Here is a 288,358-nt window from a genome sequence, read left to right as displayed (position 1 = left end):
GCTTGTTTTCGAACTATTCCTATTTGTCAGTTGTGTGTATATTGGGAGTTGTCATTGTAAACTTGTGTGGTATAATAGACTGTGCGCCACGGATTGAAGTGGCAGTCTCTTGAGAATCTACCTGTGTGGTACTTCTTAGATAACTGTGCTTAGCTGCAGCTAATAAAACTACTTTTTTACGCCAAGCAGAGTGTCCCGTGTCTCTGTCGGTCGAGGCAGGTGAACTCGGAGATCTTAGGCGTGCCCTGCGCCGCTCGGCCCATAAGGCCGGGTTCTCCACCTACAACACAGGCACCAAGGTGCAATGGTGCCTGCATTGGCGCTAGACTACCAAAATGGCACCAGTGAAGGGGAAAGGACAGGAATGCGCCGTTTTGGATAAATACGGCTCATTCCTGCCCTGTCCATGTGAGGCAGGGCAGTGCAGCAAGGTGACCTGCTGTGCTGCCCAGCGTCACACATTTCATAAATAGGTCCCTTAATCTCCAAGTGCCCCAATGTAAAATGTAATGTCTGGTAGTCTTGTAAAGCGCTTTAATACCCTTTAGGTTCGTGCTATTAAGAAAACTCCAAAATAAATGTAATTATAATATTGATTTGTAAACTTATGTAGACGCTGCACAAAAGTAATTGCCTTTCTACACTGATACCCAAAGTGCCAGTGTGGAAATCTCACTTAGGATCCTGTTTCGATTGTGTTCCACATTAACCCCTTGATGTAGGACGGCCGGGGGCCGTCCGAACATTGCTGATTCCCCAGCACAGCACAAATTCTGCCGCCTGCGCTGGTAAATTAATTAGTGGGCGGAGTTCGGCCGTCCTGAGCACACACCCAGCGTGACGAAGGACGGCCGGGGGCAGTCCTGAGAACGCAAGGGGTCCTGACCCCTAATTAAATCCCGCACCGCTACGAAATTCGGGCCGCAGAGAAGGGGATAAGAAAGCACAAGCTCCCCTTTTAAAGTAAATTACATTGTTCTGAATGTCGAAACTCTGCAGAAATACTTACTGGTGTCAGAGACATATTTCACAAAGGAGTTCAAAAACATCTCCTGCTGCCACAAACGCGGTTTAGGAATTTGCATGCGGACTGTCACAAATTTATTATGAAAATTAATGTCCACTTCTCAACACAACAAGGGAAGGAGAGATAAGAAAACTCTGGTTCATCCTCCCTAACATAACCTATCTCTACACAAAAAAGGTGATTTGATTTTTTTTATCTTGTCAGCAACATCTCGAATATAGTAGAATGTGAGCTCACCTCTAGACAATTTTAAAAATAAGTATGCATGTGATATGATCCTAGAATGTGATGTCAAGAGCTTCCAAGTTTGGTTGAGCACGTCCTAGTAAGATTTTTATAGGGCGAGATAATTCATACTTTGAAGCATGCCATGAAATGTGGGTGAGGATTTTTTATCTTAAGAGAAAAGGGATTCTTAGACTCAAGAGACTGTCCTACAGCCTAAACAAGTTTAAATAAAGGAGTTTATATGTGATGTTTTGGTTACTTCTTTGTATAGATGGATACATTTCGACTGCCAGAATTGTCACAGGTAAAGGATGAAATGCTAGTGTATGGCAGAGATAGGGGTGTATTTTACGACAGATATTAGTGCCTCTTGCGCAGAAACGTCTTCCAGAGATTTTTCTTTTTTCTTTGTCTTTAAAAAGTTTTTGTTTAACGTGGAACCAGTTTGTCCTCCAGTGTCTTGCAGAAAGAGAGTATTAGATTATTTTGCTTGTGTTAATATTTGCTACGGACTACAACTCTAAACAAGTGTAGATGTAGCAAGTCTCACAGAGAAGCCAGAGCTCTCTCTATGCGACCCAACAGGTTAGATATATTCTAGAATAAGAGACGAAAGTCTTATAATTTGAACACATTCACAAACACTAAGAATAAAAGTGACAAATCCCTTAAATATACTATAGTTCAAGTCATTCAAGAATACTTCGGTAATATTGACCACAAGATGTATAAATCACAAGCTGTTCCCATTTCTGGGAGAGCAAAATTAGATTTGGTGAGAAGGAGTGAAAAAAGAGAAGATTAATAACCAAAGACTAACCCTTCCATCCCTACAAAATACACTGGGCCTCATTTATGAAAAGTGACACATCGCTGCGTGAAAACAGCGATGTGTCACTTTTCATTGCTCCCTCCTTGCGACATGCTGGATGCATCATATTTACAGTATGATGCATCATGTCACAAGGAGTTACAGATATGTCAGTATTTCTGACGTATCTGTTGGCGCAAAATGGACGCATTGCTGGAGTGTGTCACGAAGGTAACACAACTCCATCTTGGGTCATTTCACATAGGCAAATCCCATTTCAAATGTGCCTGCATCAGTCTTACGCCATATTGACGCATTTGCATCCTAGAAGTGATGCAGTGAAATCTCATAGATTTCACTGCGACACTTCTACGAGGCTTACTTGTGTCAGAACGCCCAGCCTGCATACATTATACCTGGCGCAGGTATAATGTGGCACAGGGGTTTACCAAGTGACACATCTACCTAGATGCGTCACTTTGTAAATATGACACAACATGGCGCATTTATTACCATGCTGGTGCGTCACAAAAAGTGACGCACTGGCGGCGCAAAAGTGACGCAAGGGCTCATAAATAAGCCCCACTGCTTCTTCACACACCCTCTCATAATGATGAAGTCAATGCGATCTTGCTTGCAACCGGTAAGCGGTTCCTTGTTGGAAATGGTTCAACACAGGAAACTGCAGTCTATATGATGCCTGTGTACCAGATACCTTCAATTCATCCCATATATTTTATTTTAATTCAGTAAAAAAATGTTGTGTTAAGCTCCAATAGAAAACAACAAAGCGCCATCTTTTCATATGACATCGATGGTAAGTCTTGTGCTGTGAAAAAACTGATATGCCCCGGTTTTGATACTAAGTGAATAATATTTCCTTGTTTTCGGAACATTACTCTGAGGACCCCATCCCTCTTTGTAAGTATAAAAAAAGTTGATTAAAGTGGAGATAGTGGTCCAGGGTACAACTGCCCCCTCTTAAACAGACTTTAAAAAAACGTTTTAATTAAAAAGCAGTCTCCTTTTCTTTAAGGAAAACAGGTTGTATTTTTTTCACAAAAATTTGCTTAATTAAAATGTTATCACAGACGGAGTGTTCAGTTGACCCAGCAGGCCACCATCCCTGTTATCACAGCAAGCTGGAATTTGCGATCTGCCTCATTAATATACATGAGATAGGTTGGATTCTGACCCACTATAAATTGCAACTTTAAAAACTGGCCTATTAGTACATAGGTCAGTTCTTAAACTTATTTACTGGTCGAAAAATATTGGCTGCAAATTCAGATCAGTATTTTGAGATCAGTAAATAGCACATATGTTCCAAAATAATTAAATGTATTTCAAAAACAGTGGAAAGAATTTATTCCTACTTTTTCATGCAAATATTTGTACCACTGTTCACACAAATTCACATTTGCATCGCAGTTAGTGTTCCCATGGCAACAGCTATTTCAGTAGTACTCCCAGAGTTCAGAAGAATAGAAAACATGGTGTATTTCTCTTTGAGTTCCAACATCTTTAAGGTAAAGTTATTTCTGTTTAAGCTCGTACATAATAAATATGAATTGGACCATACCATTTTGCTGAGTTGATTTTTCAATGTCAAGGGGTGCTTCCAAAGGCACTGCAGTTGAGCATGTGTTAACCCCAAAACTGAAGACAGGGTGTTATTTTAGGGTACCAAATAAATGAGGCTCACCTTTAATTACATAAAGCATATGCATATTGGTTTGTTTTCTCCTGAGTGCCACATTGCATTTGTTTTACAGAATCTAGTTCGTCCACTTACCGACAGTGGGCCTTGTTTAGAGGTTGGCAGAAAGGCTACTCCAACAAAAACATGGCAGAATACCCTGTCTGCCAAACTGACAGTCTGCCAGCTCTACTTAGAGTCAAGGAGAGGGCCATGTTTCTGATGGTGGTGCCTTGACTGGCTCTGCAGTTGAAAACCTTTAACCAATGGTCTGATGGAGTTGGAGCCATTGGTGTAAATACATGAGACTGCTTGCCTTATTTAGAGTGGACTGTTAGGTGTGTTTGTTTCTGTTCACAACTGCAAGGGAAAGCCTGATAGTCCCGAACAGTAAAAAATGAAAATTATCACCACACACTATGAGGAAACTCCCAGAAATCAGAGTTATTAGCATTTTGATTTTTCAAAAACATACTCCAGTTTTGGGACTTTGTTTTAAAAACAAAAATGTTTGCTGAGTAACTGCATGAAATATGGTGGGCATAGAACAAACTTTCAGTGCCTTCTGAGGGGCTGTAGTGGCAGCGGTTCCCCTAAAGGAACAGAGTTCTCAGCAGGGCTGGCAGAGATCTCTTAATATGGTGGGTGGTAGCCTGACCAGGGTAGGGGAGGTAATGACCTTTGTCCCCCTTAAAGTTGGTAGATCACCCACCAAAATCTAAATCAGGGTCAATGTATGATTCTGCTGTTCTTACATAAAATACATGATAACTACCTGTTGCTGAATGAATTCTCGAATAGGAAAAAATGAAAGAGTACAGTTTTAATTCTTAAGAAACCTAAGAATTTTTAAGGTGTTGCAATGCTATTTGTTTCAATGTGTGTTAAAATGTCACTTGGTAAGTAGGTAGTACGGCAGAATTGAACTTTAGTCATATTATTTGATCAATTTGAATTTTCTTGCACCATCTTAAAACTTGTCTTGGTGCACACTTAAATTAACATTGAGACATAATTTGATTGCCACATAATTCCATCCTGCATTGCCACATAATACCAGTAGCCCTATCTATACAGCATAAAGTCGAATATAGGATTGATTATTTGGTTCTCCTCAATGTATGCTATGGGAAAAATCATTTACATATGGTTCAATTCACCTCTAAGCGATATTGCTTTAAATGGACCAAGAGATGATTTAGTTTATGGTTTGGCTATAAAAGTAATCAATATTATTTTTCATATTACACTTGGATGGCACTTCATTGATTCATATATGAGAAAGTTAATATGTATCTTGAATATATTTTCTGAATGTAAAATATCCCTAATTATCAAATGCTGTTCCACAGTACATAAAATAATCCTAGAAAATAATCCTTAAAAAGGAATAAGTAAAAGCTTTTAAGATTTTTTAAATAAAAGATAAGTGCAAATGTGGATACCTACAAACTACATTTTGTAGCACATAAAGCAGCATTGCACAAATAATACTCATGTACTGCAAAATGCTATTTACACAACCCTTTAGACAGAGACCTCCGCCTTTGCCATGGTGACAGAGATATCCACTGTATGTATACATTTCAGTAGTAAATGTGGAAGGGACATGGGGGAGTGGAATCTCATCCTGTACATGTCTGTGGACGCTGCATGGGATGCCTTATGTGAACAATTTGAATTTGCAGGACTGTAAATAGTCTACCCCATACGAGATGGGATTCCAAGAGGAATAAAATGTACCTGATGCCTAATGACAAGGACAACAGTGTGCTTCAAATTTGTGCCCAAAGATATCAGGATCAGCCCTGAAGAAGTCTCATGTGGGATGAAACATGTTGTTTGTGTCTACAGTCAAAAGAAGCTTTTATGCAGATAATGAATAAATAAATATTTTAAACCATTTAAATGAGTCATGGAATTATGTGACAACGTGTACATTGATATTCTACTGATATGAATAGATTTATGATTATTGTTGGACCCGGCCTCGTGGCGTGGTCCTTCTCTGTCCCTCCACACCCTGTGAGCGTAGGCCTGTACCCCGAGTCCCCTGCGCAGCCTCCCCGCTAGTGTAGCCTACACCCCGAGCCTGGTCGTCCACCTCCAGTTAAGCCAAGATCCCCCCTAGAACCTCGACCAGGCCTGCCGTTCCTGCTCCCCGTCCGGCTCCGAGCACCTAACATGGCATGCCCCACAAGGTTCGGACGCCATCTTCCCTTCCCGTCATCCCTGTCTCCCTGGGCCTAGCGTGACCCCGGCCCCAGCGAACCCCAGACTCCAAAGGCGCGCCAGTCCCGGCTGGGGGGTAAAGGGCTCCCCGAGTGAGATAAGCCAGGGAGTTTCGATGGCACCTCCGGCCTCCCCTGAGGGGCTGGTTTCTGTCACACCTTTGGCCCTCCCCTGTGGGCCAGTTTTGATCACCCCTCTGGCCTCCCCGAGGGCTGGCTCCAGATCCGCTGGCGTCTGGGAAATCCCGGACCCATCTTTCAAAGGGATCAAAGAGCCGACCGCCGGACCCCGCCAACGACCAGCCCCCCGGGCAGGAGACCTCTGCCTGCGAGGGTCCGGAGATCAAAGAGAAAAAAAGAACTATAACTGGGCCCGCCCGACAACTAGCGGGCAGTTGTATCTTGGACCTGAAGCCCTGCTGATCTGATCGCGGCTGACCCTAAGAAGACTCATCCTGAACCTGCAACCATCGGAGCCCTGCTGACGCTGTCGCGGCTCAAGCTGAACCTGCAACCATCAGAGCCCTGCTGACGCTGTCGCGGCTCAAGCTGAACTTGTAACCATCAGAGCCCTGCTGACGCTGTCGCGGCTCAAGTTGAACTTGCAACCATCGGAGCCCTGCTGACGCTGTCGCGGCTCAAGCTGAACCTGCAACCATCAGAGCCCTGCTGACGCTGTCACGGCTCAAGTTGAACTTGCAACCATCGGAGCCCTGCTGACGCTGTCGCGGCTCAAGCTGAACCTGCAACCATCGGAGCCCTGCTGACGCTGTCGCGGCTCAAGCTGAGCCTGCAACCATCGGAGCCCTGCTGACGCTGTCGCGGCTCGACCTCTAAGACCACCGGAGCCCTGCTGACGCTGTCGCGGCTCTCCCGAACCTCTCCCGATCGAGCCCTGCTGACCTCGTCGCGGCTCGAGGAGTACTCTGGTCCGGCTGGACCATCGAGACCACCATCACGACCGAGCCGACTCGACGGAGGTGAGGCAGCCAGTACGACCATCATCCCGTACCCCCCGGCTCGAGGATTGAGAGCTGTGCGTAGGGTACGCCACGTACTGACCCAGAGACTAGAAGACTGTCCCGCTTCCCCCTTCCCGAATCCTCCAAGACTTTGTGGTCCCTCAACCACTGTGTATATAAGAGTGCTTCCTTCGTTATTTGCTATATAAAGAACTTGCTACCAGAATCCAACGGTGTGGTGTCTGTTCATAGTGTGGTGTGAGCTCCGTGTGTACGATCCTAGACCCGAAGTCCTCCCCGGTGGGGACCTCCCAATCAAGACTCGGCAAGTTCTGTGGGAGAGGTGGATCTTGGGGTGACCGGGTGAGCACAACCTGGCCCTCGGAGATCGCCCCTTCTAACATTGGTGGCAGCGTCGCGATAAGAACCTACGTCTAGGGATCGTACAGCACTGACACACTACCCAAACGAAGAACAACAATGAGCATCACGAGCGACAAGACCACCTTCCAGATGGAGCTTCTGGGAGACTATTCACACCGTGAGCTCAAGCAATTCTGCAAAGATCTCCATATCCCGTCAACGGGATTAAACATCAAAGAGGACTTCCAACAAGCTCTAACAGCCTGGGTGGAGACCGGAGCCCAACCTCCAGCACCGACAGAAGCCGATGGAGGGGGAGCACCCCTGATCGAAACCCACGCCCCAGAGCAAGAAAGAGCAGAGTCCCCGACGCGGACTCACAGCACCGAGAGAGGTCTGTCTCGAGAAGAGATGACCAACCGAGAACGCAACCGAAACCACGAGCTAGAACTGGCCCGTTTGAAAATGGAAGGAGAACTCAAGCTGGCCGAGAAGAAGCTAGCCATCGAGCAGCTGCGGCTGCAAGGAGAACTGGAGGAGAAGAAACTCCAGCGAGAACATGACGGAAAGAAGCTCCAGCTGGAGCACGAGCGCAGCCTATTGGAAATAGAACTAAAGGCCTGGAACGAAGACAACCGAACCGCAGCGACCCGAGAGTCCGTTCCCCCGGTGGAACCCAAGGTCCACATCCCCAAGGATGTGGTCAAAGAATATTACAAAAACGATGACATCCAGCAATGGTTCAAGGCCTGCGAGGTCGCCATGACCTCCCATCGAGTTCCGCAGAAAGATTGGGGAGCCGGGCTGTGGGGTCGATTCCTGAGTGAGGGGAGAGATACCCTACTCGACCTACCGCCTGCCGAACAGACCTCCTACAGCCACATGAAAGAGGCCCTCCTCACAAGGTACGGGCTCACCCCAGAAATGTACCGCCAAAGCTTCCGAGAATGCAAGAAGATCCCCGGCACCACATGGGTAGAATATGTCAATTTCTACAGCCGGGCCCTGGAAGGGTGGATCAAGGGCAGCACAGTATCCACCTTTGAGGGACTCATCGACCTCATTGCGTATGAACATTTGTCCCTGAATTGCTTTGTGGAACTCCGGCAGCACCTCCTGGACAGCAAGTTGGCTGACCCCCGGAAACTGGCCGTCGAGGCCGATCGCTGGGTGAGCACTAGAGTACCCCGGGGGCCCGGGGGAGACTCTGGCCGAAACTAACAAGGACCATCCCGCCAGAGGGGAGGGGGAATCAGAATAGACAGAGGGGATCCCAGGTAGGGTCCCCGCGCAGTCCCCCCAGAAACCAGCCTGGCACCTCGCCTCCCACCGCGCGCGCAGGGTTCCCCCCAGCTAAGCCCGGGCCCCGAGTCAGCCAAGCCTGCTATCATTGCCAGCAACCAGGGCACTATGCCAATGACCCCCGCTGCCCCTTGCTCAAGAAGCCCGCCGCTACAGGGCCCCCAGTGCGCCACATTACCTCAGTAGCCATAGAAGAGGGGGGGAGGAAGAGTTCGAGGGGGCTGATCCAGCAGCTATGATGATAGTCTCCCTGGGTGATAGAGAGATGGTTCCAGGAGCCCCCCTACCCGACAACACCGAGAAGTACCGACAGCAGGTGACTGTCAATGGCCACCACATAGGGGCGCTCCGAGACACTGGCGCCAGTATCACCGCCGTCAAACGGCACCTAGTCACCGAAGCCCAGATTGTTCCCCACATCTCCTGCAGGGTGATGGCAGCCGATAACTCCGTCCGCACCAGCCGGATAGCTCAAGTCCCGTTCGAATTGGGTGGCGTCTCCGGAGAGTTACGAGTAGCGGTCCGCTCAGACATGCCCGTGGACTGCCTGCTCGGCAACGATCTGGAGAGCTCCCCATGGCAGCGGGTCGAGAAAAGGACCCACTTGGAGATGGTGGGCCTGCCCGAGTGGGCCTGTGTGAGTACCCGGTCGATGACCGCCCGAGAGGCCACCCCCGAAAGGGCAACCCTAGAGGCAGCACCAGCTACCCCCGAGGACCCCGAGGTCCCGGAATCCTCTGAGACCCTCGACGCAGGGCCCCTAGGCCCCGGCGTCGAACCGACCCCGAGCCTGGACGACCTTCCTGAGCTGGCCCAGTGGCGCCAGGAAGGAGGACCGTCCCGAGAAGAATTCTGCCTAGAACAGACCTCCTGTCCATCCTTGGTTGGGCCGCGGCAGCAGGCCGCCGCCCAGGCCGCCGGTGACCAGTCCGGCTCCCACTTTGTCTATTGGGAAAACGGCCTCTTGTATAGCGAACAAAAATCCGCCGAGCTAGGGTCAGCCCGAGTGCTGGTGGTACCCCTACGCTTCCGCGGCTTTCTCCTGAACCTGGCCCACGATGTGCCCCTGGCGGGACACTTGGGCCAAGACAAAACGTATCACCGCCTAGTCACCCACTTCTACTGGCCGGGCATGTGCTCCGATGTGGAGGCCCACTGTAAGTCCTGCCCCACGTGTCAGTCCAGCGGAAAGAGCGGGGGGAAGCGCAAGGCTCCCCTCCAGCCCTTCCCCGTGGTCAGTACCCCCTTTGAAAGAGTGGGAATCGATATCGTGGGCCCCCTTGATCCCCGGACCTCCTTGGGTCACCGCTTTATCCTTGTCTTGGTGGACCATGCCACCCGATATCCCGAAGCCATTCCCCTCCGAACGGTGACCGCCCCGTGGTGGGGCGGGCCCTCATGGCCATCTTCTCTCGGGTGGGATTCCCCCGGGAGGTCGTCAGCGACCGAGGGACCAACTTCATCTCCAAGTACATGAAGTCCCTTTGGCAACAATGTGGGGTGATGTACAAATTTACCACCCCCTATTACCCCCAGGGTAACGGTCTGGTTGAGCGATTCAACCGGACCCTCAAGGGGATGATCATGGGTCTCGAAGAACCCCTGAGGCGTAAGTGGGACGTCCTCCTTCCCTGTCTCCTCTTCGCATACCGCGAAGTCCCCCAGAAGTCCCTGGGGTTCAGCCCCTTCGAGCTCCTCTACGGGCACCCCGTCAGGGGACCCCTCACCCTGGTCAAGGAAGGGTGGGAGACGGCGGCCCCAGAGCCCCCTCCCGATGTGTTTCGATACATTCTGGCCCTCCGGAACCAGACGAGGAAGTTCAGAGAACTGGCCGAGGCCAACCTCGAGGCCAGTCAAGAAGAAATGAAACGGTGGTACGACCAGAATGCCACTCTGGTCGAGTTTCAGCCAGGACAACAGGTCTGGGTGATGGCCCCCGTGGAGCCCTGTGCCCTGCAAGACAAGTGGACAGGGCCCTTCAAGGTAGTGGAGCGCAAGAGTCAGGTGACCTACCTCATCGATGTAGAGTCCCCCAGGAACCCCTTGCGGGTCCTTCACGTGAACCGCCTCAAGCCCCACTTCGCCCGGTCCGAGTAGAGCTTGCTCCTTGCCACTGACGATGGAGAAGAAGAAGAAACGGAGCCTCTCCCCGATCTCCTGTGCGTGAAAGAAAAAGATGGCTCCGTAGAGGGGGTGAGTCTCTCCTCCTCCCTCTCTCCCGAGCAGCGCGAGGACTGTCGCTAGTTGTTGGGACAGTTCTCGGACCTCTTCTCCCTCACCCCCGGCGTCACCAACTGGTGCGTCCACGACGTGGACACCGGGGACAGCCCCCCAGTACGACACAGAGCCTACCGCGTCCCTGACTGAGTCTGGGCCTGTATCAAGGCCGAGGTATTGAAGATGTTAGCTCTCGGGGTGGTCGAAGCCTCTGACAGCCCATGGGCTAGCCCCGTGGTCCTGGTTCCGAAGGCAGCCGCCCCCGGTGCAGTTCCCGAGCTGAGGTTCTGCGTTGACTACCGCTGGCTCAACGCAGTCACCAGAACTGATGCACATCCCATCCCCCGAGCCGACGAGCTCATCGATCGCCTCGGGGCTGCTCGCTTCCTTAGCACGTTCGACCTGACCAGTGGCTACTGGCAGATCGCCCTCACCGAAGGAGCAAAGGAAAGATCCGCGTTTTCCACCCCGGATGGTCACTACCATTTTCGGGTGATGCCCTTTGGGATGAAAAACGCCCCCGCCACCTTCCAGCGGCTGGTGAACCAGGTACTGGCAGGGTTGGAGGAGTTCAGCGCTGCGTATCGGGACGATATCGCGGTGTACAGTTCCCACTGGCCCCAGCACCTCCAGCACCTCTGGGCGGTACTGACGGCCCTGAGAATTATTGAGGACTTTCTTTCATGTGGGAGTATATAGTGGCTGGTCTCCCAGACTTGTGCACCAACTTGTGCCTCCCATCCAATTGTGCGTCCACTATTGTGTTAGGTGCATTAATCACAGCCTCAGCCATCTCTCTGTAAATCATGTGTAATATACACATGTATATTTACCTTTGCCAATAGGTCCTTATGATTCTAACTTTTGTAGTGAAATTATTAAAGTGATTTTTAATTTTTACAATAGTGTTTTTTCTGCTTTTCCGCAAATGGGGTAACATATAAAAACAGAATTGGCGAACTCACTACAAACTTAATTAATAATGGACTTGGAGACCTGACTGATGTTCCTCAAGTAAAAGTGAATATTCAAATCTTCAACCTTTGGATATATGTGTAGACTGGAAGTTAGACTGATTTACTGAACAGCATGTAATGGAAAATTCTGTAATATGAGCGCCAGTGAGCTAGTAGTTCTCTGTCCCAGGCTAAACTTGCTGCCTGACAAGTAGTGTCATGTCCATCAAGAAATCATCAAGCGGCGCCCCAGGTGACGGCTTATGATGCCTGAATCCACAGATAGTCCCACCTAATCCCAGCTTTTCATATTCAACCACCAGATCACACCTCCATTTATTTATTGGAATCACTATCAGAAACCATGTATATATAGGTATACATAGAACCCCTAACACCTATCAGGAAAGTAAATGATACCACATGTTGAAAGAACATTTGAGCGCATGAGACCTCATCTGCTGTTTATATCTCCAGCCTTATTGTATGTCCTTTTCCACTCCTCAGAGACTGTCTACACTTTATTCAACCTGGGCCCATCATCTAGGGAGCCAATCGAATGCTGTACAAGACCTGACTCGCCCCACCCCTTCACCCCGCAAGGTGGGTACTCTAAGATTATGAATGCAGTCAAGCCCAGCACAAATCTCTGCATTTAGGACTATCTCTATATGGGATAGGAAACATTTCAGGATGCAATGTGGGTAGGCACTCCTCATATCCTACGAGATGGCGGGGGTGTTTCAAGATTTACAATAATTTAAAGTAACAGAGGATCCTGAAATCGAGGCCACGACTCATGGGCCTCAGCTTAGCCAAAGGTCTGCGCCATAACGTATTTTCCATCATCAAACTTTGACTCTGCAATGCAGTAAAGGGAGAGGAGAAATAAAGGAAAAATAAGAAAATAGCTACAAAGAAAGAAATGATGTATGAAAAAGAAGATGCATGAATGAGGTAACGAGTCAGATACGAAGGGCGAGGCTAGACGAGCCCGCCTTTAGGGCCCGGCCCCCCGGCCCACACCGCGCCGCCATTGGCCGAAGGTCCCAGGGGGCTGCCCTATCGGCAGCCAGCCCGGGAAGTACTTCCGGGTCAGGGATGGGTGACGCACGTCCGGTGGGGGCGTGGGGGCAGAGGCCATGACCTATTTAGGTCTGGGACTCGGACAACTCGGCCTCTTTCCCCGCCAACACCGGACCTGCTCACCCACTCCCAGTCCCTTTGTTAACCTGCTTTAATCTCCCGCCCACCCGTCCCTTAAGGCAGTGATTTGGAAGTGTGTGTTGCGGAAAAGAGACATTTGAACACTGATAGACTGGAAAAATGGAGTGGAGTCCGCCTTGCGCACTCCCTAGGCCAGCACTGAGGGGAGAGAGGGTAAGCTCTTCGCAGGGGGATGGAGACCACCGGCTGGGAAGGCGAGGGCGTCAGGTACGAGCCTCCTAAGCAGCATGGTGGATGAGAGGTGGGGCCCTGGAAATGGCGGACAAGGACCCGAGGGCTGGGGCCCATCGCTCGGGGGCGCAGGTGGGTTGCACCTGGCGCGGGCATCTCTACCTGGGGGATGCGAACCTGAAGGCTCCTTGGTGCTGGGGGAATCAAGAAGTTATGAGCAAATGCAAGTTGAAACGTATAATAAAAGTTGATGAGGAAGAGTTGATAATAAAGGAGAAATGTTGCTCATAATTTGAGAAATGTATAATAATCTGCATGTCATGTTTATGAAGTATGATTAAACATGGCCTTTTATACACCCACCAGTTGCCAAGTGATTGTTTGGTGGGGAGGCGGGTGTGGAGCATGCTGGGGGATCCGGGGCCTATAGGTAGGGTGATGAAAGAAAGATGCATGGGGTGAAAGCAAGATCGGGGCAACCTTGGAGAAAAACCTTTGGATCCATATGCTTAATTTTCTTTTTACAGATAGAGTACTGAATATCTGCACGGTTGGCAGCGTTCCATGATATTTTAGGCTCCCCCTCGCTCTCGTGCAATTCGAGTTCCCCACACAAAAGTACACGTAACGTGCACATTGGACGCGCGCGCGCCTTCCTCCCTCAGAAGACTACTTTGCCGCGTGCACCGCGGCTATTTTCAGGATTATCAGACATTTAGCTTAACCAATGTTGTATACATAGGCTAAAATGAACTAACAGATTACCTAATTAAAATCAACAGTTTTAATACTCTGCTTCCTGCTCGAGCAGCCCACGAGGGGCCCATCAAAATGTTCTTGAATAAGAATGAGCCGCCGCGTAAGGAACACGGTGACATTGAAAACACGTCCTTCTCAGAGCAGTTTCTTTCGAGAGCCATTCGTTTTATAATCACGGGAACCTAATAAGGTAAATTAACTGTCTCATTGTCATCTCCTGGGAATAAGCCCTAAAAAAACATGTCCCACAGCTGGGTATGTTAAAATAATTAAACCCGGCGTAACACATGCTGTAAGTAACAAAGCCCGGAGTGTGACTGCAGCGGGAAGACCTCTTCGGGGTGCCAGGGTTCTCAATAGCGCTACGGGGGGTCTGGATGGCACTTTATTTGCACCCCGGCTTTCCAAACAATCACAGTGCAGCTAGCTTCCTTCTCGAAGTTCCCGAAATAAACACACACGGCTGTCTGACACTTCAGACACCTGGTAATTCAACATTCAGAAGAGACGTGGAAGGAGCTAAAACACTTTCAGAGACAAGGGGTGTAGCCCGGTTTTAACCAAAAGGGTGTGCTTAGCTTCATTTATAAAGGAGATAAAATCCCCCCGACCAGGGTTTCAGAGTCTGTGTGTTTTTTTTTCTTTTTTCTTGTACAGTAAATACAGAGTGGGCTTGTGTTTCACCTTAATTATTCACAAAAAGCGTGAAACGATAATTCTTCATTCAGTGTCACAGAACTGGAATTCAAAAGCATAAGTAAATGAAGTACATCAAATCTAAGCGCTCCCAAAAAAGAAATATATATATATATATATATATATATATATATATATATATATATATATATATATATATATATATATATATATATATATACACACACATTATATAGACAGATTTTCAGTGCATCACAATTCCTTTTGTGTACACTCCTTCACAAAGCACAAAGGCCCTCGTTTACAGGGAACTGGCACAGGGCAGCGCCATAAGGCTTCTTGTTGCGCTGCCCTTCACCAATGAGGAAGGTTAGGAATGCACCGTATTTATGAAATAGGCTGCATTCCTGTCCTTCCCCCTGCGCTGGCGCACAATTTGCTGCCTAGCACCGACATAGACACCCTTGCACCATGGTGTAAGGGTGTCCGCGTTACATGCAGGAATTTTTTTGTGAAGAAGCGGCACCTTCCTGCACAAAAACAGTCCAGAGAGGCGTTTTCCTCTTTCTAAGTGTGCTGAGCAGCTCACATGGAAAAGGGGAAAAAAAGAGGAGAAATACAAATATTTTTTCTTTGTCTTACTCCATATCAATGAGGCTATGCAAAGACACGCAAAGTAGTTTTGAGTGGCCTCACAGACATTAATGTGAGGCTTGCGGTGCTGGAGCGTCATAAAAAGTGACGCTCTGGAAGCGCTATCCTCTCATAAATAAGCCTCTAAGTGGGCGTAGGTGAACTACGAACCCTCTCATTGTGTTTTACTTTTGCACGAACACTTGTGTTTTTATAGTTGCACTTAAATACAATTTACAGACAAATATATTGTTTTTTTAATTCTCTCTTCAGGTGGCAAAGTTGTTAATTTAAATAGTTGCATTTATATATTTTGCTTCAGATGGTATGAGCGAGAGGAAAGTGATGTTTAACACTTGCACCCTGATTCGGAGTCAGGCAGGACAAAGTTACAACATGGAATTTCGCTACACCAATTTCAGATTGGGAACGTTTTTCCACACCTGATTTTACAGGGTGGGGAAGAACCTGACTGGATTATTCCTGGCAGAAAAATCACGAGGCTTTGACTTTAGCAGAAGCAGCTAAGCCTACCTTTTTAACTTTTTTTATTGTAGCATGCTTCCCCACTCTCCTTGTCAGAAAACTCCTTTCTCCTCCATCTCCCTCAACTCACTTCTCCTACCACACACATCACCCACAGGTCCCAGCATACATTTGCCATCTCCATATATCATGTGTTAAAATGGTATGTGGTAAAACGCCACAACATTAGGATTTCTGTGTGGTTTTAAAACTGTAAAAATCAGTCCCACATTCCCCATTCCATTAGGTTTTATTCATAATTGTACAGAAGTGGTGTGGACTCATCGAACGATAGCAGTATAATCAGATGTGATTTGACTATTAACCATGCATCGTGTAGTCAGGGTCCATAAAGGAGGTGTTAAAAGTCTTCCATATATACTCCAGTCTTTATCTATGAGATGCTCCTGACTTCATGTAAGGTCTTCATCAGTGGCAACCAGAACTGGTTAAGAGCGGTGGGGGCAGAGTGAGAGGGGGGGGACTCGACAGACGATGGAATAGGTCAAATGAAATAAATAAAATCGTCGACTCAGCGATGCGGGGAGTGCAAGGTAAGTGGTTTAAATTAATTTTTTTCTTTACTTTTACCTAACCTGTCATCTGTTGACTTCCACCCCGCCCTTTCCCGTCGCCATTTACCGCTCCTACCAGTGCCGGCCGCCACTGGTCTGTATGTTTCACCTGAAAATAACAATTCTTTGAGGAGTGTGTCGTAATAGACAGTTGTATGTCAGAGGATGCCATTGGGGATGTGAACCTCTGTTCTAAAGTGGTCAGTGGGCTCAGTGACTGTTGCTTCTAGGCCAGAACAGATGGAAACGTGTGGCTACTACAGTTACTGGTAATTTACTCAGCAGCAAGGGCTGACATATCAACAGTGGTTCCTTGTCAAACTGTGGATTCATGGGCAGACTTCAACCAGGCCCCGCACTCAACACCAGTTCTCTCAAGCTGAACTTGGCAAGCCTTCGGCAGTCAGAAGTGATTTATTAATTTATTTATTTAGGAGATTTATAAAGCGCACTATCACCTTACAGGCATCCTGACGCTGAGGCTCCACAGAAGTGGCAAACAGAGGGAAGTGGAAGAAGTACCATTAGGTTAGACCTTGGGAAACAACCAGGTTTTAACACGTTTCCTAAAGGGGAGAAGTTCCTCAGTTTCAAAGATTCCTGTACAAAGGGCCTGGCCTTGGGATAAGCCTTGTACCCAAGACAGAACATCCTGCTCAGCTTTTGTTTTGGTATTTTAATAGGTAGATGTAGTTTCACTGGGTGCATATCAAATCAAATATGTGCAAAAGAGTAATCATCGATCCTTCAATTATGTCAGTGAGGATTTAAATGATGTGGTAGCTCACCAGCCAATGCTCTGATCATGTTATTTAAGATGTCATCTGTGTTTTGTGAATGTTTATTCTTGGTAAACTGAGGGAATTATATTTGGGTAGTTTAACCCCTTCGACGCTCATGACGAGCTGGGCTCGTCATGAGGTAGCCTCCTCGCACGCTCATGACGAGCCCAGCTCGTCATGTAAAGTGCGCTTTCGCAAAATCCAGCGTACAGGGGGGAATCATGCCGCACGCATGCGGTTAACACAACTTTCAGTGGTTTTTAGGTTTTCAAACAAGAACTGTAACATTGTTTCAACGGTGCATTTTTTAGAGCGAATCAAATTTTTTATCACTAGGACATCTGTTGTCGTCTGAGCAAATGGAAAGCGCGAGGCTCGAGGAGCGCGCCATTAGGGCCCGGCCCCCTGGCTCCTCGCCACGCCCCAGCAACTAGGGGCGGTCGAGTTCGCCCAATGGGCGAATGGCCGCAGGGGGGCTCCGGCACTGTGGCTCTCGACCCCGAGCTCATGGGACAAAACCGGCTTGTGGCGCGCTCCTCGAGCCTCGCTCGAGGAGCGCGTCAGTCTGGCATACGGTCGATGTTAAACAGGGAGATCTTACTGCCATAATTGTACCCCAAATGCCTTTGTAGGCGAATAGAGTTGAGAAAAGCACGAGGTTTTTAGAGTAATTACAGCCGCATCCGGCGGCGAATTTTTGGACGCTGCACAAGATTTAGAATAACATGGGAACTAACATGAATACTCAGAGCCCCCAGCACGCAAAGTACTGTTGATTAAAAAGCCAGAATGTTTTATAACATGTTACAAAGTCGTCTAGTGAGTCTATTTTATAAATGTCTGGTTTAAACATTAGAGCAAATGTAAAGTCTGCTCAGATATTTTGGGAAGGTTCCCTCTCATTTACATCATGCATTAAAACAAGAGGGAGCTTGGATTGTCATCAGAAGGTAACAGAATGAAGGTTGGGGCCCAGTTACAACCTGCAATAGTCCGTTCTTGTTCTTCGCTTTCCAGGACTTGAGAAGCAGCCGTAGCCGGGTAGGGATTTGTTATTTTCCCAGCCACACCCTAAATAACTCTGGGCTAGGCAGGCGCTTAAGTGCCAGTCTCTTCGAAGGTATTTAAATGCCCGCGTACCGGAGCATCCCGGGCTCGCTGTGCAGTTAAACAGGTAACGCGGCCCCAGGCAGCCGCTCCATGCTAGAGGAGCTACGAATACAGGCCCACGTCACAGCAAAGGCAGGAAGCACCCTGCCACAAAACAGTACCAGGGTTCAGCACGAGCCAGAACAACCTTATGTAACTCGTGAGGTGGCATAGAAATAACCCTAAACGAGAATAGCCCGCAGAACAAAAACGGCAACTAAATGCTATAGTGGAGCCAGTGAGCAAAAATTACACACCTTGGGCACTACGTGTGCGCACGTACTCAAGTCTAGCATGCATTGCACATGCAATGGTCGACACAAGAACAATAAAAGCTTTCATTTTATTTTCAAATCACACATGCATCGGTCTAGAAAATGCGATAGTTAAAAACATCTAAATGCTTTTCCGTTCTTAATTGCCGATCTATTACGTCCTCTCGTTCATACAGGTTGTTATTAAACACTGCAGCCTAACTTGTTTTGCAACTTGTTTTGCAACTTGCAGTTCACATGTGGAATCCCACCAGGACAGACTTATCCTTTCATAACTCTTAAGACCCTTTAATGAGTCCCGTTGCAATCAGGCTCAGTGTTCCCCTGGGTATGTGCTCTTACCAGACTGCCCGGGTGACAATTCTTTTGTGGCCTTGAGCTGCTAATGTGTAGCTCACAGAGACAGTATGTTCCCCTAAAGAGGTGTGAGCTAGACTCCGGAGACCACACGGACACTTTGGATATAGGAGGTGACTGAGTTTATAGCGCCCTGAGGGTGCGGTGTGGGTGTTAGAAAGAGAAATAAAGAATGAAGAAGGTCGAGTCTGGGTGCACTAGAGGAGGTCTGGGGTCTACCAGATAGGCCTAGATGTTAGGTTGTGACAGAGTGTGTGACTCTCAGAATGTCTATGTGCACAAAAGATAAGCTGGTGGATCAGACAGGCCTAAGTGTTCTGCCACACAGGTGTAGCTCCCGGAATGTCAATGAGCACAGGAGAAGTGTTGGTGATGCCAGACAGGCACGACTGTTAGGTAGGAGTTACATAATTGGTGATAGCCTATGTGCGCAAGAGAGGGCCCGGTGATACCAGACAGGCGCAGGTGTTAGGAGTGTGTAACTCCTGGAATGGATGTGTGCTCAGAAGATCTTCTTGTAGTAGCAGAAGGGCCCTGGTTTGAGGTTAGCACACCTGAGTGTTAAGTTATGGCCCAGTGCCAATTTCCAGATGGCCTGTGTGCACAAGATCTTAGCTGGTGGTACCGGCCATGCCTGAGGGTTAGGTTGTCACAAAAAATGTGTAACTACCACCTAGGTGCACAGGAGAATGTCGGGTGATACCAGACAAGCCCAGGTGTTAGGTTATCACAGAGTGTGTAACTCCCAGACTGTCTCTGTGCACAAGAGAATGGTTGACAATACCAGACAGGCCTAGGGGTCAGTTTATCTCACATGTGTAAGTCTCAGAATGTCTTTGTGCACAAGAGAAGAGTTGGTGGTATCAGAAGGGACCGCCTGTTGGGTTATCACGTGGTGTGTAGTTCCCATGTACGTCCACAAAAGAAGGCCGGGTGATACCCCAAAGGCCCAGGTACCATAGAGTGTGTAACCCCTAGAATGCATGTGTGCACAAGAGAGGTTCTCGTGATAGCAGACTGGCACAGGTGTTAGGCTATGATACAGTATGTTACTCCCAGGATGCCTATGTGCGCAAGAGAAAAGCTGGTGATACCAGGCATACCTGACTGTTATATTATCACACAGTGTGTAACTCTCAGAATGCCTACGAGCGAGGAGTTAGCTTTACCAGACAGGTCCGACAGTTAGGTTAGCAGCTAAATTATTTCGCAAGATAGGGCAAATTATGCAGTGTATCGCGTCATGTATTGTGACGTATTACGTAACCATCTGGTCAATTTTAAGCTTGTTAATACTGTCAGAGAATTTGTTGCACTTCAATAGTACCAGTTAGGCACCCAAAGATAGCAACAAGCAACCAGGGCAAAGGGTTTCGTATTGTACAGCAACATGTGTGGCTACAATGTTGGAAACTTTTGAATCCTGTGAGCTGGTAGCTAAATTTGCTTGGTCTAATCTCCGGGTAAGCAGTCAATGAGGGAGTATGTGGCAAATGCAGCAAATCTAGAACTATGCAACGGACGCATGCTTTCTGGCGCTGGGCCGGGAGAAGGCTTGTGGCCAGTGGACAAGGATAAATGGTGTGGCCCGGGTAACGGGTGTCCAGTGCGGATCGGGGCTTGCTCACTCTCTGGAGGCAGCATGGGTTTAGGGGTTATTTGGGGCCTCAATGGTACAGGGGCAATCGGCCAGCGGAGGGGCATGAGGGTAGTGTGACTAGAAGCATAGCCAGGTCAGAGTTATTTCCAATCATAGGGGCAGTGACCGTATGGGCGGATTCTAAGGGAACAAGTCAATGATAGTTTGGGCTGACGACACGGTAGTAGTGGAGGCAGTTAATGGGCAAGGAGCTACACGAAAACAGGTTTTGAGGTTAGGAATACACTTGAGGTTGGCCTACTGCGGGCTGAACTTACTGTCCGAAGCGGCACACTTACATGGGGCCCTTAGGGATTGAGACATTGGGCGACTTCCTGGGGTTATTACATATGGTTTGCTGCTCGGCATTTTGAGGGCGCATTATTAGGTGCGGTCTTTTTCCCTGGCCTTTGCAGGAGGCCTCCCGATTGGGCAAAGGGTTAGGGACATCCAGAGCGCCTCAGTTAGGGGGCCTTCAATTTCGCAACACCAAGTTGGTACCAGGGGGTTTAGTAGCGACCCTTAGGAGATCGGAAACAGTCCAGTTGGGATAGGGTACAACAATCCATCTTTGCCCTGCACCCGGGATAATGTGCTGCTCAGTAGTCCTGAGGCGGGCAGATGTGTCCATTCCCCAAGCAGGGTGGGGGAAGGCGCTGGTCATACACGACCTAGGAGATCGTGGGTCACATTTTCAAGTCAGGGCAATTTTTTGAATGGCATTGGCTAAGCTGGGATTCAATTCTGCTGTCTATTGATATTGATATTGAGGGTGTATTTATAGAGCGCAACGTTCGCTCCGGAGGGAGCATCTTGGCGCTGCAGATTCTGACTGGTCAAACCTGAAGGTTACGGTGGGGTTAGATAGCTGCTTTGGCGTAGTCATCAGGGAGGTTAAAAATCCAGGTTTTTAAAAGCTTTCTGAAGGATTTTTCCAGCGTCTGATGGCGGAGGGTTTTGGGCAGGTTGTTCCATGCCTTAATAGCCAGAGAGCTAAGGGTTTTGCCGCCCTTGGTCTTTAAGTTATATTTGATAGGGAGGATGAGCTTATCCTGTGACGAACGGAGAGAGCGACTAGGGGTGTAGTGGGGAAATCGTCTGGAGAGGTACTTAGGACCAGTTTTATTGAAGGCGCGGAAGGCGATGATAAGAATTTTGAAGAAGATTCTCTTGTGGAGAGGCAGCCAGTGCAGTGTACGTAGTGCAGCAGATATAGAAGTTCTGCGAGGTAACCTGAGTACCAATCTGGCAGCGGAGTGAAGCACACTTTGAAGTTTGGATAGCGTGTTCTTTTTTGCCCCTGCCAGAAGTCCGTTGCAATAATCTAGGCGGGAGATGATGAGCGCCACTGTCACAGTTTTCCTAGCTTCGGTAGGGAGGAGATTAAAAAATTTTCTAAGTGATTTAATGATTCCAAAGCATTTTCCGGCTACCGTTCTTGCATGTATGTCGAAGGAAAGGTCCGAGTCAAAGATAACACCAAGATTTCTGGCGGATGTAACAGTCTGAGGGGGAGCGGCTGAATCATCTGGCCACCAAAGGGTAGGACAGAAGGACGCATTTTTTCCAATAGGAAGGATCTCCGTTTTGCTGGAATTACATTTTAGATGGTTGCGATCCATCCAGCAGAAGACTTCGGTTAGACAGAGTTTAAGATTGAGTTCGGCATCTGTGGAGTTGTTTTCTAAAGGCACGATGAGTTGTGTGTCATCGGCGTACGAGGTGACTGGTATACCAAAGGAATCGATCAGAGATAAGAGTGGAATGAGATATATATTGAAAAGGAGGGGGCTTAAGATGGACCCCTGTGGTACACCAGATGTGACCGTCTTCTCTTTCGAGTGGAAAGGACCTAGGGCGACCGTTTGTGAGCGATCGGTAAGGAAAGATTTAATCCAAGCTAAAACAGTATCGGAGACGCCAATATCCATCAGTCTACTGATGAGGATGGAGTGGGAGATGGTATCAAACGCCGCTGATAGATCGAGGAGGATGAGAATGGCATTTTTCCTCTGGTCTTGTAACATTTTGATGGTATCTGATAGTTCTATCAGTGCAGTTTCAGTCGAATGATTTGGACGGAAACCTGATTGTTTGGAATGGAGAATGTTGTTTTCTTCCAGATGGCGTTTTAACTGTCTGTAGACTAGCTGCTCCGTTATTTTTCCTAAAGCAGGGAGTAGGGAGATTGGGCGGAGGTTAGTCAGATCTGTTGGGGATTTGTTGGCCTTTTTCATAAGGGGTTTGACAGTTCCCTTTTTCCATCGGCTGGGAACTGACCCTGTGAGGAGTGAAGAATTAACTATTTGGTTGATCATAGGATTCAGCTCCTCAATAAGTTGGTGCAGAATTTTAGGGGGACAGGGATCAGAAGGCGAGCCAGATTTGCAACAAGGATGATTTCTCTGGTCTGCATTAGAGTGGCCGGTAAAAAGCTGCAAAGGATACCAGTGCTAGGGTTTGGTGGGGGGAAAGCCGGGGGGGTATCAGGGGTGAGGAAATTGTTTTGAATGGAGGCAATTTTATCTTCGAAATAGTCAGAGATTTGATCACAAAGGTTCTGGGATGGGGGTATTTCCGGTAGGAGAGCTTTGGGTTGGGTGAATGATTTTACTATTTTGAATAGCGCGTTTTGTTTTTGGTTGGCGTCTGTAATGGCATTAACGTAAAAGTTTTTTTTTGCTGTTTTAATTTTCGAGAGATACGTTTTCCTTATAAGGGTGTAGGCAAGACGATTTGCCTCATCGTATGTCTTGCGCCATTTCCGTTCAGCTTTCCTACATAGCAAATGAGCGTTAGCTAGATCTGGTGTGAACCAAGGAGCTTTGGTTCTGATTTTTTGATGGGAGGAGCCGGGACGCTTGGGGGGGAGTCTGGACTTAATTTCCTCGGAGAGCCAGTTGTGAAAGAGGTCGGCGTCTGTTTCGACGTTCCCTGATAGAATGGGGGATTGATGAGGCGTTAGGGGTTTGAGGCTAAAGTTTTCTTGGACCTTCTTCCAATTGGTGGAATTAGTGAGAAGGGGGTTGGCTTTCTTGCAAGAGGGTGGATTCGCAGTTTTAATATGGAATGGGATCAAAGAGTGGTCCGACCAGATCTGTGGCAAGGGGGAGAGGGTGACTAAGGAAGAAAGGTTGGTGCATACACCATCCAGGGTATGACCAAGGAAGTGAGTAGGAAGAGTGACGAGTTGTTGGATTTTAAACAAATCCAGAGTTTGGGAAAAATTGACGGATTGTGCGTCGGTATTAGATTCAAGGTGTAGATTGAAGTCGCCAAGTAGGGTAAAATGTGAGTATCTTAGGGAGAAATGTCCCAAGGCGTCACATAACGAGTCAAGAAATTCAGTGGCGTTTCCGGGTGGACGATAAACAAGGCCACCTGAGAAGGAGGTGTGTTCATTTAACTTAATTGAAAAACCTAAACCTTCGTTTTTTTTTAGTGGATCTAGATTGAAAGTATGGCAGGAAAAGTTGTTTCTAAGTATAATGGCGACCCCACCACCTCTCCCTTTAGCCCTGTCCTGTCTGAAGAACGAGTAACCGTGGGGTAGTGCGATAGCAATATCGGGGTTACTTTCTTCCGTTAACCAGGTTTCAGTGATCATTAAGCAATCAAGATCTAAGTCGATGATTAGATCGTGTATGTCTTGATTGTGTTTGCACATAGAACATGCATTGATTAGTCCTCCTTTGAATAAAGGTTTGGAAGCGTTGGAGAGTGATGAGGCAGCTGGAATGGGGTCTGAATAGGTAGAGGTCCAACAGCACAGTTTGCAGCTAACTGGGCTGGTAAGAGTGGCGGGATCAAAAGTGCAGGGACAGCGCTTGGAGCTCTGTAGGAGTTTGAGCTCACTGGGCTGATAGTGGATGTACGGGGAGGAGCGGGCAGGATCTCCTGCGCCTGTCGCGGTCTTGGCGCGGACGGGCGCAGACGGGCTTGCCTTAGGCGCGCCTTCGGCGCGTAAACGGCGCTCCCGCTGCGCTCGTCCGCTGAGCTTCCTAAACATACACATTATATAGAGGGGAGGAGGGTGCGTGGCCTGTCAGGTGGGCGTGGCTAATCTCGCACGCCTGTACTGATGGCGGCGTCTGAAGGTGAGTGTAAGTGCGCGACAGCGTTTAAGATCGGCTGCGTGCACAATCAAGTTTCAGGTTTTAAAAGTAACAATTCTAATCAGTGACACCACACAACAAGCATTGGAAATGCAATAGGTCTCGCAGCATTAGAGTTAGTGCTTTTAGAATTGTTTATGGGTTTTTTTTGTAAATCTTTAGCATTTTTGTTTCCTGTAGCCAATGCTAAAGAATTACAAAAAAAAAAAGCATGGTGGTGAGGGTGAGGGTGAGGGTTAGGGGGTGTGAGGGTGAGGGTGAGAGGGTGATAGAGTGTAAGCATTGCTACCTGTCTCTTTAAGCTGGTCTGTCATTCCCTGTAGCCTGAAAGTCATATGATGCATTTGTTGTCATGACAACAAGCCCTGCTTACTTAGCTATGCCGAGTAAAATCCATTGCAAGAAGCCAGCTTGTTAAACCTCACCATAGCAAATGGAAACGTTGAAAATGCGGTTTTAAAACAAATACTTCAAAATTCCATTTGTGAGGATATACGGGCTAGGTCATAAAAAAATAAAGACGGCACCATTTTGATTGCATAAATGCAAATGTGCTGTATTGTACTACTGCAGGTACCACTGTGAGTGTCTGCTGATGTTGCAGACATCGATCAGTCTATTTTCTGATAACGTTTAGAGTACTACACAAGCACGCATCCTTAACGCACATGGACACGTTTCTAGTCCACGAGCATCCACGCGGACCCCGAGAAGCGCCACTGCGTCTGGTTAAAAGGAAAAAAACGTAAGGATGGCATCTGTCTAAAAGAACTAATGTCTACAGTTCCACAAGGCCGGCTGTTCATTGCTGAAGCGCCCGCGAGGGAGCAGGCCAGCGCCAGCCCCGGCACGCGCGCGAGGACCTGTGAGGACATGCTCGCCATTGGCTGGGCTCGCACCTGAATGCCCTGTAGTACTACCGGTGTCAATGCCGCGCGCTCCCCGAGGGAGTGTCGGAGCTCTTCACGCATGGAAGGCGGACTACTCAAGCGCACGCATTATCTAATGCAGCGCGAATTATTAAATAATGCGTAGCCTTCCTCAAGGAGGTTTGTTATTTAAATGAAGCAATATATTAATATTCACTACATCGAAAGGAATAACATAACATTCAATACTTACACAGTAGCAACCAGACAACACATGCACAAAAGATACAAACACATTTCCAAACAGAACCAAGCAGTGGGCCGGAAAGTGAAGCGAGTCAAAACGGAGGGCATTGCTGTGGGGAGGGGGGAGGAGAAATGCGACGCGACATGGCAGGCAGGGGAGGGGGCAGAGCGGGGGTGTGGGAGGAGTGCGGGAACAGACGGTGAGGGGAGGAGAGTAGGAGGAAGAGAGTAGGGGAGGCACGGCGATCTACTGGGGAGGGGGGAGGAGAAATGCGACGCGACATGGCAGGCAGGGGAGGGGGCGGAGCGGGGGTGTGGGAGGAGTGCGGGAACAGACGGTGAGGGGAGGAGAGTAGGAGGAAGAGAGTAGGGGAGGCACGGCGATCTACATGAGAACTGGTTGCAAAGTATAAGGATTTAGGATTACGAGCGTTACAAAACAGATACAACAAGGAGGAGGCAGCGAGTCAAAACGGAGGGCATTGCTGTGGGGAGGGGGGAGGAGAAATGCGACGCGACATGGCAGGCAGGGGAGGGGGCGGAGCGGGGGTGTGGGAGGAGTGCGGGAACAGACGGTGAGGGGAGGAGAGTAGGAGGAAGAGAGTAGGGGAGGCACGGCGATCTACATGAGAACTGGTTGCAAAGTATAAGGATTTAGGATTACGAGCGTTACAAAACAGATACAACAAGGAGGAGGCAGCGAGTCAAAACGGAGGGCATTGCTGTGGGGAGGGGGGAGGAGAAATGCGACGCGACATGGCAGGCAGGGGAGGGGGCGGAGCGGGGGTGTGGGAGGAGTGCGGGAACAGACGGTGAGGGGAGGAGAGTAGGAGGAAGAGAGTAGGGGAGGCACGGCGATCTACATGAGAACTGGTTGCAAAGTATAAGGATTTAGGATTACGAGCGTTACAAAACAGATACAACAAGGAGGAGGCAGCGAGTCAAAACGGAGGGCATTGCTGTGGGGAGGGGGGAGGAGAAATGCGACGCGACATGGCAGGCAGGGGAGGGGGCGGAGCGGGGGTGTGGGAGGAGTGCGGGAACAGACGGTGAGGGGAGGAGAGTAGGAGGAAGAGAGTAGGGGAGGCACGGCGATCTACATGAGAACTGGTTGCAAAGTATAAGGATTTAGGATTACGAGCGTTACAAAACAGATACAACAAGGAGGAGGCAGCGAGTCAAAACGGAGGGCATTGCTGTGGGGAGGGGGGAGGAGAAATGCGACGCGACATGGCAGGCAGGGGAGGGGGTGGAGCGGGGGTGTGGGAGGAGTGCGGGAACAGACGGCGAGGGGAGGAGAGTAGGAGGAGGAGAGTAGGGGAGGCACGGCCTAGCGGCCGTGCAATCAAGAAGTGAGGGGGCGGAGCTGGGGGAGGCTGCGAGAGAGAGAGTAGGCAAGGCAGGCGGCTGGGGGCATGTGCACGCGCTTTTAAGCTCAATGCGCATGCGCATTGAGCTTAAATTTCTCGTGCACTGCAAGGAATCGCCACGATTCCTTGCAAGTTGGTTAAAGAGTGGATAAGCCCCCATAGTCTCGCAAGCTCGATGCGCATGCGCATCGACAGGCGAGACCTAAAAAGGGTTTTAAAATTGTACAGATCTACAAATACGAAGTACCTCCAGCACCCGGCTTCCGCCTCAGGTCTGGGTCAGGAATCAATACTGGACGCTGGCTTTCAGCGCGTTTATATAGCGGGCAAGTGGGCGTGGCCTGTCAGGTGGGCGTGGCTAATCTCGCACGCCTGTACTGATGGCGGCGTCTGAAGGTGAGTGTAAGTGCGCGACAGCGTTTAAGATCGGCTGCGTGCACAATCAAGTTTCAGGTTTTAAAAGTAACAATTCTAATCAGTGACACCACACAAAAAGGGTTTTAAAATTGTACAGATCTACAAATACGAAGTACCTCCAGCACCCGGCTTCCGCCTCAGGTCTGGGTCAGGAATCAATACTGGACGCTGGCTTTCAGCGCGTTTATATAGCGGGCAAGTGGGCGTGGCCTGTCAGGTGGGCGTGGCTAATCTCGCACGCCTGTACTGATGGCGGCGTCTGAAGGTGAGTGTAAGTGCGCGACAGCGTTTAAGATCGGCTGCGTGCACAATCAAGTTTCAGGTTTTAAAAGTAACAATTCTAATCAGTGACACCACACAAAAAGGGTTTTAAAATTGTACAGATCTACAAATACAAAGTACCTCCAGCACCCGGCTTCCGCCTCAGGTCTGGGTCAGGAATCAATACTGGACGCTGGCTTTCAGCGCGTTTATATAGCGGGCAAGTGGGCGTGGCCTGTCAGGTGGGCGTGGCTAATCTCGCACGCCTGTACTGATGGCGGCGTCTGAAGGTGAGTGTAAGTGCGCGACAGCGTTTAAGATCGGCTGCGTGCACAATCAAGTTTCAGGTTTTAAAAGTAACAATTCTAATCAGTGACACCACACAAAAAGGGTTTTAAAATTGTACAGATCTACAAATACAAAGTACCTCCAGCACCCGGCTTCCGCCTCAGGTCTGGGTCAGGAATCAAATCAAATTCCTCGCACTCTGTTAGAATTAGGGCTGCGATTTGTATCAGGGGGAACGGGCTTGCCAGCTGAATCAGTGAAAGGGCGTGGCGCTGGTAAGCAGAGTATGTTAAGTGCTACACACGGCCAGAAATGCTCTGAAGAGTCGCTAGCAATTTTGGACATGACGATGCCTAACTTTTCCATTTCTTTCCTGTCCATTAGTATGCCTGCAATGGTGGCATGGGTGTCGGGGCACGCGTTGGCACCGCCCGGATGGCTTGGGCTTGCAGGGCCCCGCGGCGGACATGGGGTATCGAGTAGGATCACGAGCCTTGACTGTGTCAGATAGGCGGCTCGATGGGGAATGGGCCGAGTTGTGCTCAGCGAAGGGCCGCTTGTGCCATATTCCGCAACAAAGGACCACGGGAGGTATGCTGTTCCATCCGGTTTGTGTGCATTTATTAGGCGTTGGCAAGTTGCGCTCAGTGAAGGGCCACGGGTGTCAGGAGCCATACCAGAGGATCACTGGAGATGTGATGCCTGCATTATCAGACATTGGCACAGACATTTGTATAGGGGGAACATGGTCTTTCGTGCAGAATTTGTCCAGTGGTGGGGACCTATGGGCCCTGGTCACTCTTGTGGCGGAAAAGAGGCCACAGAACATTGACATTGGTTTACAAGGTTAACGAGAGTCCTCCTTATGTACTCCCTAGGCCAGCACTGAGGGGAGAGACGATAAGCTCTCCGCTGGGAGAATGGGGCCACCGGCTGGGGAGGCAAGGGCACCAGGTCACGAATTAGGGCAGGAGGCAGCGCCCCCCTGGGTATTCCCTACGAGCCTCCTGGATTCCTGGTCAGCCTGGTGGCAGAGGGGTGGGCCCCGAATATGGCGGACAAGGACCAGAGGGCTGGGGCCCACCACTCAAGGGCGCAGATGGGTTGCACCTTGCGTGGGTTCTCAGATTTGGATATGCGAGCCCGAGGGCCCCTTGGTGCTGGGGTGAAAAGTAATTAGTCATAATAGATGGTTACGATGAATTTTAAATGTTGATATTAAAATTGTGATATTAATTGCATCCATTTTTAATATGTACTGTTTTAGTCATGTTTATGAATGTTGAAAATTAAACATGGCCGTTTTACACCCACTTTCTGGTAGTGCTGAATTGATTGTGGAATGTATGTATCACTTGGCGGGCGGGGCAGGGGATCATCCTGGGGGGTCCGGGCCCTATACGCACAACTTTCCTTTTTGAACATTTTGTTCAGGGAAGTTCTTCAGTTTTGTTATGATACACTTTGGCTCCTTTTCTAAAGGACGCAGCATATGGCCTTCAGTCATGACATGTCTCAATATTAGTATGCGAATTTGGACCTAGTGCCTGCTGGAAAGGTCTTCAGCCACGCCTAGCTGGCTCCAGTTGCAGGGTACAGTCTTATTTTCACTCTGTACACTAACTATTTTCCCGGAGACCCAAATAAGTTGCAGCATTTAGCTGTGCCCTACAGAGAGAGAAAGTGAAAAGCATGGCGGCCATGCCTTGTGTCCAGTACCCCATTGCAAGTAACCGCAGGGCCAACCTTAGATCTTGCCCAGTAGGTACTAGTCATAGGGTGCAGCCATTGTCCACACCCTGCGATAATTCCCGTACCCCACCCCGCTTGTAATATCAACTGGCTATATTCATCAGGCACCTTTTTATCCCTTCTCGCTTTTAAAAAAATAATTCTATATGTAATTTTCTACAGAAATTAACCTTTCGATACACACTATACCTTCCTCCTACTTTGGTCAATATCTGGCCACTTTCCAAGATTAGGCTTAGATGCACATGTTTTCATTTTTGAGTGTTTGATGCACATTCTTCTCACAGGGCCAGCCACACTTATAAGCAACCCAAAATGTTTTTTTACAGCTGCAATTGATACTAACATGTGTTACTACCAAATAGTACAGCAGACAGGGAATGTTCCTTTGTGTAGTACATACAGGCATCAGTGTTGGGTCAGGTGCAGCGATAGGGATACGTTTGGTAGCAGGTAGGCATAACTGCCAGCTCACATTGTTTGCTTTGAAAGAAAAACATGCATATTGTTTTCAGACTCCTGTGGCTAAATAGTCTTCGTCTTAAGCAAATGGCATTTTCAACCCCTGTCAGGTGTTACTCATAGCCCTGGGATGGGGTGTGATGGCAGTATTCCAAAATGCTCTCTTGTAGCTTTTGTCTGCACTTTAGGATCAGGAACCTATGTTGGTGGTTCTGAAACACTGCATTGCCTAAAAACAAAAGAAAAGTGCTTCTTACTCTGCGTGCATGGAATATCTAGTGTCATTCTATGGCAGTTTTTCATGTAACTTGTGGCAAAGACTTCCATTAGTAGACATTATGTTTTGGGCCAAGACACCATCTCGACCTATCAACAAAAAAAAACTTCTAACACAGTAAATGTCATTTTTTGTGCGCGGTGTGATATATTTTTTTTACAAGGTTGATAAATGGCACAGGTGAACTGTACTAGGTATCATATTCAGGCTTGCAAGGCCATTCAACATACAATTTCTTTCGAGAAAACCAAAACGACTCATTCAAGTTATAATACTTTTTTTCTCAATCCCATGAAGCAAATATTCAAATTAATGAAAGAGTTATCCTATGTTTCACCTCTTTGGAGAGAAGTTTTCCACACTCATCCAAAATCGTACACACAAACATGCACAAAACACACACCAAAAACCACTAACACAACTTGAACAAAGTGTGCATTTAATATTCCAACTCCACGTCCACTTACGTACTGATGTGTGTTGTTCAGCGGAACAAAATACATATTTCTGAGCTAACACATTTTCAAAACAATCTAAAATACCTAAACGGGAGGGATCACCATAGCGCGCTGGTCATCACACATGCTGTTTGACTCTGTCAGGCTTTATCAACATAGTGGTCCTAGAGTGTTTGTTATACCTGATACTCATGCCCCCATTCACATACGCAATACTTGATTTGGTACATGGTGATGTTTCGTGCTGTGCTACTTCAGAGTAGAAACACATTAAAAAGAGAACAATCACTCATATATTTTGGTAAGTAGGAGTTATGAAACACTAATTTAAACTTCTGATCATTCACTATTCATTATCAGATATATTTCTAAACTCGAATTTAAGCACTTGAAATTATCTCAATAAAAAAAAAGATTCATACTACCAAGATTGTATTTTCTAAAATATGAACCAACCCTATACGTATATTAACTGCGACCAGGACCATGGTTGTCACAGTCAAACAACATGCACTCAAACAAAGTAGTGGAAGTGCTTTAGGTCATGCTAGGGGTATGGATAGCGCTACATAAATAACAATACAATACAATTAATCTAACTCCCACTAGTACTAAATTACTGTATATCTCTTCCCCTCAGGCGCCCAACTCCCTCCGGCTATGAAGTAATTTTTAAAGTTTATTTAGGACTATCACAGATGTGCAATATTTTGTTAAAGAATATTTGTCCAGTTTAAACTTGCATCAGTACATTATACAAAGAGGTGGTTCATTTTGAACTCGTTAAGACCCTGTTATTTTTTAATTTCTGAATTTGGAGTGCTGCTGTCATCACGGGTTAAAACCTGGACCAGGGCTGTGGCTGCTGGGATTCCAGCTCTGGACTTAGTTAAGCAGGAATCCGGTGTCAACCAGAATCAGAAAAGCAAGCACTGTTTATAGCCCGCCACAGTGATCCAAGTTTTAATTCTCAATCAGTTGTGTGATTACATTAACGTGTTGCTGCCAAGTGCGAAAATTCATAAAATTGGCATGTTCATGCTCTAATAAAAAATGTAATATAGTACTCCCTTGTTATGAGTGTTTGCTTCAGGCGACTGGAGAAGTTTTAAGAGTGAATAAGCTAAGAATCTATATTTTGTATCATCAAATCGCTGCAGAATGATGGTAGTAGGCTACTGATAAAGAGTACAAAAACGAATTTCAACAATAATTTACCTAAAATGTCCCTTACATGAAACCTACAAACAACCCCCCTTTAAAAATGCACTTGGCAGGTTACCCAAAATTACCCGATACAAATCAGACCACAGCCTCTCCAATGGAAATCAAGCCCTGTATCAATAAAGCTAAAGCACGACCCAGAAAGCGCTGAAGGTAGCGCAAGGGAAAGGAAAGCGCTATATACATACTAATACTATACATTAAAATGTCGGACCCTTGGGTTCTAAGATCAAGAATAAGCGGCCTTTAAACGGTGAATTGCTGAATAAGGCTACTTACTAGAAAGTCCGGAAGCCGTTCATTCTAGGAAGGGACACATTAAGTCGGGTTTATCCCCGATCCCGGAAAAGTCACAACTCTATGGTTGTTTGGGAGTGCCATTTGCTAACGTGTCTCTTTTGTTTGCCACTTCGATTTCACAGCCTGGCTATTTGTTCAAAATGTCCTCGGGGGCTCGCCCTCTGCTCGCACGTGGGTGCAGAGGGCACAACGTGTGGGAGTGCGGTATGTGCTGCCTGCGATTTTTGTTGTGCGTGGGTGAAGTGGCTGAGCGTGCAAGGGCTGTCTTCCCTTCCACAGCCAAAGGAAACGCCATTTTCCCCTTCGCCCTTTCACTCAGAATCCTCTCAGGGGCTGAGTGAGGCCTAGTCGTACATAAAGCCGCCCACGGCCTGTCACGGGGCTGACAGGGGAAGGCATGGGGCAGATGGGCGGAAAGAGGAGGTGGACAAAGAAGGAGTCCGGATGGGATATGGAGGCCTGGAGGCGGTAAATGAAACGTGTACACTCACCCCTGTGTTACTTACGGTTGAAGCGATTTATATACCGAAACTAGTTGGCATTTATATCTGTTAAACATTGTCGAGGCCCCAAACAGTTGACACATACATATAGGGATGCGCCCCGCCATCACTGTAAACACAGACGGAGACATCACCAGCAGACGCAGCACAAATGTTGTAAAAGTCTACACACATTTCAAACACGAGGAACTTGTGACTCCATCTGAGCCAGCTGCTGCGAAATTGTTTGTTTTCATTCTGAACCGCCTGATCTATTTTTTATTAGTTATGGGGGGGGGGGGGGGGGGAGAGAGGGGAGGTGTGCCTGGCTGCTCTGTTTGTAAAGCTTTGATCAAACAACTCTCATGGGTGTAGAGAGTGTAAAAACATTTGTAAAAAGTACATGTTTTTATTTTACAAAATACCCAAAGTGTTAAAATAAATCAGTCCAATGGAAAGGGATTATGATTTTTTCTCTTTTTGAGTATCATGTATGGTCGAAAAATATTAGTCGCCTTGGCGAATCTATTTTATAGGCAAGTGAATATGCGTTTAAGCAGTGTTGCTCATTCAGAGCAAATGGCACGGTTACTTTAACAAGGTCTACAGTGATAAATTAAATCGCCAATCTTGAAAGACTGTTCCCATCACTGTAATAAATATGTTATATTTTGTAAGATGTTACTCATGAAGAGATGCGATCTTCAGGCTAAATTTCTGGTTGCGGCATCTGAGGCCATATCATGAAGCTGCGCACAGGCGCAGAATGGAGTGGTGGGCCTCTATTTGAGCATATATATCAAAATATGTGCGCCTGCTCCTGTCCATAAACATAACAAATGTGTGCACAGGCACAAAAAGGCGCTGTGTGTCTCTTTCTCAAAGTAACATCGCTGTCTGTAGCTCATACACTGACTCAGAGGCTCTTGGAAACGGAAGGGCTTATTTACAAGCCCCCTGCACGGCCGGAGCGTCATTTTTTGTGAGGCTCCGGCAGCGCAGATCACAAAATCATATCTATGAGGCCATAGAAAGCCACTATGGATGGCATTGAGAAGGCAGCGCAAATCGCTGTGTTGCCTTACACTGCACTCGGGAGGCTTTCCATGGGCGTTGCAGTGGGTTTCCGACGCGACATCCGTGGATTTTGACGTTGGCCCAGATTTACAAGAACATGTAAACCTGTAATCCCGAGGTGAGGCGTAATGAGAAGAAATGTCTTTATATCTCCTCGTTAGTTCCGCTTTCTTTGTGTGGTGCAGTCTGCAGCACACAAAGAACGAGGAAAACGTCTCATAGGATTGTTTCTGTGCAGGCAGGTGCTCTTTCCTCCACAAAAACAATCTTGACAGAGGAGGAGCTTGGCGGGCATCCATGATGGCCGCGTGAGCACAGCGCTCTCCGGACCCCCGCCACTCCCGGCATGATATCCTGACTATATCCTGATTAATTACGAGGACTCTTGTAGAGGAACCTGGGCTGATCCTAATGCTGTTTTTGGATTGCGAATTGGACCAGGGGCACGGACGCTACGTCGACTCAAACTTTCGGGCCCGCCCGGGTGGTGCGCCCGGGCCTTGGTGAGGCTCTGTTGCCGTGTCTGAGTTGAACAACAGCGGCAGGGAGACTCGACTTGTGGGTCCCCCTCTTAACTTTCGGTTTCGATTCTGCTTCAGACTGCGTCTTCCAGTGGAGGTGTCTGGCCGGTGCTGAGTCCAGCGGCGCGAGGTGGCAGTTGCGCCTTTTGCCTGCTTTGTGCCCTTCCAGGCCGGTTCACACCTCGATGTGCCCTCGTTGTTGACTTTTGGCTCCGACGCCCTGTCCTCCTGTGGCCATTTTCACCAGGTCGCGCGGGTCCCTCGGGGACGTGGTCTCCACCATGACTGGCAGAGGGGACCAGGAGAGGCGAAAGACCAAGACGCCCCTTCGCGGGGGCCTGGTCCAGTCTAACGTCATGGACCGGTACACGCAATCGAAAGGGTCCCCTGGAGCCACCTTGCCTGGCCCGAGTGCGGTTGGACACCCTTCGGAGGCTTCTGCGGAGCCGTCCCTGCAGGACATCATGGGCGCCATTTCTGGCATGAGGGAAACCATCGGCCAACAATATGAAGCTCTGGCCCACAAAATTGATACTGTGGCTATTGATGTGAACTTGATTCGGGCCGACTTATCTAAAACCAATGAGAAGGTGAAGTCATTGGACCTCAAGTCATCTAGTCTCACGGCCGACGTCTCGGAGATGCAGACGGAGATCGGCAACCTCAGAAAGGTGAATGATTTCATGACTCAGCGCTTGGAGGATTTTGAAAACAGAGCACGGCGCTGTAATGTGCGTGTGGTTGGTGTTCCGGAAAATCCCGAACCGCATTCTGTTGATCTCCTGGTTGAGGACTTGATACAAAACTATCTTTCTCCATCTGGCTTGAGCAAATTCTTTGCGGTGGAGCGGGCCCATCGAGTTCCGGGTGGCCAGGGCAAGCCGGGCGCCCCGCAGAGGCCCATTGTTGCAAAACTCTTTCACTATAGGGACCGAGACGCTATCCTGCAGGCCTCGCGAGTTAAGGGCCCGGTGGCCTTCGAAAATGCCACGGTGAACTTTTACCCGGACTTCTCACAGCTTGTGCAGAGACAGCGTATGGGCTTCCGTGGAGTCAAGAAACGTCTTCGGGACTTGGGACTGCGTTACGCCATGCTTTTTCCTACCAGGCTGCGAGTTGAGTACAATGGACGAACCCTTTTTTTTGATCGGCCTGATTCGGTAAATGACTGGCTGGACTCTCTGCCAGACCGGCCCAACTTGAATGAGCCCGCCGAGCACCCGGGTGGTGCCGAGGGTGGCGTAGAAAGTTGACTTTCTTGTTTGGTCCCCTGTCTCCGTACCATGTGATTTCTTCCTGGGTTCTATACTTGAGTGCCTCCATTTTCTGTGTTTTCTCTTCTTCTTTCTTTCTGTCGGGGTGGAGGGTGGGACAGGGGCCTTTTCCTCCTCCGGGGTCTTTTTGTAGAACGGGGGTTTTCGGGCGACAGGCACACTGCATGTTGGGGTGGCTTTTTTGCTTACTGCAGGGGTGCAGGGTGGGGGGTGTTTTCTTGGATGTTGGGGGGTGGGTTGGTGGGGTGTTTGAGGTTTGTGTTTTGTTTTTTCAAGGCGACTCTATCTTGCTAATGGAATTTTCAATGTCATGCTCTTTGGGGGAAGGTTCCTGCATTGCTTTGTGGGATGGGGGGTAGCGGGTTGAGGTTTATTTCGTGGAACGTCAATGGTCTGGGGGATCGTATAAAACGGGGGGTGGTGTTGCGATGCCTGCGACGTCTGTCTCCCGATATTGTTTTTCTGCAGGAGACGCATTTAGTGGGTAATACTTGTAAGGCCATGAATAGGTGGGGCTATCGTCTTGTGGCGCACTCGGGGTTTACCACGGGTTCCAGGGGGGTGGGTATCCTTGTCCGGGCCTCTCTTCCCCTGGCGATAGATGAGGTGATCCTCGATGATAGGGGGCGTTACGCCGTCCTCGTGGGACGATATGAGGGCCGGACCCTGTCTCTGTTCACCGTCTATGTGCCCCCCGGCCTGCAGACCTCTACCTTCTCCGATTTGGGCCGAGTGCTGTTGGGACTCCCTGATGGTGCTCTTTTCATGGCTGGTGACTTTAACTCTGTTCTCTCCGGTCTGAGTGATCGTTACCCCCCGAGGGATACTCCTTCGGCCCAATTGTGGCTGGGTGGCTTTTTGGATACTTTTGGTTTGGTGGACTGTTGGAGACTTATGCACCCCGCTCAGCTTCAATATACTTTCCATTCTGGGGCCCATGGGAGTCTGTCTAGACTGGATTACTTCCTCATGCCAGCGGCACAGTCTTCGGCTGTTCGGGAGATTAGACACCTTCCCCGGGGCATCTCGGACCATTCTCCGCTCTGGCTTTGCTTTGATGTGGGGGTGGAGGCGGCGGGCCGGGTGGCTCCTATCAACCCTTGGTACCTGACCTCCCCTGGGACCCGTGGCCTATTGATTAAGTCCCTGGATAACTATTTTTTAGACAACGAGGGGTCTGTCTCCTCTGCGGTGTCCCTATGGGAGGCTTTTAAGACGGTGATTCGTGGGCAGGCCCTGTCTCTCATTGCTGAAACCAAGAAGGCGAGGAACCGGGAGGTGGTGGATCTTGAGATGGAAATACTTGAGATGGAGGCTGACTTGGAATCGACTGTTACTCATGACAAACTCCATGCCCTGGGTCTGAAGCAGTTTGCCTATAAGTCTTTGGTCACAGATGCGGCTAAAATGATGTTTAGAGAGCAACAGGGTCGGTTGTATGATGTTGGGGACAAAGCGGGTAAATTGCTTGCCTGGTTGGATAAGAAGGAGAGGGTGAATCGAGTAGTGCCTGTGATCCAGACTTTGAATGGTGTGAGAGTGACGGACCCAGTTGAAATAGTGGAATGTTTTGCGGACTATTTTCGTTCGGTTTACTCCCCAGTGTCGGAACGTGATGCAGACGACTCTCGCCTCTTGCTGCGCGACATAGCTTTGCCCTGCCTCTCTGATTTGGAACGGGTCTCTATGGAGGCCCCGTTCTCTACAGACGAAATAGCGACTGCGATTCGCTCTCTCCGTTCGGGCAAGGCTTTGGGCCCGAACGGATTGCCAATTGAGTTGTACAAACTGCGTCCTGATAAGATTGCACCCTATCTTCGGACCATGTTTTCAGAGTCCCTTGAGCGGGGTGCTCTTCCTTATGACCAGCGCCTGGCTACGATCGTCGTAATTCCAAAAGATGGTAAGCCCCGGGATCTTTGTTCGTCCTATAGCCCCATCTCCCTGTTAAATGTTGAGCCCAAGGTTCTAGCCAAGCTCTTGGCTACCCGCCTCCTAACGGTCATTAGTGACTTGATTCATCCGGACCAATCCGGATTTATCCCGCACCGTAACACAGCTCTTAATCTGCGTCGCCTCCACGGAGCCATTGCGAGGGCAGGGCTTCTGACGGAGCCGGCCATTTTGGCTTCATTGGACGCCTCGATGGCCTTTGATACGATAGAGTGGCCCTACCTTTGGGCAGCTCTTGAGAAGTTTAATTTTGGCCCGGGGTTTATCGGATGGGTGAAGCTGCTGTATACTGACCCCCTGGCGCAGGTTGTGGTTAACGGTCGAGTTTCGGCTCCCTTTTCTCTCGGTAGGGGGACCAGACAGGGGTGCCCCTTGTCTCCACTGCTTTTTGCTCTCGTGTTAGAGCCGCTGGCTGCGTGGCTTCGCTGGGAGCCTTCTCTCAAGGGTATACGTTGGTCCCCAGACTTTGAAGACCGTGTTTCGCTTTACGCGGACGACATTCTGCTTTACCTTACTTCCCCGCGTAAATCTTTAAATGTCTTGTTCGACGTTCTCACCTCGTTTGGCAAAAATTCTGGTTTGATTATTAATTGGGCTAAATCCTGCGTCTATGTTATTTCGGGTGATCTGCCCCCGTTGCCAAATAGATTTTCTATCCAGGTTGTTCAATCTGGGTTCAAATATCTGGGGATTTTTATTACACGGGATTCATCGCTCCGGTTTGAACATAATCTCCTTCCCCCGCTTCTTAGACTGAGGTTGGACGTCGCTCGCTGGCGTAAATTACCTTTGTCGCCGCTGGGTAGAGCCGCCCTTTTCAAGATGATGTTCTTGCCGCGATTCCTTTACGCACTCCAGAATTCCTATGATGATATCCCCGCTACTTATTTTCGTGAGGTCGAGAGTTTACAAAGGCAACTGATTTGGGACGGGCGTCCACGCATTGCCCTGGCGAAGCTCACCATCCCTTGGTATGACGGGGGCATGGCGCTTCCTGATATCAGGAGATATTATTGGGCTACCCAACTATCTGCCATTAACCACTCCATGTACTCCCCGGGTCGGGATCCAGCCTTTGAAATGGATAGACTCCAACTGCCGGGTGGGGATTTTAATAGAGCGCTTTACTCTAGGTCGGCTGGGCGCCATCTTACGGGACCGACCAGGATTGCGGTTAGTGTGTGGCGCGCGGCGAATGTGAGCCTGGGATGGGATGATCGAGTGACGCTGGCGACTCCGCTTTATGCCTCTGAACGTCTGGGATGTCTCTGGACGTCAAAGGGATTTGACCGCTGGGACATGATTGGAATCTGTAGAGTGGGTGACGTATATACGAATGGAGCGGTGAAGTCTTTCGAGGCTCTTCGGACTGAATATGACTTGAGTGATAGGGAATTCTTTCGATATTTGCAGGTCCATCATGCCCTCGCTTCTGTTCTGGCTTCTGGTGCCGCCATCCCCGAGTCTTCCCCCCTCGAAGATCGTATCCTGGATGGCCATCTCCCCGATAGCACTATCTCCTTGATTTATAAGAAGCTGATTCACAATCGCTCTGACTTGCTTGTCCGACTCAGGGAGGCCTGGGTCGGCGACGGGCTGGAATTGGATGACGAGGATTGGCAGTCGGCACTGTCTTCTCCGAAAGAGGTCGCCATCCCTGCCCGTCTCCATTTGGTTCAGCTCAAGATCCTCCAGCGGGTGTATGTTACGGGTCCTCGTTTGGTTGTGATGGGTTTTTCCCCGGATGGTTTATGCAAGCGCGGTTGTGGGATGAGTGCTACATTTCTTCATATTATCTGGGAGTGTCCGAGGGTGGCTGCCTATTGGTCTGAGGTGCTTGCGGTAATGGCTGATGTGACTGGCGTTGCTTTGGGGCCGGAGGCCCGGAGATGCCTGTTGAACGTGTGGGAACCTACCGACTATTCGGTTGCCCAGACCAGATGGGCGACCCTGGGATATATGGTTGCGAAGCGGGACATAGCGCAACTTTGGGGCTCGCACAGGCCCCCCACTGCTTCCGTGTGGGAAGAAAACATGGACTGGTCTATGTTCCGCGAAAAGACCGTTTACACAGCCAGGGGCAGACCTAGGGCATGGGCGAAGATCTGGAGTCAGTGGAACGCCTATCGTGGAGACATTTGTACTCCTCCATTGGTTGAGGCCCCCGATGTTACCTTCTCTCCCTAGGCCGGCGTTCCTGAAATTTCGTATACTGTCCTTTGGTTGCTTGCCCTCCCCGCTGCCCCCCCACCTTGCCTTATCCTATTGAGTATGACTCCGTATTCTTGATTAGTGGGTTTCCCCTCCCCCTCCTGGGCTGACTCCGTTTAGTATGCATTCGCCTTTGTTGATGTTTGTTTTTTGGTATACATAAAAATGAAAAATGCTTGTAACAATACAAACAATATTTTATTGGCTACCCTGCACAGAGAGTCTGTGCTGGGTAGCCAATAAAATATTGTTGGTATTGCTACCCCCCCTGAGAGTGCTATTTCTTGTTCTATACGAACGTGGAGAAATTTGGGAGCAGTAATATATATATATATATATATATATATATATATATATATTTATATATATATATATATATATATATATATATATATATATATATATATATATATATATATATATATATATATATATATATATATTATATTTTACCCAGTAGCGATTGGGACGTTATAGTTAGGTCAGCATTATCATATGAAATTCATTATTTGAGTTGCTAATAACTTTGGCCCTGTTTGACAAATCTCCACTAAACTTTTTAAAAAGGTGCTACTTTTTAGCTAGTTTAGCTAGTTTGTGCATGGGACGTTTCAAGGTGATCCGTCAAGCGGGTCCAGAGAAAAAACTGTGGGGCCGAAAACACGACATCCTCTTGCATGTCTCATAGAATTTTTTAAGAAGCACTACCACAAAAACAGCTGAATGGAATTACACCAAAGTTGTCAGGAAGCTAGATCTTGGTCCAAAGATTGTGCGTTTTGTGATTTGGTGTAAATCCATTCTGTAGTTTTTGAGAAATTAAGGTTAAAAAATACTTGCAAATGTGGATGATTCGGTCCATTAGAGTCTACTGATAGTCTTATGGAAGTGCCAACTTAAAAATAGAGTGTTTTGATTAGTCTAGTAAACTTTATTCCTTGGGCCAATGCACTCTGCAGAAATCTGAGAAAGTTCTCTGATTGGCTACGAGCAACACTAGACACAATTTGCTGACAAGCATTACAGGCCTCATTAAATTAATCCCCTGTCTTGAACTTAAAAAAGAATAAAAAGATATAAGGAGGCAGGGTAGGAATACCCTGGCCTCCTAGGTCCCATAGGGGGAACCCAGAGAGACCCACCCCCCACAGGGCCTACATTGAAAAAACAAATGGCATTTTTTATCACAATCCCATGGGACTCCTTCAGGATTAGGGAAAAATGGTGGCCCTCATTTTATAAGCAAGGAGCATGTTTTGTCCCTATGGACCCGATCACAAGAGATCCAATTTCGTTTTTTAGTGGAGGGGAAACGTGCTCACCCCAAGCGTATTTGGCCCTTGGGACCCCATCCTCCAGGACCCACTTTATTATTGAGGAGAGGGGGTCTCACAGTCCCACTCCCGAACCATATTTAGCTCCAAGGTCCCCATCTCCCAAGTCCCACAGTATTTAAAAAGGAGAGGAATACCATAAGCCCCCACCTGAGCCTTTTAAAGTCCCTCGGGACCCCATCTGGGTGACGGAGTCTCCAGGGTCTAATAAGGCTCAGAGTGGGGGGCCATGTGGTTCCCCTCTGCATTTTTTACATTTTATTTGGCCCCCAGGATAGGGTTCCCGGGCCTTATGAAGCTTGGGGATGGAGGCCAAGCGGCGTCCTTCCCATTTAAATAAGGCACGACCACGAGGATGGTGTTCCCAGGGCCTATAAAGGCTTTGGGGGGTGCACGCCACCTCCCTCTTTTTATTAATTTTGAACATGGGAGATTGGCTCCCTTGCACCGAAAATGGCTCACGGCAGGGGGTGGGATGCCGCCCCCCTTTTCAATTGGCTTTGGCCCACTGGGAGGGGTCCCCAGAGCCTAATAAGGCTCTCGGGGAGGGGGAGTCAAATGGCCCTCTTCCCTTTTTTTATTGGTTTGGCTCTAGGGGGATGGGATCCCTGAGGCCTACCAAGGCTCAGGTAGCGGGGGCTTCCTGCCCCCTCCCCTTAGATTATGGCCCCTTCCTGGGTAACGTTTGGCCCTGGGGACCCCATCTTCAAGGGCATTTTTTATTAATGGGAGGGGGGCTGTGTGTCTCCCTCCCTGAGCCTTATTAGTTCCTGGGGACCTCTTCCCAGAACCATTTTAGTTTTTTTATTAAACAGGAGGGGGGCCACTTGGCCCCCTCCCGAAGTCTTATTAAGTCCCGGGGACCTCACCCTCAGGCAGTGTTTTTTAAGGGGAGGCGGCCCACACAGCTACCCTCTCTGAGCCTTAAAAAGGTTCTGTGGACCCCTTACCCCAGGGTCATATCTCTTTTAAAGGGGAGGGGGGCACATGGGCCCCCTCCCCAATCCTCAATAGGACCAGATCCTCTAGGGCCATATGCATTTTCAAGGGGAGGGGGGCCAAGTGCTCCCCTAGCCTTATTAGGCACTGGGAAGTCCAGGTCCTCTATAGGTCTCGCCTGAGCCAGCGCTTGTGTGGCACTGGAGAGACCTTTAGTAAGTGGACTTCAGAAAATGCTACCACTGTGGCCTAGAGCTTGCTGTTACGCGCGCGTGCACGCGCTTACGAGCAGAGGCGCCATGTCTTGTTGATGTTATCTGAGGGGCCGTGCCTGGTGTCTTCAACCCTGTCAGTTTCACCGCCGCACGGCCGTGTCACTTTAACTGCTGTGCGGCCAATGCTTGTTTAAGAAGCGTTCTGTGCCGCAGAATTTTATTAGTCGGTCTGCCTCTTTCTAACGCCGTTTCACAACATTCCGGTCCGCGCAGCTTTTTTTAATTTTGTTTAGCGGATATGTTTTGAAACTGAAAAAATGTGAGCTGGACATTTTCAGAACCGCTTGAGAACCTTTTGAAGGCGCTGCCTCGCAATCTTCTATGATAAACTATTTCAGAATCTGAACGCCTCTACCAACCTCCCACCTCCTACCTATCCCGCACGGACCGCGGGTGCTACTCGGCCGCCGCGTGCCCATCCAGGACTCTCTTTAAAGGGCCAACTCCCCGCTGCTCTCGCTAGTGGTGGGCGTGTTACCCAGGAAGTAGCCTCCCGAGACACGTGCCCCGCTTTACCTTGGTTCTAAGCATCCCGTGCAGCGTGAGCACTGGGGACTTGGCGAGCAAACCTCCTGTCAGCCTTTCGCACCATGGGAATGAGGGGGCTGGAGGCTCACCGGGGAGCGATGTGAAGGTATATTACATGTATGCTTGGGGTGTTGTCCATACCTAAATCTCACTGCGCCCACCACAGTTTCTGCTGATTACTTTACATGAGTGTTCGCCTGATGGGGATCTGGTATCCAGACACCATACGCTCACTCTTAATGCTAGGCAGCGGCTGCTTTTGTCTGTTCATCACAATACTTTTCTTTCTCCGTATGCATGACATCAACTGCCCTTGCACTCCTGGGCCTCTACGCCCACCATTTGTTATTATTGAGGTAGACAAAGACATATAGAAAGAGAAGACAGCAATTTCACTTACTGTAAACTTTAATATTTACTAAATATTCTTTTGGCTGTACAGCACAGTCTTTAGGTATCCATGATTCATTTAATGACTTGCTACTTATGAATCAGTGATGCACCTACCAGCAGCCAATTTGTCATTAAAGATCTTTGCAAGTATTTTGTAATATTCGTTTAATGTGATAGGGTCATTGGTCAAAGTGGGCGAGATCGGAAGGGTATGGCGTGCCCCTACTTCTTTTATTAAAAAGATTCTGTTCCCCTATTTTTTCTTTTCAAAACTGTGTCCCAGGATGGCAGAAATAGCAAAGGCATTCAGATAAGGCTCGGCTTGCTTTCCTGGACGTTCGGGGACAGGCAGAGAAGGAAAAGGACTCTGTCTCTTCCTTACTGCCCAGAGCAGGCACGGACAATGTCCTCTTCTTTTCTGTGGAGGCAGATGCCCCCCTTCCCATTATTCCCTCTCTTTCTGTCTTGCTCCACACTTACTGAAAACCATTACTTGAAGAAACGGTTCACAACCTCTCTTTCCTTCTTTCATTTAGTTGTTTCCCTGTGAAATGGGTCCAAAAAAGAAAAACACTCATGCGGGAAATGCCCTTCTTCTGACATTTTTCTATTCCAAAGTGCAGCCTCGGGATGGAGGGAAATTAAAGGTTTTAAATATGAAAAATAAATACATAACTAAATAAAGCAATACAGAGTGGTTGCAAAGTGGCAAGATTGGTTGTATTCACACCCAAACACATCAGCCTCACTTTGCAGACTTTGCAGTGAAGCGCTACTTTTGTTTTCTCGTCTTTCTCTGAACAGCATTGTTGTCCCCAGGTGTGGAAGTGCACCATTCCTGGATGTATTGCAATACCTGGTTGATGGGTGGATTGGAAAACACAATGTGTACCATCGCTCTGTGTTTATGGATGTGGTCTTTTTAAACCATACTGCTTACGTTTTGTAGGGATATAAGCAATGGACACTGAAAAGGTTCCCTTCAGGGCCCTGTAGTCGTGTCCTTAACTTTTCAGGTAAAACCACTCGCTGATTTCTAAATAGTGATTGAGAGTTCGTTAAGGTAACCATGTTGTTTCTGCTTATATTTCACATGCTTTACTTAATCTTGCCTTCCCTATGAGTGTTTACTTTTACTTTTTTTTTTTAGGCAGCATATTATTCTTATCAAGTGCATAATTTGAACTGAGCCACATCCAAGTGTTTATAGCAGGCACAATTAGGTTGTAGCTGAAGGCAGTGTGAGTATCTCTCAGTGTGGCAGTATGGTGTTCAGTGGGGGAGAGGATGTGGCACTATGGCCAGAGCTGTCGAATTTGAAACTGGGAACTGGGTTAAGCCTTCATGATCAGTCCACCAGACCACTCTACTGAGCGAGCATATTCCCATGCTAGACCTTAGAAGGCCCCACTAGACCTTTGAAGGCCTGATGTCTTAGGACAAGCAGGTTTACCCTAGTGGTGTCAATTGTGGGTTAACCTTGAAGGCCTGTCCACCACAATTCATATGAAGTTCATTTCCAGTCTTGTGGGCAGGCTTACGAAGCAGCACACCCTAGAACAACAGTGATCCAGTCACTGTGACTCTATCACTGAGGTCACATGAGTCTTGCGCAGGTTAGGGTGGTGCAAATGGTGTGACCGCCCTGGGTACCTATTTCGGGTGGGTGCGTAGTGTTTGCAAGTATATTATGGTTTAAAAAAAACTTGCTGCCTCCTTCCTGGCCTCCAGCAATTTTCAGCAACAATAAGAATGTCATGATAACTTTGGTGATTATTGTTCTTCTTGCAATATATATATATATATATATATATATATATATATGCCTGCTTGCTCCAAACCAATAGCACGTTCCTCAGTTTCAAACGCGACCAGGAAGAAGGAACGGAAGACCCAGGATGCAAGTGAGATTTTTTATTTGTCACAACTCGCCAGCATAACGTTTCGGCCTATACATATACATACATATATATATATATATCCGGTAAACATCCCTTCAAGAAGAAAAGATCAGAGGCCACCAGGGGGAAACAGTGCAGGAACCCTTTATTTCAGACCTCTCAGCAGCGGCAGATGCATTTCGGCACACTCGCCTTCTTCAGTGCCCTGTGCTGTAAGGATTACAACCCCATAGTGCTCATCCCGTGTGAAGTACTCGCTGGTCACTGTGTCCCCTCCCCCTAATGACGTCATCACACCAATAGGAGCTCATGCCTTGTCAAATGAACTCCAAGTCCCAGCAGGCACTGTCCCGGCACTGCAAGGTAGGTGGCGTGGGGGAGTGGGGATAACTGTAGGTTAGGGCCAGCTCCAGGTGAGTCGGGTTGTTCGTAGATTACTGAAGCAGCGGGAGCCTCCCTGAGTCCCCCATAACCGCAGCAGCCCGTCCCTTCAGGAGAGATCATGTGTGGGGGCAGTCAAATATATACATACATATATATACATACATACACATATATATACATAAATATATAGTACAAATATTTCAAAATATATCAGTAATTATGAAAGCACTTTTTTTGTAATTCAGAGTGTGATGCTATCAAAGATTTAAATAAGGACAAAACAAATCAGAACACTTTACTTGGTGATACACAAGTGAAACATATTTGCAGAAACTTGATTTCCAAACATTGTTTGCCAACTATATAGTTTTATCAGTAAAACGGCATGTCACTTTTTGGTTACTTCAATGGAAGATGTGCTGATTGCAAATTACAATGTGCTATCACTTCATGCTTTAGTTACAAATGTATTAAAAGTTGTATTTTTTAGAATGAAATCAGTTTTTATTAGCAGAACGCATAATAATAGTTATAGACAACATACACCTAAGAGTTACCAAAGGAAACAAGGCAAGTAACCATTGTGAGCAATATGCAAAATAGAAGATACACAGCAAGCCGCCTACAACCCAACCGTGGCAGGCCGCGTCAACCGAGGAGCTAAAGGAGCTGACCCCAGCCCGCATACATTCAATAAAGGAGAAACTCATTCTACATTGTGTAATGTTCTCAAAGTGCATCTCTCGAAAAGAGTTGTAGCTGCTAAGCCGTCCAACCAGCCATTTCCAAACTGAAAAACAACAGAGTCCCAAGGAAAAGAAAAGAAAGACACCTGCCCCACCCCACCGCAGCTCCCTCCGTACGATCCTAGAACCTAGAAATAGTGCCCCCCCAAGAAAAGCAAGGTTATAATGACCGTGACATGGTATCACCCCCCCCCCCCCCGGGGGTCCGGGATCAACCTCAAATGCGCAGATAAATAGAACAGGTCAGTTCTCAAAACTCACAGGAGAGAATAGATATAAAGGGCTCCAAATCTTCATATAATCAGATTTATCCCCCAATGTTGCCATTCTTTCCATGCCAAGAAGGGACCACAACTGGTGAAGCCACTGTGTATGGTCTGGGATTCTATCAGATTTCCCGCAAGATAAGAGCACTCGATGGATGGCATTAAGTGCCAGAGCTATCTGCCTACCTTTTATTGAGCGAAGAGGGAATGTTAATGCGTTGGGTAGAACCAGTAGCATGTAAGCAAAACCGTATAATTTAATTAAATGGACTACATTAACAAATAGACCAAAAAATCATCCCAGCATGAACAGCAAATTTATGTGCAAAATATGTGCAAATTAAGCTACAATAGAACCAGGATTACAGGACATGCCAATATTTATTACTCTCCACATTCAAAACTGCGATCGTGAGGCGGCAAACACTATGCGTTGCTTTGTATTGGTTCTCAATATCCTAGTTGCTGTTCTATAATCTCCTGTGCCCAGAAGCCAACCAAGTTGAAGTATCCATCCCCCCCCGATATCCTTTGTAGGCTGCACAGAAGAACAGAACATGTTCTATGGTCTTGTTGAACCAAACACAAAGAGGGCAGGTTCCTTCCAGATCCTTAGAAACTTGCAGCCATTTAGACTTAAAAGACCAAAGAGTAAGAGTCCCGTAACGAAATTTCAACTATAATAATTTAGCTAAAAGTAGCTCAACCTCATTGAAAAAGGGTCACAATTTAAAATCAACTTTAAAATCAAGGAATGCAGAAGCTAGAGACCCTGTTCCGCTTGCCGAACACAAGTAGATGTCTTATACTGCCAAAACCAGCTCTTTATGGCAGCCACAGTTATCCCACTAAGGTCTGCTGGAGTAGTTCATAGATTCACACAGCCTACTTGAGTAAGGGATTGCCGGAAGTACCTAACTTTTTTCAGGCACCAGGTGATCTGAGGACATCCTCGAGATCCTGCCGATAGGCTAACAGCCATGGTGTCACCAAAATTCTGCTCCAATACAATATAGTCGTAAGTCCTATTTTTAAGCTAAGCGATGTCAGCCCCAGGTCTAAGCGCAAGGGAATGAGCGGGGTGGTAACAGGAAGGTTGGTAGGTGAATGCATAAAACAGTTTTCATCTTTATTCAACAAGCTAACATTTTTGTGGCCCCAAAGATCCGCACTGTATGATGCAGCCCCCACAGTTTGAATGATATACATTTGTAGAGCTGGAGAGATAGAGCGATATTGGAAGCCCCTGAGGGACCTAGTAATTCCACCAGTGTACTGTTCTAGCTGCAACCTGCATTTTAACAATATGCAGAGACAAATCTAAGCGTTCTGGAAGTGTTACCCCCTTGCCCCCTGAGGTCACAAGAATTGGAAATCGCTCCAGCTGGGCTCCGTGCAGTTCAGGGTTGGTCTTAGATGTCGGACAAGTGTCGAAAACCATATACTTAGTCTTGCTGATGTTGACCTCCAAGCCCCTCTGCTTTCAGAAGCACCCAAACTGAGCCAAGAGCTTTTGGAGCCCCATCAAAGATCTAGAAATCAGAAGGGTGTCATCCACAAACAGTAAGTCCGGGATCCTAACACCAGCAAGACTTGGTGCATCATTCTCACAATCGGCCAAGTACACCACCAGACCATCAATAACCAAGCATTGGCATAGCCAATAGGTCTCGCTTTTGGGACCTTATAAGTGTTTAGCCATGCAACAGTTTATGTTGTTGCACCAATGATAGTGTGCTGCATAATTAAATACTTATAAGGTCCCAAAAGCGAGACCTATTGGCTATGCCAATGCTTGTTTTAAAAGGGGAGGGAATCCCCAGGCCCATTTCCGAAGGCCTTATAGCCCCAGAAGAGCGGCCTCTGGGGATAAAAGTGACGGAACAGGGGAGGGGACTATGCAGCCCCCTTCTCGAGTCTCTTTAGGCCCTGATTCGCCATAGCCGCTTTAATAATGGGAGGGGTGCTGCATGGACTACCTCCCCAAGCTTTATTAATCCCTGAGGACCCCATTCCACAGAGCTGTTTTTCCTATTAAAGGGGAGGGGACGCATGACCCTCTCCCCGCACCTTATTAGGTCCTAGGGAACTCATCCTCAGGGCATTTTTTAAAAAAGTTTGTGTTTTGGGACCCCCTTTTTGCTCGGCACCAGCTTGACAGATCACCTCGAAACTTTTCATGCACAAACTAGTCAACAATGAGCACCTTTTGTAAAAGTCTCATGTATTATTGTCAAAAGTTGCCAAAGTTAATAGCGAGAAGTCTATGGAAAATACATGGGGATTTTGGAACAGCTGACCTCGGTCAGCTGTTCCATAGCAAAGCGTATTTTGTGTTGCTATTACCTTTGGCACCTTTTGACAATACTACATGAGACTTTTAAAAACGGTGCTACTTTTTGACTAGTTTGTGCATGAAAAGTTTCGAGGTGATCTGTCATTGTGATGCTGGTTTAGATCTACTTTTATCAGCCATGAGGAAGTCCAGGACGACGAAACATGTGTCGGCTGCTGTCCTATTATTCATTGAGGAGTGTTTTCTGAAATAAAAAAGCCTTTTTGTACCATCATCTTCTGGAACTTCAATCAACCTCTGCAAAGGAAGTGTTGATTGTTAAAGAGACATTTGTTTGGATAACAGTAACAGTATTGTGTGTGCTTCGGTGCATTGTTTAAGTAACTGTGCTAGACTGCATTGCTGTATGGATGTATGGATGTATGGATGGAGAGATAGATAGATAGATAGATAGATAGATAGATAGATAGATAGATAGATAGATAGATAGATAGATAGATAGATAGATAGATAGATAGATAGATAGATAGATAGATAGATAGATTTTTAACAATAAATGTATTTTAGTAGTTTGTAATATATATATATCTATATATATATATATATATATATATATACATATATTTATGTTATGCAATTGTATATTTAATTATTCAGTAAGCATTTTTATTGATTATTAATTTCAAATGACCAAGTGCCACAGTTTCTGTAATGTGGGCGAAACATTTGCAAGTTATTCTCTATGACATTAACATTATCTTCTGTAAAACGTAAGTGCTACAGTTTTAGGTAAAATCATTTCGTCATAAATAATGGATATATTTTGTATATTTTGATAACATGTCCTACTTTTGGTTTGTGATCAATGCCCAGAAGGCTTGTGCGGTCTCTGAAAATAGTAACACCTATTGTATGATCTTCCCTTAGAAAACAATCGGTCAAATATCAAATATCTTTACATTTAGAAAGTGTACTGGCCTGTGTACATTGTCTTTCCTCTTCCCTTTATTGTGAATTTTGTTCTCTGGTCTGGATTGGCAAGGACGGCATTTAATTTTCACAAACTATTTTTCCACAAACGGGGCCTTGATCGCACAGAGAGGTTGTGAATGTTTTCAAAGGCACACACCGTTTCCTTTGCTGCCTTATATAATTGGAGAGGGTGAATTCTGCCCTAATGACATTTGACATTGAAATTGTTAGCACTTTTGGTTAAAAAAAAAAAATCTTTTGTGTCTGACTGAGTGCTCTGGAGACTGAAAATTAGCTGATGGCTGAGTCAGTTCTCTAAGCAGTTAACCCCATGCTGTGTTGGATGAACTGTTGGTTAAGTAGGGATATACCTCTTACCCATGACATACTAAAAGAAGCCCTAACATGGGAGTGTAGGGCCAGGGTACCGTGGCTGAAGTACATCTGTGATTGCTTCACCGCAATAGGACGGGCTGACTTGTTTTTAATTCCAAATTCCATCACCAAACTGGACGTCACTCTTGTGAAAAGTACATTCTTGACAACTAGGTACTTAGCTCGGGAAGAGGTTGAGTTATAGAAAGACAGTGTTAGGAAACATGCATTACTCAAAACCTGTCCGCAAATGGAACCATACCTATCATGGCCCATGACAGGCTATGAACGCTACTTATTAACAAGGTTCCGTTTTGATTTGTTTCACCTTTTACTGGCAGTACCGAGTGGAGCCCATCGAGGTCAAGTGTTGCCAGCTTGCGGCTGCGACGGAAAGTCTCCGCAAGACCTGGCACACTTTTTATTTATTTGCCCTTTTTACACAGCACCCCGGAAGCTATACTTAAAACCTTGTCTTAAGGAACTGAAATTTGCACAGATTAAACCAGCACTTTATTACCTTCAACTCCTGAATTGTGACTGCACTTTACATGTATGTTGCTTCATGAAGTTAGCAATTAGATTCAGAAAAAGTATGGAGGGATAATAATGTTGCTGTTGTAAGGCATAATGCCAATTTTTTTAACTTTTCTAGAAGTATTTATATTTTTAATGTGTATATCCTGCCTGTTACTCGTGTTTTATAATGTTTACATAATCTTGTCTTATAAATGAACTGGATCATCTGCTTTTTAACTGTATGTTTATTAACTGTGCTTTTATGATTGTAAACTAACAATCGAATAAAGTTATTTGAACTTGAACTTGAACAGTTCTCATGCTTCAGACCACCTCTTTAAGATAAGATTTCCAAATATTTTGTCCAAAAAGAGCCACCATAGCATTGAAGCGTTTATTTTGGTCGGTGGAGCCTGGGTGCTTACCAATCATTGCAGCATTGTGATTTTGTATGGAGAGCCTGGCTGTGCTTTCCAGGAATCCCACGGGGATCACTGACAGAATATCGAGGAGCAAAATTTCGACCTGCCAAAATATCGTAGAGAAAATATAGAATGCCAGAATATCGACTTCCTATCTACAAACAGGTAAGTACAAAAATATCGACTCCAAAATATCGATTGTAAAAAATATAGACAGTCAAAATATCGAATTTTTTAAATGTCTTAAAAGTAATTTAAAATTAATATAATAATAAATATAACTAATTTAAACATAATTAACCACATCGCTGCTTGATAGTTTGCCCTGCTGTGCTGGACAGCAATGAAAACGGGTGTGGTCATGACGAGCTCAGCTCGTCATGAGCACCTGAGAGGTATATGCCATGACGAGCTGAGCTCGTCATGAGCATGGAAGGGGTTAAAATACTTAAATAAACTTAAAATTAATAAATAATTAATGTAACTTAAAAAAATAATAATAAATTTAATACATATGTATATATATATATCTACATATTATTCACAAAACATATACAACATTTTTACCGTAGGATAGCGAGAGGGTTAAATTTACTATTACCACTCCAGTGAGTGCAACAATAGGGAAAGCGTTGGATAGCGTAGGGATAAAAATTACTATTCCTACTCCAGTGAGTGCAACAGTAGGGAAAGCGTTGGATAGTGTATGGGTAAAAATTACTATTCCCACTCCAGAGAGTGCAACAGTAGGGAAAGCGTTGGATAGCGTAGGGGTAAAAATTACTATTTCCACCCAAGTGAGTGCAATTGTAGGGAAAATGTTGCATAGCGAAGGGGTTTAAATTACTATTCCCACTCCAGAGAGTGCAACAGTAGGGAAAGCGTTGGATAGCGTAGGGGTAAAAAGTACTATTTCCACTCCAGTGAGTGCAATAGTAGAGAAAGCGTTGGATAGCATAGGGTTTAAATTACTATTCCCACTCCAGTGAGTGCAACAGTAGGGAATGCGTTGGATAGTGCGAGGGTAAAAATTACTATTCCCACTCCAGTGAGTGCAACAGTAGGGAAAGTAAATACTTCATATATAAATACAAATAACATAAATATTAATACCAATTACAAATTAATTTAAATAATTAACATTTTTATATATTATATTAATTAATCAATTAGAAATACAAATAAAAATTACTTTTTATTAATAATAACCTACTAATACAAATTATTTACCAATTAACAATAAATTAATTAACAATTTAAAATAATAAAAAATTAGATCAAAAAATAAAAATTTAAAAAATGTAATTACTTACAATTAAATTACTTCCCACCCTATTGCCCTATAAACCCACAACCCACTACAGAGAATACATTAATTAAATTAACATAATTATCAATTAATCAATTATTTAAAATTAATTAACAATTATATTTAATTAGTTACCAATTAATAATTAATTAACAATTAATTCAAAATAAATACCAATAAATCAATTAACATATTTAACTAATTATGATTAAATTACTTCCCACCCTATTCCCCTCTAAACCCACAACCCGCTAAAAAAAAATGACTACAATTAACATATTTATCAAATAATCAATTAAAATTAATTACCAATTAATAAATAATTACCAATTAATTCTCAATAAATACCAATAAATAAATTATCATATTTAATTAATTATAATTAAATTACTTTTCACCCTATTCCCCTATAAACCCACAACCCGCTACAGAAAATAAATTACAAAAAATAACATATTTATCAAATAATCAATTAAAATTAATTACCAATTATATTTTAATTAATTACCAATTCATCATTAATTAACAATTAATTCTCAATAAATACCAATAAATAAATTATCATATTTAATTAATTATAATTAAATTACTTTCCACCCTATTCCCCCATAAATCCACAACCCGCTACAGAAAATAAATTAGAAAAAATAACATATTTATCAATTAATCAATTAAAATGAATTATCAATTATATTTTAATTAATTACCAATTCATAATTAATTAACAATTAATTCAAAATATATATCAATAAATAAATTAACATATTTAATTAATTATAATTAAATTACTTCCCACCCTATTCCCCTATAAACCCACAATCCGCTACAGAATTATTTTACACAAAAATTAAAAATAATATTAACTTACTTACCTTAAATTCGATATTTTTGTTGTCTATATTCTGTCCTTCTATATTTTTTAATCGATATTAATGCTATTCTATTCGATTTTAATACTATTCTATTCGATATTTTGGTAGTCTATATTCTGTCTATTTCTATTTCTATTTCTATACGGAATTTGTTAAGCGCTGAAGAAAACAGATGGTAGATGGTAAGTGAGGGGGCAGATGGTGTAGTGCTCTAACCGTACGCTTGTTTGAATAGCCAGGTCTTCAAGGCTCGTCTGAACTCTGTCAGCTTGGTACAGCTCCGGATGGACAAGGGCAATGAGTTCCAGGTCTTTGGGGCGAGATATGCAAAGCTGGATCCGCCGAGTCGTTTCTTTTTAAAAGTCGGCACCGTGAGGAGGGACAGATGGGTAGAGCGAAGCTCGCGGGTAGGTTCGTGTTTGTTAATGAGTTGGTTGACGAACCTGGGGCTCTTTCCGTGAAGAGCCTTGAAGATTATGCAGCCTGTCTTAAAAGTGATCCGATGGATAATGGGAAGCCAATGGAGGGAGGCCAACAAAGGTTTCGCTGACTTCCTGCGATTGCTCTTGAATATTAATCTGGCTGCTTGATTTTGAGCAATCTGCAGGCGTTTAACGATGGTGAGGGGGAGGCCCAGGTAGGTAGAATTGGAGAAATCTAACCGCGAGAGAACCAATGCGAGCACCACCTGGATGAGAGCAGAGTGGGTCAGCAGAAAGAGCGATTTTTTTTATCTTTCTTAACTGAAAGAAGCAGGAGGAGATCACAGTTCCGACCTGGGTCTTCAGTGAGAGATCGACGCTAAGAGTGACCCCGAGGCTTTTGGCAGACTGGGAGGGGGATGGAGGTGTGCCCAACGAGGATGGCCAAAAGTGGGGCCCCCAACTGAGTGCGCTGTTACTAGGGAGTACTAACTCAGTCTTTCCTGGGTTCAGCTTAAGGTGGTTCCGATCCATCCAGCTCTGAATGTGCAGCATGGTCTTTTGAAATTCCTCGACGGAGTCCGGGGAGTTGAGGGGAAATACCAGCTGCAAATCGTCTGCGTAGTTAAATATGAAGACTTTTCTGTTTTTCAGGGAGTGCAGTAGGGGTTTGAGATAAAGATTAAAAAGGAGGGGGGACAGTGAGGAGCCCTGTGGGACACCGCAAGTGGTTGGGAGTGTGGGGGCTGTGAAGTTCTCCAGCTTTACAGCCTGGGATCTGTCCGTCAGGAAGGACTTGATCCAAGAGAGAGCCGCGCCGCTGAGGCCGGCTTGTTCGACATGATGTAATAGTATGGTGTTGTCCACCGTGTCGAACGCGGCCGATAGGTCGAGCAGTACGAGGGCCTGATGGATTCCATTGTCGGCATTGGTCCTTAGGGTGTTCTGCACGGCGAGGATCACCGCCTCGGTGGAGTGTGCCTGGCGGAATCCCGCTTGGTTGGGTTCCAAATAATCTGATGTTTCGATGAAGTTGGATAAGCAGCTGGTTACGTAAGCTTCCAGTAGCTTTGCACCGTAAGGGAGAAGGGAAATGGGGCGGTAATTAGAGAGGTTGGAGGGATCGGCACCTGGTTTCTTAATAAGAGGGACCAGGGTGGCATTTTTGAAGGAATCGGGTACTATTCCTCGTGATAGGGAGGTGTTCAGAATAGGGAGTATGCCCTGGGGGAGTGCAGCATAGACTTCTTTCAGAATATGCGGGGGACAAAGATCGTTGGGTGAACCCGATTTTACTCGGTTCATTAGCTCCAGTAATTTAGGTGGATCAATGGGGGGGATGTCCTGAAGAGTGTTAGGATTTCTACAGATATCCGGGTCGTCTGCTACAGCATAGTTGGTTTGAATGCTGTTTTTTATGATGTCAATCTTCTCCTTGAAGAAGTCGTTAAGCAGGTTGCACATCGTTTGTGAAGCAGGTTGAGAGGGAGAGGTTCTGGCGTCATTGCATAGGTCGTTGACAACTCTGAAGATTTCCCGTGATTTGTTTTTGGCGTTAGAGATTTTATCAGAAAAGAAGGAGGCTTTGGCAGATAGGATAGAGTTGTTGTAATTTTTGCGGGCTGTCTTGTATAGTGCTCTGTCTGTGGCGTGGTAGCCGTGTTTCCACTTCCTTTCTAGTTGACGGAGTTCTAGTTTCTGCTTTTTTAGGTCAGCAGAAAAGCATTTGTGGGCGTCCATGCGACGGGCGCGGGAGAACTTGGTGAGGGGAGCATGTTCATTGCATGCAGAGGAGGTCTAGTCGATATTATGTCTATTCTATATTTTTTACTCGATATTATTGCTACTCGATATTAAAAATTCGATATTTTGACTGTACACCGTCCCACGGAGCAAAGCAGGAACAGAGACGCGGAACCCGGCAGCAAGGTATGTGTTTTTTCTCAATTTTACAGTGCTTCCCCCCTGCCCGCAACCAGCGAGCCATGCTGGCCGCCACTGGTACTTAGGGTCTGATTTAGAGCCCACCGTACAGATTTCTTCATCACAAATGTGGGGGATATTTGTCATCCACCATATTACAAATGCCATTAGATATAATGCACTTGTAAAATGGAGTGGTGGATGTCTCTCACGTTCGTAACCCATCTGCCGAACTCTAAATCAGACCCAGAGTCCTGGAACTGCTAGCCCTGGGGACCCAATCAGATGCCGCTGAACTGTGACACAATGCTGCCCAGAATCAAATGAGAATTACAGGTACACAACTATCAACCTAGGCCTATGTTATTTTCAAAACTAGTTTAAGAGTGTCTACAGCTCTAGCCAAAATTAGGAAACCGTACACTTTCTCCTGCTTACAATACATACAAATTAATTTTGCCCATACATTTCCATGTCTTTTCACAATATTGTTGGCGCTAATGTTTTAGAATTTTCTATCTGGGTTGTACTTTCACTACACTGTGTAATTCCTGCTGGCAGTGGCATAATGCAAAAGGATGGGGCACCCCTTCAGAATGTGATGAGTGGCCCCTAAGTCTCACATTTCTCACCGACATTCATTGGCCTTAGACTGAATGGCCCATTATCCCATCCCCGAAGTACTGGGGTTCTCCTGAACAGTTATGGCTACTCCTGACCCGCAGATACAGCAGGAGCCTGTTTTGTACCCCTCATGTCACACTTAGAGTTACACGTTCAGTTTATGATTTATTGAAGGAAAAATTGCAAATCTGTGGGGTGATACTGCCTGTTATTAATGAATCTCTAGGGAAAACTGCCACCCACGTTGCATTCTCCCCCAAAAATCACAGCTTTCCTGCAGATGCCTAAGTTATGTGACAGCATGTAAACAAAGGCTTCAACAAGCTGACAACGCCTTCTATTTACAGGGGGCCTCTTGTTGCAGTTATCTCTTCTGCCTTCTCCAGTGGGTGTCCGAGGGGAAGGTATTTTTGGATTGGAGAGGCCCAACAGGTTTCTCTCCTGAGCTGAAAGCTTGAAAAGTGCTGTTTTAGCACAGACTTTGTGATGACAGGTGCCATTTGCTGCGCACATGTTGACTGTCTGTCGAGCTCAGCGGGCAGTGACAGTGGCCTTCTTGTGAATCCTGTTTTCATCCACAGCCCCCATGTGCGCATCTGTTGAATGCGAAAAAAACGGCGAATTTCACAAAACTGGACAAAAACATCAGAAAGGCTTATTTTTGATAACGTTGGTAAATGAGGAAAAAGTAAACAGCCTGATAAGCATTCCTAATTCATGTAACTGCTAATCTTCACTTATCTCTACATTCTGGGTCGTCCTGAAAAATATGTGCCTTACACACATGCAGACATTTTGTAATATGATACCAAACGATAACGTGTCTTCTGGCTAGGGATGGTTCTAGCGAGCAGTCCCTCTACCACCTGTAGGGTGTACCATATTGCACCTACAACCAGCACACATTACTATTGAGCAATGGAAGAGAGGTGACAAATTGTGCCTTCACCGTAGGCGATTCAGATGTTTGCATTGGCCCTGCTTATAGTCAACAAGCCAACCTCGGTAAGGACGGCCTTATCTTTGGGAAATACGTGGACATTTGCAAAATTATTTTCAAATACACGTGGGAGAAAACGGTCAAATCTGCTGGGAACATCTTAGTGGGGCAAATAGTGTCAAGTCTGTTGAACGTGCTGATGTAGCTTCCTTTTGATTTCTGAATGTTTCGAAAGCAAGCGTAGAGCCTCCGTCCACCTCAATTGCATCCCTCGTCAGTCAGTCTGTGTCCTAGATCCTTCATCTCTCCGTACTAACGATTAAGATCCCTACCTGAACTGGCCTTTCTGTGACTGTCCCTGGACAGAAATGGACTGGTTACTTAAGTTACTGGTAATCTTCACTACTCTGAATTCTAGTCTTTTTCATCACAGTCCTTGCTAAATTAGGTTTTCCCTCACAGTTGCAGCTGCCACAAACAAAGGGTGGTGGTGCGGTTGGAGGGAGCGTGGATGGAGCGTTACAGGGGGGTTTAACAATGCTTTTTAAAAAAAAAGGAACTTACCATAAGTGCTGGCCGTCTCCCGCGTCAAGACTCTGTGTGCTCTTCCTGGTTCCATGCTCCCAGCATACACTGGGGCAGACTCCCTGAGCAATCTCCGCGCTGCTCTCATGCTGTGAGAGCAGTGTGGGGATTGGCCTGAGAGGGCTGAAAAGACAGTCCGCTCAGAACAGGGTCTGTGCAGTTTCTTCAGCCCGGATGTACAATACAGCCAGCTTGGAGAAACCTAAGTGCACATGTATGTTTGGCCGGCCAGAGACGGCCAGCCAAACACACATTGTGACTTAGAAGTGCACATAGCCAGTGGCAGCTCGCTGTGGAAGTGCTGCGGGCGGTGGGGCAGGGCAGACGAGTGGCAGGGTGGGGGGTAGTAGTGTCCGACATACGACCGACAGGAGTAAGGTAAGTAATTAAATAAATAAAACAATTTACCTGACGCGCGCTGCACCGCCGAGTTGGCGTGCAGAGCACGCAAGGTAAATTGATTAATTTATTTAATTACTTACCTTCCTCCTGTCCGTCGTATGTCGGACTCCACTAACCCGCCCCCCACACTGCCCCTCCACCCAGGCGCGCAACGCCCATTGCACTCAAAGGGCTTTAGCCCCCCCCATGGTGTGTGGCAGCCCGGGATGAGAAAGCTTCCCAGGCACACACACAGCCGCACCCGAGAACTTCACAGGTCTTTTATAGACCTTTTGCTTGTTAATGAGGCTTTGATGTCCCCCCCTTAGAGCCCCTGCAGCTCCACTCTGCCTTTTTCTTGAAGAATCAGCCCCCCCAAAAAGTTTTCATAGCCCCCCTGAAATTTGACTCTAGTTGCGCCTCAGCCTCCCCGGCCCCACCCCACCGCCCCGCAGCACTGAACATAGCACTTCCCCTCCCATGACCCGTCCTACCCCTCCCTGCACACACTGGCTCAGAGCTGGCAAATGAAAAATAAAACGATGATAGAACATCGTTTTATTTTTCACTTGCTGGCTCTGAGCTAATGGGGGGAGGAGCCTCCCTGCATTGTACAGATATAGCTTTCTTTTCCGAGCAATAAGAATCAACCAAACAAATATTAGACTTTACATTTGATCTCTCCTGATAAGACTCCTCCCATTCCTGTTAGTCAAATAAAAAATATCTCGATAGCAGCATCTTGTAATAAATTATCTTAAGAAAAAAAAATATTATCTTTGTTGACTCCTTAGTTGTCAAGGTGACAAGAGGTAAAATTTAGGGCAATGTAAAGGTAGACTGGAAGACTAGGACTCAGAGTAATGAAGACTACAGGTAGGTATTTTTAATACGGTTGTGTGATGAAACCACACATACGTTTACCACACATGCTGGTTCCACGCAGTCTCAACAACGCAACTCTTAACCAGAAATATGCCTTTACCATACATGCCTTTACAACAAATTATGCGTTGTGTGGTAAGTCTTCACCCCCGACCCCTTCCCCTGCCTCCACCCTGAGTTCTTAACTGACCCCCTCACTCCTGAAAAACAACCCCCTCCCCCAAGCCCTAGAAACTTCCCTGTCTCCAGTCCTAAAAACTATCCTGCCCCCCTAAGCCCTAAAAACTACTACAATCCCTGCGACCCCACCCTGAGCCCTAAAACGGCCCAAAGCCCCCATCGTGACACCTAAAACTACCCACTCCCTCCTAAAAAACAACCCCCTCCCCCAGCGCTGAAAACTACCCCTAGCCCTGAAAACTACCCGACCTCCAGGCCCTGAAAACTACACCGTCTCCCGCAGCCCTGAAAACTTCCCCAACGTCCCAGCCCTGAAAACTACCCCAAACACCCCCAGCCCTCAAAACTACTCCACAACCCCCAGCACTGAAAACTACCCCATACCCCCAGCCCTGAAAACTACCTGACACTTCCAGCCCTGAAAACTACCCGACCCCCCAGCCCTGAAAACTACCCTGAACCCCCAGCCCTGAAAACGACTCCAACCCCCATTCCTCAAAACTACCGAACTCCTGTAGCCCTCAAAACTACCCTGAACCCCAAGCACTGAAAACTACCCCATACTTCCCCAGTCCTGAAAACTACCCCAACCCCCAGCCCTCAAAACTACCCTGAACCCTCCCCAGCCCTCAAAACTACCCCAAGCCCCCAGCCCTCAAAGCTACTCCAACCCCCTCCCCCCTTCCCCCCAGCCATACAAACTACCCTTCAAAAACCCAGGCCCCAGCCCCATTTACATCACGGCGTCGCGTTCTCTTCTGATCCTTCCTGCTGCTTCTGCCAGCCAGCAGCTAGAAGCTAGACTGCGCACTGCCCTAACCACGCATATGTGTGGTTAAGGCATATGCGTGGTTAAGGCAAGTGTGGTAGCGCTTGCGTAGTCGGAACACTCGTGGCTGTGGCCACGGTGTTCCGACTGTTTACCCTTTTAATTCATACAGAGAGAGGAGGAGGTCAGGCCACAGTACGTCCTCACTAGTTAAACACCCAGTCACAACAAGGGTACAGTAGCTTCACAAGGAGAGAAAATCAAATGTTTCCCAATTTTGTTAACAGAAGTCAAAGTCCAGAGTATGGATGCCACCGAATTCCTGTCAGGATGTGAGGGAAGACCATTCTTATGGAAGAGGAAGTCTCCCACACATATTTGAGTCATGCTTCATCATTGGAAACCTCTCCTTACCCTAGTAGGACAAAACCACCAGTGCGAACTTGACCTCTTGACGGACCCTGACAGGAGGGAGTTCTTAGATAAAAACTACTGGACAAAGGCAAGATCCAGATTAATTAAAAATGTCTTGAGATTCCCGGATATATCACCTCTAATAGTGTGGACCTCAGGTATACATAAAAACCAAATTGAGATGTTATGTCTGAGGACAATGGCTCAACCTGTCTCTCTAAGCCAAAATGTTTCTGCCAACATGTTGCTGCCCTAGTGTTTAGACTTAACTGGTCTGGGGGCATTCTTCAGGGCTCTGGATCCTTAACTTTCTCAAGAAGACTAATCGGTGAGACACATATACTTACTAACAAAGAAAGCCCAGGTGAGTCCTACCTTGGTGTTGAACCGCATATTAACCTCGCTGGTAGTGGCGGGGAGCTGACTCTCTCAGTTGGAATCACATGATGTGCCTATTGATGTATTTGTGACTATAAAGGACATTGTTCCCCTCCCTGACCAGGATGCTGGTAGCCACTAAAATCTAGGATTAATATACCTTTCAACACTAGGGCAGAAACATGTTGGCTTAGAGAGATTGGTTGAGCCATTTCCCTCAGACATATTGACTCAATTCTGTTTTAAGGTATTCTTGAGGTCCCCACTATTAAAGGTGATATACCGGGGAACCGCAAGGAATTTTTAATTAATCTGGATCCCGCCTTTGTCTAGTAGTTTTTATCTAAGAAATCCCTCCTGCCAGGGTCCATCAGGAGGTTAAGTACACCCTGGTGGTATTGTCCTCCTATGGTGAGAAGAGGTTGCCGATGATGAAGCATGACACAAATATGTGTGTGAATCTTGCTCTTCCATAAGAATGGTCTTCCCTCATACTCTGACAAGAATTCTGTGACCTCCATACTCTTGACTTGTACTCCCAAAATTGGGAGACTATTCATTTTCTCTCCTTGTGAAGCTACAGTACCCGTGTTGTAATTGAGTGACTACCGGTAAGTAGTCAGGCCATTATCTCTTTGTCTGTCTTTCTCGTCCTATGATGAGCTATCCAAGTCATTGCCTGAGGCAACCAATCCCAAGGAATAGTCTATGTACCTTAATTCCATATACCTTAATAACTAATGCAAAATTATTCCAGGAAGAGATCCAAAAGATATCTCTTCAACAAAAATCTTGAAAAGCTGCTTGGCCTGATCTCCTGCACTTCTTAGTTAGCCCATTAAGAACCTCTTTATATAGCGGAAAGGCATCCAGATCATTTATCTGTAAAGCTGAATACAATCTTCTTCCACCTGCTTTGAGACAGTTCAGCTCCCTGAAGGCATCGACACTTGCAGTCTTCTTGTTCGGATTCATCACCTTCCTCTACTGGGTCAACCAGCTGGAGAGCTTCATGTGGATGATGCTCTTCCATCCAGCACTGCCTCCACAAACAGTTCCACTGTGATCTGAATTTAATTTAAGGAAGGAGCATATTCTACTTCAAAGCCTGTTCCACAGTCTGCACCTCTGAATGAGACTCTGACAAAGAAGGTCTTCCACATGTCTTTGGCTAAAGCACTTACAAGGCTCTAGGAGCACAGAAAAGTGTAGAGACACCCGAACAGTAGTGTTCTGCACTGTAACGGACAGGCAGTTTCCTACATCAGCCCAGTTTCTAAGATATAAAGTCTTGTGTTACAGCTCCTCAGGTGAGAAATACAAACAGGAAATCACGGCTGACACAGGTTTAACCGGGGACAAGACAATCCTTTAATAGGTGAGTTCCACACAGTAGATTTCAAAATGAATATATCCTGTGCCTGAAAATGCAGAGCATACAAACATTCACACCATGTTGCACCACAGCTGTGATCGCTAAGGCAGGATCCATTCAGGGTGCATTTGCACTGAAACCATAAGGAGGCACAATACCTTTATGGCATTTGGACAACTATAGCAGGACCACCGCAGAGGACAAATAATTGCTCCAAGAAGTCGCACTGTAGAAGATAACCCTGTTCACATCTCACATGAAGGGAAACGGACCTGATCAGATTTGTATTGAGTCCTATAGCAAGAACTGGAAACATAGTAACAAACAATCCTTACCTTGTACAAGTGATAAGTCTTATGTCCTTTCAACAGAAATAAAAAAGAGGTTGTTGCTGCAAAAAAGCTGTGAGCACCTATGGTGTACTCACCTGCACTCCCACTGGCATATCAACATTCTCTCCCAGTAACGCAAGAAGGGATATGTAGACGTATGCTACGCAAGTGCGATCTAAACACTTGGGGAGTATTATTCGCAGAGGGGAGGTTTAAAAAAAAAAAAGGTTTATTTGGGGGGACACACACCCCTCACATGGCTCTCTTTATGTACACAAGGCTTGGGCAAGAAGTTAAGGTGGCAACACTGCAGTTCCCAGTGGAGCCGCCCACACTACCTCCATTACATACTCTCCTTCAAGCTGACAATCCCTCACATGCAGTGTCACGTCTTTACAGAACTGCTGTCACGCTACAAATAGGCATCAATCACAACGTGAGAGCAAACTGGGAGGATGAGATGTGGTATCCAGTGAGTGATGAGCAGTGGCTATACTGTTGTCAGCAAACAGGAAAAATCAAAGCAAGTATAAGGCTAAGGATTATTCACTTCAAATTTCTACATAGAATGTATTATACCTCAGCGAGGCTGCATAAGTATAAAATAAAAGATAGGGATAATTGCCAGAGATGTGGGATGGGAGGAGAGACTGTCATACACCTGGCCTAGAATTGCACTGCAATATCTAAGTATTGAGAGGAGTTGAGGGAAACTCTACAGACTATGGTGGGCGCACGGATCAACCCCACTGGTGTGCCTGCTGGGATATACCTGTAGGAGAGTTGGGTCTGCTTCCTCTGGTAACCCCCACTTTTTGCTGTGTTTCACTGGTTTTTCGACTGCTAATCAGGACCACAGCCTAGCTGTTCTCTCTCTAAATTGATGGCATGTACTTTAGGTACATACCAGATTGGTTACTGAGTTACTTTATGAGCCCCTACTATATGGTACTTTAAGTACCAAGGCCATAGGTACCCCAGAGGTCTACCAGGGGCTGAAGCATGTATTATGCCACCCCTGGAAAGCCTTCCAAAATGGTACGACAGGTCTGCTCTTGCAGCCTGGGTAAGGTGGTGTAAGCACCCCTTACTGAGATATTGTATACCTATATCTACCTATATATATAGACACATATTAACCTATAAGTCACTCCTATGGCAGGTCTTGACAATCCTGAAGGTAGAGTGCTCGGTTTTGTGTGAGAGGGTGCCCTAGCAAGAGCTGAGCCCCTCTGCAGCTTTCTGAATCCCTTCCTTATAGCTGTTCTGTAATATAGCCAAACCACATGCTCTTAAGGGCATTATAATCCTCACGGTTAATGCTAACTTTGGTTTGGCTTTATCAAAACATGTCGTGTTTGGTGTCAAATGCTTTGCAATACTACCTCCCCCCCCCCCCCCCCGCCAGTTCTGGCGGCGGGGGTAGCATTCCACCCTTCTAGAGGGAGAAGACATGTACATACTTACTTACCCGGTAAATGTTTAAAAGAGCCTCAGCATCACAAAATGGATTCTGCTGTCACAGACACGAGTCTGACCTCCTGCTGCTGTACGAAACTCCAGCAGGGGAGGCCTGGACAATAGGTTTCCTGTCCAGGGAGGTGCCAGAACCTCCCCAGACAGGCTTTAGTGTATTGAGGCATGGTGGGTTGCATTCAGTGAATGCTTTTCAGATACTGCCTGGGGCACACAAGGTCCTCCATGCATTTCACAGTTCAAACCGGTTGCTGGGGCACTCTATCCCAGCTCTGGTGCAAAACTGGACAAAGGGGAAGGGATGTAACTACCCCCTCCCCAGGTCCTCCCATAGGTGGGACCCTAGAGTTAGTCCAACCCCTAAACTTGGTATAAGTATAGGAACCCAGTCACTAGGACTTTAGATTACCCTGGACTAAACTCTGAAGATGAAATCTTGGACCTTTGACATTCCATATCGACTGGAAGATGGAAGAAATCTCCCTTGGGGTCAAGGAGTGAGTCCCCTGTTCAAACAGGTACCAAAGAAGCATCTTGCTAGTCTGCATTTTTGAGGCTCCCGCCGGATCCCGAAGAATCTGCGACACAGGACATGGACTTCCATACATCTCCGAGGCTGACACGAGACCACAGCAAAGCTGAGACCTGTAGCTATCACGAGAGACATGGGACCGGAACTCCTGGACATCCTGCAAGTTTGCAAGTGCACCTACTTCCCAAAGTTTCCCACAGTTGTGCATTGGGATATTTGTTTGTCTTGCCACAAGCTCCTTTTGCACTGCAGCTGAGAGGCCCATACTCCACGAGTGTTCCGTGGGTCTGCTTTCTTCACCGCAGCTTGAGGTTCCTTCGCGATCTCTAGTCCATTGGCTAGTGGGTCCCCACAAAGGACAATCCTTTGTTTCTTGGGCTTTCCTGATTGCTCCAGACATGCCCTGACTCCCCCCCAAAGGGTGAGTCCCTCAGACCTTGCTGGTCTGCAACAAAGCCAATCTAGTCATCTTGCGTGGGTTGCTGTTGCCAAGGCTTGTTGGGTCCAATACGGATACAGACACTGTAGCACTCGACATCCAATGTGGGACAGCTCGAATACAGCTCCTGGTTGTCGGTAACACCTCCTGGACCTCGTGGCTGAAGAGTCAAGCTTCACCTACTTCACCCAACATCGACTGGCATCTTCCTGTCACCATCCTGGTCACTAGCTAGTGACCCAGACTCTGTCCCCTCTGCTTTCAGGTTCTTCAGATCTCCGATCCACCCTTGGATTCATCCAGGCACTTTGCTCCTGGTCGCCTGCAGCACTTCTTTGCAGCTCTCCATAGGAATCGATGACGAAACCTGACACGAAAAGACACCTATGCACCCGCCTTCCCTGGGTGAGGTACCACTAGGATAGCTTTCTATAAAGGTTGTCTTAAACCTACCATCAATAAGGGTCATTTGGACTGGTGCAAGGTGCCCACTAGAATAGTGGACATCATATGCCCGGCCAGCTTCTCACATTGGTGGCAGCGGTGGGATTCCGGCTTGCATTGTTTTACCAGATAATCTTTAGATTATAATTTTAAAAAATCACTAAAGGTACCATAGGTACATATAATTCAAGCTTATAATACAGTAAGTTCTACTGAACTTAGAGTTGTGTGTCAAGGGCCTAGAACATCCTTTCTACAAATCATGAGAGGTTCAGTAGGAAACAAAATAGTGTAGGTAGGTGCATACACCACACCTCACTAGAGTCATGTCTGCAAAGGAGGTACCTTGTGGATCTAGTCTAGATGTTAGTCAAGGAGAGACATCTAAGTATGACACATTTCCTTTCCAAGAGTTAAGGACTTTGTGTGCCATGAGAAAATTGAAGCCAGGACAGAATTCCAATACCCAACCCCTTATAGAGGTGTTAATGCTTGATGACTTTAAGAAAGCATCAGATCCTGAAAAGGTAGGTAATAGGGTGGGTACATCAGAAGAAGACAACACTGATGAGTTACCTCACCAGGACTTTGATGATGATGGAAACCAGGTAGATGTCAGTCAATCAATCAATCAATCAATCAATACATTTATAGAGCGCACTACTCACCCGTGAAGGTCTCAAGGCGCTTACGGGAGGGGGGGTGCTGCTACTGCTCGAATAGCCAGGTCTTGAGGTGTTTCCTGAAGGTGAGATGGTCCTGGGTCAGTCATAGGTTGGCGGGGAGGGAGTTTCACGTCTTGGCAGCCAGGCAGCCAGGTAGGAGAATGATCTTCCTACGGTGGTGGTTCTGCGAATCCGTGGGACGGTGGCGAGGGCGAGGCTAGTGGAGCGGAGCTTACGGGTTGGCGTGTAGAACTGAGGCGGTTGTTGAGGTATTCGGGGCCCATGTCGTGGAGAGCTTTGTGTGCGTGGGTGAGGAGCCTGAACGTGATCCTCTTGTTTACGGGGAGCCAGTGCAGGTCTCTCAGGTGGGCAGAGATGTGGCTGTGGCGAGGGATGTTGAGGATGAGTCATGGGTTCTGAATGCACTGGAGTCTTTTCTCCTTTTTGGCCGTGGTTCCAGCATAGAGGGCGTTCCCGTAGTCAAGTCGGCTGGTGACGAGGGCCTGGGTGACTGCCTTTCTGGTTCCGGTGGGGATCCACCGGAAGATCTTTCGGAGCATGCGCAGGGTGTTGAAGCATGAGGATGAGACGGCGTTGTCTTGCTTGGTGATCGTGAGGGAGGAGTCCAGGATGAATCCCAGGCTGCGTGCGTGGTTCGTGGGTGTCGGTGCGGTTCCCAGCGCTGTGGGCCACCAGGAGTTGTCCCAGGCGGATGGGGATGGTCCGAGGATGAGGACCTCCGTCTTGTCTGAGTTTAGTTTCAGACGGCTGAGCTTCATCCATTCTGCGACGTCTCTCATTCCTTCCTGAATGAATGAATGAAGACCATCTTATATAGCGCAACTTAGCCCAACGGGCATCAAGGCGCCTAACAGAATACACATGATGTAGGAGCTAAGTGCCAAATTACATATATTCCTCGGCAAAAAGCCATGTTTTTAATGCTTTCCTTAAAAAGCCCGATAGAGGGTTGCACTTGTAATTCAGGAGGGAGGGTGTTCCACAGCTTAGGGGCCACAAAGGAAAAGGCCCTTCCTCCCCACCTGATTCTGCAAACCCGAGGGACAGCCAGGAGGTTCTTGCTGGAAGAGCGAAGCTTTCTGCTGGGAGTGTATGGAACCAGCAGAGATCTTATGCTTTCTGAGCTTTCGCCAAACAGGGCTCCATAGACAAGGCACAGGATCTTGAAAGAGATCCTGGCCTGAATCGGCAGGCAATGCAGGCTCTTCCTGGCTGATGTGGCTGAAGAGTGGCTGGGGACATTAAGGACAAACCTAGCTGCCGCATTTTGGACGGTCTGCAGGCGTTGTATCAGGCCTTTATTGATGCCCGCATAGAGCGCATTGCAATAGTCTAACCGTGAGGCGACTAAGGCAACCACGATCTGTTTCCGGGCTTGCAAGGAAAGATAGTGGGAAATTTTCCTTAGTATCCTGATAACACCCCAGCAAGTGGAGACCATTCTGTTTACCTGCTGGACCCTAGCAAGCGAGGTGTCAATCATCAAGCCCAAATTACGAGCGGATTTCGTGGGTAGAGGGCAGACTCCAAGAGATGGGGGCCACCAATCGCTTGACCTTATGTCCTGATCTCTACCGAAGATCAGGACCTCGGTTTTCTCTCCGTTCAGTTTCAGTGAGTTCAGGGTCATCCACTCTGAGACTGCCTCCATGCAGTTCCTGAAACTGGAAGCGGAGGTACTCACCGAGTGGGAGAGAGAGACACCATAATTTGTGTGTCATCGGCGTATGACACCACCTCCATCCCATGCGATCTTACTAACCTGGCAAGTGGGGCCACATAGATGTTAAAAAGGGTAGGGCTCAAGGACGACCCCTGCGGGACCCCACATTGCACAGGTGTAGCAGGGGAGAGGTACTCTCTCAGCTTGACCTTCTGCTCTCTCTGATTGAGGAAGGAGGTCAGGAGGCTCAGCGCTGTGCCCTTCACACCTATATCCCTAAGACGAGCTGTTAGAATAGAGGGAGACAGGGTGTCGAAGGCGGCTGTCAAGTCGAGCAGGACCAGGAGGGTGGTCTGTCCCAGGTCGACCTTCGCACGAATATTATCTACTAGCACGGTGAGAGCCGAATCGGTGCTGTGGAACTTCCGGAAACCATGTTGTGACAGGTCCAAAAACCCAGAGGTATCAAGAAAGGCTGTCAGATGCTGGTTGAGGTAAGTCTCAAGTATCTTTGCCGGGGCTGGTAGCAGAGATATTGGACAAAAGTTTTTTAGAATTTCCGGATCAAGAGTCGGCTTTTTCTGCAGAGGCTTTACAACTGCCTTTTTCCACGAGGATGGAAAAGTGCCTTCAGCCATAGCACGATTCATCACCTCGAGGAGGGGAGGCAGCAGGACTTCCCTACAATCCTTCAGGGTCTACAGAGGGCAAGGGTCCAGCGGAGATCCCGATTTCGTTTTATTCAGAAGCAGGTCTAGTTGCTGGTAAGTAAGGGGAGGGAAACTAGGCAGACTCGGGAGGGGATCCTTTGGCCGACAATCTATAAAAGGCCGGACCAGGGGGAGAAGAGAACTCCGCAGGTGCCTTTGCGATTCAAGAGTGGCGTAGATATCAGCTATTTTTGAATGAAAAAACAGAGAGATCTTATCGCACAACTCTTGGGAACCTACTATAGGGTCGGGAGTTTGTAGAGTACACAGGGAATCAACAATCTTAAAAAGTTCCCTGGAGGAAGTAAGGGAGGCCGTTAGATTGGAAAAATGGGCCTGTTTTTCCTTGATAACCTTCGCTTTATAGTCTCTAAGAAGGAGTTTGTGCTTTTCTCTTTCCCTACGATTCCAGGTCGTTCGCCAGAGCCTCTCTTGTCTCCTACATCCCTGCCTTAAGAGCCTGAGTGTTTCTGAGAACCAGGGGGCCAAAGGTCTAAACCTGGCTGAGTAGCGATATGAGGCAGGGGCCAAGAGGTCCACTGCTCTTGCAATTGAGTTAGAGAGCTCTAGCGCAGCATCACTGGCATCCCCCGTAGAGGATATCCTGGCGTTGGCTATGAGGGGGGCCAAAGTGTCATTGGAAATTATCCTATTGTTCTGCTTAGGTTCCCTTTTCCTAGAGTCGCACACCAGAGTAGAGGGAAAGGGGAGTTTAAATTCCAAGGGGACCGCCAAGTGATCGGACCATACCAGGGGAATGGGGGGGCCCGTAGTTAGTCTGGGGTCGTTGGAAAAAACCCCATCCAGCGTGTGACCGGCTAGATGGGTGGGGCTGCCTACCAGTTGCCGGAGACCGCATGCGGCCAGGGCGTCCACCAGGGAGAGAGTTTCACTAGAGCCTAGGTCTTCTAAGTGGAAGTTCAAGTCACCCATGACAGTCAGATGGGGTCTACCAAAATAAGGTTCTAGAATTTTGAGAAGATTATGGCTAAAACTTGATCTGGGGCCTGGCGGTCTGTAAATGAGGAGACCAGAAAAAGAAACTGAGGGAGAGGAGGTTATAGAGAAATAGATGGCCTGAAAAGGGTCTGAGGGGGAAGAAAGGGTTTTAATGCGACAGACGGAGGAGACCTTATACAAGATACCCAGACCTCCTCCCCTGCGACCCGCTCTGTCCAGTCTGGCTAACGCGTAGCCCTCTGGAACAGCGTTCACAAGTTCAGGGCCGGAGGAATCAGAAGCCCAAGTTTCTGTATTGAAGACCCATGTTGGCTTCCTGGCAGTAACAAAATCGCTAAAAGCAATGTTGTTTTTTACTAATGATCTTGCATTAATAAGAAAGCCCCCTTCCGAATTTGCGATGGGCGGGATAGATGTTTTAGCATGATCCCGAAGATCAGAGTGGTCAGATATTATGGGCTCAATGTTTCCAGAATAGCAGCAACAAGCGGGGGACCCAAAGAAGGCCTCCGGGGGGAGTCTGTGGTGGCATGATAAAGTAGTAGGTTTCAATACAGCTAAGTCCTGATAAGTATAGGTCAGGCTTACTTGAGGGCCTAGAGAGGTTACAACTTCCTCCCCGTCCATCCCGTCCCCCAGCCCGTCCTCAGCGCGGACGGGCGCAGACGGGCTGGACTTAGGCGCGACTTCGGCGCGCGCCCGCTGTGCGCATCCGCTGATCGCGGAGAAAAGCATCCGGTTTAAATAAGGGTTGACATAAAAGGCAGAGCTCGCGTGACCCTCTAAAGCCAGTCAGCGGGGCACTGGCAGGGGCGGTGTAAGGGAGGTGGGCAACACGAAATTTACACAACGTTGAAAGCACAATTTAGGCACGATTGAAAGTTGCGATTTACACATAGTTAAAAGCACAATTAAGGCAAGTATTTTAAAAAAGACGATTCTGAGGCTTTTTACAGCAGCATATTAATCATGCAGCACACATATATCAAATTGTCAAAGCATTAAAATGCCACAGCTTAAGAACGGGGCATCTAAGTCATGCACCCGGCACCATCATCTAAACGGGAGGAATTCCAAACATCCGGTTTAAATAAGGGTTGACCTAAAAGGCAGAGCCCGCGTGACCCTCTACAGCCAGTCAGGGGGGCACTGGCAGGGGCGGTGTAAGGGAGGTAGGCAACACGAAATTTACACAACGTTAAAAGCACAATTTAGGCACGTTTGAAAGTTGCGATTTACACGAAGTTAAAAGCACAATTAAGGCAAGTTTTTAAAAAAAGACGATTCTGAGGCTTTTTACAGCAGCATATTAATCATGCAGCACACATATATCAAATTGTCAAAGCATTAAAATGCCACAGCTTAAGAACGGGGCATCTAAGTCATGCTCCCGGCACCATCATCTAAGAAGGCTGATTCTGGCGGTGGCAGGGTCTTTGGTGAGGGAGAGTATCAGCTGGGTGTCGTCAGCGTAGGTGATGATGTTGAGGTTGTGTTTGCGTGTGATGGCGGCGAGGGGGGTCATGTAGATATTGAAGAAGGTAGGGCTGAGCGAGGGGCCTTGGGGTACGCCGCAGATGATCTCGGTGGCCGCGGAGCGGAAGGGGGGGAGGCGGACTCGCTGGGTTCTGTCGGAGAGGAACGAAGTAATCCAGTCCAGGGCTTTTCCTTGGATCCCGGTGTTATGGAGGCAGGTTATTAGGGTGCGATGGCAGACGGTATCGAAGGCGGCTGAGAGGTCTAGGAGGATGAGGGCGGCAGTTTCCCCGTTGTCGAGCAGGGTCCTGATGTCGTCGGTGGCTGCGATGAGGGCTGTCTCGGTGCTGTGGTTGGTTCGAAATCCAGACTGGGATGGGTCGAGGGAGCTGTTTGCCTCGAGGAATGCAGTCAGCTGATTATTGACGGTCTTCTCGATGACTTTAGCAGGGAAGGGGAGAAGAGAGATGGGGAGAATGTTCTTGAGGTCTTTGGGGTCTGCTGTGGGTTTCTTAAGTAGGGCGTTGATTTCTGCGTGCTTCCAGCTCTCTGGGAAGGTGGCGGAGGTGAAGGAGTTGTTTATGACGTACCGGAGTTGGAGTGCGATGATGGTGTCAGCTTTGTTGAAGATGTGGTGAGGGCATGGGTCGGAGGGAGAGCCGGAGTGGATGGTGTTCATCACGTGGGTGGTGTCTTCAGTGCTGATGGGAGTCCAGGCATTGAGGGTGGTGATGGGGTGCACTAGTTCGGTGGCTGGAGGCGGGGTCTGGGGGCCGAAGCTGTCGTGTATGTCGGCGATCTTGCGGTGGAAGAACGCGGTGAGGGAGTTGCAGAGGTCTTGCGATGGGGTGATGTCGTTGTTGCTGGCGCTGGGGTTGGAGAGCTCTTTTATGATGCTGAAGAGTTCCTTGCTGTTGTGTGTGTTGTTGTCCAGCCGCTCTTTGAACGATGTCCTTTTGGTGGTGCGGATCAGCTGGTGGTGTTTGCGAGTGGCGTTCTTGAGGGCTTTCAGGTTTTTTGTCGTCTGTTCGGGGCGCCAGGCTTTCTCGAGGGTTCGGCAGGATTTCTTCGAGTCTTTAAGGTCGTCGGTGAACCATGTGGCTCTCCAGTTGCTGGGCTTGCCTGAGGGGTTCTTCAGTGGTGCAAGGGTGTCAGAGCAGTTGGTGATCCACTGAGTGAGGTTGAGGGCTGCGGCATTGGTGTCAGTAGTGTCCGTTGGTGGATTCTGGCTCAGTGTTGTGGTTAGCTGGTCGTGGTTACTTTGCTCTAGCATCTGCGGGGGATTTGTTGCGGGCAATGGTGGGATGTCGTCTTCTTAAAGGTGAAGTGGATGCAGCTGTGGTCGGTCCAGTGTAGTCTGGTGGCGTGGCTGAAGGTGACGCGGCCGCTGGTGGAGAAGATGGGGTCGAGTGCGTGGCCGGCTTCGTGGGTGGGGGTGTTCACCAGTTGCTTGAGTCTGAGGTTGGCGAGGTTGTCGAGTAGGGTGGTGGTGTTGCTGTCGTTGTTGTTCTCCAGGTGGAAGTTCAGGTCCCCCATGAGAATGTAGTCTGGTGAGGCGAGGGCGTGCGGGCTGATGATGTCGGTGATGCCTTCACTGAATTGTGTGCGTGGGCCTGGGGGTCTGTAGATGAGGGTTCCTCTGAGGGTGGTTTTGGGGTCAGTGTGGATCTGGAAATGTAGGGGTTCGGCAGCGGTGAGGGTGTCTTCGGAATTGGTTGTGACGCTGATGGTGTTCCTGTAAATGATGGCGATTCCTCCTCCGGTTTGGTTGACGCGGTCCTTCTGGGTGATCTTGTAGCCGTCCGGGATGGCTATGGCGATGTCGGGGGCTGAGGAGACGTTCATCCAGGTTTCCGTGAGGAAGGTGACGTCCGGCGCTGTTGTGTCGACGAGGTCCCAGACTTCAACGGCGTGTTTGTGTACGGAGCGGGTGTTGAGTAGGATACACTTGAGGTGGTTGTTGTCGTTGTCTGGTCCAGCGGGAGGGGTGTAGGTCCGGGGGGCAAGTGAATTTGCAGGCTTGACAGGTGAAGGGTCCGTGGGTGCGTTTCGGGGTGGCTCGGTAGCAGGCTGGCCGTCGGCCGGTGTTGAGTGCGTGGAGGGTGGCGGTGTTGTATCTTAGTCGTCTCTCCTGGCTTCGACGGGGGCCAGGGGTTCTGGCGCTGGGCGCGGTCCAGGCACGGATGGGCGCAGATGGGCTTGCCTTTGGCGCGCCAGCTGGGCGGCCGCTGCGCGGTCTCCATATGAGGGGCTGTGGGAGGGAGGAGCAGCTGAAAGGCGGGAGTGGGGTGGCGAATGGGTGACTGGAGGGGCGGGGCCGCAGGGGACGCAGCGGCGGGAAGTGAGGCTGGGGTTGGGGCGGGGGTGACACAGAGGATTACGGTGGGGCACAAAATGTAAACAATTGAACAGAAATAAAAACACTTAAACAGAATCCAGTGGCAGTAATACAGAAACGGCAAGGTATACACAGAGGGGTAAGGATGCCAAGAAATACGCGAGGAAGCAAACCTGGGCACAGCGAGGCAGCAGCTGAGGGGAGCGTCACACGGGAGGACCGTGTGGTGGCTGGGGAGGCGACCTGGCTGGACACAGGGTCAAGGGTTGCTCCCTCTACAACCGCGCAGTCTCCATATAAGGGGCTGTGGGAATCCAAATCTTCCTGGGGATGAAGAAGGCCAAAGAGGCCCTCTCTTTGTCCCCTCAGGTAGACTTGGTGGTGTGCCTAGAAGACAAAGGTCTCCTTCCCAGGAGTCCAATCATTCTGGTACATCTGTAGGGTCTTCTGCCTCGGCTCATAGGAGGAGTACCTCACTTGAGAAGAGGGAGCATAATGCTAGGATGAGAGAAGCACAGCTTAGGATAAAGAGGCAAGAAATAGCCTTATAAAAGGAGACTCTAGCTCTTAAAAGAGAGAGACAAAAGATGGGGCTAGAGCCCCATGGTGGCAGCAATATCCCTAGTGGTAGGGATAGGTCTTATGACCATAGAAACCTAAACAAGATTGTCCCTCCCTATCAGTCTGGGGATGACATCCACAAATGGATCACTGCACTGGAGAGGGCATGCAAAGTGCAGAAGGTACCCCAGGGGCAGTGGGCAGTAATCTTGTGGCTCTCCTTTGCAGGCAAAGGTAGAGATAAGCTCCTCACTGTAAGAGAAGAGGATGCTGATAATTACAATGTATTGGAGAATGCTCTGGTATATGGGTTTAGCCTAACCACTGAACAGTACAGGTTGCAGTTCAGAGACACCCAAAAGGCACAGACTCAGGACTTGGTTGACTTTGTAGATTGTGCTACTAAGGCTCTGGAGGGCTGGTTACTGGGCAGTAAAGTCTGTGACTATACAGGGTTGTATAATCTGATCATGAGAGAACATATTCTTAATAACTGTCAGAGCCAGCTTTTGCATCAGCACTTGCTTGACTCTGATCTGACCTCTCCCCAAGAATTGGGAAAGAAGGCAGACAAATGGGTCAGAACCAGGGTGAAGCAGAAGGTACAGAACCAAGGTGGTGACCAAAAGAAGCAAGACCAAAAGGGTGGGGAGAAAGGTAAATACCAGAAGTCTTCACAAGGTCCCCAAAAAGCTTCTAATGGTGGGGGTCCCAATCTAAAAGGAAAGAAGGCCAAAAGAAACCATGGCGCAAAGTTTGTAAGAATAATAGTCACTGGACTAGTAATTGCACCAAAGAGGAGACAGCTCCAGCCACCATTGCCCTAACTGTTCCCCCTAGTACAGCTACAAGTGGTGGTCCCCAGCAGAAGGGTGTAGTAGGGTTAACCCTGGGATGTGAGATGGACTAGTCAGAGTGCCAACTCAAGCTGTTTTGGTCTGTGATGGAGGCATGGATATGACCTCCTCTGTGAGTCCCAGTAATCTGGGCAAGTACAGACAAACACCTTCAATGAATGAGATAAAGGCTGATGCCTACAGGGACACAGGGGCAAGTGTCACAATGGTGACACCAGACTTTTTGAACCCTGGACAAGTCATACTTGGTGAGACTTACCAAGTGATCAACGCCAGCAATGTCAGTACTACACATGCCATGGCAGTTGTTGATTTCTCCTTGGGAGGGGTAACTGGCCTTAAGAAGGTTGTGATCAATGAAGACCTCCCTGTAGAATGCTTGCTTGGCAATGATTTGGAAACTTCAGCCTGGTCTGAAGTGGAGTTGAGGACCGATGCAGCAATGCTTGGAATTCCTGCACATGTGTATGCTGTGACTAGGTCACAGATCAGAAAGTCTAACAATGGACAGGCACGGGATTCTGGAATAATGGACCAGTTGCCTACCAAGAAAAGGAGCAGTAGGGTTAAGTCAGTGCCTTCCCCCCTGACTCAAAGTGAGAATCAGCCTTCTGAGGAAGCTGGTTGTGAGCCTGAAGAAGGAACTGTCCCAGAGGAACTTGAACCTGGCCAGGTTGAGTTCTTAGGGACAGGGGGCCCTTCCAGGGCAGATCTGAGTCAGGCACAGTTGAGCTGCCCTTCTCTTCAACCCCTCAGACAGCAAGCTGCTGCTGAGGCTGCTGGGAATGCTAGTGGAACCCATACAATTTACTGGGATGATGGACTCCTGTATTCAGAGAGTAGAGACCCCAAGCCTGGTGCAGCCAGGATGTTGGCCATATCTTTGGCATTCAGGGGCTTCCTATCGACATAGCCCATGATATTCCCTTAGCAGGACACCGGCCAGAACAAGACTTGGGACAGAATTGTCCCTCACTTTCACTGGCCCCACATGTCAGAAGACACCAAGGAGTGTTATCGCTCCTGTGTAACCTGCCAAGCCAGTGGCAAAGCAGGTGGCACTACAAAGGCCCCCCTTATACGACTACCTGTGGTGGGGGTTCCCTTTGAACGTGTAGGGATTGACATTGTTGGACCAATGGATCCCCAAACTGCATCTGGGCACAGATTTATCCTAGGGGTAATGGATCATGCCACTAGGTACCCAGAGGCAATTCCCCTTAGGACCACTACGACACCTGTTGTGGCAAGAACCCTCTTGGGAGTTTTCTCAAGAGTGGGTTTCCCTATGGAGGTAGTATCTGACAGAGGTGCACACTAGCTACTTGACTGCAACGTGGAAGGAGTGTGGAGTGAACTACAAGTTCACCACACCCTATCACCCACAATGCAATGGTTTAGTTGAAAGGTTCAACAAAACCTTAAAGGGTATGATTAAGGGTCTCCCAGAAAAGCTCAAGCGGAGATGGGATATACTGCTACCCTGCCTTTTGTTTGCATACAGGGAGGTTCCACAGAAGGGGGTTGGCTACAGCCCATTTGAACTTCTGTTTGGGCACCCTGTTAGAGGACCACTTTGTCTGGTGAAGGAGGGATGGGAGTTACCTCTCAAACCCCCAAACAGGATATTGTGGACAATGTACTTGGTCTACGCTCTAGGATGGCTGAGTACATGAAAAGGGCAACTAAAAACCTTGAGGCTAGCCAGGAATTACAGAAAGCCTGGCATGACCAAAAGGCTGTACTGACTGTTTACCAGCCAGGACAGAAAGTGTGGGTGTTGGAGCCTGTGGCCCCAGCAGCTCTCCAAGACAAGTGGAGTGGGTCCCACACTATTGTTGAACAGAAGGGAGAGGTTACCTATTTGGTAGTTCTTGGAACTCCCAGGAGCCCCCATAGGGTGCTTCAAGTCAACAGACTGAAACCATATATTGACAGGGCAGACATTGGCATGCTCATGGCTACTGATGAAGGACAGGAGGAAGAGAGTGACCCTCTCCCAGACCTGCTCTCTCAGAAGCCTGGTGTTGGATCACTGGATGGAGTAGCCTTGGCAGGCAGCCTCACTGATCAGCAGCAAACTGATTGCAGACAAGTTTTACAACCGTTCAGACATATGTTTTCGCTGACTCCAAGTCAGACTACCTGGTGCACTCATGAAGTGGACACTGGGGACAGTCTGCCTGTTAAAAATAAGATTTACAGGCAACCTGATCATGTCTGTCAGTGATTGTATCAGGACAGAAGTCCATAAAATGCTGGATCTGGGAGTGATTGAACCTTCAGATAGCCCTTGGGCTAGTCCAGTAGTCCTAGTACCCAAACCTTACACCCAGGGTGGTAAGAGAGAGATGAGGTTTTGTGTAGACTACAGAGGTCTCAATGCAGTCACTAGAACTGATGCCCATCCAATTCCAAGAGCAGATGGGCTCATAGATATGTTGACCTCTGCCGAATTTCTGAGCACATTTGATCTAACAGCTGGCTACAGGTAGATCAGACTAGCTGATGATGCAAAGCCAAAAACAGCATTTTCAACCCCTAGTGGACATTATCAATTTGTGGTAATGCCCTTTGGTCTGAAAAATGCACCTGCCACATTTCAAAGGTTGGTGAATAAAGTATTAAGAGACCTGGAAGACTACAGTGCAGCTTATCTAGATGATATTGCTGTCTTTAGCTCCACCTGTGAAGATCACCTGATCCACTTGAAAAATGTTTTGGAGGGCTTGCAGAAGGCAGGCCTTACTATCAAGGCTACTAAGTGCCAGATAAGGCAGAGTCAGGTTGTGTACCTGGGGCATAGGTACCCCAGAGGCCTACCAGGGGCTGAAGCATGTATTATGCCACCCCTGAGAAGCCTTCCAAAATGGCACCACAGGTCTGCACTTGCAGCCTGGGTAAGGTGGTGTAAGCACCCCTTAGTGAGATATAGTATACCTATAACTATATCTATCTATATATATAGACACATATTAACCTATAAGTCACTCCTAAGGCATGCCTTGACATGCCTGAAGGCAGAATGCTTGGCTTTGTGTGAAAGGGTGCCCTAGCATGAGCTGAGCCCCTTGCAACTTTTGTAATCCCTTCCTTATGCTGAGACCTGTAGCTATCACGAGAGACGTGGGACCGGAACTCCTGGGCATCCTGCAAGTTTGCATGTGCACCTACTTCCCGAAGTTTCCCGACATTGTGCATTGGGCTATTTGTTGCCCTTGTCCCGAACACCTTTTGCATCGAAGCTGAGAGGCCGACACTCCATGAGTGTTCCGTGGGCCCGTTTTCTTCACCGCAGCTTGAGGCTCCTTCCCGATCTCTAATCCGTTGGCTAGTGGGTCCCCATGAAGGACAATCCTTTGTTTCTTGGGCTTTCCTAGTTGCTCCAGATGTGCCCTGACTCCCCTCCAAAGGGTGAGTCTCTCAGACCTTGCTGGTCTGCACCAAAGCCAATCTTATCATCTTGCGTGGGTTGCTGTTGCCAAGACTTGTTGGGTCCAAACGATATACCAATGCTGCAGCACTCGACAGCCAACGTGGGACAGCTCGAATCCAGCTCCTGGTCATCGTCGACGCCTCCTGGACCTCGTGGCTGAAGAGTCAAGTTTCACCTTCTTCAAGCACCCGACATCGGCTGGCATCTTCCTGACGCCATCCTGGTCACTGGCTAGTGACCCAGACTATGTCCCCTTTGCTTTCAAGTTCTTCAGATCTCCTATCCACCCTTGGATCCATCCGGACACTTTGCTCCTGGTCGCCTGCAGCACTTCTTTGCAGCTCTCCATAGGAATTGACGATGAAACCCGACACGAAAAGACACCTATGCACCCGGCTTCCCTGGGTGAGGCAACACGAGTACTTCGGTGCTCCCATTGGTCTTTACTCTCGAAGTGTCCAGTACTGAAGGGGTTCCCTCGCATTCCACTCCTAAGTGTCCTAAATCTTTAACTGTGTAACTTTAACTTTCCTCATAGAAGTCTATGGTGATTCGCGGCTGTGTTTAAACACTGCACGCATCCCCCGTGGGTCTCCTGCGTCCCTACCTTGGGTGGTTCTTGGATGCCCCAGTGGTTCTACAGGCCCTAGGCCTCACTTCTATCTCTCACTTAGTACTTATACCACTTTTTTAGTATATGGTTTGTGAGGCCCCTAGGGAAAAACGTATACTGTGCTAGTTTGCTGTGTGCTATTTAAGTCCTTGTATTGTACTTTTGCCTCTAGCCTCATAAAGAGATTAGAGGGGTTGTTTTTAGAAAAAATACATATATTTTATATATATTCCTTGTGTGGCTTTCATTTGACCATTCAAGAGATTATAGACTGGTAAAACAAGCTCCTTTACATTCCTTCAGGATTTAGCCTAAAGGCTGCTCTCCACAGCTGCCACTAGGATAGCTTTCTATAAAGGTTGTCTTCAACCTACCATCAATAAGGGTCCTTTGGACTGGTTCAAGGTGCCCACTAGAATAGTGGACATCATATGCCAGGCCAACTTCTCACAATACCATTGAAGTGGAGCTATCAATCCGGCGATTTGTGGCGTTGGAGGCCACAAGAGTTAGGGACTGCGCCATCACCTAAAGAGATAGTGAAAAGTCTGGGACTAAAGCTTGATCAAGCTTTAAATATGAAAGCCCAAGTCTCGGCAATCACAAGCTCATGTTATTATGCCCTCCGACTACTAAGGAAAATATTACCTTACATTCCGCTCCACCATCGGAGAACCCTAGTCCAAGCAATGGTCATCTCACGATTGGACTACGGGAATGCTCTATTGGCGGAGGTCGGGGAGACGCTTATGGCCAAGCTACAGGTGGTGCAGAACACTGCAGCTAGAATGATTCTCAATCAACCGGCGGGTTCCCCCTCAGCGCCACTGTTAAGGAAACTTCATTGGCTATCAATAAAAAAGAGGTCATTCTTTAAGATCTGTTGCCTGACCTTTAAAGCAGTCAATGAGACTGGCCCGATGTATCTGCGTAACAAGATACAGAAATATATCCCTAGTAGGCACCTGAGATCAACAACGCAGCATTTGCTACAGCCCCCGCGCATCCGACTGGTCAGGACGGGAGGGAAAGCCTTCTCGTACCTGGCACCCAAGTACTGGAATCAACTCCAGTTGAGTCTGCGTACTATGACCAGCTACAACGGTTTTAGAAAACAGTTGAAAGCTTACTTATTTTAATCTAGAGTATTCTCGTTTTCAGCTTTAGGGAGGTTGTTTTGGCTGGATAGCGCTGCGATGCCCCAGGGTGATGTGAGCGCTTTATAAACTATTAAACTAAACTAAACTAAACTAAACTTCTTGCGAAATGTAGTATTGCATGCAGGTGGGGACGGGGAAGGGACCCCAAATTTAAGGAGTGGTTAAAGTGCATGATATATTTTCACGAACAAAACAGCACATACGCTGTACTGTTGCCACAGAGCTTCAGACCCCATGATATATGGGACCCCCTAAAGACTTACCTTCTTCAATCATCAAAGCTTGTTATGGTATGTGCGCCCCCATCCCTAGTAAGGGCTGAAAGCAGATAAGGCATGTTCACCTGTTAAGTACCCTGTGCGCAATGAGAAAATATTTGTATTAACCTTGAAAGATTACTGTTTTTGGATACCACCCTGTTCTGTACATGCTGAAAAAGAATGATTCACTGTCAGTGCTGGGAATGTCTAGAACTGTGAAAATATTGTATAATATATGCATATCCACCAGATTCAATGCCTATGCCATGTGATAAATTATGTTTATTTTGAGAATGCCAATAAAAGAGTTTTTTTTTTAAAAGTTGTTGTGGCTATATTGATCTCTCCAATTGGGCTAACAGAAAGGCAAGGAGCCATTTCCAGAGGGATTATGAGTAAAGTCTACTATTTTTGCGGTTCCACCTTTATACAAAGATAAGCAAGCTCTGCATGTAATTTAGTAAGCAATGAGAAAATGGACCAGAAGGTAATAAGTGAATACCACATTCAGTTGAGTAGCAGAGCGCTTTCACTTGGTGAATGAGGGAATCCGGTTTGGCAGATTCCCTACAGAGATTCAGTGTGCAGGATCCCACTGCCTTGCTCAGTCTGCAACGGAGTCAGCCACTGAACTGCATAGTCCTTTTGCTCTCTATGTTTTATAGCAGCTTGTTACACCCCGTTCGAGGGGCTACAGAGCAGATAGAGGCAACTAGCCCCCAAACATGGCGGTTGATGAGGTATAATTATTTTTTGTTGCCAATGGTGCACACCTTTTTATCTCATTATATAACCCAGTTTATACAAAGCTTGCGGGTGTATTGGGTTAATAGACGCTCATACAGTAGTATACATTATTATATCTCCTTGCATCAATCTTCTGGTGCATCCAAAGTTTAGGGAAGAGAACACCCTACTTCCCTGAAATCAACCAAAGTTTAAAGCTATACAAAACAAGGTTTTCGGAACGCACAAACATACATCAAGTCTAAATTATGAAAAGCTGTAAGGTACTGGTGCAGGTACTGCTGTGACTTTTGCTTTTAGCGCACCGTATTTCAGCGCTGTGATTTTAATATTTGCATTTCTGTTGGCGTTTGCCAGCGCGTAACTTTTCTTTCACTTGACTCCTGCTCTACCTGGGGAAAGGGGTTCCACCTTCCTCTTACCTGCACTTAAAGGATAATCGCACCGCCGCTTTGGCGGGTCCGGGTCCCGAGGGTGGCTCATTTCATCGGCATCAGGCGCCATCTTTGATTGGGGCTTCGGCACTTTTGGCGGCCGCCATCTTTGAGCGTACTGACGCTCGCTCGGGTCCAGGGGACGCCTACTTAAGGCGGACTCGGTCACTTTGACGGCGGTCAGGTACTGCTGTGACTTTTGATTTTAGCGCGCCGTATTTCAGCGCTGTGATTTTAATATTTGCATTTCTGTTGGCGTTTGCCAGCGCGTAACTTTTCTTTCATTTGACTCCTGCTCTACCTGGGGAAAGGGGTTCCACCTTCCTCTTACCTGCACTTAAAGGATAATCGCACCGCCGCTTTGGCGGGTCCGGGTCCCGAGGGTGGCTCATTTCATCGGCATCAGGCGCCATCTTTGATTGGGGCTTCGGCGCTTTTGGCGGGCGCCATCTTTGAGCGTACTGACGCTCGCTCGGGTCCAGGAGACGCCTACTTAAGGCGGACTCGGTCACTTTGACGGCGGTCAGGTACTGCTGTGACTTTTGCTTTTAGCGCGCCGTATTTCAGCGCTGTGATTTTAATATTTGCATTTCTGTTGGCGTTTGCCAGCGCGTAACTTTTCTTTCATTTGACTCCTGCTCTACCTGGGGAAAGGGGTTCCACCTTCCTCTTACCTGCACTTAAAGGATAATCGCACCGCCGCTTTGGCGGGTCCGGGTCCCGAGGGTGGCTCATTTCATCGGCATCAGGCGCCATCTTTGATTGGGGCTTCGGCGCTTTTGGCGGGCGCCATCTTTGAGCATACTGACGCTCGCTCGGGTCCAGGGGACGCCTACTTAAAGTCGTCCTCTCCGTGCAGCGGGAACGCGCAGTGGGACGCCTTCGCTTAGCGCGGAGTCGTGCCTGAGTCCTGCCCGTCTGCGCCCGTCCGCGCTAAGGACCCGCAGGACTCGGGCTAGGCCTTGCTAGTGTGGAGTGTGGGCTGCCACCTCAGCCATGTTGGTGTATACCAGCGAAATTCTGCGGGACTTGGGACGCCGGACTGTAAGCTGCTGCCTTCCCCCTTTACATCCTTTAGCTGGCCCCCACCATTGTGCCGGCTGCCGGTGGACTCTGGATCGTTCTACCACCATTGTATCAATGCACCCGGTGGCGGACGCTTGTAGCAACCAACCTGAGCATGCCCTCCGCATCTTCAGTCTCAATGCCAGGTCTCTGGTGCTTCATTATCAGGCCGTGTATGACCTGTTACAGGAAGAAGGCCCGGACATCGTGGCTATCACTGAGACATGGCTGAAAGATGACGATGCGGCCATTATCAATCTGGCATTCCCCTCTGACTTTACAGTCTTTACCCTTAATCGGTCTTCTAGGGGAGGGGGAATTGCTCTTGCTATTCGATCCAGCTTCACCTGCAGCTGGTCGGCCCTGACCATTGCGGGGTGTGAAAGTGCGGTGTTCAAGATTCTTGTCACCCCACATTTTTCACTCTCAGGGATGGTGGTTTATCGTCCCCCAGGGAGCGAAGTGGCGTTTCGCGCCGCCTTCCCTGATGTGGTTAGCTCCTTGGTGGTAGGCTGTCCCAATTTTTCTATCTTGGGGGACCTTAACCTCCACTTCGATAAACCTAGCATCCCCTCGGTCAGTGGCATTCTCGCGGATTTGGAGGCCCTTCAGCTGACGCAACTGGTTCAACTGCCCACTCACACCGGTGGCCATACGTTAGATCCTTTCTTTTCCAACTTGGCAGATGCTTCTGTCACTGCCGTCTCACCCCTTGGCTGGACAGATCACTCTTTGGTTGCCATCAGTACCCCCTTGCCGGGAAGGATCATTATCCCCCCTGCAAAACTGGTCGTAAGGCGGCATTGGAGTAAATTACGGTTGGAGGATTTTCACCGTGTCCTCGCTGCAGAGCCATTAGATCCTTTTGTAACTGTTGATTCAGGGTACGATGGGTTCTGCGCTTGGATCTCCAAGGCGCTTGACGCGCTTATTCCTCTTACCGCCTGCAAGATCAGTTCTAGGGACTCTAGTCCGTGGTACGACGGTGCCTTACGTGCACTCAAGGGCAATTGTAGGCGAGCAGAGAGGGCTTGGCGGAAGGCGTACGATATGGGGAAAAAAACTATCTATCTCGCCTCCGTCAAATCTTACCATCGGGCTGTTTGCCGAGCTCGGGCAATTTACTATACTGCCGAAGTTGGCAACAGCTCCAACCCCTCTAAAACCATCTTTAAATTGATGAAGGACCTATTAGCTAAAAGCCCCGGTGCCCCGACGACTGGCTCCACCGCTCACTGTGAGGCCCTTGCTGTGTTCTTTCAGGACAAGGTCCAAAACATCTATAAGACCTTTCCATCTACAGGGCCCCCAGTGGAGTCTCCGATTAACATCTATGGAGATACCGCTTTGCACGCGCTGCCCCCGTTGACATCTGAAGGGTTTGACATCTTGGCGAAGCAGGTCAAATCTGGGTCCCCCGCTGACCCGCTTAGTTCGACTCTTTTCAGAGATCAGTCGTTCGTGGGACGGACCGTGGTGCACTCCTTGATCAACATCTCGTTGGAGTCTGGCACGGTTCCCCTTAGCTGGAAACGGGCGGTGGTTTCTCCCATCTTAAAGAAACCCTCACTGGACCCAGATAAGCCTGAAAATTATCGGCCTATCTCTTTGCTCCCTTGGCCTACCAAAGTGCTGGAGGCCCATGTCAACAAAGTTCTTTCGGCCCACCTTACCCAGGCTAACATCTTGGACCCCACCCAGAACGGCTTCCGTGCTGGCCACAGCACGGAGACCGCCCTTCTCTCCATGGCGGAACATCTCCGCACAGTGATGGATGCGGGGCAGACAGCGGCGCTCGTTTTATTAGACCTGAGCGCCGCGTTTGACACTGTGTCCCATCCTATCCTGTTGCATCGCCTGGAGGAGATTGGGCTGGGTGGCACTGCCCTCCAGTGGTTTCGCTCCTTCCTGGATGATCGTTTCTTTAGCGTTGCCCTGCCACCGTTCCAGTCCCAATTCCATCCTCTGAGACAGGGGGTCCCGCAAGGCTCCTCGCTGAGCCCCACGCTGTTCAATCTTTACGTGAGACCGCTGGCTGAGATCGTCAAGCAATGGGACATGACCATGGTCTCATATGCTGACGACACTCAGCTAGCGGTTACGATCAGCGGGGATGCGGACCGGGACGCCCCCAGGTTTCAGAGTGATCTTAGGGTGGTGGCAAGCTGGATGAAGAACAACTGTCTCCAGCTCAACGCAAAGAAAACAGAGATCATGATCGTCGGTAGGAGGGCGGAACTGTGGGGGGACAAGTGGTGGCCCGTTGAACTGGGGCCGGTCCCCCGCCCGGTCACTGAACTAAAGAACTTGGGAGTATGGATGGACCCTGCTCTCAGTTTTGTGGGCCATTCGAAGAAAATCGCGGCCTGCTGTTTCGGTATCTTGCGGTCGCTGCGTCCCATTCTGAAGTTCTTTGACCATGGCACCAGGCAGCTGATAGTCCAGGCCACTGTGTTATCTCGCCTGGACTATGCAAGCTCTCTCCTGGTAGGGACTAATGTGGCTGAGACTACCCGCCTCCAACGCGTGCAGAACGCCGCGGCGAGAGCCATTGTTGGCTTACCTCGAACGAGCTCCGTCTCTGGTACTCTGAGATCGCTGCACTGGCTGCCAATCAAGTCACGTATCCAGTTTAAAGTGCTGTGCCTGGCGTTTAAGATCTTGAGGGGAGGAGGTCCGCAAATTCTTGCAGATCTTTTGTCTTGGTATGTTCCTACCCGTTCTTTGAGATCTGGGGGCCAAGCTCTGGCCGTGATCCCTCGATACAGGCTGTGTCGGGTTGGTGGCCGATCCTTCCGGGTCAGGGCAGCCGAGCTTTGGAATTCCCTCCCAGTTGAACTGCGGCTATTAGACGATCTGTTAGCGTTTCGCAAAGCTTTGAAAACCTTTCTCTTTTAAATGTCCTCCTTGTTTTTATTTGTTGTGTTCTTGGTAGTTGTTGCACATTTCCTGCCATGCGCCAGGACGCCCCTTAGCTGGGGCAGCTGTGCGCAATACAAATGTGTGTAACATAACATAACATAACATACACAAAGCAAAAGTTTTTTTCAAGATAAACAGTGGGGCTTCTTGTAATTCTGATCTTTATTTTCAAAAATATTCCAATCCCTTGTGCCAACGCGTTTTGCTGTGGTTAGGTAAACCTGCGGCTTCGTCAGGGCTGGAAATAATACAGAATAATGCATTAGTAATATACATTCAATCTCTTGAGATCATTTTGTTAGCGCCCACAACATACATACCTGTGCAAAGGATTCTATTCAAGAGAGGTGCATTTATGCATTTTAGCCATTTTCTTCTCTTGTTAGATTCTTAAGTTACATGCAAAAAGCAACACAAAAACCGTAGATTTCGAAATTCACAGGCGCCGTCTGATAGGTTATTCTATATCATCTAGTTACACCTATATAAATATATGGTGACAGTGTGTCGTATTATGACTGATAGTTAGACAACCATAATGACCAACGTGCTATTTAAATTTATGAAACCCAAGTGTAAAGAGTAAAGAGTGTCATGCATCGCAAAGGATGCCGGTACCTTGAGTTTATGAAAGCATTTCGATACCTATTTAGAAAGGAACAATGTCTCATTAGATTCACGAGGTATGCGAGGCAAGGCGTCATTCAAAATATAATAGCTCAGGTTAAGCATGAAAAATTTAGAAGGAAAGTGGTTCCTACCTCGCTGTAGTTAATCCACTGATGTTAGTGATCCTCAAGATATTTAAAGCTTCTGGTTTTAAAATTATATGATATTATCCAAGAAATTCAAATCTCATCAGGCCAGTGTAAGTGAGGTAAAATCTGAAACGGCAACAAGTGGCGCTGCTATAAATAACATTATTATCATAAAGTCGGGAATATCAGCAAAGTCTACATCAGGCTATGTACTAAGAAGCCACTTCTTAATCTATCATCTGGGCCGACAGATTTCCCTTACCTCAATTAGTATTACTGAAATTCTAAATTCCAAGGGATGTAATGTTGGCGTAAAGGCCTCCCGTCAGGTCAAGAATATGTAAATAAAGTCCCGTGGAATATTAATTCAAAACGAAGTCCGTATTAGTCCTGCAAAAATTCATTACAAATCGGGGATTCAGTAAATAAGTTCGAGCCTTGCCGTCAAAAGTATTTGGCCCTGCATAGATGAGTATAATGAAGTTTCTTACCTTCTTTTGACAGAGCCGAGACTCCCGGTAGCGTCCAGCACGTGTACAGGCGAGCACCTCCAACTTCTGTGTCTGAGCTGTTGTAGTAATGTGCAAGCACTGAAGACGGACTTCCGTATGTCAAGAAATGTGGGCGTCATCTTAAAGTGGTGTCCACAAAGCTAATATTAAGATTATGGTCATATTAATGTAGCAGTTTGAGGCATATTTGTATAACGACGATCAGTTAGTATATATCCTTAATTAATATTGAGAAACCCTTTTAAATCGTTTCTTATAATATATCATGGACATTTGTCAGTGCAAGTTACTACACTTGGGTTCAGGTTTAAATTGTTTACACTTGTGTGCCATGAGTGCACAATGGTTGTACATATCAAAATAAAATTCAGATTAAATTAAAATACAGGAAAGTCTAAGATATATTATCAATGAGAGTATGGTGATCAAGACACTATATCACCCTGTAGTCTCTGGTTTCTAAGGCAGTAACCTATGCCTTTGTCCAGTCATTCAAAAGTTGCATATCAATCCCCCAGGAAATATTGAAGCTCCTGATCAAAATTTATGCCATTCTCTATAGCTTTTAACCGCAGGATCCACCTTGCCTCGCATCTTCTCAGCGACAGCTCCCTGTTGCCACCTCGTGGATCAAATTTCATCTGTTTAGTCCCAAAAAAAAGTAAAACATTTGTGTTCTTTTTGGGCTGGGCAATTATGTACCTGTTCAGCTATTTGGTACCTGATATCATTCTGTTTAAGTGCTCTCAAATGTTCCCCAATGCGTTCTTTGAGCATCCTAATCGTACTCCCATGTACATTTTGCGACATTATATTGAATTATATAGACAACGTATTTGGTACTGCACGTGATGTTTGTCAGTATATCATGCCTTTTACCATTTTCCACCTGAAAATCCTTAGTTTTGTCCAAGGCACATTTACAAACCCCACAGTGGCCACATTTGTAAAATCCTTTAGAGTGTTGGTCTAGACATGTTTCTGAATTTTTGATCGGATAGCTAGGGCTCAGCGTTCTCCCTCTGCGATAAAGGATTTGGGGGTGTGTGCCAATGTGACCTTCTAGTGTTTTGTCCAATTTCAAAATATGCCAGTGTTTATTCATACTTTCTCGTAGGGTTGTGCTGTTTGAGGTATAATTTGTGATAACCCTTACTGGTTGCAACTTTGCAATATTTCTCTTAACTGGTTTTAAAGTAGATGCACAATTAGTGTCTATTGCTCTTTGTTTGGCTGCCTGAATATCTGGTTTGCAGTAACCTCTCCGGAGGAATCTCCCCTCCATGTCCTCTAGACAGTCCCTGAAGCATTGGTCCTTGCTGCAGTTTCTTCTTGCCCTGATCATCTCCCCGAAGGGGATAGCTCTTATTTGGTGCCTCGGGTGCACACTTTTAGCATGCAAAACTGCATTACATGCAGTAGGTTTACGGTACATTGTGCTAAGTATTTTCTCCACCTTTGTGTATAGTTCTACATCAAGGAAGACTATTTTAGTTGAGCTGTGATTCGTGGTGAAACTTATGTTCATGTCATTCCCATTAAGATAGTCATAAAATTCATGCAATAATGGTTCTGGGCCAGTCCATATCATTAAGCAGTCGTCAATTAACCTTCCCCAATATAGGATATGTTCATTCCAGCGACTTGCTAGTGAACTCCAAATAAAGGCTTCTTCCATCCAGCCTAAGAAAATATTGGCATATGCTGGGGAAAATTTTTAGCCCATCGCTACGCCCTGTGTCTGTTTAAACCATTCCCCATTGAACAGGAAGAAATTATTTGTTAAGATCAATTCCGTCATAGCAAGTATCATACGGGTGTGTTCCCACTAGGTGGCTGATTTTCTGGATAAGAAATGGCTAGGAGCCTTGAGGCCCAATTCGTTTTTAATGCTAGTATACAGGGATACCACGTCAAGGGTGACGAGTATCATACCTGGATCCCACCTGATGTCACTTAGAATATTCAATATGTGTCGTGTGTCTTTGATATAAGAGGGTAGGTTGATCATCATTGGTTGGAGAACTATATCTACAAATTGGAACAGGCGTTCCGTTGGCCCCCCAAACCCCGATACAATGGGCCTCCCAGGTGGAAATGGGAGACCTTTATGAATCTTTGGTAATGTATACAAGACTGGGTATCTCGGACGATTCACTTTCAAAAATAAGTACTCATCATTGTCTAGCAAACCCTTTTCATACCATAGTTTTAGATGTTCGTTAATCACATTTGTTAAAGTAAACATTGGGTTAAGTGCCACTTTCTCATAACACATTACATTTTGCAATTGATTGTAAATTTCATTGTTATAATCAACTTTATTCATCAAAACAATGTTCCCACCCTTGTCTGCGTTTCTTATGATTAATTCCTTGTTATCCATCGGAATTTCAAGTGCCTTCCTTTCAGGCACTGACAGATTATCTTTGGTCTGCCCACCAGTGTGTGCATGCTTCATATTGTCATCTAAGTCTGACAACACCAGGCGATGAATCTATGTTATTGCCACCCATCAGATTTGGCAGCCATCTGGATTTCCCTTACGACCACTTGAAATCGTTGGGTCAGGTCTAATATCTAGGTCATCTAATACCCTGGCTACCGTAATTGGGTCTACTTCCAACTCAGTGATTGACAGTAAGTTAACTGTATCCTGAATATCATTGATGGTAAGTGAATCAGAGACTGCACTGCAGAGTTGCAAAGTAGTTTCTTTATTAGGCTTGGGGTTTTGTGAAACAAATGTTTTAATTTCAATCGTCTTATATACTTGAACAAATCTATTTTAGTGTCACATAAGTCACCCTTTGTGCTTGGACAGAAACCCAAGCCTTTCTTTAGTAAACATGTCATTTCTTCTGTAAGGATGGTATCAGAAAGATTCACCACTTCCACTTCTTGTCTACTAATCATTCCTTCTTGTCCCAGGACCTGATCTTCATTCCTGTTCTGTCTCAACCTATTTGTTCTTTTCTTTCCCCTTCTGTTTTTTTTATATTTGTACCACGTCTGGCTTGCTCCCTGTTTCTTCTCTTTATACGATTCACTTCTTGTACGAATGACGAGTTTCCCAAAGGGTGCAGTTGTCTTATACCTGAGCCAGATGCCCCTTAAGTATCACTACTACTGGTGGGGACCGTGCTTAGTGAGGTGGTGCTTGAGCTTTCTGATAGTGTCTCAGGCACTTTTTTGGTTTTGTCTATTTGCATAAGGTAGTCATATTTTTTAGAAAAGGTAAACATCCTCCCGCTGTTATAGTCAATTTCATATAGCTTCAGTTTGCGAGCTTTCCTTTGTTTGATATCATTTTGGTGGGCACCCAGGATACCTTTTAAGATCTCATAATTCTTTGCTGTTGGATCGGGCAGATTAAGTGCTGCAATCTCACTCTCAAGTTGTGTAATTTCTACCAATAATTTTCTGACTTTCCTGTCTGCGTTTTCAAGAAGAATCTCCATTAATTTCATAGAGCTTGAGGTCAGTTCTTTCTCCCACACATCTAGTAGATCTTCATCCAGATCATCGTATGTTGGCATAATCTGGGAACGAAGCCCCCTCAGTACCCATTTCAGCTTAACATACTGCTTAAGGGTTGCTCCGTCCCACCATTTTGACATTTCGGATTTTTTTAGCCTCTCAAGTTTTATGAACTTGTCCTTCAATCCTTTGTTCTTATTTTGATTGCCAGTTTTCACGGCCTCACTAACAGTGCTACCTTTGCAAAGGTTGTCAAATAGTTTTGCAGCTAGTCTATCTCTGTCTAATCGTCACTCATTTTGTAAAGATTACTTGATATCTTCAATGCCTGTAGAGCTGCCTCCCTGAAGAAAGGACGTACAAAGCTTGCGGGTGTATTGGGTTAATAGGCGCTCATACAGTAGTATACATTATTATATCTCCTTGCATAGAATCTTCTGGTGCATCCAAAGTTTAGGGAAGAGAACAAACTACTTCCCTGAAATCAACCAAAGTTGAAAGCTATACAAAACAAGGTTTTCGGAGCACACAAAGCACACAAACATACATCAAGTCTAAATTATGAAAAGCTGTAAGATACACAAAGCAAAAGTTTTTTTCAAGATAAACAGTGGGGCTTCTTGTACTTCTGGTCTTTATTTTCAAAAATATTCCAATCCCTTGTTCCAACGCGTTTCGCCGTGGTTAGGTAAACCTGCGGCTTCGTCAGGGCTGGAAATAATACAGAATAATGCATTTGTAATATACATTCAATCTCTTGAGATCATGTTGTTAGCGCCCACAACATAGACATACCCGTGCAACGGATACTATTCAAGACAGGTGCATTTATGCATTTTAGCCATTTTCTTCTCTTGTTAGATTCTTAAGTTACATGCAAAAAGCAACACAAAAACCGTAGATTTTAAAATTCACAGGCGCAGTCTGATAGATTAATCTATATCATCTAGTTACACCTATATAAATATATGGTGACAGTGTGTCGTATTATGACTGATAGTTAGACAACCATAATGACCAACGTGCTATTTAAATTTATGAAACCCAAGCTTCTGGTTTCAAAATTATATGATATTATCCAAGAAATTCAAATCTCATCAGGCCAATGTTAGTGAGGTAAAATCTGAAACGACAACAAGTGGAGCCGCTATAAATACCATTATTGTCATAAAGTCGGGAATATCAGCAAAGTCTACATCAGGCTATGTACTAAGAAGCCACTTCTTAATCTATCATCTGGGCCGACAGATTTCCCTTACCTCAATTAGTATTAGTGAAATTCTAAATTCCAAGGGACGTAATGTTGGCGTAATGGCCTCCCGTCAGGTCAAGAATATGTAAATAAAGTCCCGTGTAACAATGATTCAAAACGAAGTCCGTAATAGTCCTGCGAAAATTAATTAGAAATCGGGGATTCAGTAAATAAGTTCGAGCCTTGCCGTCAAAAGTATTTGGCCCTGCATAGATGAGTATAATGATGTTTCTTACCTTCTTTTGACAGAGCTGATACTCCCGGTAGCGTCCAGCCCGTGTACAGGCAAGCAGCTCCGACTTCTGTGTCTGCGCTGTTGTAGTAATGTGCAAACACTGAAGACGGACTTCCGTATGTCAAGAAATGTGGGTGCCATCTTAAAGTGGTGTCCACGAAGCTAATGTTAAGATTATGGTCATATTAATGTGGCAGTTTGAGGCATATTTTATAACGACGATCAGTTAGTATATATCCTTAATTAATATTGAGAAACCCTTGTAAATCGTTCCTTATAATATATCATGGACATTTGTCAGTGTAAGTTACTACACTTGGGTTCAGGTTTAAATTGTTTACACTCGTGTGCCATGAGTGCACAATGGTTGTACATATCAAAATAAAATTCAGATTAAATTTAAATACAGGAAAGTCTAGGATATATTATCAATGAGTACGATTAGGATGCTCAAAGAACGCATTGGGGAACATTTGAGAGCACTTAAACAGAATGATATCAGGTACCCAATAGCTGAACACGTACATAACTGCCCAGCCCAAAAAGAACACAAATGTTTTACTTTTTTTGGGATTGAACGGATGAAATTTGATCCACGAGGTGGTAACAGGGAGCTGTCGCTGCGAAGATGTGAGGCAAGGTGGATCATGCGGTTAAAAGCTGTAGAGAATGGCATAAATTTTGATCAGGAGCTTCAATATTTCCTGGGGGATTGATATTCAACTTTTGAATGACTGGACAAAGGAATAGTTTATTGCCTTAGAAACCAGAGACTACAGGGTGATATAGTGTCTTGATCACCATACTCTCATTGATAATATATCTTAGACTTTCCTGTATTTAATTTAATCTGAATTTTATTTTGATATGTACAACCAGGAATGGGAGGCGCACAGGGAGAGGGGCTGAGAGATTGAGGGAGCCAGGGAGAAACAGAGGAAAAGGTACACGGGGAGCAAAACGCAGAAAGTGGTACATGGGGAGCAAAGTGCAGAAAGAGAGGGAAATTGGCAGAGAGAGGGAGCCAGGGAAAACAAAAAAGAAATAAAAAACAAACCCGGGAAGTGTGCACTTTTGAAGCCCGGCTTCAAAAGTGGTGCGTGTGCGAGCGAAAGTGAAAGCAGCGTGTTTGCACATATATTTCCAATTAGGCGGGTGAGGGGCGGAGGAGCATTGAGAGAGCAAGTGAGAGGAAAGGCAGATGGCACCTTATCGGGCGCTGAAAGCTGGTGGCTGCGCACATGTGCGCATGCGTAACCGCAAGCGCTAGGCCAGCAAAAGCATGTGGTAGCACTTTTAAAAGCCCACATACTAAATGTCTCGCAGACAGCGCATGCGCTGGCTCAGGCTAGACCTAAAAATAGCCCCCATTGCTGTAAAAATGGCCCCAACACTTCCGGCCGACCAGGAAAACTCCCAGTGCCTGCTATGGCCAGTGTGAGATTTCCATCCACTATACACAGGAATGCAGGCAACAGGCTTCCAATCTGTGGAAGTTCTTTTCATCCCCATCTTGTACCATAATAAACTAGAGACTTCCAAAATTGAGCCTAATGGCTTCCATGCTCTTATCCACAGAGTCATACTACTGCACATCTGCAACAGGCACACTACAAGTACAAGCACTCAACATGCACACAGAATGTCAGCACAAGGTTCTGGGTAGTCACATAACAGTGGAACTTTACATAAGGCGGCAAGTTTACAGCTGTCTCATTGACTCAAGTGAAAATGCGCAATCACGCTATTAATCGCAAAACATGGTATGCTGTCTCTACTGCTTTATGAGCCTCGCCTAGAACAGGAAGAGTAGTGATCTGTGCGGGCATGCTTGGTGTGCCACTCCAGGTCATGGGATAGGACTTGGACCTAAGTTAGTCTGCACACATGCTAGATTAGTATGACACAAGGGGAAATTTCAAAGTTAGGATACCAGATACACACACCGCCAGGCACTCAGGTCAGGGGAACATGCATGTATAGCATTCAGGCATCATTCTTGTCCCAACACAACTGCTGAGGCAGACTCTGGTAATTCCTCTTTCTTTCTGATGCTTCTGTACACTTCTTCTCTGCCTGAAATGTTTCTAAAATTACAAACTCCTGCTGGAAATATCCATGATTTCTGTAATTTTTGGACAACTGTCAAAATTCGTGGAACATTAAAACACATGAATTTTCTGCAGACCAATCTGTTTACTTTCCCGTTCAAACGTACATTGGATACCGGTTGCAAAACATGGTACACTCTTTTATTTAACATGTATTTTCAAAACGTAGTTAGTTGTGTAACTTGCAGCAGATTTTGTCCATCTGTGTGCAAAAAGTGTATATTATAGGGAAATATAAAATAAGTAATTTGAAAATGACAACTGTTGGTTTAAATTGTTTTCATTCCATTCAACTTCAATGGCTGTCATTAAATTTATTTTATTTATATGTAGCTTTATATAGCATTGTCCAGACCAGAAGGGTTCCAAAGCCCTTTATATAAGAAACGGTTACATTTTGTTCCGAAACACCGAAAATCAAAGAAAAGTATTTTAATTCATGGCATAAGCAGTGGACCTAGAGGGGCAGTGTTCGTCATTACTACCTGAAGAGAACACAAACAACTCACATGTAGCTATACAAAGTATATTCGACATGTATTTACAGAAATCCGCAAGTTCAAATTTGAAGGTTAGCATTGATATTTCCTAGAACATTCCATAATACTTAATATGCCAAAGGAAACTGCCTGGTAATAATAAAGATAACTGCATAATACAATTTGTTCTCAAGAAGACCATTCCAAGTCCCCATCTGGGGTGATCCTCAGCTGCTGCCCAAGATGCACGGCCTGGGCCCTCCCTCAAGCACATCTTGAGGCACATAAAGGTCAGAGTCAAGGAAAAATATGTCAGTTATTAATCTTCAAGTACCTTCTAAGGGCCACCAGGTAAAGTGATTGGACAGTCAGAAAACTCTATCTCTTTCTCTCCCTGCACTGTCTCTCTAGCTCAACCTGTCTACCTCCTCCTCTCTCTATCACTACTGATCTCTTCAACTATCATCACTCTTTCGCTACCTTGCTCACCGCTTTTTACCTCTCCGTCCACTTCTCTACTGCCTTCTAACTTAGCCATACCTCCCTGTCTACATTGCTTCTCTCCTCTCTCCTCGCTTTCTTTACTTCATTTTCTGTTCTTTACCTCTCCAGCTTTTGTTTTGTTCTACATTGCCAATGACTAAATCCCGCCCTTCTCCTACCCTCATTTTTCTGTCTACTCCGTCTCCATCTCTGTACCTTCCTCTACCATACTCTACATCTCTTTCTTTACCTTACCTTACTTTATGCCTCAGGTCTCCCGCTTTATTTTACCTCAACTATTCACATCACCCTTCTCTTTACCTCTTTTTTAATCTATATTTAAATGGCCCTGAACGTACCCCCATCTCTATCAATTTTTGCTCTAACTCAACTCTGTCTACCGCACCAGTCTTTCAATGCAGCCTATCTGCCCCTCCTCTCTGTGCTTCTCTCTCACCAACTTAACTCTATCACACTCTCTAACTTCTCATCTCTATTCCCCCACCCATCTATGTACCTCAACGCCCTCTACCTCAGCCCGCTCTCTCCATTTTACTGTTTCCAGTTTACCGACCTTTACCTCTCCTCCATGTATGTCACTTCATTGCTATAACTCACCTTTATGTTTCTCACTCCATCTCTATATACTTCAACACTATTTATATTTGACTCACTCCTCTCTCTCAGCCTCGCCAATCTCTACCTCGCATTTTCCTCTACCTCGTTTCTCTTTTTACTTCACTTCTTTCTCACTACGTCCTCTCTCTAACCCCCTCCTCTCTCTCATACACACTCACATCTCAATTTGCCTCACCATGCATTGGCTACTTCAACTCTTCACTCCTCTTTTCTTTACACTCTGTTCCCTTTACCTCATATGCCTCGCTAACGTACTACTTACTACCCTGCTATCTCTTTTTCTTGAACTACACTTTTGTCCATCTATCATTATCCCTTTATTTTGCTCTTTTCTCTATCTTTACCTCCTTCTCCATTTCAACTCTCTCTGTATAACCGCTCTCTCTTTGTACTACTCTCTATTTCACCTCTCTTTCTCTACCTCACAACTCTCTCTGTCTTTATCACCTCCTATACTTCACATCGTCTGTCTGTTGCTCTGCAAGCTACTCTTTTTTTCTTTACATTTAATCTCTGTTTACACTCATCCCTCTCTGATTTTTCACTGCTGCAGCAAAAATGTGTGTTGTGGTGGGAATTTATCCAGCAATCAAAGCTTATATTTCAGTGTCTTTGTACATGTGTCATAATTTAACATTAACAACTAATCTACTAAATATTGACCATGTTACCTTTTCGGACAACTGACCACAGTGTAAGGAACTGGCTGGGAAACATTGATTTACACATAAAATATTCTTGTTGCTTGAACAATCTAGAGAAAATAAATTTGATTTGAAAATATTTTATTCAGGCAATCAAGTCCATTAAAGATTTGGACAAATAATGTAAACAGATGTACAGAGATGAGACATTAAAATATGCTAAACAGATGAAGCTCAATATGCATACCAATTTAAAGCGCAAGTGACTATAAGCATGATCATAAATGCCGTGAACCGATAATCAGCATAGGATTTTTAACCAGTTCTGCAAATTTTGCCCGAGGTTTCTGAGGCTGAATAAACATTTTAATTACATTTAGCAGGATATCCAAAATTAAAAGACCTGAGCTAGTGGACCCAAGATTTTAAACTGGCACAATAGTATATAAAGTGCAAAAACCCTGAGAGTGTTGAATCTGTTGAGGCACTAATGATAACAAAATGTACATTTTGCCAAGTGCTAAAAGCAAAAGAGCCTCCATATGCATACCAATATAAAGTGCAAGTGACTATTGCCATGGTCATTGATGTGCATCGATTGTCAACGAGGCTGAGTAGAAACATTTAGTTACATTTAGCATTTAATAATGTATAAAGCGATGTGCCCTAAGAGGATAAGGTGCTAAGTCTGATACGGATCTGACAATAAAGAGTGTTGACTTGAGCTTAAATGTTCACAACAAAGCTAGGGGGGCTGGGAAATGTCAAAACTAGCACTAGCACCATAGAACTCTGAGGTTCCAAAACAAACACACTCAGTAGGTAAAAGTTAAATGTACTTCGATGAACAGACATAAATCGTTATGTTCCATGTGATGGAAGGATATGAAAAGTACCTCGTTTAATAAACCTACAAAATAATAAATTCAAATTAGAAGTGGATATCTTCCAGTAACAGCCAGGCGCTGGGTTCAGGGTAATCTTTTAAAAGATTATTCAAGCACAACCGGACTGTAAGGGTTGATGATGTACAATAAATGTTTTTATCAATGCTTGTTGTACCTTTCGTTTGGTACTTTTTGGCTGGCGGACGCTTGGCTTTTTGACCATTTAATTGTTTGCCATGCACTTGTCTCTGAAAGTTTAACATGTAATTCGGTAGTGTTTGGCACCAAGATTGAATTAGCTGAAAACAAGTAACAAAATCTATGTTGTTTCGAACATGGGCACCCAAATATATCTTGTCGATGTCCCTAAAAATGATTATGATGACAGTGGTCTTACTGTGGATATTCAGTTGCTCTGGTTTTCATTGTCACAAAGTTGAACATATCAAATTGTCATGAATATAAAATTGCCACACAATGCATTGATACAGCTGCTTTGCACGTTTGCAATTTCCAGTTAAAGTCATATTATAGCTTACTCTTAGTAGTGCGATTTAGAGTCACTTCTTGCTCGTAAAATGACTCCAGGTTACATTCTAGGGGGCAGATTTACTGAAAGTTCGTGCAACACAACACTTGCGCTGCGTGAAAGGGAGTGAGCAAAACAGAGTAATATCTACTAAAATGTGGCACTGTTCTACACTCTTCCTGCTCTAGCACACTTTTTTCAGCCATGTGCTAATGCAGACGCTTTTGTGCTACAGTGCTAGGGTGTCTGTGTTCTCTAAAGAATTTTTTTGTACTGGATACTTCCCTTCCAGTATAAAAATGATGCTTTAAGACTTTCCCACTTTGTATGTGTGTGGTAAAACAGATCACATATGCAAAATAGGAAAACCAAAGAGAAATGAAAACATTTGTCTTCATTACTCCTGCCATGAGGAGGCATAAGATTTTGGCACAAATCCTAGTTCTACGAACTTTGTAGACAGGGATTTCCTTCAAACCCATGAGTGGTGGCACGAGAACAAAGTGCAAAGTGAAGCAAGGCAGCAAATTGCACAACTTTGTGTTACTTTGAGATACAATCTATTAAAAGACTGGTCTTAGTATCTGCCTGCATAATTTCGACAGAGGGAGAACCATTGGGGAACTGTTCCTAAAATTCTAAACTAATGTAAGACTCAAAAAGACACAAAGGGGCTGATTATGATTTGCTCATTATACTCCGAACTGTACATAAACCTCTGTTTAAGCATGGATCAGAATTACAACTTGATAGGTTTTTAACATATCTGATAATTTTTTGATGTGTTAAATGCTACAACCTGTGTTAAAATTCCAAAATCTGCATGTTATTCCCCAATAACTTGTAATAGGTGTTATTTATCATACATGATAAATAACATACCCTGTGGTATCGTTAGCAATTGTAATAAAAAGCAGTTAAAGTTATAATTGCACCCAAGGGAGGTAGCACCCCATGACCATGGGCTAATTTGAGCTAGGACTGATTGGAAGGTTGGTTAGCATGTGGACTCAGCGTACTTGAGTAATGAAGTTTGTGATTGATGTTTCCTCTAAGCCCGTGTGGTACTCATAGTATGGCCCGCAGGCCGCCAGCGGTCCGGCAGGTCTTCCTTGGTGGCCCGCGGACTTTGCATGTATGTACTCATGGCCCCCCCAGAGAGAGAGAGTGGAGAGAGAGCGAGAGAGAGTGGAGAGAGAGAGAGTGGAGAGACTGACACAGAGAGAGACTGACAGAGAGAGACTGACTTAGAGAGATTGACTAAGAGAGACTGACTAAGAGAGAGAGAGAGAGCGAGAGAGAGAGACTGGCTTACTGAGACTGACTGACTGAGACTGACTAACTGACAGAGACTGACTGATAGAGACTGACTGACAGAGAGAGAGAGAGAGAGAGAGAGACCGACTGAGAGACTGACAGCGAGAGAGAGACAGTGACTGACTGAGAGATTGACAGAGAGAGAGAGAGAAACGGAGTGAGAGAGACTCAGTGAGAGAGAGACTGACTGACTGAGAGAGAGAGACTGACTGACTGAGAGAGACGGACTGACTGACTTACTGAGAGAGAGACTGACTGATTGACAGAGACAGACTAACAGAGAGAGAGAGAGACTGACTGACAGAGAGAGAGGGACTGACAGAGAGAGAGAGACTGACAGAGAGAGACTGACTGATTAAGAAAGAGAGAGAGAGAGAGAGAGTGAGACTATGATGGAAATTGGGTCAAAGTGTGTATGAAGCTATGCAATGCCTCTTAAGATTGCTATTTTCTGCGACACAAAGTTTATGAGTACCCATGTTGTGAGTACCCATGTTCTAAGTAAACTTTATTCCTAATTTCCTAGTTGCTGGTACGAAAACTAAAGAAGCAAATGCAAAATATATGCCTCTGTATGTTTAATAAAATAACTATTTTCCTTTAACCCTACCTAGGGAAATCAAGCTTATTTTTGGATGACATTGCAGTACTAATCTACCTGGAAAAATATTTTCCACAACAAATATGTATCTGAACAAGAGACAGGAACACGGAAAAGGAAAAGTTTGTTATGAAGGGCTGGGTTTCCAATCTGGAAAACGTGTGTATACAAAACGATTGTTATTTTTGGAAAACATCCAATTCCCCTATTAAAATAAGTATGTCTGTGTGTGTATGTGTGTATATATATATATAAATCAAGGGGCTGGACTGTCACATGGCAATGAGATTCATCATTAATAACATTGCATATTCACTACCTCATGTGACTTTCAAGAATGCCAGCTGAAAAATACAGCAGGTAAAGGACGTTATTTGTTTTTACTATGCTCCAAGTTATTTGTTTGTTTTATGCTCCAGTGAAATTATATAGAAGGGGAAAGGGAGGAACTTAAACTAGCCATGATGCAGACTGCCTAATGCAAATGAAGTTCATATGTTTGCGAGTTGTCGCAAATGAAATGAATGTTGGGTCAATATTATCGAAAGGGTAAATAACATGGTTAAAAAGGGTCTGGTTGTAAATCTATACTATAATTACGGTTATCCGTCTATGTATAGGGAAAGCATGGATAAACCAACAAGCACCGCCTCTAGAACAATGGTGGGACTTGTTATGTTTTCATTATTAATTCGAACTTGCAATACCAAGAAAGAATGGCTGAGCCTTTATGAAGGGATTTAGAAGAATATGGTACTAACTAAATTAATGTTATAAATACGTTTTATATCTGTCGACTGGTGAATTATTCATGTAGCAGATACTATATATGTAAGTTTGCTTGGGCTCTTGAATGCATAAGATTATCATATGATTAGTTCTCATTTTTTGTAATCCTCTTTTTCGAGTTCACTAATAAAAAAATAGCCTTGGAAACTGACCCTCTTTGTACAGGGGCAGCAGGGAACCAGACCTAGATGAATTAATATTCGCGCAGCACTGAGCTGCATGAAATTCTGCTACGCAAAGAGTGAGAAAAAAATTACAGCGTCATGTTTGTAAAGGATTGAAAGGTCGTGATGTCATGGAAAAAACTGCGGCGCAAGGGGACCCCACTAACTTTGAGGGGGCCCCAACCCTTCAGGAATCTCCCAATCAGCCCTGGATCAATGAATATCTGTGATACATGGGAGACCCGTGGGCATCCTTCTGTGTTGCGCCACTCGCCAAAAAAGTGGACCTGAAAAGCGCAATAACCGTCTGTTTTTAGGTGCGTGAATTTATGCATAAATCTGAAACGTTCTGCAGCCACACTCGACGAATTAGTGTACCTGAATGTTTTATTCTGCGGTAAGAGTGATTTCTGCTTCGTTGCCTCTCTGTCCGAAGCATTAGCCTCATTTCACCTCTGTTCTCTGAGGACGGTGGTTTCGACCACTAGGCGGCGCTCGTGACTCACTGGCGTAGACCCTCGGCAGACCGCGGGTCCCGGCTCACCGTTGCAGGAGCGGCAAAGGGGGCCCTTCCCCCCACAGCCCACAAGCCCCGCCGAAGCGGGACGCGTCACCCAGTTTCAACCCTAAAAAAAAGCTCCTCGGCGGATTCATTGGATTGAAATATAGGAACGGCATCCGAGTGCAAATTGCTTTGTGCCGTACGTGCTTGGAATTGTGTTTAGGCTGGCTGCTGCAGTGTGCGCCCGCTAACAAACACATGCAGAGTGTTGGCACAATGTGCCGATTCTAGCATACCACATACTAACATTAGAAAACTGCTGCTAGAACTGTGCATGCGTCAATTCCATGTTGGTGGTGCATGCAAAATGCAGTGTTCCGGTGCATACCTGTGCAACAGCAAGCCTGCATACCACATGCCCACTTGAGATCTTGGAGTGTTGTTAAGTGGTGCGTGCTCGCATTCCTAGACTCTTGCTGCCTACTTCGCTGTACGTGCTGACGTTTCCCGATGCGTGCAGCAATAGCATTTTCCCAAAAATATCCAGTGCGTCTGCTAACACGTTTAGACTGGAGTTGCAGTGCCTGCAGAGATTTACAGCCCACTGCAACAGTCTGACTACCAGTTCTACACAGGGGCTAGACTGTGTCTGGTAAGGCTTCTAGGCAGTTTATAGGTACATGGTCCTGGCATTTGGTACGTATGCATCTGCGTAGTGACCAATCACAACTTCCTCTTGGGTGTCTTTGTGCTCCTTGCAGACTGTGGCTTAAAAAATGACTACTCTAACACAGGCATATTAAGTCGCCGCCTCAGTTTATAATTTCCAGTCAATTCGTACTGTCTCATTTCAGACTGCTGCTGCTGTGTTAAGAACGCGGGTGGCACAGTGTGTACCCCTTGGCATTCGTATTCGGCGCGAACTCGACTTGAGTGCTCTCTTTACAGTAGCAGCAGTTACATCACACACGTTCAGATTGTGTTTAAATGCAGGTTAACTGATCTGCCCAGGACCACAGGGTGTGGAACCGACGCCAAGACTCCAAAACGGTTCCACGGTTGCAAAGTTCGCAGCTCCGCCACATCCCCTTGCCAATTGCAGTTGGCATGCACAGCTGGCAGCGTCCGATTGCTGGCACGACATGCCTACACTCACCCCCTTACTGGTCGTGCATAAATCATGCTTCTACGCAGTTCCAGCTATGATCACTGCACATATGTGGACCTTTTCAATTATTCGAAACTCTGGGTTCTGTCTCTTAAGCCCTCTCATACGTCGCTCTGCCCTCACGTGTGGCCCTGGACTGACTGTCTCTGAATTCCCTGACTCCAGACTTCACACGCCGACTGCTCTTCTGTTTCACGTTGCAATGTTGAAATTCGCGGCTTCCTGCGACTGCTCCGGGCTGCATATGGAGAGCACCTGATTGATTTTTACGCACGTGTTTTGTTTGCCCCCTCACCTCCGCCCGCCGCAGCCCCCACCCCCAAAACACAGGAGAGGGCCGGAAGTGCCCAGGAATACACATCTGAGCGCTCCAGTGTTTGAGGAGTAAATACGGCGTCCCCAGGTAGCGACAGATATGCCGGGGCTATCTTTTAGCACAGGGTAATAACGTTTCCATTTACTGCAGGGTTCCGGGACTCAAGTGTGCAAACAACACACCGATGACACTTCCAGTTACATTTTACCGTGGGCGCACAGAGTGCAGGGACGCAAAGCCAGCTGCATGCCAGCGTGACTCTGCACACAACGCAGGAACCCTCAGGTGGGCTGCAGATTATGGGGCGCGAGATCGCATCGAGGCGCTATCTGGTTTCCACAATGCAAGATGCCGGTTAGATGCATTAAATGCATTGCTAGAAATTAACTGTTGGTACCTAGGAGCCACTCTTCAGCTAAGGGGTACCAAAGGCATGACACAAAATAGCGCAATTACAGCATTGTGTGAGCTGCCATATTTTTTAGGGATTTTCTGACTCACCTCTAAGCGTTTTCATTTCAATGTGAATGGTTTAGTGATTTTGGAGGACGGGCAATTTAATTGAATGGAGATGGAAATATTACTTTACGGAACGCGATGAAGGATTTCGGGACGGGTGACTGAAGTGAATGGGAGACATTTCTATTTTGAAGGAAGGTAACAATGAGTACAAGCACGTCGACACCTTCGGGTGAGTTGAGAGGTTTGCGACCTCCTGCCTTGCCAGACGGGCATTAGCTTCCATTTGACAGTCTAATGTCTTCTCGGAGTTGGAGTTTGGTTTGCTGTGACTGGAAACAAATAATTTACACACCTTAACATGGCGATTTGTAACAGGACAGGACAGGAGTCTAGAAATGGTTCCTCGTCAAATGAACTAGGTGGCAAATCTTCTGGGCAGCTTCATAATATGTATTTCGCTTCTATATAGCGCTATATGTCTGCTTAGCCATGCGATAAACCATGTAGGCACCTGCGAAAGAAAAATACAATACACTTATATGCCTGCTTTCTCGAATCTAGGCTCGTTTTTTTCTGTCCGTGTACTGGCATTCGGGGGTGCAAACTCAAAATGAAACCTTGTGAATATCAAAAAGCTTGTCTCAGAGGACCTTCAGTTGGGGGACCGGCAGGTATGCATGAAGGACACTCTGAGCGTCCAACTGCTCCTGGCGGGGAGGGGCAGTCCCTCATTCAAGCTCTAACAGCGTCCATCGGAGGCCCACCCTTTTCAATTGTCGTGCAAAAAGACTTCATTTGCCCAGTGCATTCAAAATGGAGGCTAATGACTCGAGGCGACTTCAACACCAGCGGGTACACACTAGACTCCTTGCTTTGAATAGAGACACTCTCTCGTTCTGCCTCTTTCCATCAAAGAGGCACAAACCGTGCTTTTGTTAGAAACGAATGCGTCGAAGGTTCATCTCCCTTTGGGTTCTTCAAGGCCCCTCCACAATTTACAGGTCGAAGGAGATGGTCCTGCCCGCTTCCTTTCAATTTCTTGCATTCCCATTTCCCTGGACCTACAAGTTCCTGTTATTGGATCCTATCCCCTGGTTTGGAAGAAAACACAGCTGCACTTAGAGTGGAGTCGGCCCCTCAAACCCCCCCCCCCCATCCCCTTCTCCCCTCCAACGCACTCCCTGCGCTGTTGATAGCTAAGCCCCATGCCCCGGGTCAGGATGAGTGCCGCGTCCAGTCATGATGGGTAATATTACATGTGGGCAATATAACACATTAGTAGGGGTGTATTTTGAGAAGCTGCCCAGAAGTGGCTCGTCCATATAGACGATCACTCAGGGCATCAAGATAAGCAGTGCAGACATTTTGAGAAAATGTTTACTTTTTTTAGGGGAATTAAAAATGTAAAAATGATAAAAGAAACGGTGAAGGCATTGATAACTTGGTTCTCCCAGGGTGCCAGTTACTAGCAGCTAGTGTGCAGCCACCCAGGAGGGGCTCGGTATTATCAGACACAACCTTTCTATATTGAAATGAGCTCAGTCAGTCAGGGGCATGATGCAGACCCCTGCAGACCCTATGGAACCGCGGATGCTGACTCTTATGTGGCGGTAGGGTGGGGAGGGATGTTTAGCAACAAAAAAAAAAGCAATCACGCGTCAGTTGCCCAGCCCCAGACAGTGGCAGCGGGGCAGTACCCATGAGTTTTTAGAAGCTCAGATGCATAGTGGTAAGCAGGATTTTGCGTTTCAATATGCGACAAGCTATAGCGTGCCCTCCACCAATGTTGAGCTAGACTGCAGTGACACTCAAAGTACGGCCCGGGGACTTTCTGTGGCTCTCCTCGCCATCACAGGCGCCCCCAGGTTAACAGCAGCACTGAACTGCTGTTTACTTAAGTAGCACAAACATTAAGCAAGACGTTAAATAAATGAAGACACTTTTATTTACATGGTAACTAAACTGAAGTAAAATATTCTATGAAAGTATCCTGCAACGTTTAACCACCCACAAAGCCCCACTCCCATCCTGCTACTATCAGTGCGGCCAGATCCGAACTGGCCATATTGGGCGCTGGGTGTTTCCCTGGTGGGCCGCCAGGGTGGGGCCGTTTTTTGGACCCCTGGGGTGCCGTTTTTGCTTCCGGGGCGAGCTGTGCAGCGTAGCTGCAATATTGGCCCGCTGTAACAAAAGAAGCTGCAGTGTTATCCACGCACACCCCCATAAGCCCTGCGGCCAACCCGACTCAATTGCCAAGGGTGATTTGCGTTCCCAGTCCAGCCCTCAAGCTCACCACAGACCACACTTTGCGGTTTCTCTGAAAACGTTTGAGAGTATCTATGAGCTAGAGTCTGCCATTGCAGGTAGCTAAGTGTCTGCTCATTTGCTGTTTTTTTTATTAGGTGGTGCCTAGGTTTCCACCAGCTTTCAGACTGACTCTGCCTATCCAAAAGAAACAATTGATGAAGGGAATGCCGGACAATGCAAACATTCATCCCCAGTCACAAGGACCGGGGTTTAATCCATCATTCTTTTGCTCACCACTCCACCCCAGTTTGGACCCACCCATATGCAAATCAGTCTTGACTCTGTTTCTTGTGGGAACACTACAGCCAAACTGCCAAGCCAGGTCCGCCCTGGACCAGGAACAAGCATCCTGATACCGGTTTCAGGGCATCACCCTTCATCGGCCAGGTTAGCTTGAATCCAGTTGTGAAGTGAGCAAAGGACCCATGTCCGGCATACCCTTTCCACTCAGGGTGACATATGCAAAAGAAACAATTGATGGACGGAATGCTGGACAATGCAAACATTCACCTCCAGTCACAAGGATCTGGGTTTAATCTGCCTATCCGCCTGCTTTCCATAGTGGCTACTTCCCTCTGTGTGTACCATATACCCTGCTAGTCTCTCCAGTGTGGTATGGGGTGTTTATGCTATTGCTGCTATGTGGTGCACCCCATGCCTCACAAGCATGGAATTGTGTATTCTTTAAATTTATTAATGTATTTACTTTAGCAGTTTGAAGCTGAGCTCTTTCTCACAAGCAGTGAACGGCCTCCAAAACGCCTTCCAAACGCCATCCAAAACGCCTCCGCCCGACTGATCGTCAACGTCCCCCGCCGTAGCCACATCACCCCCCACCTGAGATACCTACACTGGCTCCCCGTCGACAAGAGGATCACCTTCAAGCTCCTCACCCACGCACACAAAGCACTCCACAACGCCGGACCAGCCTACCTGAACAGAAGACTCAGCTTCTACACCCCCACCCGCCAGCTCCGCTCCGCCAGCCTCCCCCTCGCTGCTGTCCCCCGCATCCAACAAACGACCTCCAGCAGCAGATCCTTCTCCTACCTCGCCGCCAAGACCTGGAACACCCTCCCTACCCACCTACAGCAGACCCAAGACCTACTCGCCTTCAGAAAACTCCTCAAGACCTGGCTCTTCCAGCCGTAGCGGCACCCTCTCCCCTCAGTGTCTTGAGACCCTCACGGGTAAGTAGCGCGCTTTATAAGTACTCTAATTGATTGATTGAACTGCGCAGATGTGGTAGAGTGCCAGGCATAGCTTAGAAAAGCAGGAGGACCATGTGCTGTTGGGGGGGGGGGATAGTTGAGAGCACGGGTGGTCACAGTGGCATAGGTCAGAGGCATGAATGTGGCCTAGCGGTCAAAGCTGCTGTCTTTAGAGCTGGGGAGCCAGGTTCGAGCCTTGGTGCTGGGTCAACATCCTGTGATTCTGGGCAAATCATGTAATCTCACAGTGCCTCCCAGAAATGAATGTGTCCTTGTGTAACGTAGCTGGTGCTCATGTAGAGCGCTCCAATACCTTCGGTTCGAGTTCGCGCTATATAAAACTGAAAAAAAAAAAAAAGAGCGGACATGTGTCCTGTGGTTTCTTACTTTGTCCTTTCTGGTTCAAACAAATACATTACAGTTTCGATGTTCCCAATTTATCAGGAGAGCCAGTGAAACAATCAGCTACAAAGATATCCTCAATGTCTCTTGTAAAAAAAAAAAGTTTGCTTGAACTGTAAAAAAGAACAGCGGCAGAAAGGTCAAATGGTTATAAAAGCAGTGCCCGATATAACGGTTACAGTTAACACCTTGGACCCACTTTTAAAAAGAAAGCCGCTTCGCTGCCTGGAGATTCGGAGTTATGGCCTGCCCCGGGGAGGGTAACTGTAGTGCACCCCTAGTTCATTCTACAGCCAAGTAGACGCACTTTATCTTATGGTACGCCTTGGAGGTAAGTAGCTGCACGTTATCACGTGTTCTGGCGAAGGGGTACACACATGGACTTTGCCAACTGCTGTGTCGTGGTGGGGGGAGGGGGGTCGTCTGTATTTTTTTTTATTTTGTTTGTATGCGTTTTTATATAGGTAAGTATTAAGAGGTAGGCAGTAAGAGGTAAGGTAACCTCCTATTTGGCCCCAGAGGTAACTCGCCGCACTTTGCCTCCTGGGCTGCGGCTTATCTTGCCGTCTCGGCGCGTGAATCGCGCCCTGTCATCTCCGAGCTCACCCTCCAGACACACTTCCTGCGCCAGACCAGGTAGAGAAGGGGCGGGGCGGCGCAGAGCGGTCTCTCTCTGACTGGCTCGCAGCTTGACTGACGCGTGATACGTCGCGCCGAGCCCCGCCCCTGCCGGCAGTGCCGCGAGCCCTGCACGGAGCGCGAGCATTGATTCCACAGGGATAGCAGCGGCTCGGGTGGCAGCAGCAGCTCCGGCTCCAGCAGCAGCAGCAAGCATGGCCCGCACCCTCAGCACCCTGCTCCTCCTGGCCGCCCTCTGCGGGACTTCCCTCGCCGTCACCGGCTCTCGGGTCTACCCTGCCAGCGAAGGTAAGGGCCCTGGACGGGGCCCGGATATGGGGACCCCTGGGAGGCCTCTCGCCGGAGGATAAAGTTCAGCTGCGCGACAGCAACTTGTGTTGGGATGCGCGAAAGGGATCCAGTGCTCTGTGGATTGACAGCAGAGGGACCGGGGCATGGATGGTGCCAACCTGGCTTGCAGGACAGCGGGCACCTGGGCAGGACGCATCCTCCTTCTTCAGTTGGGCACAGATGCCACTGGATATTTAGTCTCTTTCTACCGCTTCTCTCTACTCCATCCTTTTTTCCTCTTTCTTTCCTTCCACCCATGGCTATCTTTCTCTACACATTTTCGACTTTTTTTTCCTTCTCACTCATCTTTGCCTAATACCGAAATGTATCTTGCCCTTCCTTGGCTATTTCACTTAAACACCTCCCCATGTTTACCGTGATGTTCTTGACTACCCCAAATATTGTGGGGGTACTCCCTGGATATCTACCGGATGCTTCATCGCCGTATTTTTGGGGTTCTTCGATGGTGGTAAGGTTTTTTTATGCGGACCTGCACAGTGTCACCATTTTCGGTGTGCCAGTCAGACATTTGAAAGCCTGTGTTCTTTTTGTGGCGCTGGATGACCTGGTTTCTGTGCACTTGCTTTGTAGAATGTAGGCGCTAGATGCGCGTTTTTAAAGAGCTGGATCAGACTTTAATCTGGAGTTATTTTCCGTATTGGCTGCTAAAATGAAGATGATTTAAAATGTGAATCGGCTATCGCAGCCCTCAAGTGATGTGAGACTGGGTGTGCTCCTGGACGACCCCGCACCGTGTCTCCGATCTTCACTGCGCTGGTTTTGGGCGCTTTATGGCCAGGTCTTTTGGCCCTAGGTGGCCTAATTTTGCGTGATTTATGATGAGGTTTTGCGATGGGGTTTTCAGGACTATGTTTGTGGATGAGAATTACCGGGCCATGGCTGTAGAGAGGGAAGGCAGATAGAGTTCGGGTTTGCATTAGGGTGATATGTTTTCTGAATGGTCCAGTTATTGTGTGAGTTGGTGTATTTTCTGAGTGATTGCGATGTAGTTTTTGGAGGGTTACCATATTTTTGGTCGGGGTGATTTCTTTTAGGATAAAGGTGATCCATCAGACTTGTGGGCGAGGGTAATCTTGGTTGTGGGTGGGGTGATCTGGATTTTGATGGGGTGCGGGATTACGTTTTACTCCCTTTTTGTGATGCATGTATTGGTTGTGGCTATCGGCTGTTTTGTATTCGAGGGAGGGTGACCAGGTTTGTTATGCAGGTGATACTTTTTTTGAGCGAGAGGAATCTGTTTTGTGGGCGATGGTGCTTGCTTTATTTTAATGTTTGTGTGGGGTTGTTTCTGGTTGAGTATTTTGTTCCTGATTGTGTGCGCTTGGGTGATCTGCGGTAGCCCCTCTGCGATCCTGCCTTGGTCAGCACCTCCTGTTCCCCAGCTCTCCCTGACAGTGGGACTGGCATCACCACACACACACAGGCTCATCTCCAACATGGGCTGTGGTGGTTCCAAGAAGGGAAAGTAGATTAAAAGGACATTGAGCCAGGAACTCACCCAAGAAGTGAGACTCATTTTTTGTCTAAGCCAGAATTACTGCCACAGGCCTCAGAAGCTGAGAGTGGCCGGGACCCTCCATTTGCGCTTTTGAAAGGCTTAGGGTAATTTCGGCCTCTCTGGACCGGTCCACCTCCGGAGGTTCCCGAGAGCCCGTGGCCCTCAGTGCCCCACCAGAATAAATGTCCCGAGCTCGGTAGACGGCGTTGGGGCTGTTATGGTGGCCCGAGGCTGCGCCTGTCTGCAAATACTAATTGCTATTTCGGGTTAACCTCCGTGTTTATGTTGAAAACAAACCATACGTTGCAGGCGCTATCTTCGGAGAGTGTCTGGTGCTGGATTTGTGAGGTGTGTGGCAGACAGTCTGGGGCTGCCCGGTTTGTTTCATGTGTAGTCGGAGCACTCCACAGCTCGTGTATTGATTGGCTGCTTTGTCCCCGGCCTTTGCCATGTCGGGCTCGCGCTAGGAGGTGTGCACTGGGCCACCGTTACATAACGGGTGTTGTACTAGCAAAAAAGGGAGAACGGTGCGCAATGGCCTTCCCTGCTCCCTGTAAAGGGTCTTTTATTCAGGACGTGCGAAGTCCTTTTTTTATTTATTGTTTTTGCATGACTTTTTTAGCATACGCGAAGACCTGAATCGCTTCTAGGCGCTTTGCAGAGGGCGTGTAGGGCCCGCGTTGAGCTCACCTCGCTCCTGTACCGATAGTTCACTCGTTGCAAAGTGCGCGTGAAACTTTAACCCTGGGATTTGCTCACGGTCAAGCTATTTCGACCGAGTGGAGCAGCCGAGGGTAGAAGCCAACGTGTGCTTGTTCAACCTTCTGCAACATTGCAGTGGGACCACAATCTGCCCACTTGCACTGTTGCAGAACTAATTCCTTCTAATTCCTTCCCATGCACGTGCTTAGACGAGTTGTGAAGAAGCAGCATTGACAACAATGTCCCGAAATGATCTTAAGAGCTGCGCAGTCTGATTTTGGTGAGGCGGATGCACGCTTTAAAGCCCCCAGAGAATTTAGGCGCTCGGCCGGCTGTATTGCAAGTAGACGGATACCTGACGATATATTCAAGCCACCAGCATTACCTGATGCGAACTTACCGTCCACAAAACAGACCCCGATGTCAGCGTTTCAACGTTATTGTATTAGTGGCATTGAAAGCCGGCGGCGCGTTTTGACACTGAATCCCTTATCTTCGGCAGCTCCAACGATAGAGCTGTACTGTACTGAGTAAAATAGCTCTGTGGGTCAATGTGACTGTTGTAGAGATTTACGAGCAAGCTCCAGACAGACGTTTTCAAGTAGGCGCGTCTTTCTGCCTTGAAAGACGATAACACCAGTACGCCATCCACAGTGTTAAGTGACAGCAAAATGCGTGTGTGTGCACAGTAATATATAACAATAATAAGCAATGTATTGCATTTTTTCTTATTGTGCATTGCAGAAATGCTTAGTTGTGCGCTCTGCATTTAGACCCTGTTTGACATCAAAGCCTGTCTTCCATTTTTGTTTGTACCATATTTTCCTTTTTAGACTGTTGTATAAAATACTTGTAGTCAGATAGCAGCTTCCGTAGCTCGTTATCTTCACTGGAATCCCCAAATGGCCGACACCAGGTGTAATGGAGGGGTTGGGGAATGGTCACATTTTTATGGCACAGTTTGCTGTGGTAGCGAGAAGTATCTCAGGGCAGCAGCTTGCTTAAAGATAAAGTGTTTGTAGAAGGGGAAAACAAGAGCTTATACATTTCACTTTTATTGGGGTGGGGCGAGGGAGGTTTGCACTCTTTTATGCAGCAGGCTGCACACTGTGCTTACATGAGGAGCGACCCAGGTAATGCCCAAAAATGTACTCCAGAATGTTGAGGGCAAAAATGTTGTGATGCAAGAAAGCCGAATATACAGCCCCGAAACATGAAGGGAATTCTGTAAGCGCAGCGTCGGTTTTATTGACTCCACACCAGGATACTTACTTGTGCAGCTAAGCACAGCAGGCACAGTGCATCTGTACACGTCTGTATATAACCACCTTGGCATTGTTTTGTTCTCGATATTTCAGTCACGTTAATCTGGTGTTATTATTTTATTTTATTTTTTTATTTTACAGAGTTTTATAAGCGCGAACTTGACCCGAATCGGGTATCAGAGCGCTTTACATAGCACCAATTGCATTACATGAGGACGCATTCATTGTTGTTAGGCACGGGGAGATTAAGTGATTTGCCCAGAATCACAGGATGTTCAGCGTCATTGCCGAGACTCGCATCGTGTGTTGTCTGTGACGGCCATGATGCCAAGGTCCCGTGGCAGTGAACTGTGCAGTGGCATTGCACGCCATGGACCACAGAGTTGTTCCGAACAGCCTTTTTCATTTCCCTGGTCCTGCAGCGTTCGGTGTTTGTGCTCAGTTTATTGACAATCCCTATGTGGGGGTCACTCACTCGGCCCTGCAGTCATGGGTAACAGTGCTGTTCCAGTTCTGGTCTTGCTGTAATACACGCTCGGGGTCCCTCTGTCGCCATGAGAGGCTCTGCTCTCAGGTATGAGCCGCTTGAGTGATTGTGTTTTCTAGTGTGGTCTGTGCGATGGGTGGCCCTATCGTGACTGGGGTCTCCAGGAGGGGTCTGCTGCCTCCGACCGTGTTCTGTGGGCTGGCACTGCCACCATGAGTAATAAAGGCCCCCGGGCAGGCATTTTCTGCTGACTTGGTGAACCATGTGCCCCGAGTGGGTCGCTCCCTCGGAGGCCGCACTCTCTGGGAGGACCCTACTTTAGGGCGGCCCCGCTGCTAGGAATAGTTTGTTCTTGAGGAGGCCCTGATGCCAAGACTGTTATCTTTTTCGATCTACGAGTGTCCTGCTGCTGTGCTGGCATGTTTTCTCGGGTGGCCCAGCTTCTAGGAGCGGTTTCTACTCTAGAAGGGGGCTGCAGCCATGAATGACATCGTTTCCAGGAGGCACGTACTGCTATGAATGGGTTGCCCTCTAGGCGGGCCCCACCTGCTGATATAACTGTTGTGTTCACTAAGAGGGTCGGGTCCAGTTGCCTCAAGAGACCCATTCTCTTGGATTGCCCTGCTGCTATGAGTTGTTTGTTTTTAGGAGGGCCCTGCTAGGTGAGAAACCATGTTCTTTTGGAAGGCCCTGTATTTGTGAGTTGGTGTGTTCTCACAAAGAGCCCTGTTCTTATGATTAGTTTGTTCTGTTAGAATGGTAATGCTGCTATGACTGTTTTTCCCTCAGATGGACCCTGCTGCTGTGAGTGACTTATTATCTCAGAAGGCCCTGCTGCTATGAATGGTTTGTTTTCTAGAAGGACCCCTTTGCTATGAGTGAATTGTTCTCGAGGAAGGCCCTGCTGCTGTGAGTGGTTTGTTCTCTAGAAGGGCCCCTTTGCTATGAGTGGTTTGTTCTATAGGAAGGCCCTGCTGCTATGACTGGTTTGTTTTCTAGAAGGACCCCTTTGCTATGAGTGAATTGTTCTCTAGGAAGGCCCTGCTGCTGTGAGTGGTTTGTTCTCTAGAAGGACCCCTTTGCTATGAGTGAATTGTTCTCTAGGAAGGCCCTGCTGCTGTGAGTGGTTTGTTCTCTAGAAGGACCCCTTTGCTATGAGTGAATTGTTCTCTAGGAAGGCCCTGCTGCTGTGAGTGGTTTGTTCTCTAGAAGGACCCAGCTGCTATGAGTGGTTTGTTCTCTAGAAGGACCCAGCTGCTATGAGCGGTTTGTTCTCTAGAAGGACCCAGCTGCTATGAGCGGTTTGTTCTCTAGGAAGGCTTTGCTGCCACAAGTGATACGTTATCTCAGACGGCCCTGCTGCTATGAGCTGTTTGGTCTCTAGGAGCGCCTTGCTGCTACGAGTGACACATTCTCCCGGATTTCCCTGGTGCTGTAAGATGCTTGTCCTCTCAAGGCCCTGCCCCCATGACTGATCACGGTCCTGTGGCCAGGCCTTCTGCTGAGAGTGGCCATGATCTCCAGGGGGCCCTTGCTCCCATAAGCGCCTCTGCTCAGCGCACCCTGGGCTAGAGAGACTGCACTTTATTGCTTCTTTTCATTCGCCTCACGTCCTCTTCTCTTCCTTCTCCCATGAATCGGGTCTCATTGTGGCCTTTGTCTCCCGTGGCCCTCTTCGATTGAAAGCCAGGGGAGGGCGCCTACTTTCCTGGGGGACGCTAGGCAGGAGGTAGGGCGACGGGACAGAGACGCCTCCCTGTCAGCACTCACCTCCTGGGTGAAATACTCTGACACGTCCTCGCAGGTGTAAGAAATGTGGTTCTGGCCCGAGGTCACATGTAATGATTTTTAGTCACTGTTCTGTTTGACTAATTTGCCTTTGATAGCGGCGGTACATCGGCTGGTTCGGTCTCAGCCTCCTGGTTGCAGTCAGGCTCGCGCTTATGGCGCAGTTAAATATGACCGCTCCATTTCTGCACGTGTGAGAAAAAAAGATGGCGGTAATAAGCAGACCTGGGCCTCGAAATGCTGGCGTCATTACAGAGCACAGAGCGCCCAGCACTTTCGGATTTACCTCAGGGGTTTGCTGCTAGAACACGTCTCGTAAAAGGCGCTATAAATTAAAATGCCTTTTTCCATGTAACACATAAAGTCGAACATGCAACAAAATGAGGGGCGCGCGACAGTTTCAGTTATTTTTCACAGAATAAGTTCAATTTTCACAAAATATTAGTGCATCTGACGAAATTATTTTCACTGGTATTACTTGCAATTTTCCCTGTGAGCCTACACCATGCACCAAAACCAGGAAAGGAGAAAACTTTTCTTTGCTCGATGATTTAATTATACCCAAAATAATCTCACAAAGGCATACATCATGCACAACTTGAGCACAGACCCACGCTAAGCAAAACTGCAAAACTATAGTGCTTTTTTTGTGGTAAATGTAATGTAGGAGTAAAGCTGGAGCTGGGAGTGGAGCTCATATTGCTGGAGTAGGCCTTTATATTTAGGTATAGGTATGATTATTGGAAATGGCTCCTTCCAAGGGTTTGCCAGGCAACTACTTTTGGGACAGTGCCTCTTTGCGTCTCGTGCCTGCAGAAAACGTGCTACAAAATACATCTACCACGGTACAGAACTGGCCCCGGGCCTCCTCTATTTTACCTTCTGGCATGTTTGTGGAGTCGCAGGTTTATTAATTTTATTAAAATCCTGCCAGAACTATATTTTTTGGCACAGGGGAGATATTTTGTGTATGTAAAACATTTGCTAGGCCTACTAAATATTCAATGTAAACATAACGTGAGACCCTCTGGTGAGAACAAATATATCCGTTTACAAGTAAAGCAGTTCTACAAGGAGCAGTGAACATATTAACAAGGCAGTGCAGTGTGTTGAATCAAGGTTACATGGAGCAGTCGACACTTTTTAAACACAAAGCGTACTTGAAATTTCGGGAACAGGGGATTTAAGCAGTGTGCCTTGACTTATAAAGTGTTTATTCTAGCTCCAAAGGTGGGTTTAAAACCACCAAAATATCCACTCATTTAGGAGTCCCTGAATGTCAGATCCGTGCCAGCTTTTCCGAATAACCACTGACTCTGTGATTGAGTTTCGTTAACAATAATTGTGTGCAAATGTATCATATGTGCCTCTCCTGAAAATCGTGAATGGGCTCTGCCCTCTTGGACCTATGCTGGACACCCATGTACGGTAGCCCGCTTTACCACCCATTAAATGCTGTTCATTCTCAGAAGTGGCATTTTTCATATTCTCTTTCATTTTCCTTTGCAGTGACGCTCCTGGATTCGAGATCGGTGCAAGGCGAGCTTGGGTGGATAGCCAGTCCGCTGGAAGGCGGGGTAAGTGCGTTGCAATCAAACAGTGAAATGGAATGATTAGTGCACTTCTGGAGAGCCCTAATGGCTCGATTATTGTTGATTGTGGTGGGCAGGTCAGATTTCCGCCAGGGCCCCATGAAGTGAATTAGCTTTTGTGGGAGAAACCCAAGACTCTCCTGGGATGGCTCTGGTCATGGAAGACCTAGTACCAGAAAGGGCTGAGATTGGGCCTGGAAATGAAGAGGCCGGCTGAGGCCTGTCTCGCATGCCCCTTCAAGGGTAGGAAGGCAGCGGGGAAATGTGATCCGGTGTACACACCAGAATCTGCACCTGTAATTGGGGTATCCGAACCAGGCTCAAGATTGGAACAAACTGTTCATCTGTTCTGAGGTTTTTACTTCCAAGGAATGGCCGCGCGAAACAAAATGCATTTGTGTTTAATAAAAGTTGTATATCTTCATCAACAAAGATGGACTGCCGCAGGTAATAGCTCTGTGGAGGAAAAAGTGCCCAAACCAATCATTTCTGGCCTTCTGAAAGAAGGCCGGCTATGCTGATGTTTATATTTGTAGTTTATTTCTAATAAAAGAGTCATAGTTTGTCGAAGCCTAGGTGGGAGAGACATGCAGCAAACATTATTAGAGTCCATTTTAATCTTGGTCATTGCGTGCGATGAATGGCTTATACCATTTTTATTGAGGGCACAGCAGCAGAAAAAATACTTTTTGGTTAAGGTCAGCGAGCCATCCACACACTTTAAACAGATCACAATTGACACCTGTGCAGCATCGCATTTAATCACTGAATTAGATATCGTAATACATCGATTTTGAGCATTTTATAGAAGAGTTGAAGGCATATGAAGTACTTTACTTAAGATTCACAGCCCTGCCTTGCGTCGGATGGATACATAGAGAGAAGTGTTGGTGTTCCGCTGTGCAGCCGCTAGCAGGACACATATACGATACAATAGAACTACCCTGCCCAAACGCACTAGCAAAGTGGAATACCTTGACTTTATCTGGGACAGTCATTCCCCATACTTGACCAAGTTAATCATATAGACACAATAAAACAATCCAGGTTTAAATACATTTAATACAAAGATATCTAAAAATATACTTCAAGTTTCCTATGCATGCAGTATCAATCTGAAATTAAGCAGATTATTATTTCATATTTATTTATTTATTTATTTATTTATTATTATTAGACTCAACCAGGCACATATGGATTTTCTAGGTTGCCACACAACTGGTGCAGGAACTTGGTTTGGGAAAGCGAATGTTTCAATGAAAACCATACAATTGCTTGTGCTCGGATCGTACAAATCCCATGGATTTCCGTTAGCTTTACGGCAAGTGGAGCTGATCCAGGCCGCTTTTGGGCATGAACATGATAGCCTCACACAAGTGTGCTGGCGCCTATCACTCTAGACTGTTGCTGGGGCACCTACTGCATCCAAGTCACTGTGATTGACAGGCCGGTACAGAGAGTGCATACTCACTGCCCATTGTAGACAATCAACCTTGTCCTTTGACATGCACGCTGCAAGAGTTCTGTCTTCGAGACACCCCCGTTAATCCCAAATCCCAGGATCACTCATTAAGAATGCCTCCCTCACAATTCACTGAGGGCCAGCCATGCAGACACAGCTTATTTCGAACCCACTCGTCAATAGATGAACAATCCCATCGACGACTAATTGGAAAGCCCATCCCTCCACTAGGCAGTAATTGTAATTTCTCCAATTCATTAGAGTGGGAGGTAATTGTAGTAGTATTGTAGGTACGTAACTATTTACTATTCTTAACTCCATATATACATATCCTTATATATGGAGTTAAGAATATTTAGACCTATACTAACCCTTAGATTCCAGTGGTCAGTATTCTGGTCACAATATTTTTGTAGAACAAGATTTAACACTAGATTTTCCGGTAGTAGAATACCTAACAGTTTTTTTTTTGTTTGTAATGAGGGATGCAATCAAGCTTGCCTGCCTCTTGCAGTCTTTTGTGCATTGTTTGTTATTGGATGAACTGCTCCCTCGTTAGGCACTCCTGCTTTCTTCAATTCATACTTGAGTTTAAAAAGTGTCCACTGTCGCCTCTTCGGTGCAGAATCTGTCTGTGCCCTGCAGTGACGTAGATATTTGGAAGCAGAGGACTAGCCAGCTGGCAGGAACCTGACTTAGCCCAATAGAAGACTGCTTATTGCACAATTAAGCAAATTAATGATTTACCTCAAATTTCACAGTTGGGCGCAAAGCTTTGGGGCATGAAAAGTAAGGCGGCTTATCTACCACGGTCTCCCCCAGACAGGTGTGAATTTTAAGAGTTAATTATCATCAACGCTAACAGTTTTTGTTGCATCCTTGCATGTTTCAGTATTTTTACCACATTAGGAGTTTTGAATGAATGACCATTGGCAAAAGGGGTCTTAGCATTATTTGACAAATAATTATTGCTCGTAATTTCCTTCAGGTACAAGGCAAGCTGCAGCTTGACCCATTGGAAGCACTGTATTATATTTATGCTGCCAGTGAGGCGATTTTCATTTTTCATCTAAAATGTAATGAAACAGACTGCCCTTGGTCTCTGAATGGTCACTGATTTTGGAAAACCCACCAGTGGAAATTGTACTGATCAGCATTCCCTTGCGCGTGCTAGACACAAGTACCACTGGAAGGTGGTGATGGAGCATCCTGCTTAGACTCGCTCAAATTGATCATGAAGCAGAAACCATAACACCTCTGTTGCAAATTGAAACCAATATCGTCCCTGTTAAATATTTAATATCATCCATGGGAAGGTCAACAGGTGCGTTTTCCTTGTCGGAGTGATCCAGCGACACTCCAAATATTGATTGTGTTCTGCGTTATTTGCATGCCACAACTTGGTCCTTTTTGGGTTATCGAACCAGCATAAACATGCACAAGTTCAGCGGGTAGGGAGACAATCTTGCATAATGTGCGCCAAGTGCACATAAAATCTTTGAATCAGAATCATGTGGCCCACGTGTGTCACATGCTTCACAGTGTCATGTGGTTGTATCCTGTTTTTTAGTGTATTGCAGTATCAGGTATGCAATAAATGTAACAAATAACACAGGGAATCAAGTTTGTAAATTGTCAGAGGAACATAGTTTAAATATTTCCTCTGATTAAATTAGACCGTGAGCAAAATGTCCCAACTCCTACCTTCAATATAGCAGTGCTGGCTATCACAGAATATTGATTGGAAACTAAACCCACAACCCATGTTTACATGCTTAGAAGTAAGACACTAACATACATTTGAAGGACATTGGCAACAATAGTTTCTTATGTAATTAAGGGTCAACATGATCTTGTTTCTAATTTGTAATAGCTGTGATTTAAAAATGCTGCCACCGATTATAGGGGTTACAACATGGTTAATGATGTGGTTGTCTGCCCGTAAAAACAAGGTAGTTCACTTTGAAGACCCTAGGTGGTTGTCCAGGGCAGGTTGGGATCCACTTCTAAGGATTTTTCTGCTAAGAACACATACAGTTACCTTTAAAAAGGTGACAAATAAGAACCACGTCTCACTGATAACTTTTATTTCTTTCTCCACCAGTGGGAAGAGGTCAGCATTATGGATGAGAAGAACACACCAATACGTACCTATCAAGTGTGCAATGTGATGGAGCCGAGCCAAAACAACTGGTTGCGGACTGACTGGATTCCGCGGGAGGGGGCACAGAGAGTGTACATTGAAATCAAATTCACACTCAGGGACTGCAACAGCTTACCGGGTGTCATGGGAACGTGTAAGGAGACGTTTAACCTCTACTACTATGAATCCAACAATGACAAGGAGCGATCTATTCGTGAAACCCAGTTCGGCAAGATTGACACCATTGCGGCCGATGAGAGCTTCACGCAGGTGGACATCGGAGACCGAATCATGAAGCTAAACACAGAGGTTCGGGATGTAGGACCACTTAGCAGGAAGGGGTTTTATTTGGCATTCCAGGATGTGGGAGCCTGCATTGCTCTTGTGTCAGTTCGAGTGTTCTACAAAAAGTGCCCGTTGACTGTACGCAACCTGGCTCAATTTCCAGACACCATCACCGGTGCCGACACCTCGTCACTCGTCGAGGTCCGTGGCTCCTGTGTCAACAACTCGGAAGAGAAAGATGTGCCAAAAATGTACTGTGGGGCAGATGGTGAATGGCTCGTACCAATTGGCAACTGTTTGTGCAATGCTGGCTATGAAGAGCGAAACGGAGAGTGCCAAGGTAGGAAAATACACATTGTACTTTTCATTAGCGATCCGAGCATGTAATTAATCGAATTATAGATGACACCAAATGGCCACAAGCCAGTAATTAAGAGCCTCTAGAGTCTTAGGTTGGACAGAGGGGTCTGACGAGCAGGTCCAAGAGCTCACGGTGGCAAGGCCTAGCCATGTGTAATTCTGACAAAACAAATGATGCCACTGCAGTCGGCAGAAGGCGAGTGGCATTGGCGTAGCATGCTTTTACATTAGTATTGGCTAGATTCAGCACACTGTGCAGAAATCATGCACACATTAAGAAAAGAAGCAGAAACAGGTGGTTCATGCATCCATCTGTCTCCTATCATTGAAATATGAGGCAAATCTGTACTGAATGTTCTCGAACGAATTAACATTTTCACATTTTGAACATGGGTTGGGCGTTTTGATTGCTAAATCCCCGTCTCTTTAAACAAAGGCACAATGTGAATTTGAATATTCTTTGGGATTTGTTTTATGTTGTGTTGATCTGGTGCGTTACACGCTGTCTCGACTCAGACTCTAATACATGTAGTTAAACTTTAGCGCATGTGTTTGCTTCCTCTGTCAGTTTTACTTTTCTCTCCATCACCTCTTCAACTCTCCTCCAACCACTACCTTACATACTTTGTCCCAGCTTCTCCTCCTTGCACTCAAATGTGTCCATTCTATTGAGAATGGGAATCATGTCTCATTCTCCCAAACCCTCCTCATTCCCTTACTGCCTCAATGTTGGCACAACTGATCCCCTGCACTCAATAGCCGCAGTTTGGAACTCACTTCTTGCTGACAGTAACCACATCTTCACCAGGCCTTGAATTTGCATAGGTTCATGTTGTACTTTCCTATGTTATCCAACATTTGTAAATGGGGTATGAAACTACCTCTACAATGTCGCCATAGCTCTCAAACTTATTACAGATGGACTTGTCTTTTTAGCTGGTAGAAGGCATAGGTAGGCTGTCCTCCTTTGGAAAAGTTGAATGTGATTAGCAATGGTCTGGTCGAGCAGCAATTAATATACTGCAGCCAGTACGGATGCCAGTAATCTTGAAGGTATGCGAGAAGGGATAGTGTGTATTTCGGGCATCATTTGTCCTACTTACCCAATCGATGAATCATGCCTTGATAATCATATTGTCAAGTTAAATTGTTCAATGTGAAGAAAGTTTGAATAGCTTCAGAACGTTTGCTGCAGCACTTTTATAGAATGTGCTTTGTTAATAGATAATACATTAGATCAAATTATTGGAGGGAGGAAGAATCATTGCCTTGCACCACGGAAATTCAAATGGCCATGTTTGAGAGTTGATCACTAATTTGCTTATAGGAAGCTGCAGCCATACCCCTCTCTGTCTTTGCTGAGAGCTCAATCCATAGATATTCATGCAATGTTTAGGTGTTCACATATGTCGAAGTCGAGATTTATCATCTCACAAAGGCCACGAACTGCTCAGAGGGTGTAATTGGCTGCACGTGTTTGTCCTTGTAATTAATCTTCATTTGGAGCTGGACTGCTCAGTGTCTCGCCATCCTCTCCAAGCATAACATGTGATCTTCATGGCTGAAACTTGTTGTCTTCATTGTGTGTAGGGGTGGGCCAGGAAAGTCTGTTTTCCATCTCTTGTCTGCTCTGTAATTACAGAGAAGAAATTTAACAGATGGCCTACATTCAGAGTCATTCCACCCTGGCTACTTTTCAAGGCCCGCACCCTCAGGTCTTTGCATCTTTATTGGTAAACCGCACTCCAAATTAAACCGGTGCTTTCATGAGTCCGAATATGATGAAGCCGACATTCCGGAAAAGCCGCTAAGCCTTCTGATTTGATTGGATTTTTGGGGATAATTGCCTTTTTCTGACTCCTTGAGCAGTCATTCAATTTAAACTAATGTAATGATCAATGAATTACGCATTCCAAATTTTACTGGTTTGCATATCAACTGTGGCCGTGTTTGTGTGGCACAACATTCGCCACTAATGTGTTTACCTGAAAAGTGCAATCAGTATGACTGCTGTAAGTTTGGATCAGTGTGTGTGTGTGTGGAACTGTGGCAACTTCAACATTTCCTCCTCGTCATGTTCTCATCGCAACCATCCAACCCACAGCGCGTTTTGGTGGCGCCAAATTGCAGTGGCATTTGAATTAAAAACGAGAAATGAAATACAGCAAGGGCCCAACGAGTTGTGTGTCCTGCATTACGTTGTATTGTGGCCTCTTATTGATGGAGACTCAAGTAGGCGTATTCAAGAAATATTGTTGAACACATTTAAAGCAATTTCTTCGTGGCTTTTTTCTACAAAAGTACTGCGTTGATGTTTTGAGCAGTGGCAGTATGGTCTAGCAGGAGATTTAGAGTATTTTTGGTTGATGAAACTATACATTTTTGTTTTATTAACTATGTTCTTTTTTAATTGATTTATATGCAACAGAAACACAAAAATTGGTGGAATTGAAGAGGGTAGTAGCATATTACCACATATCGAAGGGTATGCATTTTGCTCCATTTCTTGAAAAAGGAAGGGAGAAAAAAGTACATTAATACAACCTGTAAAATAGGCTGAATAACATCTTGGTGCAAGTTAGCACAACCCTGGGGTGATCGGGCCTATGGAGCTACACAACCAGAAGGTTTCTGAAGTCTCAGGCTAAAGGTCCGTACTGGGTCCTGTTGATTGATACTGATGCAATACGTTGCATGGCCATTCGTCCAAGCAGATTCAGTTAATTAGATGGAAAATACAGGGTTGTTCTACAGCCATCTCTTGAGAACTGTCCCTGGTGAATAGTACTAAATGGTAGCATTAAAAAAAGTAAGCTAAGATGTTGTCCTTGGCCTCTCAATGTTACAGCTTCTGTTTTTTGCTTGTTTACCTCGCAGCAGTTGCTTCTGACTGAAATTCTGAGGGGACGCATCATAGTGCAAATTTAGTGCACACAGAGGTATCAGCACACACTGCACTGTTCCGTCTAAAACTTAAGTCGAGGATACAAAGGTAGCTGCAGTCGAACATGTAAATGATAAGGGAATATCCTTATGTTCCTTATTATCGTGGTTTTCTACATTCAGTTTTGAGTTCAGTCTCTCTTGGCACCTTCTGCTTATCATCTCTGTCATCTTCAAAGTATTCCTTCACGCCTAAAAAGAGCCTGTCATTACTAACAGTGTGCAGTGTTAGCCTCAAAGGAGTAGTTTTTTGTCCTGTAATGTTTGGTACGATTCTTTGAAAATTAAATAAGTCTACGTCCTCTTAAACAATGGGTTGTGCCCTCTTCTAGTGCCTTGTGGGAAATGCTGCATGGTACAAGGCGCCACAAGTGCATTTTTATGGGTTGCATTAGCAGTTGAAACTCTTGCACACTTCCACAGGCCTTAAAGTGGAAGAGAAACCCCATCCACCATTTGTGGTTGGTTTCCAGCAAGTGACAGGCGATGGTCCAATGCCCCGGTGAAGTGTACCAGTGAAGTATGACTGAAATGGTGCATGCAGGCAGGAGTCTAAGACCCAGTGGTAGAGGTAAACGTGCAAACTGTGACATGTGTGACATGGCAACGGGCAGGGAGGGTCGGCCACTTGTGTTGTTAAGAATGTTTATTTTCCCCAAGATGTCCCTGTGTGAGATCATACCAGAGAGAGGGGCGCTCTCTTTGGACTTGTTAAATTTGTCTAAGAAAAAATGACCTATGCACTGAAGTTTAAAACTAAAATCCTTTCAGCTGATCTTTTCAAGAGCCTGAGTGTTATATTCCAGGAGTTTAGGTTTGCCTTCTGAGCATTTGGCAAAGGATAGATACTGGTTCCTTCAGATATATTTCAGTGTTACCCACTAATTTATCATAAAGTATCAGCACTTTTCAAGTGTGTGCTTCTACAGAAGCAATTGAATAATGGTGTGGATGCTCAAAATCTACATATATATAATGATTTAGCACAATGTATCTGTCATCAATGATAATTCAATCTCTGTGTTTCTCCTTGCTTTTCTCCTTCCTTGTAGCATCCCCACGAGAACACTTTGCGGTTATAGTCTTAGTATTACCTGTGGTTGGACTGGACAGTACTTAAATGTGCTGCAAGACACCATTAGCCTATCACTAATCATATGAAGTGACCATCGGATGTTACAAGAAAGGAAACCTAATGGGCTAAACAATATCTGTCCACACTTCTAAAACAGCTGTGTGAGCCTTATTAGCCCATAAACTATCTAACATAAACATGACATGCCAGAAGTTATGGTAAGCTATTGAGATCTGAACAGCCCACATCTGCCATTGGTATGGCCAGATGTATGTCCTTCTGTGTATGCTGTTCGGGTCTTCAGTGCAGTTTGGAGATTGTGTGTTATACTGGGCTTCAATTTTTCCACTGATGCCTCCCTTGCACGCCAGGGATTGTGAGTCAGTTTGGTATTTGAGCTCAGACAAGTGGTGGTGGCCTTCGTGGTGGGATACACAGTAATCTACTTTACCGGAGCATCTGGCATAACTGTAGATGATGCCAAACACAACAGCCACAAATGTAGATTTAAAACTCACTTTTTGTTTAGAAATTCTGTGTTTGTTGTCTTTGAATGGAAAAATACAGAATTGTATCACAAGTCATGGAGAGTGAGGGCAAATATGTCACCTGGATTGGAAGAGACATGTGGGAGCTGGATAAGTCTATTCGAAGGAGACCTGAGAAGTCTCATTATTGCAATGTGAGAGTGAGTGTGGACTGTGAGTCCCGACTCGCGTCCTACCTATAAAAGAGAGTGATGACTAAAGATACAAGCCTTGAAGTATGTTATAATGAAGTGCTGATGTACTCTTATGGATATGCTCAGGCGCTCTAATGCAAATTTCTTTAAATTTTATCAATCAACGTGAAGAGAGCAGTAGGCCACGTTCCATCTTGGAGGCAGTCGCCAACTTTGAATCTGGGATTGATATCAGTTGGTTCAAACATCATGCCATCTTTGTGTGGTGTTATCACATCGAACACTTGTGTTAATGGTCACGTGAGAATAGCCAATGAACATGGAGCCCATGGTCTGGGAGCTGTGCCTCAGACCCAAGTAGTCTAATATACATTTCTCTTCTGCTCATTGTAGTCTAGCATGCTGCACTTCATTATGTGGCATGTTGGGAGATAAGATGTGTGGGCTGCTGATTGGGTCTGTGCTATGTTTTTAAAGAACACACAAAGAATGTTATGTTGATACTTGGAGTAAAAGCCATCCGTGTGGCCTGTGGATTCAAACCATATTTTGATGTTTGTGGTAAACAGGTGGGACGCTTGTCAAGTGGTCGATGCCTTTCAGTCCAACACAAAGGACACATATAACTTATTTAGGTCTAGAGTTATCTAAGACCTTTTGACTTTACTAAAATTATATGTATAATATATTTAAATAAGTTTTCAGTCAGCCCTCTTCATCGATTGGTCAGTTATGTTGTCATTCACATTTTTCTTCTGTCCAACACAACATACAGCATGGGGCAATGGGCTTGTCCACTTCAGCCATTAGTTAACTTCACTATGACTGGCAGTATTCTGCTCTTTCACAAGAAGCACATCACCACAAAAAGTTGCCTTCAGTTCCAGTGACTACTACAGCAATTGATGCATTTGAGACCAAAATTATTCTTACTTTTATCCACTTTTTTAGATTGACGAGGCCCAGCAGCTTCCCTACAATAGGAGTTTTTCAAAATCCATAACAAAACAAACATCGACAAAGCCAAAATGGGGGATGCAAATTCCAGTCCGATTGGCTTCATCAATGCTTATTTTTTATTTTGTACGGGAAGAATGTGTTTAGTTCAGGTCTCTTTTACTACAGAGCCTAAGAGAGGCCTGTTAGAGTCTTATGGCTTCAGTGACACGACCCCCTTGCATCTGGCGTTGCAATATTTACAGCTGCAAGTTGTTGCAGTCGATGTGCTCTACACACTATCCGTTGGCTATTTCTGCTGCTTTCCAATTTCGCTCTGGCTGTTAATTTCCGGTGTGTCGGTCCTAAATCTTAGTCGGACATCTTACGATCACTATAGCTGCACAATTATCGCAAATGGGACACTACAGTAATGTATATGTAAGTGGCGCTAGGACCTAATTATATGCATGTTGTACCAACTCACTGGTACTCATTTTATCATCCTCAAAATCATGAGAGGCTGAGTGGAACCACCGGCTTCCAAGCTGCGCACTTCATAGCCACATTCTCCAGTTAACCAATTTTCACTCTTTGCCTCATCGCTCACGGATTGCGCCACGAACGTCATTCCTGAAAACCTTTCACCATCCCACAAACACGACCTTCTCGCTTTCTGTAAACACAGCATTCCCTTTCCCTGGATGTGGCCGCCGCATTGAATGACATCTGTGTCATGGGAAGTGAAGCCAGCCCGGCTTGAAGGGCCAGGAGCCCGGTATTTCAAAGGGTACAAAGGGGCACCAGCCTAGGTGGGGGACTCGGAGCCGGGCGCGCCCCCATTGTCCCCCTCCGGCCGGACAAATACACGGGCAGGTCAGGGGTCGTCCACTTCCTCATCCATCTTCCTCCTGTCACTTCGAGGTCACCGGAGGCTGATTAAGATCTCAAGCCGGACAAAGGCTCGGTGGGCCGGGCTGGAGTGCGGGGGAGAGCGGCCGAGGCCTGCTGCTGCCCAGGGCCCCTCTGCCCTGCGTGCCCACACAAGGGACAGGGCGACACTTCCTCGCGCCCTCCTCACCCCAGCACCATATGCTAATGAAGGCCAACAATAAGAAGCCGTGTCAGAGTTTACAAGGTCGGGGCAGTGGGGACCCGCCCAAAGACAGCTGCAAGTTCATTCCACTTGTTACCTCTTAATTAGCCAACTTTGCAACGTCACTAGCACGTTCGCGCATGCGTAGAGAACATACCGTGGGGCTGACCCGGGTCCTCAACAATGTGCCTGACTTGGGGATGTCCAGCTGATGCTGCACGTGCCAATAAAACCAGAAATGTAAGAATTTAGGGAAAAGGACAACACATATACATTTCGCGTTTAAAAGGGCATCCGCACATTTATTTTATTTTTCTCTGTTATTTTGTACAAAAGTTAAACCTAGACGTCACAATCAGTACTAATAGAAGTGTAGGAAAGTAACTGGAGACAATCAGTACTAATAGAAGTGTAGGAAAGTAACTGGAGGAACCATCGTTCAATGAGTAAGAGGTATACTGGTGTCTGGCAGAGTAGAGTGCAAGGGCTATGTTGTGGGCTAATCTCCAACCACAACAGGATGTTTCCAGCCCTCTAGTTAACTCAGAGCTACCAGTTACCATAAAAACAATGTAAACTCCCTTGGTGACCCCAGTGTCTGCAACTCGATCCTTTAGTGAGCGTTATTGATTGACAGGAAGCAAGGAGGAGGTGTTGATTCTGACTAAGGATATGGCTTCTCTGTGTGATCGTCTACACATGCACATATACATTCTTTGACACAGAAGTAAACAATAGGGTTAGGAGACATACTGATCATGAAAAAAAGCATGCATTTCAACTAGAAAATTCACTATTCAGCTTCGCAAATAAGTGAATGCGCAAAGTATTATCTGAACACAGTAGGTGCCCTGTGTTCACAAAAATAAAATAAACTTAGTTTAAGCTGCAAGATCATGATAAATGCTGCTGATGTGCTCCAAGCATGAAGCTGCCGACTTTGCTCCCTTCAAATAAAGGAGAACATATGTGTTGCACACTTTGACTCTCAACTTAACATGTAGCATTCCGTAATCCACTTTACATCAGCATTTTAGGTTTCTAAACCAACATTTATCATGAATGGAAAAAAAAGAATATATGTAACTTTGGGCATATTCCTCCTAAAACTGACACCGTAAAAGCACTGAGAGAAAGTAGACAAAAAGTTGGTAATGGTGGGCATGGTGTGAGATAAGGGGGAAGACACACAGTGGAAAGTAAATGTTAAAACATAAGATAACCATTCACTGTGGGTTCCAGAAGGCAGCTGCTAGGACAGTTACGGAATGCAGAAAATTCACTATCATCTTCTCCTCTTGCTAGAAGTAGAATCCGGGGTAACACTAGAAGCTGCCATACTCGTCCAGATAATCACACACTATCAGGCATCATTCTACCTGAAGCAAAAAAAAATCAATCCATTCACACTCAAGCACCAGCTCTGAGCGATGAGCATCAGTCGAACAATTCCACTTAAAGCAGGCAACTGCAAGTGGAGGCTTGTAGCAGTAGAGGCTGGAGTCTTAAATGCCCTGTTGCTACGAAACCAAAGACATCTCCCTTTAAAGGGAACTGAAGCAAAACTGGACTTCCAAGTAGAATGGCGCTAAACACCCCCTGTAAGAAGAGCAGTATACTAACTCTGCTCTCTGCAGAGAACAATAGATACATTAACATTGGGCCACACCTTTCTCCCTCTTTAAGTGCTGGATCAGCCATACACTATAGACTTTGTGGTGAGGAGCGGTTAGCTACCGGCTACGTTCTGACTATGGCTTAATCTCCAAGTGTCTTCATGTTTTTGTCTGACAAAAGTAGTGGCACTTGGAGGCTGTGTTATATAAAAAAAAGGAAGAAGACCATGAAAGATCGTTTTTTGGCATCCACAAGAAAGAAATCAAAGTGCACAATTTATTTGGCTATACAACTTATTTGGCTGATACAACACGAGAACTCGCAAATTTGGGAATTTTTTTTGTTCATTGCTATATTGTGTGCAATTGTTTTCAAGTGCAAATTCAGCAACTTCGGTAATTTGCCTAAAACCAAATTTGTGCTCCATAAGAAAGAGTTTAATTGCTGAATTCTGCATTGTAATTTCCAGCTGCATTAGCCAGGCGACAGAAAGAAGGTCCTTTTCAATGATCTGATCTGTCTGAGGAGTGGATAAGATGTTATATTCATGGACACCACAGTGTGGCTGGTGCGGGAGAGGCACTCGAGCACCTGTCAGCAGAAAACCCTTGGCGAGACTGTCTGCCTTTCTCCGTCATTGCCATTTTTGGAATTTGTCGCTCCTCCTTTGATAACAGTGGCTTAAAGAAGCCATCACTTGAATGAGACGATTCCTTTTATCTCTGTCTTTGAAGCCTGGCTGCGATCAGGGAGAGGAGCAATTCCTTTCGTATCAGGCGGGAGAACCCAGCCTTGGTTCTTTTTCTATTTTCTGGAAAACATTGTCTTTCTAACATCTTTTCAGAAAATATGAAGGCAGGATTGCACGGAGGAGAGGTGGGGTGAAGGGGCAACAGGCTTATCACAGGAGGGGAGCACTGATCCCTTCGTTTAAGATCTACAAAATGAATAGGCTAAAAACAGTCTCGCGGGGCTCTACAGATTTGGGCAACCCTTGTCGATGTAGACGAGATCTCATGGAACAGAATTAATTGAGAGACTGAGCAGTGGTGTTTGCACCCACTGGAGAGTTTCAAGATTTATCCCCCTTGCTGTTTTTGCTGCGTTCTATCCGGTTATTGCTGATGCATCGCGGTTGGTTGTTAGTCCGAGTCGGGTGGGTCACGTTGCAGTTGGGTATGACATCCACATGCGTTTTTTAGTGTCCTGAATGGTAGTACCTGACAGAGGGACCAAATGCCTCTATTATACTAACACCTATCATTTAGGAACCGAGCGACAGCTCAGAATATATTGAACTACTTGGAATCATGTGTATAGCAGTGTTTGGTTTTCTGTCCTTCAAGTGTTGGAAGGACAGCTGCAGGATAGAACAAAATGCCTCCCTTTTAGTTAATCTTTTCATGGGTGTTCTAGTTTCAACCGTGCTTCAGTTTAATCAAAAATGTATTTATCAGCATGAGCTATTCATACTAAACTACACTTTCTAATTTGAGTTTTTCATTTACTTCTACCATGTTCTGATTCGCTTATTTTTGTAGCTTCCATTTTTTAGATTTTTTTTTAAAACGTAACATTACCAATATGTAGATAGTCAATCGAGTAACTAGGCGGGATGGCTTCTCACTGACCAGGTTACTATCCAGAGCTATTAGGCACAGTTCCTCCTGCTACAAAAGAATGCTTTGACCAACTTTACATTCTCCACGTCTTGTCTTCAGAAAGCTCCATATAGTTACATGGTTACACTGCACAGGCCTACATACTACACGTCTGGTGTGCCAAAGACCTTCATACTACTCTTGGCCACTCCCGACTGGTTTCGAGGGTACACCGGGTTGCGCTCCACAGATCTCCACAGTATACCAGGCTGTTCTACACAGATCTTAATATTATGCAGGATGATTATAAACAGATCCTCAAACTACACAGTGCAGTTTGCAGAGATTTGGTTACTGAATTTCTAAAAGAATGATGCAAGCAAATGGCTAAAAAAAGAGTACAAATAACAAAAGAAAGCCATTTCATGAGCAAGTTAAAGGCCTGTGTAGTTACTTTAACTTGTGGCACACATTGGTGTCTAGTACCTTTGGGGTAAGTTGTGTCAGCAAATTTGAATTATGAACTTTTATCAAATGGAAACTCAAAAGTTCCCCAATCGTGCCTTAACAGCTTACAGTGTTGTAAATGATAACCCCACAGATCACGGCCCTGATGAAGAAAGATCCACGCCAAAATCCTTTTCAAAGATTTCCCATCACACTATAGTGACTGGGCAAATTCTTGTTCCACATGCATTAGGGTTTTGGTATTTCGAGGTGGGGTGTGTTCTGCCAGGTGTAGAAAGGTCCCACTCTGCAAGTCTGAATCCACTGGTGCCTACATTTAGTTGCCTTCAGGTTCCCGCAGCAGTTGGCAAGTGACACTTCTTTGTCGGATGTATGAGTTTTGGTGGTGTTGTCTGCAGGAGATAGTGATTCTGCTGGTTCACCTAACTTGAAGTTGTTGTTGTATTGTTTTCTGAGGGAGTGGTTCTGTGCCATGTGTCTTTTCTAGATTGTTTTGTAGATGCTGAGGCATTCTAGGTTTTGTTTAGTGCTGCTGACAAGTGAAACATTGCCACATGTATGATTTTTGCCTCTGTGTTGACTGGGTGAGAGTATGGAGTTGTGCCAGGCATGTAGTCTTGTGTATACTCTATTTGTTGCGGTAGCAGCGAATCTGCTCTGTGTCTGCCGTCTTTCAGATTGTTTGGTAGATGCTTATCCATTCTGGCTGCGTTTAGTGCTGTTGATGAGTGAAACATTGCCACCTGTATTACTTTTTCAATTGTGTTGGCTGCAGGAAAGTGTGGTGTTGATGTGGCTTGCTTGTGATGTTGTGTTGCGCACTTATTGCTGAGGCAGTGATTCTGTGCTATGCCTCCCGTCTTTCGCATTATTCTGTAGCTGTTGAGGTGTCCTTGTTATGTTCTGGTTATGGTTGATACTGTGTGACTTTTCCCACTGAGCCAGCTGCATTAGAGTGTGTTGTTGGTGTTTCTAGCGACACTGCTGTATTTGCTGGTTGTGGGCTTTCTTTTCAGACCTGTCCAAGAGCGACCCATGGTCATCAGTGTCGCCTTTGGTCTTGACAAAAATGGAGAGTGCTCAGATCTTGGACAAGAGTCCAATGAACGTTAATATTCTACTTTGGAGTAAAAGTTTGAGGCAAGCTGTTCCTAACCTTACCTTCCTGCCATCAGCTTGGCTAGTGTGGTTACTCATGAGACTCATTGCTTTTCATGCTGTGTCTCCTCTGAGGGGGCTCAGGGGGTTGACACGCTCACAGGACTGGAGAACAATTAAGACTCCCATGACTAAATGGCCTTTTTTATGAATATTCAGAGCCCGGTTCTCCTCTGTGGGAAGCAAACACGTTGTTTCCCTTTCCTCCCTCTCCCTCTGGAGGCAGTGAGGCTTTCTTCCATGAATGGGGATTGTCAGCTGTCTGGCTCGTTTCCCTTTCTGCCAGCAGCAGTATCTTCATTTGCATATCTTGTATACACCCTCATGCAAAATAGCACACCCACTTCCCCGTGGCACAAAGAACGCAGGAGCTTCCTATTTGGAGGCCCAGGCCAAATCCCCTTCTGTTTATGCACAGCCTGCTGATTTCGAGTCCATGCAAATTATTTCTGTTTTGATTTAGGCTTTTGTTTAAGAGACACAGAAGTGCCGTATCTGCATACCACACTTTTTGTCCCTGATCCTAAGTTTTCAAAATGGAGTTGGACTGTTTCTGCGGGAGCCCTGCTGTCCGCAGTCTGCAGCCCCTCAGAATTCCGCCTTTGACGGCTTTCTTTGTGGTGGAGGTTGCCGGCTTTTAAGTTCTTTTAGTTCCTAGAACAGTTTTTACAGACATGTAGCCATAAAGTACCAGTAAAGGTGACTTTCAGTTTCCCCTCATTGGTGAAGGAATGGAAAATGTACTCTTGAAATACCATAAGTCAAGTGCATTAGCTAGAAAGGGAAATGCACAATTTACAGAGAAGCCCTAAATTGAAAGTCAGCTCATTGGATCGTGAAGGCAGAGGTTTTCTTATTAGACAAACTGTAACAACCTCGTTTGTAGTAAAGTTTACTGGATCAGAATATCCTGTTGTGTTTTTTTTGCAGTTTGCTATTCTTTCCTTTGTTGAATTGCTTCTGCTTGCTCATTGGTTCTGGGCTGAAATCCTTGTATACAAGGAAGGCTTCATGAAGTGTGAGTTCCAAATTGGGGTAGAAACGTGTGTAAGTGAGCACATTGCTGGGTTTGGTAGCTATTGTGTGTGCATGTCGCCACAGAGATTCACACTCACTGTGTGCGAATTATCAGATGTTGGAGAGGTTGGTGGCTGCATGGTGGTTTACCATGAGTAGGTTATCATAAGGAGGTGGTTGCTGGTTCTAAAGTTTCTAGATTATCACAAAGTTTACGTAGCAATACAGGGTCTGTAAAATATAATACCTTGGTGGATGTGATGACAGTGCAGTGTGTGTATTATTACAGCAATGCAGATATGTATAAAGATTAAGGAGTGGAAGGTGGCTGTATGGGTACATAGATTATCAGAGGGGCATGTGTGCATCGTGTGTTTCTGAATTATTAGATTAGTTGTGGATCTGTATTGTGTGTACTTTGTTTACAAAGTGTGTTGTACATTGTGTAGATTATGAATGGGTAGTTGTGTTGGCGGTTGCTTGTCAAGTTGTTTACCGGCAAGTTTGAGATGTTTAGTTTATATATGATAGGGCAGGGCATGGTTGGTGGTTGTATACGTTGATTTTCTTTTGGGTGGGATTGTGTTGGGTGTAGATTATTAAAGGGGCTGGCGGTTTTGTGGTGTACATATTATAAAAGAGGTTGAGAGGCTTGTGTGTTTTGTAGATTATTAGGATGTTCACATCGGTACCATGGCATGTTTTGTTTCATTCTAACACTGTTTTTTCCACAGCAAGCTAATCGTGTAAAAAATTGAATTTTGCTAATATTTTATGCTTGTCTGCAGTATTTCAGTGCGGTTTTGAAAAATTCAGTCAGAAAGCATCAGGACACACTTGTGATTTTGTGCATAGGTCTGTTGGCATGCTCAGAGGTGGTCAGAAGTGTGTTTTGTCAGCTACTTGCTGTGTCTCTCTTACAAATCTTTAGTTCAGCAACACTGCTTGTAACCTGAGTTGCGGATTGCCTAGTTTGGCCCTGTAATTCAAGTCACCGTGTTTCAGGCCACACTGATAAGGTGAGAGTGTACCCTTGTGCAACATCTGACACCAGCCGATGCAGCGGTTCAAAGTCTGATAGGGGTGGACTGTCTTGATCGGATAAGAGCGGAAGGGACTGTTTTCTTGGTATGTATGCGGGCAGTTTGTGAGCAGGTCACTGAGAAGCAACAACTTTTTACCTCTATGTAGTCTCTTCGCTAAACTTCTGAACTTATCAAGTAAATCTCCAAAGCCACTTGACAACATGGGGGTCAATTCACAAAAAAGTAAATATGCACCCTTAGAGGCATGCCTACTACTAGGTACATATTTACTACTTCTACGTTTCACGTACATGTCTGGTCCTGAGCTTGGAAAGCTGCACCAGGCGCAGGTTACCAGACATACTGCTGGGAATGTCATGCGACAAATCCACTGGGTTCCTGTTCCTCCTGTGCCTAATTCTGCATAGTGTAGAGTTATGCAGCCCAATGTGCAAACACTAACTTTTTTGCCTGGGGGATAACATTTCCCCACTTGGAGCCCCTTCCCCTGCAGCCCAAATAAATGTGGGGATGATCTTGGAATGGAGTACATTTCTGACCATTTTCAGGCTGGGAAGGTGTCAGATCAGAGCTTGGGAACACCCACCCACATACCACGTCTTGTACTGCCCACTTTCCTCCCTTTCCCTGGGATTTACTACGTCACATTTCTGCACAATTGATAAATCCACAGTATAAAGGCATTTACGTCTGCCAGAAATCCTTTTTGTGAACTCTTTACACATATAAATGGAAGTATTTTCATCCGTAACCAAAAATAGCTTTGAAAACGGCCCCATCCTCTTTACCAAATTATGCATCTTTAGTTGATTTTAACAACAGACTTTGGAGCGGGCTCATTGACAACAGTCCTTACCTAATGTGTACAGGCTTTTCCCTCAGCACCCAAACAAAGCCCCCCTGCAAATTCCCAAATCATCTTGTTTGGTAGTGTCACTCACATATGCAATACTTAATTGTATTCCTAAGCTATGAAATACCAGGCGATTTCTTCCATTCTTAACAGGCGACAAACGCGTAAACAATAATTAGTATGTTAGACAGACTAATGCACTTCAAAGCAAATTGGATTTTATTCAGGCTGTTCAGCATGAAGTCCCATAAAGTTAACAATTTAATGGCGAGGAAGCAACTTCCATTTTGTTGATATTTTATGGTGTTATGTCTCCATGGCTCTTTTCCGAGCACAACAGTGAGGCCCATGGAAAATGTCTCTCTCCCTGCAAAGAGGTTTCTTCACAATTGGTCCCCTGTGGTTTTTGTTTGGCTACGGCCTGCTAGCCTCCGGATTGGCCTCTTTGTCTTCCTCGTTCCGAAGTGTGCGGTAGGGAGAAGAGCCAAAGGTCAACAGAATACTCATCTCCCCACATTATCTGTAACAAGTCATTGTAGCAAATGTGGTTAGTTATTGTGGGATGTGCCAGATCTACCCAGGCCTGCCATAATTTTGTGTTATGGAGAAAAACGAAAGACTTGGACAATACGTTTAAAGGGTTAGAATATCAGTTGGGTGCCTTTTGAGCATAGTCGATTTACTGGTGTCCCCTTAAGATCGTTTAATAGCTCTGAAGCGGCTTTTGCTAACGCCAGAAACGTTGCGCTTTCGGCAGCAGAGAAGCTATCGCCATGGTAGTTCTTCATGAAACGGTCATCGCCATCAACTAAGTAGTTTTTTCATTGCTGCTCTTTCTGGCAGTTTTACCCAGGTGGAGCATGATATGGGTCTGTTTCCACGCTTACTTGCAAACTGCAAATTACAATATCCAGCTGATTGGCCAATTATGCAACAAGTGACAAATGTTCCAAGAACTCTTGGAGAATAAGAGTGCAGTCTTTTGACTGAGGTGTGTGTGTCTGGATGGATACCTTATTGGCGATAGTAAGAAATCGCAAGAATGACAGAGGGCACAAAATGTGACATCACATACTAGGGGCCGAAGAATGTTTTAATCTGTGTATTTTTAGAGACCTTTCTTTGTGAAAACTTTGTTATATTGATGTAAAAGTAGCATGGGAAGTTAAAGACACCCCACAAACTGGCCAGGTGATGCATTTGAAAGTAGCTGTGGCTGGAAGAGTAGCACCACCAATGCTGACTTACATGGCAATGCAAACTGCTGTTGGCCAAGAAAGATGAGCTTAAAATCTTACGTGGGTTGCATAGAACATTGACATATCTCTGGTGCAGAAATATACCTGCCATTCATAACTTGGTTAAAATAACTATTTGGACTGAACGGTTGCATTTCTGTCAGCGTGCTTATGAGCAGCTTCTGTGGGATTGGTGGCTGACTCTACCAATACATTGCGGGAGCTTAATTGTAGCTCATTTACATTCTTTGTCCTGTAGGAACAGGTGGTTGGGTGAAGATTAGTGGGACACTTTAGCCAGATGGGAACTAACAGAAGCCCCTCTCTATACTCCCTCTTGTGTTTTTCTAGAAATTTGAGGGCACTGACAAAAACCTGTTCTTCCCACAGAGGTCCTGCCAGGGCTGATTGTAACAGCCATTAATTAATGGGTCTTCTGCCACCCATAAATAAAACATATCTGGCTCAGGCGTAGCAGAAATGTGTTGTCCCGGCCTCTCTAAACTTGAAGCCTGAATTCATTTGTCATGTGCTAAGTGTGTTCTAGGGCTGAAACAAGACATCTCTGTTTGAAAGCAGTCTCTTTTGAAGTGTGCCTGCCAGGCAGTGATTGAAGCAGCTACCAAGCACATTAGCATGTTAAAGGATTTGGGTCAATACTTGCTTTATTTCCCCCCTGTCTTCCTCTCTCCAGCTCTTGCCTCTATCCTGCTATCCACACCGCCGAGCCGGGGAGGCGTGCTGTTTCTTATGCCGTTCACCAGAACAGCTTCATCAGAAGCATAGCTTGCTTCTTTGCCTTCAAAAATGGCCTTAAAGGCATTTGACAGATATGAAAAGCTTGACAGCACACATAATTACAGAGAGGATTAGAAGGAATGTAGATCAATATGAGACTAAGTGTGGAATAATCGCATCTTCGGAATACTGGCTACGCACATGAATGTTGCTTTGCCTGAAAATCAGAAAAACAGCTACAAAAAAGGTAAATTCTAGGTTCTTAGCTTCCCAAAAGTATTCTGTGGCATCTAGACTTCCAAGCAACAAAACAAAATATGGCGAGATTTCAGAAATCAAAGGTATCTGCTTTCTTGATACCTATAATACTGGTTTAGCACATAACATTTATTTATAGCCTGGGTGTGGAGGTGTGAGGCAAGATTGATTTTTAATAGTGGAGGCAGGGGATTGGCTTCCCATCCAGCATCTTGTTTTTTATTTTTACTCTTGTAGATGATAATGCTGAGTGCATTAATAAGCTGTAATTATGCTTTCGCTGCTTTCTTGCCACAGCCTCTTCCATACCTGCACATTCCTGTCTGCATTCTTCAGCACAGCTTAAGAAGGCCTTTCAAGTCAAAACCTCCTCCCTCCTTGCCTTTCTTGAATTCCGAGATGCTTCTTTGAACACTGGATAACTCCACTCACTGACATTTGTCGATTGCTACATTTAATCGGTATACCATGCAAGAGTGCACAATTACAGAAAGTGCATAATCAATGTATAGCTCTGTCTCATTCATTTACGCTGAGCTCATGTGATTACATTGATGGACGTCCCGCTACCAGCATCCCTATCTTATCTTGTGCTCAAGTATTAGAAACACTGTGTGGTTGTGACATCCACCGGTGGTACAGCCTGTTCATACTTTTTGCAAAACCCCTTGGAACATTAGTGTTCCCAATATGTGGTGCGGTGGTTTGGGCAACACACTTCCGTGCTTCCCTCTATTGGCAGGACACCAGAGCCTTTTGCAAAATATTATATCAAAAGCAGTGACGTGCATGCATTCTCCAGCTACCTTGTCTTTTGCGGCGTCCCCTCTTCTACCGACACTCAGCGTGCTGCAGGCAACAAAATACTGCACAGTTTACAAATGAATATTCCTCTGCAGACCTGCCGACGCCATACAAGATTTTGCAGCTAATGCTGCAAAACTTATCCTTCTGGAACCTTTTTGTTACTAAGTAGCTCCACTTTTGCAGAAGTTAGCAATAAGCTCCCAGCCGTGTTGTATCTGTGGCTATCGTTGACAAAAATATATTCTGATCTAAATATTGTGTCCTAAATATTGTTTACAAAAATATCATTCCATTGTTTATAGATTTTCTATTACTAACTTTAGTGGGGCAGAATTTATGAAAGCTATAGTTAGAACATGATACTTTGTGTAAGATGATCGTAAGTCCTCGATATGCTTGTGTCATACCCCTTGTCACTGTCTATAAACTTGGTCCTCAGTGAATTACCACAACATGGCGCTGAAAGTTGCTGGGGGCTTCTGGACCATCATGTCTCCATAGATAAAGGAGAAAGCGAGACTTTAGATGTAACACTTCAAAAGGTTCTAGTTTGGCTCCTGAATGAAGTTCCTACTGGCACAGATCCCCTGACTTTTAGCTCGTAGTCACTTTCACTGCATCAGGCCCCCTCTGTCTCAGATCACTCTACTTTACAGCCAGAGCTCACTTTTCACTCCACAAAATCGCCTTTATCTAAGATCCCTGCACATAGAGTCAGTTTACACTTTCCACTGCATGGGGTCCCCTTTGTCACAGATCCCCACACTTGTAGCCAGATTACACTTTCAACTGCATGAGAATACCTCTGCCTGAGATCTCGCCACTTACACTTTCCATGGATGAGGTCTCTTCTGTCAGAACTCTCCAATTATGGCCAGATTACACCTTTCGCTGCATGAGATCCCCTTTGTCTCAGATCCCTACACTTGTAGTCAGATTACACTTTCCATGTATCAGGTCCTTTTTTTCTAAGATCTCTGCATTTACAGATTATGTTGTTTACTGCATGAGGTCCCTGCATTTGCACACAGAGGACACTGTTTCCTACTCTGTTTCAGATACCTGCCCTTACAGTCAGATGACAAGTTTTTAGGTCGAGCCTGGGCAGCGCATGTGCTGCTCTGCGAGGCATGCTGTATTGAGGTAGAGGCTTGAATCTCCGCCCACTCTCCACGCAAATTTTTCATTGGCTTGTGTCATTGTCTACTGTAAACTTTGGCTGTTCATTAGTGAAAAGGCTTAGTTAGTTTTCTCTCCTTTGTACCACTGTGTCTCATTTTGTAACCTTCCATGGCGACACCCCCTGTTACGTGTCTTGTTGCACGGTAGGTTTTAATTACAGCCTTTGAGCACTATTTTCTCAAGTAGTATCGTCGTGACACGCTCTCTCCTTTCGCTTTAAACATTTTTTATAGCACGCATTTGCAATGCAATAGGTATCGTATTTGCGAGAGTTTAAGCTATTGGCATTGTAATTGACAATGACTTTTATTTATCTGTTTTAAAAACAACACATAAATAAAAGGCATTGTCATTTACAATGGCAATGGCGCAAACTCTCATAAATGTGACACCTGTTGCATTGCAAGTGCTTGTTTTTACCTGATTTAGGCTTAACACTGGCTATCTGATCCATTGTGTGGACCGAGCTCTATAAGAGCTTCTGCAACAGAGTGCAGCAGAATCCCCCTGCTCTGAATTTCATTCCCATGCCTAGTTTGGCTAGGCCTTTACTGGCGTTTGAAGGGTGCTGGAAAGGTTTATTTTTTCAATTGATTACTAGCAGATACGTTGGCTCTTTTTTCCCTCATTGACAGCAGTGCCCTGTGTCACTTCCTGTACAGTTCTTAACAAAGGACATGTTCCAGCAGGCATATCCTTCAAGTCATTAGCCGGCGTTTCGTGTTCCAGGCAGTAAGCTCATTAGTGAAAGTGTTGCGGTTAATGAGAGTCTAGGTGAGAAAACTATCGAACGCCAGTTCACGGATAGCAACATTTCACTTTGAGGGTGGGTAGGCCTAGCTGAGGCCTTCCGCCTCTCTCCCACTAAAGCGATAGCGTCGATAGGCATCCCCCTTAAGCCATGGCACAGTGCATCTCTCCATCATGCTCTCTGAATAAAATAGCCTTTGGGACATGCAGCATGTATTTTATTTTATTTATTTATGAAAGTTTATAAAGCGTGAACATGACGGAAATGGTGGTGTCAGAGCCCTGTACAACCTAATAAATAGCATCAAATATACAAGGAGCAAAATATAGCATATACAGCAGGAAAAGATAATACAAAGATACATAGTGAAAACACCAGCAATGAAATCAAATTGGCATAGATAGTCTCCTCACAGACGAAGGAGATTATTCAGTATTCTCATTTTTGCTTAGCTCTGTAGCCTTTAAGCAAAGTTACCGTAGAACAGCGAGCATTATTTATTAAACTCTTTGCTCAGAGCGTAGAAAAACCTGGGTTCTAGCCACCTTCTGAACAGAGAGCCTTATTTGTCAATCTCAGATCAAATACATTTAGAGTCATTTTCATGGCTCCAGTTCTAATTTCTGGATGACCCCTGGAGATGATGTGGTTACTCCTTTATTAAAAAGCGTGGACCCCGGTGCAAAGGGGCCTGTTGATTAATCACTGCTTTGTTGACTGAGTACTTGTGCGGCACTGAGTGACGGCAACTTGTCCTGCAGCCAGTTGGCAATCTGCCTGCCGGCTCGAGTGCTGGGACGGACTGCGAAATGAACCATGCTATAGTCATCACCGCAGTACTAGGGGAAAGAGACAGACATCATCAAACACAGTTCCATTCTTGGACCCCTAATAAATCTTTAACGGTGGACGTGCGCCAGAGCCTGATTAGCCAGGATCAAAGATGGCAGCATATTGTACTGCTGTGCAACAAAGGTTTATTTTTTCATGTGTCTTATCTGTTGCTAAAGGGAATCGCCCTTTGTTATCAATATGGATTCAACAAAGGGTGCTTCGCCAATAATAATAATTTAAAAATGGCATCTATATAGCAGATTTTGTAGAGCTTCATCTGTCCTCCCATTGGCTTGGCGCTATTCATGCTTTACATCTTTCTAGTCAAAAGCCCTTCCTCACTGTGAGAGCAGGCTCCAAGCATGTCTAGCAAACCGATCTCAGCGGCATCAAAAACCCTCGGTGAGTAAGAGGGGTTTTCATTCTCCTGCTGCGATAAGGGAGGGCCTTCGATCTCTATTAAGCACCGCAGTCGTTGCTCTGTATTGGCCCCTCGTACACACTGACTCCAGTCAAAGGATGTATGTAATTGGTATTGGGTCTTCAGTAAAGGCCTAGACAAGCTCATCTATTACTCACTGACCAAGTACTGGGCGACTGAAACATGCTTATTAGAGCACGCGGCAGCCTATGTACATTCCAGGATTACTTTGAAATGGTCGAGCCAAAAGCAAACATTGTATCAAACGCTGGTATAAATAGGTGTATGGACTCTCTAGTCCGGATTCCCAGACTGTTATGGTCCAGCTGATCTTTGCGTGACAGATGTGCGTAGCACCAATGGCTCCAGCTGCGCAATTAAAAGGTAGATCAGAGTGAGAGTCGGGCAACGAGAGATGGTTGACTCTACAAGAGCAAAACAAGCTTAACAGGATTAAGCAGTCGGGCCCTTCATTCGACTGTTAGAGACGAGCTTGGCGGTTTCACAGCAGGCCTGCCTCTAAAACCGAGAGGTACAAAGGCACCGTATACTGGCACCTGTTCCCTGTGCTCAATGAAATTATGGTCATGTTTCGCGGGTTGAAAAGCCTCTTCCACAACAATCCTTCCATTCTAGTTGCTAATAGCTTCCTAAAAGACACATCACAACTTCAACAAACTCATCACCATAATTCGGTAGCGATAACAGCGCAGCCAATGACTTGATTTTTCAGATGTCAACTGCGCAGTTCGCTTTGCAGGACAACAAATGTGTTTTACTCCAATATTCTCATGGGTATAGATCTGGATGTAAAGTTTTTGCTCTGGTTTGGAGTTTTAAGATTTAAACTAAGAGAATTGTATGTAAAATAACAACTATTTATGGATACTGCAGTAATCACCCATCTTGTGAATTGTTTTGTGTTCAATAAGTGACAAAAGGGGAACACGTAATCTGATAACCGAGAGCCCTTTCCATATTTTTAAAACAGTGGACCTACTGTCTCAGGGCTAATCTCTACTATGCAGGAAAGAAACCTACATTTGATCACTGACAACACTGCTTGGTCATGCAAGGCTTAAAAGCTTGCTAATGACATGTTTTTACTTATATGTGAGTTCTGTGCTGGTCGCCATTAAGCTTATTATGCCTGTCACATGTCTCTGTGAATTCGGTGCTCTCTGCTGACATCCGATGTGGTCTGCAATTCACAAGTTTGCATGATAATAAGGCCAGCTCAGCCTTCCATCTTTTCACTGTAACGTAGTTGAGTAGAAGTAAATTGCTTAATACCAACACCTTTTTATAGTGTTTAGCAACTGCCAAAACGACATAATTAAATGTAGATGGCATAACATTGCATAAATAAGTGGTAAAGGTGAGCACACTAGTAAATCTATGTGAAGAGCCGAGCCATAGCACCCGGGTTGCCCCTAAGAGCCCTAACACAGTGTGAGCCAACAAAAGCTCTATCACGTCACATAGATTTACTTTCAGTTTTTGGTTCTGTATGTACTTAATTTTCTCTTGGACCAAGACCAGGCCCACTGGAACTAGGCCATTAACTGCAACAACAAGAGGGTGATGGATGGAATGCTCGACATAATCTCAGCCGCTGGCAATCTCTCAGGGTCTCATTCCTAGCCATTGCTTTTTGCCCACCATGCCGCCTCAACCTAGCAACCTACCAGCAACCAAGGACCAGTCCTGGGCTGCTTGTGTTCCGGTTCAGGGAGGACCTGGCTTGGTAGTTCGGGCTAGATTGCTCTTATTGGAGCATTCTGATTTACATTTAACTGGGTCCAAACTGAGGTGGGGTGGGGTGCAAAAGAAGGATGGATTGGGATGCGGCCCAAGTGATTGCCAGTGACTGAGATTAATTCGAGCATTCCATCCATCACTATTTTATATGCCCACTGCAATTAGGTGACACGAATAGACCAGCTTGTGTGGCAGACTTGACTAAATTATGCAGCAAGAAAAGGCAGATTTTGTGGCACAATACATTACATATTCTGACAGTATTATTCCCTAATTGTATCCGTTTTACCCAAGTTAATACTGTTTTAGCGAAAGATTCACCTCATTAATACGACTTTAACACTCAAACACAGCAATACACGCCCGAAACCTGATCAGTCAACCTTTATGAAGGGCATTTCACTGCACGGCGAAACGTTGCGTTTTTGATAATTTTTGATCTGTTTGAGGTAGAGACTAATGTTTATTTGTTAAAATCTCGAAATTATGCGGCATATTATGCATTGTATGTGTCAAATGCAGTAGATCCATAATTTTGCGAAAAACCCTGCAGCTGCAAAATGGCACAATTGCAGTGGCCCTGACCAAGATGCACAATGGGGGAGTGGTGCCCTGGGTAATATGTGTGTCATCCTTTAGTTAGGCCAGAACCCCAAGTCTGGCCCATGGCGGGCTTGAGTTGCCTTGGCTCAACCATCTATTGTGAAATGTCCCTGCTGTTCTTTAAAGAATGATAACATCGCCTTTAATGTTTGAAATGCGCAATGCTAATTTGCTGTTCATTGGTGGGATTGAATCACCAGTTGTTTCATGTCAAAGTACTGAATGCCTTGGTCAGAAGTCCAAATTGTACGATGGTTTTTCAGGAGCAAACATTGTGGTAAACCTAACACAATTTGCTATGGAAGCACAAGAAGTGGTACTTTATCTCGGCGGCCGGATCCATGATATTGAGCTGTGGTGAGGCCTAATGCATAAAGTCATGCAGCCATTATATATTCTCCATAACCACAGACACCACATTGATTCCCCACACATGCTGTCAATGTCCATTTTCCTGCAGTGATCTGTGTTTTGTCACTGCGTTATTACAGTGTCATAGATGTCAAATGTAATCCCTGCAGTTGGCGCTGTACTCCCCAAGGAGCTATTAAACCAGAAGAAATGTGCCAACTTGCCCCCCCCCAATCATTTTCTGCGTCATGGGTTTTAGCAAGAGGCAAGAAATAGGATTAATTATATCTGTCTTGAGGATTTGGTGAACAGTGTTAGCTGGTTTTGTTTTCTTTGCACTGACAAGTCCAATGGATTATTCAATTAACCAGGCCTACAGCTCTGACAATTCTGGATATCCCACCTGATTGACCAGCGCCAGACGCTATTAGTGTGAAGGTTTGCTCTTACTTCCCCGAGAAGTGGAATCGCATAATCACAAATGGCCATGTTCGCTCCCAGTTGTGTAATGAGCTGCCAATATGTTTGAGAACCTGAATCTAGTGAGTATGCACAAGAATGCCCATAATCGAAGTAATCTTTGCAATACACCTACAACACTCACAGAAAATACAAGCGCGCTGAATCAGATGGCATATGAGGCAGGTTTATCACAAGTTCTTTTTTGGATTGGGTGAAGAAATGAGCCTTATGGGTTTTTAGTCCACCTGTGGAGCAAGATTGTGCTAAAAAAACTCTAGCTCTACGGATGAGCTAGAGAAATCTGCGAATTTCTAGCACGAACTGCGCGAAGTGCCTGAGCAGCCACAATCCAGGCATTTTGCAGCAGTTCGTTGCCTACTGGGAAATAGGCATCTACATTTGACTCTTTTTTCCTGTTGTAGGCGGAAGTGGATCCGAGTAAAATGGTGGATTTGAGTTGTGATTTGCATCTGTGCACCACAAACAAGAAAGACAAAAAATGCCTAACCCTGGTTGTTTGTAAATGCAAAATCTATCTTTGTTTACCTAGTTCATTCGTGACACTAGAGATGCATTCAGGAGAGGGGGGTTCTCTAGACCCGCGACTAGATATATTTGTACTGCACTTTAATTACATTACACCATGAGCGCATGTTCTGCATAGTTGTGTGGCTCTGGAACACAATCATGTGTATTTTTTAACCAAAGCACACTCATGAAAATTTAACACATGTTTTCAAATAAGTCTTGTTCAGCAGAGCCTCCAGGGACACTGAGCCAGCTAAAGAAATTAGCCAGCCATGGGAACTAACCACCACAGACAGTCTTTTGCTCGAAGGAAGTGTTTGTGCACTAATGTTTGCTGCCAGCATGAAAAATATACCGAATTTCTACTTCCAAAGAACAGCTGCCTTCTTTCTAGCTGCAGATCCAATGCATTCTACATTTGAGTTTCTGAAACTGACTCTAAAGGGAAGGGAGTTTCGGGTGAGACTTGAGGGTACCACAGATAAAGGGTTTATGGTGATTCATGACAGTGATCTTTAAACCATAAGCCATCTTGCCATATTGCAATATTAGAGGAAGGACTTTCTGCAAAGTATGGCCTGGGGAATATCATATAAAAGGCCCTGCTGCATTCACTGCGTTTATGTCTTGTAACAGGAGTCATTTGTGCACACAGGCGCTTGCTCTTCGCAAGCATTTTAGTGTGTGCCCAGGAGCCTGGATGCACACCAAGTGTAAGCCTGAAAGCAGCCTGGATCTAGACCAGCAAATGGGCAGGGGAGGCTCCTCCGTTTGAGCGGACGAATGTCGCCCCACTAAAATGCAGTCAGAGACGAAAAATAAAATGGTAGTGAAGTTAATCTTAATATTTTAATTTTTGGTACACCGTCCTAAACGGAGCGTCAGGATGGGGGCAGGGCTGGTGCTGACTGGCAGCAGAGAGAGAGCAGGGCACATTCAGTTTAAAGTGTGCATGTCCTTTTGGCCGGCCGTCTTGCGACAGCCTGCCACACATGCGCACTTGAAACTTCTCTAACTGGGTTAAAGACAACGCTCTTTTGAGCACTGTTGAGGACTCCCAAACCAATCCGGCGCTGCTCTCATGCTGGTGAAAGCAGCGCCAGGATTGGCTCGGGAGTTTGGAGCCCGCCTGCCTCGAGGAGAGAAGACCATCAAGGAGGACGTTGCGGTCGCAGGTAAGTGACTTTAATTTTTTTTTATGTCCCACCCGCCTCACCACCCTCGGGACATGCTATCCGCCACTGCAAATGGGTAAGGGAGTCCATTTAAGGGCTGTGATGCTGGCTGCATTTTGTACAAGTGAATTAAAGCCTGGTATGCACCGGAGGCCAGGTCAATTTCATGCCTGTGTGATTGTTATATCCCAATTTTCCTCACATTAGAAATGCAGTTGACATCCTGGGTAAGAAGCAGAATGTGCTGTTGGTTGAATGTGGATCAGTGGTGGTGGAAGCGAAGGACCAGGAATTACCTTGATTTCAGAAACAGGATCAGTACCGAAGACTCCAGGGTGGGAGAAAGCAGGGCCGCTTCATTCCTGCAGCGGAAAATGAAGTTACTTGGTGATTGACGTCCACAAAGACTCCAGTTAATTTTTAAAGCATTCCTGTGTGCCAACCGTAGCTGGGGGGTTAAGAGATCATGGCAGACAGCGCAAGGCATCTGATGGCGGGGTAGGATTCTCGAATCCGAGTCCATCACTTTGTTCCATCTTTCAAGAGGACCATTCAGATCGGGGCAGACAATCGGGCAGTGTTTGGAATCCACCTCGCGAACACACTGGGATTGTTCATCCAGCCCACTGGGAGGGTACCTGTTTAAGGCGTACACATTGCTTGCATTTTCAAAGGTCAGGCAAGCACCGAGTGAAACAGGCTCCGCTCACATTTGTGGCATCGCCGTATTGTCCATTGGTATGCCCACTGTGTGTTGCCCCATGCCTTTAGAATACCAAGTATGTATACAACGGATCATTTAGTCACAATTTTTTTTTTTAATTCTTACATTTCTGCACTCTCTAGCAAAAAGTGGTGTGAGGTATACAGTAGTGATCCAACATTGTTACAAGCAGTGGTATGACGTAGTAGGTATCACAGTCTACCGTACAATGAAAGTTCGGCCAACCTTACCGAATAACGTGAACTTTAGAATTTCATGCGTGACATCTTCAAACGCTGGCAGATTGGGACAAATATGAATGTTTTCCAGAGTGATCCCCACCTTCATGCGTCTGCCGCAATGCTGGAGGCTCAACATACTTATTCAAAAATGTAAATTGAAATTGGATTTCAGAAGTTAATTGCCTGTTTGAAAACTCTGCAATTATCATAAAATAGGCTAGCAATGAACCGCATTAGCAGTTAGAGGGTGAGAATAATTTGAATGGATTTCATACCACCTCTCATTTTAGAGAGCTGCAATGAGACGGAAACCTATTAACCCGCAAATGTCCCATGCTGCCCTTGTTGACCCTGCTGGCTCATGATGGTAGCTGATGTCGATTTAACAAGGAGCTGTGGTCTCTCATTGTCTATCGGTACTTGGCTGCATGTGGTATGGCCTTGTTGGTGCTAGGAATGCCAAAGCATTAAAAATGAGGGGGCACTCCTCTAGAGCAGCAGTTAACACAAGGGCACGAATGGCTGCAGACATGGGATGTGTAGGAAGTATAATAGGGTATATGCTTAAATCTAGGAATGGGGAATTCAAAAGCGTTACGTCTATTAAATCACAAAATTATGGCTTTAAAGAGGAGACGTCTGCTTCAGGATTTTAGACTAGCATGATGCACCACTTTGGGTGGTTGGCCAAATGACACGAAACTTATTAGATCACTGGTTCACACTTCACTATAAGCAGTGCTCTTCGCTATGCTTGGAAGACGATCAGAGTCAAAAAACGATGTCAAATATGACTGCGCACCCACTGCCGCGTAAGCAAAGATAGCTTATTCCAATTTGTAGAGTGGGAAAGTTAAGACTACCCAACTGCAGAAAACGTTGGAGGCTTTAGAAGGTAGAAAATCTGGGCCATTTTCGCAAGTTTTTCGAAAACTGGTAAATGGTGGAAGTTTAAATCAAGAGTTAATGGTATGCATATTTGTAGTTAAACCATATGCAAGTTTTTGAATGTCACTCTTTTTTTGTTTGAAATCAGTTTATTGACATTTTGAGAACAAACAAAGACATGAAGAACAAAGCCTTCACACATTTATGCATCCAGTCAATAACAATTGTTCAAAATTATGTAAGAGTAAAGAAATGCGCAGGGCATTATAACAAACATGCACTATCGCAAGTATACATGTCAGGCACCCCGATAAGGCCACATCAGGGCCGAACTTATAAGAAATAGTTGCAACTGAATACACCACGAAATAAGAGGGGAGGAATGCCCAATCCAATGAACAAATTAAGATAGGAACATAAGGAATCTAAGCGTAGTAAGGGTCGTCGTAAGGTATGTGTGTGGTGATACCTTCTCAGGAAGTTCGTGTGCAGATCCTTCTCGGGCTAAGGTTTTGGGGAGATTATGAGCATGGCTGAGATTGTGCTAGTCGGTTGGGGAGGCTCAACTGCTATGCATGCAAGTGGGCATCTCGTTGAAGGAGGTAGTTAGTCAATTAGGGCTTTGAGACTAGGAGATTTAAAGCAAGTGTGTTTTAAACAGGTGAAGTAGGTTATCAGAGGTTGCCATGTGTGTGTGAATTTCTTGTCGGAGTGGGACACCCTGTGGGAAAGAAGTTCCATGGCAATTATGTGCCAAAGGCATTGGAACCACTGGCAATCGATGGGGCTGAGGCGTTCTTCTAGTGGAGGGAAATTTGTTGCCAAGTTGCACCTAACATGTGGATTATTATGAGTAGCCAGTTGGCATCTGTCATGGCTTGTAGTGCCAGAGATCGAATGCCCAGGATCACTGTGTTGAACGAGTCAGGGAGTGGGTAGCCCACCACCCCTTTGATGTGGCTCAGGGTCTCATTCCAGTAGGTTGCTATGAGGGGGCAGGATCACCAGATGAGAAGGAAATCTCCCATTGCTGAATTGCATCTCCAGTATACCGGACAAGTGGTTGAGTAAATAGTGTGCAAGCTGGCCGGGGTATAATACCACCACCGTGCCATCAGATTATATGCCGTCACCTGTTCGGATATGATCCTATACAGTTTGGGGATATCTTTGCAGAGCTGGTTCCACTGCTTCGGCAAGATTCCCTCTGTAGTATCAGCGTGCCATTGAGTTTGGTAGTAATGAGTCTTGGATGGTGTTGAGTGTTGGAGAACTTTGTAGGTGCAGGAGATCAAGCCTTGTTCCACTGAAGGACCAAACCGATGGATGGGTCTGTAGTGCTGGAGTGAACTCCGGGTGTGAACTTGTGGTGTGTTGGGAGAGGGGAAGGTGGTAAGGCGTCTCTTGAGAGCAATTTTGTCCCAGATTTCTAGGACCGTTTTCGGGGGATGGCTATGTAGGTGCTCTGGTGTCCAGCGTGTTTAGGAAGCCATGACAAGTCCCAAAGGGGTCTAGAGGCCACGGCATGATCCATGTGGAACCAGTGCTTCTCGCTCTCTCTCTCGGGCCACGCATTCCAAAACCTATCATAGATAAGAAGAGGTGCACTCACTTGGTGTGTTGCTGCAGGGTGATTACCCTGCTTCAGTGTGCAGCAGGATAGCCTACAGAGTTTTACGGCTGTGCAGCAATTGGCGTGCTATGTTAGCTAATAATCTATTTGCTTTATTCTTCCCTTTTCTTGACTCTCTCTTTTTAAATCAAGCCAGTTCCATCCAGTTTCACTCTTAATTATGTATCCAGGCAGAATTACTCAATGCTGGTGTTTACTTTAATCTCTTATTTAATTAACGTAACAGCTGACATGATTTCACTTTTCTGAGTCAATACTCCCCCGCTCAAGAGAGAACATATTCAGGTACCTGTGTGAGATGCTCAGGCATCTGGACACACCTTTCTAGTTGCCGGGTTTATCTGACACTTAAGAGTCTGTATCCGCAAACAGGTACCTATTTCATCAAGCATATATATGTGATTGGTTTTGTAAAGAAAATAATGGGATCAGTTATTTTATCAAAAACAATAATGGTGCCTGCACCCGTTCTGTCCTTCCGTTATCTGAAGCAGGAATATATTCTTTAAAATGAATCCCCATAAAATGTATTTGATATAAATACATAGTGGGGGGGGGGGGGGGGTTATAGTCTGAGTTCATGTTCTCAACTCTTTTTACACAGTCTCCTTCAAGTTCTGACGTTGATCATTTCTTTTACTGCTGTTTGGTGACATGACAAGGGTGCCACAAGCCCTAATGTAAGCTAGGGCATAGGGCCCCCATCCACTGATTTGGTAGTATAGGACAGTCACTAAATGAGGTGAATTATAACCACCTGTGAGAGTTCTAGGACCATCCACCTTCTTCACTGTTACTATTGCAAGGGCTATGGCAAGATTGTCAGGAAAAACTGGCGCCCCAAGGAAAGAACTTCTAGTTAATGTGTGCAACAATATATTTTCCTTTCTACTTTTCAATTTTTCAAAAAATGTTTCAAAATAAAGGAACAGTTTTAAAGTTGGAAATTGTCAGGTGAAACTCAGTATACCATTCCCTATGTTATCTGCTTGTTTTACTTTTTAAAAGCAGCAGCTATTAATTCATTAAGTGTCAGTGCACTCCCCATTTTCTTTATGCTTCCAAATGAAAATCAGGTATTACTTATTTCATACACGGATCCTGCTATGCCGTATTGATAAACGCATAATTCCATTTAAAACAATTTAGGCAACTTTCAAAATTGTGTTTATTTGCTAATTGGAGTTTCCGCCCTATACCGCGTGGCAGTACGAGTTACCGTCCATGATTGTCAGCAATTCTTAAGACAGTTCTTGATGCAGTCTGGGGGAGGTTCTTGTTGCACATGTAAATCCCGTGAGCTTGTGGGTGACTGTTGGCTTTAATGTGGTGTAAAGTAAGTCAAAGTGAAAAGTCAAATGGTCCTCCATTTTAATGGAATATGGTGTCACATGTGGGCTAGGACCTAGGGGTGAAACCAATTGTCCTAGGTTTTTGCACCAGTACCCCGTGCTAATTGTGCTGTCTGGTTTCGTAGGCGGTGGTTCACATAAAAAAGCTAACACAAAAAGTTTGGGCGACACACACACACGCCCGAATATTGCCAGGGTGTGAAATATACCAGAGCTGGTTCTACTGACATGTCTGGCAAGTATTCCTCCATGAGGCTCAGATTGCCAGCACGATTTACCCGAAAGGTGGCCTATTTCTGAGTCTTGTGTGCTTACACTCTTTTCTGAAATAGTTTAGCCCAGGTTTGCCGAGGATCACAGCACTTGCCTCAAGGCCTCTTTTTTCACTCTGGGAGGATACTGGGGGTGGGGGTAGGGGGGCATCTAAAGGAGGGTGTCCCAGTCCATTTTAAGTTGGAGATAAGGGAGAGTGTGGTGTAAACAGGTTCGGCAGAGCTGTTAGTGCACATGAATGACCCCTTTGTGTCTTTTGTCTTGTAGTCCAGCGACATTCCTGAGAAACCTTAATCTACAGCCCCCCCCCCCCTCCCCACATCACAAAGTTTTTAGTATCGAACCCTAAAAAATGTGCTAAAATCGATATGGCATCTTTACATGCTTTTTTCTAAATAAAACCATTTTCTGAGATTGCCTGAAAATGTATAAAATCTAGGCAGAATAAAATATAGCTAGCTCAACGCTCTCACTTTATAAAAGCATAACATTGGCTTCCCACAAATCCCTAATGTAGCTTTTTTGGGGAAAGTAGGACTGTTTGCTCATACATAGGTTGTTGCAACATGTAAGTAAAATTGCCACCCGTAGTCACGTTTTAAATGAAGGCTGAGTAATATTTGAATATGTATTCAGTTGGCGAAACACCAACTCAACAACTAGCGCTAGCCTAATGAAAGGTTTCAGCTGGCAAGTAAAAATCTTAACTGCAACGAGTTCCCTTAGGTGGATTGGTACCACTGGAGTTTGCAAAAGTCTGGCTTTAAGTAGGCTGAGTCCGCCCGGACTCAGTAGAAATTAAAAATGGAACCTGAAATAGGTGACTGTTGTGCTACTATGGCGGGTTATTGTCCTTAACCTTACTAGTAAACAGATCGATTTTTGAACCGTGTATGTAAAAACATTAAGGTAATCCATGTTAGCTCCTGTTTACATGTCACATGGTTGACATAATCTTGCATTCTTGTATTTTTTTATCCATGTAGTATATTACTCTTGTATAGCGCTTTATCTTAAACAGCTAATGATCCCTGACAAGGCCAATAGTCCTGGCTGGCTTTAGGGTTACGGCACATGTGTTATACAGCTGAATGCAACTATAGAAAGCTCATAGAGGCACCAAAATACTGGTTGTGTGGCACACTGTGTGAAGCACAGACATTTAGTTTACGTATTTCAGTCACGCCCTCAATCACATAGGCGACACCATTTTTAGAGATTCCCCCCTCCATTTTTTCATCTCACCTAAAGCCCTGGATACGACCCAGCATGTATGGTTGCATCCCTGCTTCTGTTTAGGTTGGCCAGTTTCTGTTTTTTTTAATTATTTTTTTTATTGTTCTTATACAGCAAAACTGCGAGTAAACACAAAATAATCAATTCACATTTCCATCATCTCTCACAATTATCAGAAACAAATACGATTACAATTACATCCAATTAAAAGTTCATTATTCATAATAATCCCTAAACACACTCCAGATTGTTATACCCAATCTTTTTTCCCTCAGTCCTTTAAAAGAAAATAAACTCCACTCAAGATTATATAGACTCAGCATTTTAGCACGCCACTTATAGAAGTCCGGTGGTTTTTCCTGTAGCCACTCCGTAGCTATGCACAGGGATGGTTGGCCAGTTTCTGAATGGTTGAATGAACCCACTCTGCCTTGTTTTGAGCTATTTCACATCAGGTAACCACCTTCCAGCTGTGTAGGATCCATTGATTAGTTCTCATTAGTAGAACCACTGAGATGACTGCAAGAACTCGGTAACCCATGTTTCTGCAGCAAGACTTACCATTGCTCTGTGTTGTTTACTTGGGACAGGTGCAGCAGCTCGCAGACCATGCGCCAGCAGGTTTGTGTTCTGAAAACGATGTCCAATGTTGATAGGATAGCAGAGTCCGGTGAACTTTTCGAAGGTGCACAAATGTGCCTAGCAGCCAATAGAGTCCCTCTTCATCTTCCTTCTCTTCTCTGATACCTATCTGGGGTGCAGTGTGAGGAAGCAGATGAAGGCCAAATCGAGAAGGAAAAATAAACGTTTTACAGCACAGTGTTTGGCCAAGCTGGTCTTGAGTCAATTAAACAGTAGCGTTCGCTGTGCTTGCTGATATGGACGGCAGATTTCTTACAGGAGACCCAAAACGATATATAAATAGTGCATGGTGTGTTCCGCAACATGACTGGTATTTTGTAAGTCTGGAAATTGACTTACAAACTAAAAGGAATAGCGTTTATCATTTGGTTCTCCATGCTGTAGACACTAAATGTTAGTGAAAAGTTCAGGAAGCAATCTCCCTGGCACAGCACGTCTAAAAAAAAGGTTAATCTAGCAGCAATTTTTCATTTCTAATTCATTTAAAGAAAGGCTTCTTGTGTTGCTGTGACCATGCCAGCCTTTGAAAACTGTAGCTCCTTGGAAACCTAACAAGCTTGTCACACCTAGCTCTCCATTGGCATTGACGACATTGAGACACTTGCTGCAGCACCAGTTTGCTCCAGTCTGGCACAAAGTGTACACACTATTTCACACGCCATATTTAAAATTAAAAATGTTTCATTAGATTTTGCTTGGGTTGTTGTCTTCCCTCAAGCCCCTACCAGGGGCGGCCCCTCCGTTTGAGCTGTGGAGCGTCACCCAACTGGTTAAAATGGCCCAGAATTGAAAAATACAATTGTAATAAAGTTGGTTCCAGCCAGACATGAGTATTTTGAAACCTCTAACCCAGCTTTCTTAAGACAGCTGGGTTAGATAGACTAAGTGCAGGGCTCAAGTGCCCTTAGGAGTGGCGAGTGAGGCCACTCCCGCTAATCAGGGCGCTGTTCTCATATCATGAAAGCAGCACTGGGATTGGTTAAGGCAATTCTCATGGGCTCACGCTGCAGGATGAAGAGGTGCAGCGAGGAAGGAGTTGCAGTCGGATTTGTCTCACGTAAGTGTATTTTATTTTTTCCCATCACCTATTTGCCCACGCAACCACTCTCCATAGATGCCAGCCGCCACTGGCCCCCACCTATAATTCTCACAATTTATTTTTCAGATTTCACTGCCATTGTTATTTCGATTTAATCCTGTCATAAATAGAACTACCAGGCATAGGATACTGAAAAGTGAGAGGCTTCGGCTCAGTAACTTTAGTGCAGATTTCATTTCATACTCATTGCCTTTTTCATAGAGCACTGTTGGAAGAAAATCACTCAAAGCATGCCTTACACGCAGAAGCGAGGTGCAGTGGACATACCCTGTCAAAGCGTTCAGCGGAACTGGTTCTTCAACATAAAAGAACCCAATGTCACGGTCGCCATGATGCAAGGAATGTTAGTTGTGTTGACTTATTTGGTTTTGGAGGCAAGACTAGTTCTGTCTCTATTCCTCTAATTCTGGAGAGGAATATGGTTCTCCATCAGATTTTCGTTCTTGCGTTTTTCATCTCATGATGGGTTGTCAGAGACACATATCCCCCTGGATAACCGCACACCATCCATTGTGTGTATTTGGCATCAACTATTGTCATCAGGAAATGAGGATCCATCATGAGTGGGATCACCCACCAGCTTCCTGAAAGGTGAGTTATAAGGTGGCGGTGAGAGAGAATTCACTGACCTCATTAACAATGTCACCAGTGGAGGGATTCACCCTCGCACAAGCCGTCGGTGTAAATCAGGCGAACTTGAAAGGGTGGCAGAATGTACCTGCGGGCCTTTCTGGCACACTGCCTTTTCCCAAGCAACAGAAGCCCGACACAGACTGCAGAGGGCTGCCAGAGTACACTGAACCTGTAACCGAGCACTGCACCCCCAGGTGGGGAGCTTAATGTCTCCGTGATAAAGTGCCCGTGCCCTCTGAGAAGCGAACCAGACATGCCGCCTCGCAGGGATTTGACACTGTCAGGGCTCATGAATATGGAAGCACATCTGATTTCTTACTTTATTTCCTCTTTTGACAGCTCCCTCAAGCTTTGTGTTCTAGCACTATAGTATTGCCTCGAAAATGCCAAAGCTCTGCATCACTCTTTGCAGAGAGCTTCCTTGTGCAGACCTGATGTTTCAGACAAGAGTGCATCTTTGTATATCTGATTTACAATTTTCAGAAAAAGAAGCCCCACTAACTCCTTATTGTATAACCAATTTGATATGGCGTCTTTGGAACAAATAACAATGTACGGCACGTGCATATCTCCCCACGCGAAGTGAGTGTTGTTATTGTGCAAATGTGTAGTACTCAGTTCATCAACTTCTGGAGGTTGAGATGCTCCGTGGAATTTCAGGGATGCAACATGTTTGCCTTCAGTTTATGCACAAATGTCTTTTGTGAATTTATGAATCCAGGAATTTTCACTAGTCATATAAGTCCTGAGTCGTTAGTGATCCCAAAAGATGCATGAGTCTGTAGGTCATGTGCTATGTGTGACCTGCCAAATTCTGATCATTAAAATGACTGGAGTGCTTTATTCATTATAATGGTTTATATCCAGCAAGGCAATGCAAAAAAGCGTGGGTGCCCTGGGGCTCTCTCACTGCAAAACACGGGTGTACTCAAGCAAGGCATGCCTATTATTAGTTGAGAAAGTCATCTCTCAACTGCAGCACAGGGCATTAATGTGGGTGTAGTCTGTAAATAAGGATAATGATTTATCCCTGATTTGTAATTGTCCGACCTTTCTTGTGCGTGGTGGCACAAGGGAAAAGTCACGCCAGGCAAATCAAATTGAATATTTTGACTGATTGACCAGGGGAGTAGGTAATGAAAGAATGATGGATGGGATCTGCATAGGCTTCAGTGCAGCCTTTGTTACTCTTTCACACAGAAGACTTGTAAACAAGCTGAACAGCCTTGGGATGGAAGCCATTTTGGTAAATTAGGTTAGGAACTTGCTAAATGATAGGTACTCGAGCCAGTTCTCTGGAAATGGGTGCTGTAGCCCCTGCCCCCATTGGTGTCTTTACCATGTTAACTGTGATGTGATTGGTTGTTATGCAGAAGACCTTTTCCGTATTCCTTGCTGTTTTCTTCAGTAGTACTGATGTCAGTCCACACCTCATTGCTTTTCTCCTTTTATATATAACCCTCAAAACAGTCACATTTGCACAGTCTCCTTAATGTATTGAATCTGTCATTATGGTTTCTGTTACTGTGCTGTTGTTGTGTACTATTATCTATTGAGTCTCGCCTCATATGTTTATGGTGTTCCCGATTCACTGGATTCGCTCACAACCATGTAAACGCTCTGACACCTTCTTGGTCTACCTAGCGCTATGCATAACTTACAAATAAATAAATGTACGTATTGTGATCACCTTCCATTCGAAAGTGAAACTTTCCCTATTCCATCTTAGAACTCCTCGAAATGGTCCAGTATGTTCCACAATATCAATCTATTTCTATTCCAGAACCACAGGCTTCTACCTATGCCTAACATCCATTACAACATCTCTCCTACTCAATCCCAACAGTCTGTTCTACACAATGATAAAAAGTCCGCTTAAGTTTCGCTTCGAAGCAACACATATTATAATCTCCGAGCACCTCCATCCCGTCACCATCTCATTCATCTTCAAATCTTCCTTAATAATCCCAGATCCGGGCCTCTAGCTCCTTGGTCCTCATTCCTTTAAAACTAAGCTGTTCCTACTACGATGTCAGAATATTCCTTCTTTCCAGTAGCAGGTTACCCATCTACTTCTTGCTACTGTCTTTCGTCGTCCCCCATTCTCAAAGGTACATCCCGTTGAACCCTTCCAGTAGCCAAACTTCCCACTCTCAAAGTCCTGACCCTCCTTAAGGTGATTCTGGAAGAGGCAACATGGGTTTAGTGGGGGGCGCGGAATCAGCTGTAAAACTGCAGGGCTTCTACCAGCATGTGACAACTGACGGTACAGAATCCCATTCAATGTGTTTTTAATGCCTGATCAAGAAATGCATACTTTCATGTTCAACCATTCGTTCACGGCCTAAATCAACATTGTATAAATATGTAGTAAAGACAGTGCATCATGACTCATGAATACTTAACCAGCACACTGTTGGGTCTGACAATGTATGGGGGGCAGGGGTGGCCTAACGGCCAGAGCTACTGACTTAGGAACTGGGGAACCAGGTTCGAGTACCGGCATTGGCTCAACATCCTGAGATTCTGGGCAAATCACTTAATCTGCCTCTGCCCAAAAAAATACAAACATACTGAGTCTGACCTTGTGTAATGTAATCTGGTGTTCATATAAAGCGCTCGAATTACCTTGAGCCAAGTTCATGCTATATGAAAACTGCAACAACAAAACATAGATAGATATATATAGCAGACAGACAGACGGACAGACGGACGGACGGACAGATAGATGCCGAGGTTTATAAAAATGTAAAAGTCCGAAATAACTGATCATTTTTTCTGGTTCTATAACAAGTTGTGATATTGCTTATAATCCTCAAATGTGGAATGAATCAATATTTTATGTAGGCTACCATGTCTGCTGCATCAGAGGCCAACTCAGATGGAAGCAACTTATCAAAAAATGTATTGCTCACACCTAATTGTCTGAGGTAATTAAGATCCTTGCTGTAATGCAGACTGATTTCTGGGAGCCAGTTCTGATTAATAAACTCCCAGGCGGGTTAATGATTGTTGTAAAGATGCTGAGCTGGAACTATTAGCAGATATGCTGAGCTACTACCTGAAATTAGTTTTCAACAAGGCTGTACTCTACTTTGCTGCGAGATTTGGCTAGTTGTTAGCCCGAGTGATAAACTGTGTTTTTTTTCACAGTAGAGATGTGTTATTTGTCTAAGCAGGACTTTGATCCCGTGCAATCTTTCTAATAGTGTGCCTTTTTGCTCCTGAAACCAGGTTGCCAGGGTGGGCAGTTGCAGACGTTTTTGGAACCTTGTAATCAATAAGCAAACGACCACCATAAAAACGCCATCCTGAATTATGAGGCCTGCCCGCGCCCAGGTCGCCCCCTTAAAGACCACCCAATTTCACAAGGCCTTCTCAGTGTGTGGCAAGTTGAAAGAGGAGGAGGAAAGAGGCATCCCCAGGAAATACAAAGCTGTTTTAAATTGTATTGAGTAATGCTTTTTACTAGGAGGCAACTGAGCTCTAAAGACTAGTTTATCAAGATTATCAGTAGACTTTGCCTCGACTGGGAAACCACATGGTAGTTTTGCAGTGAAGTGAAGGATCATAAAAACGCCCTTTGCAAGGCATCAACCATGTCGAGGTATGGCACATTCTATACACTCCTGTGATTTTTGTAAATTAAGTGTTTACTGACACCAGCAAGTGTAGTGTAAACACTAGTGTAGAAATAATGATTTAGCCATTGTTTTCATAGATTGAATCTGCTGCCAGTTTCATGCTGGTGGCATGTCTTGAAGGGACTTTTCCCTGAAGCCTGGGTTGATACCAGCAGTAGGGTGAAACCCTATAATGATAATAAACTTTATAATGCCAGGATTAGCGAGTGGGGGGTTGGACATGAGCCTGTTAGAGAAGGACAGCGATGCCACTGTGGTGCAGAGGGTGATGGCTGCACTGTTCGGTTGTGAAGGTACAACCCTTTTGTTGTGGATGGATTACTAAAGTTCATCACGTTGCCTTTGCATCCGGTTTGTTCTTTCAGGGGTACAGACAATGTTATCCAGTGCCGGCTTTAGTTCCCATTCCCTCCGCCCCTCCCCCACTCACAAGCCTGGGAAGCAGAATGTCGATATCCTAAGGCTGGCAGAATGGTTCAGTGAGTTAAAGATATGCGGTCATCCGCAGTTCACGAGCCGAATCATGGCAGGGCCAATGCAGCCTTTCATCCTTCCGAGGTGGGTATACTGAGGCCCATTCAATTGGATACGAGTACCGTCCGAAATCTCCAGCACTGAAACATCTCAGCGATGCTGTATGAAGCCGGCTATGCTCTCACACAGACAGCCCGCACCGAGCAGCAGAGTCAAGATACCGATCTGTGTGTCCGTCAGCGCTTTCCATAGCTCCGGGAGTGTTTGTGGTGGCTGGCCTCAGGCTATGTGATTCGGTTGTGTGGCCCTGCGCATCCTTGATCAGTTCGCACAGCACGCTCCTGGCTGACACTGACAGGCCCGTTCAACAGGTATTTCAGAACTGTGATTCGAAAACAAATAGCGACATTATTCGGTCGAGATAACTGTGCTTTGCTCCTTGTCGATGTGTGGCACGCCTGGGGAGGGACTCGATGCTGTCGGCGACTAAATGGCCCTGCTTGGCCCTGGCGTGAACCCAGTCTTTCCAAAGACACTGCTGCCTCCTTGGGTTATTCTCCGTGCCTGTTTCTAAGAGGCCTGGTGTATCTGCGATGCTGACCGCATCAAGTGTGTTGGGGGAATGCCAATATATTTTTTCAATTCCGAGTAACCATTACTTAGTTTTTTGATTTAATAAGAGCATGGACAGTGAGGCGTAAAATGTCCTTTAAAAGGGTTACGCTATCTCCCTTTTTGCAGGATCGCCCATACCTTTGTAGGACTGAACACATTCTTAATCGAGTGAGCAGAAAAACTCTCATTAGTACTTTACAGCATTGGAGTTATCCCAACTTTATTTATTTTTCTATATGAGTGTTTGCGAAACCCACTTGACGTTCATCGTATACTTTTTGTAAATTTATTCTCAAAACATGTAAAGCGCTCTGATACCTTGGGTCTAACCAGCGCTATATAAAACTCAAATAAATAAAATAAATACATACAAAATATATATATATTAGAACAAGAGGTTGGTTCACTGTTGAATCATCTTTAGTGGGTGTCGGAAAAATGGCCATAAGGCGATGGGTGCTTTGACTTTCCACGGAGGTCTGTTTGAGATGGGCGAAAGAGGAAGAGGGTGGGCCATGTACCCAAATGCACATTAATCAGAACCACACAACCTTTCACACTGTGAGGTCCAAGTGTTTCACGGGATTCTAATAAATTATTGGATGGCTGGGGAGAAGGTTTGCCCTTTTCCCTCCAGTATTCCAGTTTCTGGGACCTGCTTGTAGTTTGTGACCCGTTAGGGGACACTGACGTGAATAATTACACTGGGACTGAGGAATTTAATTTCAGGAGAAGCCTCGTCTTTATGTCTATTTTAAAATCCTATTATTTCGCCCTCCCTTTGCCCCGCAAACCAATTACACTTGTTCCAGCAGTGATCCGGAATTGCATTGTCCACTTTGAGACTGAGAGACCAGGGCCGGCTTTACGCTATTCACCGCTCAGAGAAAGGAGAGTCCTCTCTTTTCAACTCCCAGGTCAAAAATACTAGTTGGCGCGACTGTCCAACCACCAGACAAGCCGGACCAACATTTGAAGCAAGAAAGGTCTGCAGACGCAAAGACATTGGTGTGGTCAAGGCCTGTGGTTCAGAGTGCTGGACAAAGTGCCTGTGCACATGTTTCCAAACTATAATTATCACATGAACTCCTGTCCCAAAGAAACCACAAGGACATCAAAAGGAAGGAAACAGGCAGGAATGTAGCAGTGTTATTCTAGTCGCTGCCAGTGCTTTTACCACAGTGTCCTGGGAGGAGTGGATCAGCGTGGAATGACTCTGTAGCTCAAAGTTACTGAAAATTGCAGTTTACTGTTCATCCATATAGATAATTAAAGGAATTATCAAAACGCATAAGCATGTAAAAAGTTGCCCGTGCAGACCATTTCAACATATACATTTTTGGTGTAAAGCCAGTTCAGGCCAGCGATAAAATGTCTTCTGTGGCAAAAAGGAGGAGGTCGAGTCAACGAACAATAAATAACTCTTTCCTGCCAGAAAAAGAAAGCATCAACCTGAAACAGAGTTTTGCGGACACGCACTTTTTGTTGGTCGGTTGAATAACGAGACACCCGCGTGTGTGCGTGATCCGAGCAGGCTGAAAAGAAGGCGAGGCACTTAAAAAAAGAACTAATTAAAGCAACGCTGAAGAAACTCGATTCAAAGGCTATATTGCACATGTGAACTAATCTTCCGACAATGGCATCTTTCTAAAGCGGCGCAGGAGCGCTATTCACATCGCACCCCTCCAACAAATCCCCTCCAGAAGAGGAGAGGGGAGGATTGCTTTAAGTATGCTGCAAAGACTGCCCTGTGAGGGGGGGGGGGGGGGGGAGTGTGAGGGGTGCTGGGGGGGGGGGGGGCAGAATTCCATCTTGACAATTCTGTTGAAGAATCCCACTCCCAATCTACAGACGACTTGATTCATGTTCATTTGAATCTCCACTCGCTAAATTAGGTTTCTGGGGAATATTCATGGGCTCTGACCTTCAACTTTTCAAGTCTAAATTGCATGTGTCATTTTTTAAAAATTCCTGTCACTGGAGTTAAAAGTTATGCCCGAGCTTCTGGTCAACTCTGTAACTTATGTCAGGTAAGGAAAGTGAGTACAGAGAGGGGCCACACAGGTGCCACTGTACAAAACGTGTCAAGGAAGGAAATATTGTGCTTGCAAAACTCAGAGGTCTGAGGGTGGACGTTTTGAGTGAATATTTACAGAGCATAATTAATATCTGCTGCATAGTAGACAGGTAGGGTGAGACATGGGTCTAGTGCGCACTGTGGCACAGGTCTCAAGCTGAAACTCACTGATGCGGCCTAAGTATGTAGGCCGAGCCCTGTCTGGGTCGCTTATGTTCCCAGCTGGAGGGGACCTGGCCTAGACTGTTCGTACTGCGACAGGACCTAAGCTGCTTGGCTTATGGGTGTCTCGGTCTGGATTGGCTGGACCGTGGAATTAGTGACTGCTAGTGGCTGAGAGGAATTCTTTCAGTCTTTCCATCACCTTCTTGTTTGCTGCATGATCAACAGGAGTTCTATGTTTAGGAGGGCCTCGGTAGACCAGGGGGTGTGTCTGAGGTCCACCCGGACCCAGCAGCAGCTGGTTGAAAGATGTGCTTATTAGAGGGCTCTCAGAAGAGCCTGAGTTTCAGCCTCTTCATGACAAAGTGTGGAGTGACACAGAGGCAGGCTAGACCTTTGCCCCCTCCTGCTCACTTCTTCTTTTACCTTCTTCCTGCTTTCACTTAATATAGGCAGATATTACAAACAGTTTATATCTGTGGTTCCCTTTCATGCCACATGATTCGAAATCAAGTCCACCGGGCAATGGATTTGTTGTGGTCAAAGCACCTTAAAGATGAAGGACGTAAACCCAACAAGTCTCAGCGACAGACGTGAGCAGGAAGAGATGATAGGAAAGGTTTCCTGATGAACGTAACTGCTAGTGAGTTATAAGAAGACGCAGTCATGCATTGCGTGGGTGGTATCGAAGAGCGGTGTACCCAATCAGCCATTGCGCGTTGGATGACGCAAGGTTTGGCACAGATCAGACATTGCTCTTTTGAAGGCTAGATACAGAGGGCTTATCTGACACTGCTGGCTAGGACACAAGACTTTGATCAGACATCAAACATTGTTGTTATCCCCTCATGTGTTCCTCTTTAGAAAATATTAGGAATGTTATAAACTGACAAACATTTTTTGACCCCCTTTGATACAAATTATCTATTATTTTGAACTGAGTCAGTTCCAGCTGAAACCTTTTCTTTTTAGCAAATTGTCCATCTTTACATGCGTTTCTGATCTAAAACCTGCTGCTGCAGACGCCTCACCTTTGAAGCTGCTCGTCTAGTTACTGGTTTTTCTTTTCTTTTGAAGATTGGCAGTTTGTGCATTTTTATAAAACAAAACATATTTTAGACTCCGGCACATAAGGAGTTTGCTGAGCTCGTCTTTGAGTTCTGCGACGCAGATGCAGGGGACCCGTCTGCTGCTTTTGGCCTGCCTGCCTGCCTGCCTGCCTGCAGATTTGCCCATTTTACACAAGCTGTTCTTGTTCGCTGCTGTTGACAAGAGGCGAGCTGCAGCGAGAGCATTAGTATTTGTGTTGAGGGACTAGTTGGGTTTGATGCAGGGATTCTGGGCTTGACCCGAGTGTGTCTTTTCTGCTGAGCTTCAGTCTCTGGTTTTAATTGCTCCCCCCAAGGCCGCTGCAAGTGAAGCCAGGCAGCACCTTGCAAGCTGAACCTAATCTAATTGTGTGTTTTGCAGTGTTAATCTTTTCTGGATTCACATGCTGTCCATAAATATTAGTCAGCAAAAACGTGTTCACTGTAAGATTCATCTGTGCAGTGGGGGGGGGGAATGAGAGTGGAGGTTCTTGTGCGAACTGTACAAGTCTTGCACAGTGACAGGCATTCTCCTGGTCAGAACTGATTGTTCACAAGTTATAGTTTGTGGAACATATTTTTCTACCGTGCACATTGTGGAGTGGCTATACGTTTGTGGGATACATTGTTACCACCTCATATTTCCTTTAGTATATAAGGCAGTGTAAATACTGTACGGCAAGTACATTTCCTATAGGCCCGCCTGTGCCTGCACCGAGTAAATAAGGCTGTTATTTGGCCATTTAGAACGTTGTGTAATAACGTGGGAAAGCACAACAGCACAAATAACGTTTGCAATGCTTATCAGGTGTGTTTTGGTGCCGGGTTAACACATCTTCACTAAAAAATGGGGAATAGAGTACAGAAATAGATTTTGCTCATGTTTCGACTAGAAAGTTAGGCCAATTAGGTGGTAAGTGCCCTGAAAACAGGGGAATGAGCACAGTTAATGTTCATCACCTAATTGAAATAAGTGTTAAATAGGAGAAATTGCAGTTTGCACACGTTTCAACACTTAAGCTGTTAATGCTTTTGCACTGTTATCACATTTTCGTCGGATTTGCTAAAATATCTGCTTTTCCCATACAGTTATTGACTGGTGTAAGATCATTTACACCACAGGGCTCTGAGGCGTCGGCTGGACAGCCCATATATCCGTGATCCTGGTTGTGGGTTGGTGTTCAGTCACAGGGGCTGTGTCTGGCAAACCATATGCTGAGTTCATGAATCGGGAAGAAGGCCAATGTGGAGGGAGGCTGTGCCTTTGAAATAACCATACACAGGGGTGGAACCTAAGAAGGAGAAGAAAGAGCGGGTGAGATATAGCATGGTTGGGTGACACCTTATAATATTAAACTTTATAATAAGATTAGGAATAGATCAATCAGCTGGAAGTTAAAAAGAGGGTGATGGACACCAAGTCATTTTTTGACTCTGAGCTGGTGTTGGGGTATGTGTAAATGGTTGGGCCTTGGTATGAGGAATATGCAAAGTGATATCCGAATTTAGGAACGGACGAGCTGTGCTGAAAGATCTTAAATGCTTGGGTAGCGAGGCAACAATGGAAGATAAATTGGTTTTGACAGTTGTATGTCCTTATACCATGGTGGAAATATTGACCCACCAAAAGATCGCAACCACTACTTTGGTCTACCACTATGTCTCAAGGTAAGAATATATTTACTATATTTAACTCACCAGCCAGTTACCATGACAATATAGTGCTAGTTAATGTAGTGGAAGCAATTTTTCTGTACGGGGAGAGCACTGGTATTGACGAACTGCATTTGAAAGATGAAGCTGAGAGTTGTGATCGAAGGATGCCACATACTTGTTATATTTCAGTGTATGTTTCAGTAAGACAAACTGAATGAATGAGGTGGTTGCTGTCCAATCTAATCAATACCGCCTTGTCTTCTAAGAGGGTAGTATGTAGGAAACAGGGTAGACATGTTTCGGAGCTTGACATCAATGACTGTCTTCTGCTCCTGATTAATTGCCTGGCTCACCAGCTGTTTTATCGTGGACACTTAGTCTCAGAATTGTTCCTGCTGTGTTGACGGCTCTTCTTTCTCTGTCACCTGATCTGGGTGCTGAGCATGTGGTTAGTGCAGCTCACATCTGAGGCCTGCCCCCTTCCTATGCTTCTGGTAATGGATAGAGGCTGTTAAGAATGTCCTGCAAGCCACATGTTCTCGCAGTGGAGCATCCTGGCATCCAGCAGGGAATCACTCAATCACTGCAGACACGTTTCTGCTACAGCTGAAATGAATGTAGCAGCCGGAATAGGACAGCGGGGTTTTGTAGCTCCTGTGTACTGTACCATCCACCATGAAGGTGCTAGGGAGGTGAGATGAAGGCTCTGTAACCCCAGTTTCCCTCTTGTCTGTTGGACCATCTAGTAATATAAGGAGAGATGGGTATTCTGCATGTCTATATTGGCTGCCTAATACATTAATATTACGTTAGTACATGTTTGCCAAAGATGCTGGTAGAGCCCGTCCTATCTGAATCTTAAAGCAGAGACACTGAGGCAATGTCAGGCTACTGTGGTACTGTGGTACTTTCCTTGCTACCCCTACCCTCAGGGGGGCGCAAAGTCATCATCAGGATCTTAAAGTGGGAAGGGCTTAATGAGCCATGTTTGCTTAATTTGGTTTTAGACTCTGTGCCCTTCTTCAAGGCCCCTTAACAGCAAATTTGTGGGTATGGAGGAGCTAAAAGTGTGGGGCTACGGTGCAATCCTGGAATGCCCCTGGGATTCTGAAGGGAGATGTTTTCACTTCCCCTACCCCAGTATCAAAGTACTTTGATGAATCAACAAACATGGTCAGGAAGGCAGAGAAGTCCCATATAGACACATGCTTATAAAACGGGATTGTCAGCAAAGCAACGGTTCCAGATCTGTCTAAAGGATCAGCGAGGTATGGAAGGCAATCAGCAAAACGATAACAACAGACCAAACTAAACTTATAACAGAGGAAGCAAACGGCTGCAGTCACATTTTAACTGTAAGTTCTTTAGTTTTGACAGTAAGCATGTATTACTCACCTTACCTTCTAATTTCCACTTTGAGAGAAGTAGATCCATTGAGCCTACAAATATTGCAGAAAATGTTTTTCCAGCTTAGTAAATTGAAGGTAAACCTTAAGCGGTAGTGGCTCAGGCTCAATGTTATATTCCTTGATAGCATGCTCAGTTTTGCCGCACTGTTTGTTTAACGGCAGATAACACACCAGATGAAAGTGTGGCTTCTCAGTTCATGAAAGGGGAACTACAGTGGATCATAATTTTCAGCAGAAATAAAAATTGCAAATGAAATGTTTCTGCCACTGTGGATATCTTTTCTTGCCTTCTTCAGGATTTGCATGTTATCCTACAAAATGTCAAACTCTGCATGATATATTTTCTATCCTTGCCAAATTTGTTTGTCACACATTGTGTCACGGCACACCAAAGGCGATATTCTTGAGCTCTTAACCAGTGCTTCCCTTGCACTGTCTGAATCGTTCATCAACATTTGTGCGTGGTGGGCCTTATGAACACTGACATAAAATTATGTTCGATCTCTTTGTTAAGACCAGGTACAAAAAGGACAAAGTCCGAACGTGAGGTGATTCAGCTTGGTGTAGTCTGTCTTCGGGTGGAAGATGTGCTGTTTGCTTGACATATGTATATTTGTCTTTTTTTCTGTGTGGACGTGGGTGTGCACACTTTCCTAGATGCGATGACAGGAAAGAAGCATATTGTTTTCCTCCGAAGCATGTGTAGCTTCTTATTTCTCCTTGGGCTTTGCTCCAAAACAGATATCCATTTTCCAAGTTGTATAGCGGCTTGATATAGCATGGTTATAGGAGTCAGAAGAAACCATCTTGATGTTTGCCTCTATTGCTCGAACCCAGAATCAGTGTAGTCATGTCCCTGCACACAAAGCTATGAACTTGTTCAACTGAGTGTCTGAAGCTCTTGATGCAGAACAAAGACACTTAGCGATTTGTTTGTATTAGGCCCATTTCTACTTCCTTATTAAAAGGACCCTGATTGTTATAATTTTGGTTGTGTCTCCTCTTGCTGTAGTTGATATTGTCAAGGTCTGATTTTATTGCTGTGTGCTGTGTAAATAACGCCTTCCATTCCTTTTCTCTTTCCAGCCTGTAAAATTGGATACTACAAGGCCCACTCAGCAGACACCATCTGTGCCAAATGCCCTCCACACAGCTACTCCATCCGCGAAGGCTCGAAGTCCTGCACCTGTGACCGCGGCTATTTCAGAGCCGAAAACGACCCCGCTTCCATGCCTTGCACTCGTAAGTTTTCCTTTATATTTACAAGGGATAAACCTGTGGGTTCTAATCCTGAGAATCAGACTTTGTTGCACTAGCTAACAACTAATTTCACAGAATCAGTCCTTCGCGAGAATGTCTCCTTTTGTGTACAATGTCCCTCAATTTTTTGTTTGACTTACCATAGGGCCTAACAAGGACTTGGAGACCATTTCAAGCTGTGTGTAAAAGGCAGCTTTCATTTAAATTCATCAGTGTGACCACAAAGAACCATAGAAGTAAAACCACGTTGGTTCTCCTTAAAGCTTACTCTTAGACTCAGGGCTCCAGATAAGATTTAGAAGTGGCAACATACTTGTCCCTTTTTGTGGAAGGTTTTCGTAAATTGATTTACGTGGGAGTAAAAATGGTAATTCTCATTCCCAATCGGGGTATTTTTATGCAAACAAAATATATTTTAATGTTAAAATTGTCCATGTTGTTCCTGGTATTTCAAATAAATTAAAATGTGTACTTCTACCCCAATGTGGAAGCATGGTTAGACTCCTGAACCTCTCTCATACACAATTCTTCAATGTTTCATAGCACTGTTACATTCTTTCTCTTGTTAGTCATTTTGGCAAGGTCGTGGGTGTAAAATATCTGGGAACAATTCTGCTTTGAAGTTCTCGCTAGCATTACAAATTGTTACATAATTCATTTAGGTTAGCCTCAGCACTCGAGTGCTGATGTCAAATGGCATGCTTTCATTTTGGCTGGTATAAAGTAATTGTGATGAAAATGGCAGTTCTCACTGAGCCATATCTGAAGAGTTTACAGCAGTGAGAAGTTGGCCTTTCTGTGCCAAGCTGAGGAACAGTGCCCAGCTACCTTTTGTAATATCTTCAGCAGAATCTTTTCTCACTGGAAACAAAATAGAAAACGGTTAAAACGTGTATTGTTAAAAAAAATATATGACTACAAATGCGAAAAGGTGACATTTGGGGATATTCATGGGGAATATATTCATTAATTCTAAACACATTGTGAGCACCAAAACATGGGTGCTTTTTCAGTTTTCGCCCTTTAAACCAGCCCTAGTTTTCATCAATTTTCATCCGGTTTCATACTACTTTCTTACAAAAATGACAAAAAACTAATCCATGACTCCGCGATGTGAGGGAATCGCTCAATCAGGTTCCCTGGAAAAGGAGTTGCGTAGAGTTTGTATACATTATGCTTTCCTAAAGTTGCATACTGTTTGTTACAGGTGTTGCCTTTATTTGTAGATTAAAATCTGTATTTTGTAATTTTTGTCGATGATGGTTAGACGTCCCAGCTTGCTTCCTAGGAAGCACGGCCATCGTTGTGAAGTTGTGTTCATGGAATGGGGTGTGAGGATTTTGCTGGATTGTCCTCGAGGTGGGCTTTGATTGTCACAGCAGTGTGCTTGCAGGGGATTACTGTTGCTTGTCTTGCCAGCTGAGGAGTTTTGAAACATGGGGTGGCCTAGAGACTGTTTTTCCTCATTTACCGTTTGATTTGTCGGTTTAACCCCCTCCTCTCTCTCACACACAAACATGCTGCTGTATACGGAGGCCTGTCCTGTCCTGCCCTCCCGCTGTGTGGTCAAGCCATGTCTTTGTCCATCACCGATGTTTATTCAGCAGGATGTGCCAGGCTGTGTGTTGACCATGCAATAGATCCTGGCATGAGCAAGCTAAGGCATCTTGATGGCCTTACCAGCCCTCTGCACAGCATGGGTGACGTCACGTCAGAACTGCAGCTCAGTTTGTGTATAGAATTCAGTGATGCTGTGGGTAGCCGCATTTTCGCGGTACCCACACTGGTGATGTCAGACTCTATTTTTGCTCATGTTGTAGCTGTCTTTTTTTCTGTACTGTGCTCTGAAACCTCTGGGTCCTGTTCTTACTTTATAAAACTCTCTACATAATAAAACAAATACAGTTTTCAGAACCACCTCCTTCCCCATTGACAAATCTAATAATGTTGTATTGCCAGTCAATAAGTCGCATGAACGGGGAATATTCAGAGGAGGAGAAATATATACTAACGTCTAAGGGAGCTCAGAAGTTGTCAGCGACTCTCAATAAGATTAATGAACCTTTTTATTTAACGTGTATTAATTCACTTCTGAAGTGTGTCATTGCTGTAAACATCAGCTGTTAGTATTGCCAAATTGGCTTAGTTTAATGACCTTTTAAAGGGGCAGGCTGGGTCTCACTCCTCATCTGCTGCCATAGGGAACGTTCAGCTCGCTGAGCCATGCTGCCACGGACTTGTCTGGCAGAGCCATAAACAACGCAGGGCTTCTTTCCAGCGCCCTCACAGGCGGCCATCAATTCTTGCCAGTTGCCTAAACCAGGTGACCGTCTCCATTCCACTGCCCCGGGGGCCATCATTAGGAGGCCCCGCCTTTCTTCATTATGCTCTCTTTAGCCCCGCAATTCCCAGCCAGCCCTGCGTTTAGTACCCGGCCAGCGTGACGGCGCGCTAATGAAGAAATAAAACACAGCTTTGGGGATCTATTCTTCTCGCCAGAGATACTCTCTGCTCCAGTGGCCTGTAAAATCAGATTTCTGTTTACCTGGAGACCTGTTATTAGCCCAGATGAACGAAAGTATCATTTGGAGGTTTGGGGGCCCGCCACCTGCGACGGAAGAGTGGCCGCTTGTCCCCGCTCATTGTTTCCAAAGATAAAGACTTCTGATGTGAAGCCGTTTAAAAAAAATGCCCCATGGTCATGATTGAGGCCTGTCTCTCCCTGCTACCTGAGCCCTTCGTTGTGCTGCACTGGAAAGAGTATAAGGTGCAACTTTTCTGGCGCCCCGAGTTCCTTTTGTAGCATTGATTTCCCACAATTGTTCTTTGACTGCAGGGGAAGTGTGTCAGGCGAGAACTCGGGCGCCATTGCTGTCCGTGGATTCTTGGCATCACATCCAATCACGGCAAGGCTAACAGAGGAACAGCCAGGATCTGGTCGGTTCTGTACGCAAATCATTTCCAACAAGTGCTTTGAGTGGGCAGGTGCTGGCAGGCACTGAGGACCTGTGCTTCTCTAAGTTGTTGGGGGTGGTACCTGCAATTCTCGTCACTGGTGCAGTCCATTTAGTGGGAGCGTACTGTCACCTCTCAGTAGCAGATACATAGGTATACTAGGTACATGCACTTCAGGCTTCCATTTCAAGTGCTGTCCCAACAAAGAAACAGGCAAAGATTGAATATCACATTTAAGGACTCATTTGCAAAATATACTTTCTTAACCCCATGGCTGTGGCGGTAATTCCGCCGCAGCGCTAGGGGGAGGGGGGGCCGCGAGGCGCCGCCATGCTCGTGACGGAACCACTCCGTCACGATCCTCGGGCGCGCTGTGCTTGTGACGGAGTGGTTGCATCACGGCCCCGCCCGCTCAGTAGAACGCACCGCGGAGGCATGAAATCAGCGCCGCGCAGGTGCGGCGGCCGGGCCGTGACGTAACCACTCCGTCACCAGCACAGCGCATCCGTGGCTGGTGACGGAGTGATTCGGTCACCAGCATCGATAAGGTTAAGCCGAACTTCAAGTCTGGCAGTGGGTTAGGATCTAAATAACAGACTGAATTTTGAAATAAAAGCCTGGCTGCAAAAAAAAAGATTTAAAAATTTAAGTCGATAAAATATGCGAACGCTGTTAAATGCGTGGTAGGTAAGTGCCAAGTAAACAATACGTCCTAAAGCTGAATGTCGTTGAAGACACTGGTTTCATTGATCTGATTAGCTGCAGTGGATCTGATAAACCCTTTCAGTGATAGCTTTTTTCTTTGGTTTTGCTGTCTCAGATGATCTGAGATGATTTTCAATACAACAGTTTTGATGTTTTATGTGGAACATCCCACACAGTGATATTCCTCAGCATACTTTTTGCAATTTATAGGCAAGGAATACATTGGTGAACATGTTTTTGACTTCAGAAAAATTATGAATATAGGCCAAATTACGAGTCTGTTGTCTATGACCACCACACTAGTGGTGGCGGTCCTGTGGTCGCCATATTATGAGGTGACCATTCAGACCACCACCGCTGTGCCAGGAAACCACCATTCCCTAGCGGTGGCGCAGCAAACAGAGGTATCCAATATGCAAGGTGTGACCACTGCGGTTCACCCCCACCCTTTTCATGGCGGTGAGCCCATCATGAAAAGGCTGGCGGTGAGAAAACAAAGAGGGATCTACAGGGCCCCCATTCCCACGCCACCATGGGGATGCATTCAGTGGGGCACAACATATACTCCCCTGTTTGCAATCACCCCAAGTTCCAGCATGGCAAGGACTTCACAGTCCATGCCGTGCTGGAACTGCTTTGGCGTTCCCATTTCGGTGCCCATTTTCAGGGCACCGCCATGGGAACCGCAAAAGAAAAGCCCGCCAGACACGAGTTGAACTCCTAATCTGGCGGTCTGACCATGCATGGCTTTGGCGGTGCTGTGCTGGCGCAAAGCCGGCGCAGCACCGCCAAAATCACAATTAGGCCCTAAGTCAGCCACTCAGGATTCAAATCCTATGACTTGCATCCTTTGTGGTAACAAGACTAGTCTGAAGGGGGCAGCACAACTTGTGTCTCTTGGAGGCTCATGTGGGTGGAATGAGTGTGTTCCTCCCATTACTAGAACAGTTTATAGCAACCACGGATGGACCTGACAATAAGCTATCAACCATAAAAGGTAAGGGCAGCAAAAAGACAGAATTCCCAAGCATAAAAAATAACTTTCCATTATATTACGTTCGAAAATAAGCCTTATTTAATGAACATTTGCCCATTTAGTGTGAAAATGAGAATTTAATGTGGGTTATGTGTTAACGTGCACGTTGGGAATACATATATACGTGGAAATATTACTACTAGTAAAGTTTGAAAAACTTGTAATGTCTGATCCCTCAGTGCTTCTAACATTATACAGATACGTGCTGCCCACCGCCCTGTACTAGCCAGTCCTTCTGCAAATGATATCACTTCCGGAATAGAAGAGTGGTGAGCTTGGCTGAGGGGACTGTCCACAGCTCAGTTCGCATTGGAGCTGTGTCTGGCACATTTACTTAGGGGTGTGCCCCTATTTGAATACAGCCTGTCTCCTTATAACGCAAGCATTGAACAGAAGAAAATGCTTTGTAGCACTATGTGGTCAAACGTTGGCCAAATGAAGAAATGTCTGTACCTAGTTTTAATCTGAGTGGTGTCTCATGGAAAGCAGAGACTTCCAAAAAGGCCAGGATGCCATCCACTCTTATGGGGACAGCCATGTGATCCCCTTTCTGAGGTAGGGGCACCGAGATGTCCCTATGGGGACGAGTCTTGGCTGTATCAAGACTCAAATAACCTAACATAGGCGCGGATATCGCGCACTCTCCTCATCTGTACGGAGTCATTTTTTCTACGGAGCACTGAGTGGAAATGTGTGGGGGAAGGGAGATTCGCCCTTTTCCTACCCTTTTAGATCGGGAGGGATTACGCTTCGTAAATGTTATTTAAAAAGGACCCATATCTTTTAAAATCATATTAAACCTTTTGTGAGTCTAAAATGAGGTTTGTAAATCTCAGTGTTTTTCAAACACTGTGAAAGAGTTATTTATAATATGTGAAAAATTCTATGAGGAGGATACCCTACTCGGTAAGTTACAGCAGTAATTTATAGAGAGTTGCGTATTGTGTAGGGCTGACTGGCATATCAAGATCGCTATTTTTCCAAAATGTAAACTGCGTGAAGCAGAAATAATGAATGATTATAAATATTGAAGTAAATTCTGTTGGCACAGCATATTGAGAAAACCCACAAGAGAGCAGACTAACACAGTTATGCCACAACATTTCCAAATGAAATAATTTCATATTAACTTATTTTCGCTCTGTAGGTTGATTGCTTGTGCCTGGCATGAACTACTGCAATTTCCGCAAGATGCTTAGTTCTGATTGGCTGCCTGGAAAGTGCTTAGTTTCACTCAGATTAAAAGACACGAATTAATTAGTCTCCAAACATAATTAGGTGGAAGGCCATTGGAAAACATGCACCTTTTAAGATATTTAATACAGAAAAAGGCTACAGTTATTAAAAGCACAACATAACGAGATGATGGGAGGAAAGTGGCTGAAGCTGTATAAAAGGTTTTTCTTCAGCTTTCAAATTTCACAAAACAAAAAATCAAACAAGCTTAATCCGCGCAATGGACCTCACTTACTTAGTCTGTATATAGGGCTTTTCTAATTGGATTTACTGCTCTGCCGTATTTCCTCCAGAAAGTATATTGTTTTTGAATTACCATTTCTGCCCTATCGCTCAAGGCCTCTGGCTCTAATGCTTTCTGACAGTTATCCACATAATGAACCGTAATGAAATGATGAGCATTCTGGGGTGGAAGCGGTGGTGGCTCAGTGCTGCTGTGCTGTTAAAAGTAGAATGCAAATGATCAGAACGCCATGCTTTACCCTTTCGAAGGTCAAAGATTAAAGAGACACTTTTCGGTTAATAAAAGCTTTAATCTTGTTAACTTCATACCTTCGTGTGGCTTTTTTTGGTTTTGTGCCTGACACTGGGACAAGTCCCTCCTCCACCCTGACATGACAAGACTGAAAGTCTGAATAAGGCATTCCAAAAACCGTCATGCCAGTCCCCACCTCTAGGGGGCTTTGCTGGAATTATCCTCCTAAGAAAGATGTAAACATGTGGTAAAACGCTGAATTTTACAGTAATCATTCACAAATAAATAGGCACCCATGCCATGGATTTCATGGCACTTCTGAGGCAGACCTACAGAGCAGCTACTATAGATTCTCCCACAGGGACATGGAATACAGTTTATCGATAACTGGATAATTTATGTGCATTTTTTAAAATTGTGTGGCCACTTTTAAAAATGGGTGCACTGTAGAAAAAAACACATTTGTATGATATGAGTTTATTCAGATACACGGTGCCCCACTGGAAAGAACAGGATCCTCACAATATTTCTCTTTACTAACCATCATCATACCTCACTTCTGTAACATCCACAGAATTCTTCCAATATTGGTCCGTATTTTCTTGTACCATGTACTGTTACCCTAGCATTAAAATATGCCACCTCATTTTTTCATACTAGCCTTTACGAGTATATTGTTAGTCGTTTTAGGGCGGAGAATCTTCTTGGAAAGGGGAGGGGGGGACAACATAAACCAAACATAGACAACAGCGCTAGACATTTATTAGAGGAGGAGACTGTTACTGAGTAGCTTACAGACAGCCTGCAGGTGCAGGCAGCAGGTCCCAACTTAAAGGATTGGACATCAAGCAGCTTGAGTGTTAATGACATAGCGATCTTGGCATTGCATGCACATGTATTGCCAGCATATGCCAAAGAAGCCGAACATATGCCAGGGGTGTCCACAGTTATTTCCGGAATGCCACACAATGCCAAGGATTGACATGGAGCACTTTGAATATGCCTGCATACATTTTACACCTCAGACCTGACAAGAATTCTACAGATTCAAACTTAAGAGGAACTAAACCGCAGGGATCCAATGTAGATCCAGGGGAGTTGATGTACAGAATTTCCAAATCAGAAATGTGACCATATGTAGTGAAATTCGAGGTTCGGTCTTGCGCTCCTGAACCTATGGTTGGACAGTCAATTCAATGGATTGCAGGAGGGTGTACAATCTTCATTTTGAGTCTAATGCAACAGGGCATAAAACCAGAGATGAGTTTGGCTTATTCTCCATAGTTTTGATGGGGTAGAGGAGAGTGCTCCAGATTCACCATCACTCCCCGCAGAAAGCGATATATTTGCAATGACTCCTTTCACAGTAGCATAGAGATCTACATTAGCATACTACCAAGGGCTGTTGCGGAGTGTTGTACCACTTTACCCTAGATTCATTATGGCTTCTGGAGGACAAAGTAGAGTTCTACAAACTCACTCTAACCCAATAATGTACAACTGACTTACCTGGATTGTGGTGAACATCTCTGTATTGCCCTCTGACAGCTTCTTTTCCCCTACCTGCAAATGGATGGCGGTGGCGGTGGTGCTCCAGCTGTCTTTTGTTCTTCAAATCAATAGCATTGAATACCAGCGGGCAGACGCCTAGTCAGTGAGCCTTGACTCCGATGCTACATTGGTTCCAAGATTGCCAAAGTCCTAATCAGGCCCTTAATTATGACTTACGAATGACACAATGGAGCGTTTGTCCTGAAGTTCCATGAGGTACATTAGTCCTCTGAATCTTAACAACTCATGTGTTGTTACTGTTACTCTTGTTGACAACTTAATTTCCTTTGCTTTGAAGGGTCAGCGTGAGCGGTACTGCCTCATGGCGTGAGTGGGGGAAGAAACACTGTAACTAAATTCAGAATGGTCAGGGATGTACAACTGGGAAGTGATTGCAAGGAAACTAGGTCAAAGTTTGAGACTAAACAGAAGGTCTGTGGAGTTAGAGTGGACTGTGCTCCATGTATCTGGCTGTTGGTACTTTCCTGTTCTCAAATTCCTGGCTTGCCTTTTTGCCTTAGCTCAGTATTTAGTACCAGGCCTTTTTCTTCACACAGAGATTCCACAAAGCCCTCAAGTGACAAGACGAAAGTACCAGACGAAAAGTTATAGCTTTTATGTATGTTTTGGGAACTAGAAACGTCCGCTCGGCTGTAAATATGATTCCACACTTTGCCAGTTGTAGTAAAATTCTTAAACCTCTTGAGCCCCAACAGCCACAACAAGTGCAGTCAGTAATGAGCCTCATTAGGCGGCTCTGCGTGGACACCAAGAGCTGCGCATTGACAGACGACTACGTAAATATTATTTCACCCAATTCGAACTGATAACAGTTGGCTACTGGCTGTGGGAGGGGAGGTTAAAAATGAGAAGGATGTGTGTCTTTTTTTAGAACATGGGCCTACTAAGTCTAAAGAAGGTCGAGGTCTCCTGGGGCTGCATGGATCAGTGAGGCGCAATTAGTGGCCTGATGACAGAAGTCTTCAGTATCGAAAAAAGGAAGGTTCCATAAGAGTGAAAAAGTACAGACTGAGTTAGAGGCATGCAATGACCGCCGGTCTAGGGTATTATTACCGTGAAACATACCGAGGAGATGAGGAGACGGCAAAAAATACAAAATTGGCAGTTGTTACTGTCCTGTTAACCTGCACAGAAGGTTGCAGTTAAGCGCTCCTTACAAAAGAAATTTCCGATCTGGTAATTTTGCACTGCCGCGCTTCAGTAATTTTGGGATGCTTGCTTATTAAATATGGGTTATCCCTTTAGGAATGGGGAATTACCATGGACATCAGTTTTCCCACGCCAATTTCCACAAGTAATTCCCCATTATTGGCGCCGCGGCCAGGGCGACTGACGCTGGAATCTGGGGACCACGGTTCGATCCCCGGCTCCGGCGGCAGGTTAGCCCAGCACCATGTGACTCTGGGCAATAGCTCGCTTAATCTTCCCGACGGCCCCCAGCGCCTAGAGACCCTTACGGGTGATTGTGCGCTTTACAAATGTGGACTTTACTTTATTATTAGGCTTTTTCCAGGGACTAATTTGGCTGTGTGTACCCTGGTGAAAATGTCTTGGAAATCCTGAGGTATTACCGCACTCGGCTGCGCTGCATCAGTCAAAAGCCCCAACGTGGCGGTAACTCACTGAATTCCTCTTAACTTGTAAGGAGGAGTTTAGTCTCTTCCAACTCAGACACAGAGGGAAAGGGAAGGAACAGATGACTGGTATTTCAAGTGGCTCCTGCATTTAACGGGACTGTTGATTTTGGATCTGACAGTTGTAAAAACACATCAGCTACGATGATAAATGGCCTCGATTGGACACACAGGCGACCCAGCCTGGAAGATGCAAGGCCTTATGTAAACCAGCCTGCAGCGGGAGCGAGGGAGGGCCGGGCCGATGAACGAAAGCAATTAGTGGCATCAGCAGCGCACAAATGTCAGGGGAAAGCGCGGGCTTTATTTCCGAGTCCTGGCCGTACACATCCCCCGTGTTTACTCTGCCGCCGACCTGTCTTTCAGCGGAGGAGAGATTAGCGCGGAAGACCCTGGCGCGGAGGCCTCACCGCTCCACACGTGAAGCCGCACTGACAGGCCCGGAGATGTACGTGATTAACGAAGCATCCGGGACTCGGGGTCACGGGACTCGGGCCCGCGTGGTCCGGGACCTGGATGCGCGCATCACCCCGGTGAGCTGAGGAGGCAGCGCGAGCACCGCCGGCCTCCATTTTATGCGTGTGAGAGTTGTTTGTGAGGCCGCGCACTTCCGTTTATCTGTCTTCACATTTGAGCCGCTCCTGTTGTGGCATGTAGTGAGACGTATGCATGAGCAGGCTGTTTATGTGGGTCGTGGCTGTGTGATAAAATGGACTCATGCAGTTGGGTGTGTTAGGCCATATACCATGTACCTGTCAAATAACCCTCATTTTGAGGGTGACGTGCGCTTTTCAGTGAAACTCGTCCTCCCAAACCCTACAGAGTTTTTCTCTGAATTCTCTGTAATGGTATCACCCTCTTTAACACATGGCCCCAGCCTCATTCGAGAGAAAAGAGTTTGACAGGTGCGATCAGTCATTGGGCAAATGTGATTGGAGCCAGTGTGATTGTTTGTGACATTATTTCTATCGGTATGCGATTAGTGGCATAGGGCCATATACACATGCAAATAACTTTCTAACTAAGCTATTTTTTGAGCATTATATACATTGTTTTAAAATGTTAATGGATCTGCAAAGTGTACCAATGCGCTTGGCAGTACTGGAAGTTGTTTCTTGAAAATGATTAGAAAATGGTGGTATGTGTTGCACATTCCTGGAAGAGGACCCACTTGGTTAATGCATATGTTTTGTGTTTTGGGCAATCAACATAAGCGTTCATCCTTCTAAGGGTGATAAATGATTCTTATTGGAGACTGTAGCCATATACCTTGCTGCTTTGCATCCTCCACACGGTTGCAATATGGTGGCATAAAGCTCTATATTTGAAAACATCAGTATTAACAGTGGTGGCTGCTCCGCCAAGGCGGAGGAGTGTCACACCACTGAGCAGGCCAACAAGGAAAAAATACAATGATAATAACTCATTGTTATTATCATTTTATTTTCCGTTCTTGCTCAGCTGAGTAGGGGCGGGCCAGGCTGCTCTGCTCACAGAGCAGGACACAAGTGGTTTGCCCACTCCAAGTGTGCAGGACGCTTTGGCCAGCAGTCTTGGGCTAGCCAATCCGTCATGCACACTTTGCATGTTCTGCACCAGGCTGCTTTACAGCCTGGGCGGAGACCATACCAAGACTCCCACTGCCTGTCTGAGCGACAAACCACAGTGCTCAGACCAATCACAATGCTGCATTGCAGCGTTGTGATTGGCTATGGGTGTGCTTCCTATTCCAGTCCGGAGCTAGGGACTATGGAGGAGAGACGCTGCGAGGAAGCGGCAAGAAGGTAAGTGTTTTCTTTTTTGTTTAACACATGGTTCGCCCGTCTCCCCCGCCCCATCTCCAGTCCCGCCACCCCTGGATCGTGCCGGCTACCAATGTATTTGTTCACCGTCCCCATCTCTTATAAATCCTGACACTTGTGTTGTCATCTAATTTCCTGTGCTTGGAACCTGAAGACACACCATTGGTGCTTTTGCATCCATCATTGCACGTCTTTAAGCTAACCCAGTCGTGCCCAGCCCAAGTTACAAAATTGATTCCACAATGGAGGAAGTAAGGGAGGCTGACACTGATAAAGGTTACTGTTAACATGTATGAGATTTTCTGATAGCTGGAAACAGAATGCTGTTTCACACTCCTAGATAAGACGATGAATTAAAAATATCCTGACGCATTGATGCTGCAACTGGAGGAAAAACACGTATTGCAATCAAGTGGTCTAGGGAGGTGGCGTGAGCCAGTGACTAAGGCGTCTGGTGCGAGTGGGGGAACTCCAAGTTGATATCCTGGTTCCCACTGTGTTACCTGGGCCAGATAACCCAAGATCCTTAGCCGAGTCATTTAATTGGAAATCTCAACATTGTTAAAGACGGTTTTCTGTCATAATAAGTTGGCCAATCAGTGTGAGAGTCACTCTCCAACTGCTGGACGTTTCCGTGTTCCAATAGGTGCTGCCGCTTAACCAGCGAGCTGTAGCAACGTTTCTAGCCCTGCCATAGAGAATATACCAGGACTGATTCATTAAGTGCTCGATTTAGGTATTAACAAAGAGATAGTATTGGAATTGCTGGCTACTTTAAAGTTTTGTACCATTTTCTGGTGATATATATTCCTGACCTTAACAGTGACTGCAGTAACTTGGTATTTGTTTATGCCTAGATATCGACAGACATTCCACAGGCCCGTGTGACTGTATCAACTACCAGGCCCTGCTTACAGATCGTAACAATGCATAAGTGCCATAGAGCATAAAATGCAGTATCTCTGCTACTAGTCATGTGTGCTGCCTGGCAGGGAAGCTATCTGTAACTACCTTACCCAGTACCATTGTGGCCACTCACTACAGGAAGCAACCTATAGGCCCACAGGAGTGTGATGGGCCCTTAACCTTCTTGCCAGACTATAAGGAAGCCGTTTGAAACTCAGGGGCTCTTCTCTGTACCATCAAGCTATATATCAATAGACCTTTTATTAACAATGTTGTGCCTTTACATTACAGAAAAAAAGTGGGTTATGAAAAGGATAAAAAAATGGTAGTCTGACATGATGCTGACTTAGCTAGGGAACAAAAGAGTGCTGTATTGTCACTGTATGCGCTGAATGGTTTAAGATCATTCTCAGAAGTATGGCGGGGGAGAAGGTTTGTTGCTTATATTAATATTAGTTGTTACTATTTTTGTTAGGACACTGAAGGTAAGGGTGTGCACAATTGTGTCCTTTTTTCCTGGAAAATTTTACGAAAATTGCTTGCACCGCGAATTAAATTTTCACACAAGTGCATACCTCATGTAAAAAATCCCTGCAATGCCTTCAGGGGACTTGTTTGAGCAGAAAATGTCTATGTTGTTTTCTGGTCCAACCAGTCTTCTGAAAAACGAAACAGAAACTTTCGTAATGCAAAATTTAGCATGAGATTCTTACATTTTGTGAGTGGTATTTAAGTTCTGAAATATATTAGAAGCAAATTTTAAACTATATATTTGAAAGTAATTGTGACTTACAACAGGATAATGAACACAAACACTAGTTGATTACGATAATTTGAGTAAACCGAAATCAGCTTTTCTGCAGTGCAACTGGTGTTCTCTTTCCAGAACATGCAGTTGCGCGCCTATGATGAGCAAAAGCCACCCTGCCACCAATGGAGCTTTAATGTTTCCGAAACTTTCACCTCCACTTATTTTTTTCCTCAATAACTTTTAATAACACCCTTGATCTACAGTTGAACTGAGTTTGTCTCAGTCAAAACTTGTATAACTGGCCAGCTGAGGGAAACATCAATAGTCTCCTCTCCCTCCTACACCTAGCCAAGAATGCACAGGAAATGACCTGACTAAGCAGGTGAGGAACATGGGCAGCGACTCCTGAACAGGGCCGCGCCTGAGCTTGAGAATCAGCACAAATTAGAATTTGCTGTTGCACGATGGGTAGGGCAGGTCTGCAAGGCCGGCCTTCCTTTTGGTGGTGGATTGATTGGAAGTTGTGTGAAATTAGCACCCCAGGGGTAAACAATATCTCGTGTAAAAAAGTCACACATACCAGCAGGGAATTTTACAGAGGAGAAAGTATCTCTCATCGATGTCCAGATTTTCACCTATTTAGCGCGGGCGCTTATGCAAAAACATTGCGGAAATTGCACAAAACCATCCCATCACATGCAGAGCCAGATATATTAAAGGAGAATGACCCGGTGTGGTGTTGCGTGAAAACCTAACACCACATGAAACAGATTCAAACAAGGGGCAGGTGGAACCTTTCTTGATGCTCTTAGGCATAACATGTGTAATTACAACAGAGTGACACATTACACATGCCTTACCTTTGGATGATTTTCCTTTTTTCGAAATTTTAACTGGAGGGTGTAAGTACAAATCTCCTGTAAGACAGGGCTAAGTTGCCATTCCACTGTAACCCAACACTAATATTACTTTCCAGACCAAACACAGCAATGACATCATGTTTTTTTTTACCATATGCAGAACCCAGCCCTGTTGTTTTTCATGTGACACAGTGTGAAGTTTAGTAAATGTGGGCCTATGCTGTTTTATTTTATGTGCAGAAGGCATCTGGTGGAATATATAGTTACCCTCCATACAGCTGTTCGTTCCAGGATTAAAAAAATGTGTACCAGTCAATAAAAGAAAGCTCACTGGATATTTTGCTGCAGGAGCTGAGATTTAATGCTCATGAAGTAGTTGGAGCTTTGTTTTTGTGACGTACAAGTTGTCAGAAGTGTGAATAATATATATATGGACATGAATAATCAAAAAGTATTGTTTTTGCTCTTGGGTTGCGTGCAAGGGTAGGAGCTACAGTGATGCTCAGCGGAACACCTTACTCCTTATCCCCCCGAAAACTCGTAAACAGAAAACCGCTTCTCTCTCCTTCGCAGGAAATGCACCAAAAATCTGGAACTCCTTTCCAATCCATATCAGGACCAATCCCTCCTTCCTAATTTTCAAAAGGCCGCTCAAACACCGCTTCCTTAATCGATCCCTCACAATTGGATAACTAAAGCCTAAATAATCGAAACCTGCTTATAGCAGCACACAGACACTAAGACCTAACCTCGTTAATCTCACTTAGAGCCACAGTGCCTTCTTCAACGACATCGCCGTGTAACGTCACAAGACACTTGATACCCTACGATGCTAACCTATCTTTTGAAGGACGGTGAGTTCTGCCCCGAAGATACTCTGCGATACGTCCTGACTCACTGTACATATCACTGTGTAAATTTGTCCTACGTGTGATAATGCTGTAAAGTGCTCTGATACCCTCGGGTCTAGTTAGTGCTATAGAAAACTTTTAAATAAATAAATAAAAAATACCCACCAAAAATTGATACTTTTATTCGGCACCCATTTTAGCTGGATATAGGTTTTTATTTATCAATCAGCCTGGAAGTGAAACTTCTGGTGAAATACTTCTGTCTTGGTAGAGTGTTAATGGGATGGGCGTCTGCGTTAAGCACCAGTTCAGTGTGGCACACAGTGGACAATGGGCAGAGTCCCTCTGCCACTCACTCCCCTCTATATCTCTTTTTGTCCCCTCTTCCCTGAGGGACTTCCTGCTTGTCTCCATCATTGCCGCTCATAGCAGGGGATGGCAGAGTTGTCACTTTTACATAATTGGAGTGATCTTGGAGATGCCAAGGCTGGTGTTGGCCTCTCCTCCCCGCTTTGCCCCCGGGCCCCCTGCCTCTAGGAAGGGACACTGCCTTGGCCCTGCCTGGCTGCGGGTTGGCCGCTTGGCATGTGCCCCGGCCGCCTCATCCCTTTCAGGCGGGAGGCGGCGGCGGATCATCTGCTGACCCGTCGGCATCTGCGCCCTCCCTGCCTAGTTTTCCACTCGGCTGCTTCCCTGTGTGGACACTGCCAGGCTCGTCCCACATACTGATTAGTGGCTTTGCTTCCAGGGGCCTTGAGTCGCTGCGCACGTTTCCCACGCGAAACGGCGGACGAAACCATTAAATCCTGATTAAATAGATCCAAGAAACCCTAGACTGACTCAAACCTTCATTCTAGAATGTGCGGAGAAGAAAATAATATCAAGAAATGCTGTTTAGCAGGAGAACTCAGTTCCAAAACTGCGGCCCGCTTTTTCATGGAAATTCAAGAAAGATTATGTGTCTTGTGCAACTCCTGTCAGGGCTCAGCGTTTCACCAAAGCAGTGAATGAATGTGACACAAATAATGCGATTGTCGGCTTTTGTATGTTTGACTGAATATATGCAACAAGAAATGTGAAATTATGCGGCATAATGTGGCACAGTCGTGGCAGTATTATTTCATTATTTCATCATTAGTATACACATTTAATAAGCACAAATGTTACTTAAATAGTACAAGTTTAACATCTAGAGCAGCCTTTGGTTTATGATTTGGCACAGCAGGGCACCGTTTGTGGTACTTTTTCAGTAGTTTTTGATCCATTAAAGGTGACATTTAAAACGTATGCAGAAGATTATGTATTATGTGGCAAGTGCAATAAATCTAGGTATTTAGGAATCATCTGAATGGCACAACCCGAGTACGTCTCACTGCGGATGGATTTGAAAGATATTTCCTTCAATTTCTTGTCTTAGTAGCAAACTTCTTTTGGTTTTTCCCAACATGAAAAGAAAAGTATTGCATAGAAGCCAGCTTTACTGCTCAGTCACAGTGAAATACTAGAATCCTTATGTCTTTTTAATGAAAGGCATCTGCGAATGTAGTTCCTGTCGATGCTGACCTTGCAGTTTGCTTATTAATAATAACGCCCTTAATTTCCGGGAGAAATCGCAGACACATTAAAAAAAAGTGCATGATTTAATATTTGCCTTCTATTAAACGTGATTCTGCAGTTTTAAACTTTATTTTTCTTTTTGAAAATAACAGAACACATGAGCCAGAATCCATTTATGTTTTTCCAACTATATCAAAAATTGAAAAACCATTTAAGAGAGACGCCCTAAAATTAGTATAGTGTGTAGAATGTAACAAACAGTTAGCTCTTAAATAACTTAGTGTCTCGGGAGCGCTAGTATTTTTGTGCCTTTAGGAACACTAAATACTTGAGTAGATATATGGTGCGTTCCAACTTGAGCATACAGTATTAAAAATAAATATGTGAAATTTCCTGAAAAGCAAGTATAGCTTGCTATGTGAATGCTTAGTTAAAACTTCGCCTATAAACTTTTGCAAGACTTATTCACTTTTTTTTATGTTTGTTTAACTGGAGCCAGAGCAAAATTATAGTTTACGATCCAGGTGGAAATGGTTCAGGTTCATTCTTAATGAAGGGCCTGGAAACACTGTAAAATTATTGGTACATGGGAGTAGTGCTACTTACTCAGTGTGCCTGGCATTATGGAATTTCTGCTGTCTGCCATGTAGGCCCAGAGCCAGCAGATTTTTGTAATAAGTGTGTGTTGTTTTAAATATGTATGCTGAGGTCTTGCATTCTTAACACATCTGCATTGACAACATTTTCCTGTCAGTAAAACGCTGTATTTTATTTTATTTTTTAAGGACCCCCATCCTCGCCACTGAATCTGATCTCCAATGTCAACGAGACATCTGTGAACCTGGAGTGGAGCACCCCCCAAAACACAGGGGGCCGCCACGACATCTCATACAATGTGGTGTGCAAGAGGTGTGGGGCCGACCTGAGCCACTGCCGGCCATGCGGCAGCGGTGTGCACTACACACCTCAACAGAGCAGCCTCACAAGCACCAAGGTGTCCATCACTGACCTCCAGGCCCACACCAACTACACATTCGAGATCTGGGCGGTGAATGGCGTTTCCACGCAGAATCCTAGTAAGGAGCAAGCTGTCTCGGTCACTGTCACGACGAATCAAGCAGGTAAGAAATCCCTCCACATTTATCTCTTCATTCTCTTCTGCAATTACAAAGGGCGAGGCTAGACGAGCCCGCCTTTAGGGCCCGGCCCTCGCCACGCCATTGGTTAAGGCATCCGGCCGGCGGCCCTATGGGCGGCCGGCTGGGGGAAGTGCTTCCGGGTCAGGGGGGTGACGCACATCCGGTGGGGGCGTGGGGGCAGAGGCCATGACCTATTTAGGTCACGAGTGCATATAACTCGGCCTCTTCCCTCGCCAGCACTGGACCGGCTTGCACCCTGCTTGACCCACCCTCCTCGCGCTAGGATACCAAGAAATTTGTAACTACTTTAATTACTTCAGCCCAGTAGCTTCCCCTCTCCCGTAGTCGATCCCCCCTTTTGTCCAGTGCTTGCCGGAGAATCCTGAGGAGGAACGATTGACTGGCGGCCGGCGGGCGGACCGGTGCAGGCCCTTCGAGGCGGATAAGACGTCGACCAGCTCGTCAGGTGAGGTGTCGGGGCTCGTTAGGCTGTGGGCGGGCGCGGGTACTCTGAGACCAGGCTTCCCCACCCGCACCCCTCCTTCTTGTGCACGGCGCGGAGGGCATCTCTGGGGCCCGCGTTCGTTCACGGTGTCCCTGAGCGTGGGTAGGGGGCTCCGGCACCTTCACCTTTCGACGTGGTGGGGCGGCGCGGGCAGGGGAGGGAGCGGCAAGGCCGAGGTGTTTGTCGTAACAAGAGGGGCTGTGCAGCGCTAGCGAACCATGCCGGCGAGGGGGCAGAGCCACAAGCGCAAGGACAAAGATCCTGAAATAGCGCAATTGTTGGCTTTACTGCTGGCAAAGTTTAATTGGGAGGATGATAGCAGCGAGGGGGAAGCAGATGAGGTACCATCCGAGCCGGAAGGAGAGGCTCCGATCGGCATGGAGCGCCTGCGTAGGCAAGGTGTCCCGCCCAAAGCAGCTTTCCCGACATTAGGCGGGCGGGGAGCATGCTGGGGGATCCGGGTCGTAAGGGGATTACAGTTATTGTATCTATTACATGTGCAATAGTTTGAAGTGTACTAAATGTTGATCAGCTTTGTTTGAACCAAATGCTTATAGTCACTTAGAGAGATGAAGACAAAACTACCAGTGTAGGAAAACTTAATGTACCAAAATTGGTGATGTGTTAGAATAGTGAGGCCCAAGATTAAGCTCTGTTACGAAGAAACTTGCCATTCTGTTCAGTTTAGAAGATCATGAATGCAGTTTAGTGTGTGGTAGTATAAATGGATACACTCACTCACTCATTCTATACAGTATATGAATTAAGGTCAAGGTGCTAATGACATTGGCTTCTGTCTGAAAAGGATTATGAATGAGGCACTAGGACAAAAGATGGGACCTATTTACTTTGTACGGGTACTGTGCTAATTGTACCTCAATAGGAGAGAGGTAAACAACTTCAAAAAGCAATGGTGCATGTTGACTGTTGCATACTTAACCTCCCTATGCAGCCTCCATTAAGGTCTTTAAATTCATGTGTCTTGGGTTTTTCAACGGCAGAATTGACCTGGGTAGGATTTTCTCCTTTATGCTCCAGTGATTCAGAAGGGTTGTATATCACATTATTGCTTTCCAAAGTATCAACCTACACATATATGATAACCATGGCATCCCCTCCCGAAATATCGTCAATGATAAGTATAGCTATATCAACTATTATTCACTCCTTCGTCACGTTATTTCGGAGTCAATAATATGGTCACAGAAGATGTGTAGGTGGATGTTTTGACCGCTATAACGTGTACCATCAGCAGCATCTTGGTTGGAATGGACGGATGCTTATTTTTCCCAGGACAAGGGAGTTTGGTGGAACAAATTCTGGTGGTGGAGAAGGCTCCCTGTGATCACTTATTAATAAATCGTGTAGTCCAGTGATCAGTTATGGAAGAACAACATGCAGGTATTGCCTTTACATTTTTTTCTGAACCTGTATCCTCACTTAAAGAGAGTATGAGGTGTCTTAGCAAACCCTGCAATTCTTGTGTCTCGCCCCTGCCGCAATAATCAGGATCCCTAAAATCTTTTTTGGTTTAAACATTGAGTGCTCACTGTTATAATTTGTCCACAAAACCTCAAAACAGAGAGCTTGTTCCAATGAGGCTGTGAATCATGGTTTTGAGAAGCAGTATTTGGCTGTGAAAGGCTCAGAGAATGCACTGTTGGCGTTGGCCTAAGTTTACCCAGCAGCTTGACTCAGGCACACTATTCACGTTTTGGATCTAAACATGGCCATGTATGTAGGACAGTGGATTTCGTCTGGGTGGGGACGCACAGCACACTCACCGTGTGAAAGCCTTCCGCCCTGTGGTTTAAATACCAGTCTGAGTGTGGATGAATGAGACAAGTAAGGTGCCTGGCAAAGTGACAAGTTTTTGAGTTATTTGAGAGGCAGCTGAATGTGTGCATGGGTGGTGGACCTAATAATAGTACAGCCACCGTGTGAATATTCATTCAGTTATGATTTCATATGCAAACCCGTGAGCTCATTTGAATATGCAAATTTGAGCCTGAGCTTGTTTGCTGTCCTGTTGTCACTCGGACAGTGCTCTCCTCTCAGGCCTGATTATTTCTTCCCGGACATAGGTGCGGTATGAGTCGTACCACAGATGGGTAGGCCATGCTGACACTTGTTAATATAGGTATTTGGCACATAAAAGACGCGAAATACAATGCATAGAAAAATGCTACAAAAATCCGACAGTTTAAAAGACGAGGTTCTATACATACTGTCAAGACACTAACATTTGCTTTTCCACACCTATGCGAGATCAGCTTAGCTGTATTTGTTCTTGTTATTTCAGACAGAGGAAACAAAAACCCATGTTTCTTTTGGATAAAATGGCAACTTTAATAAAAGTCGAGCCCATTGTGTATATGGGCTGTACAACTAGGTTTCTCAGGAGGGCCCCAGCCCACTCGGTATGCCACTCGCCATAGATGCCATTGTGCTTCTCCAGACCACACTGGGCCAGTGAAAGTCTGCCAGAGCAGCAGGTCCCAATGGTTTGAATCAATAGTACCACACGTCAAATTGTTATCGATATGAATGTAAGACTAGCAGATTTGTTGAATGACGGACCAGCGCAGCTCCTCTTTAAGTGAGAGCGCAAATGTGCGCACTCACACTCGCGAGCACACACACACTCACTTTCTACCTATTGCTTTGTCATACTCCCTGTTCTCAACAACCCCTCTCCCTCATTTTACCTTTGTCTCCATCTGTCTTTACTTCTCCCATATTCACGTTTCCCTGTCTCCCTCTCTTTTCCTCTCTCGCTCCCTAAGTCTTCTCCCCACACTCCCTCCTCTTCCTTCTCTAATTCTCTATCTTTTCAATGTCACTCCACCTCCACTCTCTCTGCATCCCATCCCCTCTGTTCCCTAATGCTCTCTATCTCTCTATTCAAGAAGTCTTCACCCTTTTCCTTTCCTTGTCAAATTCCATCCCCCCATCTCTTTTCCTCTATCTATATCCTTCTCTCACTTTCCACTTTCTTTCTCTATTTTGCTTCTCACCCTCACCTGCACTGTCAACCCCTCTCTTGGTCATTCGGCCTTCCCTTTCCCATCTGTTCGCACATCCTCCACGCCCTCGACTCTCCTGCCTGCCTGTCCACCTCTCTCACCTTCCTCCCCTCTTCCTCCGCATCCTTCTACCCCCAGCTACAGCAGCCATCATTATTCCATGCCTTCTCTCCCCCCACACCTACACTCGTTCTTTAAGCCCGAAGTAGAGCCGCCAGTGGGGAGGGTCAGGTCGCACATTTCCTTTCTGCACCAAACTGTTCTAATGAGCCCGTCGCTGTGCCGTCCAGCAGGGAAGTTTGCTGAACAGAGCAGAATCATCGCGTCCTTATTTTCAGCTCCAAAAGATCAAAATTTCGCTGCAGAGATTTTCCGAGGTTTAAACTAAATTATTTAATACATCGACCTCTCGGGTGAGGGCGCTTAGTCATGCTGCCTTTTGGAGCCGAATGTAAAATCGTATCTTTAAGGAAGATTTAAGGCAGACAGAAGAGCTTCGAGCCGTGGTTGTGACAGTTAAGATGGATATGGACTCCGCCAGCCCTCGTTTGAAAGCGCTTCTGAAACTGCCCGTCCCATGGGAACCATGTTTGAGGAACAGGGCCCTGTGTGTGCGGCGCTGAGGCAAGCAAAGGGTGTTTGTGTGTTCTCGTCAAAATACTTCACGCGAGAGACCCGAAGAAGAAAGCCAGACAGGCCTGCAAATGAAAAGATCTTTATTTCGCCTCGCCCTTCTCCCCCTTTTCTCTTTCATATTTTGTAGGTCAAAAGAAAGTGTTTTTTTCCTCCTTTAAATGTTTGCCTGTTTCTTAGAATGGGGCATTACACGAGCCAGCCTGTAAGCAGACGTAAATAGACCTGGCCGGTGATTTGTAGGCTTGTTAACTTTCCAGACCCAAATTTGGCTTGAGTGGCCCATTGGAGCTGGTTGGGCAAGGAATACACCAATTAGACCAGTCACACTGTGTAAATAAATGAAGGTAGCCACCTTGCTCTATTCAAATCTGTACTGTGCAGCTGCCCGTAGCAGAGAGAGAACCCTAACCGCCCGCTGTCCACCAGCCATCCTGATAGGCCGCCCGCTAATGTCAGTCAAGAAACGTTGCCAACTCAGAGGCACCTCGTGAATGACGACATCCCAGCGACTTTCAAGAGGCAGAGTTTGAGTTGTATATACACTTTTAAAACATTTTTGTAAGACTCTACCATTTTTCTTCAGGTCATTTCAGAACTTGAAAAAAGTTTTGTTTCGATCACCCCATGGCACATAGATGAGCCGTGTGTCGTGCGTAGACCATTTGTGGCCCTTCAGTTGAAGTATGTCTCTCAGAGAAAAGAGACCTGATCCCAAATGCGTGCGCTGGTTCTGCTGAATGTGTCCAGTCATGCTGGTTAAGTGGAGTCTTCTAGTTCTTTTTGGATGTAGAACAAACCTATTGCAGAATGTGAGGGAGTCCATAGCATCACCCATCTGGCATTATAGGACGAAATTATGCTTCAATTTTTTTCAAGTGCCTTGTAATATATCGCACTATTTATTAGGTGATGTTTTGGCCATACATTTTTTTTCTCACAATTTTACGATTGTGTCTTGTTTACTTCCCAATCCAAGAATTCTAGGAAAACATTGGCCATGATCAACTCATACTACATGTGTGACTTGTAGGAAGCAAAAGTACATGTCATGTAGAGTTTTATTGATAGTCTTCAAGCTGATTATGAGAGTATCTGAGCATTGGCCTTTGAGTGAGCGGTAGGAATGTTCAAAAGATTGTCAGAACACTCTTGAGTGAGTGTGCCTCGTGGGAGTGGGAGTCCACGTTGGCTCTGCAGTGAGAACGTGCTGCGCGGCCTTCTTGTCACAACTCAAACTTTCTACAAAGTAAGGCAGTTTCAACCATGGGAAAGATTTTTTCATAAATTAACTAGTTTGAATAATTAACTGTTTTTAAGCATATACAATGAAACCGTAGTTAATTTTCCCTTTCTAATTTTACAAGGCAAATAAATAGAATATAAATTCCGAGCACATGCTGAGGGTTCTGATTATTGGATCTCGGCTCCGGAAAGTTGAAATCATGGGCGATATCTGCCTTCATGTTTCAACCAGTAGTTTTTCATGTCATTAGATAATGGAGTTACCTTCAGCATCTTTGAATTATAGGAAAGCTTGATTTGATATTCAGAGATGTACCATCTCAGCTGGAAAGAGTCCCCTACTTTGAGCAGAGGTGCATCTCTGGTCCATACGCCAAAAAAAGCTTTGGACCCCGCCATTGTGCAGTCCTACACCCGCCATTGTGCAGTCCTGCACTCAAAAGCACAGGTTCCCACACACTGCCGATTTACCCTTGCTATAGAAAACATCAAAAGGATAGATGTCAAAATCTAACGTTTCTGATTGTCTGTGGCCGAAGTGGAAAACTAGTTTAGAAATAACAACTCAAAAGAAGGAGATGCTGTTTTTAAACAATTAAAAAAAAAACTTTGGGCCAACACAGAGTGAAAACCAAAAAAGTGGTAAGCTCAGCAATTTCAACATCCTCAATGAAATCTGCTTTTGACCTGATGGTTACACTTTCCACTCTTTAGCGAGTTGACACAGCTTTCCTTCCATTTGAGTTAAAAAAGAAAAGTACATTTGAACTACATAATACCATCTACTATAGAAGCACCAAATAACAATTTAGTTGTAAATGGGCAATCATTGGAATCAAATGCCCGGGGTGCAGATAAGAAGTCGCAGTCACTCCCAAAAATAGGCTGTCCATATGCCTGATGGTACCTAGCCATGGTGGCCCCTCTTAGTGCTGTGTTAGACTGATCCTGGAGACTGCCATGTTTTTTTTACGTCCACTCGTCTGATTAACAAATCGGAAGGCATCTTCAGGAGGGCCGCTGTCGGTGACTTACAACAAAATATATATCTCAGTTCGCCACCTCTTCAAAATGTGGGAGGTGGAGCGAGCTTTGACAGCTGTTTCTGAGAGGTAATTGCAGCATTGCAGAAAAAGGTATGAAATAACCAGCTTTCTTCCAAGCCGAGGCCAACGAGCCTCCCACTTTGGTGAATTTGTATGCATGGTGTGCACCCTGAGTCCAAGTCAGGGGAGAGAGAAAAGCTTTTTACAGAGAAGTCAGTATATAACCAGCTTCACGGTTCAGCAGGCTGCTCGCGCAGTAAGCATGTCGAAGAGTGCCAAGAAGTAATCGCAGTATTTTAATAAAAGTTTGGGCGTGTTTTCCCTTCCAGGAGACATAAACAGTCAGCCCTGCCAGAACTTGAAGTTATTCCGTACCGTGCGCAGCAAATTGCGTTCCTAATACTCAGCTACCTACTGTTATTACTAAGGGCTGAGAGGGGATTGCTGATAAATGCAGAACTCGGTTTCTCTTCTGAGTTTGAATACACATTGTGAGGCCTTCTTGCTCTTAGCCTGCTTTCAGATTCCAGTGCCATTCACAAGGAGATTCAAAGGAAATAGTCCGGGTTAAGTAGAATATAGGTAAATATGGAATGGCTCAAGATATTTCAGTTTCATTATGGATTCATGTGTTATTGCAAGTTGGTGGTAGGAAGTTTGTCATTTCAACTCCACACTTGAATTAGGTTTTTATGAGAAACTGGGAGACAGTGACACACTAGAGCTACTATAAGGTCTCAGCTGTTCCTTTAAGGGACTGTGCAACAGTGGAGAAGGATAGAGGCCAAAAGGAGAAGCAGAAAAAGGGGGTCAAAGAACAACTGTCGTAGTTGTCACTCGGGGCAAAAAGCATACCACAAACACACTCCCATCTGGGGTGCGGGCTATTGACTTATAGAATGCCAGAATTACTTAGATAACTTTTTCGACATCATCAAGCACCTCACCCAAGCTATTCCTTAAGTTAGTAAAAGATTGCAAATCATTCCTGGTCCTACAAAAAGTGCACTGGCTTCAAAAAAAGCTGAAGGTGATGTGGTGAAACCGTAACTATAAGATGCTTGTACCTCTTTGTACCAGTGAATTAGATGGCTGCAAGTGCTAAGTAAAGCGATCAGATACCCGATACGGGTCAAGTTCGTGCTATATAAAACTCTGTTAATTTTTTTTTTTTTAAAGTGTGTGTCTTTGTATGGCGCACACTATGAGCTCTCGGCATGTCTGTGAAGTGGGTTTTCTTAAAAGGAGTTGGGTGGCATACACTGCAAATTGACCTCCTGTGCAGCAGAGGAAAATCTGATTCTTACTGGTGCAAATATAGTATATATACTCTTTCACCTTTAGGCCTCTGTTCTGAGACTGGTAAGAACGCTGTTAATCCGTGCCTACCTTGAAGGCGTTTTTTATGCTGTAAACGCCTGCCATTGCCAATAATGCAGCGGAGACCAATAGTGGAATTATCATGTTGTATTATCGATGTATATGAGGTGCAAGACCATTAGAATGTTTTGTGGTATTGATGTTTAGGGACAGGGTGGAAATGTAGATACAATAGCAGCTCCAAAACCAAACCATCTGGTAGAAATGAATTGTGTTCACTATCTACACGATCGGCTTTATAGTCAGTGCACAGTGGTGCAGCCGCCTGGTCACCACATATCAAGCACTTAGTTACCCAACCAGCTGAACCGTTATTTTTGTGAACAGAGATTTCAACAGTGTTTGCTGGAAAGCTTATTCACATTATATTGGGTGAGGATTTTATAATTAGGCTCAAAATGAGGATGCAAACCCAATGCGTGTGAAGAAGGCTGAAGTTGGAAGCGGATCGGCCTTCACAACAATGGTGCCATTTCCCAGAAGGCTGGAGCCTTTTGAGAGGCACAAGCCTGCTGGGAAATCTCCCCATTGGCCAGCTTGCCTCTAAGCACAGATCACAAATATTGCTTTGGGCGGTCTACAATTTTGAGCGATACATCCATCTTCCTTAAGTGGCCAAATAAATCGGTGTACACTGAGGGATGCCAGAAAGACACCAGAGCTGGACTGCCAGCAGAGCCGCCATTATAGGATTTAGGGAGCTGTATCAAAGCTTCCATTAGCCCCCCGCTGATGTCCCCAAACAGGATTGTTCCAAGCGCAGTTGCACAAAGACGTGGCTTCTGAATGGGCCTTGCGCGCGCACTGAAAAGGGAGAAGGCGGGATTGTCAGTTGGACTGCAGCACAGCACACGCACACACATAGGCCCTTGTGGTGCAATTTAGAGGATTTCTCACAATTTCCAGACCGCAATGTCAGACTCGTTGCAGTGCATAAGCTGATCAGGGGCAAGTGGGAATTGAGTTCCTGTCTCATTTTTTTAGTAACCGCCGCCAGGTTGTTTAACTGTAGCTGCAGATGCGTGCCAAGTGCAAAAGATATGAACGTAGACATTACGGAAAAGAATATGCGTCCCCTTGTACCACGTAGGCTACACTTAACTTCCTAAGCAAACTCACTCTATCACTGACTGGTCCACAATCCTGTGCTGAGGCTAATACAACACTATTTTTTTCTGTCAAATCAAATTCTAGCCATTTCGGCCACGGTGTGCGCTTTATGCGTTTGCCGCTCATGGATTTAGCTGTCACTTTGCATCCACCGTGACAGGAGGTGGGCATTTTCTCATCCATATGCATCGGAAATATGGTGGACGTTTCCTTTGAACTCAGGTACTATTGAACCGCAAAGAGGGAATGCATTCAGCTCCCTCTCGCCTGCATGAGTCCCTTCAAGGAGATGAAATTCTGCTTGACATGTCAGCGCTTCCCTTGCTTTGGAAATTTGCAGTATTCACTTACTGTGTAAAGCCACTTCTAAAGCACAGAAGAACATGCAGGACAATAAACTGTGCAAACTGGATTGTTTTTTTTTCCAATTGAGGTAGCTAATGCAAAACACTCTCAATAATATGGCGAGAAAAACAATATGGGGGAACCCATCCTCTGTAATCTGCAGTAGAAATCAGATATTCCATGGGGTGATCTGGCACGCTATGCATCCCTGTCGACCCATTTATCAAGGAATTCACCTCTGTACCACAACACAGACCAAAGGCAGGCATATGCAAATTTTCACTGAGCAGCGGCAACCTAATTTTAGTTTCAGTGTTTCCAAGCACAGATCAGAACCATATTATGTAAAAGTAGTGTCACCTTTACTGAGCCCAGAGAATTTTTGTTGATTTAATAATGAAGGGATTGATTAATACCCCGAGCCAGGGGTCAGATTCCATAGATTGTTCTGGTATAATTGTGCGCGCACATTTCCCTTTAAAATGGATTGCACCAGTGCCTTTGCTGCTGTACTCAGACATTTAAACCTGTTGAGTGAGATGTGCATAAACTACATTACCTAGTAGGATAGTCCAGCAACAGTGCAGAATTGATTCAGTGTTTGTGCGGTCTATGGAGTCTGGACATTTTGGTGCAAAAATTGCAATCTAAGTAATCCGGCCGCTGGAGGGTGAACGTCGGCCTTGCACCTCTCAGCTGAACCTTGTGTTACACTAACAGATGGTGTCTGAAAAGCCACTCACTCTGCTTGGCTGACCGCGCGGGAACAGACATGCACGGTTCCTCACAGTTTGACAGAAGTGCTGTCTGCTTGTGGCTCATTTGTTAGGTTCATGCAATCATTTTTCTTTCCCATAAAAAAAACATAAAATGGAGACCTTCTGAAGGCTGACGTGAAACACAATGGCTCCCTGGGAAGAATGCACTTGTCTGAATAACATATTGGATTTTTTTTTTTTTTTAGAAAGACCCTGTCTTGTGAAACGCCCTTGATTTATCTTTCTCCTCACAATGGAAGTTGCCGTTTTAGAGGATACAATTCCATGTTTTGTCTTAGGCTTCAATAGGGTTTGCTGACTTCTAATAGAAAAACAAGATAACATAGCGGGGGGGGGGGGGGATTGGGATCAGAGCATGCAACACACGCACACAGATCCTGAGGCTTGTGGCCATCGCTGGGGAGAAAATAAAATGGCAAATTCAAATTTGGATGGTAGCATGGCAGCCGCTGCTCGACCCCCTCACATCCCATACTGTGGACATTTCGCCAGCTGTAAGCAATTTCTCATCGTTCTGAGCCCCTAGTGGCAAGTTGTACATTCAGCGATTCAGGTTTTATCTTGGCCTTGAGGTGCTTGCGCTGAGGTGTTTGCGCTTGAGATGCTATTACCTTGCCACTCAGCTGTGTTCAAAGAACAATTCGTTCTCCTGATGGCTCCTGCTCGCCGAGTGCAGTTTCAATGCTACGCGCCGCTGATCAAAGCGACAGGTAAGACGGAAGCAGAATTTTGGAAGATTACCTCTGAAAACATCACTCAAACTCTTGCCTAGGGGTGATGGGGCGCATAGATCTCCGAAGCAGGAGCAATGCACACTGTTCCCGGGACTAATGTGGGAAAATTCATTTGGAAAACCTCTTTCGTATTTTGTTTATGATTCTGCATTTGTGAGAGCCTTGACTGTGTGGCCTTTCTTTCACCAGGCTATGAATAAATGTGGTGAATCCAATGTTCCGGATTCTTTGTTAAATTCATTAAATAGTGGTATGCTGATTTATTATATATGAAGTGTGCCTGGTAGTATGCCATAAATGACCTTACTGTGTGTGTCGCACAAGTTTGTACTTGGATGTAGACATTTTCAGGAGCAGACAAATTGGTAATGGGAAAAAAATACAATCATATCTTGTTTTAGTAGGTAGTGAAAGCGATAACTCAGTTTACACAAAATAAACATGGGGTTTGATGACGGGTACAGGCTGTAGTGCTAATCTGAGCAGACTGCTGCCGTGCCTGCAGTTGGCCAAGAGTCCGACCGGTCTTTCTTCTGCTCTTTTACTGCATTTACCCGACGCCTATCTATATTATTTACTATTAGATCTTTCACTGCAAGTTCTACTGTCTCACAAATCCGCACCCTTTCCATGAAACAATATTATCTAATGTTATCTGGGCAACTCAGCAATATTAAAACATGACCTCTATTTCTAGGAATAATATGCAGATCTAAAATGTATGCCTCTTGTATTGTTCATTCCCTTTAGCAACGTCCCCTCCTAAATGCATACATATGCAGGGCCGGCCTAAGGCATGTGCAAGCTGTGCACCTGCACAGGGCCGCCAAACCCAAGGGGCCGCCACGCCATTATATATCCTTAGATACATATTTGCGTGGCGGCCCCTGGCAGGGATTTGGTGGCCTCGGGCCCCCCTACCTACACTCCCTGCTCAGGGCCTCCGTGAGCCTAGAGCCGGCCCTGACATATGTATGTGGTTTCTTGAGTGACTTGTGTAGAACACAAAGTCAATTTGGTCGCTATTTCGGGATTTTTAAAAATCATGCTTTAAGCATTAATCACAGTGCATCACATTTGTGGTATAATGCCTCTGAGAAAGGGGTGGGAGAGTAATGGGAGAGAAGCTGTTTCCTGTGACTCCACTCCATTCCTCTGTCTCAACTAAAAATGGCTTCCATCTTGTTTGATGTTGACCTCGAAGTCAGCTGGGCGGCGTAATCTCACCAAGATCTCAGGGATAGCAGAAGTGATATCACATGTACTGTGACATCCCAGCAAGTGATGTTACCTAACATTTGACCGTAATGACAGTTCGTTATGTATTTTTGTCCATTTTGCTTGGAATGTGAAAGCAGTAGCATTGTGAATACACAGCAAATGATGGGTACAGTCGGGCCTAAGATGAGAAAAAGCTAAATGCTTTCTTCTTATTAAAACACAGTTTTTATGTAGTTAACTCCCAGTGTTTGTAAAGCAGTCCACAAAGGTACCGTTGCAAGCATCAACATGGGGGTAGACATTGGTGACACTAACTATTCCTAAAAAGGCACTATTGAGCCGGATCCTACCCATTTCTCCATCCAGACTGCCAATCCCGTGAGGGTTAGCATGTTTGCTTGTTATCTGCAAGGAGCAGATTCCTGGACCTTGCTGAAATATGGCAGGTCATTCTCAATCATCTGCCTGGGACTCTAAGTCTAAGCAAGTGAATTCGATTTTTTTAGCCTTGTTGTGTCTTGTGAGGACACTGCCTTGAATCGCTTTATTGGACTAGTCATTCAATATTTAGCTCAAGGGATACCACAGTAGTGATGTGGGGCTATGCCGCCTATGGCTTGTAGTCTCCGAAAACACCTGTTTCGATAACGTTGACTAATGTTATTTATCTAGAACAATCTACACTGCAAGCTTATCGCAGTGAACGAGAGTTTCAGAATGGCACCGCTCACACGTGTTTAATTCACCAAGGACAATTTGTGCTGAGAAGGTGATAGCTAATCAGAACATGAAATGTCTGTGGCCGTGTATTGCTTTTGAAGTCGAAAGGCGACAGGCTGCAAACACACACTGTAAGGTCATCCACCACTTCACATATGCTGAAGGTGTAGGTTAAAATATGGTACATGGGAAGAAGCACGTGCTGATTTAAGGTCAGATGGGGTTTTTTTCAGAGGAGGATATCTACCCACGTTACTACTATTATGGAGAGGAGCAAACTATTCTGTACCCCAAACCTCTTAAGCCCACTTCAAACCACGCTAAACTACTAACAAAAATACTTCCTGTAAATGTTGATAAATGCACAGACCTCTTTTCTGCTTAGGCGTCTCAATTGTCCCCAAAGAATTCCACAGCCCAGTTCTGCCTTCAGGTACTAAAATTGACTTGTGTGATGTGTTCTGCGTTTCGGCCTTGCATGTCATTCACATCATTTGGAAAGATAGAAGCCACCACAACATTCCACTACATATTTTACGCCCCTTCAATTTGCCCAGCAATGTATGGTTTTTCAAAAGACGCTCACATTTTGAGCCATCTTCTAAAAGACACAAAATGGACATCAGCCCTCGCTTGATATTGCACATTGAAAGCTGCTGCGCTCATTGAACAATACCATTAAAAATGAACAACTTTGATGCAAATCACTTTGCATAAATGCGTGACATAAAGCTTGGAGAATGATGGTGGTTAGTAAGTGGCAATGTTAATCAGTACTCTCTCCAGGTAGCCATGATGTGGTTGGCGACCCTGCGTTTTTCCAGTAGATATTTGCCTATAGATATTGCAGCTTTAGATTACAGTTTTTACCCTCTGTTATGTGGAAGCTGTCCCTTGGTGGCATTGCTCCTCCCAAAACGAATGTAATATAACCAGCTCCAAACAGAAGCCATGCTTCTGGAGGTTTATCCTACTCCAGCAGATAACTTCTCCCTTGCTCCCCGGTTCTTCATTGATCCAGGTATTCCTCACTCTTTGGTCCTTTCCTTTTCGGGGCATCTTTCCAGCTAATTGTGTACATAACTAAACACAGCAATCAAGTGAACCAAAATGCACTTAGCTGATGGCACCTGTCCTGATTTAAATAAATGGCAGCATTTGTAAGCGCACAGCTACCTCCGGAGAGGTGTCCCGGTGCTGGGGGCCGTCAGGAAGATTATAGGAATATTTGTCTGTTTTGTAGTCTTCCTTTTTGTTATGCACATTAGAATTAAGTTGCGTGCCCTTGATTGCATGCTGCTGTCATTAGGGATTGCCTAAATGACCCCAGCTGCATGATGGGAATCTAATTGCGTTTAATGCCATCATAACAAGACAAAAATGGTCTCATATCTTCTTGAAATTTCAGTCTAGGGCTTGGCAGAGGTAGTTAAGTGGAATTTTCCGTTTCTGGTTTCTTTCTCTGTCACTCAGTCTACCCCAAATTCACAATTTCCTGACAAAAGATGGAAATTGCTAGATGAAGGGAGCTGTGTCTTTGTGGCAGTCTTGACTGAGAATGGCTCGGCCATTTTCCCCGTGTGATTGAAGTGCAGTCTGTGCTCCTGATCCTCCGAGTGACAGGATTGCATTGGCTTGGCCCTCATTGAAGGGGAGTCTCCTAATCCATGGTTTACATAAGGAGACTTCCGAAAAATGTTCAGAAAAACAAGCATCAGGGTAGGGCATAACACTTGAACAATCAGGATGACACAGCAGAGCCATATTAATTTTCTGAAATGGAGCAGTAATTTTGTCTGGTAGACCAATGCCCTCCTTCTTAATGTGCACGTTCTTTTGATGGCAGATCATAGCAGACACCCATACTCAGGTAGCAGCGGCAGTATTTCTTCAGTTGCATCTATAAAATCCATTTGAATGGATGAAATTGACTTTTGTTGATGAGATGGCTTTGAGTGAATGTTGCTGTTCTGAATTTTATGCCAGTTTTGTGCATCAGTATTCTTGAAAAATCTTTGAAAACTGAACATGCAGACTGCAGGGAAGAGCAAGGAATGAGGCTGATGCTCCCTCTTTGATGCATGTAACAGCATTCTGTACTTCATGCACAAAGTCAGAGTAGAGCAAAATGTTGCTGTTAAAGAGGATCTGATAAATTGTAGAATCACAAATACTTATATATCATTTTGAAATGAGCAGATGAGTCCCCAACCTTTTGTAAAAAGAGCTGTTAGATAGGCAATGGTCTTTGCCACTTGGAAAGTTGATGAGTTATTAAAGAACAACTTTCACCTTGTTAGTATAATTCAAAATGGCAGATGGACCCAGTTAAAAAACTGGAGAATTCGATTCTGCACTCAACAGATCCCCACCTTGGAAATAAATACTACAAACCCGTCATCTATTTTTGTCTGGTGATAGCTCTGAAACATGACTCGTGTCACGTGCTTAAGAACAGTTTTTTACAACTTGATGTTTTAATTCCTTAATTTCCTGCTTCTTTGTATTCTCCAGTTTTCGGGGGTTGCATTTTCGGTGTGTTGAGTAAAGATGGATTACGACAAGTGCCTGGTTTATTTGGCCACTCTAGTACTTTTACTTGTGGTAAACCGTCTTGTGGAAAGAGAGTTACCTCACAATGTTCTTTGAGAATTACCTCTATTTTCCAGACTGACACACTCCTTTGGAAGTGTTAGTCCATGTCAAAGGGTACAGGAAATATTATATATTGTAGAGAATTTTCACAAACTAGCCCTGCATTCATAAAACACAGGAAGCAGACCCCATCATTTCACCGCCAACCCCTCAGGAAGCCATTAAAGTCCAATAGAAAGTACAAAGGAGGCCGTTTCAGACAGAGCAGGGCCTTTACAAGCTTCTTCTGGGTCCCATGGAGGCCATGGGACAGGCCCCGTGGCTGTCTGAAAGCTCATTATTGCTTTTTAGCAAACTCCTGTAGCATTCCTCTTTACTGCCAGCAAGGCAGCATTTACCTGCAGCCACAGTTTAAGGCGGCCATTTGAGGATTAGCAGAAACCCCGCCCAGCCCGCAGATTAAGCAGGGCTGTCTGCATCTCTGGAATATTTATCTGTTAGTAGTACTGGGCACCTGTATCATGGCTGCTTGTCACGTGGCAACTCTGTGTATCCCCTATTGGTTCTGATTAGTAACATAGTAGCTGATTTTGCAAACACAAACCATTCATATTCTAGTAGTCAAAGGCAATTCACCCCTAATCTCTAAAAAGATGGCTGCGTAGATGTGTGTAATGGCTGTTGTTCACAGGCACAAATATGGTGACAATCACATAGAGATGCTGCAACATGGTTACTTATAGCAACTGCTTGTATGTGATTGAACTTCCTCCTGGTAATTGGACTTATATGTGAGCTTTCTAGTTCATTTGCAGAGAGAATATGATCTTCAAAGTATTAACTGTAGAATAAGCCTCTGATAATCGTGGGAGTGGTTTCTCTCTTTGTTGTAGTTGTGGAAAAAATGTTACCATTTTACATGTAGTCGCATTCCTGAATAGCTTTTTTTCAACGTTGTTTTGCAGTGTATTCTTTCATTCAGGAAGCTTACACCGTTTCCTGGTATTTTCCTTTTTTAGTAGGCATTTATCATGTGTGTGAAACAAAACAGGATCTGCGATAATCAGAAAGAAAACAAGCTGTGTGGGCCAACTGCTGGCCCTCCTTGAGTATGGGTCTGTGCCTTGCCATTGTGAACTGACTGACCCAGATCCTCTGCTAATGTGATGTTTAGAAAGTAGCTACAGTGCCTCAAAAACGATAACACTAACTCTCCGTTTCAATATATAGACAGGTTATTTAACAAGCATTGGTAAAGCCAATAAGTCTAGTGCCCTTTTGAGTCTTAATTAAAATATTTTCTAAACGCCTGCTGCATAGATAACATAAAAATAAAAATAGCTTTTTTCTGTACTGTGCGCCTAGGAGGGGAAATGATGTAATGTGTGATGATTCAGTGTACTGTTTAAGAGTAAAGTAGCTTATCATGCAATGTAAGGCAAGCCCTCCACAGTCAGTGGAATGATACACCAACCAGTCAGTCGCATAAGGTGAGAGTGAAATACTCCTCTGGGCGGAGCAAAGGCCCTCTCTTTGTAAATAACTTGTGCCATGTTTTCATCAGTGTCTTTGATCTTCTCTGTATCTTGTAGCTTGATGCTTCCTTTAGAGACAGTATCGTTTCTCAGTTTTCTGCTGCTTTTCTTGTCTCTGGGCTTGTTACTGTTGCAGTCTTTTCACTGAGCAGCAGGTTTGCTTCACGTTCAGTGAAAGTGAAGACAGACTACAAGCTGGATGGGTGCTGAGATCCCTCTGTGCCTTTGTGTTCTCTGATTGCACTTCTCATTCATTAACAGTCACACAGGTAGTACATTTAGATGTGGAGCTTGGTCAGTTGCTTCTTGTTTGCTGGTTTCATGACTGACCTGGGGAAATTATACATTGTGTTTAGTCATGATTAAGCGTAATGCTCGGTGCATAAGTAAAGGTGTATGTACTTGTGTACCCTGGTAAACAGCAGTGTCTACTATGAAATTGTATGCAAAGTGTTAATCACCACTATTTTCATTTCACAATGTAGATGTGGAAGTACCTAAAAACTTTCAAGGATATGTCTGCAGTTGATTTTTTTTTTTAGAGTTTTATATAGCGCGAACTTGAACCGAACCGAATCAGTTATCAGAGCGCTTTACATAGCACCAGTTACATTACATGAGGACACACTTTCTTTTTTTTTTTTTTTTTTTAAGGCACGGGGAGATTAAGTGATTTGCCCAGAATCACAGGGGGTTTTTGGCGTCGTTACCGAGACTCGAACCAAGTTCCCCAGGTCCGAGGTCGAGCGCCTTAGCCGTTAGGCCAACCCCTCTCCCCAAGATTGGTTCCACTGTCATCAGAAACACACCCGGCCTTGCTGCATGACTAAATGTGTCACTAAACATGGTTGCAGAAAAGCTTTAGTCTAAGCATAGCACAAATGCCAGCAGTCCCTGTGCTCCATAGAGTCCCCCACCTTATGGGGCTCAAGGTTGAAACTCCCCTTCACAAATGACCCAGACACTGGCAACAGAAACCACAGTGTGGTTACAACTGATATTGTTTGGGGGGAGAGGCGTTCACGTTGCACCTTGTGGATTGCTTGGTAATCCATTTGTGTTGAGAATCTTGGGCCCCCTTATGAAAATGTTTAAAAGGCCACCATTATTTTGCTTTACATCACCAAGGGCTAAGATCAAAGCTGTCCATTAATCGGCCTAAAGACGCTGCATGCAACAGGAAAGCATTGTTAGCATGCTCAAAAATCACAGCTGTAGTCGCCATTTTATATGCAGAAGGGCAGACCAGTTGAAGTTGACATGAAGGGCTGAGTGCAGCATGACTTAAGGCATTGCTGGGAAAAACAGTGTGCAAAGAACGTCCAAAGGATGGCGTTTGCAGTCACTCACAGACTGGTAGCGAATAAGAAACAGAGATGACTGCTCTATGCCGTGTGTTGCAGTGACATCACAGGCAGCACGAGACTTTCTTGCCTACAAGATGTTTCAGGAACCCCTTGGTTAAAATTGCCATATTTATGTCACTTAGAGTCCACTCATCAATGTATCTGTATGGTGCAGTACGCTGTCAATGTTATCCCTTCTCCCTTAAACTATGCCATCAAGCCAAGCAATAGATGGACTCTGCCTACTCGGAAGTACTCTTAGAGCATAATAAGAATGTTCCAATACATTTAATTAATGAATATTAGAGTAGCATGTTTGCAAACAACATAAAGTGTTGCTTCCTGTTGCATTTATGCATTGTATTCCTAGAACTCCTTTGCTCTTTTTGATTCATGTTTACAAAATACCCTGACAACACAAAGTCCTGTTGTGTTGCTGCCCGCAAAGCAGTCATGAAAATAATATGTCATTTGCCTGCATCTGCTGTACCCTTGTTTCCAAATTGCCACGTTGTCAAATTAGAACTGCATTTCAAGCACGAAGGCATGTGGCAGGGCAGAGATGAAAGTGTGTCTGCAGACACCAATTTGAAGGGTGATCCTTGGAGTCAAGCGCACACACCCGAGCCTAGCCTCCATAGTCATTAAAACCGGTCACACAGCAAACCTACCCAAATCATCCTGTGCTCTAACCAGGCATTTAGGGCTTAAACTGGGTGATGCTTTCTTAAGATGTGATTTTGCTAATCCCCTGCCCAGCAGAGGTGTAGTGCACGTCCTAAAACAGAAGAAAAAACAGGATTACAAGAAGGGAAACACACTGGAATGTGATTTAAAGAAAACAAGTTTAGAGAAGATGTCCAGGGGCAGAAACAAGCCTAATATGAGGCGGAGAGTGGCTCTATTAGGCCTGTTTAAGTAGTTGAGAGGAATGTCACAGGTGTGCGCAATGGCCAATCCTGCCTGTTCAGGGTAAGGTCAACAAAAACTGCGTGATTGCCACTCATGCATGATCTGTGCCTTTAAAATGTTTTAACTTTATTCCAGGGAAGTTCCAAGTCGGGCGTTGGTACAGTCATGTCTTGGAATTAGGAAAAGTTGGAGTTCTAGGGAAGAATTTTGATTACTGGAAAAGAGCATGACATACATGTTGGTACTGAGCAGCTCCAAGCAACTTATGCAGCAGTCACTCAGATTAGTTAGTCACCAGTGTCATCAGTCCTGGCATGGATCCTATAACTTGCCCCACATCTTCTTGAAGAGATTGTATGTGAGATTTGAGGGACCTTATTCTGCCTCCAGTCGAGAATCTGAAAACTCTGTCATCAATTGTGGGGTAAAATCATAACCCGAGTTGGAGGCCTAAACTGAGACACAAGGATACCCCGGAAAATGAACAAGTTTCAGCATTAGGGCAGTGAGTGCACAACACAAACCAGGCAAATTTAAGGCAGATTTTTTTGTGGTTATTGCAGTTATATAATGTAGACATTTATAAATGCATCAAGTCCTTAATTTGTATTTCGTGGCTTTTTTTTGTTTTTATTCTGCGCACAGCGTCATTTGCCGAGTGGCGCTACATGAGAGCACTACAAGTGAACTGAGCCACACACATTTGTGATGGTTCGGAAACAGGGTGACGCGCACAAAGGAACACACGGGCAAGGTGTATGGTTGTTTAGTTCTTCCATAGAACAACTTTTTTACGCCCTACCTTTATCTTTGGTGTATACTTCCTCGTGCATACGCTCCAATAATGTCTGGTAGTAAATGACGCAATCCATAGCCTCTCCTGCTTTCTTGTAGGCCTTGGGACCGCCTATGGTTGTTGATTGTTTGCCACAGTTCCGAACACCTAAACAATCGCCACGGAGAGGAACAACTCGATCTTTTATTTATCATTTAGCTTTTAGGAACGGACACACAGAAACAGACTGCTACACATCTTGATTTGCCATAACTGGATATCTGAGGCGAGCTTGATTTATTTTTATTTTTTAAGTTTCAAAATGTTCAAAGTCCTTTCTAGTAGCAGAGACTGTTATTAAAACTGTTTTCTTTTGAATTAGCCTGAATGAAGGGAAACAATTTAATCACCTGGCCTGGGGGACAAGTACTTAGCTTCAACCCCCACTGGTGACTTCAACCATTTCATTTAAAGGCCAGAAGCAGAGTCTCAAATTAAAGGCGAGTGCAGAAGGAAAGCATGAAAGGAGAACATCCCAGGCTGCTGGTTTCGATTTGTTGGAGGTCAGCTACAAATTGTGGATCTAATTTTCCGGTGAGGGAATGTCCTCTGTGCAACTCTAATTCGTTTAATTTGAATATTGGTGGGGGTCAGAGCGAAGTCCACCCTGCTGCTGTATAAAGTAAAGGCATCTCCTTTGAAAGCCGTGCCATTGTGCAGTAGCTGTTTTCACTCACGATTGCCCGCAGGCTTTTTTTTAAATTGCATTTGTTTATTTCCTGTTTTTTTCAACCATCTTAATTTAAGCCAGTAAAGACATCATCCACACACAGCTCTTTTACTCTAAGCTCCCCCCACTATTGTCCCCAGTCACTGCTTGTGTCGGTCCTTGGAATCCAGTTTATTGCGTCTGTAGGGTCTTTTTACGGCACATCTGTTCTCCCAGTATGGCAGCCACAATGCTCGTCGAAGTGGGGCCATAAATCCAGTCTTAGGTGTTTAATAGTAGGTTATTGAGGAAGTGAACGGAAACAAAATGGCCGCCCTCTTTCGAATGGAGAGGCAGGGAAGAAAGGATTTTTTTTGTTCTCATATGCTGCCTTCTCCATCCCCTTTGTAAAATAAATTATTCTTTGAAAAGAACACTCACGAAAAACAAACAAGTCATGTGCCTGAGGTGTGAGTGTGGAGAGGGAAGGGGTCTAACTCCCAAAAAGCAGTTTGCCTCGGTGCAAACACGTAGTTTATTTTTATTTGACAACATGCTTTATTTTTAACTTGAAATCTGTGTTAAGACTAAAGAGAGTGCGCTTGCTCACTCGAGACTCTTTAACATTAGAAGCTCATAATTATGACCGAATTTTGTGATGCATTTTTTTCAACAGTATTAATAATCTCAGAAGTTAAACAGATGTCATTTATTCAATAGACAGCCAGGATCTTCAAGTGTTTCCAGTTGTGTTTGAACCTTCTGGCTCATTCGTATTAGTGGAAAAAATCATTACAGACTTTTGCCTGCTAATATTGAATTAATGAGAGCAATACAATCAAGATACATATCTGATTCGATGCACTCGGCCACCTCGCAGTTGATATGTTATGTATTAGTGCACTGACCCCTGGCAACCTACCACATGCATTGCCATCTATCTGGTGTATGTAGCCAGTATTGAGAAGGGGTAGAAATGGAAGGGGACACATGCAATTAACTTTTCTTTAATCCGCTGTTCGCTGGGTCAGATCTTGGTAATTGACAGATTCCCCTGTGAGAAAATTGCCTGTCTGCCCAGAATGGCACTGATTAACCAAGCGGTTCCGCTTTGGGCGTGCTAGGCACATTCTGCTGTGCTTCAGGCAGAAGCACCAGATTTCTGTGAGCTACATCAAGCAGTGAGGTCACTGCGGCTGAAGAGAGAGCAGTTCGCATTCACTCAGAGACATTCTGCAGGCAGGTGGAACAAGATTTGCAATTAGGAGCCGGAGCCATGTCGTACAACCTGGCTCAGCACCTTGGCCACCCTGCTTCCTTGCGCTGATTCCATGCGTCTTATTGGTCACTTGTCTGTTATAGTGACGTTGGGAAACAACTGGTGTCGGGGAGGCTGCAGTTGAAGACATCAAAGCTAGGCATCAAATCTTGTGTATAGCAGAGATACCCTGTCGTGTGTTCTGGTGGGTATTTCCAATCCACTCTTCGAATCATCTTTAACAGCCACGAAGGTCAGCAACTGGAGACCTCAATATCAGTAATGATTTGCATTTATATTGAACTTGTACTGATTCCTGGAGGCTCTTACATCATTTATTCAAGTTTGCATCGTCTACTGAAGAAGTTGTAGTTGCTGCTAAGCAGAATACTGAAGCTTTTGCTTTTGCTGAGGAGAGCAGGACAGGCAACATTATGCTGTTTTGGACCCTTGACTTGCATGCCACTGGTGATATGAGGTTGGTAAAAGTAACATAAAGTGTGTGAAGAGAAAAGCCAATACCAACAAAACTTGAAATTTCTAACTTTGTACCTAATCCGCATCAACTATTGTCATGTGACTTAGTTAGACCAAGGGGAAAACGTTGCCATTTTTGCCATGGGCACGATTCCTAAGTTGCCTTCTCTTTCGCACAATGACCTTTGATACACATTTGCATACGTGACAATGCAGGATTCGTTTCTCTGCATCTATGTTGCTTACAAATTCCACTGAGTAAGAACATTATCACGACACCTTGACCATCACGTACAAGGCCTAGACACACATTGTGCAAATGTCGTTATTTGTTTTCATCCATAAGGCGACACAGCTATCAATAGATAATAACACTGTCAGCCTGACTAAGGTTTTGGCTCGAACGGAAGGATGCTTTTTGTTATAAAATATAGATTGTTTGAGCAATATGGTGAAAATCTGCATTCTGTCAATTGTGATTTTAGTGCTAATCACTTTCATCTGCTTCTGTCTATTGATCATTGCAGCACAAAAAGATGATGGACGGAATGTTGAACATTGTCAAACAATCACCCCCAGTCACAGATCTGTGTGATGTTTGCATTGCTCAGCATTCTGTTCATCATTTATTCCTTTTGCCACTGATCATTGCAGCATATATATTCTATGCAAGAATCACAATGGTTCAATAAATATTTAAAACACCCTTTTATGTATTCCTTGTATATTTCTCAGAGCAAAAGACAGCACAAGTGACTGCGCGAAAGGGTTATAGATCTGTTACCACAGTCCCTGGGGGTACTCACGGTTTTCATGTTCCGTGGTTGCCAAAACCATGCTCTATCTGTCTAGGTCTAGGGGGCATATGGTGGCACTGTGAGCTAGCTGGTCTCTAGGACAACCTATCCTGCGGGCGGCACATAATCAGTCTGGCACAATCCCTATGTTTATGTTGCCCAGCAAATGTGCAGTTCTTACTGGAAAGTGGGGAACTACATGACACCATGCCTCCTTTTAAAGTCAATTATGTGCAGTAGAAAAGATATACCCTCCAACACAGCCCATGAAAATCTTCAATCCACATATTTCCCTTGTTTAATTTATCTAGAGGTTTCCCCCGAGACTCACTGCACAGTCAAGAATCGGTACCCGTGCAAATTTTCACAGCATAATAGGTACTTTATTGTTTCAAACACCAAAATCAAATGTTTAGAATAATGCCAATATCCACAGAAATAATACCTCCGATGTGAATCACAGATCTTTAGTTCTCAAACATGTTCCACTATCACAGTCTTGCTTGTCTTGTTTGCAGCTCAGGCCCCAGCAGACACACTGATAGTAAGGAAACTAACGTGGGAGAGCAGATTTATGAAGTTGGTTATTGAAAGAGGAGGGTTATGCCACAGATGGATGGAGCATTTCTGAGTATCAAAGTTATTATGATTAATATTTATAGTTAATAATGTCTAATTATAAACACAAATACCCTGTTACTATCAGATTTTAGTTGATTAATATAAATTTAAAAAGGGTACTTAGTTGGGTATTCCAAGAACATTTGTGCTGGAAAATTTGTCATAAAGTAACGCTTTGATCCCATATACGCAACTAAACAAATGTTCGCCATATTGGTAATGCTAGTGAGGCAACAGTAAGCTGATGTTCTTAGCAGCTCGTGAGACATTTTCCCGAAATAATGGTTTTTCATCCGAAAGTACATCTGGTACCACTCACTGATAGAGTAGTGCAACTCCAATGAAAAGATACAAAGTCCTTTCCAACTTTTTACAGAATGGAAAACGTAAAGAAATGTACTCTCTCCATAGGTATACATTTAATGATGGACTTTTCTGCCAAGGAGAGTTACCTTTAGCATGCAAACGGAAGGAATGAAAATATGGTACCAATAGCAGATACTTATTTAAATTTTAAATACAAGTTGAAAAACATCTAGAAGGATACATTTTATGTGGTCAATGCAATCAGAAGAGAAAAATTAAGAAGCATGTTAAAGGTGAGGGGTGAGAAGGGTTCTGGCTTGTTGAAGAATCCATCTGTCAAAATGCTTTGCCAGGTGCCAAAATATCGAATATGTCTTTTTACTACAAATGCGCTACAACGCATTCCATTACAACGCTCTCATTACAACGACCACGTTGTTTCAACGTGAACCATTACATCGCAAGTCGTTACAACGACTTGCTTTAGGGGGCGTGCTGGACTTAGGAATAGTATTATTTACTATTCCTACTCCAGTTTGTGCAACAGCAGGGAAGGTTTTGGATTGTAAATCCAACACCAGCTTGCCCCCTACAGCAAGTTGTTGAAACGACTTGTGATGTAATGTTCATGGTGAAACAACGCATTCGTTGTAATGACCGCGTTGTAATGGAATGTGTTGTAGCGCATTCTAGTAAACGATGTCTCCCAAAATATCTCCTTGTCGTGATTTTTCTAGCCACAACATTTGTATTTTTTTTGCCCACATTTACATAATTGAAGGTGAAACTACCAGTCCCAGAGAGCATCTTGCAGACTGGATCATGGTGTCACTCATGAACTTGGAACTACTTGGCTGCTACATGTTTCGAATATCGCTTCTTTTGTGATGTCTTAGTCACAAGATTGTGTGCTACTGTTCCAGCTGTTCCCCTCATGGGACATTATTCATCGGTCTTTAAAGTGCCCTACTCTTCTGCAGGATGTTCAGCCTGTTCACAACAAGAAAGAGCGCTTTCAATTAGGAAGGTTTCTAATCTCTGGCTATACACAACAGCCTAGTTAGATAAGATTATAAATTCCCTGCTTGTCCATTTTTATCCCCCGAGTTTACAGCAGCGACGGGAAGCCTTGGCAGGCTCGATAACAGCTGGCTTCAGACGTGGCCACACAGCAGCTCGGCATCAGGAACGGGGCAGCCTTCTTCGTACATCTCCACAGGCTTGACTGCTGAGCAGTGCAGGCAACCTATTGTGCTGTGCAGACGAAGGTGGAGCATAGTGTCCTACCAGCCAATAATTAAACTTAAACACCTCTATGAGTCCCCGCCCTCCCCTGCCGAAAAGAATTGCGCTCAGCAACTAAGCTACTTCTGCTGTTTTCTTCAGTTCAGTATTTATTTTATATTTAGCATACGTTCTGTCTATTTCTCTATCAATTGGTCTGACCATCTAGTGGTCCCTCCTTATATCAGCCATACCCCAAAAAGAGTATCAAATGTTGGCCCTTCTCTATCAAAGTATGTCCCCATAGACGCAGATAGGGCAACAACCCTTCGATGCATCAGTACCTAGTGATTTAAAAGTGTTCACTTAAATGCTCCTCCATTTTCGATTAAAAAGGGTATGATTACGTTGGTCCTTTAGTCAGCGTCGGTGCATGGCTAAAGCTTGGTCCTCACAGTATTCTTTCTGCTTCTTTTCTCCATGCTACTCTTTTTTCACCCCGTAGCAACACTAGCATAACTCTTTCAGGAGAATATTGAAGCAATATGTGTGAGCAGGTCACGTAAACATGTCTCCAAAAAGTCTCTGATGAAAACAGATTATTATAATATGGGTCCCTGTTGTTGGCATAACTAGTTTGTGCACACATTTTGATTGCTGTAAAGAATGTTGAGGAATATACCAAAGCATTTTGGGTAAGATGTACGACTATTCCATTTTTCAAGTCGCAAATTGCGATTTTTTAGCGACTCGCAAAACGGAATGTACTAATGTGTCTCAGACATATTTAGTGATTCCCAATGGAGTCGCAAAAGACCTGCCTCATCAATATTCATGAGGCAGGTTGCAATTTGCAATCCATTGGGAATGGGCTACAATCAGAGGGATGACTGCCTGCGGGGGACAGCAGAAAATCATGTCTGTGTTTGCTTTTAAATAAAGCAACTTTTTTTCAAATGCATCCTGTTTTCCTTAAAGGAAAATGTGATTTGTTCAAAGAAAAAATTTAAAGTTTTCTTTTCTTGTTTTAAGGGCAAACAGTGGTCCGTGGGACCACTGCCTGCTCTTAAAAAATATTTTTGCATACATTCACAAAGGGGAAGGGTTAACCCGGGCACCACATCCTGTTTGCTACTGGCTTACCACCTACTTTAAGTAGGTGGTAAACTGCGATTGTTTGGTTGCAAAACAATTGTACATCCCCATGCGACTCGCTATTAGGAAGGGATGCCCTTGGCACACCCCTTCCTAATAGCGACTCGCAACCCCTATTTTGCAAGACGGTAATAGGTTACTGACTCGCAAAATAGCGTTTGTACTTACTACAACCCATTTTAGCGGTCACAAATGGACCGATTTTCCATTTGCAACTGCTAAAAACGGTTGTACATCTTGCCGGTTATGATTATTAGTAAGCAGTCTTTTAAATGCACTTTATGAAAAGGCCTCATCTTCTGTGACCTGTTACCATTTAAGACTTTGCCTTCCTTTGTCTTTTGATCGAGTTACCAATTTTGGTTATGAATGCAATTGTAGTCATAAAATTACAGACAATATTAACTTTTTAGTTGTGTTCAGTAAAATGGTTGTCTCAAGCAAGGGCCTGCTGAGGCATTGGCACATGAATTTCCTGTGAAAAATGACTTCCCTCCAGAGTTCCTAAGTGGCAAGCTGAGGTTGGGCTGTAGCATAAAATGATCACATCACAGCCTAAACCCTTAAACACATTTCTCCAGCTTAAGATCTTTGACGCACGCTTCTGTCAAGAAATCAATCCTCCTCCTTGGGAAAGCATTGTTTTCCCCCATTTGTTGTGCTATTTCACACCCAGCTCCAAAATCCCTCCAACCTCCTCTCTTGTGCTAACAGTATTTCTTACCTATTTCCATAACAGCTCGCTCAGTGACTTACTGACTTTTTGTTTGGGTTAAACATTGCTATTAATAATACCTGGAGACTTTCCACCAATGTCAGAAGTGACCTAGAATAATGTAAACTTGTGTTTTGGCAGCTCCTTCACCGGTCACCCTGCTCCAGTCAAAGGAGATTACGAGGCACAGTGTGTCCCTGGCTTGGCCAGAGCCTGAGCGGCCCAACGGAGTCATCCTGGAATATGAAGTTAAATATTACGAGAAGGTAAGCGATCTACACAAAAACACACTTATCGCATCCTTTTTCTCACTTACTTGTTCCAACTTTTCAAGCATGTGCTGAATTATATTGATTTTAATTTCAGTGCAGGGTATTCTATCAGAGTGCAGAGATACCAAATATAACCTGGAACACAACATAGTACAAGCCATCTTATCATTTCCATATCCATTCTATGCCACCTATGATACAGCATCCGCAATAACTGCTTTCTCTGACTATGCTAGTGTGGCTTGATTGGTGTTAATAGACTGCCTGTAAAAGAGGATATTTCCGAAAGGAAAATTGCACGCCCGTGCATCGCGGGCAGTAAATGCATAATTTCTACAAATCACATTCCAATTTCGTGTACTAGGCTGCAAAATTGAGCTATTTGTATTCTGGAATAGCAGAAAAATACCCCTATCAAGTAGTAATTACCTTCTCTTTTTTCGAAGATGATCTGCTACTTTCTTGTATAATAATAAGGACAGAAAAAAGTACAGGATCATCACAGAGCACAGTTTGCTTCTTCGTGTGAAACATTTTCCCGAAGTAATGTAAAGAGAAGCATTTTCAGGCCCGGTCTTCCAACCCAATAGTTCCCAAGGGCTTCATACTGCTGACCGAAGAACGCTACACAGGAAATGTCCCTTTGGTCATCTCTTTCTTTTCCTGTATTGGACTGTTTCCAGCATCCCTTAAATACAATTTCAGAAAAGTTAAGCACACAAGAAACAAAAAAGTCCTTCATGAGAACAAGGTACTCTTCTTCTCTGTAGTAAACAGTCCACCTTCTTCATAGGCTAACTCAATGCTTAATTTGCAAATAAATAAATGCCCGGGCCCTCGTCAAAAGGTCACTGCAGCTTGCACTGCCTATTGCCCCTGCCAGAATTGCCAAATTAAACACAATTACTAACATCACACTCCTACAAGTGTAACAATGCAGACTATTTTAGTCCCCCACAGCTATAGGAATGGCCTGTGTGTCAGGTATTAGTCATTTATAATGTATATTGAATTAATAAACAACTATTGTTATGATTATTTATAAATTAAACAAACAGTGCCACTATGTGGCAGGCTATCATAAGTGCTGGTGTTGAGAATTCAGTGCCGACGCCGCACCGGCACCTGCCCGAATTAAGCACTGGACAACCAATCAATGGGCGAGAAGTCTTTTTTCTATAGGAACACATGAGACTTTTCCAATAGAGTAAACAGCCTACATTTATTATGTGCAAGCAAGCTACTTACCTATAAAAGCAAAAAATCTGTGTCCCAAATGAAACATGCAACTCATAAACTCATTTCCAACATGAGCAACCAGTCCATTGCAGATAAATACATCTCCTTCACAACGCCTGCAGGAGTAAACAATCCATGTGTTGCGCAAACAGCACAGTAATAAACCCAAGTCACCCATCCTTCTCATACAAAATTAGACACATCAAATCTTGAATGAGTGATCAGTGTATCACTGATATAAACAAACACTACAACTTCTCATTGCTGCAGAGAACTCAAAACCCGGGAAGCCATCTCCCACAAAAGCAGCCTTCTCCCATTAAAGTTGAAACACAGTGGTTATGGCGTGTATACCTACTGCACATTAGATCAAACAACCCATCTTCCACATACCACTAATCCTTTTTGGGTTTCGGAGTAGCGTGCTACTCCCCGAAAAAACGCTTTGATTTATCGGCAGAGGTAGTGAGAGCTATATAAATGCAATTACAATACAATATAATATAATACACGAAAAACCTATCTCCTTTGTGTCAAAGAAGTGCTTCACCCTCCCAAAATTAGATTACATGCTGACTGTCACCACCCTAATGATCTTATTCAAACTCCCAAGTTATTAGCCAAATCTATCCAGTTGCCAAGATGTTTACAGAGTTGAAAAATAAAGGAATACAAGTTGGACTGTGGCCAGTATCAACATGTGAGGACCCTCTGCCCAGTCCTTCTGAAGTCATTCGTCCTGTATCCACAAGTGTATTTACTCTATGGAGGTCTTTAGCCCTAGCTGCGCTTAACTTACACATTAAAAGCAGCACTTTAGACATTATAGTAGCTAGACCTGCAGTAATGGCCGCCTCGTTAACCCAACACGGGGCATTTTTAAATAAATACGGTCTGAGATCTGAATCTCTAACCAAAGCAAGAAAATGTGGTCTCAGGCCGTCATTGAAGGGGGGTCGATTGAAGAAGGGAAGGCAGCAGTGTTTTCAAGTGTTTAAGTCTTAGGTCATTGACTTGTCTCCTCCATACTCCCCTCCCACTCACCGAAAAGCACTTCAATACCTCATCTGGGGTAGTAAGCGCTAAAAAAAATGCAATTAAAATCACAATATCAAAATGTATTTCTGTGCAGACATGCTACGTAATTCGGAAAAAACAACCTTTTGGTACGTTGTCCACAATAGACACTTTTGTCGTGTTGACAAAATAGTTAGTTCTTCTGTCTGCATTGCCCACATATAATATCACTCTAAGTTGCGGGTCATTAATTCAGAGTTGTCATCAGTGGTAAAATATGAAGTATGGCTTTCATTATGTACCTGCATGGGAACGTTCATGCCATTATAGAGCTTATTTCTCTCTTTGCTCATCTATATACAGGATCAGAATGAGCGCAGCTATCGAATTGTTAAAACGACATCCCGCGGTGCAGATATCAAAGGTCTCAACCCACTAACGACCTACGTCTTTCACGTGCGGGCCAGGACTGCAGCGGGATATGGAGAGTTCAGTGCACCTTTTGAGTTTTCAACAAACACAGGTAAGTCACTTACTATTCATTTTTTCCATACATAAATTGTGCGCTTTTCACTGGAGTATGCAGAACCTTTCTACTGAATTGAAACAGACTCCTGTTCCTGTCTCTTCATATGTTAATTAGAGTTATGCAGATGTATTCTGCCCAGATCCTTCCTCCTACATGACAGCTTTGCTAATACTAAGGTGTGGATTGCCTGTTTACTGTTGTTTACAAGAGTGTGACAAGCATAAAACATAGCAACTCTGCAAATAAATATGCAGCATAGCTCTGGGATGAAATTAAATGATGCAAAAAGAGAAAGAGCAATCATTTGACAGTCAGCAGAGCACTGGATGGAAAAAACGAAACACTTGTTTTGGTTGCAGTCAAAGAAATTGCAAGTAGTGAAGCTGACCATAGTGCCCTCTGAGGGAGTAAGTACTTTTACTGAAAAGTCTATCATCCCAGAAGATTGGCGAAGGCTTGAAGTTGGTAGATTGAAAGAATCATTTGTCACGCAGAATAATATCGCTAAGGTTCATTAGGTAGATATGGTACCAAATATCGTCTTACATAATGGGACTAATTACGATATCAGAAGGATCACAACTGACCGATGGTCGGTTGCTGTCCTTCCGACATCTACTCCTGCGGTCCGTCCGCCGCATTATGGTGCGGCGGGAGGGCATATCAGGCAAAGGGACTGTCTGCCGCGCTCCTGACGGGCTCAGCCTGTCGGTGCGCCAGAAGGCACCATAATCTCTGAATGATGGAGGAGCCAGGCTTGGCTACGCCATCGGGATTATGATGGCACTTTCCGACAGCCATTTCATGTCAGCCTTTCCGACATTAAAGGGCTGTCGGAAAGTGTCTTTGGGGGCCTCTAGCAGGGCCTCTTCACTCCTGGCCCTCCGCAATGGGCTGGGGGGCACCTTTAGTGCCCCCCTTAACATCCCTACACACTGTGCCTGCCACATGGTGCAGGGATGTTTACAAACATCCATTTGTCAATAGAAGCTTGTGCTATTGGCCTTTTCTGCCCGCAGCACAAGCTTCCATTGACAAATGGATGTTTGTGACTGCCCTATGGGCGGTCGCATTGTAATACTGCGGTTGGAACCACTGACCTACGGTCGGGAATTTCCTTTCCACAATGGTGTTAGATGGATGTAAATCCTCCCGGCATCATAATTAGGCCCTATATTATGTCCTAAATGTTATCTACAAAAATCTCTCTCCATTGGAGTTAATAATAGAAATACTGCACCCAATGAATGGGATGAATTTTTGTAAACAAAATTTATCACATGATATTTATGATGGATAATATTTCTGTCTAGGTAATTCTAACATAATACAATTGGGTAACAATGATCATCAAGTTTCTTTGAATATTTTAGGGTCATGCAGATTTCGGCCCAAGCAGCATCTTTCATGATCATTTGAGAGTGATCTTTTCATGCAGTCTTCGAATTTTAGCCAGACATAATCTAAATAGCTTCCTAACATTTTCACTAAAATGTACAACTTAGCTTGTGAATTGAAGGAAAATAAACTGCGCCCTCTCATATGGATTCCAGTCTCATACAACTTGACCATCCACAATACTGTACAACATGCTGTGCCACAGTTTTAAGCAGCTTTCTTGTAGATGGTTTCATACAAATTCTGATGGATGGTTTCCATTAACGCACTACGCTTTCAATGGATATCAGTAATTAGAAGTGCTTTGTGCATTTTTACGACGGCTTACAGAAGAGAATGCAATAATAGTGCACCTCCATTGTGGTGTCTCTTCCTGGTTGTGGAGATTGTCATAGTTTGTGGGCCTATAGGGGATACAGGGCTCACTGCAGGGGTGCAGTCATTTATGCGATGTGACCTGCGTTGTCTACTTTGCAAAAGTAACCCATATATTTTGGAGAATCCGATGGCCTGCACACAGTGCTGCCTTCTTGCAAGTGATTCTCACAAATACTGTTGTCACAATTCAGGGAATGGCAACAGCCACGTAAGTCCTGTCCATGGGAATCAGGTCACTGTACACCCTGTGTCACCTTCCCTCAGGCATTATCTGGAGTGACAAAACACAAAACAGTGCCACTCCTTCAACAGAGGAAGCCATTGGAAAGCACATGCTCACACCCAGGACATGGTGGCTTTCACCTTCAGAATATTCGGCTATATACGGGCAGAGCAGCCCTTATGCCAGTCGAACCTGGGCATTCAGTATATACCCAAAACAATAGTTAACCTGGAATCCATTTATACGAACATTGCAGGGTAGCCACAAGGTTGTGATTGGATCAACGAATCAGGAGGTATGAGTGTTCCAGTGGCACCTAAAATGTGATAGATAAATTGTACTCACTCAGTTGTGCTTGCAGCCAAGCGGTGTCGGCGTGGGCCATTGATGTGCGTTTCGACCCCGTGGGTCGGTTAGTAGGAGACAAATGCCCTCTGAATCTTGAATATTTCCAGGGTAAAGCCAGTGCAGAATACAGGCGGCTGTCACTATATCCAGAAGTGAATCCCCTTAGAGGAAAGGGGGCGAAGTGCACAGCTGGGCTAGAGGTAGGCTCCTAGCCCAAGATAGCTTACTTTTTATCTGCAGCCACTTTCACTTCACAGAGAGGGAATCTTAACAAAGTTACTAGCATTTAGTCTCCATATACCTGTTTTTAAAGTTTAAAGTTGTGTTTGGAAGCTGTCACTGCCCCTTTAGGTGACTGAAGACATTTTTAGGGCCCTTCGTGATAGGTTGTTGTTGTATGGCAACACTCCCTCTCACTGTTCCAGCAAAGCTTTTCATTGCGCAAAGAAGCACTGCGGCAGAACACAGTGAGCGCCAGGGAACATGCTGCGAATATTACTCTTTAATAATCCTCATTACTCATGTTGAAGGAAAGGCTCATACGGTTTGAAGCGTGCTTTGCGCGATTATCAGTCAAAATTGTGCCGCAGTACGTAACACGGCTCATTCACCTGAGGCTCATTGAGCATGCCTTGAATGTCATGTCTATGCACCCCATCAAACATGTTGAATGGACCCAAAGGATGATCTGTGAGACACTTATATTTAACAGCCACTCAGGGGATAGATTGGGGTGCCCTGCGTCAGGTGAATGTTGTAAATAACTGCAGTCCTGGAAGGTGCATTCTACAACTCCCAGCTTTTGTTGATTTTTACACTTAAACACAGACAGAAAATCTGCATTCTTTTATCAGTATTTAATGTTAAAAGTCAAAATGCAGGAATAAGAGGTTCTCTCTATGCTGTCAATCATGACTGCCATGTCTAAAAAAAGGGTTGAATATCAGCACACATGCACCTTTGTGTGTTCTGCTATGCTAACCTGTAATGGTTGGGGCATATGTAGCTGCTTATGGTGTTAGACTAGAAAGACACTATCTGGGAGTTGACATTTGTTTACTGTATATGAAAAGTTGCAGTTTGCACCATCGCTTTTCCACATACCCCAGAATGCATATGAATAAATGGCGACCGAATGAGACGAAAAATGCAAATGGACAGAGAGCGAAATGTTGGGAAATGCATAGCCTAAAACCTGTAGCCAAAATGGTGAATGATATGGTGACTGACTGACTTTCCTCTGCTTGCAGTTCCCTCCGCCATGATTGGCGACGGTGCCAATCCCACGGTGCTCCTGGTCTCGGTGGCTGGCAGCGTTGTCCTCGTGGTCATTCTCATCGCCGCCTTCGTCATCAGCAGGAGGTAAGAGTCTTCCTGTTCTCGGCCTTTCATGCCCGCTGTTTTTTGTCTCCGCCGACAATGCCAAATTCTTTGATTAGCATCTAACACCAGCGTTTGCATGACAAGGCCCAGTCCTCGGGCCTTTGATCTTCCCAGGGCTGTTACCACAACGCCTGTAAAGCGCCGACGATAGCGCCTGCAGGACTCGCCATTCACATGTTAAGTTGACGATAAACACGGAGAGCTACACTCATTGGTTGATAACTTTGTCTTCACTGTGTCCTTCGAAACTAGCACGTTCCTATGGAAGCAAATGCATGCATCTCTGTTTACTGTGCCTTGACTGTGTTTGCTTTATTACCACTGGTTTCCATCTTAATAGCTCGCACGTGTTCTCCCATGCAATATTTGGTGTAAATACAGTATGGCGACTTGCCACAAGTAGTATGTTTGTTTCCTGGCATCGCCCAAGATTGTAAAAAGACAGTATGCATGATTCACATTTGTTTCTTATATACCCCAGATTTGGTACTGACATATTTGAATTTGCAACAGTAACTAACACTTGCTTGATAAAAAAAAAAAACGTTCTAATTAGTAACACTTACTAATAAAAAAAACTTTGGGAATCGGGTGTTAGCAAGGTAAAGAGATGCTGCCTTTCCCCGATTTTAGCAAATTCCCGGTGTTATCTGACTACACACGTATACTTCTGCCAGAAGAATTCACAGTGAGGTATATTTTTGGGTAGGAACAAAATAGTTCAGATGTTTGTCCCAGTGTTAAAATATATTTAAATTTCTTCGCCATCTTTACCAGTGCCTCTCCTAGCTGCCTGTGGCTCAGTATAGTTTGGGGGTTCGAGCAGCAGCAGGGAAAGACACGTTGGAGATCTGATTTCTCTTTACAGTTGACACGGACGAGCAAAGCTAGCACTGTGACCACAAAGCTTGTACTGCTTGGCATCTGGGCCTCTGTTGATACTGCGTGTGATTCACCTGTTCGCTTTCCCACCTGGGTGCCTGCCTTGATTCCTCCATTGCCATCTCTCCATAAATTTGTGCCATGCAAGTGCTTGATGGACTGTGCTTGATGTGTCTTGGCACTCGATAGTATACAGCAAGGATAGCTGGATCTGGTGGCTCAGTGGACTAATACTTCCACTGCAGGGGCCTGTGTTCGACCTCATTGTCACAGGTTCAAATCCCAGCGGGTCCACTGAGCCTTTCATCCTTCTGAGGTCGATAAAATGAGTACCAATGAGTTGGGTAACAATAAACATCTGTTATTCAGCGCCAAGATACCTATGGGTTAACGTGATACATGTTATGTTTATGTTAAGGATGCTTTGTGCCTAGTGGTTGGCATTTAGTGGACTGGGTCAAGCTATTTTCCAGCTCACGATCCACCTATCTTTTGGTATTGTACCTGAATATCAACTAAATATTGTCTGACAGAAAAGTTATGTCCTTTATTCCGTTTACAAAAATCACAAGCATATCTCCCTCTTGAAGTTAATAACAAATAAAATGTACACCCAACAGAGTGATATATTTTTAAACGATATTTAGGTCATGAAATTTCTGTTGGATGATATATTCTGGCATACAACCCTTGTTTTAAGTGAATACAGCACCCTTATTATATTTTGGGGCGAGAAACAATGCGTGTTACCAACCAACAGATGTATGTCGTTACAACGCATGCTATTACAACGCATGCCTTTACGACGCAACTTTTACAAGGCAAGTCGTTACAACGACTTGCGTTGGGGGTGCTGGATAGTGAATAGTTTAATTTACTATTCCAACTCCAGTCCCTGTGGATGGTAGGGAAGGTGTTGGATAGTAAATTAAAACTATTCCCTATCCTGGAGCGCCCCCCAGCGCAATGCGTTGTAATGACTTGCGTTGTAATGGTTGCGTTGTAATGGTAGTGCGTTGTAACAGTTGCGCTGTAAAGGATGTTTCCCCCAACCAAGAGGGGATACTGCGCAGGCCTTGGCAGAAGTTGGGGTGCTTGCTTTTCGGTACTTGCGTACCCACATCAGTGTGCATTCAAGACAACAGGAAACAGCACAATCATCAGCACAGTTATGACATTTGCTCTAGAGATTTTCTGGGGGCGATGTGCTGCATGCGCTCCAGCTGGCGGGAAGAAAGAGCCCATATGGAACAGCAGTACTGGAAGACAGGCATATGAAAAGTGATTGCAGCAGAAAATAGCCTTGTCAGGCGCCGCGACTTAATTTCCTCTCTACTTTTATCGATTGGCTGATTATTTAGCGTGGCATGAATAGAAGGAAGCATCGGATTTGTAATTATGAGTTGCCACCGTAGAGAACTGAGTGGCTGTGTGGCCGGGGCAGACCGTCCCCCCGCCCAGCTTCCTCCATAACGAGAATGTCACTTCCCGTGGCTGATAAACACTGCCTGCTGATTGGCCCTCCATGGATCACTTTTCAGAAAATGAAGTGTCAGCCCTTTGCCCTAGTATTGATTCGACTTTGGCACTGGCTATAAAGCTGTCGGAGATGTGCACCATGAGCCAGGTAGGCTGCTATGGCCCACACCGGCTGCCTGCTTAGTTATCACAGTGTGAAGGTGTTTAAATTGGACAGATCAGGAACAGATGGGAAAGCATGTGGGCGGGAGAAAGAGATGGGGATGGCCACTGTGCTTCTGGGAACAGAGGTAAAGGTTATCGAGGCGTTGATGGGTTCAAATGCATCCACTCTGAAAATAAATGAGTTTCTTCGAGATAGAATGTCTCGAAAAGAGCGAAAAATGTCTAATTTCCTCCAAGCTTTATCTTGTGATATACAAATGCTCACACAGCAAGGTGCAGTTTGAGCAGACAGAATGCAAGGAGTTGTCAGGAGCAATATTGTGCATTTTACCATCTTACCATCGACTGCTATTGTGATGCCGACATAGGTAGGATTCTGTCCCACACCATTGGGTCCAGTCGTCACCACATCAAATCATAGTTAATGTTCATTGTGCTCTTTGTAAAAAGCTTTGGGCCTGGAAATCACATTACAGAATAGGGGGATATTACCTGAAAATCGACCCCAATGAAGGAACTTTGTTTAGACTGCGTTGCTCTGGGTCGGATCTCTCTGCTGTACTTTCTTAGCTGGCCTCTTTAGCCAACCTTCAAAACAAGTATGTGGTCACTGAAAAGATATTTTTTTAGACTGTTCTTATTGCACCCATTTACAAGAAATTCTGTTTTGATGAAGGCTTTAACTAATAATTTCCCTTTAAACACCATATACAAATTCACTCCCGCAATTTCTAAGTGTTGTGAAGAATAGGATTTTAAATTACCCAGAGTAATAGAACTCAGTTTACTAGGCTCTGAAGAATTGAACGCTGAGTTGCTTTTGTTTGTATTCAAACTTGTGACTTCCAGATCACAACAGATGTCAGTGATGTGTGTTATCTCACTGAGTCATCAATGATACCTAAATTAATAAAAAGCGAGTGTAAGAAATGAGGTGGATGCTTCGAAGTGCACACTTGAGTTGTCACATGTGTGGATTGGATCGCTGCGGGTATCATTTCCCCATGCTGCAAAAAGCCAAAATTGTGCAAAAAACGGAAATTTAAATTCAAATATATAAACAAACCCACTGTAACTTACCGGATTAGGCCAATTTTGCCCCATCTTTACATTGTACCAAAATTATTCAAATGATATATTTACATACAGAGGCTTTCGCGCAGCCCTCTTCATCCATCGGTCTATTGTTGTGTCATTCACATTTTTCTTTTGTCCACTACAGCATTGGTAAATGGGTCAACCCTCTGCAGGAATTGGCTAACTTCAGTCTGAGTGACGTCGTTCTCCCTTTCATAATGAGCACGTCTACACAAAAAGTAGTACCCTTCATTGCCCTTGCTTACGATGGCAGTGTGTTTAATTTGAGACGGTGGTTGCAGGTGGAGCCCACTGGCACACATTTTTGTGGACCAGCAGTTTTTTATCTTCATCAGACTTTCCCCCAGGACAACAGACAGAAAAGCAGAAAAGGGGAAGAGAAGAAGAGAAAGATATCAAAATAGCAACAAAGGGAACAAACATTAGCAAAGCCAATAGTTTTTGCCTATGCAAAATCAGTTGGCTTTGTCAATGTTTTTTTACATGTTGCACAGCAGAGCGTTGCAAAGCAGCCAGAAGGAGTTGGTGAGGGAAATACAACCAAGAGCTGGAATTAAGTATGGGATGGCAGAGACATGCACTCAATGAAAGTGCATGTTGAAAAGTAGCAAAGGAGTACTTGCAGGAGTTTGTGGCCAGTGGAAGGACACTGACCGCAGAGAGGATACTGTACTCGGTCCATGCTCTACAGCAAGGACAATCATAAAGCCCAAGAGAGTGTCAGAGGAGAGGAGGAGGTGCTGACCAATGGGAAGCAATGAAACAAGAGTTACGTGGGAGCCAAAAAATGGGAAGTAAAAGTAAGTAGTGCCTGGCTCTAAGCCCCATTTAAGATTTTTTTTTCTAAATTATAAGGGATTTCACAAGCACAGAGTCAGCGCTAAGCGTGCGAAACCTAAAAAGCAGTGATGACAGAACAAACATCAAGAGTGATATAAACGTAAGGAGTGTCTGGTGGCGGATAAAAGAGGCTTGACATGAAATCAAAACTACACAGTCTTGTTAGTCTGCACCTCTGATATTCGTAGCGTCGTCTGTGGGCTTCTGCGCACTTAGGGGCCCATTAGGATGGCAGGCGGTAGCCACCACTGACTGGCCTGGCGGGGGCAAACCGCCCGCCATCCGTCCCAGAATGACCCCCCACCATATTAGTATGGCTGGGGGGTCCGCGGCGGACGGAAACACTGTCCGCCGCTTTTCTGCCACGGTCGCCTTGCGGCCGGGGCAGAAAGGGGTTTATATGGTGGCGGTGTCTATCAGACACCGCCAGCCATATTAGCATGGGCTGTGGGAGATGCGTCCATTGCCGCCACGGAAAGGCAGGCGGTCTTCACTTTGGGGGCCCAGGATGGCCCCCATGGTGAAGGCGAGGTAGGGGGTGCACATGGGGGTTACCTGTGGTACCCCCCTGCATTTGCATCCACAATGCGGGAGGCACTGCGCGGTGCCTGCCGCTTTGTGTATGCAAATGCATCACAAGCATTTTTAGCATTGTGGCTGGTGGTGCTCAGAGCACCGCCCGCCACAATGTTAAACATGCATGATGCGCCCGCCAATGTGGCGGGCGCAGCTAATATCCCCTATGGGACACCCGCCCTTATGACGGGCGGCCCCTTCCCCCGATGGGATGGCGGGAGGACTAAGTCCGCCCGTCATCCTAATGACCCGCTTTGTTTTTTACAAAGTAAGCCCTGGGTGAAACGCGTGGGTCTCCTCACATGCAGGACCGAAGCAGGAATCTCAGCCCGGGAGGATCCAGTTCCCCGGCCTCTCCTGCATTCTCTGAGCAGGGTCTCGGATACAATCTCTTCATGCTCTTTGCCTCGTTGGCAGCTTGTAAAACAAACTTTAAACACTTTTTGAAAGGATTAAATGGAATGGAATCGGATCGCTTTAGTGAATTGCTTTCCGTAATTAAAGGCTGAATTTCTACAAGGCCTTTTTCCCCACTTATTTTTAGGTTTAATATATTGCGTCTCTTTTCCACCCTACTGGGACTGGCAGAGTCCAACACTCTAAAAACCTGTGTGTGCGCAGAGCTCGCATTCTTCATTCTTCCCTTTGTGTGTGCGTCTGCATAGGGAGCAGCAGGTTCCGCGCGCACACACTGCGCCACAACAATGCGCGCGCATACCTCCCATTGTGGCGGTGCGGGGGACGCCTGGAGGAGAAGCTCGCGCCAGCCCGCACCTCCCAGCCTCACCTGGAGCTGTGAACGCATCACTGGCCCTCCCTCCCTCCACACCTCCTCGCCGCCCAACCTGCCACAAAGGTTTCCTTCTGAGGGCAGGTGAGCCTCCAGTGCCGCTCTGCTGGCCGGCGACAATGCCCACCCCCTGCCAAGTATGCGGAGAATAAAGGCCCCCTGAGCATCCTCTGCCCGGGACAATGCACGCCCCAGTGCCCTCGCTGAGCGGTGGGAGGGGCAGGCAGCAGGGGACAAAGGGGGCAATTACAGGCCAGCGCTTCACCGGGAAGGTGTCATTAAAGGTGAGAGAGCGCAAACTGACTTAAATGTATGAGTACATCACACTTACCTGTAGTAAGCACAAATCATGAGGAGAAATGCCATGAGTGCTAATAGTATCTGCAATGATATTCTAAATGTATAGCTAATATAGAGATTTAAGTAGAAGTGGAACTAATACAGAAATGTGTGACATTATATGATTTTATTAAATGTGATTATTCCTGAATCCATGTCGTGTAGCTGCTAAAACATAAGATGGTATGTGGTTAAAAGCAGAACGTGGTAGGCCTCAGGGCCAGAGCTGGAGGGAAAGGGAAGGTGGTTCTTTTCACGACACAGATTGTATTAATGTTTTGGTCATTGCATTAAATAGGCCATGATATATAGAGATGTTTACTAAATAATAGAATAAGAGTATTAACATGCTTTAATTAAATAAAGAAGTTGAATGCTATAATCATAATGAGAAATATTGTAGGCCTGAAATGTTTTAGCATTGATTTATACGTACATGTCTGGGCTGAGAAATGTTGCAAGCCTTTTTAGAAGCCTATGAGAGTTGGGTTCTTGGCTGCAGATATCTGTCTGCACAGGAAAAGGGGGGATCCAATTATAAATGAATGAATAGAGGTCTGTTCAGTAGACGGCCCAGACATGGAGGAGGGTTCTGGAATGTTTAAGGGGTATCAGCGGGCCGGAGAAGAGTCTGAGAAGCAAGGTCAACTCTAACGTATGAGGCCCAATACAAAGCATCATGGAAAAAGCCAGAAGCTACACCACGTGAGGGGCGTCTCGCAAGGGGCGTCTCAAATGTTGTTGACTGTTTTGTATTAGGGACAGCACCCCTGGGTGGAGTTAGAGCAGAGACCTGAGGACCCTTTAGAGAGCGGATGGGTAGGCAGAGAGGGGTCATGACTGGAGAACTATAGGTTTTCACCAAGAGACTTAGAGTGGGTGACTTCCCTTGGGGGTCATTCACTGCTGACACCTTTGTTAGGTTGGGATTTGGTTAAGTAGGGATACCATCTAGAGCAGGGTAGGGACAGCCTAACCTTTGCGTTTTCCTCCAACCTAAATGAAGGAGAGATATGCGTCAATGCTGATAGCTTTATTATTCTTAGAACTTGTGTTAGTGATTTCTGTTGCTCGTCTGAGGGCTTTTCGAGAGCACATGTATGTAATTGGACCTGTGTATCTCGTGAATCTCATTCTGAGATGCCTGTATTTGCAGCTTATCATATCTTTACAATAAACTTTTGAAAGCTAGAAGTTGTTTGTGGTCTTTGGGAGCAGAGTCCTTTATTGGGTGAACTAACTTGGAAATAGGTGCACTTTCTTTCCTCACAGACAGGCAACAAAGGTTCAGTCGACCAGATCGAGGTTCGGATCAATAGATATAAGGTATCGATCAAAATCTCGCCCTTTCAGTTGGTAGCAGAGGATGGTTGCCTTCTTGAGGACGGTGACCTAGGCCAGGTTAGCTTACCCCAAGGCCCCTAGAGATCGATGATTGGAAGAACAGCCCGCCGAAGAAGATCCGGATGACGTGAGACAGAAAAAGCAGCAGTATCGGTCGAGAGTGAGTATAAAGGGTTATGCGTGTTAGATTGCGGTGTTTTGTATTGTATCTATGTTGTAATGTCTGGCGGAGTTGAATGTCTGTAGAGTGACTGTGGAACAGGTTGTGAGCGCGCGCAACCGGTGGAAATCTTAAGTTCAAGGAGAGCTTAAGTGGTTCGGGTGTATCGGACACCCAGAGTAATTGTCAACTAGTGTGAAGGGGGTCATGAGGTACCATTGATCACCCGAGAGACCGAGATAGGGGGAACGTAAGAGTGAGTGCGTGAGTAACGGACGCTGGTCGGAAGTTACTGTGTGTGTAAGCAACCTATCAGAGAGACGATAGACATCTCGTCAGTTGTGTTGACAATTACAGATAGACTGTGGACGTACAGTCGAGAGAAGTGACCGCTTGGTTGGAAGTAGTCATTTTTCGGTGTATGAATGGGACGCATGCATAACCGGGAGACGAGTTGAGAAAGGAGGGGTGCTGCTGCGAAGCGGAGAAAAGTGACGTCAGAAAGTGTCGCGACGTGATTGGCCGACAGGAGAAAGACCGCGCTGTGATAGGCCAGCTAGCAAAGACGTCAGACAGGGTCGCGACGTGATTGGCCGACCGGAGAAAGACCGCGCTGCGATAGGCCAAGCTAGCAAAGCCGCGACAGGATTGGTGGATTGTCATCAGGAAGTAAACAGAGTAGCGAGGCTGGATATTGTGCGCATAATTATGAAGTGTTTTAAATGGCTGAAAGCGGTGTTTAAAAGAGAGAAGCGGGGATCGTATGAAGGGGAAGAAGCCCCGCCGGAGGGTACGCCAGCTCGTTATATGGCAGTGAATGTTGGGCTGCATACGATCCTTTGGATATCAGAGTGGAGTAAGATTACTGAAGGAAATGAGGAACTGACGTTCCCGAAGTACGGGACGTTCAGATTAGAGGTGTTACATCGATTAAAATCAGTCATGACCTCAATGAGACCCTTGCCTAGACCAACCCAGTTTGAAGCTCTTGATGCATGGATTAGGGCAGCGCATGAAAAGAATATGAACAGACGACAAGAAAGGGTGAAACGATCGGTAAGGGCAGTGCAGGATGCCAGGTGGGATGCGGATGCTAAAAGATGGAGAGTGCATAACATGGAAGTAAATAAACTGTACCCAGTGTTAGAGGCGCCAGTAAATAAAAGTCCCCTGGAAGAAGATGATGAGAGCGAAACAGAGGACAGCCTGATAAACAGATTATTGACAGACAGGCCACCCCCGTATAATAGAGCAGGGGGAGAGGTCGAGAATAGTGAAGGAGGAAAGGGGGGCAATGCAGGAGAGCATAGACCGCTTCCCAGTTCAGAGTGGGATCCTGAGCCAAAGACAGAGCTGTCCCAGCCTAGTCAGGTGCAACAGGTAGTCGGGAGGTTTGTGGTACAAAGAGCGCCGGAAACGGAAAGCGCCACATCCTACCCATTACCAGATGCACTACAGGTACCTGTTACCATAGGTCCTATAATATCGATATATGACCAAGAGAGAGCAAGAGGGGAAGAACGGGTACGGAAGGACAGAGAAAGAGCAGAGAAGGCAAGAAGGAACGATACGATCAATTCCCCAAGCCAGATGCCGATACCCAGAGAGTGGAGCACCCCGATGCACACAGCAGGGGACCCAGGAGGAGATCCTGGGGGCCCTAGATGGCCAATGGATCTGAGAAGATCTGGACGAAAATCCTTTCAAGAGCTAAATGAGTACATGAAGCAGTGGGATGAGGCAGTGAAGGCTCAAAAGAACATCATAGCTGCAGAAGCAGAAAGGGAAAGTCAGGACAGCAGAGCACGGACTCACTGCGGGGCTGGGGAGAGTAGCCCGGAGTGGGACTGTAGAGGGAGTAGGGGAGTCACCCATTGGGCCCGGAGTGGAGGTAGAACAGACCTGGAAAACGGGGGCCCCGGGAGTGGAGGGGTGGCGCGCCCAATACTCAGTGAAGGGGAGAGGAGAGCGCAAGAGTACAGAAACAGCTTTAAATGTCCACACTGTGTGCCCGGCACCAGAGAACTGAATGGGAGTTGTGAGAGGTCGCACCATAGTCCCTGTGATGACGGAAATGAGCGCAGCCCAGGGAATATGGGGAACCAGGAAGGATCGTATCGGGTACTGAGCAATACGAGGCAAAGAGAGAGTAGCGAGCAGAGGGAAAATAACAGAGAGGTGTGTGGTGAGAGGAGAGAAGAAGAAGAGAGTGGGCAGAGCAAGAGTGGGGGTAACAGGCCCGTGTTCCATCACCTTCCTAGATCGGATGGCCGAGCATGGGACCTGGAGAGATGGGAGCGAGGGAGACCACCCATTAACTCTCCCGAGCCCAAACGCAGAGCTCGAAGTTGGGATGGTAGGGAGACCAGTGAGCCCCCTTCAAAAGACATATTGCGAGCTGAGATAAAAGCCAAGAGACTCGATGTCGCCAGCTTAAGGTCAGATCTGGATGACATGGTAGATGGTACCCTGCCTTTAGAAAGAATGGAAATGTATGAACAGGATGAAATTCTGTACATGGCAAAGGACATTACTCGAAAAGCGAGAGCAGTCCATGAGAAGTTAGTCGAACTAGCAGGCAAATATATGGTGGACTTGTCAAGAACCAAAGCATTACAGGGTAACCACAGGCTACATTACACAGATCGAGACCTAGATGAGAGGAGAACGATTGGGCTGAAAACGCACATAAGGGAACTGATTGCTGGAATAAGGACATGGAGGGCACTAGATAAGTGGGAAGAGAGGTGGTCCAAGAAAGGGACCGGCAGGAGAAGCATGATTGGTATGACACCAGGACAGCAGGGAATAGAAGCTTACCCTTTGCGTGAAGTTGCAAATGGGAACTATGTCCATGTCCCTTGGAGTAGGGGAGATTTAGCTGCTTTTACCACCTCTTTCCCCAAATTACGTGAAAACCCAGTGGAGTGGTACAAGCAAGTGGAGAGATTTGTAAAAATCTCAAAGGTCCTTTGGATAGATCTGAACACGCTGTTTGACATTGTAGTACCAGGCGATCTGTGGACAGCATGCAAGGTTAGCGCTGAGTGGCCCACAACGGAGCCAGAGAGAGATGCCAAGACTAATGGGCCGTCCGAGATTGTGATGGCAAAATTCGAGAGAGTGATGAATTGGCTGAAAGAGAAAGTGCCAATGCAAGACATAGATTGGGTCAGAATAGACCGAACAAGACAGGAACCCAAAGAGACAGTTCACGAATATTACGAGAGATTGCTGAAGGCGTTTAAACAGTATAGCGGCTTGGATGTAATGGATCCAAAAGACATAGGGCAATTTGTGTCCAAGTTCGTCCTGGGACTGAGACCGGATATTAGTTTAATGATTCAGCAACACTCGATTTGTTGGCAAACTAAACCCCTAGACGAAATACTGAGATATGCCAGGTACTGCTGTGATGAGATAGACTCTAAGGCTAAGAAACTAAAAGAAAAGTTGATGGTGGTACAGATGCAGGCAGCAGGAAAGGGGGGGCCGCAGCAACAGCAGCAAGGAACAGGTACAGGAGGAAAGAAGCAGTACAGTCAGAATAAGGGTAATGAGGAGAGTTCCACCTTTAGACCCAGAATAGATATAGCTGCCTTGAAGAAAACGACTAGGTGCCACCAGTGCAACGAGGTGGGGCATTGGAAACGCGAGTGTCCCTACAATGTAGAGATAGGAGAACAAGAGATAGAGGAGGAAGAGGTCCAAAGCGCGCCTACAAGAGGGGTAACGCCATACCAAGGAAAGGTGCTCAAAGGGGGGGGGGCTCCTCCCCGAGCCCAGTTCCCGCAACCTCCTCGAGTAGGGAGTATGGGTAAGACCTATAGACAAATGCCCCTGTTTGTGGAAGGGGAAGAGTGCTATTATGTGGACCCATTAACCGGACAGAGAGTGGAAAGAGAAGACTGCACCCTCGGGGCAGCCTTGGAGGTGGACCAGAGGGGACCCTATGTTGAAGCAGAAGTAGCAGGGTGCCCTACGACATTTCTGGTGGACACAGGAGCCACTAGGTCCACGATCAGATCAGCTGCAGTTCCAGACCTGCCCATGTCTGGAGAGACCATACAGGTGGTAGGGGTCGCAAACAGGAGAATAACCAGCCAATTGACAGAACCGGTACAGGTGAAAATAGGGAAGTACAGCGATGAGCACCAGTTTGTGGTTTGCGATTCAAGTCCTGTGTGTCTGCTAGGAAGAGACCTGTTGTGTAAATTGAATTGTACTATATACTGTACACCTCAGGGAGTGGAGGTATTGACCAATGATGATGACGCAGATTTCAAAGTTGCAAACTCAAGAATATGCGTGGAGCTGTACCCTACTTTAACAGTAGATGAGCTCCCCTGGGACTTGAGAGAGACAGTGGCACCAGAAGTATGGGATTTCACTGGGGAAGAGATTGGATTGGTCAAAGGGGTGGACCCAGTGAAAATTGTAGTGAAACCGCATGCTGAGTTCCCAAGAACACCCCAATATAAATTGACTCCAGAAACGATTGCAGGCATAAAACCCGTGATCGAGTCCATGATTAAACAGGGAATACTGAAAGAAATCGTGGGTAGTCCATGCAACTCCCCGATTATGGGTCTGCAGAAACCAAATGGGAAATTTCGGATAGTGCAGGACCTTCGAAAGATTAATAACATAGTCGTTTCATGTTGTCCAGTGGTACCGAATCCATCAGTGATACTGTTTCAGATTCCATTCCAAGCTGAGTGGTTCACTGTGATCGATCTTTGTCAGGCTTTCTTTTCGATCCCTCTGGACGAAGAAAGCCATTTTCTTTTCGCATTTAAGCTGGAAAATCGCGTCTTAACATGGTGTCGTATCCCTCAGGGGTATACAGAGAGCCCATCGATCTTTAACCAGCTTCTGAAGAAAAATCTTGAAAGTCTAGTGCTGCCCCAGAAGTCAGTTCTGGTCCAGTACATAGACGACCTCCTTGTGGCGTCAGAAACAGAAGAAGCTTGCAGGGAAGACTCCATTGCTTTGTTAAATCACCTAGCTGCCAACGGGCACAAGGTGTCCCCGGGAAAATTGCAGTACTGCCTGACAGAAGTGCAGTATTTGGGACACAGAATAGAGAAAGGCAAACGAAAGGTGTCACCAGACAGGATAGAGGCGATCATGAAAATGAATGCGCCTAAGACACAGAGAGAGGTCAGGATGTTCCTAGGGATGGTGGGTTATTGCCGACAGTGGATCGTGAACTTTTCACTGAAAGCAAAGCCCTTGCAAAAACTGACGCACAAAGAGGTGAGTGATCCGGTACCATGGGACAAAGACTGTTTGATGGCGTTCTTACAGCTGCGAGAGGACCTGTGTCGTGCTCCGGCATTGGGAATGCCTGATTACAATAGACAATTTTTTCTTTACTGTTGTGAGAGAGAAGGGTGCGCGTTGTCTGTGTTGGTCCAAATCCATGGGAATGCCCGTAGACCAGTTGCTTATTTCTCGGCTACTTTAGACCCAGTAGCCGCAGCGTTGCCCGGATGTCTCAAATCCGTTGCTGCAACAGGTGTCAGCATTGAGAGATGTGAAAATATCGTCATGGGGCACCCGTTAGAGGTGTGCGTGCCCCATTCTGTTGAACTGTTGATGACCAGGACCAAAACACAGCATCTGACCAATAGCAGGCTCACGCGCTATGAGCAAGTTATTCTTGCTGCAGAGAATGTGACCCTCAAGAGATGCTCTGTTTTGAACCCTGCTACCTTGATGCCACTTCCAAATGATATTGAAGATGATGATGAATATACAGACCATGACTGCCTTGATGTGACTGAACTATGCACCAAACCCAGACCCGACATCGTAGATGAGCCACTGACTGACCCAGATGAAATTTTCTTTGTCGATGGCTCATGTGTAAGAGACGAAGTTGGGCAGTTGAGAGCAGCTTATGCTGTTTGTACAATTACTGGAGTTGTGGAAGCTGGGTGCCTGGAAGGAGTACACTCCGCTCAGGTAGCCGAGATTATTGCCCTGACACGTGCTTGCTTGGCAAGCAATCAAATTCGAGTCACCATATACACCGACAGCCAATATGGTTATGGGGTAGTTCATGATTACGGGCAGTTATGGTCTCAAAGAGGCTTCATGACCTCTTCAGGCTCTCCCATTCGCAATGGAGAGTTTGTGCGCTTGTTGTTAGAGGCGTTGCAATGCCCAGCAAGTATCGCAGTTGTAAAGTGCACCGCACATACCAGAAATGAGGACTTTGTTTCGAAAGGCAATAGATATGCTGATGAAGTTGCGCGGTATTGCGCGGAACAAGGTTACTCTTTCACAGAGGTGGAAGTGGGTGGAATAAGTGTAAGAACTGAATTAGCCATGATACTGGAAACTGTTGATACTTGGGATGAACTGTCAACCATGCAAGAAAATGCTCCTGATTCTGAAAAAGAAACATGGGAAAAGGCAGGATGTGTAATGGGTGAGACCCATTTTTGGGTCTCAGCAGACGGCAGAGCAGTGTTGCCCAATGAAATGGTGAGTCCAATGGCTAGACTCATACATGGTCCCGTACACTTAGGGAGAGATGCTATGCTGAGAGTGTTTAGACAAACTTGGTACAATCCTAAGTTTAGAATAGCAGCAGAAGCAGTGTGCCAGCGTTGTGTGACCTGCCAGCAGCTGAACGTAGGGAAAAGAACACCAGTTGCACTAAGTCACATAGGAAGGTCTGGAGGTCCATTCAATCGAATGCAGATAGATTTCATTGAAATGCCAAGGTGCAACCGCCTCCGCTATGTCCTGGTGGTTGTTTGTGTGTTCTCCAGATGGGTTGAGGCATACCCTACACGTAGGTGCGACACCCTCACAGTGGCCAAGTTACTGCTTAGGGAAATCATTCCGCGCTTCGGGGTGCCGGCCTTTTTGGAATCAGATAGGGGAACACATTTTAACAGCGAGCTTGTGAAGATGGTTTGTGTAGCGCTAAATATTGACCAGAAGTTGCATTGCAGTTACCGACCAGAAGCCTCAGGAATTGTGGAGCAGATCAATGGCACGATCAAGGCCAGAATAGCCAAAGTTTGTTCCTCAACGACCCTGAGTTGGCCTGACGCCCTGCCATTGGTTCTCATGAGCCTTCGTAGTACCCCAGACAGAAGGACAGGGTTGTCACCACATGAGGTGTTAATGGGGAGAGCAATGAGGCTGCCATCCGTCCCAGCTACTGCACTGTTAAATATCACAGATGATATGATCCTGGACTATTGTAAGGGGCTGTCTGACGCCATTCGTTCTGTGTCCCTTCAGGTGCAGGCTGCCGAGGTTCCAGCGTGCCAGGGCCCGTGCCATGACCTGTACCCTGGGGACTGGATCCTGGTGAAAAAACATGTGAGAAGAAGCTGCTTGGATATTCGTTGGCGTGGGCCCTTCCAGATCATCCTGATCACGAACACAGCTGTGAAGGTGGGAGGCCTGCCCAATTGGATCCACGCGTCACATACGCGAAGGGTTCCAGCACCTCTGGAAGAAACAGCTCCTCTCTCGGATAGACGTCCAGCAGAGGACCGAGAAGCCATAGAGGGGGCTAGCCAAGCTGTAGAGGTGCCAGCGGAAGCAGGGAACGAGTCTGACCAAGCTGAGGACGGTCAGTACAACAGCGAAACAGAAGACGCTACAGAAGGAGAAAGTAGCTGGGAGTACGAGTCAGACCCTGACAGGTCTGAGAGAGAACGAGAACAGACAAGAAGGAGAAGGAGTAGAAGGGCACGTGGAGAAGCTAATTGGCCGCAAAGAAGGAGCTCTAGCCTGAGGTCAACTCCAGAGTTAACCCTTCCTCCGATATCAGAAGACTCAGACCCGGAAGAAGGTGCTCAGGGCGCTGAAGCACCGGACCGAAGAAGGTCAAGAAGAGTGCGTGTGCCTAACAGAAGATACTCCACACCTGAGTGGACATATCTGGCGACAAATGTCTGTGAAACCGGAGACGGGGAGGATCCGAGCGGTGGTGGTGTCCAGTTCTGAGCCCATTATCACCGTGGAAATAAGACTGTTGGTACCCGGTGTCGAACAAGAAGGGTCACTAACATTCATGCTCCCTAGACCTCCCCGCCTCAGCAAGTTAAAACACATGTTCCTTACAGAATTGCAATTCCCCGACTTTGGTACAACGATAACAGCACATGAAGAGCACAATCTTCGTTTGGAAATACTGAACTATGCTATTGAAGCTGCAACCACAAACCTGATAGTAGACTGTTAAAGGACTTTGTAAATAGAGCAAGCAGAAAAAGAAGATTACCTAGCGCCCAGGAAGCAGAGAATTTTAGGGAACTTCCCTTGAGTTGATGGAGAAGGGCTAGGGTTGTCTTTATTGAACTGTTAAAGAACTTTTGCGAAGAAGGTTGTCAGCCTCCAGTTGTGTGGATTCGAAAGACAAAAGGATTAAAAGAGACTGTAAAAGAACGAGAGGAAAAGAACTTTTTGCTAAGATAAGAGAGAGCCATATTGTCTGACGAAATGGAGGCCGGCACCCAGAACCGCAGAGCTAAATGTATAATAGGTACACTAATAGTAGGAGTGATAATATTAATAGCTTTAGTGGTAACAATTTCTTATGTAAAGGGACATGAGGAAGAGGTAAAGGTAACTGATGTGAATTCTGTAAAAACGCTTACACCTACTGTTGCTGGTGAGAAAAGGGAAAACACTCAAGAGAAAGCGTTATTGGCTGCAGAAGCCCGCAGGTTACACGTAGATGAGTCCCAAGGAGACTTTAGGTCAAATGCTTATGCTAAACTCTTATATGAATACGTGGATGCCATGGAGGTTAAGGATTGTTATGTCTGCATGCAGTTGCCGGCATCTGTAGATGAGGGTATTAGATACCATCACCTCCCTCTGACATATGGCATTACATGTAGCTTATTGCTTAGTATATTTTATGAGAGAGATAGTTTTGAATACTATTTCTCCAATTATGATTCAGTGTTGCCAGAAGTCCCAAATTATAAGCAGATGAACAAATGGGACTACTGGAAGAGTGAAGACAGATTGGCCAAGTTCTTCATTCCTTGGATTACCTTAGATACTTCACATGCCCGTAGAAATAACCTGACATGCAAGGTGTCAGAAGTCGAGAAGAAGTTCATAGGGCAGGTGGATGATCGTTACAGGAGACAAAAGATTTTGAAAAAATCAGGACAATGGAAAACAGATTGGACCGAGGAAGAGAAGTCACACAAGAGAAAGGGTAGTAGTGGTCCAATAGCTTTAGATAAAACGCAGAGAGGAAAGCTATGTCTTCACCGAGCCAAAACTTATTATGAAAATGTATACGTTGGAGAAGTAGACTGTGAACATGCTTTCAATCTAGAGTACTATACTAAAGATTTCCTGAAGGGAATGCAAGTGATTCCAAATGTGTATTTTGTATGTGGAAGAAATGCCTACGTGAGACTACCTGACAACTGGTATGGATCATGTTACTTGGCAATTGTCTTCCCCAAAATATATCATGCACAAGACTTAGTGATCATTGAGGGCAAGACATCTTCGAGGGGAAGGAGAGATGTAGGAGATGCAGAAATGGTTGGAGATGTCTTTGGAGCTATGTTCCCTCTTTTGGGAGTAATCCTTAATGATGTTAAAATTAGACGACTGGCAACAGTTGTCGACAGGTTGTCTGCCAGCACAGCTCAGTCCTTAATGCTGGTAGAAGGAGAGATGCAATCGATAAGGGCTATGGTTCTTCAAAACCGTCTTGCGTTAGATGTCCTACTAGCAAAAGAGGGCGGAGTCTGTAAGGCTTTGAAGGTCCAGGAATGCTGCACTTACATTCCAGACAATTCGAAGCCCCTTGAGAAAGTTATTAGGAACATAACTAATATTCACAAGGAGATCGAAGACTTGAGTAGAGAAAATGTCTGGGAAAAGGTGGGCCACGGAATGAGTACAGTTGGAGGGTGGTTTTCCACCTTAGGAAAAAGCTTTGTGTGGTATATTCTAAAGCCTATCATCATAATATTGATCTGTGGGATTATATTGTGGGGATTGGTGAGGGTATTCAAATGGTACAGAGCAAGAAGGTCAGAAAGGGCCCAAAGAGAACAGCTGCAGAGATTGGCTGCCATACAAGATAATCAGTACAGGAGCCTGAGGGTTCTGGAAGCGCAGAGAATGCCAGCAATAACTGCAGTTTAAATGTTAGTGATGACCCCGAGAGGTCATCAAAGGGGGGAACTGAGAGAGCGCAAACTGACTTAAATGTATGAGTACATCACACTTACCTGTAGTAAGCACAAATCATGAGGAGAAATGCCATGAGTGCTAATAGTATCTGCAATGATATTCTAAATGTATAGCTAATATAGAGATTTAAGTAGAAGTGGAACTAATACAGAAATGTGTGACATTATATGATTTTATTAAATGTGATTATTCCTGAATCCATGTCGTGTAGCTGCTAAAACATAAGATGGTATGTGGTTAAAAGCAGAACGTGGTAGGCCTCAGGGCCAGAGCTGGAGGGAAAGGGAAGGTGGTTCTTTTCACGACACAGATTGTATTAATGTTTTGGTCATTGCATTAAATAGGCCATGATATATAGAGATGTTTACTAAATAATAGAATAAGAGTATTAACATGCTTTAATTAAATAAAGAAGTTGAATGCTATAATCATAATGAGAAATATTGTAGGCCTGAAATGTTTTAGCATTGATTTATACGTACATGTCTGGGCTGAGAAATGTTGCAAGCCTTTTTAGAAGCCTATGAGAGTTGGGTTCTTGGCTGCAGATATCTGTCTGCACAGGAAAAGGGGGGATCCAATTATAAATGAATGAATAGAGGTCTGTTCAGTAGACGGCCCAGACATGGAGGAGGGTTCTGGAATGTTTAAGGGGTATCAGCGGGCCGGAGAAGAGTCTGAGAAGCAAGGTCAACTCTAACGTATGAGGCCCAATACAAAGCATCATGGAAAAAGCCAGAAGCTACACCACGTGAGGGGCGTCTCGCAAGGGGCGTCTCAAATGTTGTTGACTGTTTTGTATTAGGGACAGCACCCCTGGGTGGAGTTAGAGCAGAGACCTGAGGACCCTTTAGAGAGCGGATGGGTAGGCAGAGAGGGGTCATGACTGGAGAACTATAGGTTTTCACCAAGAGACTTAGAGTGGGTGACTTCCCTTGGGGGTCATTCACTGCTGACACCTTTGTTAGGTTGGGATTTGGTTAAGTAGGGATACCATCTAGAGCAGGGTAGGGACAGCCTAACCTTTGCGTTTTCCTCCAACCTAAATGAAGGAGAGATATGCGTCAATGCTGATAGCTTTATTATTCTTAGAACTTGTGTTAGTGATTTCTGTTGCTCGTCTGAGGGCTTTTCGAGAGCACATGTATGTAATTGGACCTGTGTATCTCGTGAATCTCATTCTGAGATGCCTGTATTTGCAGCTTATCATATCTTTACAATAAACTTTTGAAAGCTAGAAGTTGTTTGTGGTCTTTGGGAGCAGAGTCCTTTATTGGGTGAACTAACTTGGAAATAGGTGCACTTTCTTTCCTCACAGACAGGCAACAAAGGTTCAGTCGACCAGATCGAGGTTCGGATCAATAGATATAAGGTATCGATCAAAATCTCGCCCTTTCAAAGGCTAATAAGCAGAATGGGTATAAGGACAGTCATTAGTGGGTTACTTTCCGTAGACTGATTTCTAAACTCATTTCGGGTTTTGTCACAGAAAGAAAACAATTGCATTACACAATCTGCCAGTGTCTCAGCATGCGGTCTGTCTTTTATCTGTACTTCAGTGAATCACGCCTTGTCACACTACTTTTGGCGATGGTTACGGTTTTTGCTGCCCGCCATTTTATCTAGGCCTCTCGCTTGATAATATGACAACGTCCCTCAGAGAAACTGAAATTCGGAAATGTATAAGCAATTCAGCCAGGTCTGGTCTGACTCTCGTGCGTATCCGTCATTTAAGGGATTTTAAATCGATGTACCTTTCTGTTCACAGGCGCAGCAAGTACAGCAAGGCGAAGCAGGAAGCTGATGAAGAGAAGCACATGAGTCAAGGTATCCCTTATCTCTGCCACCTGGGTTATCTGATCAAAGCTGCTGTGAATGACTTGAAACACTCGCCCGTGCAATTTTTTGGCATCATAGTCAGGGCCACTGGAATTATGCGGCAGGGGAGCATCAAAGTGTGCAGCAAGGTTGACTAAATTATGTGGCAAGAAAAGGGAAATTGTGCAGCATAATGTAGCATACTTTTTGATAGTATTGATTCATTATTTTATCATTTTTACTCATGGTAATACTGTCTAGGCAAAAATGTCACCTCATTAGTGTCAGTTTAACAACTAAATATAAAAATAAGTAAATGAAAGATGGCCAGTTGACATTTGGGAACGGCCTTTCACTACATGTGAACACAGGTTGCCACATTTCTAGTATCTTTTGATCCGTTTTAGCTAGAAACTATTTTTTTGGGGGGAAAAAATCTGCAGATTATGCAGCAGGTTGATAGTTTATGTTCCAAATGCAGCAAATCCGCAAATATGCGAAAAAAGCAGTGGCCTCAGAGTCTCATAATTCCAGTGGCCCTGACCATAGTCAATAATGGTGGCTTCTTGCCCGTAGGTTCAGGGACTCTGTTTGTTATTGCCCCTGCACAGTTGACTTGGCTTTGTAAATTCTTGGCATTGTAGTAGGGCGGTTGATATATGCTTGTGTTTTGCTGTGAGTATAAGAGGTTCCACTCAGCGATTCAAGTGAGAGGCAAAAAGTGGGGGGTTTCTAAAAGGGGCATCTCCTACGTAAGTAAAGGCATGGGTTAAACATATAAGCTACATTTTTGTGATTGCTGTTGTGTGCCACCAGACCGGTATTTTGGTACAAGAGTAAGTAAAGCATGTGAAATATAAACAGAAACTAAATAGCTGACATGGATCACCTTAACATTGTTTACATTAACTGTTCAGAAATCTATCAGTGTTATCTGCCAGTAAAGATAAGGACATAAATATAAGATCTCTTGACTGGGGTTAAATGTATGGTTTATTCAGCATTTCTTTCCTCATTTGTTTGAGTTTTATTTAACTACTAGCAGGGTGAGACCTGGAGGATCCTGGCCCACTTAAAACCCTTGTTCAACTGAGTGTCGATAGTTTATACAGCCATTGATTCGATTTCAAATGGCCCACAGGCGGAATGGAATACACCAATGTTGTGAGCCTTACTTATTTCTGCCAGCTTGGATGGATATCAAAATGCCAAACACATTTTTGCTCCATAGGAGACAGGATTATTGAGTATGTCTTCATAGTGAAGGGTTTGCTTTTTTCTTCTACTGCCATTCCTGCCGTCAGTAATTTTAAAATAACTATTAATGAGACACTCAGTAGTCTGGACATTTTTTTTCAAAACAAATAAAATAAAATAAAACTCTTCTATATTTTGACTGATTACACATGGGATAACTGAATCACAGTCAGAGCTTCGTCCCAAACATAAGCAGTACCGATGAGTGAGTGACTTAAGAGTTCTCATGCTCTCCTGACTTCAGAACCCTTCTGCGGTACATTTACTGTTGGTGTTGTGGGCCTTGCAGCATGAGTTTAATGCCTTCACACAGCATTAGGGTTGGTTTCTCCCAGTTCCTTGCATGCCTCCTCACTTCAGTCATCTAGATGATTGTATAGAACAGTGGAAGTGTAGTCCATGTGTCACGTTAGCCTTGGACTCTTTTGAGTTTACAAAGTTTGAATCCAGCTGTTTTGCTTCTTATTGAAATAATTGAATTGGAGAGCATAATTTTCTTTACAGGTGTTAAAACATACGTCGACCCATTTATGTATGAGGATCCAAACCAAGCAGTTCGGGAATTTGCCAAAGAAATTGATGCTTCTTGTATCAAGATTGAGAAAGTCATTGGTGTTGGTAAGTGATTGAGGCAGAATGATCACTAAGTTCTGCTGCATGATCTTGGGCATCACTTGCCTGCTCAGCTAGCTTGGGCATTTCTTACCATACATTGTAAAATTTTATTGGCATTTAATGTGCATTTCCCTGAATTGGCATCCATTTTTGCAAATAAAACACAGAACTGGATGTAACCATCAAGCACCCCTTGGGCCACTGCTTCACACCAAATCCTCCCATAATGCCGCAGGCATCCCTATTCACCATCTTGTTTCCTCTTCTCTTTGTGGCCTTGGTCAGCATCTCCTTGCTCATCTAGGAAAGACCTCCTGAGTTCCCACACAGAAATATCATAGTGCCAAAATGGGAGACCCATCTTAACGTTGAAATTGACGAGCAAAGGGAGTTTAACCCTCTAGTTTTCCATTTTACTGAAAACCCCTGTCATGGAATTGTAATGGAAGATAAGGCATGTGGCCAAACAGATTTCACCTCTCTTATGATCAGGAACTTTATTGGGGCATGAAGCTAAGTGGAATCTTGTAACAAAGAAGCTTCTGAGAATTAAGACAACATTCTAATGCTTTCCTGCAGCGCATGTTTTTTTTCTGTGAAAGCGCATAGTAGGCGTGCCATAAATAATTTTGAAAACATTTGATGCAACCTGGAGAGTTCATGGTTGTGACCACATTTCACTACATCTGCTTTGCAGGGGAATTTGGTGAAGTCTGCAGCGGACGTTTGAAAGTGCCTGGCAAGCGAGAGATCTGCGTTGCCATTAAAACGCTGAAAGCAGGATACACAGACAAGCAGAGAAGAGACTTTCTGAGTGAGGCCAGCATCATGGGCCAGTTCGATCACCCCAACATCATCCACCTAGAAGGCGTGGTCACCAAATGTAAGTCATAGTTGTTTGCTAGCGGAGCCTCCCTTATTTCAGCACCGAGGACTCTCGCTCCGCATGTTTTCATTGTGAATTGACAGATGGCCTTGATGCACTGACAGCTAATAGAAGGAAATCAGTGCACTGCAGGTCATTAATCTTGTTGGCAGCTGTAAATGGGTTTATGGTTTCCACTGATACCCTATCTCCTGGCAGCTTGCTCAAGATTATGTGTAAAAAGGAATACTGACGGGTTATTCTGTGTATACCAGGCCATCTTGCAAGTGTGTGCTAGAGTGAGCTGATTGTCAGAGGGAGGCGAGAGCAGATGGTCACAGATTTTTAAACACTTAGCTAGGAAGTCAATATCCTCTGCTTTAGGGCGAGAACTGTAAAGAGTGACTTGTACTAGTGATGCTTCAGCTCTTATGATATAGCCGCCTCTTCTCCTGTGCGGTCTCCAGCATGCAGTTTTGAAGGTCTCTTCGCTGCTGTTTGCAGAGTCCATTTTCAGTGACACATTAAATAATATATGTGGCCAAAATGATGCTCCTAATCATGTCGAACCGCCCTCCACTGTGAAGGCGACTGAGATGAAGCGAGGCGGTTCCAAATTTGAGTCTAGGTGGTGTCCTCCTGCAGAGCTACGCTGATGGTGCTTCTGTAAAGGCCTCGGGCATGGCAGTGATCCAGCCTCCCCTAGATGTAGTAACCTGGACCATTTCCAAATATTTTCAAGGGCTAATAAGTGGAATTTAGTGGGAATTGAAAAAAAAATAACAACCGTTAGAGAGAAGGTCTTCATAGTATTTTTGTAGCAAAGCTGACATTTCGCTGATCATGTATTCATAATTTAAAATTCGATAGTATTTCTGTTGTCATATTTTAATATGCAGTGAATGGCCCTTTGTTTTCCTCACTATTCTTAAACCATCATCTGTTTTTTAAACTGAAGGGCGGCTGCTTCAGCATTCTTTATGAGACATGAACTATGTAAAATGAAGCAAACAAGCTGCAGCTCATTTTAAAACTGTGGCCATGTGGGGTTGTGTACATATTGCTGTATCTGGTTGATGTGCAAAAATATGCGTCTATTCTTTCTCAAAGAATTTGTTAGCTCAGTAATTTTTCTATTTGTTTTACAAACACTTAGCATGTGACACATCTGAAAATAAACACATTTGAAAGAATAGTTGCTTCACAAATTAGGATTTGTACTAGCATATGAAATGAAGGTAAAAAAACAGAAAAGACAGATTGAGAAGGGGAGGAAAAGAAAAAAATGCATAAAATGGGTTTCCCCTCAAAAAGGTATGAAGCAGCTGGGAAATTGCATTAGCTTCAGGAATTGGAAAAAACCAGGAACAGATAAATATTCTAAAGAAAACAATTGATAAAAAAAAAATGTTGTACTGTTGCATGGTGATAGCATTTTGCTACTTTATGTCGAGCCCCTAAGATGCTCAATAACAGCATCTATAATGAATGGATGGGAGAAGGGCGTTGGCAGAAGACATATCAGTTAGAGTTGTGTTTTGATGTCTTACGTAAGACCTGGAGAGTGTGCTCCACGCTTGGTGAAGCAGCATGAATGTGAGGTTTATACTTGTGGCTGGAAGCAAAGGAGTTTGAGGATAGGGTCGAAAGTAGCATGTACAAACCATCCCATGGTAGCAGGATGAGTTAATTTGAGTCAAAAACCTGGAAAAAACTGTTCTTCATTTCTCTTCTGAGTTCTCAAAAGTTGATGATCCTTTTCCTCTTTGGGCATGTATTTCGTTACTGAGAAGTAACTCTCACATAGGCAATTGTTTTAAAAAAAAAAAAGCGGATTAACATGCATGGGACTGCTCTACTTTTGTTGTATAACCACAGTCTGGATTGCAAGAATTAAACCAACTTCTGATGAACACATTTCTAATATACAACTTCACCATCTTCCTAAAGCTAGAAAAGTTTGAAAAAATGCTGGTTAAAATGTTGCTAAAGATAGGTTTCATAGGGAAAAAACAGCAAAGCCTTTTAATTTAAGGGAGGTTTGCCCCAACAGAAAAATATTTGTAGAAGGAATATCCAACAAATAAAATAATTGTTCTGAAAATCGTGGTCACTAGCACCTTATTTTATTTTTTTCATATCTGAATATTTTTGCCTAATTATCTTTTTTATTTTTGGCATCGGTGTCCCGTTTTCGTGACTCTTGATGTTTCCTTAAATCAGGGTCACTCATTATGTTTATAATTGATTTGAAGCTCCTAGGTAAAGTCGAACATTTTGAAATAGTAGCCTTGGATCTCCTACCAGAATCCTAAAATAACATGTAAATTACTAGTTAGTGGTGCAGAGGCAGACTGGACTCGGGCCTTTTTTTAGTAAATGTATTGGAGTCCTTCCTTCCACCCTTTTAATAAATACCTTTGTATCATTCTAGTCAAATTTGCCTCCAAGGGACGGTCAGGTGGCATATGGGTTTTGAGGGAAAACAAAGTCAAATTTGACATTTTAAAAATATAACACTTATGTGCCTACCCACGCCGCTCCCCAACTCTCCTCCAATTTAAAAGTACAAACATTGCAAATTTATTAAGTAAAATTAAAGAAAAATGTTTATGGAGCATCTTTAACGTACAGAATGTGAGGAGGAATGTCTTAAAATGCAATCTTGCATATGTGCCCTTGCTTTCAGTTTAGGTACCACCACCTTTAGTTAAAAAATCACTTTCTTGCTATAACAATCGTCTCCTGAATAAATATATTTTGAAATATTGTCAAGGAAGATTTCCAAAATGTGGCTTTTTCTTGTCTGCTGAGACGCAGGTACTGGCCACTATTACAGAAAGATTAGACCCCAGCTTCGTTTCAGAAAATAAAAATGACCTCGATTTTTTTAATGATGTATTGTGGCAACGGGTTCAAAATAAATAGTGTAATTTACACACTGCTTGGTTTACTCTGGGATGAAGGAGTGATATTCCAAGGTATGGAGTACAGAACTCCACATTTTTGGGGGTGGGAAAATAAGGCATCATTTTTACTAACCACAATGTGAGTGAAAATCTGCTAGCGGGTCTCACCAAGGGAAAGTAAATTACCTATTAGTGCTATGATTGCTTTAACTATAAATGATTTCTCTGTAATGTTGCTGTTTGCTACTGTAATCTTAATAATCAGTTTGCGCTTAAATCTCATTTCCATATGGTAATGATGGTAGTCTGCTGTACTGTTTGGAGAACTAAGGGATTGAACCAGGGTAGTTGGCTTTTTCGACTATCTTGTAATCTAAAAATAATTCAGTTATCTGTTGTCTGCTCCCAACGGCTACACAATGCCCATCTCAGTTCTGTATATAAAATACTTATATTTAACAGAATTTTCTTATAGTTTAAATGGCTGGTATCAAAAGACCCCGCATTACACGGGTCTCTCTTCTCTCGAAAGCATTTATCCATGTCTGCTTTCTCAGGAGACCCTCAACCATTTTTCAGATGACCTTGTAAACAAGTCAATCAAGAGGTTAATCTTCCAGATGGAATTTGAAGTTGTCCTTTAATATTTAATTTCCCGTTCCCTACAGCTGAGGCTCCACCATGGCGTGTTTAATTAAATGAGATGGTTCAAGACAGATGTCACTGCGATAAAATAATGTGCAATCTATTTTTTGACTCAGTAATGGTGTCACACAGCTAGTAATTGTGCTTTTTTTCTCCCTGAAAACTCCAGGTAAACCTGTAATGATCATAACTGAGTACATGGAGAATGGCTCTTTGGACGCGTTCCTCAGGGTAGGTGAACACTCAATAAATAATATGTGTATGGCAGAGCCCCGGCCTCCCGATTACTTGTTTTATTCCATGTCGTCCAAATATATAAAGTTTCTTATAAAGCACACGTGCAGGACTTCAACTGTTGGAAGAGGTATAATATAATGCAATTTCTGTGCGCTCAGGGACGTGTGATTTATGCAATCCATTCTGAGCACGTTGTAATGTCGCAGTCTTATTAAAATTGAATGAATCCCATATATCACAGGAAGCCACAGTTTGGTTCTGAGCACATACCGTAGCCGTGAGTTATTGCTTCTGGTTGGAAAGGTTGGGGGAACGACAGCGAATTTCATTTAAAAAAAGCAATGGATGGTGAAGAGATTCAGGTGTGTTCAGAGCTAAATGCTGCTTTTCCTTCCCGTTCCCTTCTCCGCAGAAGAATGACGGCAGATTTACGGTAATCCAGCTGGTGGGAATGTTGCGAGGCATTGGCTCAGGAATGAAGTATTTGTCCGACATGAGCTACGTGCACCGTGATCTGGCAGCCCGCAACATTCTGGTCAACAGCAACCTGGTGTGCAAGGTGTCCGATTTTGGGATGTCCCGCGTGCTGGAAGACGACCCCGAAGCAGCATACACCACCAGGGTAGGTATAGAAATGGTGGGTTACTGAAAACATTTGCAGCAAAATCATTCTCCTCTGTTGCAGATCGAACATCAGGGAATGCAAGATAATTATTAATATACAAAAAAGGACCAAGCCACATGTGCTGTCCATTCACCACCCATCACGTCTTCATTGAAGTGTACTGCTTTTGAAACTTATGTTTTCCATGGTCGTGTATGCCTGTAAATGGGGGTTGTTACTTGTCAGAAAGTCAAAAACAGTTTTGCCTTAATAATAATTTCAGACTTTTTTTGAAGTGTGAGGATGGTCTACATCCTTAACCGTAGGCCATGACAAGATAAGCAGATAGAGAGATGCCATTCAGAGGTGCCACTCTTATTTTAAAAGTGCATTATTTTTCTAGTTGTATCTTGTACCTTCTGCAGGTGCGTTCAGATGGCAAGAGGCCACGATGAAGATAAAGGGGGCATTCAATAGGAGTCTGAAGAACACTAGCCTCCCTCGGGACATACTCCTGGCCTCTGATGTCTTTCCGCCACATTATACAAACGCTATCATATTAGCAAAATCCCCATCATTAGGCCTTTGTAGAGTAGAAACACCTCTGATAGAGGCACTCAAAGAATATTGGCCTCCATCATTTTTTTTTAGGTCATGAACAGTTCCTGTACCCCTTTGCACATTACCCCCACCAGCCTGCAAGTAAAACAGCATTGCTATGATCTAATAGCATAAAGTTGAGTGGGTGAATGGTAATTTTAAAAGAATTTTCAACTTCTGAAGAATACTTGTCTGTGTACATTAAAGATAAAAAAAAACACTCACAGTGACGTAAGCCAAGCTTTATGTGGCCAAATAAAAAGTACATCATTTGCCCTTAGATCATGAAGAACGTAAGATCTCCCCTTTCTTTGTTATTAATTCGCTGGTGTATTTTTTGTAATGACCATTCTGCTTACCCTAATAAAAATTATTTGAACTTAAAAAAATTAATTCGCTGGTGTTTGGAGATATATAGACATTCTTTGTGGTAACTTTGTGCAGTTTCAGCCGTTAACATTCATTTGCCTCACATGAGTAAACCCGCCACTCACCAAAACTCAAGCCGCAGTCGCCTACTGCTAATTCTGTTTTAATAAACTCTTAAAAGTTGCTCACTCTGTGCACGAAAGGAGTGGTGAGCAACGGGCCGTCAGAAAGGGATGGAATCCGCTTGAGTCACTCTGGCATTAGAAGCACTCTCTCAATTCAAACATGAACTCCCTACCCCTTCTGGCCCCTACTCCCCTGCTCCTCGGGAAGGGCCAGCCATTGGAAAAAAAACACTTATCCGTCGCCATAAATACCTGAATGCCCTTTGGCACAGCCGTACTGAAGGGGTATCAGATTAGATAAACATCAAAGGAGCTGCTTGTAAGCTGGCAGCAAGCATAGGTGCTGCCCGCTCCAGCACAGGTTGTAGCTGCTAGGAACCTGGGCCTCGAGGGCAGGCTATCAGCAGCCATCTTGTTCCAGCTGATCCTCTTTCCTCCCCAGTGCTGCAGACAGCCTGGAGGCTGAGTCACGTGCACACCTTTCTCCTGGTATTTGTGACCTTAGGTGCACCTTTTCTTGATGTAGGACTTATCATTGTAAGAGAAAAAGCGCAAGCACAAAGGGACCGCCATTGCGTGTCAAAGTTGTGTCAAACCTAACCCTGGGCGTAGTTCGCGGAGCCGCACTCCGCGGAGCTACGCGAAGACGCAGTTGCACTCCGCGACCTTCGCGTAGCTCCGCGGACATGCGTAGTAGCTTGCTAGACCCGTTCGCGCGCCGTTTTTCGTCTTCGGGAGCGCGGGGCGCTGCCTGCATGCTCGAGATAGCTAGCGCGCTAAGTTACTCAAGAGGTTTGTCCCGCCCGCTTGCGTTCCCTTATTTCCAAAGTGCGTGATCGCGTCAAATATCGCGCGAACTTACCCCCGGCGCACGCGATAATGTTATTCAGCGCGCGAGAACTACGCTACGCACCGGATCGCGGAGTAATCGACAGCTTCGCGTTCTCCGTAGAACGCGGAGTTGCCAAAACTCCGCAAGCTCCGCGAACGGAGCGTAGTTCTTCGCCCAGGGTTAGTCAAACCCCAATGTTTATGGCTTTGCCTTCAGGAGGCCGGATTGGCAGGTCCCAGAAGCAAAGCACCACAATAATCAAGGTATTGCGTAGGCAGCATGAAATTATGTTTCTTAGCACACACAGCCTGTGGGCTCTCCCCATGCTTCTCGACGAGAGAAGAGAAAATACACTTTACTGGTTCACTTCACTATGACTAAAGTAAACAGATGGGTAACAGTACTCTGATCCGCACGTGAATTGGGCATGGCAGGTTTATGATACACTGTTACAAAACTCCTCCTACGATGGGTTTATTTGTGAAATATTTTCGTAGCTGGCTTTCCAAGGGATAAAAGAAAAATGCCTAGTAAATGAGATGTTAGCGAGACAAGCAGGACATATCCAGATGTCTAAAATCTAAACAGCCATCTTGATTTTTCAACCGTGGAGGCATAAGCAGATGATTGTGTTTGAAGATTTGCAAGGCCTAATCTGAAACGGGTTTGTGAAATGAAATGTGTATCTGCCAAGATTGCGGTAACCCTCTGTTGTAATGCGTCAATTATTTGTTTCTTTTCCCAGGGCGGGAAGATTCCGATCAGGTGGACTGCGCCAGAAGCCATCGCCTACCGCAAATTCACGTCTGCCAGCGACGCCTGGAGCTACGGCATTGTGATGTGGGAAGTGATGTCATACGGCGAGAGGCCGTACTGGGACATGTCTAATCAGGATGTAAGTTTAAGCTACATTGCAAATTGTTTCTCCAGTTTTTAGTTAAATGTAAAGGTTTTCTTGTTCATCTGTGTTTCATATTCTGTCTCCTTTGCTTGGAGAACGCTGAAAATGCTCTTTATAAGGGATTATACATTTGTTCTGGTAATGAAGGGACTGCATCCATTATTTCCAAAACGTTTAACAAAGGTTGCACACCTTGAAAGGTGCTCTTTCTGTTTCAGAGGTTGGCTTCCTTCTGCCAGCTGTTGGTAAAATTGCTTTTGAGCGGCCTGTACCTCTTAAATGATTGCTAATTAATTATTTTTGTTTCTTTCATCTGTTTAAAAGGGCTTACACTTATTATGCTTATATTAAGTCTGCAGAGAGTCAGCTCCATCATTAGTGTAGAACACAAGTCTCTTTTGCCTCTTCTCTACTTGCAGGCTAGGGGTTGTTGGAGCTCCTGTCTCTCTCTGTCTTGTTGGCTGACCATCATTCCTTGTACGATATTTCAGATGCCTACAATTGCCTTGGCCACTACTATCATGGGCTCTGCAGGACCCGCGCTAGTGACCATTTGTTTCTTTTTCCTCCTAACCTGTTTTATTTATGGGGAACAACGTTTACTACGTAACTTTTACAACGCTGTGCCTTTACGACGCAACATTTACAACGCAAGTCGTTACAACGACTTGCGCTGGGGGGCGCTCCAGAATAGGGAATAGTTTAATTTACTATCCAACTCCTTCCCTACTATCCACGGGGACTGGAGTTGGAATAGTAAATTAAACTATTCTGCGTTGTAAAAGTTGCATCGTAAAGGCATGCGTTGTAAATGCATGCGTAGTAACGACATACATCCGGAATGTACCACTTTATAAAAACCACAAATAAAATAATATTTATCAGCGCACTACCTTTTAATTCCTCTTTCCAATACCAGAATTGTAACCTTGTTATCCGGTAATCTCACGTAATGGCATTTCAGGTAAATGAAACCCTCTTCTGCTATGGGACCGCACATGCTGTGTATGTTTTTTTCAGGAATGAGACATTAACAGACGGGTTACTCCATCAGAAACGCATTGGCTATCCTCTCCCCCTTCCATCTAGTGCATTATATCCTATGACACGGATAATATGGCGGGCAGGATATCCATCACATTCGTGAAATAATAAACCGACCATCAAACTTTTTCAAATGGTCTTTATCTGCCAGAGCTAGCACTCCACCTCAGTTTGCCACCATAACCTACAATCTACCGGTTGTCATAAATCTGAAGGAGTTTATTAAAAAATCCTCTGAGGCGCTCTTCAGCTCTCCCACTTCCTTTTCTTGTACTCCTCTTTGCTTTTCTGCAGGACATCTCACCTCCAAAGAGGGTAGCATTTCTCTGGCAGCTTTAACACCCTGATACTACTACTGGTAACCAAACTGAATATCCAATTAACTTAATCCCTGCTATGCTGTTCTAACTTTAACTAACAGGACTGTAACCTGGACGGGTAAGAAACTCTTTACCAACTGGAAATTTAATGTGCTGTACCCACTCTGCAAAAACCCTAAAATGATATAGTAATTTAAAAAAACAATGGCTCCGGTCTCACTTACACTCTCTGCTTTCCCTCAGAGAATTTTATCATTGGGAGGGGAGAGCACTCATTTTTCTGTCTTCCTTCTCATTCACATTTTTTTTCTCTCATAGAGCAAAGTGCAAATGTGCGACACAAGGAGAATATGAAATTTGTTATGCTGCACTTGTTAAAACCTTTGCGGTGAAGACTGTCTCAAGATAAAATGGTTTAATGCTTGAACAACTGTAATTATAACTCAAGTCAATAGACAACTGTCCCTGGAGGACCCTTAGAGGAAGGATTCACTAAATGACCCCCTTTAAATTATTCATATCCCCTTAACTGTACCATCTGGGCTGCTTCATTCGACTCCACGAGGGAGTACGCGCTCTCCCTGTCATTTCTGAAGAGCCTCTTACAGTCAGACGAATCAATTATGATGGAGGGCTAATAAGAGATAGAACAGAACATGCATTCAAGTTAAAGTGGCTCATTCCTGGATCATAATTCCCTTTGTTAAAAGATTCTGAAAAGACTTCGCTTTCCTTCCACGCGTATGTATCGCTGAAAAATAAATCTACTCCATGCTGAGATCTAAAGGAAAGACAGGTTCCTGAATTATAACAAATATCTCTTTAATATTTTACAGATTTTTCTGGGCTTTATGTGTATTGGAACTCATCCAAACATGTGTACATGTGGCAGTCATTTAATCCTTTTTTTCCAGGCTTTACATTTAATTTCCTGCTGAGATAGAATGCCTCATTTGGCATCTTGCCTTCTTGTCCTCCTGTATCAACAGGAAGTCATCCAGGCTTGTACATCAGAGCCAGGTGCAACCAGAAGTATAGAGCACTTTCCCTAAGTGTGTTTTTTCAGAGGCCTCTCTCCCCTGAATTTAGGTAGAACAGAACATCAATTACTCAGTGGCAACCAGCAAGGGGTCTGCATAGGCGGAGCACTGTACAGTATCATGTTAACTCTTTTTCTTCTTTTCTTTGTGGCACTGTTGAAACGTCTGCCTAGTATCTCTTAAACTAGACATCTACTACCTTGACAAGGCCTAAAGATTACAACAAACTCTTACAGTATTTTTTAATGTCATATATTGCATACATTTCTCTTGATTAGGGGACCTCTGTGATCAATGTGTTAAGTCAGAAGCATTAGATTGCTTGGAAAACAGCAGGGCCACTGGAATTATGTGATTGTGCGGCCGATGCGATTTTTGCATATTTATAGATTTGCCGTATTTGCCACACAATCCATAATCTGCTGCACAAAATGCAGATTTTAACAAAAGGTTTTTTATATTTCTAGCTCAAAAGTTACAAAAAACTTAGCAACACACATTGCCTTAAAGTGGAAGACCCTTTGCAAAGGTTAACCTTTCTGTAGCTTATTGCTGTGTTTGGGGGTTAAATTGGTACTAGTGAGTTGCAACCAATGCCCAGACAGTGTCACCAATTTTAAAAATGACAAAATAATGAATAAATACTATCCCAAAATGTGCCGCATAATTTGTCCCTCTCCTGCCGCATAATTCCATTGGCCCTGAATAACAGTCATCGTAGGCTGCAAGAGAGCACACTCGATTAAGTGCCTTACATCGATCTTTCTAAAATCTGCAGGTCAGAGGTTCATATTCATATAGGGCTTTGAATTTGATCCTTCTAAGTTCAATTAAATGAGTACTATGTGAAGCAGTAATAATAACGCACATTATCAATACTGTATGACAAAATATGATTTTTGACGTTGTTTCCTAACACAGGGTTATTAATATCACCCAGTCTACTAACTGGAGCGTAATTTTTTTTAGAAAAGTATGCGTTTTCCTAAGGAAAGAATTATGTTAGTATTTTGCGTTTGTAAGTGTAAGACCTTGGTATTGTATAACCTGCAGATTTTCTGGACTGTGTCTGCTTTTTAATTGACAGTTTAAAAATATGAGTGGCGGTGTAAGTAATACGTATTGCACTAGTTTACGTATGTAGGGTAGTGACTGCAATAGCCGCATTTGCAAGCAGCCATGGCGTACACATTCCCCGAATGTGCAGAGTCCATAGCAGTCTTCTCTTTCATGCTGCAATATGGTTCTTGCCTTTTATCCAAAATGCAAATATTCATGTTTTTTATCTTCGGCCCCACATTGTAAAAGCTTTCTTCTGACAACATTGAAGATTATTTTGAGTCCCCCATTCAGTGTACAATAAATTGTTAACCTCCTGCGTTTCTTTCCCTTTATAGGTCATTAAAGCCATTGAAGAAGGCTACCGGTTACCCCCTCCTATGGACTGTCCCATTTCCCTCCATCAGCTTATGCTGGACTGTTGGCAGAAGGAGCGCAGCGACAGGCCGAAATTCGGACAGATTGTCAACATGCTGGACAAGCTCATACGCAACCCCAACAGTTTGAAGAGGACAGGTCTCGAGGGCCCCAGGTGAGTTCATCGCCACTTCCATTGATGTTGGAGATGAGGATTCGGAGGCAACAGACATGCCGCAGTCCCATCGCCTCGTCTCGACACATATTGCAGCATGCGTCACAGCGCTGGCGAGACCGAACAGATTCTCTTCGCAGCACATGTTGTGCTTTCATCCCATGAGGGTGACTCATCTGAAAACCCAGTTGGAGTGAGAAGTTTGCAATTTTCAGGAAACAGCTTCCATAAATTATTTCCGATGCTCCTGTGTCATTTGTGGCACTTTGAATCTCTCTTGTTACTATATATTGAACATGATAAAATTACCCGAGGGTGCAAATGTATTTTTGTGACAGTAAGCTCTGATTCTACGCTTGATGCAGGCCACTAAATGCTAATTTGTTGTAGCTGTAATACAGATTCCACCCTGAAAGGCGAATCTCATTTTTGACTAAGTCTCCTGCCAATAATGCCAATACGATGCATCCCTCAGTATCCCGTTAAATAAGGGTGTGTGTGCCTATTTTCCAGTGCATGCACATATTTGTGTCCAGGTTTAAAGATATAGAGCCTTCTTTAGAGATGAGCTGGTGGAGATAATTATTAAGAGTTTTTTGTATGTCAGTACTGTGCTAAATACAACGGATGGGACATCCACCTCTTTTTGGCAGGTGTCTCCTTGTGTTGAACTGGATTATTTGGCGACAGGGCAAAGCAGGACACTTACAAACATTATCTGCAAGTTTTCAGGCTAAGGCTGAAAAAATGTAATTGTAGTGATGACTTGAGCATAACCAAACCCTGCTTCGCGACAGCGCGACACACTTCTGCTTCCCCTTACACACACAGACTCAGAACAGTTATTAAACAGACAGCTGACGCCGTTGCTGGGGACAGGCCAACATCTCTGTGCAGGCTGTGATTCTTTTCAGCTAGCATATCCCTCAGTGACTATTGCTCACTGCTTACATTCTATAGACAGGTTATGAGCCCTCTGAGGCACATCTAATCACGTTTCTCCAGATTGCTCTTAATTGCAGTTGTGGTCTGGCGGGTGTTTCCATCCGCGTGGGTTCAATTCTCTCAGAAGCGGAAAGTCAGAGAGCTCACTGTCTAATACTTTCCAGTCGAATCCCCTTGGAGCTTCACTTTCACAATTTCGTTTTTATCCATGCGGGATACTGTTGTGAAATCTCATGGCATAAAGAATGTGCTGGGGTACATGACCAGTGGAAGACCATAGATCGGGGTTCAGCTAAAATTATTAGTACAGCCAGCAACAGCAGCAAGGCTGCTCGCTTGGATTCCTCACTCTGATCATAAAAAGGTGCAAAATGTGATCCCCTGCCTTGTGGCACAATTGGATTTTGTTTATTTATGTGCCGGATTTTATCCATTTGATGAAGTGCCGAAAGTAGAGTCAAGGTAGATTCTGAGCACTTAAATCAATATTTTTGAAAACAAAACCAGCAGGTCTCAAGTGGTGTCCTGAACTTCTGATATCTGTTGGAAAACCATTGCTGAGCCAAGAGCAGGTCACCAAAGAGCAGCCATAACACCCTGAAAAGCTATAACCAACCTACAGGGGGCACTAGGCAGTATGTGAGAGTGAGGGGAATATTACAGAATAATTTCACAGTCTGCGTCAAGGCATCAAATTAAAGACGCATTGCTGAACCATGGTCTTTAAAAAATACCTCCAGCTGACAGCTAGCAAACCGGAAGAATAAAGTGCAGGGTAGTGTATTCTTAAGTTACTGACCTTACAGTGGTGAAAGTGGCAGAGTCCAGAGCTCATTTTGGGTTCTTTCTTACAGTAAATCAAGCTGGATTGATATTACCATCGTCCAACTGAGGTAAAACAAGAAGGACAATGGATATGTTAGAAAATGGGAACAAGATGGTCTAAAATCATTTACTGATATGACATTGTTTACTGATCTCATGATCAGACCCATAAGCTGTGCTATTTTTGAGTTGAGAAATATTATAAAAATGTGTTTCCCACTTGTATAGGAGTTATAATGCATGCTGTATTTTAATTTCATCGCATACACTGAAAGTTGGCTTCCTATGGCAGTTTGGTTTTCATACTATGCGTGTATGTGTTTTTCTTGGCTCTTCTCCCATTTTTTTTAAATATGAGACTCATGTTTGTCTTTTAAATGTTTTTCAAATAGACCAAACACTGCCTTACTGGACCCTGGCTCCCCAGACTTCTCTCCTGTGGTAACGGTTGTGGATTGGTTACAAGCTATCAAGATGGAACGGTACAGGGATAACTTCACTGCTGCTGGGTTCACTTCTCTGGAAGCAGTGGTACATATGAACCAGGAGTAAGTCCTTGGCTGTTTCACATAAACATTAGTAAATCACTTTGGAGCTAGTTGTTTTCATTTGCTTTAGACAAAGTGCCTTCTTCTCATTCTGATTTAAGGAGAATTTTTTATTTCTCCAACAGCATGTCATAAAATGTTTTCCTCTAATGTACTTTGTATATGGTGCATCATGGTTTATTAATGCTTTACTTCATCCACCTCTGAAACGTGAGTTCTCATTCTTTCTTTTATTTCCCATTTGACGTAGTGATCTATCGCGAATTGGTATCGCGTCTGCTGCGCATCAGAACAAGATCTTGAACAGCGTCCAAGGCATGCGGACCCAAATGCAACAGATGCAGGGCAGGATGGTCCCCGTCTGAGCCAGTGTTAAATAAACTCAAGACTCTCGAACTTAGTTTACCTCATCCATGCACTTTAATTGAAGAACTGCACTTTTTTACATCATCCTCGCCTTGTTGGAATGAAGACCTGCAGCATCGCTCATTGTACAGATTGCTAGACTGCTGGCAGAGGGGATCGAAATGACCAACAACATTTTCAGCCATACTTGGAGCACGATGTTTTGTTATAAAGTTCTTCCCAGTCGTTCTGCTCTGCCAAACCCAACTGTGTCAATAAACACATAATGCCACAATAATATTTGCTGCCAGATGCTGTGCTTTCAAATGCATTCTTCTGTTACGATCCCGCCTCCCTGGATTACAAGCATAAAATATTTTTTTTTACTGGGGTACGTGTCCAGGGATGCCTCATTGGAATCAAAAATCGGGGTAGGATAAATTATGGAGACTTGGGCGCTGCTCAAAAAGTAATGCTGGCATAACCGCGAGGAAATCTCATGGACAACTTACTCTGTTTATCGGTGACTCCCAATCAGTGACTTCTTTTTGGGTTGCTCTGTAAGGCAGTGAACGGAAAGGTCACTGGGGCGTTTTCCGCTGGCCATGGATGCATCTTTCCAAGACTCACTGTAGACAATGTCCACCCATTGGAGAAAGTGGGCTGTGAAAATTCAATTGTCAACTGCAGAACTGCCAGGAACCTCTGTTTTTCCATTCGAAGAAGTTTCGCTGGTTGGGAAATTCAGAAGGGTAAGTGGGAGTGAACAGTCTTTCAGTAATTTGTTACAAATGTATCTCTAATGTTTTCACTTACTTATAGGTCTGGCACAAAATGTGCTGTCTTAATTCAGGTGTTGGTGCATCTGTTAAAAGTTCTATTCAGGGCAACAAAAAGTGTTGAGAAAAGTTAGAGTGAGTGTGGAGGGTGAAAAATTAATTTCCTTGACCCATTTTGTTCTTTCAGGGATTGCACCATTGTTGGCATTGAGCATGGGGTGTCTGGCCAAGACATTTGATGATCTTAAATTAGAAGCGTCCAAATATTGCTGACACTTAGACATATTGTGATGGGGCGCTGTGATGCAGGAGTTGCTTACTCACCGCTTCTGGCAGCCACTTAAAGGAATCACTGCTGGAGCCTGATCTGGAGAAACTGGAGCCTGCTTTTACTGCTTAAGAACCCAGATCTGCTTGCTTGGTGTACTTGTGAGCTGCTGGCGTAGTGCGTTTGTGAGCTGCTGGCTTAGTGTGCTTCCGGGCTGATGGCTTTGTGTGCTTCCGAGCTGCTGGCTTAAAGTACATGTCATGTCAAGAAAACAGTTATCTGGCTTCATTTTGCTAGCAGATTCTGACTTGAACGTTTTTTATGATTTGTTTGAAAAGATCATATAGAATCCAATTTTTTAATTGCATAAAAATTACCAGTATACACGTTTTTGTGTTTTTGTCTTTAGATATTTTGGAGGATGTTTTTCCCTGAGGCCTTTTTATTAGCTCAGCTGTAGAAAATAAGCAGACCTCATAAAATGGGAGCTGGTGAAAATTCGTAGAGTTAATCACTAAGTTCTGGGGCTTTCACGAAATAATAATTCCTGAAAGGTAGTCCCAGGTCGATTCAGTTTTAAAAAGCTTGAGGGTTTCAGATATGCAATTATTTTACCCTTTCCCATCCAAAAAACATGTTGTCTGAATGGATAATTTGTATTGTCACAAGTATAAACAAATTACAGGTGCATTTGCTCACTAGTGCAAAGGATAAGATTCAGTTAAGCCCCACAAACCCACCCAAAGTTCTTTTCCTCTTAAGCTCCCCTGCAACTAACTGGTTTCTTATATGAAACATATGTGGAGGTATTTTTAGGAAGCTTCATCAGTTCGATATCTATTTACATTGTACTGGCATATTCTGTATTTTTCATTGCTTCATGGTGTGCTAGCGAGCACTGTTTCACAGCCTCAGACATTCCCCAGATGTTGTTTTCTTCATCAGTAATATCTCCAAATCGATTGCTGTGATGCATCTGTAGCAAAAAAAAGTCTTAAAGAGGAACCTGTAGGATTTTGCTTTGCAGGCATCTTCCTTCCATCTCGAAAGGGGTTTCGCGAGGGACCTCTGGGTAGCAGGTGGCATTCTCGGTTCTATCTTCTAACTGTGCCAAATTGGTGGATCCACGTTGTCAGGTGGCTTTTTCACTTCAACGATAATAGTGCCTGGTGCTTGTGTGCAGCCAGATCTGTGTTCATGAGAATGCTCTGCGAGTCCTTTTGGCCTGCATTTTCTCTGAGAGATTCAAGAAGCTCAAGGGCAAAGAAATGTAAGTAGAGGACAGACTGCAAGAAATAAACATGCTCTGTGCTATCTATGTGCTTTTGAAAGACAGATTTAAGAATTCCTAAGGAGATAGATTTTAGCATTTAATTCAGATTCAGGAAAGGAACCTCTCACCAGACTCGTAGGATTATTCTCTGTGGAACTAACCCTTTGATGAGGGCTCACATTGATCTTTTGAGAGTTCTTGATTTTGTTCACATGAGTAAGGGGTCATGCGTTGTTTGACAAATAGAAATAACATTTCCCCGTGCTGTAGGTTTAATAATTGCGTACATGTTTAGCAATGCCGAATATGTAGAACTGGCGAGCAGATACATTGTTGATCCCTGATTGTGAGTATAAGTGCTATTTATCGCAACTTATAAATGCATAAAAAGCACCTGTTACGAGTTTCTATTGAATAGCATGCGGATTTTGGTGTTTAATGCACTAAAAACACATGATACGGTAAATACCGTATGCTTTTCTCCTGTTAAATGTCTGCAAGTTTCACCTGTCGAAATTTAACGAATGTTGAGATATTTAATGCATCAGATAGCTATCGGATACGTTAATTACAATCAAACTCGTAGTTCTGACCCCTGAGCAAACAGAAGTTCAAAGAGGGGTCGGTAGACAACTGCCCACTTCTAATTAGGCCGTAAGTCTTTTGCCCGTTTACCTGCCTCAGTCTAGACGGGCACGTCTTACTACTGACACTGCAGTAAATCGGGATCCCTGCAACAAGAAGCCAACATTAAATGTCAGTCAAATTAGTGCAATGCTATCCTCACACCCAACGTTGATGCGAAACATAAAAAAGAATAAATAATTGCTATTCATAAAATATTAAAATCCTCATGAACGACAAAAATGATTTCACTATGTAAAGTCCAAATCCTCCCCCCTTGTGCTCGTCTAATCTGCTGCCACACATCTTTCAATTCTTTTTTTACCCTCAAATAAAATATGTTTTTTATTTATCTTCTCTCGGTAGATATAATGTATTTTGAGACACATTATAGGCATTTCCATTTCTTTCGGGCTTTAAAACGTTGAAACTGATTTATAGGCCAATTTTCAACCTAATTGAATACTTAGCCCCACCTCCCCCTCTTCACCACTGATTTCTGTTGCACAAATAACATGGACCCAATTAAGTCAATATTATTTTTCTCAGTTGTTTTGCTGGCGGAGTTTTAGTTCCGAGCTTCGGTCACATAAGTTTGTGTTTCAATGATTAGCTAAGGGTTTGTAGTCAGTTGATGAGTTCCAAGCAAATATGTGTGGTTAATCAGTGATCAGAGGCCCTGTTTAATAATTATTTTACATATTCATGCTTTCGAATAAATAAATACAAAACAAATTGCGTGCAGTTGCGGATTAGGACCTCGCATTTATCTTCATCTTCTTGAAAGACTTTACCAGCAGTTTGTTGTCGAATGTTCAGAAAGTAATTGCCTCGTTGGCGAAATAGAGATATAATGCATTCCTTCCTTTGAGCCCACATAATATAAATTCAGTAATCAAGTGGAGATGTTTGTCCTGTGTAAACAGGCCTAGAAAAGGACAATGTGTGTTACTCGCTGGGTTTTGAAAGACTGCACTGTTTACTTGTCCCTTCTCTATTAAACTTGTATGGCTCACTCGTGAATAATCCGACATATTTCTAGTACCTCATTCAGAGTTACTTACGGATTGTAGACTGGCAGTCAGATCACATTACACTCAGTTTTACTAGTTATACGAACATGTATTCTAGGTACTCTCTTTTCAATTCAGTATATGCTTTTTCTCAAAGCAAGATCCCAGAGCAAACGTTACCTTCGAGTCATTCCAATGTAATGTTTGCCTTATTCATGCCCTGTGCTTAAATGACGCCCACAGGAGCAGATGCTGAAATGATGCGTTCAAGACAGTTTGCTTATTTTATGCCCTGTGTTTAATGATGTTTTCAAGAGTGGCTGCCGAAAATATGCCTTCACTTGTGTATGCTGAAATGATGGCTTCAAGAGTGTACGCCGAAGTGATGTGTTTACATGTGTTTGCTTAAATTATTGAATGCTGAAATGAGGTCCTCGAGAATGTATGTCATCCAGCCGCGGCCCGTGCAGGTAAGAGCGTGGGGCCGGGTGGGGGGAATTCGACGGACGATGATGAGGGAAAATTCATTATTTATTCAATTTTACATCGTCCATCGAAATCGACCCCGCCCCACACCCAGCCCCACCGCTCTTACCTGAACGGGCCATGGCTGATGTCATCAGGATTGCTTGAAGGTCTAATGCCAGGAGGGTGTCTGCAGGAATTATACCCCCAAGGGTATCTGCGGAACTGATGGCATCTCTAACTGCGTCACACACCTCACTACCCAAACTCGCAGTAAGCTCTACCCCCCCACCACCACCTTTTCCTCTGCATATTAAAACCCCTTTGGTGTATTCCCACTCCTCACCCTCTTCTATTGCGCTGTAGGCACCCACCATATATACCAGACTATAGAAGTCACATACATTAAATGCAAAACACACAAGATGATGGACGGAATGTAGCACAATTTACATACATTAAATGGACACAAAAAGTGGGCAGGAAGGACTGATGCCATTAGGTAGGCTAACGGGAATATTATCACCAAGAGTACCTACAGTCAGGACTTTACAAAGCGTTGATTCAAGAACAATGGTACCAAGAACACGTGAAGGACTTATGCCATCATGTGTGAGGCAAGAACGCTGCCACCAAAAGCGTCTTCAAGAATAATTGCATCCAGCTGCCTGGAGGAATTATGTCCAAGTTGTCTGTGCAGTTCCATATCCAGAGCCATTAGATGTGTCTTCAAAATTTACAGTCAACATTCAGAAGTGTGCCTAGAAAAGCCTCTCGACTCATTTCTTCAGGCTTTGTTCTCATCCAGTTGCTTGTAATGTTGGACCTTTTGTCTCCTTGCTGCTCCATACCAACCTTTGTAGTTGTACATTTTCGTCATTTCCATCAACAACATGTCATTAATGCCACTTTCTATTTTCCACCCATTTAACCAATCCTTAATGTGAAACAAGGCCCTCACACCTAACATCCCATTAGACTTCCTTTCCACAATAATGGGTATCTTTTCTAATTTCCCAGAGAATGTGTTAGGGATATTTACGAATAGATTGAGTAGTAATTTGAGGAGTTGAAGCATATACCACTTTCCGCCTGCAATCACGAATATACTTAACTGCAATTGGTCTAGGTGGCACTATTTTCTTTCAACATAAACAACCTTACCTGAGAAGGCACTCGATGTATGTCTATGCATAAAACTGTATTTTCTTTATTTGCTTGTTCTTTAGCACTGCATATCATATGACCACATTTTAAAGAAGTTCAACTGTGCTGAATACAACATTTGAATGCATTGGTCCACTATTACCAAGACTTCATCTCACCTAATTGTCTGCTCTGGTTTTCTTGTAGATTCAAAGTCTTCTTTTTCCTCACCTACTTCTCACCTCCTCACAAGGGATTTTGTTAAAATCCGGAAGACATAGCAGGAGCCGGACTTGAAGTTGGATAAGGCTAACTCTTCATCAAGACAGTTGGCAGAGACATTGACATGCATTGGGCAACTGAAGGACCCCAAACTGCTCCTCTTGTGCTACATGGAATGAAGACTCAACATGAAGGCATCTAGTTCTCAAATTGTTGTTTGAGGAATGTTCTTGTATCAAAACAGTTCGCCCTACTTTATATTATTTTCTTCTTTTTCTGGTTCTTTATGATTTTTCTTGATGAACATTGCATTTCTATTACTATGTGCCACTGCTTCATCTGTATATTAACTTTAAGAAACGGAGCATCGTTCTTGTGCCCGTCTACACCAGATCCAGGCCCACAGTGCAGATTCTTATGCATGTCGGCTACCTGCAGAAGCTTGTGTCCGTCAGTTTCTACACAAAATGTGCCATTGTTGTGCCGAGTATATAATTGCAGAGGTGTGTTTTCTCAGATAACCTAAGACGTGCTTTCGGTGTACATTTGAGTTCCCATCAGTCATCTTCGGACAACAATTTTATGGGCTCTCGACTAATATGCTGTAAAGTTCCAAGATAAAATGGAAAGTGTTGTCAGCCTGTATGTGATCCCTAAAATATAGAAAATGTTAAAAAAAAATAGAAATGATCTCACTTCTGAAACGTTATAGTTTTATTTTTAAACTGCCAAAATACCTTAAAGTGATGGAGTTTTCTGCTGCTGAGTAAATCAACATTTCCCTTGAAGCTGTGGCGTTGTAGTGGATAATATCTGTAAGGAATGCTACAATTCCTTTTGCTATCACTCCTTCCTATTATTGCCTGCTCAGAACCCGGAAAACTATGACCCCTCGAATGAAAGGCAACTACTTCTATTTCTGCTGCATTTTTCAGCAGTAGTTAAAGTGGCCTTTCTGTAGACCAAGACATTGAAATACTTGCGAATGTGAACAGTATGTGCAATTCTTATTAAATCACAGCAGCTCAGTGGTTGAAATGCCAACCTGAGGAAATGTGTGTCCTGTAACAATTAACCAGGCATGGTTCTATTCTAAAGATATTGGCACAAACCGTGCGTTGCATTAAATTCTATCAACAAGAGGACTCGCATAATTGTGTGTACACATAACTATATGGCTGACTATTGTAAGTGTACCTTGGCTGTCCCTTCTGTAGGCCAGACCCCACTTCTCAGTTTATTGTAAGTTTACGATTGAGACATTTTACATAATTGTAGAGCTGATCCTTAAACCCGCTTTTTTGGGGGGCTACGTGGACTTTTTGTGCTGTAACCCTAAATCTAATTTCTGGTAATGATGGGTGGGGTTGGTGGAGATTGCTGTGCTGTCGTACATACATGCTGATACGGAAGAGGGGCTCCAATTGCGTCATTTGAAAGTACGCTCCGGTTTCAGGAGATGGTATGTGCAAGAGTTTGTACACATTGCCTTTTTTCTGAAAACAGAATAGAAAGGAAAACGGTTCCCAACTAATGATGCTTCCCTGCACTCTAGGGTGTGTCAGGGCCATGATGCAAATGGAGAAATTGGGCGTATTTATTCACCTCTGTTGGGTGAGGTTAGGCGACGGGTACTAATAGCTTTAATCCCTGCATGCTGTCTGATTTCAACAGTTGTTAATTGCCTTTGATTGTGGAACAAGCTGAGGGCATTATCTGGCCCACATATTGCACTATTGCTGGTATTTTGAAGTGTTAACCCTGTGTGTGTCAAAGGATACAGTTCTACACCCTGCATTTTTAGGAGAACATTGGCGCGGCATACTCCAACACTATATTTATTGATCTCTTGAGGGGTGGGGTCACAATTGTTTAGTTGTCGCTCTTCTTTACAAAATGGATGGTTACAGAGTGTTGCCCTGCCATGATGTGGATTTAAATATATATAACACTTACCTGATTGTGTCCAAGTTTCACATCCCTGCTGGCAGACTGTATGTTTTAATTCTATTGTACACTTAATTTTTCCATGTTAACCTGAATCCCAACTCCATTCTCAATGCCCTGGATATATTTGCTATTTGAGAAATAAAAGAAAGATGAATGTACTGCTTCCGAAAACACCTAAAGAAAGGACACAACGCACCATCAGATAATTAAATGAGTGTATAGCAATAGCTGGAACTCAAATTTCGATTCAAAAACAGTTTACCACAGTGTTTGCTTTCATAGTCTCCTATTTACAGAAGATACCATTGATGAAACTTCTCTTGCTCAATGCCTTCTTTGCATTCACAAATATTTTTTATTCCACAATTGTTTTTATTTTATATTTTGATGTGTTATGTATGAGATGTGTATATGTATTGAAAGCAAATTTACATATGTATACATGTAAAAAGGAAAAGGTTAGGTCTTACCAGTTTTCTAAAATGAGCAGGACTTTCCCATACATAATAATTTCATAACCAGGAAACAACCACCTGAGCGCTAACAAATAAAAGAGTGCATTTATTTTTTGTATCACTGCAAGTATGTTGGAATATGCAAGGTCTGTGGATAAAATTAGAATGTATGAAGCTTATTATAATTTAGTTCATACTGGAAAAAAAATCTAACAGAGCATTTCTTCGCTCATGTGTGGACTCCTCTGTGAGTTAGGCATATAGATTTTCTATTTTGTTTTAATTTGTAATTTTCCCCTCCTTGAATTTTAGGTACACATAACTTATGTCATTTATTTATGGTCTTTTATACCTAGTTTGTAAAATTGTAAAATAGAAAACTAAATGCAAGCATTTGCATTTAAAAAATAATAAAGTAGTTGCTGTAAAAATAAGAATCTGGTTCTTTGCTTCTTTAGTTTCTTTGCATCTGTGAGGCATCAACTAAAACTGGTTGAATACTGCAATTTTTAGGAAATCATGCTTACATTTGCTCATATGCTGATACACTGCCTTTTGGCTGCCAGCGCTCTGCGCTATAATTTCTTTGACACAATTCATTGCAAGAACTTTCTCGCCTCACTCAAGTGCTGCACCTCGCTTGCTCGAATATTATCTGAACATATCTCTGGCCCTAACCCACTCACACCACCTACACTTACCACCCACCAGTGCTTTCCTGCATGTAAATGGTACCGAATTCCCACATGAACTTTCTTGCTTTCAATGTCCATGTATTTCAGCACTCCTCTCTAATTGTTCGCCTTTCCATATGTTTAGTCTCTGCATCCCAATGTGCTTGAACTCTCTTGAGTTCAAACACACCCCCTAGCTTCTTACCTACAGACAGGACCACTGGATTTATGCGGCAGTGAAGGACCAAACTATGCGGGGTTAAATGAATTTTGTGGCAAATTATGCAGCGTGATTTGGCACACTTTTGAGATAGTATTACTTTCTTATTTTGTCATTTTTACACACGTTAACACAGTTTAGGCAAATGTTTCACTTCAGAGATAGCTGAATCACTGACAAATCGCAGAAAGATACAGGTGATCAACCTTAGACAGACTTCTAGGAGTCGGCCTTTTTTTTCATGGGTTATAAAATCTTTCTTTGCGAGATTTTCAATTTCATCTAATTACACAAAGATGACGAGTTGTTTATTTAAATATGCCCGACTTGCCATTGACAACTCATATTAACTGACAGCCTCATTTGGCATTCTATGTTTGCCTAAGGATCCTCAGTCTCACAACTGTTACACTTGTTGTTAATTGAGCCTAATATATCGAAGATAAGCGTTAAACCCAGCGCACTGGACAAAGAAAGAAACAAAAGAGTACTTCGACACATCAAAAAAAAAAAAAAACTATGAAAGCAATCGATGTTGAAAAAATGTGAGTCCTCAACAGACGCTATTGCAGCAGAAAAGGCTAAGGGGTACAATATGGTGACTCAGGGCCATATGTATCAAGGTACCAATTAGCGATTCTGTAATAGCGATTTTTAAGAAATCGCTATTAAAGAATCGCTAATTGGTATGTATCAAGAAAATTGCAATTTGTTAGCGATTTCTTAATATTCTTTAATTGAGAATTCGCAATTAAGGAATACTTTCCCATTCATTTCTAAGGGCCAGGAGGCCCATAGGAATGAATGAGAAGTTATTCTCAATTTGCGATTCGCAATTTGTTAATCGCAAATTGAGAATAATTTCAAGGGTGCAGGGGTGTCCAAAGGACACCCTGTTGCACCCCTGAAATATGCATGTGGCGCACATACATGCCATAAGGGCATGTATGTGCGTCACATGGCACTTTGACAAATGCAAAAATGTGCATTTTTGAAGGAATTCGCAACTTACCACCAACTAGAAGTTGGTGGTAATTTGCGATTCCTTAAGGCCATTTAGCAATTTTTTTTTGGCTTCTTACATTGCATTTAAGGAATCGCAAAATTTGCGAATCCTTAAATGCAATCGTAAAATAAGGAATCGCAAATTTTGCGATTCCTTATTTTTCATGCAGATTTGTGTGCGCATTTGGGCATGATACATATGGTCCTCAGTTCGAAGTAATTACCTCTTGTAGTTAAAATTTCAGATTTTGGAAATATTCTGGAGAAGAAGTCAAAAACACATCAGCCTAACATGTGAATCAGAATGACTCAAATATGGTGCATTCAAGTCTACGTCAAAAACTGCAGAACAGGAAATCCCCTGCAAGGTAAACGTTTGCTCAAGGTAGGTAGTGTGGGCTAGCAACCCCAGATCTCTGGTACTCAACAACAATCAATAAATAAATCCCAGTCAGTGCTCTTTCTTTTAAAAACACGACTAACTACTACACATTAAATTACAAAAAAATACATTCAGGTAGATGGAAAGACCATTTGTGGCCCCCTCATATCATGTTATACCCCCTAGTGGGTTTTAAACTCTATCATCATAGTACCGCCTCCTATAGCAGATGCAATATCACAATATAAGTGGATGTGAGTATCAATGAGGCAGGCCTACTGGCTTTGTCTGGTGTGTCACCACATCAATAAATGCCATTACATGTTATTATTCATCAATGTAAAACCATCATAGTCAAGGGGGACACCCACCATTAAAGTCAATAAAAATAGTATCAACAGTTAATAGCATTCACTACAGTATATAACCTTTCTTTGTTAATAAAATAAATTCAATCTCCTGAGAGAGGTAGAGTGACGTTTGTGAAACATATTGTGCAGGGCTTCTGCACTTCCTACAGCCCCCATAACTCTTTTGGGCCATGTTGGTGGTACCTCTATCCATCGTGGGGCACCATATAAGCAAATATCAGTTACTGGCTGCTCTCCAGACACATCTTTAGTGCAAAATGATGTGTCGCATAGCAAATAGCAATGGGGTTGCCTCCAAGCAGGAGGACTCATAACGGATATACGAAAGAACCATACATTCCGTTGTAACGCATGCCGTTACAGCGCGAATGCCATTACCATGCATAACCTTTACCACGTATGCCTTTACCAACGGTGGATTCTCCGTTATGGCGGATGAGCGTCACCTCGCCTGCTGCGAGTGCAGCAGGCACACACACACTAATAACATTTACTAAATACCATTGTATTAATTTGTCCCAGGTTCGCACTGTTCCAGTGCGAGGGCAGGGGGTAGGGCTGATTAGTGGGATTGCACTATTAATGCAGCCTGTGCGCAGGGATTGCAGCCACAGGCACCCAGCCTCAAAATGAGCGCTGGGTGAGCCTGGGGCGACCAATCCTGGAGTTAGTTTGTTTTGGGTTGTACAGGTGAGGAAGTCCCTCCCTTTCCGCCCGAGGTGGCGCAGAGGAGGAGAGTGCCAGTACACCAGGAATGAGACTGCATTTAGACCCTGTGGCCGGTATATATGGTATGGTAATTGTTTTGGGCATTGGGCCTCATCATATTGTAATGTTGCCAGCCACCACTGGCCTTTACAATGCATATGCCTTTACCATGCATGGCTTTACAACGAATTTCATTGTAAAAGCATGAATGATAAGGGCATATGCATGGTAAAGGTTTTACAAGAAATTCTAAGCATTTTACAGATAAGTAGAAACCCTTTCAATATATATATATAAAAGGGTGTATATTTTCATGTAAAATACTTGCATTTTCATGATAAAAGCATGCACGGTAAAGTAAATACATGTATGTATATATATATATATATATATATATATATATATATATATATATATATATATATATATATATATATCAAACAAAAACAGGAACCCCTTCGAATTGAAGCCACCCAGGAGATTATTTTGCTCACCAATCTTTATTCAGCACCCTGCCAGCAGGTACTTTCTCAAGGACAAAGGGCTTTCATAAGTTTGTTTCGCCATCGCCAGACGCGTTTCAGGATTAGAGATCCTTTCTTCAGTGGCGCAGGTAAGAGACTTGTAAAAGCGCTGTTCGTTGCACACTTATCAATTTCAAACACCTGCCCCAGTGGGCGCGGCCAACAGGTGGCCTTCTGGGAGTTGAAGTGCGCTCGCAGTATTTCCCTCGTGGGTGCGCTTAAGAAGTCTCGCAATAAAGTTCAATAACAGATGCCAAGTCTTGATGGGGACCTGCCCCGCTTTGTGGGTGCAAAATAGGAGCAATATCATCTGGCACCACCCTGCTGTGGCGCCCGATTACCTCCGGTCCAATTGCTGCAGCACCACCATGGTGCCGTCGCGGACCCGCCAGGATGCGGTGAGCTTCATGTTCACGACCGGGTTGAGGCCGTCTTAAATTTCAAACAAAAACAGGAACCCCTTCGAATTGAAGCCACCCAGGAGATTATTTTGCTCACCAATCTTTATTCAGCACCCTGCCAGCAGGTACTTTCTCAAGGACAAAGGGCTTTCATAAGTTCGTTTCGCCATCGCCAGACGCGTTTCAGGATTAGAGATCCTTTCTTCAGTGGCGCAGGTAAGAGACTTGTAAAAGCGCTGTTCGTTGCACACTTATCAATTTCAAACACCTGCCCCAGTGGGCGCAGCCAACAGGTGGCCTTCTGGGAGTTGAAGTGCGCTCGCAGTATTTCCCTCGTGGGTGCGCTTAAGAAGTCTCGCAATAAAGTTCAATAACAAATATATATATATATCCTTTAAACCCCACAACCCCCTCAACCCTTATTCACCATTAACCCTAAAATTACCATTGCCTTCCCAAAACCCATACCTGCCCTAAGCCCTAAAAATTATCTATGCCACCCCAAAACCCATACCCACCCTAGATCATAAAAAGTCCCCTTGCCATCCCAAAAGAAAGTGGGGAACCAGCAGGAACAACATAGACTGAGCCACCTTCAAATCTGCCCTCAACAACTACCACCGCCAGATCAAAGCCTCGAAAAAGGACAGATCGAGACCAGCATCAACCAAACCAGTCATGATTCAGAGTCAACCACAGCACCAAGGCAGTCATGATCACTGTTACAGACAACATCCGCACCCTACTCGACAGAGGAGAATCAGCATACCTTATCCTGCTGGACCTCTCCACAGCTTTCAACACTATCTCACATCATACACTCATGGATCAACTGCAATGGATCGAAATCACAGACAATCTTAAATGGATGGCATCCTTTCTAACAGGATGCACCCAGCGAATCCGTCCCCCTCTCTTCACCTCCCAACTCAAGCGCACCATCTGCAGCATCTCTCAAGGTTCTTCCCTCAGTCCAACCCTCTTCAGCATCTACATGACACCACTCATGGACATCATCAGAGCCCACGACATCAACATTTTCTCCTACGCCGACGACACCTAGCTCATACTCCTGCTCTCAGCGGACCCCACCATGATGAAGACCAACTTACATAACTGTATGAAAGACGTCTCAGCCTGGATGATGAACAATTGCTGGAAGGTCAACATGGACAAAACTGAAGTACAGATCTTCGGCAGGCACACCTCCCGCTGGTACGACTCCGGGTGGCCATCAGAACTCGAACCCACCCCCACTCCGAAAGACCACACCGCAACCTCAGCATCATCTTGGACAACATACTTTCCATGAAATACCAGGTCAACACTGTCTCTTCAGCTTGCTTCCACACTCTCCACATGCTCCACAATGTCTTCAAGTGGCTCTCCATCAACACCAGGAAAACTGTGACACAGGCCCTTATCACCTTTCAGCTGGACTACGGCAATGCACTCTATGCAGGCACCACCAGCGATGATCCACAACGCAGCAGCCAGACTAATCCTCAACCTCCCAAAGAGGATCCATATTACCCAGCACCTGAAAGACCTCCACTGGCCCCCCATCCACAAATATGGTAATTCAAGCTCTTGACCCACACCTACAGAGCCTTCCATGACCAACGACCCACCTACATGAACCACCGCCTAAATTTCCACCTTCATCCCAAGAAACTCCACTCCGCCCATCTTGCCCTCCACAGATACCACACATCCATTGCTGCAGCAGCGGAGGGCACTCCTTCTCCCACCTCGCCACCAAGTCCTGGAACACCCTTCCCCTCCAACTCCATACTTCACCCTCATTGATTCGCTTCAGGCAGGGACTCAAGACCTGACTCTTCGACTGACACTGCAGCACAGCGCCTGGATACCCTCTCAGGTGATAAGCAGCGCTATATGTACTGCTTGATTGATTGATTAAAAACCTATTCCCACCATATACCCTTAAAATTCCCTTGTCACTTCAAAACCTATTCCCACCCTAAACCCTCAAATTACCCTGGCCACCCCAAAACCCATGTCCACCCTAAACCCTTAAATTACCCTTGCAACTCCAAAACTCATACCCACCCTAAACCCTAAAATTACCCTTGTCAACCCAAAACCCATACACAGTCTAAACTGTAAAATTACAATTGCCACCGCAAAACCTATACCCTTCCTAAACCCCAAACATTCACATACATTTATATATTAAACCAACCCATACCCACCCTAAAAATGCCCATCCTAAACCCTTTAAAAAACATGTGCCGTAATATATTTGTAGATGTGTGTGTGTGCATATGTGTGTGTATATCTATATATGTCACTTAATGCTTACCTAATACTTACATTTAAAACGCATGTGCCTTTACCTTTACCATTCATGCCATTGCAAATGTCTTCAACTGCCACAGCTGAAGCCCAGTAGTCCCTGTCTGCCTTGTGGCCCCGCTAACGGGGTCTGACAGACAGCAATGTCAGAGGACAGAAATTGTAAAGCACCAGCATCTTCATCACAATTCATCAAGTTCAAGGGTAAGAACCAAAAGATGCATGCAAGGAAAATATATCAAGGGATCCCAAGTTTAAAAAATACATTGAAATTTAAAAAAAAATCTTTTGAAGAAGCTTTTGCCTTTTACCAGTATCCAAGACCAATAGTGCAGACTATACTAAGGGAGAATACTATGCCCTGTAAACAGAGAAGGAAAATAGGCCACCTAGATCTCCATTATAAGAGGAGAATGAGGTTCAAGGTGGTAATTCTTCAACAGTAGTGGTTTTCACACACATGCCACCCATTATTCAGGACATAAAACAAGTTCTTGAAGAGGAGGACTCAATTTGAGAGAATGTAAACACTGACTCGCCAGACAAGGACGTTGAAATATATCCTCTAGATCAATTCCTTCAGCAGATATTAATATTTAGTAGACAGAAGACAAGAAGATGCAGACTGATGACATGTTAAAAGAACCTCAAGATTCATCTTTTAATGCAAATACTAAACTCAATTCATAATAATCTATAAATTACTACATATGTTGCCTAGGGCCAGATGTACGACCATTAAGTTTAGCGATTCGCAAATTGTGCAAAATTGCGATTTGCGACTCGCTAAACTTAATGTACAACATTGTCTCAGACACTGTTTGCGATTCCCAATGTGCTTGCTAATTGCATGCCTCATAAATATTAATGAGGCTGTCGCAATTTGCGACCTCATTGGGAATGGCTAGCACTCCGAGGGATGGTGGCCGGCTGGGGTCAGCAGACTACCATGTCTGGGACTGCTTTTATATAAAGCAGTTTTTTTATGCAGCCTGTTTTCCTTAACCACTTGGCTGCTAAGGGGTGTGCATGTAGGTCCATTGACTTTCCATTGAAATCAATGGGCCCTACATGACGAGTTACCCTTGTCATTAGCACTGAAGGGGTTAAAGGAAAACGGGATGCATTTAAAAAAGAAAAATTAAACTTTTCAGTAAAAAATATTTACGCACACGTTCACAAAGGGGAAGGGGTCCTCTGAGGACCCCTTCCCGTGCGAGTCGTTTTCCACCTACTTGAAGTAGGTGGTAAACTGCGAGTGTTTTGCGGCCGCAAATGGGGTTGCAAAACAACAGTACATGGCATGTTGACTCGCTACTTGGAGGGACATCTTTTCCTAATAGCGAGAGTCGCAGATCAGTGACTCGCAAAATAGTATTTGTACATTCCTGGAACCTTTTTTGCAGTCGCAAACGGTCCGATCTCTCGTTTGTGACCGCAAAAAAGGGTTGTACATCTGGCCCTTAGTGTAGCACAACAGCGTAAATAGGTCTTCAATAAATGGTAGCTGCAAGAGCAATAATATATTGCATGCATCGAAGTCTCACCCAATACCCTCTATTAACATGACAAAGTTGACTGTGTTATCGTCCCAACTGCTAAGAAGAGAGCATAGGACCATTCTCAGATAAAGATAGCAAATGTTTTTAACCAGTTAGCAGAGAAGGACTGCCACTTGTCAAAGGAGTATTGCAAAAGCAAATCCAAATTCCCTCCTAAACATATATGGCCTGTAGGATGGAAGGAAAATGCAGATCTGGTGAGGCATTTACTGGGAGAGTACCAGAAGAGTAAAACATTGTAAGAAGTGGACAAGACCACATTAAAGACGTTTAAAATAATCAACTAAACTGGCTGGTACAGTCAGTAAGCAACTATCTACTGGAACTGTAAATTGCATACATGAATGGCTCTGTACTTCAGGTTCCATACCAGAAGTTCGGCAAATGTCTTTGACATGCTCTTTTTATTAGAGTGCGCTTACTTGACCCAAATGTGAATGTCTTTCTAGAAATGGAGTCCAAGGCAGTTGAAAAGGGCCATGGGAGTTGCGCTGTCACAAGGGTTCTCCGGGAGAGGTACTTCAAGCAATATATGGGTTCATGGTCATCCTCAGTTTCAAAGCCAATCTTCAGGTTTAGCATATTTATACAATAGCCAGTGGTAGCAATCTACAACAGCACCCTGGCATTAATGTCGTGAGTGAGTAAGAGGACAAACTCTAGAGACTACAGTTCCAAGCTAATGACTCACTAGCTCTGCCCCACTAAACAAAACATCAATACAGGGCAGATTAAATGACTTTGTGCAGTAAAGGCAGTTGATAACCAAAGGTAACTGGGGTTAGCAGGTAATAATAAAAGGATTTGCTATGAATGCATCAAAAGGCTTTCAAACACTACAGCAAAATAGGCAGACATACAAAGGGGTTCCCCTGCAGGAAAAGGAGCAATAGAAGAAGTCACAACCACATGAAAGGTATATGCGAAAAGTCTCTACATATTTTCGGAAACCACTTAAACAACTGACACTAATACCTATACTAGATTTGAGATCAATGAGCAAAGACTGACATTTTTCAAATAAGTATGCTCCATAAATTGGTAGGTGAAGAAGGCTATCTAGCAACAATCGGCTTGAAGGATTCCCAGTTCCGCAGCCCGATTCACCCAGACACAGGAACTATCCAAGGTTTATAAAGCCAGGTGAGAAATTATCAATTTTAAAATACTATCACGTGGCATCAATGCAACACCTAGGCACAGATTTTCAAAAAGTTTCTGTCGCTTTTGTGGGGCAGCCCAGACTCATCCGAAGTTGGGATTATAGAGAGAAAAAATGATGACAGCTAGGACAGTAATTAAGAATACAACTGACAGCTTTGCAAATATTATCAGGCATTAGTTCATTTTTGTATAGTTTGATGATGTTTTAGTCAACTATAGGAAACAGTGAAAAATCTGAGAATATTATTAATACAGATCATGACTGGACTGATGGCTGATGATCAAACTCCTCTTTCAAATGCACCATTAACAAGTGAAGCAATGTATGAGACTTTAATGATACAGGATAGTGGGAAAGCCGCATGTCTTGATGGAATATTGGTAGAAATTTACAACAGACTCCTAGAAGTATTTGTCAGCATTTGTAGTTTGTGAGGCAAAGGAGCCTCATAGGTCACAAAACCTTCTGGACTGGCACTTATGAAATCAGGCATGGAAAAAGAAAGTAGTGAAATATTGACTTGTCTCATAAGTAGGATTAGACAAAGCCAGTTGTGCTGCATCCAGTTGGGACTTCTTTCAGGCAATTGCCTTCTAGGTGGTGATTCGGTTTCCTCGACCACTTTCAAGGAGATCTATGTTTTATCTGCTTACACGTGGTATTCAATATCATATGCTTCTTTTAAGTACACCAGAGGCCGTATTATCAAAAGTGACATGGTGGTGCAATGGGTGTGTGCACCTGCTGTTTTCACCCCTGGAGTGCTTTTGTATTATAGAAAGGGCCGCAGACATTTGCATGGATTCTTCTGTGATTGAGCCGGCTCACATGTAGCACTGGCACAATCTCAATGGGTCTATCCTAATTTCTTTGGAGTTTGTCCCCATGCAAATGAGTAAGTACTTTGTTTTGGAGCATGTCAGAAGGCACACTAACTGCGCAACATAGAGGTGACACACAATCATAGCATCTTAATGAACCATTGAACGGAGAAAATGCATAGCCCTGCAAGTGGGTGCAGTAACTCACTGCACCAGTCTGTCGTCAAATTACTGCCTCCTTTCAAAGGCTAAATCATCGTCCTTACACAGTGAGAAGTGGACTGTCGACTTTAAATAACTAGTACCCCTTTCACTAATGACCTACTTCCAGGAGAGGTGTGCCTTTGTGGCTGTATCCAGGGTAGAGAGCATGCAAAGTGCGCATGACTGTTTGGCCGGCCCAAGCCAGCCCGCAAAACATTCATGCACACTTACAGAGTACCCACTACTCCTCCCAATGATAATAATATTGAGTTATTATCAATATATTTTTCCTTTATTTACACTGCTGAAAAGCAGTGGGGTGACTCTCCTCCGCCTTAGCAGAGGAGCCGCCACTGTTGATACTGCCAAATGATGCTGAAAAATCAAGAAGCATCACGGCACATGACAGATCATTATCTCACATGGCAACGATATCTTATCTGTTGCTCAGGGAGGCAGTTCCTGTGCAGAGGCAGACTGCACGTTGACCAACATATCACTAGCCTTGAGTTGGGAAGACATTTCTGCTGCGACTACTAATTGAAGTGACATAGCAATTTAATAAACCCCCAAAATGGGACTTTAGCAGAGATGATCTCAGGGTCTCTGTTAAGGTATTTGAGTAGCGATTTGATGATTACATGTTGAAGTGTCCGTGGTATCATGGCCATGAAACGAACTTGGGGATGACTGAAGCTAAGCCAAAGAGCGTCAATGCCAAAGCTCTATAGATATGACTCTGTCCTGCTCTCTTTCTATCATACAAAGCAGTACAGCAACTTGCTGCATTGTGTGGAAAAATAGTATATTTGTCTCTTCATCTGGATAGGTGTAATAGTGGATTGCTTTAGTAAAGACGTTAGAATAAAAGACTTCCAGTTCCTTCCGACTGAACATTGTGAACAGATTAGCTGTCCAGTCTAATGCAGTTGATGTTGTCTATGATGGAGTAATGGACACTGAATTAGTCTGTCCAGGACTGTTGCAAGCACTGTGAGATAATCTGTTCAAGAAGTATTAAGAAAATGGAGTCCATTATATGGCTATATGAGGCAGCTCAGAATATTTAGGCCCTCACTAATTCTTTGGGCCTAAGTATTTAGCAGGTCATCAGCCCAGCTATTCAAGTTCCCTAGGATGAACACTCTCCTAAACACTGTGTTGACATGCAGAGAGAGATTGGTGGGGATGTTCAGGCAGGAGATGGCGACGCAGATTTCTCAACACTTTGTAAAATTTAAAAATTATTTGAGCTGGAAAGTAGAATGTTATTAAACACAAATAGCGCTTTGCAATACTTTGCACTAATTTGTTTTGCGATGTCCCATGGCTGGTACATGGGCATTCCCACGATACCACCCATGGTTTTTCATGCAAATTCCTTTCTATTGATTGTGGGACAGGGCCTTGTGCCAAAATTTAACACCTTCTCAAAGTAGGCATCAAGTTGGAGAAATGTTTTAATTTTTCCTAATTGTTCAAACATTGTATGTTTTCTACACTGTACAGTACGCCTCCAATATGCGAAAAGTTTTAAACCTTGCATTGGTATACTATTTAGAGCTGGACGGATATATTTGCAGTACAAAACCTCTGCTAGACATCACACATACACTTTTGCATTATGGTGCAAAGGTGTGTGTGTGTTGTGTAGGTGGGCTAATTGTGCACCCAGGCTAGGAAATGGAGTAGCAGCGCCATATCTTAGTATATGTAGCTTTGCCCTGCTGCTGGAAAGGCCCATCGTTTTTGTCTTAACTGTTTTGCCGACTGTAGCTCTCTTTGTAGTTTACCCTTCTAACCAGTCGCAAACTGATTGTACTCTCCCTTTCAGCATGTTGAAATTAGCATACCCCGATTGGCATATTCAACTTACCTATAAGTCCCTAGTATATAGTAACACATTGTACCCAGGGCCTGTACTTTAAATGTCACATTTGTGCTATCCACTGTAGTGGCAGTGTAAACATGACTGCGGTCCTCCCACCATTAATTCGATTATACAAGTCTAAAGTAGAAATTCAATCTGTTAACATAACCCATTTTGATAGGCCTAACCCATCCTTTTAAATATTAATAAGTCATCACTAAATAGGCCTTTTTGCCCAGAAGGTCCGGAAGCATGGCATTTAAACGTAGGATCTGTAATAATGTAATGTTAAACATGTCCTTACAGTGAAAATGCCTTCTGAGCTATTTTCACTGTAGCAAGTATGGTTGTTCCATGGGAAAGCATGGGGATACAATGTTACATTTAATATTTGCTATCTCCACTTAGGAAGAAGCTACAAAATACATTTTTAGTCTTTTAAAAACATATTTGCTACAAGCCCAAATCATTGGTAAAGTCGGATTTGTGAAACATATTTTAGAAGAGGTATTTTAGAAAAGTTACTTGTTACCTGCCTCAAGCCTCTAGAAGCCCATTTGCATGAGCTTTCAACTGTCACTGGACCTGCTCTCTCTCTTGTACCCGGTACAAAGAATTAGACTCCAAGCGCCATAAGACTGACCTCCTGTTGGGACTACAGGGATACAAAAAGCTTGAAGATGCCTTTTCCTGTATTCCCAGCTAACCAGTTCCAACTAGACTTGCCCTGGATCCTGCTGCTGGGCTCTGCTGGAGTGAAGTTTTACCACCAAGTGATGTCCCCAAGCTCCAGGACCCTTATCTGTTATCAAATTCTACTCCTGCTAAGAAAGCCTTACAGACTTTTTCCCGACTTTTCGCTCTGAGAGCCAATGGGAGATTGGTAGCAACCTGCCAAGCAGAATAGACGAAGGTGCATCCCCCCTGGGCCAAAGATTCAGGGTGCTCCCACTTCATTCTTCTCCACAGCAGCAAACCTGAGTCAGTGGGACCTCGCAGAGAAGGTATCTTGCCTCTTGGAGCCCTCTTAGGCTACAGCCTGCAGCCTGCAACCTTGACCTGCTGTAAGAATCCAAGCTCCGAAGGTACAATTCTTCACCAGGCAAATTATATGACAAGCGAAGGACCTTCCCTAGAGCGCAAAAATAAAATTTCTTCCATTCTGAGCTTTCCCTCCAAAATGCAGTGCTTCACCTAGATCTCGTCCACCAGCTATGCAATAATGTGGCACCCTATTTGCCACCAGGCTTCTGCCTTGCCTCCACAGAGAACTTTTATTTCCATTCCAGACACTAAGGGCCTGATTTTAATTTAGATCTTGGAGATGCCACCGTCGACCTGCCACTGCAGCGGTTCCAAGTACTCCATCAAGCTGACAGCGGACTGCCCACCTTTTTTAGATGTATGCTGGCTAACTCTCCGCCTGTGTCAACAGATTGTTTACCACCACATACGTTGGTCACTGCTGCTGACTCTGTGGACTCCAATGCAAGTAGTACTCTAGAGCTGTTAAGGCGGTGGGGTTGAGCCGAGCATATTCAGATTTCACAGTTCTGCTGGCAGTGTTCTAGAGGCGGTTTTTGACAGAGTGAATCCGTCGTGGGACGCAGTCAGCATTGGATTATTCATGTGAATGAAGGGTGGGTGCTGGCATCACATACCTGATATGTTTTGGCTAATTGTTAGCCCCTGACTACCACACTATAAAACACACTCCCTTTCAGACCACAATCCTTTATCATTCCACTGCACCACCACATTTCGAAGCTGAACTTTTGTCAGTTAAGTCAGGGGTCTTGTTTTTTTCACAGTTTCTTCTCCTATTTTCCTTCTTTCATTTGTTTTCTTGTGGGTTAAGTAATTTATTTCAAATCTTTTAATTTAGATAACAGCATGGAATTAAAATCCCTTTTTTACAGAGGGAGAATTGTCAGTTATGGTGGATGAAATTATTGTGTAATTGTTTGGATCCCAAGTCCAAAACACAACCATATCAGAAAAGTCAAATGTGGGCCAGAAAAGTTGACAGAGTGAAAGCTGTAGCTAACAACCTGAATACACACAGGAGGAAATTAGGAAGAGGCGGAATGACCTACAGGAGAGAATGCGTTCCCTGGCCTCCGAGCGTCAACTGGCGGTCCAGAGGACTGGTTGTGGTTCTCCCAGGGGGCCCTATCAACTCATTCCCTGGGAGGAGAAGGTCTTGCAGATCCTATATCCTGAAAACTTGACAGGAATCCCTGGTAGAGTGGAGACTGGTAAATTAGACTGTTGAATGGGTCACTAATGCTAAAGGTCCTTATTGATTTTCATTTAGCTGTTGCTAATGTGTTTTGCACCTTCTGCAAACATAGAAACCTACATATATTTGTATTGATCTATTTTCTGTCATGGTTTTGCGTTTCAATGTATTAGCTCCTATTTAACCCCTTCGACGCTCATGACGAGCTGGGCTCGTCATGGCGTAGCCTCCTCGCACGCTCATGACGAGCCCAGCTCGTCACGTAAAGTGCGCTTTTTAAAAACCCAGCGTACGGGCGGAATTCCGCCCGCACGCATGCGGTTAAGATTATGATGTAATGGTCCTTGTAAGTGTTTTTAAACCAAATAACATATTTCATATATGCGTCTTATATAGTAAATGTCTGCCCTTTTTAACTGCATTTTTTAACTAAGTATGTTTAACTTTCAATGTTGCAAGTGTTGTTAATATATAATTGAAATGACTACAACTACCATGCTGCCTCGTTATGGTTTTGTGAAAATAAGACTGCTATGCTATCTTGCTCGTTCTCTTTTTTCTGCAACATTTCCACTTATGTTAAGCTGTATTGTATTTATCAATCAATAGTCCACGCTAAATGTAGAAATGTTATAAGGTTACATTTCTTAATCTTGTCCTATCCTTGTTATGCTACAGAATTGATGTCATGTGTATCACAAAGCAAAGTTTGTTGAATGCACAATTGTAAGGTATATACATTTGTTTGCTGAATCTAAGTGGTGTTTCTTTTAATTGACTGCAATACTTATGTTATTACTTATGCTATATATCATTCTGGGTTGTGTAATAGTCATATTTCAAGCATGCAATTGGAATGGTTGATGTCATATTTCTCCACTCTACTGTGTTCTTTGGAATGTTTGGTATATTTAATGTATACTTTCTAATTAATATTTTTTTGTGATTTCAGGACATCTGTTTACCTGCTTTTCTGATTTACTTCTGTGTGTCATTTAAACTGTCTCATATTTGTTAAAATACCACTGAAACGTACAATCATTATGTTAAAAATATTTTACTTTGTAGGTTTCTACTTTCTTAGCTCCAAACATATTTAATGTGTAATCTAGACTTTTAATAATTGTTTTTTCATTCATAATACGTCCAACACAGAGTGTTCATGGGCAAACATCTGCCACAGGGGAGACCTCCACTCCACAGCAGGAAGACGCCTTCGGTGAGAACTCTACTCCTGCAAGTCTGAATGATGAAGAGTCTCACTCCGCCAACACCTACATCTCCCAACCCAGTTGTTACCACATCTCATGCCATGGATACCTCCACTTCCTGTTTCCAAAGCAACATCACCACAGGCTTGTGCCCCCAGTCCTTGCTTCTAGTCAGCCAACACCACCACCACCACCTCAAGTTCAGCCAGGAACCAGTGGGATGGGGCATACTGGGTTAAGGTCACAGGGCAGTGGAGGCAGGGGTCGTGGGAGGGATCTAGTTGACCTTCTAGGTTAGGCCACTGGGTTAACTGTCACCCTGGTCTTTATTAGTCCCAAGACATGATGGGCCAGGTACTCACAGAGCTCCAGGACATGATGCAGTTGCAGAGGAAGCATGATGTATAGATGGAGAATTTCAACTCCAACTTGGGCTCCCTGACTGGGGTGCTGCATGACAATCACACACATACATGCAGGGATTTCCCAGCACCATCTACCCCTTTTTGTAGCCCTACAACATGTGGCCCGGGTACATCTTCCACAGCCACAGAAAGGAAGGCCCAGCCACACGGAGAAACACCAGCATCCACCCCAGTCCCTGCAACTGTAGACCCCTCATCAGGAGGAGACTTCCATCCAGACTAACAGCCGGTAAGGATAGTAAGACCTCTACCATCACCAGCAAGAGACGCCAAACCTAATTTCCTTCAGTGTGGTACTACTATTCACTCTGTAGACTGTGTTCTGGATACATTCACCTTTCTGATGCCAGTTGTATTTTGGACATTAACTTCAAACAATTTTGGCTCTTTAAGAATGGTTTAGTTCATCATGACTGACTATATTTTTTGGCTTGCTTTTTCATTCCCATCCGGTTTTAATTCACTAGGTGTTGTTTAATACAATCACAAGACACACAGGCATGGACTGGTGTTGTATTTATCAACTCAATTAATTCATTTGTTTCCTTCCATCATAATTTTACCATGTCAAATAGCAAATGAAAGTGTAATCGTAAATGAATCGAAAGTAGGTAATGTTTTTGTCAAGTCCTCAACCATGACAACAAAATACAAATGCCAATAACTCAGCACTAGTAATTAATCACACTTGATGAATATTTGTCTGTCAACATTGTCACAAACATAATAATCCGTACATAACATAAATACTCAGTGCCATTTTCCCATTGCCAATTTCTGACCTTACCACCAAGGAAGAAGGGGATATAAAAAAAAACAATCAGATTCAATAGGCAAATTATCATTGCTTGATGTCATCCGCTGGAGTTAGATCATCTGTCTCACATTAGGAATCCTACATCAACAACACCAACAGACAAAATCATGGCATAACTACATTTTATACACACAGGATCATTACAATACACTGTTAAACATTCTAATGTAAGTAAACTGCTTCCTCCTCACTACTATCAACTTCATTTGGCATTTTAGGATCCTTACACGGTGGCTCTTCTTGATCTCCCTCCTCTGTGATATAAGGGATGTTCCGTCGCAGGCCTATGTGGTGCAGCATGAAGCAGCCATGGTGTTGTGTAGTTCCTACTAATCCGTAGGATCTGCACATTTGTTTGGACAGCATAAACTAGGGGCTTGGTGTCAAGACTGATTCTTGATACCCCCTCAGGATATGTTTACCTATAGATCATCTTGCGCACAGTGCCATGGTAAGCCCCCCAATCTACCAGAAAGCAAATTGTTTCTGGCAACCACTGAACATGACAAACATGACCCCTCAGGGATTGTGGAAACAGCACACACAGATCCTGTCGCTCAGACACTCGTGCTCACTTTCTCTCTGAGAAGTATATAGAGAATACACAGCGGAACATTTTCAATAATTTTGTTGAACCAACGTTATTCTTGCATAAAATATGTGTGCTGCAATGACTAATAGACAGAAGCAGATAAACGTGATTACAAGCACCAAAAGTGAAAATAGTAGATATAGTTCTACCATGGTGCTGAAACAGTGTATATATGCAGGTATATAAAACAAGGAAGTAATCAAGTGTACTCTTACTATGCAAACCTTACTCTGAGTGTACCTAGAGTGTGTGTTGGTGTAAATCCAAGAATCCCCCCCCGGGACGATCCAACCCCATTACCTGATGAGATAGAATGAAGGACCCCATCTTGGTCACGAACCTGACACCTCTCACAAGATGTCAGACTACTGCATGTTGAAGTCTCAGCATTCAGGGACTCTCAGTGTCAGCGAAAGGGCCTCCTCTACTAATCTATCTGGCTGCTCATCTTTTATAATAGAAAGCAGCCTTCCTATTTGCTTATAGATGAAGATATAGATGACATTTGTACATAGTGTGAAAAGAGACCTTGTGCATGATGTTCAGGGCATTGTGATAATGTGCAAAGCTAGATGTGTAAACAAGTTTCATTTCAGGGAAACTAATCCAACATTGTTGTGCACGCAAATATGTGCAAAAGGTCACAGCTGAAATGTTATTCTGAGGACAATGTGAGAAATAAGCTGCTTGACTACATTGGCCTAACCCGGGAATATAACAATGGTGATTTGGCAACCCTTATCGGGTGAGTAGAGGAGGGCTCCACCAGCCTTGACCAGGCAGTGAAATCTGGCCTTTAGGAGCCCAAAACCCCAAGCCACTGGTCTCTGTGTTATTCCATGGCCTCATTGATGCAGACTTCCCTGCCGATGTTAGATTTCTTAGCGGTACCAACAACCATGATCGGTTAGGATAAGCTGAGTCTCCTAAATGGAAAAAAAAGAATATGTAACATATTTTCAGATTATTCACCTTCAAATTACCCAAACAATATTATGTCAGATTGTACCTACCAATATGCCAGGCCCTCTCAGTTCCAAGTTATGACATTTGCAGGGGTATGTTCCTGTTCCGTAGTACAAAGGAAATGATGGGTTGATCCAGGGAAACGTGCACAGGCACTTCTGATGTGCAAATAAGCTAAGCAGATGTCATGCACATTGATTGAATGGAAGGGCTTCCGATTCTGGTAGACTTGTTCCCTGGTGTGTGGTGGCACTAAGGCAATATGTGTGACATCAAGCGCTCCAGCCACAAGTGATGACCCACACCATAGAAATTGCCCTTCACATTCACAAAATCCTCATGATCTGGCAACTGGATGAATCTGTTGATGTATCTCATCATTGAAGAAATAACTTCTCGTAGCATACCACTGAAATGTGGTTGTGACATTCCACCAGATACTGCCAGAGTGTATTGGATGATCTTGTTGCCACAAAATGAAATATGGCCATGAGTTTGACAATTGCTATAATAGATGTGGGATTTCTATTGTAAGGCAGAAGATCTGGCTCTAGCCGATCACAAAAAAAACAGTATAGTTTGCCCATTCAATCTGAATTTTTTGATAATATCCTTTTCGTCCATGGTAGCAAAGTCTGGAAATGGTTGGAACATTTTAAAACATACACAAATGTCTTTGTAGATAAAGGACAGAAATGTCATGTTTAGCCAAAAATATATATGTATTTTTTACGTCTTCACACAACATTTACATTTTTTTGTTTGTTTTTCCAATCATCATTTTTTACACGTCTATTAATTAAAAAAATAATGTGTAAATAATTAATTTCAAATGTATTATTTGCATATTATTTCTATTTTTATTTTGTCATAAAAAGTACCATCAACGAAAGTACAAATAACATCGCATTAAACCACAGTATCACAATACACATAAATGTATTTTTTTTTAATTCAATAATATTAGCATTTTGTTTGTGTAAACACAGTAGCCACCATTTTCAGTGGTTGTGACACGCTTCACATACCTAGCTGTCAGGACATTTGGACTCAGAAGGCTTCGGCGGAAGTTGACCGGATAGTGGGTAAGAAACTCCGCGACGGACACTGCTGTAGGCTAACGTGTGTGAAAGCAGCGTAGAAAAGCCAATGGCTGTGTCTGTCGCCCTTGACAATTGTGTAGGCCGTGTGCATGTATACGGCATTTTGAAAAAAGTTAACTTGCCTCCTGACACTGCAGCCAAAAGACGTCTTCAACTTTTGCTGCTGTTTCCGACCTCTGGGAGCCAGGATGCCAGGAAGAGCAGGTGACAGGGCCCCTGCCTTCTCGCCAGAAGAAATGAAGTTGCTGGCAATGGAGGCCCTGTCCCTCTACAGCCAGCTCTATGGTTCATCAGAGGAACAGGTGCCGGTTTAAAATGTATTTGTAAATTTATCTAACAGTTTTTTTCTCAAACACAGCCTACAATGTCCCTCTGAGTTCCTAAGTGAATTGTAGTGATTGCCGTGGTGTCATTTATTTTTTACATTACATTAAGAAATGATTATGTAAATTTGTATGCACTTTATGATTAGAGAAAACAACATTAGTATGTGTTGTGTGTTTTAATCCCTATATTTTATTTGGTGTGCATTATTAGATATATAGGTGTATGTATGCTTTTCATGTGAAGTGTAGAAATTTCATTTCATGAAAAATAGAGAATACTTTGTATCTTATTTACAACTGTCCATATATATCCTTTATTACATACCAAATGAAAATGATGTTTGCTGTGTGTAGTATCCCACATATCACTCAGCCTAGGTCAGGTGCCTCCAACCAGTTGTTTGGGAGCTACCAGTAGCCCCCAGACACCTTCAGAGTAGCTCATAGCCTTGACTTATTTTCCAAATGAGCACAATGTCATATTCTTATTTCAAAGGGAAGGCTGTGTTCATGTAACATCGTGATGATCAGGCTGCAGATAGCAGGGCCGGATGATCAGCAGTTCTCAATCAGATTTGTGAGCCAGGCTGGGGCTGAGTCGCTGAGGTGTACAACTTAAGCATTGAGGTATTGCACTCGTCAACTCAGCATTTGATTTTGGAATGCGTTTTAATGGAAGACAAATGAAATGGATAGTTATTAATTACACAAACAGTTAAAGTTTCACAGGACATCAGTTACCCGTACACATATATCCCCTTTATAAGCACACATGTTTATTTGTCCCAAAGACCACACTCTCACTAACACATGCAGCCCTTTCCTAGTACCCTTAGTCATAGTATGTAGTTCAAATCATAGTATCTGGCTCTATGGACATTAGGATTCAAGTCAATGTAGTTGAGCATGAGGGGTTCTGGTTACAATGCACAATTTGTGTTGTCTTCAGTATGTCACAATGAGAATCGCTGACGAGAAGTTGCTCCTATTATATAAAATCTGGAGAATAGCTTGGTCAGTAAGATTGGGGGGGTGGGAGCTTCAGCTTTCCCGACATTCACGCTGGAATATAATTTTAAAATACATTATATTACAAGCAGGGGACACGAGAGGTGCTTAAGAGGCACTGAAAGGGGGAGGAATGCAGATTGGTAGGAGTACTACTATAAGCAAAACACAATATTTTGCAAAATACTCACATTTATTTAGAGTTTTCAAAACAGAGATGAGAGAGAGAGTGTGTGGTTTTATCAGTGTATACATGTCAATCCCAGGGGAAATCCGACAGAGACCTCATCATACTGGACTGTAAGCATCTGCACCAAACCATCCATCTGAAAATACATTTGTTAGGGGAATGTAACACCTCAAACAACGCCCCTGAAGCTACGCCATGGCATAAGAGGTTGGAGCCCTCTGGGCTAGTTGATGTCACTGGCCTGGAATGTTCAATGAATAAAATGACAAGGGCTGAGGATAGTCAACAGGTTACAACAAAAGTCTTAATTATGATGGATTCAAACCAGATCTGTGACGGGGGGGGGGGGAGTTTCTGTAAAATTTCAGTGCAACGTCCATCATCTCCCTGTGTTTGCTTTGTTCGCTCTAAATTTGCGGGGTATGTCCAGACATGGGTCCCTTATTCACTTTGCCACTGGATTCAAGCTAGCCTGACTGACGAGGGGGGCTACCCCAAAACCGGTCCCAGGATGCTTGTTTCCAGGCCAGCGAAGACCTGGCTTGGCAGTTTGGGCTGGACTGTTTCCACGAGGGACAGGGTCAAGACTGATTTGCAGTTCACTGATACAATATCAACTCTGATAACATCGAACTACAAACAATATCGTAAACAAAAATATTGATGCACAATACACAAAATATAATCTATAAAAATCTCAATTACAAAAATATTGACAACAAAAATATAGAAAATAAAAATACCAATAAAATAAAAATAAAATAAAACAAAACAAAAATATTGATATAAACAATTTTGACAACACAAAAACCGATAAAATACATATGATCTATAGCGAAAATAACATTTAAACATAAAATAACTCTATTTACGATAATGTACTAAAATAACATAACCAAATATTTCAAAGAACCAATACAAATAATTACAATTTATTCACATTAATTAAAACAAATAAATAAAAAATAGAAAAAACAAATAAATAAACAAACAATACAACATTAAAAATAACAAAACATAGCTAATATATGTTTTTCTTTTCAACAGCTTCTACAAAATTCAACACAACCACAACATCTACCAAGGACACTCCATCAACTAAAAAAAGTAAGTATATTTATGTAATTACAAATAAATAAATATAAACACTAAATAATATAAATAATCATATTAACTAAAATTACAACATATTCTTTTATGTTTCACAGATTATACTTTACAATAACTCAACCCACAAACCCCAAAACAAACATTATGTTTGGAAACAAATACAAAATCAACATAAGAGAAAAATATAATACAAAGTAAGAATATAAATTAACCAGCAAATAAATCTAACTATGAAAAAAAGTAACAAAAAATGAATTATTACTAACAAATACTTTTCTCTTAACAGCGTCTACAAACTTCAACAAAAATGAAAGAAACTTCACCAACTACATTCAGGAAGTACTTTTTTCAATTAAATAAAGAAACTACAAAAGCTAAATAAACAAATATACTAATATTTTAACCTTTTTTTTTACATTTCACAGATTACACCCCAATGAAACTCCACCTAAAAAAGTAAAAGTAAAAACAAGGATTAACTTTGAAAACAAAGACAAAAGCAACACTACAGAAAAATATAAAAATAAGTAAGTATATGAATTAACCAATAAATACAACAAAATAATTTTAAAAAATGGAATACATTAAAAAACAAATATACCTAACAAATATTTTTCTCTTGCCAGCTTCTACAAACTGAACCCTACAACTAAATCATCGAAATAAACATCATCAACGAAAAATAGTAAGTATTTTTTTCCTCAACTAAATAAAAATAGAAACTAAATATTAAAATAACACAATAAAATGTAACACTTAAATAAAAATAAATGTTGATTTTAAACCAACAGGAAAAAGAACCAGTGGATAATCATCATCAATTGAAAACAAACCCATCTAGAAAATCAAATGATAATACATGTAAGTTTATTTTCAAATATATTAATTATGCAAAATATTTACTATTCCAAATCATGTATATATGTATATATATATTTTCAAAATGTGGCCCCCTGTTCCGGCCTCCGGGCGCTCACAGGTGGTGCGTTAGGGATACGGCAGAGCCTCGCCGTTAAATATTCTCCAGCACTCCTTGTCACATGGCAATTTCCCTCGCACACACAGTATCTAAAACGCTTACTCCAAAAGTGCTTTTCCACTGATTTATTCTCAGTGTACCAGCTACCCCAACGCATTTCGAGGCTGCAAGCCTCTTGATCACGGGGATCAAACAAACACCATTAGCGGCAATGCAATCTTGTATTTAACCAGGATGACATCAGTTCCTCTAGTATACCGCTAGGCATTCTGGTAATGGTAGTTTAGCAATTTTTATATAAAAACATTCCGAATTCATATTGACTTTTTTTTAAGCGTCACATTCTTTTTCAATTTGTGCTTATTCTCATTATATTATATTTGTTATATTTTCACAATTATAATTATAATTACAGCAATTTCATTGAACACTCATAGTATAATACATCTCGTAAGTTTCTCCATTTGCATTTAATTTGACATTCCAGCCCTCTGGTGGGTGATAACCTGAAACTCTTTACTATTTCTGTGCATGCTACTTATTCTTCTGTATTGTTGACCCACATTGTGCCCTCCAGTGGGCATTTCCTAACAGTCATTATCAACAAATTGGGATAAGTATTGTTCCATCATCCTAATACAAATCCAGATAGTTAGTCATAAGTTTCTTTATGCACCATACTAGTGACACATTGGCCTCAGTGTAAGACAATTTAGAACAAGGATAAAGTCAAAAAAATATATATAACGATAATATTCCTAAGAAAAGGGAAGGCTACTATGATGCAAACTTTTCCAACATTTTCATTGATCTTTTTTTCACATCCTTATTTTTGATTTCATAAGTGATTTAATGTTTTATCAAAGAACAAAGAACAAGTTCAGATTTATTGAGAAATCGTGTTTCTAATTTATAAATGTGAATGTAATTCTTTGTCCTGATTCAGGCCCCTGGGAGTCAATGTTCTAAAATTTAAAATGTGCTTGGACTCCTTTTGTCTCAGAATCTTTTCACGGTCTCCCCCGCCCCTCACATTTATGGGCACTTGTTCAACTACATAGAATTTCAGATCCCGCCAATTGCTTGCATGATTCTTCTCCATGTGCTTTGCGATGCCGTTGCTTCTATCATTGTTGATTGTCGCTCTAACGTGTTCTAGAATGCGCTTTTTTAACTCACAAATAGTACTGCCCACATATTTCAGGGCACATGGGCATTCCACAATATAGATTACAAATTGGCTCTTGCATGTTATTAGTTGGTTGATTTTCCATTTTTTCTTGTTAGCCATCTCTATTTCCTTAGTGTTTCTTGCAATTGCACACACTTTACAATTTGAGCATTTAAAAAAACCAACCGATTTCAACCATGTCTTTGGAGGTGTGCCTGTGAAATGACTATGGACCAATTGGTCCTTCAAGTTGCTTGCTCTTCTGTATGTTATTTTGGGGAAATCTCCAACAATTTTTGCCATTGTTGGATCCAACTGTAATATATTCCAGTTTTTGCATAAGATTTTATTGATCTGTTTATTTTCCGTGCACAACGTTATCAGGTGGATTTCATTTTTGTTTTTTTCTTTCTCCTGCTCACTTTTAGGTTCAATTAATTCACTTCTTTTCATTTTTTCAGTTTTTTGATGGCTTGAGCGTATTACTTGTGTTTTATATTTTCGTTTCTTGAACCTCGCACACATGGCTTTGCTGTTGTTTTGCCATTCTGTGTCCTCTGAGCAAATCCTTCGAACTCTCAAGATTTCCCCAAATGGAATGCTTTTTATTGTGCTTTGCTGGTGAAAACTCTCAGCATGCAGAATAGCATTTGTAGCAGTACTTTTACGATGCAGAGTAGAGTGGACTTGATTTTCATGTATGTATATCTCAGTGTCTAGGAAGATGGTTCGGTCCACACTTATAGTATATGTGAATCTTAAATTACATTCTGTATTGTTCAATACTTCAAAATACTCCGCGAATTCCTCCTGGCTTCCATCCCAGATAATAAACAAGTCGTCTATGTAGCGAAGCCACATGACAATTTTGTTCACAAACTGATCATAATTTGACTCCCACCATCCCATAGTGAGACATGCGTACCTGGGACTATAAGCAAATCCCATCGCTGTTCCGTTAACTTGCCTATAAATTTCCTCTCCGAACATGAAAACATTTTCTGTTGTACAAATTTGAATCATCTCCAATAAAATTTTATTATGATTGGAAAATTGGATGTTACGTTCTTTCAAATAAAATTCACAAGCTGTAAACCCAGTTGCATTATCAATGTTCGTATATAATTACACCACATCCATAGATATTAATTTATACGATTTTGCCCATGGTATTTCCTGAATATGGCGAAGCAAATATCCAGTATCTTGTAAGTACGATGTCAATTTCTTTACATGCAGTAATAAATAAATATCCAGATAATTGGCTATGGGCTCCAAGAGTGCACCTTTTGCTGAGATTATCGGTCTACCTGGTGGTTTTGTGGTGGCCCTCTGGGATGTGTAATGCCGCCCTGTACTCCCAAGAGGGTGCGCTTGCATTCCCCCACCACTAGCAAACAAAATAAAACCACAGTGGGTCGACGTGCAATGCTAGCGGGCGCCTGCCTCGCTTTGTAGATGCAAAATCGAGCAGGTGTGCGCCAACAACGGTGCTTCCATTTCCCTCAAGAAACAACGCATGTGAGGAAGGGATCTAATCTCCCGAAACGCGTCTGGCGTTTGAACTTTGCTGCCTGAATAAAGAACGAGCTGAGTCACAACTCCCTGTGGCTTCATTCAATTGGGTTCCTGTGTTGTGTGGATATATATATATATGAATATATGTGTAGATATATATATATATATATATATATATATATAAATATATATATATATATATGGATATATTCCAAGCAAACTCCTTACAAGAAAGAGCAGAGGCCAACGTTAGGGGAACTCATGGAGGCAACCTTTATTCAAACCAATGGCGAATGCATTTCGGCTTTGTGTGCCTTCTTCAGCGCCAGGTAAGATCACGAGGTGCAGGCGCGGACGTGGATTTAAATGTCCTGCATGCTTCTGATTGGTTGCTGACCAATCC

At 44.6% G+C, this 288,358-nt stretch overlaps 1 protein-coding gene across 2 annotated transcripts; it reads left to right on the top strand.

The window, feature by feature from the left end:
• The first annotated feature begins 107,638 nt into the window (after window positions 1-107,638).
• Window positions 107,639-262,502, top strand: EPHA4 (EPH receptor A4). Of its 2 annotated transcripts, XM_078666463.1 has the most exons (18): window positions 107,639-107,795; window positions 115,108-115,175; window positions 118,757-119,420; window positions 165,954-166,109; window positions 183,253-183,588; window positions 210,917-211,041; window positions 213,667-213,826; window positions 217,430-217,541; window positions 237,210-237,268; window positions 239,021-239,134; window positions 239,829-240,014; window positions 243,720-243,781; window positions 244,200-244,409; window positions 247,063-247,212; window positions 251,020-251,213; window positions 253,376-253,531; window positions 253,782-254,628; window positions 259,652-262,502. In XM_078666463.1, exons 1-17 carry the CDS (start codon window positions 107,702-107,704, stop codon window positions 253,894-253,896), a joined length of 2,961 nt encoding a protein of 986 aa, XP_078522589.1. In that variant the 5' UTR covers window positions 107,639-107,701; the 3' UTR covers window positions 253,897-254,628; window positions 259,652-262,502. The 2 variants fall into 2 exon arrangements, with proteins under 2 accessions (XP_078522589.1, XP_078522590.1); XM_078666464.1 differs by lacking the exons at window positions 210,917-211,041; window positions 213,667-213,826; window positions 217,430-217,541; ... (8 more) ...; window positions 253,782-254,628; window positions 259,652-262,502 and adding an exon at window positions 184,581-187,198 and having other exon boundaries at window positions 107,642-107,795; window positions 183,253-183,640.
• The last annotated feature ends 25,856 nt before the right edge of the window (window positions 262,503-288,358 follow it).

Source organism: Lissotriton helveticus, chromosome 11 (assembly GCF_964261635.1).
Source record: "Lissotriton helveticus chromosome 11, aLisHel1.1, whole genome shotgun sequence".
Lineage (NCBI taxonomy): Eukaryota > Metazoa > Chordata > Amphibia > Caudata > Salamandridae > Lissotriton > Lissotriton helveticus.
Note: the sequence above shows the minus strand (reverse complement) of the source record. Positions and strands in the feature narration are given on the sequence as shown.

What these genes read in the sequence shown, in the direction of transcription:
- EPHA4 (XM_078666463.1), top strand. Translation starts at nt 107,702, where the DNA reads ATGGCCCGCACCCTCAGCACCCTGCTCCTCCTGGCCGCCCTCTGCGGG. An exon ending in CGCTTCCATGCCTTGCACTC is followed by an intron (nt 166,110 to 183,252) that starts GTAAGTTTTCCT and finishes TTATTTTTTAAG; the next exon opens with GACCCCCATCCTCGCCACTG. An exon ending in AAGCAGCATACACCACCAGG is followed by an intron (nt 244,410 to 247,062) that starts GTAGGTATAGAA and finishes TTCTTTTCCCAG; the next exon opens with GGCGGGAAGATTCCGATCAG.